Genomic DNA, 288,358 nt, shown 5'->3' with positions numbered 1-288,358 from the left:
TTATCCTTTAAACTACTACTACTAGTTTGATGGTATCAATTGTCCCATTAACAATCACTCATATTAGCAAACTTATTTAATTTCAAACTTCACATTTCTCAACTATAGGCTACTTATCGTACGGAATGGTCGATGTCAATCATTTTCGGTTTATCGTCCCAGCCCTACTGGATCGGCCTTATATTTGTAACTGGTCGATCGCATTTCAGATCAATTCTGTGTATTCTATTCTACTCACACAGTGGGATTACAGTCCACTAACCACCCCCTTTCTCCAGTCCACTAACCACCCCCTCTCTCCAGTCCACTAACCACTCCTCTCTCCAGTCCATTTACATTTTAGTCGACGCTCTTATCCAGAGCGACTTACAGTTAGTAAGTGCATACATTATTATTTATTTTTTTGTCATACTGCCCCCCCGTGGGAATCAAACCCACAACCCTGGCGTTCCAACGCCATGCTCTACCAACTGAGCTACATCCCTGCCGGCCATTCCCTCCCCTACCCTGGACGACGCTGGGCCAATTGTGCGCCGCCCCAGACGCTGGGCCAATTGTGCGCCGCCCCATGGGTCTCCCGGTCGCGGCCGGCTACGACAGAGCCTGGATTCGAACCAGGATATCTAGTGGCACAGCTAGCACTGCGATGCAGTGCCTTAGACCACTGCGCCACTCGGGAGATATAGTCCACTAACCACCCCCACTCTCCAGTCCACTAACCAACCCTCTCTCCAGTCCACTAACCACCCCCTCTCTCCAGTCCACTAACCACCCCTCTCTCCAGTCCACTAACCACCCCTCTCTCCAGTCCACTAACCACCCCTCTCTCCAGTCCACTAACCACCCCCTCTCTCCAGTCCACTAACCACCCCTCTCTCCAGTCCACTAGCAACCCCCTTTCTCCAGTCCACTAACCACCCCTCTCTCCAGTCCACTAACCACCCCCTCTCTCCAGTCCACTAACCACCCCTCTCTCCAGTCCACTAACCACCCCTCTCTCCAGTCCACTAACCACCCCTCTCTCCAGTCCACTAACCACCCCTCTCTCCTGTCCACTAACCACCCCCTCTCTCCAGTCCACTAACCACCCCTCTCTCCAGTCCACTAACCACCCCCTCTCTCCAGTCCACTAACCACCCCCTCTCTCCAGTCCACTAACCACCCCCTATCTCCTGTCCACAAACCACCCCCTCTCTCCAGTCCACTAACCACCCCTCTCTCCAGTCCACTAACCACCCCTCTCTCCAGTCCACTAACCACCCCCCTCTCTCCAGTCCACTAACCACCCCCTCTCTCCAGTCCACTAACCACCCCTCTCTCCAGTCCACTAACCACCCCCTCTCTCCTGTCCACTAACCACCCCCTCTCTCCAGTCCACTAACCACCCCTCTCTCCAGTCCACTAACCACCCCCCTCTCCAGTCCACTAACCACCCCCTCTCTCCAGTCCACTAACCACCCCCCTCTCTCCTGTCCACTAACCACCCCCTCTCTCCAGTCCACTAACCACCCCTCTCTCCTGTCCACTAACCACCCCCTCTCTCCAGTCCACTAACCACCCCTCTCTCCTGTCCACTAACCACCCCCCTCTCTCCTGTCCACTAACCACCCCCTCTCTCCTGTCCACTAACCACCCCCTCTCTCCAGTCCACTAACCACCCCTCTCTCCAGTCCACTAACCACCCCTCTCTCCAGTCCACTAACCAACCCTCTCTCCAGTCCACTAACCACCCCCTCTCTCCAGTCCACTAACCACCCCCTCTCTCCTGTCCACTAACCACCCCTCTCTCCAGTCCACTAACCACCCCCTCTCTCCAGTCCACTAACCACCCCCTCTCTCCAGTCCACTAGTCACCCCTTACAGCCAGTGAGTGAACGCCTGGCCAGGCATCTGCCTGCGTTTTTTGCCGCAGCTGTTGCTTGAAATTCCTGTCAACGCGTCTCCGGATGAGGTGCCCCGCAGAATACCAAACAGCAGACAGAACCTCTCCTGCACTGCCCAGCACACACACAGACGTTCATTTACACTCACATACACTCACACCCAACGGACATGCAGGTTTATGCTCACTCTCGTACACACACACACACCCAGACATCCAGACGTGCATGCACACACACACACACACACACACACACACACACACACACCTTTCTGCTTCTTTTAATCCCTTTTTCGGTCTTTCCTCCCTTAGTCCCTCTCTATGTCTCTTGCATTCTAATGACTGTTTCTTCTACTAGGCTTTACACTGCTTATGTTGTCCTGTGGTCTCTGCTCTCGTTAAAAATCTGATGACAGATCTTAAGTCTGTATGATTTCCCTTATCTCAACCCTCATACCAGTTCTCGCCTCTTTCTCCCACTCCCTTCTCTCATATCCTCTTTACACACACATGCATCTGTCTCTACATCTGCATTGCTTGCTCTCTGGGGTTTAAGGCTGGGTTTCTGTATAAGCACTTTGTGACAACTGCTGATGTAAAAAGGGCTTTATAAATAAATGTGATTGACATACGCACGCACGCAAAAACCATATGTCGTCCTCTCCCCTTCCCTTCTCTGTCACCCTCCCTGCTCTCAGGATTGGGGGAACCACTCATTTAGAGACATTGAAGAGGTTCCAACAGAACAGGAAGATATCTCTGTGGCTCCTGAACACAAAGGAGAGGATTGCCTGCTACCAATGCTATAAAAGTAGAGGACTGCTTTCAACCCAGTCTTTCACCACCGCTACTATTTTAAGTTAAGAAAGTTATGCAGATGAACTCAAAGATACTTTTGTATATACAGTATAGTGTGTGTGGACACCCCTTCAAATTAGTGGATTCGGCTATTTCAGCCACACCCGTTGCTGACAGGTGTAAAAAATCGAGAACACAGCCTTGCAATCTCCATAGACAAACATTGGCAATAGAATGGCCCGTACTGAAGAGCTCAGTGACTTTCAACGTGGCAAAGCTGTCATCAAGGCAAAGGGTGGGCTATTTGAAGAATCTCAAATATAAAATATATTTAGATTTGTTTAACACTTTTTTGGTTACTACATGATTTCATATGTGTTATTTCATAGTTTTGATGTCTTCACTATTATTGTACAATGTAGAAAATAGTAAAAAAAATAAAGAAAAACCCTTGACTGAGTAGGTGTTCTAAAACTTTTGACCGGTAATATATAAATATATATATATATATATATATATATATATACAGTATATGAAATATGACCTCACTACAGATAATCAAAGCGGACTGCTGACTCAGAGAGAACAGGTTCCTGGTCCGTGTTTCTGCCGTTTCCAGTAACACTTCTACAGTGCGGAGAGGAGAGCAGGCCTGATCTGATTTGTGGATAATACATGGTATGTGTCCCAAATAGCACCCTATTCCCTATATAGTTCACTACTTTTGACCAGAGACATATGGCACCTGGTGGTCAAAAGTAGTGCACTATAAAGGGAATAAGGTGCAATTTGGGAAACAGGCATGGTTGACAGTCGGCATCTCTCACCTACAGGCTCCTAAATTAACATTGGAAGTGAGGCGTGGGCACTCAGCCAACAAGCCCTCGGAGATGAATCAGTGGTTTCTCTGGAGGAGCTCTGGGTGCCTGGAAAAACCTACACCTTGTTTCACAGAATCCCTTTTGGGGGAATCTGGTGCAATCCTATCCTTCAGCAGAATGGTGAGGGGATGTCATTAACTTCATTTGAAGAGTCTTTCTTTTGTAATTTTTCATCAGGGCTTTCAATTAACAAATGATGGCTGGCTGGATGGATGGATGGATGGATGGATGGATGGATGGATGGATGGATAGACAGATGGTCAGACGAACAGCGAATGGAATGGACAGACAGGTTTAGTGATTAGAGAGTTAGTGTGATACTAACCTTGGCCTGGATGGCATAGAAGCCCAGCAGCACTGAGGCTTCAGGAGGGCAGTAGATCTCCTCTTCCAGGATCTTATCTTTACCTGAATGGAAACAAACACAGAGATTCACAAAATTGGACCTAATAATGTCCTTATAGGCCTACTCCATTTTACTTCCCCTTGTAGGGTATCAACTCTCCTCTCCCCCACTTTCATATTCCTCAACTGAATTTGGCAACACTGGAACATAGGAACCATTGATTTATTCAACCTTTCTTTTGCCAGGTAAGTGATTGAGGAAAAACACATTTTAAAAACAGTTAACAAACGTTTTTAGTAGTTTTTCATGTAGGCCTATAGTATGTCATGCACAGATGCTGTAATCTCAGGATGGTGATTGGAATCTCTATGTTGCTTTAAAGCAGTCATCCAATTTGCTGTTAGTACCGATGAAACTTTCAATTTTTTGCCATATCGGTTTCACTGTGTGAAATTCCTATTGAAGTCTTTCATACGGCAGGAAAAATTACCGTTGGCAGCTTATCTATCACTGCTACTGTAGGCAAAATTTAAAGTTTAGGCATTTAGCAGATGCGCTTATCCAGAGCAACCTACAGTAGTAAGTGCAAAAATTTTTGTACTTTCTCATACTGGTCCACTGTGGGAATCAAACCCACAACCCTGACATTGCAAGCACCATGCTCTACCAACTGAGACACACAGGAACAATAAATAAGATAGAGTCAGTAGAGCCACATGCAGACCCATTAGTCCTTGAGCCAAGGACTGTGAGCCCAAGCCAACTGCATTTCATTTGCTCATGGTTAAACTACTCTAAGAGAGTCAGCTTACTAGTAAACAGAGCAAAATGACAAGGGCTAAACGCAGTATAAAGATGACCAAGAAATACCAGTCCAGCACTGCCACAGAGTAATGTCCCTACAAGTTCCCTTAACTCATCTCCCGTGCAACTATTCAACAAGTTGTTTCTGTAGGCTAAATGAGAACGTGTTCTCAGTCAACTTACCAGGTAAAGTAAGAGTTAAATAAACAAACTCCAAGCACTTTCTATCTATGGCCAGGGATTATTATAGCGCAATCACTCTTCAAGCTAATTTAATTCAGCCACAAACTAACAAGACAAGGCGGTGGACAGGGTCCGGACCAATAAAGTACAAGGCGACAAAGAGAGATTGAACCCCCTGAAACGCTCCTTCGAGCTTTGAATTTATTTCATTTGCAAAACCAGTCATGCAGCCTGGTCTGTCATGAACTAACAAGGGGTCTACAGGCTGAGGTGACAGACCCAATCTCGGGGAGCTAGAAGGCAGGCAGCTGGAGGAGGCTGAGAGCAGGCTGAAGAGAGGCTGGGGCGAGGCTGGGGTGAAGCGAGGCTGGGGAGAGGCTGGGGTGAAGCGAGGCTGGGGCGAGGCTGGGGTGAAGCGAGGCTGGGGCGAGGCTGGGGTGAAGCGAGGCTGGGGCGAGGCTGGGGTGAAGAGAGGCTGGGGCGAGGCTGGGGCGAGGCTGGGGTGAAGCGAGGCTGGGGCGAGGCTGGGGTGAAGAGAGGCTGGGGCGAGGCTGGGATGAAGAGAGGCTGGGGCGAGCCTGGGGTGAAGCGAGGCTGGGGCGAGGTTGGGGTGAAGCGAGGCTGGGGCGAGGCTAGGGTGAAGAGAGACTGGGGCGAGGCTGGGGTGAGACTGGGGTGAAGCGAGGCTGGGGCGAGGCAGGGATGAAGCGAGGCTGGGGCGAGGCTGGGGTGAAGCAAGGCTGGGGCGAGGCTGGGGTGAAGTGAGGCTGGGGCGAGGCTGGGGCGAGGTTGGGAGGAGAGCAGGCAGTGTGTGTGTCCCAAATGGCACCCTATTCCCTAAAAAGTGCACTATAGGGTAAAGGCTGTCATTTGGCATGCAGACAGAGAGACAGGGATGGTGATGTATTCTGATAAGCAGTAATCGGCTGTGATGACACCATCTGAGCGGAGGAGAACTGGTAGCTCCCACATCATCTGAATTAAAGAGACTAATAAGGAGACAAGCTTTACAAGGCATTTAGTCATTTGGATTCTTGTCCATTTTCCTTTGAGCAGCATCCATTTTTAATTTTTATTGTTGTTAATTTGCCGCCTGAATGTTATAGGCTTTAAGAGCCGGGCCTCTAAACCGTTTTCTTTGTGGCAGGCGATTTCTCTCTTTAAAAGCACTACATCGCCTCCTAAATGCTTTAAAACAGATCAAATAATTTTTGTCGCATGCTTCGTAAACAACATGTGTAGACTAACAATGAAATGTTTAGACATTGCAGAGAATGACAATACAGAAATAATAGAATAATAATAACACAAGGAATAAATACACAATGAGCAACAATAACTCGCCTATATGCACACGGCACAGGAGGTTGGTGGCACCTTAATTGGGGAGGACGGGCTCGTGGTAATGGCTGGAGCAGAATAGGTGGAATGGTATCAAATACATCAAACACATGGTTTGATGCCATTTAATTCGCTCTGTTACAGTCATTATTATGAGCCGTCCTCCCTTCAGCAGACTCCACTGAAACAAGTTGTACCAGTACTGAGTCAATGTGCAGGGGTAGAAGGTAATTGAGGTCGATAAGTTCATATACAGCTATGGAAAAAATTAAGAGACCACTGCAAAATTATCAGTTTCTCTGGTTTTACTATTTATAGGTATGTGTTTGGGTAAAAATAACATTTTTGTTTTATTCTATAAACTACTGACAACATTTCTCCCAAATTCCAAATAAAAATATTGTCATTTAGAGCATTTATTTGCAGAAAATGACAACTGGTCAAAATAACAAAAAGATGCAGTGTTGTCAGCCCTCGAATAATGCAAAGAAAATAAGTTAATGTTAATTTTTAAACAACACAATACTAATGTTTTAACTAAGGAAGAGTTCAGAAATCAATATTTGGTGGAATAACCCTGATTTTCAATCAGAGCTTTCATGCGTCTTGGCATGCTCTCCACCAGTCTTTCACATTGATGTTGGGTGACTTTATGTCACTCCTGGCGCAAAACTTCAAGCAGCTCGGCTTTGTTTGATGGCTTGTGACCATCCATCTTTAACTTGATCACATTCCAGAAGTTTTCAATGGGGTTCAGGTCTGGAGATTGGGCTGGCCATGACAGGGTCTTGATCTGGTGGTCCTCCATCCACACCTTGATTGACCTGGCTGTGTGGCATGGCACATTGTCCTGCTGGAAAAAACCAATCCTCAGAGTTGGGGAACAATGTCAGAGCAAAAGGAAGCAAGTTTTCTTCCAGGACAACCTTGTACGTGGCTTGATTCATGCGTCCTTCACAAAGACAAACCTGCACGATTCCAGCCTTGCTGAAGCACCCCCTGATCATCACCGATCCTCCACCAAATTTCAAAGTAGGTGCGAGACACTGTGGCTTGTAGGCCTCTCCAGGTCTCCGTCTAACCATTAGATGACCAGGTGTTGGGCAAAGCTGAAAATTGGACTCATCAGAGAAGGTGACCTTACTCCAGTCCTCTACGGTCCAATCCTTATGGTCTTTTGCAAACCTCAGCCTGGCTCTTCTTTGCTTCTCATTGATGAAGGGCTTTTTTCTAGCTTTGCACAACTTCAGCCCTGCCCCTAGGAGCCTGTTTCGAACCGTCCTCGCGGTGCACTTCACCCCAGCTGCCGTTTGCCATTCTTTTTGTAGGTCACTTGATGTCATCCTACGGTTGTTGAGCGACATTCGAATTAGTTGGCGGTCATCCCGGTCAGTAGAGAGTCATTTCTTCGCCCTCTGCCTGTCTGTAGCTTTGTTGTCCCCAATGTCTGCTGCTTGACCTTGTTCTTATGAACCGCCGTCTTTGAAATTTTAAGGATGGAAGCAACCTGACGCTCACTGTATCCTTCTGCCAGTAAAGCCAGAATTGAACCCTTTTTCTCCTCACTCAAAACTTTCCTTTTCAACTCTTTTGGCATGGTCAATAGTTATTTTTTGATTAATATTACTTTTGAGGTACTATTAGCACTGTTTTTGCCATCCAGCTGGTCCTATTGCAAGAGGATAGTGATGACCACAGCAGTGGTTTTTATACTTTTCCTCGTTAAATAAGATTTGGTTCAGGTGATCACCTAATCAGTACCTAATTCAATAGAATTAGGTGTGCCTGTGTTGGAATTCAACAGACACTGGAATGGAATGGCTGTCATACATGTAGAGATGCTGATTTAAGAAAAATTTGCAGTGGTCTCTTAATTTTTCCACAGCTGTAGGTAAGGATAAAGTGGCTAGATAGTCCAGGTAGCTAGTGGTTAACTATTTAACTACACTGAACAAAATTATAAAGGCAACATGCAACAATTTCAAAGATTTTACTGAGTTACAGTTCATATAATGAAATCAGTCAATTGAAAAAAATTCATTAGGATTTCACATGACTGGGAATACAGATACGCATCTGTTGGTCACAGATACCTTAACAAAAATGTAAGGGCATGGATCAGAAAACCAGTCAGCATCTGGTATGACCACCATTTGACTCATGCAGCGCGACACATTTCCTTCGCATAGAGATAATCAGGCTGTTGATTGTGGCCTGTGGAATGTTGTCCAACTCCTCTTCAATGGCTGTGCGAAGTTGCTGGATATTGGTGGGAACTGGAACACGCTGTCGTACACGTCGATCCAGAGCATCCCAAACATGCTCAATGGGTGACATGTCTGGTGAGTATGCAGGCCATGGAAGAACTGGGACATTTTCAACTTCCAGGAATTGTGTACAGATCCTTGCGAAATGCGGCCGTGCATTATCATGCTGAAACATGAGGTAATGGCGGCGGATGAATGGCACGACAATGGCCCTCAGGATCTCGTCACGGTATCTCTGTGCATTCAAATTGCCATCGATAAAAGGAATATGTGTTCGTTGTCCGTAGCTTATGCCTGCCCAAACCATAACCCCACCGCCACCATGGGGCACTCTGTTCACAACGTTGACATCAGCAAACCGCTCGCCCACGCGATGCCATCTGCCAGGTAGAATTTAAATCAGGATTCATCCGTGAAGAACACACTTCTCCAGCGTGCCAGTGGCCATCGAAAGTGAGCATTTGCCCACTGAAGTCGGTTACGAAGCTGAACTGCAGTCAGGTCAAGAGACTTGTGAGGACGGCGAGCACGCAGATGAGCTTCCTTGAGACGGTTTTTTACAGTTTATGCAGAAATTATTTGTTTGTGCAAACCCACAGTTTCATCAGATGTCCAGATGGCTGGTCGGAGACGATCCCGCAGGTGAAGAAGACAGATGTGGAGGTCCTGGGCTGGCGTGGTTACACGAGGTCTGCGGTTGTGAGGCCGGTTGCACGTACTGCCACCTGTGTAATGATCATGCTGTTTAATCAGCTTCCTGATATGCCACACCTGTCAAGTGGATGGATTATCTTGGCAAAGGAGAAATGCTCACTAACAGGGATATAAACACATTTGTGCACAACATTTGAGAGAAATAAGCTTGTTGTGCATATGGAACATTTCTGGGATCTTTTATTTCAGCTCATGAAACATGGGACCAACACTTTACATGTTGCGTTTATATTTTTGGTCAGTATATTTAGCAGATTTATGGCTTGGGGTTAGAAACTGTTCAGGGTCTTGTTGGTTCCAGACTTGGTGCATCGGTACCCCTTGCCGTGCAATAGCAGAGAGAACAGTCTATGACTTGGGTGGATGAAGTCTTTGACAATTATTAGGGTCTTCCACCGCCTGGTATAGAGGTCCTGGATGGCAGGGAGCTCGGCCGTACGCACTACCCTCTGTAGCGCCTTGCCGTCAGATGCCAAGCAGTTGCCATACCAAGCGGTGATGCAGCCAGTCAAGATGTTCTCAATGGTGCAGCTGTATAACTTTTTGTGGGATCTGAGGGCCCATGCCAAATATTTTCAGCGTCCTGAGGGGCAAGAGGTGTTGTCGTGCCTTCTTCACGACTGTGTTGATGTGTGTGGACCATGATAATACCTTAGTTATGTGGACACCGAGGAACTTGAAGCTCTCGACCCACTCCACTACAACCCTGTCAATGTGGATAGTGGCATGCTCAGACCTCAGTTTCCTGTAGTCCACTACCAGCTCATTGTCTTGCACACGTTGAGGGAGAGGTTGTTGTCCAGGCATCACACTGCCAGGTCTCTGACCTCCTCCTATAGTCTGTTTCATCGTAGTCGGTTATCAGGTCAACCACTGTCGTGTCGTCAGCAAACATTTTTTTTAGAGGGTAGATCAGCTTTAATATTGCAGATAGATTGTGGCTTCTATCAATGTAATTGTCTGCATCATTTCCAATCCCCCATTTATTTTTGGGGTATATATACAATGCATTCGGAAAGTATTCAGACCCCTTGACTTTTTCCACATTTTGTTACGTTACAACCTTATTCTAAAACTGATGAAATTGTGTTTTACCTTCATCAATCTACACACAATACCCCATAATGATGAAGCAAAAACAGGTTTCTATAAATGTTTGCAAAACTGAAATATCACATTTACATAAGTATTCAGACCCTTTACTCAGTACTTTGTTGAAGCACCTTTGGCAGTGATTACAGCCTAGAGTCTTCTTGGATATGATGCTACAAGCTTGGGGAGTTTCTCCCATTCGTCACTGCAGATCCTCTCAAGCTCTGTCAGCTTGGATGGGGAGCGTTGCTGCACAGCTATTTTCAGATCTCTCCAGAGATGTTAGATCGTGTTCAAGTCCGGGCTCTGGCTGGGCCACTCAAGGACATTCAGAGACTTGTCCCAAAGCCACTCCTGCATTTTCTTGGCTGTGTGCTTAAGGTTGTTGTCCTGTTGGAAAGTGAACCTTCGCCCCAGTCTGAGGTCCTGAGTGCTCTGGAAAAGGTTTTCATCAAGGATGTCTCTGTACTTTGCTCCGTTCATCTTTCTCTCTATTCTGACTAGTCTCCCAGTACCTGCCACTGAAAAACATCCCCACAGCATGATGCCAGGTTTCCTCTAGACATGACGCTTGGCATTCAGGCCAAAGAGTTCAAACTTGGTTTCATCAGACCAGAGAATCTTGTTTCTCATGGTCTGAGAGTTGTTTAGGTGCCTTTTGGCAAACTCCAAGCGGGCTGTCATGTGCCTTTTACTGAGGAGTGGCTTTCGTCTGGCCACTCTACCATAAAGGCCTGATTGGTGGAGTGCTGCAGAGATGGTTGTCCTTCTGGAAGTTTCTCCCATCTCCACAGAGGAACTCTAGAGCTCTGTCAGAGTGACCATCGGGTTCTAGGTCACCTCCCTGACCAAGGCCCTTCTCCCCCGATTTCTCAGTTTGGTTGAGAGAATACCAAGAGTGTGCAAAGCTGCCATCAAGGCAAAGGGTGGCTATTTAAAGAATCTCAAATATATTTTGATTTGTTTAACACTTTTTTGGTTATTACATGATTCCATGTGTGTTATTTCATAGATTTGTTGTCTTCACTATTATTCTACAATGTAGAACCACAAGCTCAGATGTTCAACAGTTATTCCATCCCCGAGCCCAACTCAAGAGAAGACTTGATGTGCGAATGCATAGACAGTTGTAGCTGTTTGAGAAGGCATACAAAATTGAGCAAGAATGGGGAGATTTGATTAACCAATGTAAAGTCCTAGCTGATGGAGCTCAGATACACCCCTTTCCCCTGAAACACACACACGCTGGTCCCCCGTTGTGACCATTTTCCCAAGCATCTCTGAACAGTCAAAGCTTTTAATTATTTTGTACTGACAGGGCCACAATAATTTGCCCCCTCTCTGATTGTCAGAGTTTGACCCCCTCCCCATGGATTACTGCAGCTAGTGTTGCCAGCACTCCCCACTACCTGGGGAATTCCCCCCGGCTAGGTACAAGGTCGTCAATGTTCTCATTAGCAGCTTTGAGAAATTCCTTTTATATTATGCTCACGCACCCGGGGGCTTTGGCTTGGTTGGACCAACCCTGTCAGACAGGCTCAGACTCTTGAGGGGGCGGTACTGCTTTAGTGGGTCTCTGACCGCATTTATCTTTCTGTCTTGGCTGCGTACAGACCACTTGCAGTAGGCCTATAAAACAGATAAGGACTTCTCCTTAGTGTGTGGGTCGCTCAAGTGGGTGTCTAGGGTATAGGGTTGGGGACCGTTCCATCATGACAGGACAATGAATTAATAAACAATATTTGTAATTTATTGAAAACTTCTCTGTCACAACACCTGCTCGCAGACAAACATGGGCTCTGGCATTTGCAGCCATTTTCCTTTTTCACTCACTTAACTCCACACTTGTCCAAACACAAAAACACACACCCCACCTTCCATAACAATACACCCGCACATACCCACATACTGTGCCTTCTATGTCCTCTGTTTGCTGTGTGTTTATCTCTACCATGTTGATTCCTACCTAACTTCAGGCTTTTGAGTACTTTCGTGTTCCAGTTCCTTATATTTGAAGATGTATTATTTCAATAATTGTCCTTTCTTCTAATGCTGTCTTTTATCTATTTATAAATACTGTAAATAGAAAGTCAAAAACTAACTAAACATTCCCTAACTTGAATGATAAAGTGTATTTGTAGTTTTTATTTATAAATTGTTATATTTGATTGTTTTCCAGTTTTTTATTACAATCCCTACCATGGATAGTGTTGGTTGTTCCGTTATTCCACTCCTCTATGGGAACTTTGTATTATTTAGAATAGCCATGGAGCAGTCTTGGCGTATCGGCAAGTTGGTTATCATGGTTTATCGACTACGAAAGCTGAACGTTTCCCTTTAAGTCTATTCACCTTGAAGAGTGGTACATAACTTTGTGCCGTTCTGCAATTGCCTTCGGAAACGGATCATTCATGCTTATTTTCGTGCCAGCGAGTCTTTTCCCCAGGCTTTTAACCATTCTTTTATCTTTAAAGAATGCAAATTGGGCGCTCGTATCGCTGTCCTCTCTGTCCGAAACTATGTACACGTTCAAGTTTGAGTTTGTCGACATTATTGCCTGGGATCTGTAGCGCTTTAACCAGGAATTCTTTCACAACACTCTCTGGATCTTCACCCTCATTCTCTTTAATACCGGTAAGTACCAGATTTTTCTCGCATAGATCTAGTCTGTATTTCAAGTAAAGCTTCTCTCAGATTCTCTTTTTAAAGTTCTTTAAGGTCCGTTAAGGTCCGTTTCAGTAGTATTGACGACACTTTTTAGCTTGTTTGTTTGTTTCTCCACTGTCACAGCTTTTTTGTCACTCATCTTGAGGCTCGCCTTCAACTCCTTTATGTCTTTACTGACTAGTTCAAGTTTGCCCAGTTTATCATTTAGCAAGTCAGTTTCTACACTTACCGTTCCAGGTGGTGAAAAGCAGAAATCGTCTGTGTCAGTCGAGGAGTCTCATTTTCTTTTAGGGATTGGTTTTCTATGCTTACTCTCTGACATGTTTAGGTGTTGACTGTGTTGGTAATATTGGTCAATACATTTCTCTAGCCTTATAATTTGTTTTGTGTTGTTATCCAGATTTAAGGTTATTGCCCACGAGTATGTGGAGTGAAGTGCTAATATTTAGTCCGATTTACAGATATTGAATATTATGTTTTTATCTCGAGGCATTCAGTCCACCATTGTTCTCTAGGCTACTTTTGTCAGCAAAACTTAATGATGGTGTTGGAGTCGTGTGCGGCCACGCAGTTGCGAGTGACCAGGGAGTACAGGAGGGGACTAAGCACGCACCCCTGCAGGGCCCCCGTGTTGAGGGTCAGCATGGCAGATGTGTTGTTGCCTACCCTCACCACCTGGGGGCGGCCTGTCAGGAAGTCCAGGATCAAGTTGCAGAGGGAGGTGTTCAGTCCCAGGTTCCTGAGCTTAGTGATGAGATTGGAAGGCACTATGGTGTTGAACGCTGAGCTGTAGTCAATGAACAGCATTCTCACGTAGGTGTTCCTTTTGTCCAGATGGGAAAGGGCAGTGTGGAGTGCAATAGAGATTGCGTCATCTGTGGATCTGTTGGGGCGGTATGCGAATTGAAGTAGGTCCAGGATGTCTGGGATGATGGTGTTGATGTGAGCCATGACCAGCCTTTCAAAGCATTTCATGGCTACAGATGTGAGTGCTACGGGGCGATAGTCATTTAGACAGGTTACCTTGGCGTTCTTGGGCACAAGGACTATGGTGGTCTGCTTGAAATGTAGGTATTACATACTGGGTCAGGGAGAAGTTGAAAATGTCAGTAAAGACTCTTGCCAGCTGCTCAGCGCATGCTCTGAGTACACATCCTGGTAGTCCGTCTGGCCCCGCGGCCTTGTGAATGTTAACCTATTTAAACGTCTTACTCACATTGGCTATGGAGAGCGAGATCACACAGTCGTCCAGAACAGCTGGTGTTCTCATGCATGGTTCAGTGTTGCTTGCCACGAAGCGAGAATAGAAGGAATTTATCTCATCTGGTAGGCTCGCATCACTGGGCAGCTCAGAGCTAGGTTTCCCTTTGTAATCTGTGATAGTTTGCAAGCTCTGCCACATCCAACGAGCATCAGAGCCGGCATAGTAGGATTCGATCTTAGTCCTGTATTGACGTTTTGACTGTTTGATGGATCATCGGAGGACGAAGCAGGATTTCTTATAAGCATCTGGATTAGTGTCCCGCTCCATGAAAGTGGCAGCTCTAGCCTTTAGATCAGTGTGGATGTTGCCTGTAATCCATGGCTTCTGGTTGGGATATGTACAGTACCAGTCAAACGTTTGGACACATCTACCCATTCAAGGGTTTTTCTTTATTTTTACTATTTTCTACATTGTACAATAATAGTGAAGACATCAAAACTATGAAATAACACATATGGAATCATGTAGTAAGCAAAAAAGTGTTAAACAAATCAAAATATATGTATATTTGAGATTCTTCAAATAGCCACCCTTTGCCTTGATGACAGCTTTGCACACTCTTGGCATTCTCTCAACCAGCTTCATGAGATAGTCACCTGGAATGCATTTCAATTAACAGGTGTGCCTTCTTAAAAGTTAATTTGTGGAATTTATTTCCTTCTTAATGGGTTTGAGCCAATCAGTTGTGTTGTGACAAGGTAGGGGTGGTATACAGAAGATAGCCCTATTTGGTAAAAGACCAAGTCCATATTATGGCAAGAAAAGCTCAAATAAGCAAAGAGAAACGACAGTACATCAGTACTTTAAGACATGAAGGTCAGTCAATCTGGAAAATGTCAAGAACTTTGAAAGTTTCTTCAAGTGCAGTCGCAAAAACCACAGCTGCCGACTTGTTGAAGTAGAAATCTTCATCCAAATGAAGGTTAATTATTGCTGTTCTGATGTCCAGAAGCTGTTTCCGGTCATAGGTAATGATGGCGGAACTATTATGTACCATATTTTTTCAGATCAACGTTTTTTTTAAACACACAAAATAGCTGAATTCGTAAGACGGCAGCTACCCACTGCAGTGCCATCTTTTATATATTGATTAAGGACTGAACATGTTTTTACTCATATCCATCCTATTTCGAGATAAGTACGCTCCTGCATTCCAAAACTGAGGACAGACAGATTTAAGAAGAAAAAAAGGCATTGCTGTCATTAGTGGTGTAACAAATCCAGAACAATGGATGATGAGACATGATGAGACTGCATGGACAGGACATGATGAGACTACATGGACAGGACATGATGAGACTGTGTGGACAGGATATGATGAGACCGCGTGGACAGGACATGATGAGACTACATGGACAGGACATGATGAGACTACATGGACAGGACATGATGAGACTACATGGACAGGCTATGATGAGACTGCATGGACAGGCTATGATGAGACCGCGTGGACAGGACATGATGAGACTGCGTGGACAGGATATGATGAGACTACATGGACAGGACATGATGAGACTGCGTGGACAGGCTATGATGAGACTACATGGACAGGACATGATGAGACTGCGTGGACAGGCTATGATGAGACCGCGTGGACAGGACATGATGAGACCGCGTGGACAGGATATGATGAGACCGCGTGGACAGGCTATGATGAGACAGCGTGGACAGGATATGATGAGACTGCATGGACAGGATATGATGAGATGCTACAGAGACAATGGTTCCTAGGAAACCAAGCCCAATAACCAGAGCTCTTAACACCTAATGGGTCATTGATAAATGTGGCCAGTTGAGCTCTTAACAACTAATGGGTAATTGATAAATGTGGCCAATTGAGCTCTTAACACCTAATGGGTAATTGATAAATGTGGCCAATTGAGCTCTTAACACCTAATGGGTAATTGATAAATGTGGCCAGTTGAGCTCTTAACAACTAATGGGTAATTGATAAATGTGGCCAGTTGAGCTCTTAACACCTAATGGGTCATTGATAAATGTGGCCAGTTGAGCTCTTAACAACTAATGGGTAATTGATAAATGTGGCCAATTGAGCTCTTAACACCTAATGGGTAATTGATAAATGTGGCCAATTGAGCTCTTAACACCTAATGGGTAATTGATAAATGTGGCCAGTTGAGCTCTTAACAACTAATGGGTAATTGATTAATGTGGCCAGTTGGCTCTTAACACCTAATGGGTATTTGATCAATGTGGCCAGTTGAGCTCTTAACACCTAATGGGTATTTGATCAATGTGGCCAGTTGAGCTCTTAACACCTAATGGGTCATTGATAAATGTGGCCAGTTGAGCTCTTAACACCTAATGGGTCATTGATAAATGTGGCCAGTTGAGCTCTTAACACCTAATGGGTCATTGATAAATGTGGCCAGTTGAGATCTTAACACCTAATGGGTCATTGATAAATGTGGCCAGTTGAGCTCTTAACAACTAATGGGTAATTGATAAATGTGGCCAATTGAGCTCTTAACACCTAATGGGTAATTGATAAATGTGGCCAATTGAGCTCTTAACACCTAATGGGTAATTGATAAATGTGGCCAGTTGAGCTCTTAACAACTAATGGGTAATTGATTAATGTGGCCAGTTGGCTCTTAACACCTAATGGGTATTTGATCAATGTGGCCAGTTGAGCTCTTAACACCTAATGGGTATTTGATCAATGTGGCCAGTTGAGCTCTTAACACCTAATGGGTCATTGATAAATGTGGCCAGTTGAGCTCTTAACACCTAATGGGTCATTGATAAATGTGGCCAGTTGAGCTCTTAACACCTAATGGGTCATTGATAAATGTGGCCAGTTGAGCTCTTAACACCTAATGGGTCATTGATAAATGTGGCCAGTTGAGCTCTTAACACCTAATGGGTCATTGATAAATGTGTAAAGAACTAGGTCTGCATACTGCTGAAGCTCCCAAATCACAGCTTTATTGACAACGTTTCGATTCCGAAACGGATCTTCATCAGGTCAAACAAACTGAGTGCTCACATCCCAAAATATACACATTTCACCTCACATGACCATTACGCACATGACTCTTGGTGGGCGTGGAAACAATTCAATGCACTTTTGTGGACAATCAATCATAATTAATTACAGAGCTACATATGGTCATAAAGGAGTATATACATTAAAATGGGTTCAAGTTCAAACCTAGGCAACAGTAAAAAAGATTATGTTGGAATACCCACCCATATGACCGTTACGCACAGGAGGTGCGGTGGCCGTAGATATAATTCCAGTGACCTATTTCAAAAACAACTTGTGTATCTCTAATAATGGGATATCAATGAGATGGGCACATGTTGTAGTTACAGAATCTAATATACATGTACAAAATGTAGTAGGAGACCTGGAAGGAAAGACAAATCAACGTGACATATTCATGTAAGAAATGGTCTGATATCAAACTCTTGGTTCTGACCTTTAGGATACATGGTGCACAAACAGTGGATCCAATACAATTCTCTTCTCAATAATAGATTATCAGTATCTCCCCCCATTCCTAGGAGTCTTAACATGTTCGTTACCAATGTATCTCAGAGAGCTAATATTGTGATGAGCCTCCATGAAATGCGCAGCCACAGGGTTTCTCTGGTCAAGGGTCCTGATATTACTCCTGTGTTCTGCTATCCTTGTTTTCAGAGCTTATTCGTTTTTCCTACATAGCATAGGCCACAAATACACTTGATCAGGTATATCAAATTTTTTGTGGAACACGTAATGACGCCCTTAATCTTAATGGCCTTGCCTGTGATAGATTGATTGAACATTGTACATTTGTTCGTAAAGTTACACTGGGTACATCGGCCACATCTGTAATTCCCGTCCGGCACATTGTCTAGGAAGGTGCTACGTGGCACCGGTGGAAGATCAGACCTCACCACCATTTGACAGATGTTGGGTGCGTGTCTGAAGACTACCCGCAGAGGTTCTTTAAACTTATTTTCCAGTTGTGGATCAGTGCTCAAGATGTGCCAGTGTTTTTTAATGATATTGTCTAACTGTTTACCAAGTGGGGAGTACTGAAGGAAGCACTGAACGCATTGATAAATGTGGCCAGTTGAGCTCTTAAAACCTAATTGTTCATTGATAAATGTGGCCAGTTGAATTGGACGGCAGGAAGGCCATTGTAACAAATCTCATCTCGTGTGAGGGGATAAGGGAACTGGGGCGATGTCCCAAATAACACCCTATTCCCTATGTAGTGCACTACTTTTGACCAGAGGCCTCTGAGGTAACAACAATAATAACAATAATGATAATAATAATAATAATGGATAAAGATAGCAATAAATAGGGTGGAGGAGTTAAGTGTTTATATGCTTGTTCAGACTATAGAATGGGGGGGGTGATTTTGGATGCTTCTGATGCTTTTGTTGTCGAGGGGTAGTCTGGTCAAAAGTAGTGCACAATATAGGGAATAGGATGCCATTTGGGACGCAAACCAGTGTGTCAGGACTGGGAAGGAATTCCCCACAGAGTGCGAGGGCAGGGGAGAAAGAACAGTGGTAATATGCGGTGCATTGATTCCACATGGCTGAACACAATCAGAGACGGATAATGGGAAAGGGTACTACTGAGAAGGCTCTGGCTGAGAGGACTCTGGCTGAGAGGGCTCTGGCTGAGAGGGCTCTGGCTGAGAGGGCTCTGGCTGAGAGGGCTCTGGTGCTCACACACTGTAGTAGCCAGAAAAAAATTGATGTGAATGTTTGCCCTCTATTGGCAGCCTGCCTGAAGAGATCAGTGATGTAGGTTCTGAGAACTGTAATGTAGCTTTAGTTGTGTTATATTGCCCATTTCAATGGGATCACTCGTCAAAGAACTGTGAGAGCGCACATAACCATTTATTTAATGGAGTATTATTACATTGATGGGCTGAGTGCCTAAAGAACAAAATGTCTCTTCATGCTGTCTCAAGGTCTGTAATGACTATGATTCTCACTGAAACACTGAAAGCTTTTCAAAAGTAAACTGACCTGAAATACACCTGGGTATTTCTGAGATGATGAAAACCAATTGTGACTGACCGCCTTGATTTGGTCTTATATAGCAAAATTTGAAATTGTGTTTTTTTACATTGGATAAAAGCAGAGACACAGAGCTACAAAATGGTGCATCATACACTGCATTTAAGGGAACAATTGGAAAGTAATTCTGCTTTGAAAGTTGATAAACTTGTAATCTCACTTTTGAGAAAATGGCCTTTGAATGTTTTGGTACCTAGTGAAGAACTCTTCTTTGTCTACACCCATTCAGCATCGTTCACACCCTCTTAAGCTTTAGCCCCACCCATCTCGTTTTGCTCTCTGAGCGTTCAGAGCGCACACTTGACGCTCTGGCCGATGAGTAGGGTTGATCCGAGCGTTCTGACCTCACAACGGCAGTAAAGCACCCAAGCTAACTGGTTAAAGTTGGCTAGCTTGCTATTTACTGTCAGACACAAAATTGGGATTATGGTTCATTGTTTACCTCTGGATAACATGAAAACAGCCTAACCAGCTCTGCTGGCAACAGTTTCATAATGCCTTTTGCTGACGTTTACTGACACCGGCCATAGTCAACGGGTGTTGTGCGTTCGTAAATTAATCAGTTATTCTGCGCTCTGGCATACTCAGACTGAATTTACGAACGTACCTGAAATGGTTACTTGCATAGTGGAGTCTTTTGTTAAGAAATGTAGCTAGCTAGCTAGGTAAACAGTGAACCTAGCTAGGTAAACAATGTGTAAGATCATACACGTCACGTAACGTTAACTAGCGAGCCAGCCAGCTAACATTAGCTAGTTAAACAATGAACCATAGTGCCAACTCATGTCGTTACTACCCTGCATGAATCTGTTGGGAGCTAACCAACCAGGTTCAATGTTAGCTAGCTAACATTAGGCTCTAACTAGCCAAGCAAACGGCTCTGAGATACGAATAATAACATCATACACGTAACGTTAACTAGCGAGCCAGCCAGCTAACGTTAGCTAGCTAACAGTTCACTTTAACTCAAAATTAGAAACATGTAATATCTGAAAATGTAGCTAGCTAGACTATCTTTACCTGCATACATCATCTTGGATGATGCCATGCATGGTTGCCCTTAGTTTGAAGATGTAATCCGGAGACAGGTGTTTTCTCCATCTCTTTAGCTATCATACTCTAATTCCACTGATTTCAAAACTAAAATCTCCAGAAAGTGGAGAGCAACACTTATGCAGCTCCACTACACAATACATAAAAAAAGCTGCTTAGACAGGATTACCTACACATACTTAGCTGAAATAGACAGAAGCCTTCTATATGGCAGACCAATCTGAACTCCTCTCTCGCCATGTCCAGCCCACTCATTATCTCAGCCAATCATGGCTAGTGGGAAGGTTGCTGTCTTTTCTGTGGCTTATCCAACTAGGCTCGTAATGTAATAATTTTATTCGTATTTACAGATGCCATACAAGTTTGTTATTAAGGCACGTGAACGTTCACATGTTCCAGAAGGCATTTCTGCCAAAAAACGCATTTTGATTACGTTCAAATGGCTCTTCAAAGTAGCCACCCTTTGCCTTTATGACAGCTTTGCACACACCTGTCATTCTCTCAACCAGCTTCACCTGGAATGCTTTTCCAACAGTCCTGAAGGAGTTCCCACATATGCTGAGCACTTGTTGGCTGCTTTTCCTTCACTCTGCGGTCCAACTCATCCTAAACCATCTCAATTGGTTTGAGATCGGGTGATTGTGGAGGCCAGGTCATCTGATGCAGCACTACATCACTCTCCTTCCGTTCACCTACTCTGCGACTCATAAAGACACGACGGTTGGAATGCAACATCTCAAATTTGGACTCATTAGACCAAAGGACAGATTTCCACCGGTCTAATGTCCATTGCTCATGTTCATTGGCCCAAGCAAGTCTCTTCTTATTATTGGTGTCCTTTAGTAGTGGTTTCTTTGCAGCAATTCGACCATGAAGGCCTGATTCACGCAGTCTCCTCTGAACATTTGATGTTGAGATGTCTGTTACTTGAACTCTGTGAAGCATTTATTTGGGCTGCAATTTCTGAGGCTGGTAACTCTAATGAACTTATCCTCTGTAGCAGAGGTACAGTAACTTTGGGTCTTCCATTCCTGTGGTAGTCCTCATGAGATCCAGTTTCATCATAGAGCTTGATGGTTTTTGCGACTGCACTTGAAGAAACTTTCAAAGTTCTTGAAATTTTCCAGATTGACTGACCTTCATGTCTTAAAGTAATGATGGACTGTCATTTATCTTTACTTATTTGAGCTGTTCTTGCCATAATATGGACTTGGTCTTTTACCAAATAGGGCTATCTTCTGTATACCACCCCTACCTTGTCACAATACAACTGATTGGCTCAAATGTATTAAGAAGGAAAGAAATTCCACAAATGAACTTTTAACAAGGCACACCTTGTCACAAGCCGGGTAGAACTCCGGTCTCAGATGTGTAGAGCTGGGGGTACTACCCCTTAGCCACAGAGGAAATGTTGTAGGACCCAAATGAAACACCCAAGGCAATACTCCAGGCAAGTAGATTTAATATTCCAAAACAGGAGGCAAAACAAAACAACTCCACGAGGGGAGAAAAACAAACTAAAGATAACTTCAACAACTTACTAGGACAGACACGGTGAGACAAAGCAGGAGACACACAGTCAGGACGCAATAACCAAGTGAGAAACAAGGGGAAAACACACAGCTAAAATACTCAAGGGGAAACAAGGCACAGGTGACATAGATAAGCTAATTAGGACACATGAGGAAAAACTAAGGCAAAAGGGGGAACACAGCTGACCTCTAGAGGCCAGGAGACAAACAGGGGAAGCAGGAAGCTGACAGGACCCCCTCCTCTAGGAAACGACTCCTGACGTTCCTTCCAGAATCACCCTGGCCCCAGGGTGCGAAAATCTCGGATCAACCCTGGGTCCAGGATGTCCCTGGCTGGAACCCAGGAGCGCTCCTCTGGCCCGTAGCCCTCCCAGTCCACCAGATACTGCAGAGAGTTCTGGACCCTCCGGGAGTCCAGTATCCGGCGGACTGTGTAGGCTGGCTGGCCGTCTATGATCCTGGGAGGTGGCGGGGGTCTGTGTGGGGGGGCAAAAGGAGAAGACAAGACAGGTTTAAGGAGTGACACATGGAAAGTGGGGTTAACTCTAAGGGAGCGAGGCAGAACTAAACGATACGACACAGGGTTAACCTTTCTAGAAATGCGGAAAGGGCCGATGTATCTCTGGGAAAGCTTCTTGGATTCGACCCGGAGGGGCAAGTTCTTAGTGGCCAACCAAACTCTCTGACCAGCTCGGAAACTAGGGCCGTCCCAGCGGTGGCGATTGCCTGACTTTGGTATCTCTGGGAGGTCCGAAGGAGGGTACACCTGGCCTTCTTCCAGGTCCGCCTACAGCGTTGGACAAAGCGCTGGGCCGAGGAACACCAACTTGCGCCTCTTCCTCTGGAAACAAAGGAGGGTTGTAACCGAACTGGCATTCGAAGGGGGACAATCCGGTGGCTGAGGACTGGAGGGTGTTGTGGGCATATTCAGCCCAAATGATATAGGTGGCCCAAGACGTGGGATTATTGGCCGCCATACACCGCAGGGTGGTCTCCAGATCCTGATTAATCCGTTCCGTCTGGCCATTAGACTCTGGATGGAATCCTGACGATAGGCTGGCTGTGGCCCCAATAAGCCTGCAGAAGGCCCCCCAAAACCGGGACGAGAATTGGGGACCTCGGTCAGAGACCACGTCCAGGGGAATGCCAAATATCCGGAAGACATGGTTCATGAGGAGCTCAGCAGTCTCCTTAGCCGAGGGCAGCTTGGGCAGGGGAATAAACCGGGCAGCCTTAGAGAAACGGTCTACCACCACAAGGATGACGGTGTTGCCCTGGGATAGAGGAAGTCCCGTAACAAAGTCCAGCGAAAGGTGTGACCATGGCCTTCGAGGAACAGGTAAGGGATGGAGCAGTCCCTGGGGTCGCTGGCGTGTCGACTTTCCCTGGTTGCACACAGGGCAGGCCTCAACGTAGACCTGCACGTCCTTCTTGATGGACGGCCACCAAAACCGCCGTCGGAGGAACTCCAGTGTGCGAGCACTGCCAGGATGGCATGTCAAGGGGCGACTCATGACCCCACTGCAAGACGCGGGCCCGAACCGAGAGAGGAACGTACAGGCGACCGGCAGGACCACCGCCTGGATCGGGCTCATGGGCAAGAGCTTCGTCGTACCCCTCTTTCTAGTTCCCACTGAAGAGGTGCGACGATCCTAGACCTCGGAATAATCGATGCCAAGGGCTTCTCTTGTACCTCGGGAGAATAGACTCGAGACAGAGCATCCGGCTTGACGTTCTTGGTGCCAGGTCGGTAAGTCAGGATGAACTGGAATCGATTAAAGAAAAGGGACCATCGTGCTTGCCGAGGGTTCATCCGCTTAGCCTGTTGGAGATATTCCAGGTTCTTGTGGTCTGTGAGAACCTGGAAAGGGTGCTGAGCCCCCTCAAGCCAATGGCGCCACTCTTCCAAGGCCAGTTTAACCGCAAGCAACTCTAGATCCCCCACGTGGTAGTTGCGCTCGGCCTCAGACAGGCGGCGAGACATGAAGGCACAAGGGTGTAATCTCCCATCCGCACCCCTCTGTGACAGGACGGCTCCCACCCCCACCTCTGAGGCGTCCACCTCCACCACGAAAGGTCTCTCTGGGTCAGGGGTCACCAGAATCGGAGCAGAAGTGAAGCGGCGCTTGAGATCCTCGAAGGCCCCTGCTGCTTCCGGACCCCAGTGAATCTTGGTCCCTCCTCCCTTGGTAAGCGTCGTCAAGGGGGCTACCACCGAGCTGAAATTCTTGATGAACTTCCGATAGAAGTTAGAAAAGCCAATGAACCGTTGAACCTCCTTGACCGTGGCAGGTGTGGGCCAATCGTGGACCGCCTTGACCTTCTTGGGATCCATCTCTAGGTGCCCGGGAGTGACAATAAACCCGAGAAACTGAGTCTGAGAAACATGAAATTCACACTTCTCAGGCTTAACGTAGAGGTGATTGTCAAGGAGCCTCTGGAGAACCCGGCTAACATGCCCCTCATGCTCCTTCAGTGACCTCGAGAAGATGAGGATATCGTCCAGGTACACGAAGACGAACAGATTAAGCATATCCCGGAGAACATCATTAATCAGGGCTTGGAATACTGCGGGGGCATTGGTGAGCCCGAACGGCATCACCCGATATTCATAGTGTCCCGTGGGCGTGTTGAACGCCGTCTTCCATTCGTCTCCTGGCCGGATCCGCACGAGATGGTAAGCATTGCGGAGATCCAGCTTAGTAAAAATGGAAGCCCCTTGAAGCAGCTCAAAAGCAGTGGCCATGAGAGGAAGAGGGTATCGATTCCGAACCGTGATCTTGTTGAGTCCCCCGGTAATCAATACAAGGCCTCAGACCCCCGTCTTTCTTTTCAACAAAAAAAAGCCCGCCCCAGCCGGGAAGTAGAGGCATAGATGAGGCCGGCTGCCAAGGACTCCTTAATGTAAGTGTCCATAGCTGCGTGCTCGGGGAGGACAAGGAAAAGATCCGACCTCTAGGAGGGCAGCACCCAGGAGTAGATCAATGGCACAGTCATAAGTGCGATGAGGCGGTAAGGCAGTGGCCCGGGCCTTGCTGAACACTGTTTTGAACCGATGGTAAACACTGGGGACTCGGGAGACGTCAACAGACTCTTGAAACTGGGTACTAGGGGCTGAGGAACTCTGAAGCATGCAGGTGAGTTGGCAAGTGGGACCCCAGCTAAGAATGGTGCCAGTAGGCCAGTCGATCTGGGGATTATGTCTGCATAGCCAAGGGTGACCCAGGATAATAGGATACTCGGGAGAGTCAATGAGATAGAAGGTCTCCTCCTGCTGGTGTTGAGAGATGGTAAGTCGCAGGGACTGAGTCGCCTCAGTAACTTTTCCTGGTTCCAGAGGTCGGCCATCTAAGGCTGTAACTGCCTGGGGTTGAGGAAGTAGTTGGGTAGGGATCTTAAGTTCCTTAGCCAAGGTTACATCCATAAAATCACCTGCGGCACCGGAATCGATCATAGCCTGGACCCGATGCTGGTGGCCCTCCCAGGACAGAGTGGCTGGAATAGCTAGGACCGCGTTAGTAGGAGGAGCTCTAATTTTCCCCATCACAACCCTCCTGTAGCTGGGCGGGGACAGGCGTTTCCCGAAAGCTCGGGGCAAGTGGAGCGGAAGTGGCCGGCAACCCCGCAGTAGAGGCACCGACGCTCCCTCATGCGACGTTCCCTTTCGTTGGAAGAAAGCCTGGAACGGCCTAACTGCATGCTCTCCGGGGAATCTTGGGGCAGTTCAGGAGCCGGGGCAGCTCTGAATGACGGAGTCCAAACAGGAGAACCAGAGCTGCTCAGAGGAACTTGGGACTGAGACACCTGACGGCGAGCCGTTCTCCGCTCTCTTAGACGATTGTCCAGGCGGATGGCCAAGGCTATGAGGGACTCGAGATCTTCAGCTGGTTCACGGGTGGCTAACTCATCTTGAAGGGGGCTCAGATAACCCTCCCTGAAAGCAGACCCTCAGCGCTTCATCATTCCATCCGCTCCTTGCTGCTATGGTTCGGAACTCAATGGCAAAATCTGCCGTGCTTCGGGGGCCCTGACGGAGAGACAGTAGGCGCTTGGAAGCCTCCCGCCCACTGACAGGATGATCGAACACCCGCTTGAATTCTTCTACAAATGCAGCGTGGGAGTCACAACAGGCCTCCTGGGACTGCCACACCGCAGAGGCCCAGGCGAGCGCCTTGTCTGAGAGAAGGGTAATGAGGTAGGCAATCTTGGAACGGTCTGTGGGAAAACTTGAGGGTTGGAGCTCGAAGGTGAGGGAGCATTGGGTGAGGAAACCCTGACAAGAGCTTGGATCCCCAGAAAAGGGCTTGGGAGGTGGTAGTCGGGGCTCCGCCAACCGAGAAGGCCTGTCGTCACTGGGAGGTGACCGGGGGAAGGGGAAGAACCAAGGAGGCGTTCAAAGAGCTGGTGAAGGGAACTCATCATTTCGGCCAGGAGTTGAGAATGTCTAGCCATCAGCTCCTCTTGTCGGCTGAGAACGGCTTCATGGCGCTGGAAAGAAGCCTCATGTCGAATGATCACCGCCAACAGGTCCTGGGAACTGAGTGTTTCTGGGTCCATGATGGACTTGGTTATTCTGTCACAAGCCGGGTAGAACTCCGGTCTCAGATGTGTAGAGCTGGGGTACTACCCCTTAGCCACAGAGGAAATGTTGTAGGACCCAAATGAAACACCCAAGGCAATACTCCAGGCAAGTAGATTTAATATTCCAAAACAGGAGGCAAAACAAAACAACTCCACGAGGAGAAAAACAAACTAAAGATAACTTCAACAACTTACTAGGACAGACACGGTGAGACAAAGCAGGAGACACACAGTCAGGACGCAATAACCAAGTGAGAAACAAGGGGAAAACACACAGCTAAAATACTCAAGGGGGAAACAAGGCACAGGTGACATAGATAAGCTAATTAGGACACATGAGGAAAAACTAAGGCAAAAGGGGAACACAGCTGACCTCTAGAGGCCAGGAGACAAACAGGGGAAGCAGGAAGCTGACACACCTGTTAATTGAAATGCATTCCAGGTGACTACCTCATGAAGCTGGTTGAGAGAATGCCAAGTGTGTGCAAAGCTGTCATCAAGGCAAAGGGTGGCTACTTTGAAGAATCTCAAATATAAAATATATTTTGATTTGTTTAACACTTTTTGGGTTACTACATGATTCCATATGTGTTATTTCATAGTTTTGACGTCTTCACTATTATTCTGCAATGTAGAAATATGTAAAAATAAATAAAAACCCTGGAATGAGTAGGTGTGTCCAAACTTTTGACTGGTACTGTAAATCAAAACTAGACATTGAAATGATGTCTGTTCCCAGTGCGATTGTAGTCCAAAACCTGCAAGAGACAGATGAAAACAACATGGACACCATTTCCCTTTGTTATTTATACAACTCAATTAGCCTGACAGTTGCTTGCCATGCTCATGACATCCCTGGAAGACGTATGGCTGGTGAACAGGAATAAATCTTGATTTACCTCACAAGCAATATGGGGGACACTGAATACCAACCAACACATCAACCTGTGTGGGAGATTTTGACGTCATACTGAAACCCAAAGAACCAGATCTTTCTCAGTGCTAGAGGCCGGCACACGAGATCAAATAACCAGGTATCTCTCATTCCTAGATCCAGGCACACCAGAACCAGGTATCTCTCTGTCCTAGAGCCCGGCACACCAAATCCAAAAGATCCTTTCCATTTGACCTGAAAAACAGGATAGTAGCAAGAATGGATTGACATTAAATTCAACATTCTATTCTATTCTGTTCTAGTAGGGTGCATACAGCACTACATAACCTATTTGGGATTGGGAACAGTCTCATAATGTGAGTGAATGATTGACAGAGCAAAAAGTGTCTGCAGAAAGCAGAGACTGTATAAAAATAAGGCAGAGAGAAAGTGAAGTCTTGAGAGGCTACAACTGCCTTTGTTCAGGCTGGACAAATCAAATCACATTTATTTGTCACACTCGCCGAATACAACAGATGTAGACTTTACCTTGAAATGCTTTCTTACGAGCCCTTTCCCAACAATGCATAGTTAAAAAGTAAAATAAAAATAGCTCAGTTCTTTTTTTAAATAAAGGAAATAGTGACACAATAAAATAACAATAACGAGGCTATATACAAGGAGTACCGGTACCGAGTCAATGTGCTGGAGGTATGAGGTAGTTGAGGTGATTGAGGTAATATGTACATGTAGGTAGGGGTAAAATTGACTAGGCAATCAGGATAGATAATAAACAGAGTAGCAGCAGCGTGTGTTAAACAAATCAAATCAAATCAATTTATAAAGCCCTTTTTACATCAGCAGATGAAGAGTGTGAAAGTGTGTGTGTGTGTGCGTGTGTATGTGTGTGTGTGGAGTCAATATCAATTTGTGTGCGTGTTTTGTGTGTGTGTGTGTGTGTGTGTGTGTGTGTTGGAGTGTCAGTGTAGTATGTGTGAGTCTGTGGGTAGAGTCCAGTGAGTGTGAATAGAGCCCGTGCAAGAAATTGGGGGTCAATGCAAATAGTCCGTGTAGCCATTTGATTAACTGTTCAGCAGTCTTATTGCTTGGGGGTAGAAGCTGTTCAGGAGCCTTTTGGTCGCAGACTTGGTGCGTCGGTACCGCTTGCCGTGCGGTAGCAGAGAGAACAGTCTTTGACCATTTTTGGGGTGTTTCTCTGACACCGCCTGGTATAGAGGTCCTGGAAGGCAGGGAAAGATCAGAAAGTCCATCTTTCATAAGCTCAGTTCTAGGCAGGGGGCCACTAAAAGTATTTATATACTGTATCCATCCAGCTCAATGCTCAGAGAGGCATATCAGACACGTATTTATTCCCAATTAAAAAAGCTTTAATCTCCGACTGCTTAACTTCAAAGTGCTCCATTTTAACAGTAGGGGAGAGTGGGGTACGTTGCGATACATTTTACACGCAGCACTCCGTCAAGGGAAATATGTGACTCGTTTCAGGAAACTAGGCATATGTCGTGCGTAACTACTTCACAGGAGAGCCATTTGACCGTAAACATTTTTTTTTTTTTTTTGTTGGTAGAAATGCCTTCTGGAACATGTGAACTTTCATGTGCCTTAATAACAAACTTGTATGCCATCTGGAAATACAAATATAATTGTTAAATTACGAGTCTAGTTGGTTTAGCCACAGAAAAAGACAGCAACCTTCCCGCTAGCCATGATTGGCTGAGATAATGAGTGGGCTGGACATTCCGAAAGATGAGTTCGGATTGGTCTGCCATGTAGCGTGCTTCTGTCTATAACATAAGCTGGTCAGTATGTGTAGGTAATCTTTTCTAATGCAGCTTTTTTTAATTATATCACGTAGTACAACTGCATAAGTGTTGCTCTCCACTTTCTGGAGGACCGAGTTTTGAAATCAGTGGAATTAGAGTATGATAGCTAAGGAGATTAGAAAATTCTGACGTTTGATTGCAAATATGCAGACGGAGTCGAAAAGAGAACACACAGAAGGCTGTTGTATAAAACACCTGTCTCCGGATTACATCTTCAAACTAAGGGCAACCATGGCATCCGTGACAGAGAGGGAGAAGCGTCCATCCATGTATACGGGTAAGATTTTCAGATATTACACGTTTCTAATTTAGTCAGAAAGTCGTTTTCATTTCAAGTTAAAGTGTACTGTTAGCTAGCTAGCTAACTTTAGCTGGCTGACTCACTAGCTAATGTTACGTGTATGATCTGTGTAGTTATATTATTCGTATCTCAGAGACATTTGCATTGCTAGTTATAGCGTAATGTTAGCTAGCTAACATTGAACCTGGTTGGTTAGCTACCTGCAGATTCATGCAGGGTAGTAATGTTATGAGTTGGGATTATGGTTTATTGTTTAGCTAACTAGCTACATGTCTAAACAAAAGACTTCACTATGCAAGTAACCATTTCAATAGAATGTTCATGATCTCACTGTGACAACTGTCGATAGACGTAGCTGGTAAATTCACTCTGGCTATCTGCTCCACTTTCAGAGCACTCTGGTCTGAGTGTGCCAGAGTGCAGAATAACAGACACATTTTACGAATGCTTAAAACCCATTGAATATGGCCGGTGTCAGTAAACATTGGCAAAAAAAGCGGAATTAAATTGTTGCCAGCAGCACAGTTGCAGTCACCAGCACACTGGAAAACATAAAAAAACAGCCTAACCAGCTCTGCTAGGGCGAGTAAAATGGCCAGAGTGAGCTGTTCTCTCATTTGTGTCTGGACGTAGCTAGCAAGCTAGCCAATGTTAGCCAGTTAGCTTGGGTGCTTGACTGCTGTTGTTAGGTCAGAACGCTCGGATCAACCCTACTCCTCGGCCAGAGCGTCCAGTGTGCGCTCTGAACGGCTCCAAGAGCGAAACGCTCTGAATTTACTAACGGACAATCTGACAACGCTCTGAGTTTATGAACTCTGAGCACACTCTGGCACTCCAGATTACATTTACAAACACACCCGTAGTATAAACGAGCCTTTAGGCTTGACATCTTTGGTTGTTTAATACATGGGTGGGGCTAAGGCTTTAGAGGGTGTGAACGATGCTGAATGGGTGTAGACAAAGAAGACCTCTCCAGTAGGTGTACCAAAACATTCAAGGGCCATTTTCTCAAAAGTGAGGTTACAAGTTTATCAACTTTCAAAGCAGAATTATTTTCCGATTGTTCCTCAACTGTAGTGTATGATATACAATTTTCTAGCTCTGAGTCTCTACTTTTATCCAACGTAAAAAAACACAATTTCAAAATGTTCTACATAAGACCGAATGGAGCCGGTCGGTCACATATAGTATTCTTTCTAACAGGATGTTTTGTATCCCTGGAAACAATCAGAATTAATGTAAACATTACAGTTTTGAAAACATAGCTTGTTAAAAAAAAGTGGTCTCTTGGCACAACTAACCCCGGGTATGGGGTAGGTTGAGCCGCAGGACAGGGTAGCCTAAGTTAAGCTGCCTACACATTTCTGTACTGAATGAAATATAATAGAAAACCATGTCTATCTTTATTTCCAAAACACAATTCAACATAATCACAATCTCTTTTTGTCTTTTAATAATTTTAAGCATCTTTTAACACAGACTGAACACCTAACAATCACTTTGTACTTTTTTCCCCACACTTTTAACTTAGGTCAGGCCCTGCTGTTACCTCATATCCCAGCAATAATGCCTTGCCTTATGCCTGGGAAGAAAACACTTCAATTTGCTCAACCATTGGCTCAATTTACCAAAAGGCAAACATTTTGACTATATTAGCCCACACAGCTACAAGGGCGCACTTTCATGGTAGGTTTAGGACCTCATATTGAAGCTTATAGAGACCCCAACTGATATATAGAAAAATCATAAAATGACCTACTTTGGTTTAGATACAAGCATCATGAAACCTCTTAACACAATAAATTGATTTGACTAGGTGAAAATCAGTTTTTTTTACCTTGCTTATCACTTTTTCCATGTGGTTTCTTCCTTCACAGACTCCATGTAATGATGACCTCTTCCTAAATATTTGGTCAAATTATAAATTTTGTGTATGGTTTCCTAGAGACAAGAGTGGCTCAACTAACCCCACTCTCCCCTACACTCATTTAGGCTGAGAGAGAGAGAGAAAAAAAACTGTCAAAGATATCAGCACAGGGCAATTCCAACGTAACAGAGTGACACTGAGACTCAGATTTTTCACTTTAAAGCGTATCTCAAACAAAAACCAATGATTGCAAAGTTAAACAAACCATACAACTCTATGCACAAGGAAATGGTTAAAAGTAGTCATTGTGCATAGAGTTGTATGGTTTGTTTACCTTTACAATCATTGGTTTTTGTTTGACATACATTTGAAAGTGAAAAATCATAGTGACAGTTTCATTCTGTTACCGTGGAATTGCCCCTCACTAGGACGAGAAAAGGAAGGATAATTGAACAACAGTCAAGGTCAATTTAATAATGCACTTCAAAGACTCTGCACCTGAAATAGCAAAACGCTCAATAATTACTATTTACCAAGCATATAATTGATACAATTATCATCCCGGTACAGACAACAGTCAGCCCAAATCTCCACTTGGCATTCTGCAGATCTTTGTTATTATTCATTTCTATTCCAGCCGTGGTCCAGGCTGCCTCCCCTGTACTGATGGCCTTTCCAAGTTATTATTATGATGCATTCCTTGTATAGCCGAGGGCTCTAGGCAATGTTCATTAAGCTGGCTGCTATGGGAGTTCATTGCATTACAGGGCCTGAAAGCCATAGAGGCCTAAAAGTAATCTAGGCCTATTCAATACTGTACATCTGCATAGGGATTAGCCTGAAGCATCATTTCTACTTTGATTTCTATAGTATGATAGGAGAAAAAAATATGCATTACCCCCTTTTGCTGGTTCTGTCAGCTGTACTGTCAGGGACCTGAAAGAGCAACGTAGAGGTAGGACATCTATCTGCATGCCTTTGTTTCCCATACATCTGAGCTGATAACTAAGAAAGGAAGACCTTGTTGATTTTGGCTACACTGTGAGCGATTCCTGTGAAGTTTATGAATCGCACTTCTCCAGAAGGACATTCATAGATACTCACTGCCATCTTGTGGTAATAATATAATAATAATAATATGCCATTTAGCAGACGCTTGTATCCAAAGCGATTTACAGTCATGTGTGCATACATTTTTAGGTATGGGTACATTTTATATTTTACATTTTAGTTATTACAGTTTTTCTCAATTGCTAAAACACTAAAACCCATTGGCTGAACAAAGTTCTCAGTTGCCTGGACTCATTTAGCTAATTATGCAGTCTGTTGTCAATACCTTAAACCATTTCACATGGTAAAACACAATTTGCCGATCTCACTTAGACTTTTCAGCAAAACTCTAAACACATTCTCATTCTCAAAACACATTCTGCACTCTAATGCACATGTCATCCATACTGGTAAACACAAGAGGCAACAATCAAATACAAATAGAGAACACATGTCATTGATTGAACACAACCACTCGAAATTGATTTAACCTGTTTCAAATGTTGCGACACAACCAATATAAGCCAGTTCAGAGAGCAAACACGTTGTTGAAGGTGGGAAGGAGAAAGTCTGAGAATGGATAGAAGAAACAATGTGAGAGGACGAGTGCGTATACGAGGAGGAAGAGGAGGAGGAGGGCAAGAAAGAGGAAGAGGAGGACGAAATGGAAGAGGAAGACAAAGTGGAAATATCTGATGAAATTCTAGCAACAGTCGTAGACCATGTTCTTGTCCATGGACTGACAATGAGGGAAGCAGGACTTAGAGTGCAACCCAATTTGAGCCGATTTTCTGTGTCCACCATAGTAAGGACATTCAGAGAAGAGAACAGGTACAGTATACTACTGTAGTTTTGTAATTGCAAATTTACTGTACTACACTAATAGCTGTTTCAATAGACATTTGTAAAGTTAATCACTGTATGTATTGTCCTGCATGAATATGTTTTGTAACTGCACAACTACCTTTTGTAGAATTGCAAGGCTGCCACATGCAGGTGGAAGGACAGCTATATTCACTCGGGAGCAAGAGGCAGTTATAGTTGGCATGGTCCTTCAAGATAATGCAATACGACTCGGAGAAATCCAGGAACGAGTGATACAAGACAACACACACTTCCAGGGAATCGACAGTGTGAGCATTTCCACAATTGACCGTGTCCTCCATCGTAACAGGATGCGAATGAAACAAGTATACAGAGTACCTTTTGAGCGCAACTCACCAAGGGTGAAAGAACTGCGAGCTCAGTATGTGCAAGTAAGTGTACATTCAGAAACATTTACTGTAATCCAGATTGTCTACAGTACTAACATACTATGTGAATGACATTACTCTTCAGTACATACAATGTATGTGAATCAGAAGTGCATACAGTAGGCCTAATTGTACTCTACAGTATAGCACTGTCTCTGTACAACTTACAAAATCCTACATACAGTATATTGTATTTCTACACAGACAATATTTGACTCGGAATCCTTGGACAGACCCCATGAGTTCATATTTGTTGATGAAGCAGGCTTCAATCTAACAAAGAGGAGAAGGAGAGGCCGAAACATGATTGGACAGCGGGCCATTGTTGAAGTCCCTGGTCAACGAGGCGGCAATGTCACAATCTGTGCTGCTATCGGCAACCATGGTGTTCTACATCACCATGTTACACTCGGGCCATTTAACACCCAGCACCTTCTAAGATTTATTGCCAATCTAAGATATATTTTATTTGAGCAGCAGGTTCAAGAGCAGCAGGGTCAAGAGCTAAATGAGAATCCCATTCCCACCTATGTGATAGTGTGGGACAATGTCAGTTTCCACCGAGCTGCTCAGGTAAGATAATGGTTTAACATCAATGGTGTAACGATCCCGGCAGTCTGAGTCGGGTCCTGTCTGGTGACTAGTTTTTCTGTTCGTGATCTCCAGTTTCCCGAGGGTTCGGGAACGCTCCGGGGAGCTCTCTTGATTTCCGCACCTGCATCCCATCAGCAATCTGCACACCTGGTCCTGATCATCACCCTTCTTAGGCTCTGGCCTAACATCCATTCCCTGCCGGATCGTTAGCCATGAACAGTATGTTTGTCAGTGTATCAGTCTTGGAGTTTCTAGCGTTAGTTTTGTTGTTTTGCACCTTGTTGGCTTGCCGTGTACTTACCTCCGTTTTGTTTCTATCTGCAGTCAATCTCCCGGAACCTTCACCCAACCCCTGCCTGGTTGTCGGCGGCTGCCGAGCCATTCTTGGATCTACCACTGCACCTCCACCAACTCATCTCCGCCGTCCGCTCTGTCCCCTGGATTATTCTACATCGTTTTTGGAATCTGTTAAATAAATACTCACCTTCGTTTCAACTCACCTTGTCCTGGTCTGCTTCTGGGTTCTGGCTTAGTAAACCGTGACAGAACGATCCGGCCAGTATGAACCCAGCGGACCTGGACTCTGTTCGCCATGCCATTACCCATCAGGAGAAGATGTTGGGCCATCATAGCACGGAGCTACAGGAGATCGCGTTGGCAGTTCGGAACCTTTCTACCGACCTGACGGAGGTCCAGAACCAGCGCACGTTTCCGGTGGAGGATCCACTACCGGTTTCACCCATCTCGCCTGCCGCGTCTGGAGCTGTGTCCTTCCGTGAGCCCAAGGTTCCGACGCCGGATAAATATGAGGGGAGCTGGGAAGATGCCGTTCTTTCCTTATGCAGTGTGGGTTAGTGTTCGATCTACAGCCCTACTCTTATGCCACAGACAAGGCTAGGATAGCCTTTGTGATTGAGTTGCTGCGTGGTCGAGCGCTGGAGTGGGCTTCAGCCGTTTGGGAACGACAAGACCCCTGCATGGCTTCATACCAGGGGTTCACGGCCGAGATGAGGAAGCTCTTCGACCATTCCGTCCGAGGGAGGGACGCAGCTAGGCGCCTGTTTTCGATTCACCAAGGAACTCGCAGCGTGGCCGACTTCGTGATCGAGTTCAAGACGTTGGCTGTGGAGAGTGGGTGGAATGAGGAGTCTCTGCAAGCGGCCTTTTACCAGGGTCTGTCGGAGCAGCTCAAGGATGAGTTGATCTCCTATCCGGAGCCTAGTGACCTGGACAGCTTGGTAGCCTTGTCTGTTCGGGTGGATAATCGAGTCCGAGAGCGAAGGAGGGAGAAGCAATGGGGTCCGTCCAATCGATCAGCTTCTCAGTTCCCAGTCGGGTCGGGTGGTGGACCAGAACACGTCGATCATTCTCCACCACAAAGGATTAGTGGAGAGGTCCTCTCTCCCGATTCTGAACCCATGCAAGTGGGGCGGCACGGGTTAACCAAGGAGGAGCGTCAACATAGACGTAAGACCAACTGCTGCCTCTACTGTGGTAGCTCGGGACATTACATCTCCACTTGTTCCCGGCGGTCGTCAAACTGCCCGGCTCGCTAAAGTTGGGAGGACTTTTAGCGAGCCAGTTTCAACCTCTCAGTACCTCTGTCAGACCCCGTTTCCCGGCTACCCTTGTGAACAGGAATCAGAGCTTAGCGATTAACGCTTTTATCGATTCAGGTGCCGATGGAAGCTTTCTTGATGCCGAGTTGGTGGAACAGCTGGGGCTTTCCAAGGAGCAATTGCCGGAAGTCATTGAAGCGACCACTCTGAACGGCAGTAGTCTGGCACGTATCACGATGAGGACTGAACCGGTTAAGATGCTGTTGTCGGGGAATCATTCGGAGATGATTTCATTCTTCATTCTGCCGTCTTCCCATGTTCCTCTGGTCCTTGGATACCCCTGGCTGAAGGAACACAATCCCACGTTCGATTGGGTGACGGGCAAGGTAACGAGTTGGAGCCTTGATTGTCATGCTAACTGTCTCAAGACTGCCTGTCCCCATTCGGTTCCCAGTCAGGTGATTGAGGCTAAACCCCCAGATTTGTCCCTGGTTCCCGAGACATATCACGATTTGGGGAAGTGTTCAGTAAGCAGAAGGCTCTGTCACTCCCTCCCCACCGACCATATGATTGTGCCATCAACCTGGTCCCTGGAGCTGTCTACCCCAAGGGAAGGTTATACAGTATCTCCCGCCTTGAACGTGAGGCTTTGGAGACCTACATCAAGGAGTCTCTAGCTGCTGGTCTCGTTCGTCCCTCGTCATCACCCCTGGGGGCAGGATTCTTCTTTGTGGGTAAGAAGGATGGCTCTCTTCGACCGTGTATTGATTATCGGGGGTTGAATGACATCACGGTCAAGAACAAGTATCCCCTGCCCTTGATGAGTTCTGCCTTCGACTCCTTACAGGGTGCTACGGTGTTCACCAAGCTAGACCTACGCAATGCGTATCACATGGTCCGGATCAGAGAGGGAGACGAGTGGTTGACGGGTTTCAATACACCGATGGGTCACTTCGAGTATCAGGTGATGCCGTTTGGACTGACCAATGCTCCAGCGGTATTCCAGAGTATGGTGAACGACGTCCTGAGAGATATGATCGGTCTCTTTGTGTTTGTTTACCTGGATGACATTCTGATCTTCTCGAAGGAACCTTCCGACCACGTCCAGCATGTCCGGCAGGTTCTGCAGCGATTGTTGGAGAATCGCCTGTTCGTGAAGGCCGAGAAGTGCGAGTTTCACGCCCACACGACATCCTTTCTCGGGTACATCATCTCCAGGGGAGAGATTAGGATGGACCAGGAGAAGGTTAGAGCGGTTCTGGAATGGGCCCAGCCCGGTACGAGATTGCAGCTCCAGAGATTTTTGGGGTTTGCGAATTTCTACCGCAGATTCATCCGGGATTACAGCCATGTGGCCGCTCCGTTAACGGCCTTGACTTCCAGTATCAGGAGCTTCAAGTGGAATCCGGAGGCGGATCGAGCGTTTCTGGATTTGAAGAGGCGATTCACCAACGCACCGATTCTCTCTCAACCGGACACGGCCCGTCAGTTCGTCGTTGAAGTGGACGCGTCTGATGTGGGAGTTGGCGCCATCCTGTCGCAGCGATGCTCCACGGACAGTAAACTCCATCCCTGCGCCTACTACTCTCGTCGCCTTTCGCCTGCGGAGAGGAATTACGATGTGGGTAACCGGGAGCTTCTCGCGGTGAAACTTGCCTTGGAGGAGTGGCGCCACTGGTTGGAGGGGCGGAGCAGCCGTTTATTGTCTGGACTGACCACAAGAATCTTGCTTACGTGCAATCGGCTAGACGTCTCAACTCCCGTCAGGCCAGGTGGTCGTTGTTTTTCGGACGATTCAAGTTTTCCCTGACGTTCCGACCTGGATCTAAGAACGGCAAGGCGGACGCCTTGTCTCGGATGTTCTCCAAGACGGAGGAGAGTGGGTCCAAGACCGAGACAATTCTCCCCCGGAACTGCGTCGTGGGAGCTGTTAGGTGGAAGATTGAGGAGGAGGTGATGGCGGCTCTTCGACGCAGCCCGGTCCCCGGTAACGGTCCACCCGGTCGGTTGTTTGTGCCTGAGTCGGTTCGTCCTGCGGTCCTCAAATGGTCCCACGCCAGCAAGATGGCTTGTCACCCTGGCGTGGCTCGGACGATGGCGTTTCTTCGCAGAGCGTTTTTGGTGGCCTGCCATGGCCGAGGATACTCGGGGTTATGTTGCTGCCTGTCCAGTGTGTGCGCAGAATAAGAGTACCAATCGGCCCAGCTCTGGACTACTTCACCCCCTTCCTATTCCCCGGCGACCATGGTCGCATCTGGCCCCTGGACTTTGTCACTGGGTTGCCCGCTTCTGAGGGGAACACGGTCGTTCTGACTATCGTGGACAGATTCAGCAAGTTCGCCCACTTTGTGCCAATTGCCAAGCTTCCCTCTGCCTCGGAGACGTCCGAGATCCTGGTTAGGGAGGTTTTCAGGGTCCACGGGTTGCCCAGTGATATCGTTTCCGACCGTGGCCCTCAGTTTACCTCTGCTGTCTGGAAGTCCTTCTGTTTGGCCATTGGAGCTACAGTCAGTCTCACATCTGGTTTTCACCCCCAATCTAATGGTCAGGCGGAGAGAGCCAACCAGAAGATGGAATCCACGCTACGCTGCCTGGCCTCTTCCAACCCCACCTCCTGGGTCTCTCAGTTGCCTTGGGTTGAGTATGCCCACAATACTCTCCCTACATCTGCCACTGGGATGTCTCCCTTCCAGTGCCTGTATGGCTACCAACCTCCCTTGTTCCCTTCTCAGGAGAAGGAGCTCTCAGTGCCTTCTGTTCAGGCCCATATTCGTCGTTGCCACCGGACCTGGCATCGGGCCAGAAAGGCACTCCTTAGAGTTTCGGACCGGTATCAGCTCCAGGCGAATCGTCGCCGGATCCCCGCTCCCACCTACACCATCGGAGATAGGGTCTGGTTGGCCACACGGGATCTTCCGTTACGGACTGAGTCTAGGAAGTTGTTACCGAAGTTCATTGGTCCGTTTGTGGTGGAGAAGGTGATCAATCCGGTGGCAGTTCGACTCAAACTCCCGAGGACGCTCAGAGTCCATCCCACCTTTCATGTCTCCTGCCTCAAGCCTGTTTTCCTCAGTCCTCTGTTGCCTCCTCCGCCTCCTCCTCCTCCTCCTCGGATGATCGGAGGTGGTCCTGCCTACACGGTGCGTCGCATCATGGATTCCAGACGGCGGGGCCGGGGTTTCCAGTATCTCGTGGACTGGGAGGGGTATGGTCCTGAAGAGAGGAGTTGGATTCCGCGGCGACAGGTCCTAGATGCTGACCTCATCAGTGACTTCTACCGCCTCCATCCTGGCGCTCCGGGAGTCCGCCCGGTGGCGTTCGTCGGAGGGGGTACTGTAACGATCCCGGCAGTCTGAGTCGGGTCCTGTCTGGTGACTAGTTTTTCTGTTCGTGATCTCCAGTTTCCCGAGGGTTCGGGAACGCTCCGGGGAAGCTCTCTTGATTTCCGCACCTGCATCCCATCAGCAATCTGCACACCTGGTCCTGATCATCACCCTTCTTAGGCTCTGGCCTAACATCCATTCCCTGCCGGATCGTTAGCCATGAACAGTATGTTTGTCAGTGTATCAGTCTTGGAGTTTCTAGCGTTAGTTTTGTTGTTTTGCACCTTGTTGGCTTGCCGTGTACTTACCTCCGTTTTGTTTCTATCTGCAGTCAATCTCCCGGAACCTTCACCCAACCCCTGCCTGGTTGTCGGCGGCTGCCGAGCCATTCTTGGATCTACCACTGCACCTCCACCAACTCATCTCCGCCGTCCGCTCTGTCCCCTGGATTATTCTACATCGTTTTTGGAATCTGTTAAATAAATACTCACCTTCGTTTCAACTCACCTTGTCCTGGTCTGCTTCTGGGTTCTGGCTTAGTAAACCGTGACAAATGGGCAGTTTATGAACTTGTACCTCCCTCCATACTCGCCTTTCCTGAATCCGATTGAGGAGTTTTTCACCTCTTGGAGATGGAAAGTGTATGATAGACAACCCTACACCAGAGTAAATCTGCTGCAAGCCATGGATTTAGCCTGTGGTGATATAGGTGAGGAATCATGTCAGGGCTGGATACGGCACACAAGAGGCTTCTTCCCCCGTTGCCTCAGGAGGGACAATATTGCTTGTGATGTCGACGAAGTGCTGTGGCCTGACCCAGCCCAAAGACAAGAAGAAGCACATTGATCACATGTTTACTCCTTAGATTTTTGTCCCTTTTAGTATTGTATACTGTAGTACAGTGCATTGTAGGCTGTATACTGTACAATGGACAAATTGTATGGCCCGAACATTGTGCTTTCCATTTGTTAACAGTACTGACTGCTCAATAGATTTTGACTGGTTGCAGGTTCATATCAACACAGAACAAGAATTACAGTATGACAGAGACAAAGGACAAGTTTGTGAGATGCAGGGTACAGTACTGTAAAAATAGGGGTACAAGGAGGAGGAAGAACAAAAAACAGAATTGCAAAGAGCAAAGCAGAGTGGTAATTTCTGATCAATTTTGAGCTACTATGATAGAACATGTTTTCGTTCATCAAAAGACAATGACGGAAAAATATGAAATTTGTTTTGAGATTAAAAATGTACTTCTCCCTGAGAACTGTATGTTTTGAACAATGTGTTTTCTATTTTTCTGTGTATTGTTTACTGACTGCTTGAGAGTGTATATCATTTTGACCACTTTGTTTATGATTTGAGAGCAGTGTTTGATTTTGAACACTGGTAAAACTGTTTTGAGGCGAATGTTCCATTTTGCGAGAGGAGTCAGAGGTTTTGTAAATAGTGCTTGAAGATAAGGTTTTGTGTTTAATGTTTTCAGGAAATGGAGCAAGGTTTCAGAAATTGTGTTTTAGCAAGTGAAAAAAACTGTAAGCAGACACTCTAATTCAGAGCAGGAGCAATTAGGGTTAAGTGCACATCAACAGATTTTTCACCTAGTCGGCTCGGGGATTCGCTCTTGGTAAAGTGTAAAACAACCTAGTTCTTGTTAGTCGACATAGCTACAGTAGAGAGAGAGAGAGAGAGAGAGAGAGAGAGAGAGAGAGAGAGAGAGAGAGAGAGAGAGAGAGAGAGAGCTTTTGTAATTGAAAACAGTCGCAGCACTGAATGTGTTTCTTCTACTGTGCCTTCTCTCCAACTCTCAATAGATGCATCATCATGTGTAGTAGTGTAGTCCACCTAACTCTGTTACTCTAAGTGAAAACATCAGCAAGGGGTTTCACATTCATGTAGAGAACTTCCATGAATGCACTTGAGAGTTCACGGGCTATGGAATAGTTACAATTCTGCAGCCACAAACAACCAGTATGTAGTGATAAAAGCTGTTTTCTTTTTTCTGACTCTCCTCCTAGGTCATCTCCAGTAAGAAATAACATTTGCATACTTTGACAAAAATGGGGGCCAGCTGAGAAGGTCTGGGTGATGTCATAATCCATGCTTGTGTTGTAACAACTAGGCTACTAGGTAAACATGGACACAACATGCAGGAAGGAAGGGACATACGCCTCAAAACTAAACCCCATGTCTGCATCCATCATTGTGGTGATCCTGACGTTGAAGTTCTTCTCAGTGAGTTCAGTCCAATTTTGCAGCGAAAGGCACTTGCCACTTTGACAAACCCTCAGTATTGCTTATAATGTACTTTATACTATGTGATGTCAACAGGTGCTCAAAGGTGTCATAACAAGAAGATGCTCATCGTGTGTTTTCCCATTCTATTATGACTGATTTTGAATTATGATGGACATATTGTATCTTCTTCAATGTAATCACAATTCTGCACGTGAGAAACCTCAGGGTTGTGCCTAGTCTGAGGGTTGTGCCTAGTCAATTAATTGGTTGTATACAGCCTGAAACAGTTGTGTGTAAAATAGTTTAAATGTTCGTTACAAGCCAGAATGTTGAATAAAATTACATTTGAACTTTACCGGTTGTCTGTGTGGTTTGTCCTTCAGCTGCTCAGAATCTGAGACAAAATATCCACTGGAAAGTATTGTTTACCCAACTTTTTAGAGAGCAGGTAGATAGATATACTGAATGGTTCGGTTTGGCACCGAGGTCAAAAGCTATTGACGAGGGAAACAGAATATCCAATATAAAAATAACTAGGTGCCAAACCGAACCATATACCTACCGGCTCTCTAAAAGGTTGGGTAACAATCGTTTCCTGTGGATATTTTGTCTCAAATTTCGAGCAGCTGAAAGACAAACCGCACAGAAAACCGGTAAAGTTATAATGAATTTTACTCATGTAGAGGTGATAGAAACCATAACAAAGCTGTCGCCCCGCTCCTGGTTCGGTAACAAGCTGAGGGAGGGGGCTAGAGAATTCATAGATAGAGCTAAGGATGCATGGACTGATCATCTATTATATCAAAATGATGTTTTGAGGCTATGTAGTGTTTGTTTACATTTTCTTTCTTTGCAAACATTGAAGTAAAACAAGCTTATATTTTGGGTTCTGATGGGGAATGTCGAAACCTTTTTTTCTATTGCAATAACAAAAGTTAGAGCACCATTTATAGCATAGCAGCTAACTATATTCCTCATTCATTAAAGGGGCGGTCCCAACATACCTAGATGCAATGTGATTGGCTTATTCTTCTTTGGTTGTAACTTTAGCATACAGCGCCATCTTCTGGTGATACAAAATAGCAACAAATGGGAATGACATTGATTCTATAGTAGCCAACAGTAGGGCCCATATTAGTAATGATAGAGTCATGGGTTCTCTTCAGTCAGTTTGCAAAACATTTTTATTAGTAGTAAGTTAAGTGTAAATGTAGCACATTGGGATGTGTGAAACTTACTCCTCAGCCTGAAGTGTCCCCACAGAGGTCTCGAGTTCGCGCCAGGTATGGGCCGAATCGGGAGAAATTAGAACTCGCTAAGCAAGCAGCGTGGTGTCCTTTACATAAGCACAATGGTAAAGACAATAGCACTTACTAGTAATTGTTGATTGTAAACCTACACAGTGGACCCAAATTTACATGAAGTGGAGATTAATCTGTTTTAAAAAAGGCATTTCTATCTGCAACGTTATGTTATGCCACTCAATATACTGAATAAGTTAGTATACAAAACATTAAATGTTTGTGTACTTGACAATGTTTCTCCCAATCATTCGTCAAGCCTGTCTGCTCTCTCAGGGAATGAAGGCCTCTCTGAGCTTCCTCTTCCTGTTTCTCCTTTGAGTTGCAGCAAAGATATGATGGTTTTATTCCACTGAGTCTGAATCCTCTCTGGTTGCAGACTCCTGACCTGCCACTGGTCTCTAAAGACACACAGACATAATCTCCCAATGACTAAAAGCACAGCAGAACATACAATCAAACGATCATTGCCAAATATGCCACTGTCAGACCCCCTTTGACACAACCTCTATCTTTCCCCACTGTCATCCTCTCACTATCTGGTCGATAAAATAAAATGAATCCCTTAATACATATTTTTTAATGTTTCTCATACCTGACATTATGCACTTGAGGAAGTGGTAGTACAAGAAAGGGCCAAGAAAGCACATCCCTTCTCTGAGGACCAGCGCCAACACCTGCCTCTCCAGAATAATAACGCTGTCCTTTTTCCAGAATAGTTGAGTTGGAGTAGTGGTTTAAAAATTGCACATCAAAGTAATCGTTTCCCCCCAAAGAAGCTGATTTATTTTAACTGAAGATGTTTTTGTATCAATAGTTGACTCTAAAAAATAAGAAACATTGGAAGAAGACAACTGTGAAATGCTGTAGCCACAGCATGTATGTGTGTATGTCCAGGCGTTCAGCGCGTTAGACTCTTCGTGATCAGAGCAGATAAGAGTGAGGTCCAGCAGGTCACTTTGTACTTTCTACCCCACCACACCCCTCCCTCGGACATTACGTACAGCTGAGGAAGTTGTAGCATACTTTTCCATGTCCGAGACTACACTTTAAATAACCACTGGTTATCACCCCATGTGGTGGTTGGTGACTGCTGCAAACATCCAAAGGCAACTCATACATGTAGGCCTAGGCTATTGTGAGCTATGAGATACAGCTTGAAGAAGCTATATCTTATACAGTGATCTGTACATAGGACTGTCGTTACTGTCTACTCATGTCACTACCACTTTGCTACATATAGCTTGAGGTGATGTGATTGTCAACTATGCTTGTGTGACGAACCTTACCTGAGACTTGAAGGCTTTAGCTTTGACATTGATCATGCATACTGGTATTTCGACTAGCCTACAGTAGGCCCTAAGTGATATTGGCAAAAAGAGAGAGTCATAGTTTTGGTCAGTAGCTAAGCAAAACGTTTGAATTGTTAGTACGTTAAGTGTAAGCAAAGTTATTGACAATAGCACCAAGTTGATTGTGCAGTACACGGTGGGCCCTTATCTATATCACAGGAAGTGAAGATCAACCTGACATTTACATTCACATCAATCTACGTTTTAATTATATCTGCAACATACTGTATGTTAAGGCATTGATTATGCTGAATAAATTAATTAATAGAAGCAAAAGCAAGCTGTGGGTACATGACAGGCTTTGTCGTGCCCTCTTCACGACTGTCTTGGTGTGTTTGGACCATGATAGTTCGTTGGTGATGTGGACTGTTATACTAGTTTGAGGCATTGAAGGGTGATGTAGATATAAGTGATGATCACAAATGTGTAGACAATTTAGGGTTTGGGGTGGTATATCAGTTGTGCGACATGTTATTGTTGAGGTATTATTTAGGTATCAGGAGAGGAGCGCTATGTTACCTGACATATACAGTGGGGAAAAAAGTATTTAGTCAGCCACCAATTGTGCAAGTTCTCCCACTTAAAAAGATGAGAGAGGCCTGTAATTTTCATCATAGGTACACGTCAACTATGACAGACAAATTGAGAAAGAAAATCCAGAAAATCACATTGTAGGATTTTTAATGAATTTATTTGCAAATTATGGTGGAAAATAAGTATTTGGTCACCTACAAACAAGCAAGATTTCTGGCTCTCACAGACCTGTAACTTCTTCTTTAAGAGGCTCCTCTGTCCTCCACTCGTTACCTGTATTAATGGTATCTGTTTGAACTTGTTATTAGTATAAAAGACACCTGTCCACAACCTCAAACAGTCACACTCCAAACTCCACTATGGCCAAGACCAAAGAGCTGTCAAAGGACACCAGAAACAAAATTGTAAACCTGCACCAGGCTGGGAAGACTGAATCTGCAATAGGTAAGCAGCTTGGTTTGAAGAAATCAACTGTGGGAGCAATTATTAGGAAATGGAAGACATACAAGACCACTGATAATCTCCCTCGATCTGGGGCTCCACGCAAGATCTCACCCCGTGGGGTCAAAATGATCACAAGAACGGTGAGCAAAAATCCCAGAACCACACGGGGGGACCTAGTGAATGACCTGCAGAGAGCTGGGACCAAAGTAACAAAGCCTACCATCAGTAACACACTACGCCGCCAGGGACTCAAATCCTGCAGTGCCAGACGTGTCCCCCTGCTTAAGCCAGTACATGTCCAGGCCCGTCTGAAGATTGCTAGAGTGCATTTGGATGATCCAGAAGAGGATTGGGAGAATGTCATATGGTCAGATGAAACCAAAATAGAACTTTTTGGTAAAAACTCAACTCGTCGTGTTTGGAAGACAAAGAATGCTGAGTTGCATCCAAAGAACACCATACCTACTGTGAAGCATGGGGGTGGAAACATCATGCTTTGGGGCTGTTTTTCTGCAAAGGGACCAGGACGACTGATCCGTGTAAAGGAAAGAATGAATGGGGCCATGTATCGTGAGATTTTGAGTGAAAACCTCCTTCCATCAGCAAGGGCATTGAAGATGAAACGTGGCTGGGTCTTTCAGCATGACAATGATCCCAAACACACCGCCCGGGCAACGAAGGAGTGGCTTTGTAAGAAGCATTTCAAGGTCCTGGAGTGGCCTAGCCAGTCTCCAGATCTCAACCCCATAGAAAATCTTTGGAGGGAGTTGAAAGTCCGTGTTGCCCAGCGACAGCCCCAAAACATCACTGCTCTAGAGGAGATCTGCATGGAGGAATGGGCCAAAATACCAGCAACAGTGTGTGAAAACCTTGTGAAGACTTACAGAAAACGTTTGACCTGTGTCATTGCCAACAAAGGCTATATAACAAAGTATTGAGAAACTTTTGTTATTGACCAAATACTTATTTTCCACCATAATTTGCAAATAAATTCATAAAAAATCCTACAATGTGATTTTCTGGAAAAAAAATGCTCATTTTGTCTGTCATAGTTGACGTGTACCTATGATGAAAATTACAGGCCTCTCTCATCTTTTTAAGTGGGAGAACTTGCACAATTGGTGGCTGACTAAATACTTTTTTCCCCACTGTACACCTGGTGATGTGGTAGGTGATGATAAGCCCAGTAAAGTACAGCCCTACTCTGAGGACCAGCATCAACACCTGCCTCTCCAGAAGGCCACATTCACCTGACATGACATTAAGATGTACATATAACATGTACATTAACTATTGTCCTAGACAAAATTGTTACCAATATTTTCTATAATTAGTTTATTTCCAATGTGATTTATCTGGTAAAATAAGAGATAAAACATGATTGAACATAATGTTACAGTATTGGGCAATAAGTATTCAGTCAGGAATGGATAAGGGTTGATCAGAGGATAGGGTTACCTGTGATGGTCAAATTCCACGTCATTGTCCTTACACCCCATTCACCTGTTACTCCACAACTGTAGAGCCCAGTGTCAGTCAGCTTTACATCAGAGATCCTCAACTCTGTAGGTGTAACAGGATCAATATTCATCCTGTCTGAGGTGAAGTTGCTCATAGTTTTATAAGAGCGAAAATCACAACCGTGTCCTTTTTCCAGATGACTTGATAAGTAGTCATGGATACATTGCCCATCAAAGCAGCAGTTTCCCTTAAAGAAGCTGATTTATTTAATTGACCATCTGCTGGATGTTTAGCTGACTCTAAAAAAAAGAAATAATAAAATGGAAGAAGACAACTGTGAAATACTGTGACTACGTACAGTATACTGTACAGACAAAAAAGGTCTAAGGTGTCGGCCAGCAAATTGACAGTGTGTGTGTGTGTATTTGTATTTGTATTTATTATGGATCCCCCACTTTGAGCCAGGAGAGATTGATGCATATTATTAATGTTAGCTCTCTGTGTACATCCAAGAGCCAGCCGTGCTGCCCTGTTCTGAGCCAATTGCAATTTTCCTAAGTCCCTCTTTGTGGCACCCAACCACATGACTGACCAGTAGTCCAGGTGCGACAAAACTAGGGCCTGTAGGACCTGCCTTGTTGATAGTGCTGTTAAGAAGGTAGAGCAGCGCTTTATTGTGGACAGACTTCTCCCCATCTTAGCTACTGTTGTATCAATATGTTTAGACCATGAGAGTTTACAATCAAGGGTTACTCCAAGCAGTTTAGTCACCTCGACTTGCTCAGCTTCCACACATTATTCATTACAAGATTTAGTTGAGGTTTAGGGGTTAGTGAATGATTTGTCCCAAATACAATGCTTTTAGTTTTTGAAATATTTAGGACTAACTTATTCCTTGCCAACCATTCTGAAACTAACTGCAGCGCTTTGTTAAGTGTTGCAGTCATTTCAGTCGCTGTAGTAGCTGACGCGTATAGTGTTGAGTCGTCCGCATACATAGACACACAGGCTTTACTCAAAGCCAGTGGCATGTCGTTAGTAAAGATTGAAAAAAGTAAGGGCCCTAGACAGCTGCCCTGGGGAACTCCTGATTCTACCTGGATTATGTTGGAGAGGCTTCCATTAAATAACACCCTCTGTTTTCTGTTAGACAGGTAACTCTTTATCCACAATATAGCAGGGGGTGTAAAGCCATAACACAAGTTTTTCCAGCAGCAGACTATGATCGATAATGTCAAAAGCAGCACTGAAGTCTAACAAAACAGCCCCACAATCTTTTTTATCATCAATTTCTCTCAGCCAATCATCAGTCATTTGTGTAAGTGCTGTGCTTGTTGAATGTCCTTCCCTATAAACATGCTGAAAGTCTGTTGTCAATTTGTTAACTGTAAAATAATCAAACACCATTTTTTCCTAAACTTTACTAAGGGTTGGTAACAGGCTGATTGGTTGGCTATTTGAGCCAGTAAAGGGGGCTTTACTATTCTTAGGTAGCGGAATTACTTTTGCTTCCCACCAGGCCTGAGCGCACACACTTTCTAGTAAGCTTAAATTTAAGATATGGCAAATAGGAGTGCCAATATTGTCCACTATTATCCTCAGTAATTTTCCACCCAAGTTGTCAGACCCCGGTGGCTTGTCATCGTTGATAGACAACAATACTTGTTTCTCCTCTTCCACTCTTACTTTATGGAATTCAAAATTACAACGCTTGTGTTTCATAATTTGGTCAGATATACTTGGATATGTGTGTGTGTGCACAATTTCAATTCAATTTGTTGGCTTCCTTACATATCAACCATGGCATGTTGATAAATCACTACTGTATGCAGCATACACTTGTCTTGTTGTTACTAACAACATTGAGTTGATTCCATAAAACGAATTTATTTGTTAAATAAATAAATAAATAAAATAAACACATATTCCAAATGTGCCCCTCCCGACAGTTTTGAGACACTATTGACGGTTATGTGTGATCTCGAAGTTCGGCCCCCTGCGCCAGAAAGGGGCGGGGCTTGTAGATTGAGGTAATCGGAGTAAACAGTAAAGATGGCGACCTCTGGAGCAGGAGAGGGGTGCTCCAGCCTGAACGGGATCGTTTCCGAGACAGAACACAAAACATTTACAGACCTACCAGCCGAATTACTTGAGTACATCTTATGCTTTCCTGTACTCAAACATGTCGACATTTGCAACGTTTCCTGTAGCTGCAAGCGGCTACACGACGTTTGCCACGGCAGGGGGAAGGTCTGGGGACACCAGTACAAACTCAGGTGAACTGACATGATTATCTTGCTAGCTATCTTGCTAACTAGAGATGTAACTATCTAATGCTAAATGGCATCTAAATCGCAGTTGCCCCTCTAAAATATGAGATTTATTTCAGTACAGTCAGGACAGATCCGTTATAGCGAGCAAGCAAGGCAGCTGTCAAACGGCCGTTGACATCCTGCTGATGCACCAAATTCGACATCACGCAAGGCAATGGTAGCCAGCTTAGCTAAAATATCTCAGTAAAAATGAACAATTTCACAATTATTGTCTTTCACCTTGTCGTGCATCTGAGAACAGATATTGAAATTGTGTGACCTTGAATGCTGGGAAATACAGTGATTGGACTGCAGGTCTTGTGTAACGTTAGTTCTTGCAAAAATCAGTTGGCTTGACATGGCACTTTGCTGATTGTTTTTCTCTGACTGAGCCCCATGCAGTAGTGGTTCAGAGACTATTGGTATTCTTTGAAGGCCACAAACTATTAGCTAGCAATTTAGGTAGTGCTGAGCCATTAGTGCTTTTTGAAGTCGGTTCGATTATAAAAAAAATTATCACGGGTTTCGATTTATTTATTTATTTTAAACATGAAATGCATTATGAAACAATGACTTTACAATGTTTTAAGAACATTTTTAATGGAAATTCCAAAGCCTAAACATTGAAAATATTCCATTGTCTCTGATCAGGTCCACATTGGGTAGACATCAATAGAAAAATAGGAAATTACTGTGAAATAATACAATATTTAAGTTGTGTATATTACTTAGGTTTTATTTGATTACTTTATTATTTTTAATTCCTTAAAGTAATAATCTCATCTCTGCTCAGGCATTAGCAGTCAGCCAGGCCATCTAACATTATGTCCTCCCCATACTGTACTGTCTTTAGTCATCCTATTTATACTGAACAAAAATATAAATACAACATGCATGGAAGTTGTAGGTGATGTCTTTAGTAGTACACTGCCATGGTTATTACATTTACATTTTAGTCATTTAGTAGACGCTCTTATCCAGAGCGACTTACATGAGCAATTAGGGTTAAGTGCCTTGCTCAAGGGCATATCGACAGATATTTCACCTATTTGGCTCGGGATTAGAACCAGCGACCTTTCGGTTACTGGCACAACGCTCTTAACCGCTAAGCTACCTGCCGCCCCATTGTCATTCTGACTTAGCCTAGCTATACTGAACAAAAATATAAACGCAACATACAACAATTTCAAAGATTTTACTGAGTTACAGTTCATATAAGGAAATCAGTCAATTGAAATAAATTCATTAGGTCCTAATCTATGAATTTCACATGACTGGGCAGGGGTGCAGCCATGGGTGGGCCTGGGAGGGCATAGGCCCACTCACTTGGGAGCCAGGCCCAGCCAATCAGAATGAGTTTTTCCCCACAAAAGGGCTTTATTACATACTTAAATACTCCTCAGTTTCATCAGCTGTCCGGGTGGCTGGTCTCAGACTATCCCTCGGAGGAAGAAGCTGGATGTGGAGGTCCTGGGCTGGCGTGGTTACACGTGATCTGCGGTTATGAGGTCAGTTGGACTCACTGCCAAATTCTCTAAAACAACGTTGGAGGGGGCTTATGGTAGAGAAGTTAACATTCAGTTCTCTGGCAACAGCTCTTGTGGACATACCTGCAGTCAGCATGCCAATTGCACGCTCCCTCAACTTGAGACATCTGTGGCATTGTGTTGTGTGAAACAACTGCACATTTTAGAGCGTCCGTTTATTGTCCGCAGCACAATGTGTACCTGTGTAATGATCATGCTGTTTAATCAGCTTCTTGATATGCCACACCTGTCAGGTGGATGGATTATCTTGGCAAAGGAAAAATGCACACTAACAGGGATGTAAACAAATTTGTGCACAAAATGTGAGAGAAATAAGCTTTTTGTGCTTATGGAACATTTCTGGGATCTTTTATTTCAGCTCATGAAACATGGGACCAACACTTTACATGTTGCATTTGATATTTTTGGTCAGTATAGCTAGGCTGCCAAAGTATGCTGCAGAACTGTCTGACAATCATTTTACTAGTTCTTCAAAGTAGATAAGGCATACTTTCACAAATTATCTCTGGCCCTCTTGTCGTTGTGTACATTCCTCTCTCATGTGGTCTGTGTGTATCTAACGTAACGTAGCAGGTATAAAAGTGTATCCTTCCAGAGATCTGTATATAATGACGAAATGCTCATGTCTCCGCCCTAACAAAGGGAGTCGTTGTCCCAAAGGTGGGAAGGCAGGTGACAAACTTAGGTCCAAAATAAGCCCATAGAAACACATAGGGCTTGTTTTAGACAGATTTTTGCGAGAGTGAAACCTTTCGCTTTGCCTCTTCCAAACTGGCGCAATTGATTATGGTCATTGTAGTTAAATACCAGGTTTCTGCGCTGAACTAGGTTGAATATCTGCTTAATGAAAACTACAACTCCTTTAAGCCCAGCGTTCCACCTGGTTCATGATTTGATTTATTTTGTGAATTATTTAATTACTCTAGCGAAACGGTGCGTTAGGCTCACACACAAAAAATTAACTAAACGAAATTCAAGTAAATGAACCAACGTTGGTCAATTAGTTGTTTAATAACCCCAAAAAATTAAATGTTGGTTAATTATTCAGCACAAAATTTAAGCCTAATGCAGATTGCAGACATTAGATTCTTTTGGATTGTTATATTGTGAATGATCATATCTGTCAGACTGTCACACACCTCAAGTCAATACTTTTTATATGGCTAACTGTCTGCCTTAACTTTCTGACTACAGTCCCTTTTCCTACACTCCCCAGATGGCCAAGATTACAGAAGCATTACCGCCTGAACGAGTGTTATGATTGGCTGAAAGAATACAGAACGCGGCACACTGTTGGTCTACAAATACGACGAACAGTTGTATCCATCTCCCAGAGATTCTTCACGGAAGTTGTAAGTGATGTCTTTAGTAGTACGCTGCCATGGTTATTGTCATTCTGACTTAGCCTAGCCTGAACAAAAATATAAACGCAACATGCAACAATTTCAGTTCATATAAAGAAATCAGTCAATTGAAATAAATAAATTAGGCCCTAATCTATGGATATCACATGACTGGGCAGGGGTGAAGCCATGGGTGGGCCTGGGAGCGCATAAGCCCATCCACTTGGGAGCCAGGCCCAGCCAATCAGAATGAGTTTTCCCCCACAAAAGGGCTTCATTACAGACCGAAATACTCCTCAGACAATCTCGCAGGTGAAGAAGCCGGATGTGGAGGTCCTGATCTGGCGTGGTTACGGTTGTGAGGCCGGTTGGACGTACTGCCAAATTCTCTAAAATGACGTTGGAGGCAGCTTATGGTAGAGAAATGAACATTCAATTCTCTGGCAACAGCTCTGGTGGACATTCCTGCAGTCTGCATGACAATTGCACGCTCCCTCAAAACTTGAGACATCTGTGGCATTGTGTTGTGTGACAAAGCTGCACATTTTAAAGTGGCCTTTTATTGTCCCCAGCACAAGCTGCACCTATGTAATGATCAGCTTTTTGATATTCCACACCTGTCAGGTTGATGTGCACAACATTTGAGAGAAATAAGCTTTTTGTGGAAATGTATGGGATTTTTTCTTTCAGCTCATGAAACATGGGACCAACACTTTACATGTTGTGTTTATATTTTTGTTCAGTGTACTTTGTGGAGATGGAAAGAGGTGTTACTAACATTGTAAAAACTTAGCATGAAAGATACTGTATTTATTGGCAATCCTAACCCCACCACATCATGCTCAATGTGACTTGGCTGGCCTGATGGTGTAAATGTGCACTGTGTGTGTTGAGCGCATGTTGCCTGCACTGCGTGCATGTGCGTGTAATGGTGTCCGTATTTGAGTGTGTGTGTGTGAGCTTGGCTGGCCTCTTTAGCACTAACCCAGAGATCTGCAACGCAGCCTTGCGTTGGCCAGGTGCTGGGGGACAGCTTTGCTGAGATCGAGTCCCTCGGCGCCCCAGAGCACTTCTGTGAAGACGAGCTGCTTTCCATACTCAACTCAGACAGGAGGTAAGAACCATGTCCACACTCCAGTCCAGCGGGAACAACTATCTTTGGCCATTAGTTCTGTTTTAACACAACCGTTCAAAAGTTTGGGGTCACTTAGACATTTCCTTGTTTTCGAAAGAAAAACATTTTTTTTGTCCATTGAAAAAAAACATCAAATTGATCAGAATTACAGTGTAGACATTGTTAATGTTGTAAATGGCTATTGTAGCTGGAAACTGCAGATTTTTTATGGAATATCTACGTAGGTGTACAGAGGCCCATTATCAGCAACCATCAGTCCTGTGTTCCAATGGCACGTTGTGTTTATTAATCCAAGTTTATCATTTTAAAAGACTAATTGATCATTAGAAAACCCTTTTGCAATTATGTTAGCACAGCTGAAAACGGTTGTGCTGATTAAAGAAGCAATAAAACTGGCCTTCTTGAGACTAGTTGAGTATCTGGAGCATCAACCATTGTGGGTTCGATTACTGGCTGAAAATGTCCAGAAACAAATAACTTTCTTCAGAAACTCGTCAGTCTATTCTTGTTCTGAGAAATGAAGGCTGTTCCATGCGAGAAATTGCCAAGAAACTTAAGATCTCGTACAATGCTGTGTACTACTCCCTTCACAGAACAGTGCATACTGGCTCTAACCAGAATAGAAAGAGGAGTGGGAGGCCCCGGTGCCCAACTGAGCAAGAGGACAAATACATTAGTGTCTAGTTTGAGAAACAGACGCCTCACAGGTCCTCAACTGGCAGCTTCATTAAATAGTACCCGCAAAACACCAGTCTCAACGTCAACAGTGAAGAGGTGACTCCGGGATGCTGACCTTCTAGGCAGAGTTGCAAAGAAAAAGCCATATCTCAGACTGGCCAATAAAAATAAAAGATTAAGATGGGCAAAAGAGGAAGATTGGAAAAAAGTGTTATGGGCAGACAAATCGAAGTTTGAGGTGTTCGGATCACAAAGAATAACATTTGCGAGACGCAGACCAAATGAAAAGATGCTGGAGGAGTGCTTGTTGCCATCTGTCAAGCATGGTGGAGGCAATGTGATGGTCTGGGGGTGCTTTGGTGGTGGTAAAGTGGGAGATTTGTACAGGGTAAAAGGGATCTTGAAGAAGGAAGGATATCACTCCATTTTTTAACGCCATGTCATACCCTGTGAATGGCGCTTGATTGGAGCCAATTTCCTCCTACAACAGGACAATGACCCAAAGCACAGCTCCAAACTATGCAAGAACTATTTAGGGAAGATGCAGTAAGCTGGTATTCTGTCTATAATGGAGTGGCCAGCACAGTCACCGGATCTCAACCCTATTAAGCTGTTGTGGGAGCAGCTTGACTGTATGGTACGTGGGAGGTGCTTCAGGAAGCATGGGGTGAAATCTCTTCAGATTACCTCAACAAATTGCCAACTAGAATGCCAAAGGTCTGCAAGGCTGTAATTGCTGCAAATTGAGGATTCTTTGACGGATGCAAACTTTGAAGGACACAATTATTATTTCAATTAAAAACCATTATTTCTAACCTTGTCAATGACTACATTTCCTATTCATTTTGCTATATTTCCTATTCAAACTCATTTCATGTATGTTTTCATGGAAAACAAGGACATTTCTAAGTGACCCCAAACTTTTGAATGGTAGTGTACGTGTTAATCCTCCCTGGAGCGTTGTAACAATGGACAATGAAAATCTCTGTTTTTCTCCCCGTCTTCTCTCTCTTGCTTTCTTTCTCTCTCATTTTCACCTCACTTGCCCTCTCTCTCTTTCTCTCTCGCCTTTTTCTTTCTCTCTCTCCCTCCCTCTTTCTCGCTTTCTTGTTCCTTCTCTCTGTCCCTCACTCACTCTTTCTCCTCTCTTTCGCCCCACTCTGCCTGCCTCCCGTAGGAAAAGCCTGACACTGAAGTACTATGCAAAGAAAATCCTTTATTTCCTGCGCCAGCAGAACATCCTGAGGAGTTTAAAGGTGTTTCTGGAGCAGCCTGCAGAGCAGCAGTCAGCACTAGAGGGTGAGTCATGGATGTGGAGTGGGCCTAGCAATACACTGCACTGCACTTAGGTTTATCATACACTCTCATGACTTGCAGTGTAAACAAAGTAACACTGAATAATATGGACATAATACCGTACATGTGGAGTGGGCCTAGCCATACACTGCACTGCACAGCACAATACACTCTTATCCTAGTGACTAGTGGAAACAAACTCAGAGAAACAGCTTGGTTAGCATGGTCTTCTTGTGAATAATGTTGGAAATCTTGGGAATAATGTTGGGAATCTTGGGAATAATGACATGCTTGGGGAAAAAACAATGTCTGTTTTTCCATATTCATTGGGGGTTTTGAAAATAAAAGAAATAGTGTTAACGTCATAAGAAAAAATGTGGTGTATAACCAGCTTTTAACCATGTATTTTTACAGTCTCATATTGCCTCCTCTCCTGTTGTAGGAGCTGTGCTGGTGGACCAGTATTGTAACCCCCTGGCGGATGTGTCGTTGGACGGTATATCCTCCCAGCTGGAGGAGATCACTGACAAGATCAAGAAGATGCTGCGGATAAAGAACCCCTCTCATCCAAGCCTGAGGGTCACACAAGGTTGGTCTGAACTGAGGAGTTGGATGGAAACACATGTTCTCTCAGTGTCTCTTAGGAATGAATACAAAGAGCTCATACCAAGGCAGGCATTGTCAGACCTCAAAAGTAGTGTTCATGTGGAAAAGTAGTCTTGTGGATTTAAAGCAGAATAATTAGTCTGTCGTTTTGAGCACATGCCCATTTTTTGTTCTGAAAATGCCAAACTTGATTTTAGAGTGAACTAGCCCTTTAAAATATCTAACCAGGTAGATCTGGTTTAATTCTGATGTACTTTATAATGTGATCCTGTTTTCTGATTGTGTCTGATTCTAGGTGACTGTTTTGCTGTAGAGGACTTTGATCTCCAGAGACAGGTGGTCGTTGCCCTCAACGCTGTTTTATACGAGCAGCTTCAGTACAAGGGCAACGAGTGTGACTACTACAACCCTCTCAACTCCTACATACAGCAGGTATGAGCTGCTACAACCCTCTCAACTCCTACATACAGCAGGTATGAGCTACTACAACCCTCTCAACTCCTACATACAGCAGGTATGAGCTACTACAACCCTCTCTACTCCTACATACAGCAGGTATGAGCTACTACAACCCTCTCTACTCCTACATACAGCAGGTATGAGCTGCTACAACCCTCTCAACTCCTACATACAGCAGGTATGAGCTGCTACAACCCTCTCTACTCCTACATACAGCAGGTATGAGCTGCTACAACCCTCTCTACTCCTACATACAGCAGGTATGAGCTGCTACAACCCTCTCTACTCCTATATACAGCAGGTATGAGCTGCTACAACCCTCTCTACTCCTACATACAGCAGGTATGAGCTGCTACAACCCTCTCTACTCCTACATACAGCAGGTATGAGCTACTACAACCCTCTCTACTCCTACATACAGCAGGTATGAGCTACTACAACCCTCTCTACTCCTACATACAGCAGGTATGAGCTACTACAACCCTCTCCACTCCTACATACAGCAGGTATGAGCTACTACAACCCTCTCCACTCCTACATACAGCAGGTATGAGCTGCTACAATCCTCTCTACTCCTACATACAGCAGGTATGAGCTGCTACAACCCTCTCTACTCCTACATACAGCAGGTATGAGCTGCTACAACCCTCTCTACTCCTAGATACAGCAGGTATGAGCTGCTACAACCCTCAACTCCTACATACAGCAGGTATGAGCTGCTACAACCCTCTCTACTCCTACATACAGCAGATATGAGCTACTACAACCCTCTCTACTCCTACATACAGCAGGTATGAGCTACTACAACCCTCTCTACTCCTACATACAGCAGGTATGAGCTGCTACAACCCTCTCTACTCCTACATACAGCAGGTATGAGCTACTACAACCCTCTCTACTCCTACATACAGCAGGTATGAGCTACTACAACCCTCTCTACTCCTACATACAGCAGGTATGAGCTACTACAACCCTCTCTACTCCTACATACAGCAGATATGAGCTACTACAACCCTCTCTACTCCTACATACAGCAGGTATGAGCTACTACAACCCTCTCTACTCCTACATACAGCAGGTATGAGCTACTACAACCCTCTCTACTCCTACATACAGCAGGTATGAGCTACTACAACCCTCTCTACTCCTACATACAGCAGGTATGAGCTACTACAACCCTCTCTACTCCTACATACAGCAGGTATGAGCTACTACAACCCTCTCTACTCCTACATACAGCAGGTATGAGCTACTACAACCCTCTCTACTCCTACATACAGCAGGTATGAGCTACTACAACCCTCTCAACTCCTAGATACAGCAGGTATGAGCTACTACAACCCTCTCAACTCCTACATACAGCAGGTATGAGCTACTACAACCCTCTCTACTCCTACATACAGCAGGTATGAGCTACTACAACCCTCTCTACTCCTACATACAGCAGGTATGAGCTACTACAACCCTCTCTACTCCTACATACAGCAGGTATGAGCTACTACAACCCTCTCAACTCCTAGATACAGCAGGTATGAGCTACTACAACCCTCTCAACTCCTACATACAGCAGGTATGAGCTACTACAACCCTCTCTACTCCTACATACAGCAGGTATGAGCTACTACAACCCTCTCTACTCCTACATACAGCAGGTATGAGCTACTACAACCCTCTCTACTCCTACATACAGCAGGTATGAGCTACTACAACCCTCTCAACTCCTACATACAGCAGGTATGAGCTACTACAACCCTCTCAACTCCTAGATACAGCAGGTACAGTAGCTCTGAGCTCTAATAGAGAGGTTCTAGAGGACATGGATGATGATGACGTTTTCCTTGGCCTGTATTCACAAAGCGTGTCAAGAGTTTTAGTGCTGATCTAGGATCAGTGTGTCTTTTTAAATCATGATGAATAACAGTAGTTGGACAGGGGGACCTGATCCTAGATCAGCACTCTTACTCTATGAGACTTTGTGAATATGGGCCCTGGACTTGATTATTCACCTAGGAAACATTATGGACATTGTGTGTCTCACATACTCCCATGTCTCCTCCCTATATAGGTGCTGCTCCGCCGGACAGGCATTCCCATCAGCCTCTCTGTCCTCTACATGACGCTGGCCAGGAAACTGGGGGTTCAACTGGAGCCTGTTAACTTCCCCAATCACTTCCTGCTTCGCTGGTGCCAGCAACAAAGAGGGTAAGGGGCCAAAGTGTGAGAGGAAGTGAATGGAAGGCAAATGCTTCTTTAATGACCAAAGACTAGACGTTTTTCATCCACTGGTATAGTTGTAGTGCATAGTGACAATCAATCATAAAATTCATTGATCTTGAAGGGATAGTTCAACTTTTAGTTTTGAACTAGTTCATGATTGGGTGAAATTCAGTATTGCTCTCTCAAAATTGCTGGGTTTCAATATACCCAATGTAGCATTGTCTGCATTGCACACCAGAAATCGCGTCAAAGTAACCTGTTTGTACTTGTATTGATAAAGCTTCATGTCTCATTTCAGGAATGGGGACATCTATGATTTTGTGTACATTGACGCCTTCGGTAAAGGCAAGCAGCTGACGGCTAAGGAGTGTGAGTACCTCATCGGTCACCAGGTGACTGCAGACTACTACAATGCCATCAGTACAACAGAAGTGCTGCTAAGGATGGTGGGGAATCTGCTCAACATCGGCAAACGAGGGTAAGACTTATGGACATAGGATGTGCTTTTTTTCCCCTGACTAATAAATAATTTCTGCTTTTCTGACATCAGAAAATCTCTAACCGTACATCATGGAATTGAATCAATCCAAATGTTTCTTTTTTCCTGATTTTCTATGTTGTCCTCAGGATCTCATCCTTGAGGTAATGTTAGGGTTAGAGTTGGTAAAAAATACATTCCTACACTCAACTGTCACCAACTGTCATATTTGTGGTATGAAACAACACTGTGTATCACTGTGCTATGTCTTGCAGGGAGGGCAATGAGAAATCCTACCAGCTGCTGAGAGACTCTCTGGATCTCTACCTCACCATCAACCCAGACAACGTCCAATACCTTCTACTACAGGCCAGACTCTACTTCCACCTGGGCATCTGGCCTGAGAAGGTTAGCATGATATCTCAACATGGCATATTTACATTTAGTCATTTAGCAGACGCTCTTATCCAGAGCGACTCCCCCGTGGGAATCGAACCCGCAACCCTGGCGTTGCAAGAGCCATGCTCTACCAACTGAGCCACACGAAACCCAAATACACTACATGGCCAAAAAGTAGGTGGACACCTCTTCATATTAGTGGATTCGGCTATTTCAGCCACACCTGTTGCTGACAGATGTGTAAAATCGAGCACGCAGCCATGCAATCTCCATAGACAAACATTGGCAGTAGAATGGCCTTACTGAAGAGCTCAGTGACGTTCAACGTGGCACCGTCATAGGATGCCACCTTTCCAACAAGTCAATTCGTCAAATTTCTGCCTTGCTAGAGCTGCCCCGGTCAACTGTAAGTGATGTTATTGTAAAGCGGAAAAACATCTAGGAGCAACAACGGCTAAGCAGCAAAGTTTTGGGCCACACAAGCTCACAGAACGGGACTGCTGAGTGCTGAAGCGCGTAAAAGTCGTCTGTCGTCGGTTGCAACTGTTCTTCGGAAGCTTCATGAAATGGGTTTCCATGGCCGAGCAGCCACCACAAGCCTAAGATCACCATGCGCAATGCCAAGCGTCGGCTGGAGTGGTGTAAAGCTCGCCGCCATTGGACTCTGCAGCAGTGGAAATGCATTCTCTGGAGTGATAAATCACGCTTCACCATCTGGCAGTCCGACAGAGGAATCTGGGTTTGGCGGATTCCAGGAGAACGCTACCTGCCCCAATGCATAACGGCAACTGTAAAGTTTGGTGGAGGAGGAATAATGGTCTGGGTCTGTTTTTCATGGTTCGGGCTAGGCCCCTTAATTCCAGTGAAGGGAAATCGTAACGCTACAGCATACAATTACATTCTAGACAATTCTGTGCTTCCGACTTTGTGGCAACAGTTTGGGGAAGGCCCTTTCCTGTTTCAGCATGACAATGCCCCCGTGCACAAAGCAAGGTCCATACAGAAATTGTTTTTTGAGATCGGTGTGGAAGAACTTGACTGGCCTGCACAGAGCCCTGACCTCAACCCCATCAAACACTTTTGGGATGAATTGGAACTCTGACTGCGAGCCAGGCCTAATCGCCCAACATCAGTGCCCGACCTCACCAATGCTCTTGTGGCAGAATGGAAGCAAGTCCTCGCAGCATTATAATTAAATAATATAATATGCCATTTAGCAGATGCTTTTATCCAAAGCGACTTACAGTCATGTGTGCATACATTTTTACGTATGGGTGGTCCCGGGGATCGAACCCACTACCCTGGTGTTACAAGCGCCATGCACTACCAATTGAGCTACAGAGGACCGCATTGTTCCAACATCTAGTGGAAAGCCTTCCCAGAAGAGTGGAGGCTGTTATAGCAGCAAAGGGGGGACCAACTCCATATTAATGCTCGTGATTTTGGAATGAGATGTTCGACGAGCAGGTGTCCACATACTTTTGGTCATGTAGTGTATTTGTCCATTCATCGAAGTATAGGCTATTTATTTATTAATTATGAGTTATTTTGCATTTGATTATAATCACATAGAAACTGAAATAATGTAGTGTACATGTAAGTGGACCAAATGGCTTTATCCTGGCTTTGATACTGCAGATTGTTGTTAAAAACATTAATTTGGCTTGTGTCATTTGGCTATTGTTCTGCCTCCTCTTTTTTTAAACGTTTTATTGTCACATACACCGGATAGGGGTAGTGAATTGTGTTGTGTTACAGGGTCAGCAATAGTAGTACGGCGCCCCTGGAGCAAATAAGGGTTAAGTGCCTTGCTCAAGGGCACATCAACAGATTTCTCACCTCGTCGGCTCAGGTATTCAAACTAGCGACCTTTCGGTTACTGGCCCAACGCTCTAACCGTTTACCTGCCTCTACCTGCTTACTACGGTACAGAGTAGAGGACAAGCTTTCCCCAACTGATAATGACTGGTGTCTGCTTGATGTCTCACCCCTCTCCTGCCTCTTCCAGGTCCTCGACATCCTGCAGCACATCCAGGCGTTAGACCCGTCCCAACACGGGGCAGTGGGTTATCTGGTGCAGCACACCTTGGAGCACATCCAGCACAAGAAACACCCTGTAGAGCCAGAGGTGAAGAGACGCAGCACCCCCGAACACCTAGAGCTGCAATACAGTGTAGGCCTCATCATGAAACACAAGAGGTGGGTCCGAGCAGTCAGTCTGCCTGTCCGAGCAGTCAGTCTGCCTGTCCGAGCAGTCTGCCTGCCTGTCCGAGCAGTCTGTCTGCCTGCCTGCCTGTCCGAGCAGTCTGTCTGTCTGCCTGCCTGCCTGTCCGAGCAGTCTGTCTGTCTGCCTGCCTGCCTGTCCGAGCAGTCCGTCTGCCTGCCTGCCTGTCCGAGCAATCTGTCTGTCTGCCTGCCTGTCTGAGCAGTCTGTCTGTCTGCCTGTCCGAGCAGTCTGTCTGTCTGTCTGCCTGCCTGCCTGTCCGAGCAGTCTGTCTGTCTGTCTGCCTGCCTGTCTGAGCAGTCTGCCTGCCTGCCTGCCTGCCTGTCTGTTTATCTATTCCGTCTATTAATCCTTCCTGTCTATCAATCCCTTGATCTTTCCATCGGTTTATCCATCCATCCATCCCTGAATCAGTTGTTTGTCCTCCACCACCCTCTTTCTAGGTAAAGTTGTAATCCTCTACTGCTGAATAACACTGTCAATGTAAAACTCTACTGTATTCTGATGAATGGCAGAATAACTATTTATGAAATAATAATTTGTATTATAATCATTATGATTTGTAAACCTGTAGTGTGCCCTTTCCCCATGTGTGACACTGTACCTCATCTCCATCTCTGACACCAGGTCTGGCTATAACTGTGCGATCTATGGCTGGGACCCCAAGTGCACCATGAGCCAGGAGTGGATCACCACCATGAGGGTCCACCAGCTGTCCAGCGGGGCTAACCAGCCCTTCTACAACGTCTTAGTGGAGGACGGCACCTGCCGATACGCTGCCCAGGGTACATCTATACCAGACAGACTAACATGCTGTACATGTCACTGAAAGACATTCTCAATATGTCAGGGCAGTGGTAGTTTGTTAAGGAGGCGCTCTGAGAAGAAACATGACAAATGCTTATTGAAGAGTTATACATGCTGGATGAGTAGTATCCCTGTCTGCTGAGGTGTAGGCCTATAAACTTTCAAATGTACACAGAATATGCAGCTGTTTTTTAAAAAAAATTATCTTTACGCCTCTTTTTCTCATCTCCCAGAAAATCTGGAGCCTCATTCCGCCCCTCTGGAGATCGCTCACCCGGAGGTGGGACGCTACTTCTCAGAGTTCCATGACAGCCACTATGTTGCCAACGAGGAGCTGCAGACACGCTACCCAGAGGACATGTCAGAGACCCTGGGCACCGTACAGGACCTCTACCACAGACTGATGCCCAGCTCAGGGCATGCCTCAGGGCAACAGGAGAGCCCCAACGGCCCCTCCCAGGACCAGAAGAGCCAGGACAGCCAGGAGAACCAGGACGCCATGTCCATATAGCTAAGCCTCCACTACTCCTCGGCCCCATCCAAAACAACCCCTAGTTCCTACCACCTAGGCAGGCACAGGTAGATCTGAAAGGATTGGATGTGTATAAACAATATGGCAGAATTACAACTAGCCTATCACAGGGCAGGGTAGAGCTACCACTAGCCTATCACAGGGCAGGGTAGAGCTACCACTAGCCTATCACAGGGCAGGGTAGAGCTACCACTAGCCTAGCATAGGGCAGATTGTAGCTACTAGTAGCCTAACCTAACGTAGCAGGCGTAGAAAGATGCCTGAGCGGAGTCCCCACTTCCGTTTTTCAGGGGAAATGGAAGTTAGGTTGAAAATACTGTTTCCCTGAAAACTTTCTGCAAATGCCGCTAAGGGTGCTACTAGCCTATCGTGTGGCAGGGTGGAGCTACTACTAGCCTATCATAGGGCAGGGTGGAGCTACTACTAGGGTCTAGGGGTTGTTTCTGGACAGGGCCCTCCTCTCTTCCCCCTCCAGTTCCATTACTTGACACAACATCCCGTCCCCAAAACCATCAGGGCCGTCCGTATTCACAGTCTGAGTAGGAAGTGCTGATCTACGATCAGGTCCTCCCCCTGTCCATATTATCTTATTCACTATGATCTTAAGGGCAAAACTCATCCTAGATCAGCACTCCTACTCTGAGAAGCTTTATTTTGAATACTGGCCCAGGAATGCTTCAGTACCTGGATCATGTGCTGTACCACCACCTGCCAACCAACACCAGTCCAAGCCAAAGCCCCTTTTCTCTCTCTAACTTCATGAAGACTTCCTGAGCTCGACACCCTTACTCTCTCTCTCGCTCTCTCTCCACCTCAATCTACTTTCTCCACCATCAGTCCAGAAGAGGTCTTCCCAGACTTGACTCCCTAGGCCCTCTATCCCTCTCCACTTCCACATGAAACAATATGAAAATGAACTTTACAGTATGAAACAATATGAAAATGAACTTTACAGTATGAAAATGAACTTTACAGTATGAAACAATATGAAAATGAACTTTACAGTATGAAACAATATGAAAATGAACTTTACAGTATGAAACAATATGAAAATGAACTTTACAGTATGAAACAATATGAAAATGAACTTTACAGTATGAAACAATATGAAAATGAATGTTACAGTATCTCCTCCCTCTGTCATTACATTATAATAATGATTCATGCACTTATGAAAGGATGGCTTTCACATTTCTAGAACGTGTTATATTTTTTTCTGTATATTTACAAGTAAAACATTGCAGGAATACAATGACTTGAAACAGGAATGGGTTGTGAGACTTGAGGAAAATGAATAAAATAAAAAAAATTCAATGTGTCTTTTGGTCTGTCTTTACTGTGGTATTACATCAATTAGAATAGCCACAACACTAACAAATGAGGAGAGCCAGAACCAACCACCAATTAGGTTATACTTGCAAAAATCTTCATTGTGCTTATTAATAAGGGAGCCGTCACAACATGCACACTGAGTGGAGTGAGCCTCTGGGTTATATACTATCTCACGATAGGTCAGGATAGGTGCAACCTCAGAGATAACATACAATGGTTCCAGACACTAACCCCACACATCCTGTGCCAGACCTTAGCCCCAAATACAAACAACTTGTTTTGTTCAGTACTATGAATTTAGAACATTTACATTACATTTACGTCATTTAGCAGACGCTCTTATCCAGAGCGACTTACAAATTGGTGCATTCACCCTATAGCCAGTGGGATAAGCACTTTACAAATTTTTTTTTTTTTTGGGGGAGGACATTTGTTGTTAGTTTCCACCTTGCAAAAAGGGAACCAGGGAAGAGGACAATCTTCCAAGGCCAAAGGAGGGGGCGACTGACACACAGACATTGTGGAGCAAAGTGATTGGTTCCCATTCCTCATGCCATCCCTTCACATGGTTTGCAATAGGTAAAGACACATATTCACATATGGAAACAATGTTTCCTTCTGACCTCCTTTGGCCTATTCTCTTTCTGATATTCTGCATAGCAACAAGGACATGTGATAGACAAGCCTGACCTCTCCCCTCTCTGGGCCCCAGGTGACTGAAGCCCATTTAAGGGAGAAAGTGCAGCTGCCCACACCAGGGTCCGAAAGGAGACATTCTAATAACAAGAGTTCAACAGTTCAATCATATAAGCATATTCTGCAGATAAGACATGTTAATTATCTATGTTACTTAGCTAATTCTGATTTCTCCACCACAATAGGACTACAGCAGTTTTTGTTATATTATTTCTTCCGGAATGTACTCAGACTTGAAATTATAGTAGGTATATATTTTTTTAAGATAAGGGCAAATTCCAAACATACTGTAACATTATAATCAATGACAATGCATTTTCACTACACACAAAGCTATTAATGACTAGGATGCACCACGTTTTTATCAGTAATTCATTTGACACAGTCGATTCATTCTGAATTGACTTCTGTAAAAAATCGATTCGTCCACAATGGTACGCTGTTTTAGGACCTTGGGGAACTCAGCACAGCGTCTCTCCAAATAGACCATAATAAAGAGTGCATGTTACTAACTTCCTTATGAACGCAGAGGAACGAGTTACTACTAGCGAGGACACTACAGTACGCGCGCAAAAGGTCTGCACAACTGAAGTAGTTTCACCTGCGGTTAAGATCGTGCGATCCTGAAATAACTTCAATGCGCCCTTGTCGCTCTTTTGAGAATAACCGCAATGGGAGCCTCGCAGTCTGCGGGCACTGAACATGAGTTCCAAGAGCTGGCTGACCGAACTGGATGTAAGTAGCCTGGGCTATATTATACTCAAACGACGGTTTTATTTCAGTTTCTATGTGATTATAATCAAATGCAAAATAACTCTTAATAATTAATTAATAAATAGCCTATACTTCGATGAATGGACAAATACACTACACAACCAAAAGTATGTGGACACCTGCTCGTCGAACATCTCATTCCAAAATCATGGGCATTAATATGGAGTTGGTCCCCCTTTGCTGCTATAACAGCCACTAGATTTTGGAACATTGCTGCGGATACTTGCTTCCATTCAGCTACAAGAGCATTAGTGAGGTCGGGCACTGATGTTGGGCAATTAGGCCTGGTTCGCAGTCAGCGTTCCAATTCATCCCAAAGGTGTTCGATTGGGTTGAGGTCAGGGCTCTGTGCAGTCCAGTCAAGGTCTTCTACATCGATCTTGAAAAACAATTTCTGTATGGACCTCGCTTTGTGCACAGGGGCATTGTCATGCTGAAACAGGAAAGGGCCTTCCCCAAACTATTGCCACAAAGTTGGAAGCACAGAATCGTCTAGAATGTAATTGTATGCTGTAGCATTAAGATTTTCCTTCACTGGAACTAAGGGGCCTAGCCCAAACCATGAAAAACAGCCCCAGATCATTATTCCTCCTGCACCAAACTTTACAGTTGGCACTATGCATTGGGGCAGGTAGCGTTTTCCTGGCATCCGCCAAACCATTGCCAGAAGGTGAAGTGTGATTCATCACTCCAGAGAACGCGTTTCCACTGTTCCAGAGTCCAATGGTGGAGAGCTTTACACCACTCCAGCCGATGCTTGGCATTGCGCATGGTGATCTTAAGCTTGTGTGCGGCTGCTTGGCCATGGAAACTCATTTCATGAAGCTCCCGACAATCAGTTATTGTGCTGAAGTTGGTTCCAGAGGCAGTTTGGAACTCGGTAGTGAGCGTTGCAACCGAGGACAGACAATTTGTACACGCTACGCACTTCAGCACCTGGCGATCCCGTTCTGTGAGCTTGTGTGGCCTACCACTTCGCGGCTGAGCCGTTGTTGCTCCTAGATGTTTCCACTTCACAATAACAGCACTTACAGTTGACCGGGGCAGCTCTAGCAGGGCACAAATGTTACGAACTGACTTGTTGGAAAGGTGGCATCCAATGACGGTGCCACGTTGAAAGTCACTGACCTCTTCAGTAAGGCCATTCTACTGCCAATGTTTGTGTATGGAGATTGCATGCCTGTGTGCTCAATTTCATACACCTGTCAGCAAAGGGTGTGGCTGAAGTAGCCAAATCCACTAATTTGAAGGGGTATCCACATGCTTTTGTATATATAGTGTAGCATATCTAGAAGTGCCTCATCATTTCATATTTTAAACTGGAATTATGAATTGCATAATCACATTACTTTGTGGTCAGTCTTCTAGTCAGTCTTCTGGAGAGCACAAAATAAGATGCTGTATTCCAACTGTTTTCACATAAATAGACAATACTTGGATTGTCCTTTTGTCATTCCATTGGAAATCTGATTAGAAGGTGGTAGGTAAGGACAGAAGGAAAACTGTTTAATGAGCCAGTTGTATAGAATGGCATGCCACTTGCCAATATGGTTCCATAATATCTTGCATGGAACCATTGTGAAATCTGTTATGAATGTATTCTAATGTTTTAAAATGTATAACTGCCTTAATTTAGCTGGACCCCAGGATCCATACAAATACAAATATGTTGTCTACAGCTTACTCTATAGTCTGATGTTTTAAATGTATAGTGAAAATAAGAAAATTATCATTTGTGATTTCAATATTACACTGTCAATTATGTATTTAAAAATTAAGTCAAACAAATATCACACAATTTTTGGAAGTGATAAGTTTTCCTTCCCTTCAAAGTATAAAAAGTGGATGATTTACACTTAATTACTCTAATGCTGCATGACACACAGGTTTGAAGCAGTTGCAAGGTGTTTGGAACATTGATCTGTTCATCTTATCAGCTGGCTGCTTTCATAAACGGGATGACTGTGATTGTCAGAAGAGACAATAAAACAAAACTGTTCAATAAGACAAAACAGCTAGTGTGTAGAGAGTTTAATAAGTAAAGCTTGTTGGTTATGGAGTGTCAGTTTACTCAACCTGCGATGCTAAAGAAACTTCTATTTGGTAAGTGGTACGGAGGTATTTCAACTTAAGTTTATTACCATGTGTGTAAAGTGGGAATGGAGACCTTGACAATGCATGCACCGCCACCTACATAAATCTGTACACCTGCCTGTGCAAAGTCTAGTTTGTGGTAGGCTATTGTTCTGTGGTTACTGAAGCACATTCACCTAGAGTAGTTGTTGTTCCTGTAAATACCCATGTGGGTATGTGCTCTTAACAGGCACCGAGGGCAAAGCAAGTTCCTCCTTTAAAATAAACACAAACTGTGGTTCTATAACTGTATCTAGCAACCAAAACATTCAAATGCTCATGTGAAAACAATTCCCCACACAGAAGTCAATAATTCAAAGTTCCCTTTGAATGCAAATATAATCACACCAGTGTGTTTGTTTTTCCGTCAGGCTGATTGTGTTTTTTTATCATCAGGCTGATTGTGTCGTAAGCCCATTGTTGTCACAGTTCTGAACAGGTTTATCTGTTTTGTACCTGTTTGCTACAGTTCATTTACATGTTTTGCATTTCACAACCGATAGAATCCAGAGGGAAAGAATGAAAAATAAATTATGTGCAAAGATTTCCAACCAGTCTAGGAGGGTGGTGTATCTGGAAATAGAATACTCTCAAGTTATTAGGACTTGAAGTCTTAAGTCTTAAATTGCTCACTACTGTTAAATTGCAAATGCTAATCTGCTCCTCTAAACCACTGTGATTGTTTTATTTCAGTTTCCCTGGAGCAGATTGGCAACCTCAACAAGAGATTCAGACAGCTGAGTAACAATGAGGAGACACTAAGGTATTGTCACCAACACCCTCATACAGTCCACCAACACCCTTATACAGTCCACCAACACCCTCATACAGTTAACCAACACCCTCATACAGTCCACCAACGCCATCATACAGTCCACCAACACCCTTATACAGTCCACCAACGCCCTCATACAGTCCACCAACGCCCTCATACAGTCCACCAACGCCATCATACAGTCCACCAACGCCATCATACAGTCCACCAATACCCTTATACAGTCCACCAACGCCCTCATACAGTCCACCAACGCCCTCATACAGTCCACCAACGCCATCATACAGTCCACCAACGCCCTCATACAGTCCACCAACGCCATCATACAGTCCACCAACACCCTCATACAGTCCACCAACACCCTCATACAGTCCACCAACACCCTCATACAGTCCACCAACACCCTTATACATTCCACCAACACCCTCATACAGTCCACCATCACCCTCATACAGTCCACTAACAACCTCATACATTCCACCAACACCCTCATACAGTCCACCAACACCCTCATACAGTCCACCAACGCCATCATACAGTCCACCAACACCCTCATACAGTCCACCAACACCCTCATACAGTCCACCAACACCCTCATACAGTCCACCAACACCCTCATACAGTCCACCAATACCCTCATACAGTCCACCAACACCCTCATACAGTCCACCAACACCCTCATACATTCCACCAACACCCTCATACAGTCACCAACCCCCTCATACAGTCCACCAACACCCTTATACAGTCCACCAACACCCTTATACATTCCACCAACACCCTCATACAGTCCACCAACCCCCTCATACATTCCACTATCACCCTCATACAGTCCACTAACAACCTCGTACATTCCACCAACACCCTCATACAGTCCACCAACGCCATCATACAGTCCACCAACACCCTCATACAGTCCACCAACACCCTCATACAGTCACCAACCCCCTCATACAGTCCACCAACACCCTTATACAGTCCACCAACACCCTTATACATTCCACCAACACCCTCATACATTCCACTATCACCCTCATACAGTCCACCAACACCCTCATACAGTCACCAACCCCCTCATACAGTCCACCAACACCCTTATACAGTCCACCAACACCCTCATACAGTCCACCAACACCCTTATACATTCCACCAACACCCTCATACAGTCCACCATCACCCTCATACAGTCCACTAACAACCTCATACATTCCACCAACACCCTCATACAGTCCACCAACGCCATCATACAGTCCACCAACACCCTCATACAGTCCACCAACACCCTCATACAGTCACCAACCCCCTCATACAGTCCACCAACACCCTCATACAGTCCACCAACACCCTCATACAGTCCACCAACACCCTTATACAGTCCACCAACACCCTCATACAGTCCACCAACACCCTCATACAGTCACCAACACCCTCATACATGACATGCTAAAGAAATGTATATTTGGTAAGTGGTAAACTTAAGTTTAACAGTAAGAATGGAGACCTTGACAATGCATGTGCTCCCACCTATATACATATGTACACCTGCCTGCACGGAGTCGCATTAAGACAAATCAGCCTTGTTTACAAGTTCGAATCTACACCTCGATTAGGCTGATAGAAATCCTCATCATTTTGTTTAATGATTTTAAATTTGAGCGTCATTATTTCTATATAGTCTACACTTTCTCGCTCGGAACTTCTAACATTAGTGGGATGGGTGTGGCTTCGTGACAATGAACAAGAGCAGCTGCTCAGCAGTTCCACCTCTGACACCTTCAAAACATCAGCTACGCGGGTGTCGGCTATCGCCAGTTAACGCATGATCTGATTGAATCTAGGCCTAAAATAGTGCCTGCTAAGTCCTTTTGAATGTGTTGTATTGTGGGTATTTATGTTATGGCCACACACATATAGACACACACACACACAATCACTCATCATTGGCAGGTTGCCTTGCATAGTGACACGGTGATAGATTGCACATGCCTTCCCTTTAAAAAGAAACAGGGAGTATACAAGTATTTATTTTGATATTTATTACTGTACTGCATTTATACAATATGTGTTGACAGAACAATAACCTTGACCTTTAGAAAAAAGACGCCCTTTAACTTTGATTAATAGAGGTAAATAACTATTATGTCATGTTTTCTGTTTTGTTGTTGACTTGTTACTAATGCATTGTCATGTTTTGTTATTGACTTGTTACTAACGTACTGTCATGTCATGTTTTGTTGTTGACTTGTTACTAACGTACTGTCATGTCATGTTTTGTTGTTGACTTGTTACTAATGCATTGTCATGTTTTGTTATTGACTTGTTACTAACGTACTGTCATATCATGTTTTATGTTTTGTTGTTGACTTGTTACTAACGTATTTTCATGTCATGTTTCTTCTGCAGTCGAGAGGATTTGGCCAGCATCCCTGCTCTAGATAACAATCCAATCCGGGCTCAAATTATTAATGCCTTCTTTGATAAAAGGTGAGTCAAAGTGCAATATTGAAAATTTTGAAATCACTCATGCAATGCATCTTTACTGCCATTAACTGTTATAACCAAGTTATTACACATAGACAACAGTTTTGTTCATGAAGTAATCAGTGATGCTGTCAAGGCTTTAGTCTTGAAGCATGTTCAGCGCATGGCAGTCTCAGTGAATTGCCATGTAACTGTAACTATATGCCTCTCTAGTGGTTTGGTTAAACCAAACTGAACCCTGCCCTCACTGGTAGGCCTGGTTTAACCTGGTAAATGCCTCTCTGTGTACCTGATACAGAAACCTCCATCAGAATGAGGCAGGAACAGTCCAGGAGATTGGCTTTGAGGAGTTCCTCATGGTGATGTCTCACTTCCGCCCAGCAGCCATGGGCATAACAGAGGAGGAGAGGGAGAACCTGAGGAGGGAGAAACTACAATGTGAGTTTGGTTTGGTCATGAGTAAAGTAACCTTGTCTAAGACTTGTGTTAGTACCCTGGGCTAATGCCTTGGCTAATACCAGATTCTGCGTTGCTATTCTAAGGGCTATTCTTCAAGCCTAGATAGAATCCTAACAAAGTTTCAGTTCAGTAATCATACTCTTGTCTAGAATCTAAATAGGGCCTAAAGTGAACCAGTCAGTCTGTCTTGCTCCTCATAATCATAGCTGCATCTCAGCGAGCCAAAAATTTTTCATTACTTCCTCCTTGCTTTAGTCATATCCTTCCCCTGAACAACGATAGTAGAGACCCTTAAGTTACACTATCTTTGGGGATAAAATATTTGGTAAAAAAACTATTTAGCTTATTCCTCTTTACTGTGTCTGTTCAGTTCTGTTCAACATGCATGACACAGACAGCGACGGCACCATCACCCTGGAGGAGTACAGACGGGTAAGGCCTCCCTTTACTACTCTCTCCTCACCATAGTCCTCCAGGCCCAGGGCCTGTATTCACAAAGGGCCAGATTCAGACTTAGGAAATGTACGCCTCGCCTTTCCTAGACACTTCTCAGTAGTTGGTATTCACCTTATGCAGGTGCGTAGCGGGCTTTGCAGGCGTGGTTCCCTTGGCGCGCTGAAAACCCTCCCACTTGCTGGCCAACAGATTTTCTTGTGGAGTTTTCATTCAATAGGTTTTTCATTACATTTATCTAAAGTAATCCCTTTAAATTTGGTGTAGGCCTACCTTTTAATTTGAATTTTCTCGACAGACTCACTAGAATATATGGCGAGAATGGTTCAGAATATAAGAGATCAATTAAAGAAAGATATGTAAATACAAACATATTTGTCTCCTTTTCAGCACCAATTGGTAGATTTAAAAAAATACTCTGATCTTGTATATTATTTAGGGTTAGGAAAGTATTTATGAATAAAATAAAAAACACAGTGGTTTGATTCATCCTGAAAGTTGCCATATTCAATTGTTCAATCCATGAAATATTGGAAGGTGTAAACAATGTACAATAGGGGTTGAACAGTAGTCCTATAGATCTATCCTAATAATCCTCACTAATCATGGAACTGTCATGACAACGGTCCAGTCGTTACGGCTTACTCATTTACCTAGCTCTTATCAATAGCTCTTATCAATCTGTAAATTACAGTGCATGGAGAATGGTGTTATTTCTATCAGAAAAAAGAAAGTAGATGTTGTTCCACTTGGAACCGACAGGTTACTCGACCTTATTCACAGTTTCATCGCACGTAAAATGTGGTGGAATTCTGAGGGAATGAAGTCAAGGTCAGAATAGGGTGTATCTGTAGACACCTCAGCCAAACCTTCATTTCTTTGACATCCACCTGAAAGAAATAGCAGGGTGAGTAGCATGCTATTCTCATGCTTAAGTTCAAGGACAGAATACTCCTGGAGAGAAAAGAGCATCAAAGGGAATTTCCATTTACGCTCTTAACTCGGGTCGGAATTCCCCCAAAAGCATCTCATAGAAGTAGTGCTGATCTAGCATCAGGTTCCCCCTGTCCATGTAGTCATCTTTTACATTAGGATATAAAAGGCTAAACTGATCCTGTCAGCATTCCTATCCTGAGGCGCTTTGTGAAGGACGGTTTATCATTGATGTTTTTAGTATAAATTGAGTTTATTCCAATGGCAGCTTTAAAGCTGAATTGTGTGTCCATCAGAAATTCAAGAAAACCAAATAAATCACTAAAATGTTTTATTGACCGTTGTGCTGTTTTCTGTCTAGGTGGTGGAGGAGCTCCTATCTAAGGCTGGCATGATCGGGCAGGAGACCGCCAAGGCCATCGCAGACGCTGCCATGCTGGAAGTGGCAGGCACTACAAGGGGCAAAATGGTAATGATGTTATCACTAACACCCCTTTATTGTACTACAGATCAAATAGGTAATGAAGTAGGTATATGAGTAAGATATGTTGATAGCATGATTCATTAGTGAACCACACCTTATTTTGAAGTGCAAAGTACTGTTCTACTGTGTACTGCTTGGTGTCGTGCCTAAGAACAGCCCTTAGCCATGTGTTATTCGTGACAGCACACAAGTATGCCTTATTGCTTAAATTGGGTTACTTTGTTTTTCAGGAACCTGATGAATTCTATGAAGGAATCACTTTTGAACATTTTCTACAGGTATGGTGTTACTGTGTATTTCACAAGATACTCAAATTGGCTAATGTAAAAAAAAAAAAAAGGAAATGCCATTTCACTGTGAGTTATGCAAACGCAAGCTATTAAAACAGTGACATTTGGTGTCTTTAAATTCTGCTATACTTTATACTGTATACTTTATAGATGGTATACTTTAAATACTGTATACTTTATATACTGTATACTTTATACTGTATACTTTATATACGGTATACTTTATATACGGTATACTTTATATACTGTATACTGTATACTTTATACTATATACTTTATATACTTTATATACTTTATATACTTTATATACTTTATATACTTTATATACTGTATACTTTATACTTTATACTGCCATATCAGTCTTATATTCCTTTTCTCCCCTCAGATTCTAAAAACCTTTGATATTGAGACGAGGATGCACGTTCGCTTTTTAAACATGGACACTGCAACCTTGAGATGTGGAAAATCAAAATGAGTCTCGGTCTCCTTTAAGAGACATCGTTATGGCACTGCTGTTTTTGTAGAATGAATCTCTCTGGTCATCCTCTGTAATGAAGCCAAATACTTTTCATATGCACTAATGTTTAAATACCATTCATATGCACTAATGTTTTCATACTTTCAATGATTCATGGGAAATGATTATCCGAATAATACATTGTGATACATGACATGTAAATGCACAATATTGCCTACATATACCCCCCTCATCCCTTCATACCCCCTCCTCCCTTCATACCCCCTTCTCCCTTCCTACCCCCCTTCTCCCTTCATACCCCCCTTCTCCCTTCATACCCCCCCTCCTCCCTTCATACCCCCCTCCTCCCTTCAACCCCTCCTCCCCTTCATACCCCCTCCTCCCTTCATAACCCCCTCCTCCCTTCATTCCCCCTCCTCCCTTCATACCCCCCTCCTACCTTCATACCCCCTCCTCCCTTCATACCCCCTCCTCCCTTCATACCCCCCTCCTCCCTTCCTACCCCCTCCTCCCTTCATACCCCTCTCCTCCCTTCATACCCCCTCCTCCCTTCATACCCCCTCCTCCCTTCATACCCCCTCCTCCCTTCATACCCCCCTCCTCCCTTCATACCCCCCTCCTCCCTTCATACCCCCCTCCTCCCTTCATACCCCCCTCCTCCCTTCATACCCCCCTCCTCCCTTCATACCCCCTTCTCCCTTCATACCCCTCTCCTCCCTTCATACCCCCCTCCTCCCTTCATACCCCCTCCTCCCTTCATACCCCCCTCCTCCCTTCATACCCCCTCCTCCCTTCATACCCCCCTCCTCCCTTCATACCCCTCCTCCCTTCATACCCCCCTCCTCCCTTCATACCCCCCTCCTCCCTTCATACCCCCCTTCTCCCTTCATACCCCCCTCCTCCCTTCATAACCCCTCCTCCCTTCATACCCCCCTCCTCCCTTCATACCCCCCTCCTCCCTTCATACCCCCCCTTCATACCCCCTCCTCCCTTCATACCCCCCTCCTCCCTTCATACCCCCCTCCTCCCTTCATACCCCCCTCCTCCCTTCATAACCCCTCCTCCCTTCATACCCCCCTTCATACCCCCTCCTCCCTTCATACCCCCCCTCCTCCCTTCATACCCCCCTCCTCCCTTCATACCCCCCTTCATACCCCCTCCTCCCTTCATACCCCCCTTCTCCCTTCATACCCCCTTCATACCCCCATCCTCCCTTCATACCCCCTCCTCCCTTCATACCCCCTCCTCCCTTCATACCCCCCTCCTCCCTTCATACCCCCCTTCTCCCTTCATACCCCCTTCTCCCTTCATACCCCCATCCTCCCTTCATAACCCCTCCTCCCTTCATACCCCCTTCTCCCTTCATACCCCCCTTCTCCCTTCATACCCCCCTCCTCCCTTCATACCCCCTTCTCCCTTCCTACCCCACTTCTCCCTTCCTACCCCCCTCCTCCCTTCATACCCCCCTCCTCTCTCTCTCATGTCAATGTTATGTTTACAGTACTGACATTTTGAATGCCTAGAGGTTCACACAACCTGCTATGTGGATCACTTCTGAGGATCAGAGTTAGCATCTAGGGTTAATGCCTCACTTTTATTCTGGCTCACATTCAGAGCCTGAGACATGGGGCACAGTGCATTCCTACAGGGCTAGAGATTACACTTGGGACTCATCTACTTCACCAAGCTTTATTATATCTGTGCATTTCCAATTGAAACACTGGACACTGTCCTCTGCTATGGCCTTCGAAGGGAGACTTACAGCATTCACCTTATGAGGAAACATGAGATTCTTAAAAAAATTAAATACAGACAGCTACCTTTACAAACAAAATTCAAAATTAAATTCAGTTTGGAAAATCAAACAGATTTATAAAAGCTGGTTTGATTTGTGCAGACCCCATAGCCTGGTTAAACCAGACTGAACACTAATGAAAACAATGGTGAGCACAGCGTTCAGTCTGCTTTAACCAGGCTATTAGAACCATGCAGTCACACACACATCACATACTGTAGATTGTCCATAGGCCCACAACCATTCTATAAATTCCTGGTTGTAGACTGGGTAAGTGGGTCAGTAGGAAGGGTGAGAGCCAGACAGGATGTCCTAGGGAACCAGATTACACTACGTAGTGAGACCTGCAGATGGGCAGAACGTGGTCCTGGGAAGGAGTCATAGAGGCAGATCACTCCCCCTGTGTCTAATGTGGACAGAGAGAATGAGCCCCTACTCTCTGTATAACGTCCTCTGTAGAATAAAGAAGAGGTGTGCTAAGCCCAAAGCTTATAAGTATGAGCAGTATTTTCTTGTGGGTCTGTGTTAGGATAGGACAGCCTGAGGAAGAGCCTAGAAGCAGAGTGAATAGCATTAGCATCAAACAGCCTTCAGGGTTTACAGTCTTGGCCGGAGTCAGTGTTCGAGGGGTGAGGGAGGGGCTGTGTGCTATCAGTCACCTGTGGTGGGCGGAGTCAGTGTTAGAGGGGTGAGGGAGGGGCTGTGTGCTATCAGTCACCTGTGGTGGGCGGAGTCAGTGTTAGAGGGGTGAGGGAGGGGCTGTGTGCTATCAGTCACCTGTGGTGGGCGGAGTCAGTGTTAGAGGGGTGAGGGAGGGGCTGTGTGCTATCAGTCACCTGTGGTGGGCGGAGTCAGTGTTAGAGGGGTGAGGGAGGGGCTGTGTGCTATCAGTCACCTGTGGTGGGCTGTGAGGTCGTGGTCTGTGATGCAGGCCCCATCGTGAAGACTTCTCGTCTGGGATGTTGGCGGTCACCAGGGAGCTAGTGTTGAACCGGACATGTCTGACTGGGTGCCTGCAAACAGACAGGAAGGAGAAACAACTAACGCCATTTTTTACGATTAACCATCAAACACAAACAACACACACAAACCCAAACCCATTCACTAAGGAGCTGAGAATTGCTCAATCAATACTGATGCACCTGTTGGTTTGCTGCCAATGTCAGCCTGATAAGTCAATGTTGAATAATGCTGAATATTTTAGCAATGCATACAAGTGACAGGAACCACAGGACACATACAGTTGAAGTCGGAAGTTTACATACACTTAGGTTGGAGTCATTAAAACTTGTTTTTCAACCACTCTACACATTTCTTGTTAACAAACTATAGTTTTGGCAAGTCGGTTAGGACATCTACTTTGTGCATGACACAAGTAATTTTTCCAACAATTGTTTACAAACAGATTATTTAACTTATTTAACAGTGGGTCAGAAGTTTACTGTGCCTTTAAACAGCTTAGAAAATTCCAGAAAATGATGTCATGGCTTTAGAAGCTTCTGATAGGCTAATTTACATCATTTGAGTCAATCGGAGGATAACCCTAACACTAACCTGTGGATGTATTTCAAGGCCTACCTTCAAACTCAGTGCCTCTTTGCTTGACATCATGGGAAAATCAAAAGAAATCAGCCAAGACCTCAAAAAGAAAATTGTACACCTCCACAAGTCTGGTTCATTCTTGAGAGCAATTTCCAAATGCCTGAAGGTACCACGTTCATCTGTGCAAACAATAGTACGCAAGTATAAACACCATGGGACCATGCAGCCGTCATACCGCTCAGGAAGGAGACGCGTTCTGTCTCCTGGAGATTAACGTACTTTGGTGCGAAACGTGCAAATCAATCCCAGAACAGCAGCAAAGGACCCTGTGAAGATGCTGGAGGAAACAGGTACAAAAGTATCTATATCCACAGTAAAACAAGTCCTATATCGACATAACCTGAAAGGCCGCTCAGCAAGGAAGAAGCCACTGCTCCAAAACCGCCATAAAAAAGCCAGACTACGGTTTGCAACTGCACATGGGGACAAAGATCGTACTTTTTGGAGAAATGTCCTCTGGTCTGAAGAAACAAAAATAAAACTGTTTGGCCATAATGACCATTGTTATGTTTGGAGGAAAAAGGGGGTGTTGCAAGCCGAAGAACACCATCCCAAATGTGAAGCATGGGGGTGGCAGCATCATGCTGTGGGGGTGCTTTGCTGCAGGAGGAACTGGTGCACTTCACAAAATAGATGGCATCATGAGGAAGGAAAATTATGTGGATATATTGAAGCAACATCTCAAGACATCAGTCAGGAAGTTAAAGCTTGGTCGCAAATGGGTCTTCCAAATGGACAATGACCCCAAGCATACTTCCAAAGTTGTGGCAAAATGGCTTAAGGACAACAAAGTCAAGGTATTGGAGTGGCCATCACAAAGCCCTGACCTCAATCCTATAGAATATTTGTGGGCAGAACTGAAAAAGCGTGTGCGAGCAAGGAGGCCTACAAACCTGACTCAGTTACACCAGCTCTGTCAGGAGGAATGGGCCAAAATTCACCTTGTGGAAGGCTACCCAAAACGTTTGACCCAAGTTAAACAATTTAAAGGCAATGCTACAAAATACTAATTGAGTGTATGTAAACTTCTGACCCACTGGGAATGTGATGAAATAAATAAAACCTGAAATAAATCATTCTCTCTACTATTATTTTGACATTTCACATTCATAAAATAAAGTGGTGATCCTAACTGACCTAAGACAGCGAATTTTTACTAGGATTAAATGTCAGGAATTGTGAAAAACTGAGTTTAAATGTATTTGGCTAAGGTGTATGTAAACTTCCGACTTCAACTGTAAATGAGTATATGAATAAGTCCAGAATAGCATATGTCAGTACTCTACCTGCCTTTTGTGGCACTAATAAATAGATGTATCAACAGATCAACAGATCCACACTAAACAACCAAGAGAAAGAACTGTCTTGTCCCACCTGTTGCAAATACCACAGTTTGGCTCCCATCCTCATCTCCCAGACGCAGACCAATCCCTCGCCTCTGCCGCTCACAATCTTCCAATCGTCTGCCTGCACGGAGGTCACGCCCATGTGGTGGGCGTACAGTGATGTCACAGAGGAGCCGGTGCGCAGGTCAAACACCCTCACCCTGAAACGGAACACAGCGAGAGGAAGTTGTCATTTCATCACAGGAAGTGATGATACAGGAAGTAGATCAGACAAAGATACTTGATTCGGTGAACTACTAAAGATATGAAAGGATGCATGTTTTTCTAGCCTGGACCCAGATCGGGGTGTGGTCTTCCCCCTTCTATTGCTGTCAATGTCAAGCCATGGTGATGAGTGATAAGGAGTTGGCGTTACAGCACAAACAGACTGGCACTCAGGCTACATATTAGGTTACCAGAGCAACGGTTGTGCCTCAGAACAATACATTACAGAGAGAAACAACAGAGAACAGTAAGAGATGATCAGAGAAGATCACATCAACAAAGACAGGTAGAAACAGTAACAGCAGGTGGCATTGAGGGGTTTTAATCTGCTTTAGCCCTCTTATAAACAAACATTTAATTACTTTAGGCACCAATAACACTAATTCACTCAAAGCTACAAAAATGTAGGTGTTTGAACTGATTAAACATGATATCGGTCCCAAATGGCACCCTATTCCCTATATAGTGCACTTCTTTTGACCAGAGCCATATGGGGCCTGGTTAAAAGTAGTGCACTATATAGGGAATAGGGTGCCATTTGGGACACATTATGGCAGTGCTGTAACATTAATACAACTAAGAGGAGGATTCTTGGGTCTGGTTTGACGAGCCACACATGCCCCATGGACCTCAGCTCCATCTGTTCATCACTGCTTTAGTTTATTGGGTCCTCAGCAGCAGCCAGAGGATGAGTCCATGCTAAAAGCTTTCCAAAAGTTCATACACCAAATCTAATTTATTTGGGGGTGAACAGATTAAATTTCCGCTTCAAGAAATTAAATGAATCAGGGTTGCATAGCTAAATGGGCATTAGTGTTGTAACTAAGACATATGGCGAGACATGGGCTTTGTCCCAACAGGCACCCTATTCCCTACCTAGTACACTACTTTTGTTCAGAGCACTATGGGCCCTGGTGAAAAGTAGTGCACTATGTAGGGAATAGGGTGCCATTTGAGATGCAACCGTGGTCGTGGCTGCTGAGTGGTGTTGTTTCATGGGCGATTTAGCAAAGGGGATTAAAAGTTACTGTCCGGCAGTCTGTTTGGACTGTGCCCCTGTCTTCCCTGAGCTGCCAGTGAACACGCTACTACACATCAATCATCATGATCCTTGTTTTCTACTAGAAGACACAGCAATGTGAGAGTGGAGCTGTACAAACCAGATTGGGATTACATCATCGTACCGTGGACACTCAAATACTGTAACATGTTATCTTAACATCAGTTGAGGTCATTAAAGGTAAGTTGAAAACTAGACTATTGAACATTTTAACAGACTGCCATGAAACAGAAAGCCTACTAGAGGAGACAAAGCACAGGATATTTTTCTTTGTTTTAGGGTTGTGGTTTGATATTTCCTACTGGCACAGGACCACTGGGCACGACCATGGCTCTCTCTCTCTCTGTCCCCATCTCTCTCCCGCCCCCCCACAATCCTTCCTGTTTGTTCAGACGATGCCTGGGCAGTATTCCAGACAGCCCCGGTCTAATCAGGACCCTCGTTTGCTCCCTGGAAACTCCAGAAAAAGAGTGAGAGAGCAACCAATTTAGAGAGGAGGAGAAGGGAGATGGAGAGGAAAAAGATGTGCATTAGGCCCTGGCCTTTGGCCACCCTGACGGACAGCCAGAGCAGACTCCTGCCCCTAGCCCCCCACAGCACATCAGACAGGGGCCAAACTGTCACAACCAAGTTGGCCTCTGACTGAATACATACTAGACTACTACATCAGAGACTGACTACATACAAGACTACTACATCAGAGTGACTACATACAAGACTACTACATCAGAGACTGACTACATACAAGACTACTACATCAGAGAGACTGACTACATACAAGACTACTACATCAGAGAGACTGACTACATACAAGACTACTACATCAGAGAGACTGACTACATACAAGACTACTACATCAGAGAGACTGACTACATACAAGACTACTACATCAGAGAGACTGACTACATACAAGACTACTACATTAGAGGGACTGTAAGGTTCTGTATTTATTTTCTTAGTTCACCTTGTGTTCTTGAACGTAGCCCTGTTTCTTTGTGTTCTTGAACATAGCCCTGTCTTTCATTTTTGTTTATTGATTTCACCTGTGTTAGTTACTCTCCTGGTCTCATCAGCTCCTTATTTAGTTCATTTCTTTCTGTTTGTGCCTTGTGAGGTATTGTTCGTTTTGATTCTACTAAGGCTTTTCATAGCTCGTTTGTGAGAACCAGTTTTAACTTTCAGTCCTAGTTTTGTTTCTCCTGCCTGTTTGCCTACCTGTGTATGACCATTGCCTGCCTGTGACCACGATTCCTGCCTTCTGCGAAGGTGTAATAAACACCTGCCGCGCTCTGCCCGTGAATCTATACCTTTTTCTCTCTGAGTATTAATTACAGAATACCTCACCAAAAACTGAATGGATTCAGCGGAGCTACAGTGGCGCCTAACCCGGCAAGAGGAGCGTATGGAGGTAATCGGCCATCTTCTCCGCCAGCCTATCCCTACTCCTCCGATGCCAGGCATCGTAACCCATAGCCCTCCTTCATTCATATCCATGCCTGGAAAATGTCAGGGATTTCTGATGCAATGCAGCAAATACATTGAGCACAACCCCACTAACTTCATCACCGACAAGAGCAGGGTGGATTTTGTTGTGTCTCTACTCACAGGCAAAGCCCTGGATTGGGCCACTGCCATATGGACTGCCAAAAGCACAGAACTCAGATCCGAGACCCATTTCCACACCCTCTTCAAAGAGGTATTCGATCACTCTCCCGGTCGTCCTATTGGGGACCTCCTAATAGACCTTCAACAAGGACGCAATTCAGCTGCCAAGTATGCCCTCGAGTTCCGCACCATGGCTGCAGGGAGTGGATGGAGTGATGCTGCTTTACTTACTGTCTACTGAAGAGGGCTCAACAGGGAACTTCAGGCGGAGCTGGCCTGTAGAGGTGACCTTCAGGATTTAAATCAATACATTCGTATGTCCATCTCCATCGACCAACTCATCGCCGACTGCCGAAGAACTCTGCCGCCCAGGAACCCAAAACCTTCTCTTTCCATGATTCCGTCATCCTGTCCGAGTCTTCCAGAGCCCATGCAGTTGGGTCATGCTCCTCTCCCGTGTATCGAACATCAAAGTCGGATCCAAGAAGGGCTCTGCCTATACTGTGGAGGGAAAGATCATCTACTCAGCCATTGCCTGTTCGCCCCCCACGGAGAGATGAGAAGGGTCCCTCCGCTGCCATGCAGGTAGGCGGGTCCGAATGTCTAAATCTCTCCCAGATGCAATTCTCCATCCCAGTATTGATAACCGTGAAGGGGGTTAACGAAGTACATAGCGGGCTTGATAGATTCGGGAGCAGCAGGTAGTTTCATCGATCACCAGCTAGTACAAGAGCTTGACATTGATCTTACACCTGTCACCCTCCCTTAAGGATTAACACCCTGGACGGGTAACCATTGGGCACGGGCTTCATACACACCTGACACAGAGCGTTGCCCTCCAGATTGGAGTCTTCAACACTGAAACCATTCAACTCATGGAACTCTCATCCCCCAAACAGCCACTCATCCTCGGACACCCCTGGCTTTGTCGTCACGACCCTGCCATCTCGTGGCGACAAGGTGAATTAATGTCCTGGTCTTCCAGCTGCTTCACCAGTTGTTTCAGCCTACCCTGCAGAGCCACCACCATTGAGGACTCTGCCTCTGCAGTGCCACCCACCATACCATCTGAATACGCCCTGTACAGCCATGTCTTCAGCAAAATCAAGGCCTCCACTCTGCCACCACATCGCCCAGGGGACTGTGCTATTGACTTACTCCCTGGAGTGTCCCCACCGAAGGGCCGTGTTTACCCCCCATCTATCCTGGAAAATGAGGCAATGGAGAACTACATTGATGAAGTACTCGAAAATGGTTTAATTCGTCCTTCTTCTTCCCCGGCTACGTCCAGCTTCTTCTTCGTTGGAAAAAAGGACGGTGGTCTCCGTCCATGTATTGATTACCGTTCCCTGAATGATGTTACGGTCAAGAACCGTTTCCCTCTTCCTCTGATCCCAGCGACCCTTGAACAAGTGGGCCACGCCAACATCTATACAAAACTCTGCCTGCGGAGTGCTTATAACCTTGCCCATTTACGTGAAGGCGACGAATGGAAGACGGCCTTTATCACCGCACGAGGGCACCACGAATACCCGGTCATGCCCTACGGCCTTACTAACGCCCCCGCCGTCTTCCAATCCTTTAGGAACTAGGTTTTCCAGGATGTGATCAACCGCTTTCTCATCGTCTACATTGATGACATCCTGATTTACTCCCCTCCCTGAAGGAACACATACAGCATGTACAAAGGGTTCTTCAATGGCTCCTTGACCATAACCTTTATGTAAAGACTGAAAAGAGCACCTTCCATGTAACCTCAGTAAACTTCCTCGGTTTCGCACTGACACCTGGAGGGGTCAGCATGGATGAGAACAAAGTCACCGCCGTCAGTAACTGGCCCAAACCCACCACCGTTAAGGAACTCCAATGTTTCATTGGGTTCTCCAACTTCTATCGCCGGTTCATTCGGAACTTCAGTTCTACTGCCGCTCCCCTCACTGCCCTTACCAGCCAAAAGACCCGGACCCTTCAATGGACTGATACCGCACTGACTGCTTTCAACACCTTGAAACGCCTCTTTACCTCAGCTCCTGTCCTTCGCCAACCTGATCCGACCGTTCCTTCCACCCTGGAGGTGGATGCCTCAGAAGTAGGAGTAGGAGCCATACTCTCTCAGTGGGTGGGAACACCTCCAAAATCACATCCTTGTGCCTTCTTCTCCAGGAAGTTATCCCCCGCTGAGAGGAATTACGGTGTGGTGAACAGAGAACTCCTTGCCATCAAGATGGCCCTCGAGGAGTGGCGCCACTGGTTGGAGGGCGCACAACATCCCTTTTCTCGTCCTAACAGATCATCGTAATCTGGAATATATCAGAGGGGCCAAGATGTTAAACTCCAGACAAGCCCGCTGGGCTCTCTTCTTCACATGCTTCCATTTTCATGTTACATACATCCCTGGAAAGAAAAACGTAAAAGCTGATGCTCTCTCCCACCAGTTTGACCTTCCGACCAGTAACTCAGACCCTACACCCATTCTTCCTTCCTCTTGCATTATGGGACCGGTACAGTGGGAGGTTCACTGTGCCATACAAGAAGCCCTAACCTTAGACCCGGCTCCTTCTGAGACACCAGCAGGGAAGAGTTACGTACCAGCAGCTGTTAGACCCCAACTGATGCAATGGTGTCACACGTCCTTGGGGTCAGGACATCCGGGCATTACAAGAACCACAGAACTTCTAGCACGTAAGTTCTGGTGGTCCTCACTGGCATCCAACGTCAGGGATTACGTACTCTCCTGTCCAGTCTGCGCCCAAACCAAAAGCCCTCGTCATCTCCCTTCCAGTAAGCTTCAACCTTTGTCAATCCCTCACAGACCCTGGTCCCACATAGATGTTGACTTCATCACAGACCTTCCAGAATCCTCTGGTAACACCACCATCCTTGTCATAGTAGACCGTTTTTCAAAAATGTGTCGTCTGGTTCCTCTTCCTCATTTACCTAACGCCATGGAATTGGCTGAGTGTATGTTCCAACAGGTGTTCCGTCTGTATGGGATTCCAGAGGACATCGTCTCTGACCGCGGGCCCCAGTTTGTCTCCCGGGTGTGGCGAGCCTTCTGTGACCGACTGGGGGTCGCCCTCAGCCTCTCCTGAACCAAGAAATAGGGAAGTGCCTCGGCCAACAATGTTCTGCCTCTCCACACGACTGGAGTCGGTATATGGCCTGGGCCGAATACGCTCAGAACTTGAACATAGCCCTGTCTTTCATTTTTGTTCATTGATTTCACCTGTGTTAGTTACTCACCTGGTCTCATCAGCTCCTTAATTAGTTCAGTTCTTTCTTTCTGTTTGTGCCTTGTGAGGTATTGTTCGTTTTGATTCTACTAAGCCTTTTCCTAGCTCGTTTGTGAGAACAAGTTTTAGCCTTCAGTCCTAGTTTTGTTTCTCCTGCCTGTTTACCTACCTGTGTATGACCATTGCCTGCCTGTGACCACGATTCCTGCCTTCTGCGAAGGTGAAATAAACACCTGCCGCGCTCTGCACGTGAATCTATACCTTTTTCTCCCTGAGTATTCATTACACTGACTACATAAAATACTATTTAAGGGGGAGGGTCTGACTACATACAAGACTACTTAAGGGGGAGGGATTGACTACATACAAGACTACTTAAGGGGGAGGGACTCACTACATACAACACTACTTAAGGGGGAGGGTCTGACTACATACAAGACTACTTAAGGGGGAGGGATTGACTACATACAAGACTATTTAAGGGGGAGGGTCTGACTACATACAAGACTACTTAAGGGGGAGGGATTGACTACATACAAGACTACTTAAGGGGGAGGGACTCACTACATACAACACTACTTAAGGGGGAGGGTCTGATTACATACAAGACTACTTAAGGGGGAGGGACTGACTACATACAAGACTACTTAAGGGGGAGGGACTGACTACATACAATACTATTTAAGGGGGAGGGAATGACTACATACAAGACTATTTAAGGGGGAGGGAATGACTACATACAAGACTACTTAAGGGGGAGGGACTGACTACATACAAGACTACTTAAGGGGGAGGGACTGACTACATACAAGGCTACTTAAGGGGGAGGGACTGACTACATACAAGACTACTTAAGGGGGAGGGACTGACTACATACAAGACTACTTAAGGGGGAGGGACTGACTACATACAATACTATTTAAGGGGGAGGGAATGACTACATACAAGACTACTTAAGGGGGAGGGACTGACTACATACAAGACTACTTAAGGGGGAGGGACTGACTACATACAAGGCTACTTAAGGGGGAGTTGGCTGTTGTTGCAGGTGAGCTGGGGGTCCCACCTTTAAAAGACCGGCTATGCACAATGAGACAGAGTTGCCTGGGCTTTGTCTGCATTTGGCTGTCTACTTAAAGCCTGATGAATTTGGTAGGAAACCCATAGCAGGAGTTTGATTGGTAAGGATTCTGCCAACTTTTTTCTTTATTTTACCTACCAACTCCTGCCCTGCTGTCAGGGACAAATGCAGATGAAAATGCCTTTTTTTGTTTGTTTCTTTCCCCCATTCGGAGAGCCAGGTTGCAGATGCAGCGCATGTGTGTGTGTTTTAGCGTCTGAATGGCGAGACTACAGGACAGCAGTGTGAAGGCTGCCAGCATCTGCCTCCCGTTGTCTCCCTCACAAATACCCCCAGGCTGCAGATAACATTCCGCTGACCCACGTAGCTCCCTCTTATAAAATCTGTTTTATTTCTGCCAGCGAAGGTGCGAAGAAAATTGCTTTTCTTTTTGCAATTTTCCAAACACCTGATCCTCCCGGCTGCAAGTATTCTGTTTGTACCTCCACATTCCAATGTTCTTAATCCATTGTGATTGTGTGTTGAGGAATATTGTATTGTGATAAATAGGTTTGTTTCTGACTAGAGCCCAGCAGGTGTACCCAAGGGAGCCACTGGATCTAATCTGGTACTACTGTGGTGCTAAAATCTGACAGGCAAAAAGAATGTGTGTGTGACAGATTTTAACACCATAGTAGTGCGTGTGTGTGTGTGTGGCATTGTGTGTGTACACGCAGCAGGTGTAATGACACATTGGGTCCCGTACCTCCCGTCTTTGTTTCCACACACCATCAGGTGAGGGGGGCTGTCTCTCAGGTTGACACAGGAGAAGTCTCCTGCTGAGTTTCCCACAAACACCTCAGACTGGCCTGTTTCTAAGCTGTACACCTGGATCTGAACACAATAACACACAGAGAGTTAGACTCCTTCACTGGCTACTTGGGCAAAAATTATTCTGCACCTGAATATAAACAGAGGCAACACATAGAAAAATAGATATTTGGTGATGGATGCTGTTTCTACAGACAGATGTATTCATACTGTTATTTTATTTTACTTCTGCTCACTTTTTTGTTGTTGTTGTTTTATGTTACTTTTTTTATTAAAAAATAAATGCATTATTGGTTAAGGGCTGTAAGTAAGCATTTCACGGTAATGTCTACGGCGCATGTGGCAAATAACATTTGATTTGATTTGATTTTGATTTGATCCCTGAACACTGCAGCAGGAGTTAGAGAACACCTGGATATGAGCAGATTGAGCAGAGTGTAAAACGTCCTCATGATGTACTCTACATTTAGCAGCAGCATCAGACCTAAAGCAGTAAAGACAGATGTTGATCCTCACAAATTTCTAGTCTCACACACACACACACACACACACACACACACACACTGTCTCTGTCTGTCTGAGCTCCGAAACTCATCACAACACTTTCCATTGCCTCGCTTTTACACAGGAATGAATCTCTGTGCTGTTAACAAGCAGGCAGCAGACCATGCTTCGTAACAGATGCTGGACTACAGTTTTCAGCTGACATGTAGGGAAATTAACAGAATCTAAATGAAATAAAATGGTTGTCAGTAATTATAAACACTACATTTTCTTAACAAAAGGGCTATGAATACAGTGTTGTAAAGCTTAATTAACAAAAAGGTTTGAATATGATAGGAAGGAAATTGACCAACAAGCATATCAATATTAATTCAAAGATAATTATTAATTGTGTTCCCTCCAGCTCCATAACAAAAACCTTTTCAAATGTTATTTAAATGATGTAATCTGGCTGTTATAATTGGTCAATTAGTGGCTGGAGCTGTTCTCTTTCAAAGCAAAACTAAACAAACTAGCCAACGTTCAGACAGAATGGGGAATGATAGATAAAGACATTAAACAAAGGATGAGAGAAAAGAGAAGAGGGGGGAGCGAGCGAGCGAGAGGGGGAAGAGAAGAGAGAGATCGGGGAGAGGGAGCAGGCAGCATGATGTAAGGCTTGAGAAGATGCCAACTGTTTTGTGTCTCCTATTTGGGCCAGGCAGCCTTAATGTGAGCTGGCCCCGAGCGGAGCAAGCCAAAATCGCACACAGGACACACTCACACACACACACGCACACACACACACACACAAACACCGGACACACTCACACACATACAAACAAACACACACACAGGACTTTGAAATGACAGCTTGACGGGATTTGGGAAGGGGGATAGGAGGAGGAAAGGTGGAAAGAGAGGAGAGGAGAGGAGAGGAGAGGAGAGGAGAGGAGAGGAGAGGAGAGGAGAGGAGAGGAGAGGAGAGGAGAGGAGAGGAGAGGAGAGGAGAAAAGGAGAGGGGAGATGAGAGGAGAGAGAAAGAGAGAGGAGATGAGAGGGAAGGAAAGATGAGAGGGAAGGAGAGAGGATAGGGAAGGAGAGAGGAGAGGGAAGGAGAGGGGAGATGAGGGAAGGAGAGAGGAGAGATGAGAGGAAAGGAGACAGGAGAGGAGAGGAGGGGGGATGTCTGCTTGTCTTTTTTTCGATGAATCATCTCAGTTTGGGGGGAGGGGATTTGATTAAAAAGCAGCCCAATCCAGCTATTATGTGGAGGAGCTGTCAGTGAAAACGAGCATAGAGACAGTTTGACGCTAATATGGAAACAGTTTAGGGAGCACCTCAGCATGCTTTGATGAAAGGCATCATGGCTTTGGCTACAGCAGAGTCATCGTGTTAATGTGGCTGCTGGATTCCTGGAGAGATAGTTTGAGCAAAAATAAAATAATAATCTATAATTTGTCCTAAATCGCTGCCTTCACGAGTTCCTCTGTTAAGTAAATGAAGACAAATGTCACTAAACGATTGTCAAATGATGCAGTCTGTTGAGTTCATGTTGCATTGTTATTACACTTGACTTTCAGCTGTCAGGTAGGTTAATGCTTTTAAAGCACATGTAGACCTGACTTATAGATCCAATGTGAACAAACACTGACATGAATACAGTCAATATAAACTCACAGAGTTTGAAGATAAACATTCAAAGCAACTCAGACCTGTCAGAAGTTAATCAAGACCGTTGATCCTAAACGACGAATTGATCCTAACGGAACATGCCACACTTTTCACTGAACAAATCTATGTTATGGATGTGTTGTGTGTAACCTATGGGGGCGGCGGGTACAGGGTACAGGGTAACAGGGTACAGGGTAACAGGGTAACAGGATACAGGGTAACAGGGTACAGGGTACAGGGTAACAGGGTACAGGGTAACAGGGTAACAGGGTAACAGGGTAACAGGGTAACAGGGTACAGGGTAACAGGGTACAGGGTAACAGGGTAACAGGGTAACAGGGTAACAGGGTAACAGGGTAACAGGGTAACAGGGTAACAGGGTACAGGGTAACAGGGTAACAGGATACAGGGTACAGGGTAACAGGGTAACAGGGTAACAGGGTAACAGGATACAGGGTAACAGGGTACAGGGTAACAGGGTAACAGGGTAACAGGGTAACAGGGTAACAGGGTAACAGGGTAACAGGATACAGGGTAACAGGGTACAGGGTACAGGGTAACAGGGTACAGGGTACAGGGTAACAGGGTACAGGGTAACAGGGTAACAGGGTAACAGGGTAACAGGGTAACAGGGTACAGGGTAACAGGGTAACAGGGTAACAGGGTAACAGGATACAGGGTAACAGGGTAACAGGGTAACAGGGTAACAGGGTACAGGGTAACAGGGTAACAGGGTAACAGGATACAGGGTACAGGGTAACAGGGTAACAGGGTAACAGGATACAGGGTAAAGGGTAACAGGAGTCCAGCACAGCACTGAGCAGATGTCTAGACCCCCCAAGTCCACTGGCGGAGGAGGGGAGAGAGGGATGGGAGGAGTTGGGGTGGGGAGGGGAAGGGAAGGAGGGGAGAGAGGGATGGGAGGAGTTGGGGTGGGGAGGGGAAGGGAAGGAGGGGAGAGAGGGATGGGAGGAGTTGGGGTGGGGGAGGGGAAGGGAAGGAGGGGAGAGAGGGATGGGAGGAGTTGGGGTGGGGAGGGGAAGGGAAGGAGGGGAGAGAGGGATGGGAGGAGTTGGGGTGGGGAGGGGAAGGGAAGGAGGGGAGAGAGGGATGGGAGGAGTTGGGGTGGGGAGGGGAAGGGAAGGAGGGTGCAGGTCCAGAGGTGAGGGAGACTGACTCACTAGCTCACTAGCTCACTCAAGCCGACTCTCACAGGCACCAGACAGATAGGCCAATAAACAAAGACATGAACAAGACAGATAAATACATGAGACTTGTAGACACTTAGCAACATACCGTACACAGGAGCAGACAGACAGACAGAGAGACACACACAGACAGACAGACAGACACCGAGAGAGAGACAAACACAGATAGACAGTCACAGACAGAGAGAGAGAGAGACACAGACAGACAGACAGACAGGATCCATTACAAAGACCATTCATGTCATAATACCTCTAAAACATGTAGCTGGAAAAGCAACAAGTCCTAGTTATGACTCAACTCCTCGGTGTGAAGAGAGAGAGTGAAAATGTCTGGATGCCACCTCCATTCTTTTCACAGCTTTTAATTAGGCATATGTCTTCTCATGAAATAACACATAACACATTCTGCCTCAGCAGAGTCTGTTGGCAATTCTTACTTCCCTCTTCGCAGAAGGAAAATGCTGTCAGAAACACTATGAAACCGATAGACTTGTTAAAGCTCATTAAAAGTTGTAATTCTTCAGTTTAATTAGTGAAGGGAAAACGTGCTAATCATGAATTGGCATTATCTAGAGAAGATGAGCTAGCTAGTGGAGAAAGGAAACAAAAGACAACTCAATGTTCGTTGTCTTAGAATATATCATATGAAAAAAATAGGCCTAAGTGACAGTATTTTTGACAGGACGTGAGGCATCAAAATGTATGCCTAGTCAGATTGAAGACCTGTGGAGCTGGTAGGCTATATGACATCTCAATTGATTCTACAAGATTTTAAAAAAATCCTTTAGCTGTAACCTTGAGAGGAAGCACTGCAGCAAAGTTATTTACATTTTACATTTAAAATTTTAATCATTTAGCAGATGCTCTTATCCAGAGTGACTTACAGTTAGTGAGTGCATAGATTTATTTTTCATACTGGCCCCCCATGGGAATCAAACCCACAACCCTGGCGTTGCAAACGTTATGCTCTACCAACTGAGCTACAGGGGCCCGTGTAGCTCTGCATCCTCCACTCTGCGGTGAATCAAATAAAGTTCACTCTCAAACTTTCTCCCAGGCCACTATGTGGCGCTTTACTGATAATATAACATCATCAGGAATGAGAACATTGTAATGATGTCAGTGGGATAGCTCTGCCAAAGACCTGTCTAACCAACAGAGAGAGGCTCCATTTGGGACCGGTCCTTAGTCACTCGACTAATTACTTAAGTACCAGCATCTGTGCCTAAACAAAACATTAAACTTTTAGAGGAGAAAGACAGACTAAGGTGTTTAACTAAGTCGGTTTTTCAAACAGGGTTTTTGTCACAAAACCACATCTTGCAAATATTTGTCTTGAAACACACCGAAATGCATGACACCGATTTACAACTAAAGCCCAATTTGGATCCTTTTAAGGTTATGAAATGTCACGACAAAGACATTTTGGTGTCCGTGTTTCACCTATTTTTTTTAGCTTAATTGAAATGACCAAATGTCAGCCTTTTACCAGATCTGAACTGTAGCCTATAACTGATCGAATTTCTGTATGTTATATACAGTGCATTCGGAAAGTATTCAGACCCCTTCACTTTTTCCACATTTTGTTACGTTACAGCCTTATTCTAAAATGTTATCTACACACAATACCCAACAATGACAAAGCAAAAAAAAAAAGGTTTTTAGAAAAAAAAATCATCCCAAACCATCTCAATTGGGTTGAGATCGGGGGATTGTGGAGGCCAGGTCATCTGATGCAGCACTCCATCACTCTCCTTCTTGGTAAAATGCCCTTACACAGCCTGGAGGTGTGTTGGGTCATTGTCCTGTTGAAAAACAAATGATAGTCCCACTTAGCCCAAACCAGATGGGATGGCGTATAACTGCAGAATGCTGTGGTAGCCATGCTGGTTAAGTGTGCCTTGAATTCTAAATAAATCACCAGCACCAGCAAAGCACCCCCACACCATAACACCTCCTCCTCCATGCTTTACGGTGGGAACTACACATGCGGAGATCATCCGTTCACCCACACCTGGAACCAAAAATCTCCCATTTGGACTCCTGACCAAAGGACACATTTCCACTGGTCTAATGTCCATTGCTCGTGTTTCTTGGCCCAAGCAGGTCTCTTCTTCTTATTGGTGTCCTTTAGTAGTGGTTTATTTGCAGCAATTCGACCATGAAGGCCTGATTCACATATTCCCCTCTGAACAGTTGATGTTGAGATGTGTCTGTTACTTGAACTCTGTGAAGCATTTATTTGGGCTGCAATTTCTGAGACTGGTAACTCTAATGAACTTATCCTCTGCAGCAGAAGTTACTCTGGGTCTTCCAGTCCTGTGGCGGTCCACATGAGAGCCAGTTTCATCATAGCACTTGATGGTGTTTGCAACTGCACTTGAAGAAACTTTAAAAGTTCATGACATTTTCCGTATTGACTGACCTTCCTGTCTTAAAGTAATGATGGAGTGTCGTTTCTCTTTGCTTATTTGAGCTGTTTTTGCCATAATATGGACTTTGTCTTTTACCAAATAGGGCTATCTTCTGTATACCCCCCCTACCTTGTCACAACACAACTGATTGGCTCAAACGCATTAAGAAGGAAAGAAATTCCACAAATTAACAAGGCACACCTGTTAATTGAAATGCATTCCAGGTGACTACCTCATGAATCTGGTTGAGAGAATACCAAGTGTGCAAAGCTGTCATCATGGCAAAGGGTGGCTATTTGAAGAATCTCAAATATAAAATATAAAACACTTTTTTGGTTACTACATGATTCCATATGTGTTATTTCATAGTTTTGATGTCTTCACTATTATTCTACAATATAAAAAAGAGTAAAAATAAAGAAAAACCCTTGAATGAGTAGGTGCGTCCAAACTTTTGACTGGGAGCGTAAGTATTCAGACCCTTTGCTATGAGACTCGAAATTGAGCTCAGGTGCATCCTATTTCCATTGATCATCCTTGAGATGTTTCTACAACTTGATTGGAGTCCACCTGTGGTAAATTCAATTGATTGGACATGATTTGGAAAGGCACACACTTGTCTATATAAGGTCCCACAAATAACAGTGCATGTCAGATTAAAAACCAAGCCATGAGGTAGAAGGAATTGTCCATAGAGCTCTGAGACAGTATTGTGTCAAGGCACAGATCTGGGGAAGGGTACGAAAACATTTCTGCAGCATTGAATGTCCCCAAGAACACAGTGGCCTCCATCATTCTTAAATGGAAGAAGTTTGGAACCACCAAGACTTCCTAGAGCTGGCCGCCCGGCCAAACTGAGCAATCGGGGGAGAAGGGCCTTGGTCAGGGAGGTGACCAAGAACCTGATGGTCAGAGCTCCAGAGTTCCTCTGTGGAGATGTGAGAATCTTCCAGAAGGACAACCATCTCTACAGCACTCCACCAATCAGGCCTTTATGGTAGAGTGGCCAGACGGAAGCTACTCCTCAGTAAAAGGCACATGGCAGCCTGCTTGGAGTTTCCAAAAGGCACCTAAAGGACTCTCAGACCATGAGAAACAAGATTCTCTGGTCTGATGAAACCAAGTTTGAACTCTTTGGCCTGAATGCCAAGCGTCACGTCTGGAGGAAACCAGGCACTGCTCATCACCTGGCCAATACCATCCCTACAGTGAAGCATGGTCGTGGCAGCATCATGCTGTGGGGATGTTTTTCAGCGGCAGGGACTGGGAGACAAGTCAGGATCGAGGGAAAGATGAACGGAGCAAAGTACAGAGAGATCCTTGATAAAACCTGCTACAGAGCACTCAGGACCTCAGACTGTGGCGAAGGTTCACCTTCCAACAGGACAACGACCCTAAGCACACAGCCAAGACAACGCAGGAGTGGCTTCAGGACAATTCTCTGAATGTCCTTCAGTGGCCCAGCCAGAGCTTGGACTTGAACCTGAACGAACATCTCTGGAGAAACCTGAAAAGAGTTGTGCAGCGACGCTCCCCATCCAACCTGACCGAGCTTGAGAGGATCTGCAGAGAAGAATGGGAGAAACTCCCCAAATACAGGTGTGCCAAAATTGTAGCATCATACCCAAGAAGACTCAAGGCTGTAATCGCTGCCAAAGGTGCTTCAACAGAGTGCTGAGTAAAGGTTCTGAATAATATAGAATAATATATTATTTTTTTAATTAGCAAACATTTCTTAAAACCTGTTTTTGCTTTATCATTATGGGGTATTGTGTGTAGATTGATGAGGGGAAAAAACAATTTAATCCATTCTAGAATAAGGCTGTAACGTAACAAAAAGTGGAAAAAGTCAAGGGGTTTGAATACTTTCAGAATGCACTGTACAGTATAATATTCTGCCCATATGAACAAATTAATTTTAGGCCTAAAAGAAACACTAACACACAATAGGCTACAGCTCACTTCACTGCTGTGGAGAACTCAACGTCTGTGGAGGTCTCTGTACGCACCATTGTACCTTCGCTGTTGCGTCTTGCTTGAAAGAAAGCCACATAAACTTTGTTTCCCAGCTATGTAATATGCAGAGGGCTACGTTAGTAGCAGGGTCCTTAGATACACCACATTAATACAGTATATACAAACAGCAGATACTTTGGGAAATAGACTGAACATGTTTAGTACGCGTGTACGTATGTATGTGTGTATGTGTGTGTGTGTATGTGTGTGTATGTATGTGTGTGTGTGTGTGTGTGTGTGTGTGTGTGCATGTGTGTGCGTGTGTGTGTGTGTGTGTGTGTGTGTGTGTGTGTGTGTGTGTGTGTGTGTGTGTGTGTGTGTGTGTGTGTGCATGTGCTTAAATTCAGCCCTATAGTTATATCAGTAAAAAAAAAAAAACATTCAAGGTTGGCCAATTTGTAGCTGTCCAAATGTGTTGAGCACTCAGAAAAATAATGGTTTGGGCTTCAGTATTGGCTTTGTGCATAGCTTTGGCATAACTACCTCAATGTAACCCTGTTCCTAACTCCAGGTACAGTAGAGAAAAAACAACACCTGGGTTGCATTCATTAGAAACCCTAATTTTCAATGAATGCCCTAATGAATACGACCCTGTCAAAAGACTGTAATCAATGCAATGTTGCTTCACCTTGTTGCCTCCATCGTTAATGGCCCAGCCACAGCTCTTGACCCCCAGGGCAGCGTGCGTCACCGAGGCGTCCAGACAGGTGATGGGGTAGACGGTGTGGCACACTCAGGGCTCCAGGTCCTCAGGGGCCAGCAGGTACACTGTCTCCCCAGCAGAGAGGGCCACCAGGGGGCCACTGGCACCAGGACCATAGACTCCACCTGTGACCAGAGCCTCTGTTAGGAAAGTTATAAATTTATTCAGCCTGCTGATTACTGTCACATGGAGTGAGAAGTCTAAAGTACCTCACATATGAAAAGTCCAGTTGCACTGTTAATGAACTAATATGGTACATAATGGATTGACTGTGACAGATAGAGGAATTAAAATATCAGAAATCACAACAGCAGACTGGATCAAAGTAGACACACTATCATTGCATCGGGGGATTCTATCATAAACCTAATTAAAATTATCAAGCTGATGGTGCTTCTCCAGACCAATCAGAGAGAGAGAGAGAGAGAGAGAGAGAGAGAGAGAGAGAGAGAGAGAGAGAGAGAGAGAGAGAGAGAGAGAGAGAGAGAGAGAGAGAGAGAGAGAGAGAGAGAGAGAGAGAGAGAGAGAGACAATGTAATCATATGTTTCCCATACCAATAAAGCCCTTTGAATTGAAATTGAATTGAGAGAGAGACTCACAGGTTTGGGCAGCATGGCCTGGCAGAGGATCCTCCAGTAGCCCGTCATCAGGCTGGTCCAACCGGACGTCAAGCCCAGCAGCAGTAGCCAAGATGGGGCTCTCCAGGCTCAGAGCCAGGGTGTGGACCCTCCCAGGGATCCTGTCCTGTCTCTGTGCTCCACACAGCCTACACAGGAGCAGAATACACAGTTAACCTGTAACCAAAGACTTCTCAGTGTGGCCATCCACATGTACATACACTTTAGGGCGTTTTCACACATTTCTGTATGACCCGGATCCGGGAGCGGTTGGTACCCTGATCTACAGTGCAAAGCATGTGTGAAACACAAACGGACCCTGGCTGAAACTAATCCTGGACCTGTATGAGTAGCAGGACCGGAGTACCAGGTATTGTGATGCGGCAGCACGAGTCACGTGGAACCTTTTGCCCATTGTAAACAAGCTAGCTTGCTAACGTAGAATGTGTGTCTTGCTAATCGCACCCTGAAACGGTTATTTTCAAGTCTTGTGAAAGCAAAACGTTTTCTGTACAATTCCCACAAACGCTACAGAGAACTGCACCACGGTACCGAATTACAAATGTGAAAACTTCCTTAATGGAACTTGGTAATAAAGTGTGAACTGTACATCAGTCTCTTGCTGGTCATTTCCTTCGAACATAGGCACCAGGGTGATTGTACCTATTGAAACCAGCACTTCTTTAGAGACCACCGACCAACAGGTGGCACTATTTTTCACTGTCCTAGACTGGAAGGATAAGGCTAGCCAGTGGAATAGCCACTAAGTTGACTGGAGAGTTGAAGACCCCCACTCACCATCGTCATAGGAAGCCACACCGGACATGACTGACATGAGGTCTGGGGGTGAGGTCTGCAGTCAGGGGGGGCTGGGCCTCAGGAAGGAGGCTGCAGAGTCCCAGTGGAGGGTGTCCCACAGTCTCACATCCCCTGACGTGTACCTAGGGGGACGGAAAACAACGTTACACAACACGATGATATTAACATTAAAGAGATTCGCCACAAAGTGAATAGAAGCCTAAAACAGTCACTTGTTACGAAGTATTGACGTATACTGCTCAAGAGGACAAGGCAGGCATCAGTTACGGCCTACAGTAGCTCTAAGCAGATATAGCTAGCTCATCCTAGCTCTACACATATACAGTCCTCTCTGTGCACATGCATAGAAACACCAAACGTTTCCCAAGTTTCCCATTGGCAGCTCAGTCAATTGTAGACATGCAGAGTGGGTGAGGTGGCAGCTGAGTTCCTCAAAGCCGGCCTGAGACGAGCCACGAGACAAGCTACCCCAGGTCCACCCCGGGTCCACCCCAGCACCAGCTGCCCTGGGCTGCCTCAGACGGACGGAGACCCTTTCCGCTGCTGGAGCCTGGATGTGGGTCAGAACTGGTGCTGGGTTGGGCTGTTGGAGAGAGTTGCAGACAGAGATAAACACTGAGAGTGGCACCAATGGGTTGCCAGATAAACCCTTTCAGCTAGCTAGCTACCAATGACACTGTGGCACAAACAAGATCGTGAGATAGCTAGCTTCCACTCCCCAATTTACATGCTACAATCACTTAAACCACTTCACCCACTTCACTGAGCATCCGTCTCCCAGCATGAGGAAATGGGACAGACAGACAGACAGACAGACAGAGGGGAAACGAGGCTAAAACACTCCATCTGAAATCTCATGGTTTGTCAGGAAGGTAACAACACTCAACATAATTAGTGCATCGTCCTTTAGCCAAGAATCAACAGGAGAAATTCATGCCTCAGCTGGTACTTTCCCTCTTCCAAATCATGAAACTTTTGATGGATCAATTTCAGGCAAGATCAGTGCACAACCTGTAGTTCTGCTTCATCAGTGCCTCTACAAGATACTGTATAAAAGTGAGAGAAATATTTTATCCGTTTGCCTAGAAAAAGCAGCGGAAAATAAAAATGTCCACTAAAACTCAACCCTGGTTAAACAAGGTTTTCATAGTGATGCTAAACTCCACAATGAGTATCTTAGTGATCCAAATCATATTAAATCAAATGTTATTTGTCCACATACGCTGAATACAACTGGTGTAGACTTTACCGTGAAATGCTTGCTTACGAGCCCTTCCCAAAGATGCAGAGTTTCAAAATAATAAAATGGTAACACGAGGAATAAAATAAAATACACAAGAATAGAGCTATATACAGGGAGTACCAGTACCAGATCAATGTGGAGCTATATACAGGATGTACCAGTACCAGATCAATGTGGAGGAGTACGAGGTATTTGTCCCAAATGGACATATATCATTGTTACAGTTGTAAATATGTACAGTGAGGGAAATAAGTATTTGACCCCCTCTCAATCAGAAAGATTTCTGGCTCCCAGGTGTCTGTTATACAGGTAACGAGCTGAGATTAGGAGCACACTCTTAAAGGGAGTGCTCCTAATCTCAGCTTGTTACCTGTATAAAAGACACCTGTCCACAGAAGCAATCAATCCATCAGATTCCAAACTCTCCACCATGGCCAAGACCAAAGAGCTCTCCAAGGATGTAAGGGACAAGATTGTAGACCTACACAAGGCTGGAATGGGCTACAAGACCATCGTCAAGCAGCTTGGTGAGAAGGTGACAAGAGTTGGTACGATTATTCGCAAATGGAAGAAACACAAAAGAACTGTCAATCTCCCTCGGCCTGGGGCTCCATGCAAGATCTCACCTCATGGAGTTGCAATGATCATGAGAACGGTGAGGAATCAGCCCAGAACTACACGGGAGGATCTTGTCAATGATCTCAAGGCAGCTGGGACCATAGTCACCAAGAAAACAATTGGTAACACACTACGCCGTGAAGGACTGAAATCCTGCAGCGCCCGCAAGATCCCCCTGCTCAAGAAAGCACATATACAGGGCCGTCTGAAGTTTGCCAATGAACATCTGAATGATTCAGAGGAGAACTGGGTGAAAGTGTTGTGGTCAGATGAGACCAAAATCGAGCTCTTTGGCATCATCTCAACTCGCCGTGTTTGGAGGAGGAGGAATGCTGCCTATGACCCCAAGAACACCATCCCCACCATCAAACATGGAGGTGGAAACATTATGCTTTGGGGGTATTTTTCTGCTAAGGGGACAGGACAATTTCACCGCATCAAAGGGTTGATGGACGGGGCCATGTACCGTCAAATCTTGGGTGAGAACCTCCTTCCCTCAGCCAGGGCATTGAAAATGGGTCGTGGATGGGTATTCCAGCATGACAATGACCCAAAACACACAGCCAAGGCAACAAAGGAGTGGCTCAAGAATAAGCACATTAAGGTCCTGGAGTGGCCTAGCCAGTCTCCAGACCTTAATCCCATAGAAAATCTGTGGAGGGAGCTGAAGGTTCGAGTTGCCAAACGTCAGCCTCGAAACCTTAATGACTTGGCGAAGATCTGCAAAGAGGAGTGGAACAAAATCCCTCCTGAGATGTGTGCAAACCTGGTGGCCAACTACAAGAAACGTCTGAACTCTGTGATTGCCAACAAGGGTTTTGCCACCAAGTACTAAGTCATGTTTTGCAGTGGGGTCAAATACTTATTTCCCTCATTAAAATGCAAATCAATTTATAACATTTTTGACATGCGTTTTTCTGGATTTTTTTGTTGTTATTCTGTCTCTCACTGTTCAAATAAACCTACCATTAAAATTATAGACTGATCATGTCTTTGTCAGTGGGCAAACGTACAAAATCAGCAGGGGATCAAATACTTTTTTCCCTCACTGTATATACACTACATGACCAAAAGTAGGTGGACACCTGCTCGTCGAACAGCTCATTCCAAAATCATGGGCATTAATATGCAGTCGGCGTTCCAATTCACCCCAAAGGTGTTCAATGGGGTTGAGGTCAGGGCTCTGTGCAGGCCAGTCAAGTTCTTCCACACCGATCTCAACAAACCATTTCTGTATGGACCTTGCTTTGTGCACAGGGGCATTGTCATGCTGAAACAAGAAAGGGCCTTCCCCAAACATGGAACCACAGAATCATCTAGATGTCATTGTATTCTGTAGCGTTAAGATTTCCCTTCACTGGAACTAAGGGGCCTAGACCAAAACATGAAAAACAGCCCGAGACCATTATTCCTCCTCCACCAAACAGTTGGCACTATGCATTGGGGCAGGTAGCCTTCTCCTAGCATTCGCCAAACCCAGATTTGTCCGTCGGACTGCCAGATGGTGAAGCGTTATTCATCACTTCTGAGAACGCGTTTCCACTGCTCCAGAGTCCAATGGCGGCGAGCTTTACACCACTCCAGCCAATGCTTGGTAATGTGCACGGTGATCTTAGGCTTGTGTGTGGCTGCCCGGCCATGGAAACCCATTTCATGAAGCTCCCTACGAACAGTTATTGTGCTGATGTTGCTTCCAGAGGCAGTTTGGAACTCGGTAGTGAGTGTTGCAACCGAGGACAGACAATTTTGATGCGCTACGCGCTTCCGCACTCGGCGGTCCTGTTCTGTGAGCTTGTGCAGCCTACCACTTCATGGCTGAGCCGTTGTTGCTCCTAGACGTTTCCACTTCACAATAACAGCACTTATAGTTGACTGGGGCAGCTCTAGCAGGGCAGAAATTTGCATAACTGACTTGTTGGAAAGGTGGCATCCTATGACGGTGCCACGTTGAACGTCACTGAGCTCTTCAGTAAGGCCATTCTACTGCCAGTGTTTGTCTATGGAGATTGCATGGCGGTGTGCTCGATTTTACACATTTGTCAGCAACAGGTGTGGCTGAAATAGCCAAATTTGCTAATTTGAAGGGGTGTCCATATACTTTTGTATACATAGTGTATATATAGTGTATATTATTATTATGGATTCATTCACTTCTCACTTCCCCCCCTGCTGCTCCCCCTATGGACATTCCTTTGGGGACATTTACCCTGCCCCCACCCCTCAATGGAGATTTACCATTGTTACAGTTGTAAATATATATACTTAACAAAAATATCAACGTAACATGTAAAGTGTTGGTCCTATGTTTCATGACCTGAAATAAAAGATCCCAGAAATGTTCCATACGCACAAAAAGCTTATTTCTCTCAAATTTGCCAAGATACTCCATCCACCTGACAGGTGTGGCATATCTAGAAGCTGATTAAGCAGCATCATCATTACACAGGTGCCCATTGTCTTGGGGACAATAAAAAGCCACACTAAAATGTGCAGTTTTGTCACACAACACAATGCCCAAATGTCTCAAGTGTAACCACGCTAGCCCAGGACCTCTACATCCGGCTTCTTTACCTGTGGGATCGTCTGAGACCAGCCACCCGGACAGCTGATGAAACGGAGGAGTATTTCTGTCTGTAATTAAGCTCTTTTGTGGGGAAAAACTCATTCTGATTGGCTGGGCCTGGCTCCCAAGTGGGTGGACCTATGCTGCGCCACTGCCCAGTCTTGTGAAATCCATAGATTAGGGCCTAATTTAATTATTTAAATTGACTGATTTCCTTATATGAACTGTAACTCAGTAAAATCGTTGAAATTGTTGCACATTGCGTTTATATTTTTGTTCAGTATAAATATATATTATTATAATTTGTATTATGGTTTCATTCCCTTCTCTTTTTGACCTGCACTGTTGGAGCTCGGAGCTTAAGAATTTCACTGTACCCTGTAATTACATCTGCGACCCTATGCATATGACTAATCAAAAAAATAAAATATATAGTTAGATAGTTGGGTACCATTAATTGACTATTTAGCAGGCTGGCTATTTAGCAGTCTTATGGCTTGTTGGTCCGAGAGCCGATGCTGCCGATGCTCCGGTACCATTTGCCGGACGGTAGCAGAGTGAACAGTCTATGGCTTGGGTGGCTGCATCTTCGAGCCTTCCTCTGGCACCGCCTGATATAGAGGTCCTGGATGGCACGGAGCTCGGCCCCAGTGATGTACTAGGCTGTCCGCACCACCCTCTGTAGCACTTTGCGGTCAAGGGCGGTGCATTTACCATACCGAGCGGTGATGCAGCCAGTCAAGATGCTCTCGATGGTGTAAAACTTTTTGAGGATCCAAGGGCCCATGCCAAATCTTTTCAGCCTCCTGAGGGGGAATAAATTATATTCTAGGTGTGAATACAATTTGCTGCAGTAGGCAGCCCTCTGTCTCTGTATGTAGGGAATAGGGTGCCATTTGGGACCCAGCCAGAGTTCACCGGGGCCATGGGAGAATTTAATCAGACCGCCCCCTGCGGGCCCCAGCCTCCTGATACAACATTTAACAGACTAATTTCAGCAGCTCAAGTCACGCCATCATCCTACGGTACACCGGGCCCAGTCGAATATAAGTAGCTTACTTCATGTGAGAGTGAGAATCCGTAGCAGTAAGGTGCATAACATAGAGACTGAAGTCTATTGTGTTTTCACAACAGGTTGAATTAAAAGAATGTGAAAAGAAAGGAGTTCAAAGACAAGTGGTGGTCTCTTTTAGTACAATGTCAAAGCAGCAGCTCAATGTCTATTGATCTCCCTTCATTGGGCTGAAAACGTGCTGATCAACACAGCTGCTTGCCCCTTCTGACACTAAAAACAGGTTATATTACTGTATATCTTACCCAGCAACAACATAGCTGTCACAGGAACTGACGTCACACAGCACCTTCCCTAGCTCATACTGCAGTTGGCTGATTGATTCAACACGATTCTAGGAGTAGGAAGACATGTAAAACATTTAGTTTATCGGCGTCCCTATGTAATTACAATGTTGTTACTACAGTTAATACTGTATAGTTACGCAGGTTTAAGTTAATACTGTATAGTTACACAGGTTTAAGCTAATACTGTATAGTTACACAGGTTTAAGTTAATACTGTATAGTTACACAGGTTTAAGGGCATGTTCAGATGAAGTGCATTGAGTTCTCAAAAATGAATTGAGTTAAAGCGCCACACACACACACACACACACACCCCTATCAAGCCAAGCCGTCCCCTACCTTCCAGTTGGAGTGCACAGTTTTCTCAGAGTTCCTGCAGTCTTGCAGTGTGCTCTTCTAGCAGGGGGAGTCAGAGACAGAGGTAGTGTGGTGATAACCCTCCTTCAGACACATCCTAAACGACTGCACCTCATCCCACGCCTTGCTCACCTGTGGAAGCATATTGAGTGATCATCACTAGGTACAACAAAGTAGAACAGTGTACTTATACTACACATCTTGCTGACCTGGAGAGGACATTGAAGAGGACATGTTGGATAGAGTGGTCATCATCACCTACTAGGGCTAGGGCCTACGTCACATTAGGTTGCACAAAACAGTGTAAGGTCTGTTCAGGTCCACTTATGCTTCAGGTGAAAACAGAGTAGTCTCTGAGTTTTATATGACTGACGGATGTGATCACGAACTTAAGTTTACCTGAGCACATCATCCCAACTCTGTCCGGCTGAGATATTGGAAGATATTCAGGGCTAACTCGTAGGGCGACTCGACGTCAAAGAAGGGAGTGTAATTTATCTCATTCTGCAAAAAATAAGTGAAACAGCAATGAAATAGAGTTCCACTTAATTAAGTGGTAGTTAGGCTACCTCTACTGGTAGAACTGTCATGATCATCCTTAACATCATCTTACCAGGTCTTGAATGAATTGATCCACCAATTTGTCGGCCTTGTTAACTTTCCTCTGCAGCAGTTTTTGCAGGGAGGTGCTAGTGTATTTGTCACACTGTGGTATTGTCTCTTCCTTCGAGTCCTCTTCTCTTGAATCCTCTCCAACAAGGGACTGGTCCTTCCACCTAGCAAGCCCTCGGCTATCGATACATTGTGATTGGTCCTCTTCTCATTCACTGTTCCCCTGTGATGTTGCAGAGGACACATTCTTCTGTCTTCTTACTGGTATTTTTTCACAAAAATACTTATTTTTTAGAGTCTGCCCAACTTGGTTGGCCAAGAGAGTACACCTGTACACAAGCCCTTAACCAACAATGCAGAACTTCTTTTAAGTAAGTAAGAAAATATTTGCTACAAATTACAAATATTAAAAAATGAAGGAAAAAAGTAACACAATAAAATAACAATAACGAGGCTATATTCAGAGGGTACCGGTACCGAGTCAATTTGCGGGTATGTTGTTTGTCAGTTCTTGCTTCAAACGCTCTCTAAACGCCAGAAGAGATCGTCTTCTGCCATATTCTTCTAACATTGGTACAACAACATATATCTTTAACTTGTTATTTTTAGACAAAATAACAAAGCGGTAGGGTTAACACTTTTCTACCTCATCCCAAAACAAAAACAAACTGTGAAGTCCTGTACCAATACCTGTCCGACTACAGAGACTTTGCTGTCAGATTAGTTCCGCAAAATGTACTTCTTCTTCAGTGGGGTTTATCGGCGGTTGGCATCCAACGTTATGGTGCATTACCGCCACCTACCGTACTGGAATGTGGGCCAGAGACAGGGAGAAACTAAATCCTACTTGCCAACCCCGTTTCTCTGAAAAAAGATAACAAAATATTTGAGACTATATCTAATGATGTTCTGCTCAATATACTCTTTAAACTAATTTCCTGTATCCCCTTCTCCCTCATACTAAATATCATCCTCTCTCTTTCCCTCTGATACTGCCCACACTGTAGCAATACATGCTCCACAGTCTCTATTTCCTGACAATAATCACACTTTCCTGATAGATGCTTTCCTATCACGTTTAATTTCTTATTCAACTGGCTGTGTCCCACCCTTAATCTTGTAAAAAATAGCCTCCTCTCTTCTGTCCCTTCCTGCCATCCTCCCCGACTTTCCTCTGTACTTGAAATAAATGCCTTCCCTTATTATTTCCATTCCACTGCTCCTGCCATCTCTGCACCATCACTGTATATATCAGGCTTTTTACCTCTGCCTTGCTCATTGATACTTCAACATCAACATCCCCACTACTAAGTGCTTGTTTAGCCTGTTCATCTACTGCCTCGTTCCCCTCCACCCCTACATGTGCTGAAACCCGAGAAAATCTTATCTGAATACCCATCTGTTTAATCATGCCATAAAGCAGGTCTTGTCTGCTACGTGAGCTAAAGGACTGGAGACTCATTAACACTGCACATGAATCAGAGCAAATAACTATTCTGTCTGGCTTAACTTCCTCCACCCACTGCAAGGCCAACAGTATGGCCATCAGCTCCACCGTATATACAGCCAGATGATCTGTAATACGTTTCCTGACTTCCACCCCACATTCCTGCACTACAAATGCTGACCCAGTACGTCCTGTCCTTGGATCTTTTGAACCATCTGTGTAAATGGCCACAAAATCCTGATACACAGTTTCCAGGCGTCTCTTAAAAAAATCAGCTGGATCAACCCCCTCCCTATCTTTCTGTAGTCTCTCCAACACTTCTAGATCAACTACTGGAGGCGGGAGTAGCCATGGTGGATTTACAGGAATAACTACCGTTGGACTAAACTCCCTTCCATACAGTCCCATCTCCTTCGCCTGGGTATTACCCACCCAAAGCTCGTGTTCGGTCTTCGCTCATGTTCCCAGCATGCCTGTAAAATCCCTTTCGCAGGATGAGACACCCCATGTCCTTGTAGGTTAACCCAATAATTCATTGCCAGCTGCTGTCTCCTAATCTGCAACGGCATATCCCCCATCTCCACCTGTAATGCAGCCACTGGGGACATCCGAAACGCCCCACTACATATTCTGAGTCCTTGCCCCTGTATGACATCTAGCCTTTCCAGTGAGGTCCGGGCTGCCGAACCATATGCTATACTGCCATAATCTATTACAGATTGGATCAATGCAACATACATAGTCTTCAATGAGGAACGCCCAGCCCCCCACTCCTTCCCCGTCAGACAGCGCATCACATTTAGCACCTTCTTACACTTTCCCACCACTCTCTCAATGTGTTCTGCCCAGGTCAGTCTAGTATCAAAGTATACCCCAAGGAACCTGAAGGCCCCCACCCTGTCCAAGTTTCTCCCATATAACATCAATCATACCTCATCTCCCACCTTCCTCCTGGTAAAGAACACTGTTTGAATTTTCTCTACAGAGAACCTGAATCCCCACATTAATGCCCACCGCTCTACCTCATCAATTGCTTCCTGTACCTTCCTGACTATGTATGGCACATTTCTTCCCCTCTTCCTTAAGGCCCCATCATCTGCAAATAACGACCTCCCTATATCCGGCTGTACCTGAGAGTAAACATAATTGATCATGATTGAGAACAACAGAGGACTAATCACGCTCCCCTGCGGTGTACCATTATCCACCAAGTAGCTGCCTGATAAAGACTTCCCCACCCTCACCTGGATAGACCTTCCAAACAGGAAATCCTTTATCCAGTTGTACATTCTTCCTCCTACCCCCATAATATCAAGCTTGATTAACAACCCCTCTTTCCACATCATATCATACGCCTTCTCCACATCAAAAAAGACAGCTACAACAGTCCCCTTGTTCACCTGAGCCTTCCTGACCTTTGCTTCTAAGCAGAGCACTGGATCCATAGTTCCACTACCCTTCCTGAACCCACTCTGATGTGGCGTTACTAGCCCTCTGCTCTCCCGGAAGTAAGTTAGCCTCTCCGTAATCATACGTTCCATAATCTTACATACATGTGATGTTAAAGCTATTGGCCAATAGCTTGTTGGCATCATTGGATCCTTCCTGGGCTTCCGGATTGGTACCACTACTGCCTCCTTCCAATTGGCTGGTAGTTTCCCCTCCTCCCACACTCTGTTGTACAACACCAATACCTTATCCAGTGCCTCATTTACATTTTAGTAATTTAGCAGACGCTCTTATCCAGAGCGTCTTACAGTTAGCGAGTGCATATATTTTCATACTGGTCCCCCGTGGGAAACGAACCCACAACCCTGGCGTTGCAAACGCCATGCTCTACCAACTGAGCCACACGGGACTACACTAAAATGGGCCAACATAACATAGCACACCTCATCTTTCCCAGGTGAAGTTAACCCTCCCTTACCTATTGCTCTTTTCACCTCTGCCCTGGTAAATGGTGCACTCAACGCATCATTTACATCCTCCCTCCTTTCCAGCACTCCAGGATGCTCCTCTCTCGTGTTCTCTCTCCCCCTCTGGCCCTCCTCTGACAGATTTGCAGAGCTATGCACTTGGACATATGCTTTGGCCATCATCTCTGCTTTCTCATCATCTGTTACTGCCACATCCTCCCCACTCGTCAACACTGGATAATCCCACTCCCTTCTGATCCCACTCATCCTCTTAATCATCCCCCACACTTCTCCCACAGGTGTCGCCCTTCCAATGGTGTCACAGAACCGATGCCAACATGACCTCTTTGCCTGACGGATAGTTCTCCTCACCATGGCCTGGGCCTGCTTATATTGAATCAGATGTTGGAAATTATGCGTCCTTTTCAGTACTCTAAATGCCCTGTTCCTACTCCTCACCATTGCCCCTCACTCCATCCACCATGGGACTGCTTTCCTCCTCCTCCTCCCTGAACTCTTAGTTAGGTATAGCCTCAGTTCCACAAAATTTAATTCTGTATAGTTTATTATGGGCGCATCGGTCTGTAATAGTGGATTATTTCATATTTTAATTTCAAAATAGCATAACCCGTACAATGAATAAACTTGAAATAAAAATACACAATTATTAAAGAAAACAGTTTATGATCCCGATTGTGTCCACTTTCTAGGTAGAGTACTCTCAAAAATGTATTATACTTATTATTTGAAATCCTATGATTATTCAACTAGACCCCTCTGACCATTATATCAAACAAAAGGCTCGTCAGATAAGATGAGACGACGGGTTTTTAAGAGTTAATGATTACCTCTCTCTTTTGGGAGAAGATGATGTAAACCCCTCACACCATGTGACTCCTTAATCATGAATAATATAACAGCGAGAGAGAGAGAAACAACACAGTCCAGATCTGATCTGTACAGTAAAGAAGATCATATTCCCGAAGAGTGGATAAGAGGAGGGGACAGGGACAGATAACAAATATAAATAGATTTTTAGAGAACATGTGCTGGCTCCCGATAGACCAGCCTCTGCCTCTACCCGACGACTCGATGATCTGTGCCCAAGGACCCTCACCATGCTCCGGGACCCAGTCGCTCGCCTCCCGGCTCCGGAGGATCGGGGACGAGATGGATAAAAACTGGACGGTTGGATCTCGAGACAACAGATATTACGAGAAACTGGAGTTGAATAGAAAAGTCCACTTTAAAGGCTTTGTATGCACAGCAATACAAATCACCGTCCTCATGCTCTTTATCAGAAAGCGACACCTATAGGTGCAAGACACTACAAAGGCAAAGCCAGCAACAGGTAAGCTTCACAGGAGCGCGTCATCACTTTTGCCGCGTTCAAAACAACTGGGAACTCGGAAAAATACGAGGTCATGATCATGACGTCAGTGATCTTCAGGTCGGAAAGTCGGAGCTCTAGAAAGAGTTCCCGAGTTGGAATTCCGAGTTGAAAGACCGTTCAAAACGATTTTTCCCATTCGGAGCTCGTTTTTGTCCGAGTTCCCAATTGTTTAGAACGCACTGAAGTCTGAAGTCGGAGATTACCGAGTTCCCAGTTCCGAGTTCCTAGTTGTTATGAACGCAGCATATGAGTAATGCAAACAAACTTGGTTGCGAGTATAGACGCTTGATGGCAAACTTTCCCCAACAATGTTCAGCAGGTGAATTGCGGTTATAAATATGTAATAATAGCTGGTGTAATTTTGAGAATTTATCATTTAGTTATTCATAAGCAAAACTATGTTGGATTATTCACTGATTCTTTTTAAAATCCAAATATGATCTAAATGTTTATGAGCTAACATTTTTATTTTTTTATCCACTTTAGATGGTGCCTTCAAGATCCCGAGGAGGAGACAGAGAAAGCTGTCAGAATATTTGCACTGAGAAAATGGATGCCACCCAGTCAACCTGCCACAGAGCGCCGAGGTCCAATGTGCACACTTACATGTCATCATGATCAACATGCCACACATGCAGCCAGACCATTAGGAACAGGGTTTTGAAAAATAAGGAATCTGACCAAAATCAAAGGACATACATTCTTTGTACTTTGTGTTGGCTAAGGAAAATGTTGTGCTTCAGAGTTCAGGTGACATAACATTTTGTCACAGAGACTGAGTAACATTTTCCATTAAAATAATACTTTAGGACATGTGGGTCTAAGATGCAGTACTGCGTGAATACATTTCTCAGTGCGTTTTTTCCCCATTTATTAGATTATTTGACGCATTGCTTTGAATTCATTTGAATTCAACAGATATGACTGACGCCACTTTTATCATCACTCTCACTGTCTGGCGGTTCTTCCGAGTTTAGAACGGTGATGTCTTCCTCCCCTGACGGTTACTAAAGGAAAAGCGTACTAATATTGCCCACGCAACTGTCATACGTTGATGAATTTACACTTGAATTATCGATGGACTATATACGATGTCAATTACCTAACTGAAATATCCTGTTGGTATGCAAAAAATACATTTAAGAACGTGTGTAGCCTACTTCTAGGTGCCTTGTCTCTTGTGACGGGCATTCTTGAAATGGTGCTCAGTGGATAAATTGCACTGTACTTGTTAGATAAGCTTCTGTAATAATTATAGACCATGCAAAGTCTGGATTCTACCATCACTACAGATGAAAATCAATTTTGATACGATTTTTTTCAAACCGTTTTTTTGTTTCTAGTCATTTATTTTCATTAGGTGAATAATGCTGTGGGCTGTATCAAATATTGATGACTGAAGAGAGAGGGGAATATGTCAACTGTTCTATTTTTTTGAACTTTTGAAATGGGCTTGGGGTAGCAGTGTTAACGCAGATAATGTTCATGAAACCATGCAAGAAATCATGTGTAAATATAAGGGCATGCTATTTATGTTTACAGTCCATAAACTGTTTTTATATATATCACAAAAACTGTAATTTTCAATTGCAGTGCTGAATCTGTGTCTTTTATAAAGAATGTGTTCTTTACATGCTATTTAAATATGTATTACATTGTGAATTCTGTGCTCACTCGAGATAATAAAAGTTTCAAAGTAAAAATGCTTTCATGCTATCATTATTAAGCAATGACTAATAATGTGACAACATAAAACATTCAACAAAAGTTTAACAATACTGCATCAATCATGGTTTAATTGGAAAATCTGATACACACTGAAAGAACACAGAACCTGTGATTTTTTTTCTATACATTTTTTATGGTTTAAATTATGTCACTAAACATAAGCTGAATCTACACTAGAAATCAGGTGATATGCATAAGTAACTAAATATAACTAAATACATGAGCAAACAAGCAATTGTTATACTGACATACTACTATAGGTACCCTTTGCAAGAACACTAACCCATACCACACGGTGCTGTGGCACACTGTGATACGTTAATATTATATTTCTTTGCAAGACATGGCTGAAGCCAAACTTAGGCAAGCAGTGTGATAGGGATGGAGACAGTGGTGTAGAGAAGGTATAGTAACTGACTTTATACATTAATGGCATACTAAATGGACTCCATAGAGCCCCCCAGTGTCTGGTGGGCATCTGGCCGTTAATCACTAGTAGATCTGGAAGTGGGCAGAGGTGGTGCCGTCCTTCCAGCAGTGCAGGGTCTCTATGACCGCAGATCGACACAGGGGGCACGTTCGCTCACGGTCGAACCACAGACACAGGCACTCCTCACAGAACACATGCTAGAGGGTAGAGAGACAGACAAACAAAATTAAGTTTACCGTTACATGCACTCCTTCACCCATGACATGACACCATCCTACTTACTGTCTACACCACAGATTGCCCACACTATCACATAATCAGCTGTTGGTAAAAAATAATAACCTGACCCTGACACAAATGTAACATAGAACTCTTAGCAGTGAATAACATACTAGTGAGGATAGTAGCTAGAGCCATGGGTTTATATATGTCCCCTCACCTGACAGAGAAGAACGATGGGGTCTCTGAAGTCGCCCTGACAAATAGCACAAATGTCCCCAGCTTCACTGCACTGCTGGCTACTGGCTCTCACACCATAACTCTGTGGGTGATAGAGCAGCAGGTAGGTGGTGGCAAAGAGACAAAGTCAGGTAGCCTAGCGGTTAAGAGAGTTGGGCCGGTAACCGAAAGGTTGCTGGTTCGAATCCCGAGTCAAATAGGTGACAAATCTACCAATGTGCCCTTGAGCAAGGCACTTCACTCTAATTGCTCCTGTAAGTCACTCTGGATAAGAGCGTCTACTAAATAATATATATATTTTTTAATGTAAATGTTTACCTTCCCATTCCATACAGGGTCAACTCAGTGTATAAGTTGTGCATTCTAATAATGTATATGTAGTAAGATAACTCAATCAGAGTGCAATATCAGGCACAACAAATTCAATGTTGAAGGTGTACTACTGCAGCTAGAAATATTACTTCAATGGCTATAGGATAGTGATGTGGGCTGCTAATTGACCCAGATACTTGTATTTACAAAAAGTAATAATTTCTCACCTGAGAACTGCAGAGAATTGCCATTGCCTTGCGTATGGCTGATACTCGTCCACAGAGGTCAAACGACTGAAAGATCAACACAAACAGTTAAGGCTCTAGAATCAGGTGCATTACTGCAGGGCTGGAACAAAAGCCTGCACCTCCAGCTTTCAAGGAACAGGGTTGGTGACCACTGAATTTTATCCTGAAAAAGTTACAAAAATCTAACTTCCTCTAACTAACACAATTCTCTACTGGGTCAATATATTTTGGTTCCTTTTTGTATTCTTAACTTAATGAAATTTTATATTCTTAACCACTCAGTGATGTTCAGTATCCTGTCCCATTTTGCAACCTTCTAATGACACACATCTATGAACAACTCTGACTCAATTTCTCCAGTTTCTCATCTCAACCCACAATACTTTGAAAGCTGTAGCTACCCATGATGTCTTCATGCTTTAGCCTATTTATCCTGAATTTCTTGCACATACACCACCCACACACATTTAGCTATCACAATACCAACAACTCCATTGAATATACAGAGTTGAATATACAGTTGAAGTAAAAAGTCCACCTTAGCCAAATACGTTTAAAATCAGTTTTTCACAATTCCTGACATTTAATCCTAGTAAAAATTCCCTGTTTTAGGTCAGTTAGGATCACCACTTTATTTTAAGAATGTGAAATATCAGAATAATAGTAGAGAGAATGATTTATTTCAGCTTTTATTTATTTCATCACATTCCCAGTGGGTCAGAAGTTTACATACACTCAATTAGTATTTGGTAGCATTGCCTTTAAATTGTTTAACTTGGGTAAAACGTTTCGGGTAGCCTTCCACAAGCTTCCCACAATAAGTTGGGTGAATTTTGGCCCATTCCTCCTGACAGAGCTAGTGTGTGCGAGCTAGGCCTCCTTGCACACCATTTTTCAGTTCTGCCCACAAATGTTCTATAGGATTGAGGTCAGGGCTTTGTGATGGCCACTCCAATACCTTGACTTTGTTGTCCTTAAGCCATTTTGCCACAACTTTGGTAGTATGCTTGGTGTCGTTGTCCATTTGGAAGACCCATTTGTGACCAAGCTTCAACTTCCTGACTGATGTCTTGAGATGTTGCTTCAATATATCCACATAATTTTCCTTCCTCATGATGCCATCTATTTTGTGAAGTGCACCAGTCCCTCCTGCAGCAAAGAACCCCCACAGCATGATGCTGCAACCCCTGTATTTCACGGTTGGTATAGTGTTCTTCATCATGCAAGCAGCCCCCTTTTTCCTCCAAACACAACAATGGTCATTATGGCCAAAAAGTACGATCTTTGTCCCTAAGTGCAGTTGCAAACCGTAGTATGGCTTTTTTATGGCGGTTTTGGAGCAGTGGCTTCTTCCTTGCTGAGCGGCCTTTCAGGTTATGTCGATATAGGACTCGTTTTACTGTGGATATAGATACTTTTGTACCTGTTTCCTCCAGCATCTTCACAAGGTCCTTTGCTGTTGTTCTGGGATTGATTTGCACTTTTCGCACCAAAGTATGTTCATCTCTAGGAGACAGAACGCGTCTCCTTCCTGAGCGGTATGACAGCTGCGTGGTCCAATGGTGTTTATACTTGCGCACTATTGTTTGTACAGATGAACGTGGTACCTTCAGGCATTTGGAAATTGCTCCCAAGGATGAACCAGACTTGTGGAGGTCTACAATTTTTTTTCTGAGGTCTTCGCTGATTTCTTTTGATTTTCCCATGACGTCAAGCAAAGAGGCACTGAGTTTGAAGGTAGGCCTTGAAATACATCCACAGGTACACATCCAATTGACTCAAATGATGTCAATTAGCCTATCAGAACCTTCTAAAGCCATGACATAATTTTCTGGTATTTTCCAAGCTGTTTAAAGGCACAGTCAACTTAGTGTATGTAAACCTCTGACCCACTGGAATTGTGATACAGTGAATTATAAATGAAATAATCTGTCTGTAAACAATTGTTGGAAAAATTACTTGTGTCATGCAGAAAGTAGATGTCCTATCCGACTTGCCAAAACTTTAGTTTGTTAACAAGACATTTGTGGAGTGGTTGAAAAACTTGTTTTAATGACTCCAACCTAAGTATATGTAAACTTCCGACTTCAACTGTAACTGAATGACTCCATTGAACAGGCTACTCCAACAACATTGAATATAACTACCTCCACAAAAAAGAAGTGCGAATCATATTAGCACTACATTACCTTGCAGAGGCTGAGTGTGAGTTATATTAGCGCTACGTTACCTTGCAGAGGCTGAGTGTGAGTTATATTAGCGCTACGTTACCTTGCAGAGGCTGAGTGTGAGTTATATTAGCGCTACGTTACCTTGCAGAGGCTGAGTGTGAGTTATATTAGCGCTACGTTACCTTGCAGAGGCTGAGTGTGAGTTATATTAGCGCTACATTACCTTGCAGAGGCTGAGTGTGAGTTATATTAGCGCTACGTTACCTTGCAGAGGCTGAGTGTGAGTTATATTAGCGCTACGTTACCTTGCAGATGCTGAGTGTGAGTTATATTAGTGCTACGTTACCTTGCAGAGGCTGAGTGTGAGTTATATTAGCGCTACGTTACCTTGCAGAGGCTGAGTGTGAGTTATATTAGCGCTACGTTACCTTGCAGAGGCTGAGTGTGAGTTATATTAGCGCTACGTTACCTTGCAGAGGCTGAGTGTGAGTTATATTAGCTCTACGTTACCTTGCAGAGGCTGAGTGTGAGTTATATTAGCGCTACGTTACCTTGCAGAGGCTGAGTGTGAGTTATATTAGCGCTACGTTACCTTGCAGAGGCTGAGTGTGAGTTTTATTAGCGCTACGTTACCTTGCAGAGGCTGAGTGTGAGTTTTATTAGCGCTACGTTACCTTGCAGAGGCTGAGTGTGAGTTATATTAGCGCTACGTTACCTTGCAGAGGCTGAGTGTGAGTTATATTAGCGCTACGTTACCTTGCAGAGGCTGAGTGTGAGTTATATTAGCGCTACGTTACCTTGCAGAGGCTGTAGCTGATAATGAGCATGGCTCCTAGGAAGTAGCTGGTGGATGGGTCCTCTCCCATGATGTACTTGTACCACAGCTGGATGGGCACCAGGGCCCTGAACAGCTGACTCAGCTCCTCTATCACCAGGTAGAACTTACCCTGCCACACACACACGGAGGACACTGATAAGACATTGGAAATGCATGTAATACATTCATCTGAAAAATGTCTGTGGTTGATGGGTGGTTTGAGATGGTGTGAAAAAGAGAAATACAGAAAAAAACTGAGGTTTCACCACAAACTAGTTATATTCTTCAAAGACAAGTGTATATTCCCTCAATACAGTCAGTTTTTCTTTAAGATAAGTAAACGGCCAAAAAACTACACAAATAAAGCTACCTCTAGGCCTATCTGTTGAGGAGCAGCACACTGTAAGCAACAAGCTCCAGCCTAAGCATGGCCACCGGCGAGGGCTCCGCAGGCCGCAGCTTCACAGCAGTAAAGGCAATTTCCCCACACCGCAAGGGAAACTGGCAGCCGCTCGGCTCTCTCCACCTGCTACCCACACAGTTCAGCCCTAGGCACGTCAACCTGCGGGGGCAGCCATCTTTTCTTTAAGAGGCCACTCCTCCTTGCTCTCCAATGGATGCCACAGGGGAAGCCAGGAGGACAAGGCGACAGTACTCTTAAAAAATAAAAAGTTCCTGTTGTTGCTGTGTGTGTGTGTGTGTATATGAGGAGTGAGGGGTTCAAAAACAGAAGGCCAAACACTAACAGGAAATGGATTCCCAGTAGCATCACAGTGTGTATAATGGATCTGTGGATATCACCTGACAGAGATTAATCACTCTGGGTTGGAAACCCTGTAGCAGAGAGACTGGGGGTGGGAGACCTCCGCAAGCAGGAAATTCATCTTTCGTCATTGTCCCTGCCCACCCCTAGTGTTGGCCTCACACACACACACACACACACACACACACACACACAATGTGTCAAACTAAAACTGGACTCCAGCCAGAAACTTTGAGCCACGGCAGCAGTTCCAAAGCATTCTGGTACTTCCTGCTGGTTTTGTTTCATTAGTGACGCTGACCTCTCAACCTACCAATCAAAACCTATCCAGCAGTTTAGGGTACGCCACTTTATGAGTTATCCCCCTCAGCTGCTAAAAACATGTTTTCATTAAATCTTGCTTCAGGTGGATGCATGGCTATTAGAAAATACATTTCCCTGGAGTGGGAGTGCACTGACAGTGCCAAAAATGTAGCCAGCCAAGGAGCAATGTTGAAGAAACAGTAGAGCAAACTAAATCAAAAGATAAATCAATGCACAAGGGGGGCAGGAAGGCAGAGGATGGTGGTTGAGGTGGGGGTTGGTTGGTCGGTCGGTTTAGTGATTGCGTGGCGCGGGCATCCCCAGCAACCGAGAGTGAGTAGGAGTGGGAGCACAGACACACACACACCACAGTAATGGTCCAGCCCCAGGGAGGGATGACCTCACCCCTGCAGCCCCCCAGGGAAAATGATCTCAGTGGCAGCAGCCTCACTCTCTGATTGGCCTGTTTATCAGCCGAGTCAAAACCAATGATGTATATAAACCCTGGATTGCTGATTCTATGTATTGGCCATTGAGAGGCTTTGAAGCTACTGGTCAGCCATATTGGCACTCCCCAGTAGGAGCAGTCGTCCATAGGAATGAATGGTATTCTACACTATTTCAATTAAATGTTTAATGGACAAATATTTTTTTGTTGTAGTGGGGCCAGTAACATTAGTAATCTCAAAAATATCTAGTTTAAGGAAATATTTTAATATATTTTGTACAAATGTATGTTTAGCTCACATATCATTTACAAGTATGCGTTAAGGTGTCTGCAATACAATAAATGTGGCAAAAATGAATGTAAACATTAATAAATGCATTTCTATAGCTTCCAAAATATGTTTTACAATGGTGTAGGAGTGCCAATATGGAGGCATGGTGGCTTCAACACAGCGCCCCCATCAGTTATCTAGTGTATATATAAATCATTGGTCAAAACACACTGTGAGCCCCACGGGCAAAACCTGCACGCAGATAGAACACCTACAGACACACAATCACATACTCTTTCTGTGACCACAGGTTATAAGCAAAACTGTCACGTGGATAAGACATCAACACACACACTCCCACACTGTGACCCCAAGGACATGAGTGAAACTTTAATGAATATAAAACGCACACAAGCTGTGACCCTCAGGATAAAAGTAAAAACCTTTATGAATATAAAAAAACACTAACACAGGCTCTTACCCTGGATTTGAAGGCCAGGAGGATCTTGGGTAGAAACAGAATGAAGCACTTCAGGCCGATGGTAAAGTACTTGAGAACAAAGTCGGTGATCCCTACCGCCCAGATTAGATCAAAGAAGTCAAAGCTGTTGATGTTGGGCTTTGCAAACATCAGACTGGTGGTGGTGGTGGTGGTGGGGGGGGCAGAGATGAGACAGACTTCAGTACTGTAAAGGTCGAGGTTTGATCATGGATGGATGTGATACCTTATATCTGGTCTAGTCTCTAATGGGTACAAGGGACACTTTCATGGATCAACAGAAGATGGAGTAACAAAAATTAACAACATGACTAAAAATGTTGAAGAGAAAACAAAATGTGAAAACAGGTGTAATGATAAACACTAAATCAATACTCACAGGACAAGAAGGCACATGGTAACATATGCCTAAAGACAATGAAAATCATATTACAACAAAAAGGACCAAAAGGAGTCATACTGTATACAGATCGATGAGAAAGAAAATCATTTCAACGAGGAAAATGTCGATGTCAGCCAACTGTGTAGGGTTTTCAGTGCAATGTAGGGTTTTCAGTGCAATGTAGGGTTTTCAGTGCAATGTAGGGTTTTCAGTGCAATGTTAGGGTTTTCAGTGCAATGTAGGGTTTTCAGTGCAATGTAGGGTTTTCAGTGCAATGTAGGGTTTTCAGTGCAATGTAGGGTTTTCAGTACAATGTAGGGTTTTCAGTGCAATGTAGGGTTTTCAGTGCAATGTAGGGTTTTCAGTGCAATGTAGGGTTTTCAGTGCAATGTAGGGTTTTCAGTGCAATGTAGGGTTTTCAGTACAATGTAGGGTTTTCAGTGCAATGTTAGGGTTTTCAGTACAATGTAGGGTTTTCAGTGCAATGTTAGGGTTTTCAGTGCAATGTTAGGGTTTTCAGTGCAATGTAGGGTTTTCACTGCAATGTAGGGTTTTCAGTACAATGTAGGGTTTTCAGTACAATGTAGGGTTTTCAGTACAATGTAGGGTTTTCAGTGCAATGTAGGGTTTTCAGTGCAATGTAGGGTTTTCAGTGCAATGTTAGGGTTTTCAGTGCAATGTAGGGTTTTCAGTGCAATGTAGGGTTTTCAGTACAATGTAGGGTTTTCAGTACAATGTAGGGTTTTCAGTGCAATGTAGGGTTTTCAGTGCAATGTAGGGTTTTCAGTGCAATGTTAGGGTTTTCAGTGCAATGTAGGGTTTTCAGTACAATGTAGGGTTTTCAGTGCAATGTAGGGTTTTCAGTACAATGTAGGGTTTTCAGTACAATGTAGGGTTTTCAGTGCAATGTAGGGTTTTCAGTGCAATGTAGGGTTTTCAGTGCAATGTTAGGGTTTTCAGTGCAATGTAGGGTTTTCAGTACAATGTAGGGGTTTTCAGTGCAATGTAGGGTTTTCAGTACAATGTAGGGTTTTCAGTACAATGTAGGGTTTTCAGTGCAATGTTAGGGTTTTCAGTGCAATGTAGGGTTTTCAGTGCAATGTAGGGTTTTCAGTGCAATGTAGGGTTTTCAGTACAATGTAGGGTTTTCAGTACAATGTAGGGTTTTCAGTGCAATGTAGGGTTTTCAGTGCAATGTAGGGTTTTCAGTGCAATGTTAGGGTTTTCAGTGCAATGTAGGGTTTTCAGTACAATGTAGGGTTTTCAGTACAATGTAGGGTTTTCAGTGCAATGTAGGGTTTTCAGTGCAATGTAGGGTTTTCAGTACAATGTAGGGTTTTCAGTGCAATGTTAGGGTTTTCAGTGCAATGTAGGGTTTTCAGTGCAATGTAGGGTTTTCAGTGCAATGTAGGGTTTTCAGTACAATGTAGGGTTTTCAGTACAATGTAGGGTTTTCAGTGCAATGTAGGGTTTTCAGTGCAATGTAGGGTTTTCAGTGCAATGTTAGGGTTTTCAGTGCAATGTAGGGTTTTCAGTACAATGTAGGGTTTTCAGTACAATGTAGGGTTTTCAGTGCAATGTAGGGTTTTCAGTGCAATGTAGGGTTTTCAGTACAATGTAGGGTTTTCAGTGCAATGTAGGGTTTTCAGTGCAATGTAGGGTTTTCAGTGCAATGTAGGGTTTTCAGTACAATGTAGGGTTTTCAGTGCAATGTAGGGTTTTCAGTACAATGTAGGGTTTTCAGTGCAATGTAGGGTTTTCAGTGCAATGTAGGGTTTTCAGTACAATGTAGGGTTTTCAGTGCAATGTAGGGTTTTCAGTGCAATGTAGGGTTTTCAGTACAATGTAGGGTTTTCAGTGCAATGTAGGGTTTTCAGTGCAATGTAGGGTTTTCAGTGCAATACCATAAGAAAGAAGCACAAGACATGGTTTTACCCTACCTGTTGTACAGCTCCTCAGCACCGAATGTGTAGTAGAGATACACTATGTTTCCAGATAGGAACATGATCATCCACAGAGCTACAACCACAGACCTCTCCTCCTGATTTGCACAGACAGACAAATAGTTAATAATCAAATCCTTTACTAATCACTAATGTACGTATATTCTCACTAGCTGAGCCATAACCTAATCTCAAGCTAGCTATTTACGTAGACTCAATAACACTCAAAGAATGTGCTCAAATGTTTATGAAAAGTCTAAGGCTTATGCTCTCACACCGAAGTTGTATAGAATGTGAAAATTACCCGTAGTGACACCTGGTGCTTGAATGTTGAATTGGCGAAGGCAAACGTGCTGGCCATCCCAACACACAGAGCAATACCTACCAGAGAGAAACAGAACGGTTAGCAGTCAGTCACACACAGTATCTGACACTTCCAAAGTTTCCAAATGTTCCTTATTCTACTTATTCCACAAAATGACCAACTCCAATACTATACAACTACAAAGCAACTACTAAAGTACTAGGCTATATAACAAAAACATTGTCATTAGTGTAGTATTTATATCAATGTAGTATTTATATCAGTGTAGTATATCAGTGTAATATTTATATCAGTATAGTATTTAAATCAGTCTAGTATATCAGTGTAATATTTATATCAGTGTAGTATTTATATCAGTGTAGTATTGGTGTTACTACACAAGTATAAGAGCCACTTTTTTTATTGCGATCTAAAACCAGTCTTACCGAGCTTGTGCTGAAAACACACTTTAGCCAGGAGGATCAGGATGAATGGGAACCCCCTCTGTAGCCAGGTGACTACAGGCTTCAGCTCCGACAAGGCCGGAGCCGGTGTAGAGGGGTCCTCCGAGGCCTCCTCCCTGTTCCCATGCCTCTCTCCGGCCCCCGCAGCAGAGTGCAGCAGGGATGTACGGTGCTGGAGCGGCTGGTGGAAGTGGTGGTGGTTGTGATGATGGTGTGGGGGCGGGCGGGGGAGGTAGGGCCCACACTCAGAGCGGTGTGGCCCCCCTTCCTCCCTGGAGGAGGCAGTCATCTGGATGAAGACGTCTGGAGGAGTCCCCAGAACAAGGCCAGCCACCTGGAAGTTTGCGGAGGGCACACCGGATCCCGAGGGAACCCCGACCCCAACCAGGCCGGAGAAGAGCTGCTGGGGGGAGGTGGACGAGTCGGGTTTCAGGCAGTCAAACACGCCTCCTTCGTCCAGGCTGCTTTCTGATCCAAGGGTTTGGCTACGGCTCCTGGAGAGCAGAGAGAGGATCAGCTGCATCTTTTGACGGTTCAAAGACTGTTGTCTATTGTCTATTTCTTGCATTGCCTTTCAATGGATTTGGCTCTTGAAGTTAACCAGTTATATATACATATTGAATCCTCTTTAGTGCACAATTTCAGGATATGATGATGAACCTGCAAATGCCTGTGTCCTAGGACGTGAACTCAAACCTTTCAGAGGGCATGCCATCCGTGTTGCTGCTGTGTCTTCTCTGCATGGCACATCCAGTTCATCCCCGTGTGATCCACGCCTATGGTGGGGTGCAGACAGACACACAGATTGCAATAAGTGAAAACAGTACAACGCAGCAGGGAGAGTATCGATCGTTGGCTAGACTTTGATTGCAACAATTAGCTAGCCGCAGATAGCTAACGCTAACTATTTAGCTATGATGGTTGGCAGTCGAAAAATCACACCACCATGTACATGTACAGTACAATGGTTTACAGGTTTCTCTATTGCATGATTTATATGCATGATTCTTAATTAATATTTTTCCACGGAAATTGTTGGTCTCACCTGAATCATCGTTTTGTTTATTAATGTCATTCCCTTGTAGTTATTTTGCCTACACACCCCTGCGGCTTGTCTGGCCTGGCTCGCGACGATGTTTTTCCTGTATGACGTCAGCGACATTTCAAGTCGACCAATCAGCGTTCACTTTCCCGTGGACGATTTTGGAGGAGGAGGAAGACTTTCCGCTGGAACTTCGTTGAGGAGAGTGATTTTTGAAATCGTTGAGAAACAAACAAACTATACTCGGTGTGGCGGAGGTTCGGCACGGCCGTGCTGTGAATGGGTCAGAGATGGTAAGAGATAGTGATGGAGAGGAAAGGGAAGCAAGTATGGAACATAGTGGTACAATTAAAGGAGGGTGTAAGAAAGAGAAAAAGAAAGCGGGAGAGAAAGGGAGTGGGGTATGAAGGGGAGCGAGAGTTCTATAGAGTTAGAGAGGAGGCAGAAAATGAAGTTTGAGTAGAGCAACCTAGATTCCAACGATAGTGGAAGTTCGGAGGCAGAAAGTGCAGAGGAAGGGCAGGAGGAGGTGAGGAGGAGAATAAAGTGATTATGAAGTTTAGGGAGGAAGGGGGAGTTGGGGCGATGAGTCCGATAAGGTTGACGGCTGTGATAAAATAGTTGATTGGGGAAGTTGTTAATGCTAAAGTGTTAAGAGATGGGAGCTTGTTGGTGGTCTGTAAGGACATGGCGCAGGGGGAGCACTGGAGTAAAGGGGTGATAACAGGAGTGCCTGTGCGGATGGATGGAAATGGACAAGTGATGGAAAATTTGATAGAAAATAAAGATATTGTGTGCCTGAATGATGGCGGAGGGACCAGGATTGATGTGGCCACAGGGAAAGAGTCTGCCTTGGACCTCACTCTGGTATCTAGTGCGATGGCAGGAATATGTGAGTGGGAGGTATGGGAGGAGTCGACAGTAGGGAGTGATCATTACCCCATTCTATGCACAGTAGGCCGAAGGGAGGAGGAGGTGTTAGTGGAGGGAGTAGGCAGGTGGGTGTTTGGAAGGGCAAAGTGGGATCAGTTTCAGGAGCTGAGTGAGCAGGTGATGGCTCGGGTGGATATGAGAGGGGATGTAGATAGTATGAATAACTGGGTGAGAACAGCGTTAGTGGGGGCAGCTACTGAGGCTATACCTAAGGGAGGAGGAAAGCAGTGTCATGGTGGACGGAGGAATGTGGGGCAGCGGTGAGGATTAGGAACAGGGCATTTAGAGTACTGAAAAGGATGCATAATTTCCAACATCGGATTCAATATAAGCAGGCCCAGGCCATGGTGAGGAGAACTATCTGTCAGGCAAGAGGTCATGTTGGCATCGGTTCTGTGACACCATTGGAAGGGTGACACCTGTGGGAGAAGTGTGGGGGATGATTAAGAGGATGAGTGGGATCAGAAGGGAGTGGGATTATCCAGTGTTGACGAGTGGGGAGGATGTGGCAGTAACAGATGAGGAGAAAGCAGAGATGATGGCCAAAGCATTTGTCCAAGTGCATAGCTCTGCAAATCTGTCAGAGGAGGGGCAGAGGGGGAGAGAGAACACGAGAGAGGAGCATCCTGGAGTGCTGGAAAGGAGGGAGGATGTAAATGATGCGTTGAGTGCACCATTTACCAGGGCAGAGGTGAAAAGAGCAATAGGTAAGGGTGGGTTAACCTCACCTGGGAAAGATGAGGTGTGTTATGTTATGTTGGCCCATCTTAGTGATGAGGCACTGGATAAGGTATTGGTGGTGTACAACAGAGTGGGAGGAGGGGAAACTACCAGGCAGTTGGAAGGAGGCGGTAGTGGTACCAATCCGGAAGCCCGGGAAGGATCCAATGATGCCAACAAGCTATCGGCCAATAGCTTTAACATCACATGTATGTAAGATTATGGAACGTATGATTACGGAGAGGCTAACTTACTTCCTGGAGAGCAGAGGGCTAGTAATGCTACATTAGAGTGGGTTCAGGAAGTGTAGTGGAACTATGGATCCAGTGCTCTGCTTAGAGTCAGGAAGGCTCAGGTGAACAAGGGGACTGTTGTAGCTGTCTTTTTTTATGTGGAGAAGGCATATGATATGATGTGGAAGGAGGGGTTGTTAATCAAGCTAGAAATTATGGGGGTAGGAGGAAGAATGTACAACTGGATAAAGGATTTCCTGTTTGGAAGGTCTATCGAGGTGAGGGTGGGGAAGTCTTTATCAGGCAGCTACTTGGTGGATAATGGTACACCACAGGGGAGCGTGATTAGTCCTCTGTTGTTCTCAATCATGATCAATGATGTTTACTCTCAGGTACAGCCGGATATAGGGAGGTCGTTATTAGCAGATGATGGTGCCTTAAGGAAGAGGGGAAGAAATGTGCCATACATAGTCAGGAAGGTACAGGAAGCAATTGATGAGGTAGAGCGGTGGGCATTAATGTGGGGATTCAGGTTCTCTGTAGAGAAAACTCAAACAGTGTTCTTTACCAGGAGGAAGGTGGGAGATGAGGTATGATTGATGTTATATGGGAGAAACTTGGACAGGGTGGGGGCCTTCAGGTTCCTTGGGGTATACTTTGATACTAGACTGACCTGGGCAGAACACATTGAGAGAGTGGTGGGAAAGTGTAAGAAGGTGCTAAATGTGATGCGCTGTCTGACGGGGAAGGAGTGGGGGGCTGGGCGTTCCTCATTGAAGACTATGTATGTTGCATTGATCCGATCTCAAATCAAATCAAATTTGATTTGCCACATGCGCCGAATACAACAGGTGTAGACATTAACGTGAAATGCTTACTTACAAGCCCTTAACCAACAATGCATTTATTTTTTAATAAAAAAGTAAAATAAAACAAAAACAACAAAAAAGTGTTGAGAAAAAAAAGAGCAGAAGTAAAATAAAAAGAACAGTTCAAGCCAGGCCAGGGAGGGATGGAGCCTACAGGTTGTTCTGATATAACATGCTGATCTGCTGTCACTCCTCTACCAGGCTGACGGTACTTCCTGCCTCCACCTAGCAACTTTTCCTGCCTCTACCTAGCAACTTTCACCATGGGCGATGACTGTACTACATGTCTCTACTTCCTGGTAGCCGTCACCATGGTGGTCATGAATGGCATGAGGACTGAGGTGATGGAGAGTTACTCACTATGGTCACGGTTAATGGCTGTATTCGCCATACGACCAATGAATTAAGTGCCACATTTTAATGTTATTTAACAAAGCTTTTTGTATTATAATAATGAGTTAATTTAAAGCAGAGATGACTGTTACATACTGTGCTAAATGGTACCCACCTCTGCACTACTTCCACACAAAGCAGATCTGCTGCTGGAACTGCATTATGGACTAACACTATAGTGGGTCTGGGAGACAGTAGCCTGGTTAAACCAGACTGAATGCTGAGCACACCATTGAAACGTAGCAGAATCAGTTTGAATGCCAGGCTATAGAGATGGTCTGGTAACAATATCAGAGCCCCAGCTCTCCTCCCTCTAGTCTAACCACTCATACAGAGTAGAGCAACAACATCTAGTTTCAACAATCGGCACCTATAGAAATGCTGTGATTCTGTGAGTGCTGGGTGGGAGGAGTCAGTCTGATATGCCTGTGGTCAGGTGGCAGGGGGAAGGTTCACAGTGGCATAACTCCTGCTGATTGGCTGAAGCTACTACCGCAGATAATATGCCTGTATTGTCATGGCTGTACAGTCCCCGGGCCTTACCTCATGTTCCCGTCCAGTACAGTTTAGACACATACAGACAGATATATATGAAAAATGTATGCACTCACTAACTGTAAGTCGCTCTGGATAAGAGCGTCTGCTAAATGACTAAAATGTAAAAATGCTATATACAGGGGGGTACCGGTGCAGAGTCAATGTGCGGGGGTCAGTGCAAGTAGTCCGGGTAGCCATGATTAGCTGTTCAGGAGTCTTATGGCTTGGGGGTAGAAGCTGTTGAGAAGCCTTTTGGACATAGACTTGGCGCTCCGGTACCGCTTGCTGTGCGGTAGCAGAGAGAACAGTCTATGACTAGGGTGGCTGGAGTCTTTGACAATTTTGAGGGCCTTCCTCTGACACCGCCTGGTATAGAGGTCCTGGATGGCAGGAAGCTTGGCCCCAGTGATGTACTGGGCCGTACTCACTACCCTCTGTAGTGCCTTGCGGTCGGAGGCCAAGCAGTTGCCATACCAGGCGGTGATGCAACCAGTCAGGATGCTCTCGATGGTGCAGCTGTATAACTTTTTGAGGATCTGAGGACCCATGCCAAATCTTTTCAGTCTCCTGAGGGGGAATAGGCTTTGTCGTGCCCTCTTCACGACTGTCTTGGTGTGTTTGGACCATGATCGTTCGTTGGTGATGTGGACACCAAAGAACTTGAAGCTCTCAACCTGTTCCGCTACATCTGTAATAGATTATGGAAGTATACCATATGGTTCGGCAGCCCGGACCTCACTGGAAAGGCTAGATGTCATACAGGGGCAAGGACGTCCCCAGTGGCTGCATTACAGGTGGAGATGGGGGATATGCCATTGCAGATTAGGAGACAGCAGCTGGCAATGAATTATTGGGTTAACCTACAGGGACATGGGGTGTCTCATCCTGCGAAAGGGATTTTACAGGCATGCTGGGAACATGAGCGAAGACAGAACATGAGCTTTGGGTGGGTGGGTAATACCCAGGCGAAGGAGATGGGGCTGTATGGAAGGGAGTTTAGTCCAATGGTAGCTATTCCTGTAAATCCACCATGGCTACTCCCGCCTCCAGTAGTTGATCTAGAAGTGTTGGAGAGACTACAGAAAGATAGGGAGGGGGTTGATCCAGCTGATTTCTTTAAGAGTCGTCTGGAAACTGTGTATCAGGATTTTGTGGCCATTTACACAGATGGTTCAAATGATCCAAGGACAGGACGTACTGGGTCAGCATTTGTAGTGCAGGAATGTGGGGTGGAAGTCAGGAAACGTATTACAGATCATCTGGCTGTATATACGGCGGAGCTGATGGCCATACTGTTGGCCTTGCAGTGGGTGAAGGAAGCTAAGCCAGACAGATTAGTTATTTGCTCTGACTCATGTGCAGTGTTAATGAGTCTCCAGTCCTTTAGCTCACATAGCATGCTTTATGAGGTGCTACAAACCCATGGCAGGATTAAACAGATGGGTATTCAGATAAGATTTACTTGGGTTCCAGCCAATGTGGGGGTGGAGGGGAACGAGGCAGTAGATGAACAGGCTAAACAAGCACTTAGTAGTGGGGCTGTTGATGTTGAAATGTCAATGAGCAAGGCAGAGGCAAAAAGACTGATATATACAGTGAGGGTGCAGAGATGGCAGGAGCAGTGGAATAGAGATAATAAGGGAAGGCATTTATTTCAAGTACAGAGGAAAGTCGGGGAGGGGAGGACGGCAGGAAGGGACAGAAGAGAGGAGGCTATTTTTACAAGATTAAGGGTGGGACACAGCCAGTTGAATAAGACACTAAGCGTGATAGGAAAGCATTCATCAGGAAAATGTGATTATTGTCAGGAAATAGAGTCTGTGGAGCATGTATTGCTACAGTGTGGGCAGTATCAGAGGGAAAGAGAGAGGATGAGATTAAGTATGAGGGAGAAGGGTATACAGAAAATTAGTTTAAAGAGTATATTAGATATAGTATCACATATTTTGTTGTCTTTTTTAAGAGAAACTGGGTTGGCAGCTAGGATTTAGTTTATCCCTGTCTCTGGCCCACACTCCAGTACGGTAGGTGGCAGTAATGCACCATAACGTTGGATGCCAACCGCCGATAAACCCCACTGAAGAAGAAGAACACTTTCTCGTGTTAGGGAATTGTTTTGATTGTGGATGTCAGATTTCATGGGGGAAAAAACGTTGTTTATTCTCTAAGCTTTCTCGGTCATTTCTCTGAAGTCAACGTCAGCAATATATGTTATTTGTCAGTAGTGTCTTGTAGAGTTATAGCCAGCTAACGCTAGCTAATTAGCTTATGCATCTCACAGCGGGTAACGTTAGCTAGCTAATATTAACTATCAGTCTAGCTGGATGAGTAGCTAGCCTAGCATTGTTAGCTTGTTTGCAGCGACGCAGGCTAACAAAGCATTCTTTATCCAAAACGGCTAGCTAATATTTACGTTACTTTGTATCTACCTACCTACCACAGCTGTGGTCCTTCTTTACAGCGTATTTATTCGCTCTGGATAAGAGCGTCTGCTAAATGACATAAATGTAAATGTAATTTACAGCTAGCTAGCTAACTACCACGTTTTCTTGCCTAGAATTGCTAGCTAGCCAACAAAATGGGTTAGGTTGTGGTGTTGACCAAACGAAGCTCTCAGTTACTGGAGTTATTGAACGTGATTTCTAAACTTCCAGTCATAACCAGACACCCCAGTTGAACCGGAAGTCTCTAGCTAACAGATGGTTTATCCAGCTAACATTAGGTAGTTAGCATTGCTGCAATTCAATCAGGGATCTCCCAATAACGTCATGCAATGGTGCTAAGAAGGTTACTGAGAAAACGTTGGGTGCTAGGTGTGGTGTTTGGACTGTCTTTGATCTACTTCCTAACCAGCACCCTGAAACAGGTAGTTAAACTCTTGACATCTCAGGTTTATATCTAGTCCAAAGGACTGGAATACAGATTTATAAATACATTTGATTGATTGAGGTCCAGCTCTAGGCTATAGTAGTTTATGTCCAAACCACACCACATGCAGCAAGCTCTTTACTTTTGGCTATACAATATGTGTGTGTGAGATGTGTTGTGTTATGCAGGAGGAGAGAACCATACGGGATCGTAACCTGTTGGAGGCCAGGGACCCGGACCACCCGATCCCATGGAAAGTCAGGTTCAACCTGGGCAACAGTAGCAGGCAGATCATTCAGTGCCGGAACTCCATTCAGGGAAAAACGCTGCTCACAGATGAACTGGGTGAGTTATGAACTCATTCACTCACTTGTTATCCCTTAGGAAATGACGCCTCTATCTCAAACTGTGTTTCTGTGATTCCTCAAGACCTCCTCACAATCTCCTCACCTCCTTTTCAAACGTATTTGAGAAGAATGCACAAGGTCCCTCCCCCCAGTCCTTCTTCTCCAATGCGTTTTAAGGAAAGATGATGCGAGAAAAGCCCCTATCATTGAGGTATTATGAAAGACCACTTCAATGTCCCCACAGGTTATGTGTGTGAGAGAAACGATCTGCTGGTGAATGGTTGCTGTAATGTCAACGCCCCCAGCTCAAGACAGTACATCTGTAAAAGCTGTCTGGCCAACGGCTGCTGCAACATCTACGAGCACTGTGTGTCCTGCTGCCTCCAGCCTGATAAGGTATTCAAGCTGTGGCACTCTTGTTGTGCTGCATCCAACAGCAAAATTGTTTGTTCCAAATGAGAATTTGCAACTTTTGCATTTACATATTTTCAGTCAATGGAGTCAGATCTTGATCTTAGCTTGGCATCTTTAACTTTCCATTGTTTTCATCTGAACCTTTTGCAGTGGTTGTGTAATGACTAATCCATGTTAGAAATACCAGATTTTGATCTGAACGTTGCACCTCTACCTCTCTCTCGCTCTCTCTCATATTTTCTCCTCTCTTCTCTCTCAGCAACCTCTTCTAGAGAGTTTCCTGAACCGAGCTGCAGATGGCTTCCAGAACCTATTCACAGCCGTGGAGGACCACTTTGAGTTGTGTTTAGCCAAGTGTCGGACTTCATCGCAGGTAGGTTGAGTTGTCTACATGAAACAAACAAGGATAACAGGGCCCAGATTCACAAAACACTTCTTACGCAAAAATGTAATAAGCTTCTTAAGAAAATAAGTTCATAAGATTTCGTAAGTGCATTTCCTCAACAATATCTTAAGATTTAATGATTTTCTTACGAATCTTCTTAAGATGTTTGTTGCTAGGCAACTGATTTAGCTAGCTTTTATCGAAAAAATTACAGTTAAGAAGAAATGTATTCTTAAGAAGGTTTTTTTGAATCTGTGCCCAGGTCTCTGATCACTCCCTGACCCTACCCACATCCTGTCATGCAGAGATGGCGAGAGAACTTGATGGAAAACATTCTAATGGTTGTGTTTACCCTCTCTTTTTGCTTCTGTAGAGTGTCCAACATGAAAATACCTACAGAAATCCACAAGCAAAATACTGTTATGGAGAAAGTCCACCTGAACTCCTGCCAATATGATTGTTTGGTACCTACAAGACTGTATAGAAACTAATAACGGTCCTCTGGGACCTACAAGTCTATATATAAACTAATAACGGTCCTCTGGGACCTACAAGACTGTATAGAAACTAATAACGGTCCTCTGGGACCTACAAGACTGTATAGAAACTAATAACGGTCCTCTGGGACCTATGAGACTGTATAGAAACTAATAACGGTCCCCTGGGACCTATGAGACTGTATAGAAACTAATAACGGTCCTCTGGGACCTACAAGACTGTATAGAAACTAATAACGGTCCTCTGGGACCTATGAGACTGTATAGAAACTAATAACGGTCCTCTGGGACCTATGAGACTGTATAGAAACTAATAACGGTCCTCTGGGACCTACAAGACTGTATAGAAACTAATAACGGTCCTCTGGGACCTACGAGACTGTATAGAAACTAATAACGGTCCTCTGGGACCTACAAGACTGTATAGAAACTAATAACGGTCCCCTGGGACCTATGAGACTGTATAGAAACTAATAACGGTCCTCTGGGACCTACAAGACTGTATAGAAACTAATAACGGTCCTCTGGGACCTACGAGACTGTATAGAAACTAATAACGGTCCTCTGGGACCTACAAGACTGTATAGAAACTAATAACGGTCCCCTGGGACCTATGAGACTGTATAGAAACTAATAACGGTCCTCTGGGACCTATGAGACTGTATAGAAACTAATAACGGTCCTCTGGGACCTACAAGACTGTATAGAAACTAATAACGGTCCTCTGGGACCTATGAGACTGTATAGAAACTAATAACGGTCCTCTGGGACCTATGAGACTGTATAGAAACTAATAACGGTCCTCTGGGACCTACAAGACTGTATAGAAACGAATAACTGTTCCTCTGGGACTTACGAGAATGTAAAGAAATGGTCCAACTAAAAGCCAAGAGACACACCTTGATGCTCCTTGGGAAGACGGGATTCCCCTTCATCTTGTGTCGACATAATGGCCTTAATGTCTGACACCATACGGTGCTTAACAGATGGGAGCCACCAAGAACACCAAACCCATATTCTGTATAGAGGGGATTTGGCCAACTTTGACTGACAATAACGGATGCCTTTTGATAATGTGAGTAATAGTCTCTACATATGGCTCTGAAGAACACTATCGTAACCTCACAACAATGGACAAATACTGTATGTGATTTAACTATATTATTTACACTTCATAAGTGCATAGCTTCATAACTTCATCAGTGATGATCATCAGGTCTCATTCGCTCATTATACCAGTTAGGATTCACCTCATGCTGCCATTGTTCCACATTATGGTTGTGTTCATTAGGGCACGCAACAGAACATTCTTAAAAACGTTTCGAAATAGATTTTTTCTTTATTTTTTATTGGTAAAATCCATCCCTGTTTTAGTCTGTTCTTCTGTTTGGTGCCAAATGAACACGACCCATGTTATAAAGGTCTGTATTTAAAGCCTGGCGATGTACTGAAGGATGATATCGGTTGTTTTGTCCTTATTGTTGAAAATCAAAACAAACTATAAAGAATGTCATTACTTTTGTGTGTAGTCGTGCATGCATATTGACTGACTGGTTATTTAATAAAGTGACTGAAAGTAATCGGCTCACGGTTTACATTACGCAGACCCTTTCAGAATAATTCTCAGTATTGCATTAAATATTTTTATAAATAAATTATGTATTTCACTAATTTCACTATGAAAGCATTCTATATTATGAATAAAGTAATAATACATACAATAAAGTAATAATTTATAATAAATAAACACTGCTGGCACCCGCCCACCCGACTAGAATCGCTACTCTCGGTGGGTCTGATCTAGAGTATGTGGACAACTACAAATATCTAGGTGTCTGGTTAGACTGTAAACTATCCTTCCAGACTCACATTAAGCATCTCCAATCCAAAGTCATCTAGAATCGGCTTCCTATTTCGCAACAAAGCCTCCTTCACTCATGCTGCCAAACATGCCCTCGTTAAACTGACTATCCTACTGATCCTTGACTTCGGCGATGTCATTTACAAAATAGCCTCCAACACTCTACTCAGCAAATTGGATGTAGTCTATCACAGTGCCATCCGTTTTGTCACCAAAGCCCCATATACTACCCGCCACTGTGACCTGTACGCTCTTGTTGGCTGGTTCTCACTACATATTCGTCGCCAAACCCACTGGCTCCAGGTCATCTATAAATCACTGCTAGGCAAATCCCCGCCTTATCTTAGCTCCTTGGTCACCATAGCAACACCCACCCGTAGTATGCGCTCCAGCAGGTATATCTCACTGGTCATCCCCAAAACCAACACCTCCTTTGGCTGCCATTCCTTCCAGTTCTCTGCTGCCAATGACTGGAACGAACTGCAAAAATCTCTGAAGCTGGAGACTTATCTCCCTCGCTAACTTTAAGCATCAGTTGTCAGAGCACCTTACCGATCACTGCACCTGTACACAGCCCATCTGAAATTAGCCCACCCAACTACCTCATCCCCATATTGTTATTAGCACCCCAGTATCTCTATTTGCACATCTATCATTCCAGTGTTAATACTAAATTGTAATTATTTTGCACTATGGCCTATTTATTGCCTTACCTCCATAACTTGCTACATTTGCACACACTGTATATAGATTTTCTGTTTGTATTTTTGACTTTGTTTTGTTTACCCCATATGTAACTGTTGTTTTTTATCGCACTGCTTTGCTTTATCTTGGCCAGGTCGCAGTTGTAAATGAGAACTTGTTCTCAACTGGCTTACCTGGTTAAATAAAGGTTGAATAAAAGAAATAAAAATTGGGGGTCAGAGTTGTATCAACTAGAATTGGCATATTTTGATATGCAGTATGACAAAATGAAAACTTTTAAAACATCTTTTAGTTTTCACAAAAAGTGGGGGATAAGAAACTTGGATAGCGCCACATCAACTTCAGAAGTGTTTGATGAGCTAGTAGCACCTGGCTTGATTTGAAGAATGGGGCTTTAAGTGGTTGTAATTCATACACTATATAGGGTACCATTTGGGATGCACAGTAGCCCTCTGCAGCTATAAATCTCCATGCCTTTAAATGATCCACTTGGGAAACATGGCCAGAGCTAAACAATTAATCATCCTGAAAGCTGTGAAAACAGAACCTGTGTTGTAATTAGAAAATATATTAAGGTCCTGACAAATTTGAGTTCATGGCAATTTGATTAATGACTGTCACATGGGAAGGGGACACAGTGTAGGCCTGTTCACTAACTAGGCAAACTGTTTGATTTAGCACAAACTATTATAACTATGTCATCATGGCAATGGTGTTATTATTACATTATTATTATTATTATTATTATTATTGCAGAAGTTCTGATACAATCAGCTTTATAAGAAAAACACTAATGCTGTTGCTGTAGTCAAGATAGACATCATGAGCTGGTAATATGTTGAAACTTTGGACTACTTAAGAAAGCATCCATAACATGCCTAATTTAGCTGTTATAACTTTTTCAAGACAAGGTGATGTGTTATTGATCAAATAGTCATTTGTTCACAATAGACATACATATACAGTGGGGGAAAAAAGTATTTAGTCAGCCACCAATTGTGCAAGTTCTCCCACTTAAAAAGATGAGAGAGGCCTGTAAATTTCATCATAGGTACACGTCAACTATGACAGACAAAATGAGGAAAAAAAATCCAGAAAATCACATTGTAGGATTTTTAATGAATTTATTTGCAAATTATGGTGGAAAATAAGTATTTGGTCACCTACAAACAAGCAAGATTTCTGGCTCTCACAGACCTGTAACTTCTTCTTTAAGAGGCTCCTCTGTCCTCCACTCATTACCTGTATTAATGGCACCTGTTTGAACTTGTTCGAACCAAAAACTCCCTCTATTTCCATTCCTTCTGTTCCCTGACTAAAGGTTATCTTGAGTGAAAGATAAAAATATATTTGCCTATAGATGTGCTCATGGGCACTGGAGTGTCCAGTACTGTGAACACTAATTCACAGTAGTAATAATAATAATTAATAACTCATAATTCCATTATTGGTCGTATAAACATGTGTTCTGTAAGAAAGACCTACATATCTTAAAAGAATTACAATCATAACTTGGTTTAAACAATTTGTGAGAGCTAATGGTGAGGGGAAACATTACGTTTGCTAGTGCCATGGTGACTGAGGGGAGGGTTGAAGAGATTACAGTAAATGAAGTGAAGCAAATTTCCTCATTCCATTTGGAGTCAGCATTTCATTGTCTTTAGAGAGAGAGAGAGAGAGAGAGAGAGAATGATATTGTTGTTGTGACACAGACCTGGTTTCAAATATTATTTCAAATACGTTATCAGGGCTTGCCTGGCCCAATATAACTAATACTGTGGCTTGCGAAAGTAAGTGGGAGAACATGCACAATTGGTGGCTGACTAAATACTTTTTCCCCCCACTGTGTATATATATATACACTACCGTTGTACTATTGTAGCAGGAAACGGCTGATTTTTAATGGAATATCTACATAGGTGTACAGAGGCCCATTATCAGCAACCATCAGTCCTGTGTTCCAATGGCATGTTGTGTTTGATAATCCAAGTTTATCATTTTAAAAGGCTAATTGATCATTAGAAAACCCTTTTGCAATTATGTTAGCACAGCTGAAAACTGTTGTGCTGATTAAAGAAGCAATAAAACTGGCCTTCTTGAGTCTAGTTGAGTATCTGGAGCATCAGCAATTGTGGGTTCGATTACAGGCTTAAAATGGCCAGAAATAAATAACTTTATTCTGAAACTCGTCAGTCTATTCTTGTTCTGAGAAATGAAGGCTGTTCCATGTGAGAAATTGCTAAGAAACTGAAGATCTCGTACAACGCTGTGTACTACTACTCTTCACAAAACAGCGCAAACTGTCTCTAACCAGAATAGAAAGAGGAGTGGGAGGCCCCGGTGCACAACTGAGCAAGAGGACAAATACATTAGTGTCTAGTTTGAGAAACAGACCTCAACTGGCAGCTTCATTAAATAGTACCTGCCAAACACCAGTCTCAACGTCAACAGTGAAGAGGCGACTCCGGGATGCTGACCTTCTAGGCAAAGTTGCAAAGAAAAAGCCACATCTCAGACTGGCCAATAAAAATAAAAGATTAAGAAGATAACAAGGACATTTCTAAGTGACCCCAAACTTTTGAACGGTAGTTTATATATTTTTTTTTATTAAATATATCTGAATAAATAGCATTCAAGACAAATACATTACCTTTAAAATTCACCAAATACATTAATATTATAATAAATAAAATATAATTCAGTGTTTATAGAATCTATGGTATTCTGGAATCCACTACAGACTCCACCCAAACCAGGAAGTCCCGTGACTCCTGCAGAAGGGTAAGGCTCCACCGCTTCCTCTGAAAGGGGTGCTTGGGTATCTCGGGGTGGGCTGGCTTCTGGGTGCAGTCACCCCCGATGGTTCTCTTCAGACAGGCAGATAGCATCCTCACCATGGTAACCGAGTCATTCAGGTTGCTGTGCATTGACATGTGATCTGGGTTCAGGTCACTCTCTTGGTCCTTGAGGACTTCTTCCAGGGCCTTGCCCATGAAGTGTAGCCCACAACGAGCTCTCTCCCGAGGGGAAGGTGAGGGACTGTTGAGGTCCAGGTCTGGGAACCCTGGGGACAAAGGTTGGATGTTCTGTCCATTGGCTGCCTCCTGGGGAAAAGAGATTTGAAAATAGACCATAAATATGTACTCTGACATGATGGAATGTCTTCAGTAAATTCTGTTTTAAGTCCATGCTTTTCAGTCCTTACTTATCATGGACAGAATGTCTCAGTTAAATAGAGAGGGCTGGGCAATTCATATCCCAGTAACAACAGTTGGTATTTTGACCCATGAACTGACTTGTCTTTCTCCAAATTGGCAGAAAGTAAGAGGAAGAATTTGGAATTTGCATGGATCCAATAAGTAAAGAACATGAAGGATCATGACGGGAACAGGACAGTAGTAATTATACAGGTACAGTATGCAAGTAAACACGGTCCTAAAGTCAGTCAGAAGGCAGGTTTCCATTGACCCAGGTTTATTCGACAAAAGCAATGTCGCAAAAAAATGGAAACGGAAGCTATAGGAGACATTTTCTAAAGATAGACAACATTTTATGCGTTCAACGCGTGGATTTTTATTATTGTCGAACTTTATTGCGATAAATGATGATGGAAACAGTTTTTCTAATAAATTATGATAGCCGAATTCGTTTGCAGGTACGCGGGGCACGTGATGTCATCACGTAACTACAACCGCCACATTTAATTCTAAATGTCTACTGCTTGCAAAATATTTTTTTTCAACTATAATTATTTGGGGGGGGATTGGATTGTCCTGATTTTCAAGAATGCCTGAATTGCTTCGCCTTGCTTTTCTGGTTGACTGGTAAGTTTCAACATCCAATTATTTCAGATCTACAAGAGTGCAAGTTTCACCATGGCACAGACCTTGGCGATACGTTGGCACATGACAATTATTATAATATGACAAATATTAGTAAATCATTGCATTCTATCCATGCTGACTTTCGCGGGCTACCTGAGCCATGAAACGGATAGGTGGGAGAGCATACAGGCTGTCGCCAATTTATTAATGCGCAATTTGTCTAAATGGGTAATGGAAACACATTAACCACTACATTTTTATTTGACACATCACGTGCCCCGCGTACCTTCAAAAGTATTCGGCAATCGTTTTATAGGTGTAACGTCATTACGCACAGCCGTTTTTATCGACAAAAAAAATAGTTAAAAGGCAAACACCCTAGCAGGCAATTGTCGCATCTTTTTTTCTACGCAACTTTTTTAAATGTCGAAAAAAAATCAATGGGAAAGTTAATGGAAACATAGCTACTTAATACAGTTTGGTTCTGGTGGTGTGGCTTAGTTGGTAAGCGAGTAGCAGGACTAGCAACTCCAAGTAAGGCTGTGGGTTCAATTCCTGCAGGGATCACATACAAAAATGTATGCATTCACTGTAAGTTGCTTTGGATAAAAGCGTCTGTTAAATGGCATATTAAGACAGATGTAGCTACTTACATAGCTGGTTAGGCTGTCATTGATTAGTGTTTTGGTGAGGGTGGTTAGCTCCTTGGACCTGCAGCCCCCAGGTGGTTTCATCCGGGGAAAAGGGCCAGCCTCCAGAGTGTCCATCATCACCAATATGCACAATGCTTTGAGAAGTCCTGGAAAAGAAGTCAACGCAAAATCACAACAAGACTCAAAGACATGAAAGTACACATGGTTTTGGATAGTAGAAGGGCCTTTTGTGTATAATTTGCAATCTGATATAATTAAACGTTTTTGCTGTAATATGTTGTAATTGAGTGTAGTTGTGGACACAGATGTTGCATAATATTACCTGCTGTTAACTTCATAAAGAAAATATCATATAGCATCATATCTTTAGTTTTTCTTGCTTATGTTGTCAGTCATAGCCAAGAATGAGTTGCTCTGCCCAGTAACAGAGGCCACAGTCTTATATTCATCTTGCTTAGTCATATATGTTGAAAAATGTAATGCGGATATGATCAACTTCCTTCATATCTTATGTGATATCACACAAGGTGAAAACCCATCAGAAAAATCAATTAAGATGTTTCCTTTTAGGTGGTTATTTGCTTAACTAAACACCATCTTCAGTTTGTTTGCTTGGCGTATGAGTTACATGTTTAACTATCCACTGAATCATCCTGTATTATTCCCATGAACTCTACCTATTTCTCAACTTCAGGAAGTTGATGTGCAAGAAAGTGATACAACTACCAGCTACAGACTGCTTGGCTCAGGCTGAAGATATGCATTGATATTTATGAACCAGAATACATTCATAATTCCATGCTTGAGTCATGTTGTGTTTTATCATGTATTAAAGGCCCAGTCCAGCTGTTTTAGCTCAATATATCAAATGACTCTGGGTAACAGGTTACTTGCTGTAATAATTTCCCATTAAATGGTAAAAAAATAAATAAATAAAAATCTCAAGCAAGAATATTGCTAGGACTGTCTGGGTGTGGTCTGAGCAGGGAAGGGGACCAGAGCAGTGCATTACCACAGTTAGAATTGGAGGGGGGAAGAAGACCAGAGCAGTGCATTACCACAGTTAGAATTGGAGTGGGGAAGAGGACCAGAGCAGTGCATTACCATAGTTAGAATTGGAGTGGGGAAGGGGACCATAGCAGTGCATTACCTAGTTAGAATTGGAGTGGGGAAGAGGACCATAGCAGTGCATTACCATAGTTAGAATTGGAGTGGGGAAGAGGACCAGAGCAGTGCATTACCATAGTTAGAATTGGAGTGGGGAAGAGGACCAGAGCAGTGCATTACCACAGTTAGAATTGGAGTGGGGAAGAGGACCAGAGCAGTGCATTACCATAGTTAGAATTGGAGTGGGGAAGAGGACCAGAGCAGTGCATTACCACAGTTAGAATTGGAGTGGGGAAGAGGACCAGAGCAGTGCATTACCATAGTTAGAATTGGAGTGGGGAAGAGGACCAGAGCAGTGCATTACCATAGTTAGAATTGGAGTGGGGAAGGGGACCAGAGCAGTGCATTACCATAGTTAGAATTGGAGTGGGGAAGAGGACCAGAGCAGGGCATTACAATAGTTAGAATTGGAGTGGGGAAGAGGACCAGAGCAGTGCATAACCATAGTTAGAATTGGAGTGGGGAAGAGGACCAGAGCAGTGCATTACCATAGTTAGAAGTGGAGCGGGGAAGAGGACCAGAGCAGTGCATTACCATAGTTAGAAGTGGAGCGGGGTAGCTTAATGGTAGGGATATGTAACCTGAAAGCTAGCGGTTATTGGCATAGAGGTTTGGAAGAGTCTTTATTATTTTGCCTGGTGATGTCACGAGGCAACCCAAAACTCCACCTATGCAGAACCTACTGAATTTAAGGTTCTGTGTTGATTTTCAACCAGCAACTATTGGGAAATAACACTGATTACATTTACAGTGTTAGTTTCATCAGCTGTTGCACAAATATATGTATATATTCTTAAATCCCATTCCTTACTAGTTTTGTGTGTATTGGGTATATGTTGTGAAATTGTTAGATATTATTTGTTAGATATTACTGCACTGTCGGAGCTAGAAGCACAAGCATTTCGCTACACCCGCTTTAACATCTGCTAAACACGTGTATGTGACAAATAAAATTTGATTTGAAATATGACACAAAATAAAAGGAAAAACAGAATTTTGACTACACCGGGCCTTTAATATGAATGGCAAAACAAATACAGTAAAAGTAGTTATTCATTACGGTATTCATATATATTTTTAATTAAATATGAACAAAATTTACAGTGTTAACTACCTACAGATCCAGTTCTTGAAGGGAACATCACCCATTTGTTCATATCAATCTCATGACAAATTGAACACAAAATGTCCGGTTTATAAAAAATAAAATAAAAAGGCCACCAATTCTTAACTTGATGTAGCGGAGACCAAAAGTGCCAAGTTTAAAAACAAACCCATATAGTGTTAAAATAGGCCCATTTAGCAGAAATGTTTATCGAAAACAACGTACAGTATGTGAATGCATACATTTGTATCATACATTGCCCATCTATGGCACTGGCAACCCTTTAGTATACAGCATCAGAATGAAACTGACAGACGTCAGCCTGTTATCTGTGTGTTGTGTGAGGATGCAGGGAGGACGTCATAAGATGACTGATTAGGGAGGCAGTGGTTGCGTCCCAAATGGCACCCTATTCCCCATTTAGTGAACTACTTGGGCTCTATCAAAAGTAGTTCACTAAATAGAGAATAGAGTGTCATTTGGGAAAGAGCCTTTCACTGTCTGGGGCCTGCTGACCTTCCTGGAAGTGCCTGTACTACTTCACTCTAACCACAACCACCATCACCCCTGTGCATCAGCCTTTGAGTCGGGGAGATGCTGCCGCAATCTAGCCTCGTTCGACCAGGCTACCCTCAACCAGGGATGTTGTGGTAAAAAGCAGATGGGTAAAACCCCTGAGCACCTTGGATAAATAAATCCCTAACCCTAAACTGGGTGTACTTGAGTTTACCGTCCACTACACCATTGACCTCAACTGATCTGCCATGTGTGGGGCATAAGGGAATAATTGAGGCTCCATAGACAAGGAGCAGTAGGAACAAAATAGCTTAAAGAGAGTGAACTGAGTAGATTAAATGTTAATGCAAAATTTGATATAATGCAAGAGCATAACAATTAATTTGCTTCAAGACTGTATTCTGGACTGTTTCGAAAATAAAATAACAAAATGATTTCAAAAATAGAAGAAAAATATACATAAATACATACTGTGCAGCAAACAAATGCTTCTCTTTCACATTCATATTATTGTCAGTGGGCCTGTGTCCCCTGATTGTTTATTTACATGAAATACCTGATAATATTGGAATAAATATCCTAAAATCACCCTTGGGTGACAATCACTTTGTCTAACCCTCGAACACAGTATTATCCTTAAAGCCAGCAACTTCCTGTAACACCATGGCAACAAAGTCCTTGTGCCGGTCTAGCACAGTCCAGCCGTACATCTTCTTCTCATAGTCATCACGGGGCACGTCTTGGGGCTTAGTGGACGTAGTACTGGGTGTGTTTGGGTCCAAAATCTGCAGGAGCGCCTCTACGAGGCCAGATAGTTTCTTGAGATGGTTCCTGGAATCACTCAGGAGGCCCAGAAGAATCTGAGTTTCATTATCTGAGACCTCCAACAGGTCAGTCATGTATTTGGTTACCGTGTTGATGTGCCAGTGGAAGAGCATGGCCTTGTTGGAGATGTTCTGAAGCTTCTCCTTAGGGGTGGAGCCAGCGATGGTTACCGAGGGAACCCCATCCATGCTGTGGGCCTGCTGGTCGGTCAGGAAGCCATTTGTTTTAATCTGGAAACGCATAAGAGGGGGGGAATTCAAATCAGTCCACTGACATTCTCATTGTGTAATTGACCTGTTTTCTAGTATAGTTCAGAACTATGCTGAGCAGTATAAAAAGTTACCGTTATAGCCTATGATCTGAATCTGTGGTTGTTACACTGTAGTTACACTTTCCCATGAATAATACGGTTCTGAGAAAATCATATGATATCATGTGGGTTAACATTCGTCACTGACTAAATCTGGGGAATATTGGCAGAGTTGAGCATCAAACAGTAATTGTTGTTTGTCACGGTGACCGACGGTTCTGAGAAAACCCACGTGATCTCATATGGTTAAGTCATCACTTTCTAATCATGGGGAATTTGGGAAATTCATTTGCCAGAAGAGGCCATCACTACGGTTTGTCACGGTAACTCCCAGTTCCCTGCAGGCCTCAATACTTGGTTAGCCCACAGAGCTAAAGCCCAGTCATTAACCTGGGGAGCTAATGTAATTTATCAAGTCTCAGGCAAAGATATTGACCGAACCACCTCCATTCCATCTTGTTACTTACGTAAGAAGTCAGGAGGATGCCAGCTTCATGATCTGACAGTTTAGAAAGCTCTATGATCTGGTCTAAAGCCTTCTGACACTTGTCCACATTTCCAGAGTGGGGTGCTGCCTGTGCTGTCTCCATCTTGATCACTAGAAAGATAATAGGTAAAACTGGTGAAGGGCAACATGGTTACTACAATGTATGCTACCCATTGTGTATGTCTACTTAGGGACATAACACACATTTTACACATGCACACATGCCTAGTCACCAGCAAAATGACAATCACAAACCAATCAGAAACAATAGTAGGTTATTATTTTAACAATCCAAGTATGTCACAAATGGTTAACTGTTGTTGTGAGAGTACAGTAAAAATATTTACCAAACAATTTGGAGTTCTTCTGTGCTGGTGAGCGAAGGAGACACTAATGGATGGCTTGATCAACTCTAATATACAAGGGGTGTCTCTAAAAATAAACACTCAACAACCACAAGGAAATAATGTAACTTTCTTAGAATTTTATACAAATGTCATGTTTAGAGTGGAACTTTCTCCTCCCATTTAAACACCCACCCACTCATCAACCATTTATTACAAGTCTACTCAACAAGACTGAAAAAACACACAATGGTTGTCATGAAAACATTGCATCAATAGTTTGACAAAGTATGTGTAATGTCTCAACCCATATCTAAGTTATTTTAGTGTAAATTCATCTCCATACAAAAGTAAATTAATTAACAACCAAATGTTATCTGAAAAAAATTAGGTGACAATGTATCCATAATGAAGTCCAGAAATACATTTAATTTAATAGCACATTTACAATTATTTGACATAATACATGTTTTAAATTGTACAAAATGTAATTGTACCAAATTATATTTCTAATGATATTAGTAACTTTCTCAGTCTACAAGGAAATTAATAAGAAACGTCTTAATTGTGCAAATTAAAAAAGAAAATGGAAGAATAAGACAGTGTTGATCGTAAAGGAAATACAATGCTACAACGCTACAAAAGTACAGAAATGTTGACCCTTAAACATTTTTTGAGTAACTTCTTATTGATGTTGAAACTGCATCACGGCACTAAATAAAGCTACTCTTTACCTTGGATAATCATGGAATTTGTCTTTTTTTTTCTAGTATTGCCTGTATATGTTTTTCAAGAAAATAAAATTCTGATGTTTACCAATTAACACTAATTTCTACCAATACACTTCAAAACGACCTTTTTTATAATGTCTTTTTTCTCTCTAATGTGATTGTCGACAATAAGACTTGTGCTGACACTTCAATGAGCGGCTTCAGTTATTGCTGTGCGATTAGGCCATTTACGTGCCTTACTACAAGTACAATTTGTGAAGATATGGCGAATAAAAAGCACCAATGGAGAGACATATTTTACCAAGCAGAAATTGTGCTTCACATAATTCACTCACACATGAAATAACTTGACCTTTGACACAAAGGGTGGCGTTCTGACACATAGCATTACAGTATAAACATCACTGGAAGACAGCTGTGTTGTTTACAGTACGAGTAAGATGTTTGTGCCCTGCGGCAAGCAGGTAAGTAGCATAAGAAAATCCATCATGGTTACACTTTATAAACTGCAGGTATTATGCTTTATTACGTGTTATCAGCATGGTTGACTTTATAATGCGTTATTACAAGGCTTAGGCTATGACTCAAAATGGCTGTTATTTAGTCAGGATCTTTATGAGACGATAACAAGAAATAAGGGGGTTATATATGCCTATAACAAGTCTTATAACGCAAGCATTATAACCGCATCATAATGCATTATACCTGCAGGCCTTAAGTACAGCGTTACCATCATCACAACTGGACTTCAGTTCACCAATCCCCTTGTCCCGTTGTGTGCATTGGTCGGGGGTCCTGGCAGCGTCCAATCAGTGTGTGCATTGGTCGGTGGTCCTGTCAGCGTCCAATCACCCCTTCCTAGAAGCGCTTTTGGTGGTCATGGCAACAACGTTTATGGTTAATACTGCTCACGCTGCAGTGCTAATCTAGGCACGGAGTTAGCATCCCTCTCCAGCCCCAGGACACGTATCTGAATCAGTCCACTGACATTCTCATTGTGCAATTGACCTGTTTTCTTTTTCACTTTACCATGAATAATACGGTTCTGAGAAAATCATATGATATCATGTGGGTTAACATTCGTCACTGACTAAATCTGGGGAATATTGGCAGAGTTGAGCATCAAACAGTAATTGTTGTTTGTCACGGTGACCGACGGTTCTGAGAACCCACGTGATCTCATATGGTTAAGTCATCACTTTTCTAATCATGGGGAATTTGGGAAATTCATTTGCCAGAAGAGGCCATCACTACGGTTTGTCACGGTAACTCCCAGTCCCCTGCAGGCCTCATTACTTGGTTAGCCCACAGAGCTAATGCCCAGTCATTAACCTGGGGAGCTAATGTAATTTATCAAGTCTCAGGCAAAGATATTGACCGAACCCCCTCCATTCCATCTTGTTACTTACGTAAGAAGTCAGGAGGATGCCAGCTTCATGATCTGACAGTTTAGAAAGCTCTATGGTCCGGTCTAAAGCCTTCTGACACTTGTCCACATTTCCAGAGTGGGGTGCTGCCTGTGCTGTCTCCAACTTGATCACTAGAAAGATGCTAGGTAAAACTGGTGAAGGGCAACATGGTTACTACAATGTACAGTGAGGGAAAAAAGTTTTTGATCCCCTGCTGATTTTGTAAGTTTGCCCACTGACAAAGAAATTATCAGTCTATAATTTTAATGGTAGGTTTATTTGAACAGTGAGAGACAGAATAACAACAAAATAATCCAGAAAAACGCATGTCAAAAATTTTATAAATTGATTTGCATTTTAATGAGGGAAATAAGTATTTGACCCCCTCTCAATCAGAAAGATTTCTGGCTCCCAGGTGTCTTTTATACAGGTAACGAGCTGAGATTAGGAGCACACTCTTAAAGGGAGTGCTCCTAATCTCAGTTTGTTACCTGTATAAAAGACACCTGTCCACAGAAGCAATCAATCAATCAGATTCCAAACTCTCCATCATGGCCAAGACCAAAGAGCTCTCCAAGGATGTCAGGGACAAGATTGTAACCTACACAAGGCTGGAATGGGCTACAAGACCATTGCCAAGCAGCTTGGTGAGACGGTGAAAACAGTTGGTGCGATTATTCGCAAATGGAAGAAACACAAAATAACTGTCAATCTCCCTCGGCCTGGGGCTCCATGCAAGATCTCACCTTGTGGAGTTGCAATGATCATGAGAACGGTGAGGAATCAGCCCAGAACTACACGGGAGGATCTTGTCAATGATCTCAAGGCAGCTGGGACCATAGTCACCAAGAAAACAATTGGTAACACACTACGCCGTGAAGGACTGAAATCCTGCAGCGCCTGCAAGGTCCCCCTGCTCAAGAAAGCACATATACAGGGCCGTCTGAAGATTGCCAATGAACATCTGAATGATTCAGAGGAGAACTGGGTGAAAGTGTTGTGGTCAGATGAGACCAAAATCGAGCTCTTTGGCATCAACTCAACTCGCTGTGTTTGGAGGAGGAGGAATGCTGCCTATGACCCCAAGAACACCATCCCCACCGTCAAACATGGAGGTGGAAACATTATGCTTTGGGGGTGTTTTTCTGCTAAGGGGACAGGACAACTTCACCGCATCAAAGGGACGATGGACGGGTCCATGTACCGTCAAATCTTGGGTGAGAACCTCCTTCCCTCAGCCAGGGCATTGAAAATGGGTCGTGGATGGGTATTCCAGCATGACAATGACCCAAAACACACGGCCAAGGCAACAAAGGAGTGGCTCAAGAAGAAGCACATTAAGGTCTTGGAGTGGCCTAGCCAGTCTCCAGACCTTAATCCCATAGAAAATCTGTGGAGGAAGCTGAAGGTTCGAGTTGCCAAACGTCAGCCTCTAAACCTTAATGACTTGGAGAAGATCTGCAAAGAGGAGTGGGACAAAATCCCTCCTGAGATGTGTGCAAACCTGGTGGCCAACTACAATAAACGTCTGACCTCTGTGATTGCCAACAAGGGTTTTGCCACCAAGTACTAAGTCATGTTTTGCAGAGGGGTCAAATACTTATTTCCCTCATTAAAATGCAAATCAATTTATAACATTTTTGACATAAGTTTTTCTGGATTTTTTTGTTGTTATTCTGTCTCTCACTGTTCAAATAAACCTACCATTAAAATTATTGACTGATCATTTCTTTGTCAGTGGGCAAACGTACAAAATCAGCAGGGGATCAAATACTTTTTTCCCTCACTGTATGCTACCCATTGTGTATGTATACTTAGGGACATAACACACATTTTACGCATGCACACATGCCTAGTCACCAGCAAAATGACAATCACAAACCAATCAGAAACAATAGTAGGTTATTATTTTAACAATCCAAGTATGTCACAAATGGTTAACTGTTGTTGTGAGAGTACAGTAAAAATATTTACCAAACATATTGGAGTTCTTCTGTGCTGGTGAGCGAAGGAGACACTAATGGATGGCTTGATCAACTCTAATATACAAGGGGTGTCTCTAAAAATAAACACTCAACAACCACAAGGAAATAATGGAACTTTCTTCGAATTTTACACAAATGTCATGTTTAGAGTGGAACTTTCTCCTCCCATTTAAACGCACACCCACTCATCTACCATACATTACAAGTCTACTCAACAAGACTGAAAAAACACACAACGGTTGTCATGAAAACATTGCATCAATAGTTTGACAAAGTATGTGTAATGTCTCAACCCATATCTAAGCTATTTTAGTGTAAATTCATCTCCATACAAAAGTAAATTAATTAACAACCAAATGTTATCTGAAAAAAATTAGGTGACAATGTATCCATAATGAAGTCCAGAAATACATTTAATTTAATAGCACATTTACAATTATTTGACATAATACATGTTTTAAATTGTACAAAATGTAATTGTACCAAAATAATATTTCTAATGATATTAGTAACTTTCTCAGTCTACAAGGAAATTAATAAGAAACGTCTTAATTGTGCAAATTAAAAAAGAAAATTAAAGAATAAGACAGTGTTGATCTTAAAGGAAATACAATGCTACAACGCTACAAAAGTACAGAAATGTTGACCCTTAAACATTTTTTGAGTAACTTCTTATTGATGTTGAAACTGCATCACGGCACTAAATAAAGCTACTCTTTACCTTGGATAATCATTGAATTTGTCTTTTTTTTCTAGTATTGCCTGCATATGTTTTTCAAGAAAATAAAATTCTGATGTTTACCAATTAACACTAATTTCTACCAATACACTTCAAAACGACCTTTTTTATAATGTCTTTTTTTTCTCTAATGTGATTGTCGACAATAAGACTTGTGCTGACACTTCAATGAGCGGCTTCAGTTATTGCGGTGCGATTAGGCCATTTACGTGCCTTACTACAAGTACAATTTGTGAAGATATGGCGAATAAAAAGCACCAATGGAGAGACATATTTTGCCAAGCAGAAATTGTGCTTCACATAATTCACTCACACATGAAATAACTTGACCTTTGACACAAAGGGTGGCGTTCTGACACATAGCATTACAGTATAAACATCACTGGAAGACAGCTGTGTTGTTTACAGTACGAGTAAGATGTTTGTGCCCTGCGGCAAGCAGGTAAGTAGCATAAGAAAATCCATCATGGTTACACTTTATAAACTGCAGGTATTATGCTTTATTACGTGTTATCAGCATGTTGACTTTATAATGCGTTATTACAAGGCTTAGGCTATGACTCAAAATGGCTGTTATTTAGTCAGGATCTTTATGAGACGATAACAAGAAATAAGGGGGTTATATATGCCTATAACAAGTCTTATAACGCAAGCATTATAACCGCATCATAATGCATTATACCTGCAGGCCTTAAGTACAGCGTTACCATCATCACAACTGGACTTCAGTTCACCAATCCCCTCGTCCCGTTGTGTGCATTGGTCGGGGGTCCTGGCAGCGTCCAATCAGTGTGTGCATTGGTCGGTGGTCCTGTCAGCGTCCAATCACCCCTTCCTAGAAGCGCTTTTGGTGGTCATGGCAACAACGTTTATGGTTAATACTGCTCACGCTGCAGTGCTAATCTAGGCACGGAGTTAGCATCCCTCTCCAGCCCCGTACTGCCCCAGGACACAGAGAGGTGTAGTACGGACCAAGCCGCCAGGTCGCCATTAGCAGGCTGGCTCTTTCCTGTGCTGCTGGAGCATCTCAGTCACACTCACTATGTCCTCTTCAGGTACCTAGAGTAGAACACAGGAGAAGAGAACAGAGTGGACAGAATGGAATATGGTTCCAATTCCTATTCCATCAGCATTTCAAATCAAATGTTATTGGTCGCATACACATATTTAGCAGTTGTAATTGCGGGTGTAGCGAAATGCTGTCTTCCTAGCTCCAACAGTGCAGTAATATCTAACATTATACAATGGGTGGGTCTAATCCTGAATGCTGATTGGTTAAAATCGCATTCCAGCCGGTGTCTATTACACAAGTTACCACCGGGTAAATCTGATGTTAAAATGCCTATTTTCTCCGTTCCATCTGACTATGCAATCCACTGTCTCATCAGCCCAGCCAGGCACTTTATAAACTTGACCTCCAATATAAAAAGCATCTAGACATTATCTCACATTTGCAACATTGTTTCAATATTCAAATTCGATCACCAGCTGTCCCATAGTAATGAATGTGTCGGGAGTCGGGACAGACAGCGTTTCTCAGCCAGTTGAAATCATGAATCAGCTGGCATCATTTTTATGGATATATACAAAGAAATGTCAACTGAAAAAAGGTAAAACGAAACGAAGTGCAGCTAGTTTGCAGTCTTTCCAGCTTCAGTTTGAAGTGATTGTGTTAGCTGTGTTGTTGGCTAGCTCCTCTGAACAACAGTGTCCTGACGAGAGAGCACATTCTCTGCACCAGGCGAAATCGTGCCTCATTAGCTCATTGTTATGGATGTATCCCAAAAAATGTCACTAGAAAACAGCTTAAACAAATGCAAATGCAGCTACTTTGCTGTTATTCTGGCTGCACTTTTTGACGTGACTAAGTTAGCCGTAGTTGGCTAGCTAGCAAGAAAGGGATAAGAAAGTTGCCAGCCAGTATGGCAATAGAACATTTAGAACGAACGACTGGGTCGCGTCCATGGATACAGAAGAAAAAAACTGGGTCGTGTCTCTAGCAACCGAACCGATAGAACAAACAACCAGCCGGCTTGGGTAGCAACCCTAGATTTGTGTCGGGACTATATCTTGTGAAAGGACGAAATAGTATGAATAAATGCTTAAAATAAAGTTAATGCAAATACACTACAGGTCAAATGTTTTAGAACACCAACTCATTCAAGGGTTTTTCTTTATTTTTACTATTTTCCACATTGTAGAATAACAGTGATGACATCAAAACTATGAAATAACACATATGGAATCATGTAGTAACCAAAAAAGTGTTAAATCAAAATGTATTTTATATTTGAGATTCTTCAAATAGACACCCTTTGCCTTGATGACAGCTTTGCACACTCTTGGCATTCTCTCAACCAGCTTCACAACTAGCGGCCAAATAACTTCTTAAAATTAAGCACATTAATCCGCTTTACAACTGGTGTAGAGCCTAACTGGCATACATAGGCGGCGAGTGAGTTTCAAGTTTGGGGAAGATAATTTTCACCATAAAAATTCACCTTTATAATAAAGCATTACATGCATAATCGCATTTGCGGTCACTTTTGAGAACAGTGTTTTCCCGCTAATTGATAGCATTTTGGAACATTTGCCCTTATAGCCTACTGCCGTGTGCGCATTGCTGCGCTTATAATGTGAAGAAATAGCCTAATAGTTTATCAACATTTTAAGCTAAATGTTCTGATCTGTTGCATCAGCCTCATTGCTTTTAAATGTGTTTTTTTTATGCGGAGTGGTTGTATTAATTTGGGATACAGTGGGGGAAAAAAGTATTTAGTCAGCCACCAATTGTGCAAGTTCTCCCACTTAAAAAGATGAGAGAGGCCTGTAATTTTCATCATAGGTACACGTCAACTATGACAGACAAAATGAGAAAAAATAATCCAGAAAATCACATTGTAGGATTTTTTATGAATTTATTTGCAAATTATGGTGGAAAATAAGTATTTGGTCAATAACAAAAGTTTCTCAATACTTTGTTATATACCCTTTGTTGGCAATGACACAGGTCAAACGTTTTCTGTAAGTCTTCACAAGGTTTTCACACACTGTTGCTGGTATTTTGGCCCATTCCTCCATGCAGATCTCCTCTAGAGCAGTGATGTTTTGGGGCTGTCGCTGGGCAACACAGACTTTCAACTCCCTCCAAAGATTTTCTATGGGGTTGAGATCTGGAGACTGGCTAGGCCACTCCAGGACCTTGAAATACTTCTTACGAAGCCACTCCTTCGTTGCCCGGGCGGTGTGTTTGGGATCATTGTCATGCTGAAAGACCCAGCCACGTTTCATCTTCAATGCCCTTGCTGATGGAAGGAGGTTTTCACTAAAAATCTCACGATACATGGCCCCATTCATTCTTTCCTTTACACGGATCAGTCGTCCTGGTCCCTTTGCAGAAAAACAGCCCCAAAGCATGATGTTTCCACCCCCATGCTTCACAGTAGGTATGGTGTTCTTTGGATGCAACTCAGCATTCTTTGTCCTCCAAACACGACGAGTTGAGTTTTACCAAAAAGTTCTATTTTGGTTTCATCTGACCATATGACATTCTCCCAATCCTCTTCTGGATCATCCAAATGCACTCTAGCAAACTTCAGACGGGCCTGGACATGTACTGGCTTAAGCAGGGGGACACGTCTGGCACTGCAGGATTTGAGTCCCTGGCGGCGTAGTGTGTTACTGATGGTAGGCTTTGTTACTTTGGTCCCAGCTCTCTGCAGGTCATTCACTAGGTCCCCCCGTGTGGTTCTGGGATTTTTGCTCACCGTTCTTGTGATCATTTTGACCCCACGGGGTGAGATCTTGCGTGGAGCCCCAGATCGAGGGAGATTATCAGTATCTTCCATTTCCTAATAATTGCTCCCACAGTTGATTTCTTCAAACCAAGCTGCTTACCTATTGCAGATTCAGTCTTCCCAGCCTGGTGCAGGTCTACAATTTTGTTTCTGGTGTCCTTTGACAGCTCTTTGGTCTTGGCCATAGTGGAGTTTGGAGTGTGACTGTTTGAGGTTGGGGACAGGTGTCTTTTATACTGATAACAAGTTCAAACATGTGCCATTAATACAGGTAACGAGTGGAGGACAGAGGAGCCTCTTAAAGAAGAAGTTACAGGTCTGTGAGAGGCAGAAATCTTGCTTGTTTGTAGGTGACCAAATACTTATTTTCCACCATAATTTGCAAATAAATTCATAAAAAATCCTACAATGTGATTTTCTGGATTTTCTTTTCTAAATTTGTCTGTCATAGTTGACGTGTATCTATGATGAAAATTACAGGCCTCTCATCTTTTTAAGTGGGGGAACTTGCACAATTGGTGGCTGACTAAATACTTATTTTCCCCACTGTATATTTGTTTGGAATATTTATTTATTGCACAGAAGGACAAGTTGACCAATAGAATAGGTAAACTTTTGTACTATGGAGGAGAGTAGATTGACATAGGCTAGTGCTTTTACTGTTCGTTAGGCCTAATCTTGTTGAAGGCTAAATGTGGACAGTTCTTCTAACATCTTCAATATGTGCCTCGGAATTCGATAAGAGCGCAGTTGCGTCCCGATGTGTCTATCTTCACTTGTAGCCTACTTTTTAGCCGAGATTCCTGTGAGAAGGACCCGATCACGTGATGGACATTGGCTAATAAGAATTTAGATATCTGAGCGAGCCATGTGAGTAAGTGGTGCTTTCGAGCATGGCAGCTGGGAGAAGGCATGGATTTTTTAGGGGGCATTACGCTTGAGGCCGGGTGAGAATTTTATCAAGTGCTTGTCAAATTGTGAATCAGAGACTGATGAAGTGTGTGCAGCCTGCACAAGAAACAAATCAGAGCATGCAACCTTTCATGCAACTTTTTTCAAATCATTATTAGAGTCGCATCATGCAGCCTTAGAATGTATTAAAAATCAAAAGCCCAACTAAAGTTGCATAAATAACTAAATTATGCATATAGGAGGACCTGTTTCTTTGTTAATCACTCAACACAGAATAGCCACATGTGCGCACTTCCTTGGAAATCATTTGGAGAAAATATCCTTTCTATTTTATTCAGCTTTGTTCAATTGTATTCTTCATACTATAAAATAATGCCATTGAATTCTAAGAAAATCTTGTCTGCTAAATGAACTAGTGTAGCCCACAGCCATATGGATAGCCAGATCAGGGCCTAACATAAGGACGACTCAGAGTATGCTATTCTGTTCTTCTGAAATAGACTACATTTTCTTCATATCATGTTTCTTTAGACCTGTCTAAAACAAATACTGGATTTATTGTGATAATAATATAATAATAATATGCCATTTAGCAGACGCTTTTATCCAAAGCGACTTACAGTCATGCGTGCATAAATTTTTTTTGTGTATGGTGATGGTGTAGGCTATATTACATTTGATTTATTAGACTTTTTTAAATGTAGATGTTCCAAAGATCTGCATTAGTGGCTTGCAGGCTATGCGTGGAAGCCAGGAGATGCTCAATTTGTGTATGTTAATTAACAGTCAACTACCTTGAGACCAGCAGTTATTTGCTTGATGATCACCGGCTGAGAAAATGTCATGACCGCCACAGCCCTGTTGAAGGCTGAGCTGTAGTCAATGAACAGCATTCTTACATAGGTATTCCTCTTGTCCAGATGGGATAGGGCAGTGTGCAGTGCGATTGCATCATCCGTGAATCTATTAGGGCGGTATGAAATTGCAGTGGGTCTAGGGTGTCGGGTAAGGTGGAGGTGAGATTATCCTTAACTAGCCTCTCAAAGCACTTCATGTTGACAGAAGTGAGTGCTACGGGGCAATAGTCATTTAGTTCAAATACCTTTGCTTTCTTCTGTACAGGCACAATGGTGGACATCTTGAACCAAGTGGGGACAGCAGTCTGGGATAGGGAGAGATTGAATATGTCCGTAAACACACCTGCCAGCTGGTCTGCGCATGGTCCGAGGACGTAGCTAGGGATGCCGTCTGGGCCGGCAGCCTTGCGAGGGTTAACACACTTAAACGTCTTACTCACGTCGGCCACAGAGAAGGAGAGCGCACAGTCCTCGGGAGCAGCTCGCATCGGTGGCACTGTGTTATCCTCAAAGCGGGCGAAGAAGGTGTTTAGCTTGTCCAGGAGCAAGACATCGGTGTCTGCGACGTGGCTGGTTTTCCCTTTGTAATCTGATTGTCTTTAGCATGAGAAGCATTCTGACTGACAGCTTATCTCTTAGTCAGGTATCTCACGTCAAACTATCAGTGTCATTCAGGTATGAACTATACAGATAGTGCAGAAGACACTGCTGATGTCAGATCAACATAAAAGCTGGAAAGTCCACAGGAAGCGGTTCATTTAGCACCCTCTGACAAATCAGACATTCATTCTGTCATCTGATAGCGCTGCTGACATTCTTGTGATTTCTGTGACCAGATGTGTCTAAACCCTGTTGCAAACACCTGCTACAGTCATTAAGCTACACGCTACCCTTTATTCAGGGGAAACAGTGCCCTCTGTTGGTCAGAATCAGAACATACCCTCTTCTAAAGTTCATGTTCTGTAGAGTAAAGCTGGGTGCCAGTGGGTGTCACATCAGCAGCTAAAGGCTTGCTCACCAGGGCATGGTCGAAGCTGAAGGTGCTGATATAATAGGCTGAGATGTCGTTGTCAGCTAAGGGCTGGGATATCTGGGCAACAATGCCACACTCGTCTGGAGAAGAGAAGAGAGAGAGATGGAGAGATCAACAATGAAGTATTTGTGGTATCATTATGAGTGTCAGTCTACCCAGGGTAAAGTTGGAATGATCCCAACATACTTATAGTGGGTTTTTCAGAGGATGGATTAAAGGGTAGTTTACCGAAACCCAGAGGCTGTCCCCCAATGCGCACCATCCTCCACAGCTCCCTGGAGGAACTGGTGAAGAGAAGATCAGCAGGGAACCTAGAATACACACACACACACACACACACACACACACACAGTGTGGGTCATTGCTGCTACCAAGTATCGCAGGCCAGAATTCAAGAGGAGCAACACCACCACCATCTGCCTATCGCCTACCATTGAACGTCTGACTAACTGTGATACCAAACGCCTGACTAACGTCTGTGTGACGCCTGACTCTTGAAAAATAGCCTGGAGCTATAGTGCTATTATAATACCGTAAAGCCTCTCAACTGCGGGAGGGACTACACATTTAAAAATATATATATATTTTGATGGAGTGGAAGGCAGGACAGGAGATCATGAGGTGGGCTTTGCGCTATATAGTTTGTTAGTTCAGTTGTTAGTTCAGTAGGGAGAGTTTTGGAGAAGGGAAGCCAATCAGTTTAGATGCCGTGAAAATGGTATGAGTTTAGGTTACTCCACTGGCATGTAACAGCCTGTACACAGTCTGCTCTGCCACCAGGGTGAAGGTGAGTCTTTCGGATGGAAATCGGGAAAACTGGACCTGTGAAAAAAAAACTATGAAATAGGTCCCCCAATACCATGTGAATATATATGTTTAATGTTGCCCTTTACTTGAATGGTGACCGGAGACCTTCCGAAAACAGTGTAATGTAAAGTAACTTCTGTTCGTAGCTCGTTAGGTGGAGCTAGAATGCTACAGTTGTCAAACCATTAGTAGGCCAATCACCACACCGGCGCCCATCACCACACCGGCCCAGCGGCGCCCATCACCACACCGGCCCAGCGGCGCCAATCACCACACCGGCGCCCATCACCACACCGGCCCAGCGGCACCCATCACCACACCGGCCCAGCGGCACCCATCACCACACCGGCCCAGCGGCGCCCATCACCACACCGGCCCGGCGGCACCCATCACCACACCGGCCCAGCGGCACCCATCACCACACCGGCCCAGCGGCGCCAATCACCACACCAGCCCAGCGGCGGGAGTGACAATAACAGGACCATGGCCAGCGCCCGAACGCTCAGAAAAACTGATAACGGCAGTCTCATCACAAATTACTATTAAAACCTGTAGGCATAGGATAATACTAAAACAATGTAGCCTATCAAATGAATTGACAAGGAAAGTGTGAAGGGTGAGAGAGAGACAGCTAGCATATTGGCCTATGATGAAGATGAAATGCACAACCATTAGAAGGCTAACATAGAAACACACAAGTTGTCCATAGCCTAATGATCAGCTGTTGATCGGTTTTACTGAAGCAATGCTGACACCATATTTTAATTTGAGTAAGTGTGCAGGCCTATCTAAATCTGTCTCAGGGGGATATTTGTTGTCTGTTGTAGCATAGGCTTAATATATGAATTAGGCCTACCCTACTTTCTAACGTGCACATCTGTCACAGATAGTTGACAACAGCTTATGGAAATAGGACTACGCTATCTCAATGTCTGGAAGGAGCATACATATTTTCCCAGTTCATTCAGGAAAGCCTGTTCACAAAACTGCTTGACGTTCCCTCTATTACCCAAGGGGGTCATTTGGGGATTGTATTGTCCCTTGTACACACAAATTGTTTGGGAAGATACAGATGGCCAGGTACTTATGCAGGTTGTTAGTTAGGAGAATATCAATTAGCAGTCTTTAGGGTTAACTGGGTGAAATTCAACGAATGGCATAGCTCTTTTATGGCGTTGGAATTTGGCGATAACCAGTCCCAGTTTAAATCACCCATGAGAACCAATTCATTATTGCCTCAGATGCGTAAGAGTTCAGCGAGGGAATCTAGAGACTCAACCCTATCACATAGGAATCCAGTAGCCGACAGTTGCAATTTCATAAAACACTAGATACGGTGTAACACAGACAAAGTTAAACTGGAGAAAATCTGCTGCACTGTCAGGTAAACTGGTGTTTTACGGGGGACCCTTGGAGAGATCAGGGGAGACCGTCCCTATCGGAGGAAATAATGACCAATATAGTAGAACTGTGTCTGTCAAACAAGAAAGCCTACCCTACTTATTTCTTAAATAGGGCTCCAACAAAGCCCTCGTTGTTAGTACATTTGCCTACTCAACTTTCAGCATCGGGCGCTGTCCATATTTATTTTAGAAATAGGCCTAGATCCAGGACTGGTGGATGCATATTAACTAGCCTAATCTTTTTTCTTATATACCATAAAATACATTTTTACTGTTCTTTGTTATAGGCCTATCTTAGCTAAATAGATTATATTACAGTCATGCTAAGCATAGGGTTGTCTTATAAGATCTTATATTTCCATCGTATAAGATGGACATTTCATTGTCAGATATGAAATAGTAAACTGACACGTAACTTGTAAGTGTCACGTGTACACGACGTCTACATGACACGTGACATTAACGCGTCGGCAGTTGCTAACAAAAAGAAAACATCTCTCCATTGACAGTCCATGTTAATTCATCACGGTTTCTTAGGCTCCAAGTAAGATAGGTGACTTGGTGAAAGGTATCAGGACCTAGGTCTGATAATTATGTGTTCACAACCACACACACACTAAGAATATGTTAACAGAAACTTGCTAAAACACACACTAATAATAATAACCAGGTGGGTGCTTATATTTGGCCTATTTCTTGTACTAGAGTGTATTATACGCATGTGTGAAATGGAGATTGTTTTATTGCAAATCCCCCATATCCCAACTCCCCCATTATCAATGGGGACCCTGGAGCAATTAGGGTTAAGTGCCTTACTCAAGGGCACAGATAGATATTTTTACCTTCTTGGCTCGAGGATTCGAACTAGCAACCTTTCGGTTACTGGCCCAACGCTCTAACCGCTAGGCCACCATTGACCACCCACAGAGTGAAACTTTAAGGCAGCTCAGATGTAAGAGAGGGTGAGAGGAGATGAGTCTTACTGTCTTTGTGCCTCTGTGTCCATGACCAGAGAGACGTAGCCATCGATCAGAGAGAAGGAAAAGAACTTGATAAAGTCCAGGTCCTGGCTGGGAAGAGCGCCCTCTTTAGGACTGGGGGAGAAAATCATTTACACCATAGAATTAGAATAGGAACACTTTTATGTGCAGTTCTATTATTTACTTTATTTTACAAAAAGATGGCAGAACCATTACCCTAAGTAATGATCAACCTGGTGTTAACGAGGGATTTCACACTGCAGCCATCTTGACTTGAACTGGTAAGGCAACAACTCTGATAAAAGGAACAAGGGTTTTGGGCAGGGCAGAGCTCACCCGTTGGAGTAGAAGAGTACGTCGATAAGTGTTGTTGCGATGGCAGGCAGAGTATCTGGGTCCAGACTCATCACACAGAACTGGTTCTGAGGTATCAGCACCGGGTGCACTGTCAGCTGGGGGGCTGGAGATGAAAACACAAGGGGAATTATAGTTTACAACCTGAACCCAACCTGAAGTAACCTGAAGTAACCTAAAGCACTGGGACAGTGAGCAGTAGTGTTATAGAGTACAAGCATGTCTTTACTTTATCATGATCTTGTGGGGGGCTTTTATTGTGAAACATGGCTATTCTGTTACCCATAATTCCCTCTAAAAACAACACACTAATAGGCTGATCTTCTCTTTTCTCTACGTCTGTCCCTTTCTGTGACTCCCTCCAATACATTCAGTCCCCCGCCGAGCCGTACCTTCTTTGCCGTTCTTCTGGAGGCCATTGCGGACATCTTGGCTGAGTACAGCTGAGTACTCTCCCCCCACCTCTCTGTAGATGTTGAACTCTTCCTCCAGAGTGTTAATAACTACAGCCAGGTCCTTCTCCCTCACCTACAGTAAGACAGTGTTAATAACTACAGCCAGAGGGTTCTCCTACAGTAACACAGTGTTAATAACTACAGCCAGAGGGTTCTCCTACAGTAACACAGTGTTAATAACTACAGCCAGAGGGTTCTCCTACAGTAACACAGTGTTAATAACTACAGCCAGAGGGTTCTCCTACAGTAACACAGTGTTAATAACTACAGCCAGAGGGTTCTCCTACAGTAACACAGTGTTAATAACTACAGCCAGAGGGTTCTCCTACAGTAACACAGTGTTAATAACTACAGCCAGAGGGTTCTCCTACAGTAAGACAGTGTTAATAACTACAGCCAGAGGGTTCTCCTACAGTAAGACAGTGTTAATAACTACAGCCAGAGGGTTCTCCTACAGTAAGACAGTGTTAATAACTACAGCCAGAGGGTTCTCCTACAGTAAGACAGTGTTAATAACTACAGCCAGAGGGTTCTCCTACAGTAAGACAGTGTTAATAACTACAGCCAGAGGGTTCTCCTACAGTAAGACAGTGTTAATAACTACAGCCAGGGGGTTTCTCCTACAGTAACAGGACAACAATATGATGTGATATTCTTGTCTTTCTCTCGCACCTAAGCGGACAACATATGGGCTGACAGTCGGTGACATTCTGAGAAAGTGAAAAGAGCAACATTGTAGTCACTTCTAATACTTCAAATAGACTAGTGGCCTATTTGTACTCGAGATAACATTTGTTTTGAGTGGGACAAGTTTGGAGTGGGACAAATGCAACTGCTTTGCATAGCTATACCTACTTCATCACAACTTATTATCGCCGTCTTGTTAAATCCGTAACATGCAACGTTTTGACAATTTTTTCCACCATTGTGTAATTCACTCTCTATTTTGACACGAATATGAGGGGACGCAAAGTACATGAGGATTGCTGGTTGGAGTTGGAGAATTTTGAATTTTTCAAACACCCGAAATCGCTTTTTCCTGCAATAGAACCATAATCATTATGCTTAATTCTATGTAAAAAATATGTTTGTTTTTCTGCATATCCAAGCATACATCTTGAGCGGTCTGTATCCTCCTGACTGATGTTTATTTTGTTAAAGAAACTAAAATGCTTCTCTGCATCTCTGCTCAAATCTGAGTAAAATATTTAAAGGAATGTGGGTCTTATTCAGTACATTTAGTAATTGCTTGCTTTTCTAAAGTCTAGCGACCTTGCCAGCAGGCATGCCAGCTAAGATACTTAGACAAGCTACTCTAACTTGATTAATAGCCTAAAATGGCTTGGTAGCTAGTTATGAGGATGGGGGAGTTTTAGAGAAACAATAAAACATGTTTGTTTTATTTATTCATCAAGAAGGAATCAGTAGGCTACATACAGTGGGGAGAACAAGTTTTTGATACACTGCCGATTTTGCAGGTTTTCCTATTTACAAAGCATGTAGAGGTCTGTAATTTTTATCATAGGTACACTTCAACTGTGAGAGACGCCAGAGGGTTCTACTACAGTAACACAGTGTTAATAACTACAGCCAGAGGGTTCTCCTACAGTAACACAGTGTTAATAACTACAGCCAGAGGGTTCTCCTACAGTAACACAGTGTTAATAACTACAGCCAGAGGGTTCTCCTACAGTAACACAGTGTTAATAACTACAGCCAGAGGGTTCTCCTACAGTAACACAGTGTTAATAACTACAGCCAGAGGGTTCTCCTACAGTAAGACAGTGTTAATAACTACAGCCAGAGGGTTCTCCTACAGTAACACAGTGTTAATAACTACAGCCAGAGGGTTCTCCTACAGTAAAACAGTGTTAATAACTACAGCCAGAGGGTTCTCCTACAGTAACACAGTGTTAATAACTACAGCCAGAGGGTTCTCCTACAGTAAGACAGTGTTAACTACAGCCAGAGGGTTCTCCTACAGTAACACAGTGTTAATAACTACAGCCAGGGGGTTCTCCTACAGTAAGACAGTGTTAATAACTACAGCCAGGGGGTTCTCCTACAGTAAGACAGTGTTAATAACTACAGCCAGGGGGTTCTCCTACAGTAAGACAGTGTTAATAACTACAGCCAGAGGGTTCTCCTACAGTAAGACAGTGTTAATAACTACAGCCAGGGGGTTCTCCTACAGTAACAGGACAACAATATGAAGTGATATTCTTGTCTTTCTCTCGCACCTAAGCGGACAACATATGGGCTGACAGTCGGTGACATTCTGAGAAAGTGAAAAGAGCAACATTGTAGTCACTTCTAATACTTCAAATAGACTAGTGGCCTATTTGTACTCGAGATAACATTTGTTTTGAGTGGGACAAGTTTGGAGTGGGACAAATGCAACTGCTTTGCATAGCTATACCTACTTCATCACAACTTATTATCGCCGTCTTGTTAAATCCGTAACATGCAACGTTTTGACAATTTTTTTCCACCATTGTGTAATTCACTCTCTATTTTGACACGAATATGAGGGGACGCAAAGTACATGAGGATTGCTGGTTGGAGTTGGAGAATTTTGAATTTTTCAAACACCCGAAATCGCTTTTTCCTGCAATAGAACCATAATCATTATGCTTAATTCTATGTAAAAAATATGTTTGTTTTTCTGCATATCCAAGCATACATCTTGAGCGGTCTGTATCCTCCTGACTGATGTTTATTTTGTTAAAGAAACTAAAATGCTTCTCTGCATCTCTGCTCAAATCTGAGTAAAATATTTAAAGGAATGTGGGTCTTATTCAGTACATTTAGTAATTGCTTGCTTTTCTAAAGTCTAGCGACCTTGCCAGCAGGCATGCCAGCTAAGATACTTAGACAAGCTACTCTAACTTGATTAATAGCCTAAAATGGCTTGGTAGCTAGTTATGAGGATGGGGGAGTTTTAGAGAAACAATAAAACATGTTTGTTTTATTTATTCATCAAGAAGGAATCAGTAGGCTACATACAGTGGGGAGAACAAGTTTTTGATACACAGCCGATTTTGCAGGTTTTCCTATTTACAAAGCATGTAGAGGTCTGTAATTTTTATCATAGGTACACTTCAACTGTGAGAGACGCCAGAGGGTTCTACTACAGTAACACAGTGTTAATAACTACAGCCAGAGGGTTCTCCTACAGTAACACAGTGTTAATAACTACAGCCAGAGGGTTCTCCTACAGTAACACAGTGTTAATAACTACAGCCAGAGGGTTCTCCTACAGTAAGACAGTGTTAATAACTACAGCCAGAGGGTTCTCCTACAGTAACACAGTGTTAATAACTACAGCCAGAGGGTTCTCCTACAGTAAGACAGTGTTAATAACTACAGCCAGAGGGTTCTCCTACAGTAAGACAGTGTTAATAACTACAGCCAGAGGGTTCTCCTACAGTAACACAGTGTTAATAACTACAGCCAGGGGGTTCTCCTACAGTAAGACAGTGTTAATAACTACAGCCAGGGGTTCTCCTACAGTAAGACAGTGTTAATAACTACAGCCAGGGGGTTCTCCTACAGTAAGACAGTGTTAATAACTACAGCCAGAGGGTTCTCCTACAGTAAGACAGTGTTAATAACTACAGCCAGGGGGTTCTCCTACAGTAACAGGACAACAATATGAAGTGATATTCTTGTCTTTCTCTCGCACCTAAGCGGACAACATATGGGCTGACAGTCGGTGACATTCTGAGAAAGTGAAAAGAGCAACATTGTAGTCACTTCTAATACTTCAAATAGACTAGTGGCCTATTTGTACTCGAGATAACATTTGTTTTGAGTGGGACAAGTTTGGAGTGGGACAAATGCAACTGCTTTGCATAGCTATACCTACTTCATCACAACTTATTATCGCCGTCTTGTTAAATCCGTAACATGCAACGTTTTGACAATTTTTTTCCACCATTGTGTAATTCACTCTCTATTTTGACACGAATATGAGGGGACGCAAAGTACATGAGGATTGCTGGTTGGAGTTGGAGAATTTTGAATTTTTCAAACACCCGAAATCGCTTTTTCCTGCAATAGAACCATAATCATTATGCTTAATTCTATGTAAAAAATATGTTTGTTTTTCTGCATATCCAAGCATACATCTTGAGCGGTCTGTATCCTCCTGACTGATGTTTATTTTGTTAAAGAAACTAAAATGCTTCTCTGCATCTCTGCTCAAATCTGAGTAAAATATTTAAAGGAATGTGGGTCTTATTCAGTACATTTAGTAATTGCTTGCTTTTCTAAAGTCTAGCGACCTTGCCAGCAGGCATGCCAGCTAAGATACTTAGACAAGCTACTCTAACTTGATTAATAGCCTAAAATGGCTTGGTAGCTAGTTATGAGGATGGGGGAGTTTTAGAGAAACAATAAAACATGTTTGTTTTATTTATTCATCAAGAAGGAATCAGTAGGCTACATACAGTGGGGAGAACAAGTTTTTGATACACAGCCGATTTTGCAGGTTTTCCTATTTACAAAGCATGTAGAGGTCTGTAATTTTTATCATAGGTACACTTCAACTGTGAGAGACGCCAGAGGGTTCTACTACAGTAACACAGTGTTAATAACTACAGCCAGAGGGTTCTCCTACAGTAACACAGTGTTAATAACTACAGCCAGAGGGTTCTCCTACAGTAACACAGTGTTAATAACTACAGCCAGAGGGTTCTCCTACAGTAAGACAGTGTTAATAACTACAGCCAGAGGGTTCTCCTACAGTAACACAGTGTTAATAACTACAGCCAGAGGGTTCTCCTACAGTAAGACAGTGTTAATAACTACAGCCAGAGGGTTCTCCTACAGTAAGACAGTGTTAATAACTACAGCCAGAGGGTTCTCCTACAGTAACACAGTGTTAATAACTACAGCCAGGGGGTTCTCCTACAGTAAGACAGTGTTAATAACTACAGCCAGAGGGTTCTCCTACAGTAACACAGTGTTAATAACTACAGCCAGAGGGTTCTCCTACAGTAACACAGTGTTAATAACTACAGCCAGAGGGTTCTCCTACAGTAACACAGTGTTAATAACTACAGCCAGAGGGTTCTCCTACAGTAACACAGTGTTAATAACTACAGCCAGAGGGTTCTCCTACAGTAAGACAGTGTTAATAACTACAGCCAGAGGGTTCTCCTACAGTAACACAGTGTTAATAACTACAGCCAGAGGGTTCTCCCTACAGTAAGACAGTGTTAATAACTACAGCCAGAGGGTTCTCCTACAGTAACACAGTGTTAATAACTACAGCCAGAGGGTTCTCCTACAGTAACACAGTGTTAATAACTACAGCCAGAGGGTTCTCCTACAGTAAGACAGTGTTAATAACTACAGCCAGAGGGTTCTCCTACAGTAAGACAGTGTTAATAACTACAGCCAGAGGGTTCTCCTACAGTAAGACAGTGTTAATAACTACAGCCAGAGGGTTCTCCTACAGTAAGACAGTGTTAATAACTACAGCCAGGGGGTTCTCCTACAGTAACAGGACAACAATATGATGTGATATTCTTGTCTTTCTCTCGCACCTAAGCGGACAACATATGGGCTGACAGTCGGTGACATTCTGAGAAAGTGAAAAGAGCAACATTGTAGTCACTTCTAATACTTCAAATAGACTAGTGGCCTATTTGTACTCGAGATAACATTTGTTTTGAGTGGGACAAGTTTGGAGTGGGACAAATGCAACTGCTTTGCATAGCTATACCTACTTCATCACAACTTATTATCGCCGTCTTGTTAAATCCGTAACATGCAACGTTTTGACAATTTTTTCCACCATTGTGTAATTCACTCTCTATTTTGACACGAATATGAGGGGACGCAAAGTACATGAGGATTGCTGGTTGGAGTTGGAGAATTTTGAATTTTTCAAACACCCAAAATCGCTTTTTCCTGCAATAGAACCATAATCATTATGCTTAATTCTATGTAAAAAATATGTTTGTTTTTCTGCATATCCAAGCATACATCTTGAGCGGTCTGTATCCTCCTGACTGATGTTTATTTTGTTAAAGAAACTAAAATGCTTCTCTGCATCTCTGCTCAAATCTGAGTAAAATATTTAAAGGAATGTGGGTCTTATTCAGTACATTTAGTAATTGCTTGCTTTTCTAAAGTCTAGCGACCTTGCCAGCAGGCATGCCAGCTAAGATACTTAGACAAGCTACTCTAACTTGATTAATAGCCTAAAATGGCTTGGTAGCTAGTTATGAGGATGGGGGAGTTTTAGAGAAACAATAAAACATGTTTGTTTTATTTATTCATCAAGAAGGAATCAGTAGGCTACATACAGTGGGGAGAACAAGTTTTTGATACACTGCCGATTTTGCAGGTTTTCCTATTTACAAAGCATGTAGAGGTCTGTAATTTTTATCATAGGTACACTTCAACTGTGAGAGACGCCAGAGGGTTCTACTACAGTAACACAGTGTTAATAACTACAGCCAGAGGGTTCTCCTACAGTAACACAGTGTTAATAACTACAGCCAGAGGGTTCTCCTACAGTAACACAGTGTTAATAACTACAGCCAGAGGGTTCTCCTACAGTAACACAGTGTTAATAACTACAGCCAGAGGGTTCTCCTACAGTAACACAGTGTTAATAACTACAGCCAGAGGGTTCTCCTACAGTAAGACAGTGTTAATAACTACAGCCAGAGGGTTCTCCTACAGTAACACAGTGTTAATAACTACAGCCAGAGGGTTCTCCTACAGTAAAACAGTGTTAATAACTACAGCCAGAGGGTTCTCCTACAGTAACACAGTGTTAATAACTACAGCCAGAGGGTTCTCCTACAGTAAGACAGTGTTAACTACAGCCAGAGGGTTCTCCTACAGTAACACAGTGTTAATAACTACAGCCAGGGGGTTCTCCTACAGTAAGACAGTGTTAATAACTACAGCCAGGGGGTTCTCCTACAGTAAGACAGTGTTAATAACTACAGCCAGGGGGTTCTCCTACAGTAAGACAGTGTTAATAACTACAGCCAGAGGGTTCTCCTACAGTAAGACAGTGTTAATAACTACAGCCAGGGGGTTCTCCTACAGTAACAGGACAACAATATGAAGTGATATTCTTGTCTTTCTCTCGCACCTAAGCGGACAACATATGGGCTGACAGTCGGTGACATTCTGAGAAAGTGAAAAGAGCAACATTGTAGTCACTTCTAATACTTCAAATAGACTAGTGGCCTATTTGTACTCGAGATAACATTTGTTTTGAGTGGGACAAGTTTGGAGTGGGACAAATGCAACTGCTTTGCATAGCTATACCTACTTCATCACAACTTATTATCGCCGTCTTGTTAAATCCGTAACATGCAACGTTTTGACAATTTTTTTCCACCATTGTGTAATTCACTCTCTATTTTGACACGAATATGAGGGGACGCAAAGTACATGAGGATTGCTGGTTGGAGTTGGAGAATTTTGAATTTTTCAAACACCCGAAATCGCTTTTTCCTGCAATAGAACCATAATCATTATGCTTAATTCTATGTAAAAAATATGTTTGTTTTTCTGCATATCCAAGCATACATCTTGAGCGGTCTGTATCCTCCTGACTGATGTTTATTTTGTTAAAGAAACTAAAATGCTTCTCTGCATCTCTGCTCAAATCTGAGTAAAATATTTAAAGGAATGTGGGTCTTATTCAGTACATTTAGTAATTGCTTGCTTTTCTAAAGTCTAGCGACCTTGCCAGCAGGCATGCCAGCTAAGATACTTAGACAAGCTACTCTAACTTGATTAATAGCCTAAAATGGCTTGGTAGCTAGTTATGAGGATGGGGGAGTTTTAGAGAAACAATAAAACATGTTTGTTTTATTTATTCATCAAGAAGGAATCAGTAGGCTACATACAGTGGGGAGAACAAGTTTTGATACACAGCCGATTTTGCAGGTTTTCCTATTTACAAAGCATGTAGAGGTCTGTAATTTTTATCATAGGTACACTTCAACTGTGAGAGACGCCAGAGGGTTCTACTACAGTAACACAGTGTTAATAACTACAGCCAGAGGGTTCTCCTACAGTAACACAGTGTTAATAACTACAGCCAGAGGGTTCTCCTACAGTAACACAGTGTTAATAACTACAGCCAGAGGGTTCTCCTACAGTAAGACAGTGTTAATAACTACAGCCAGAGGGTTCTCCTACAGTAACACAGTGTTAATAACTACAGCCAGAGGGTTCTCCTACAGTAAGACAGTGTTAATAACTACAGCCAGAGGGTTCTCCTACAGTAAGACAGTGTTAATAACTACAGCCAGAGGGTTCTCCTACAGTAACACAGTGTTAATAACTACAGCCAGGGGGTTCTCCTACAGTAAGACAGTGTTAATAACTACAGCCAGGGGGTTCTCCTACAGTAAGACAGTGTTAATAACTACAGCCAGGGGGTTCTCCTACAGTAAGACAGTGTTAATAACTACAGCCAGAGGGTTCTCCTACAGTAAGACAGTGTTAATAACTACAGCCAGGGGGTTCTCCTACAGTAACAGGACAACAATATGAAGTGATATTCTTGTCTTTCTCTCGCACCTAAGCGGACAACATATGGGCTGACAGTCGGTGACATTCTGAGAAAGTGAAAAGAGCAACATTGTAGTCACTTCTAATACTTCAAATAGACTAGTGGCCTATTTGTACTCGAGATAACATTTGTTTTGAGTGGGACAAGTTTGGAGTGGGACAAATGCAACTGCTTTGCATAGCTATACCTACTTCATCACAACTTATTATCGCCGTCTTGTTAAATCCGTAACATGCAACGTTTTGACAATTTTTTTCCACCATTGTGTAATTCACTCTCTATTTTGACACGAATATGAGGGGACGCAAAGTACATGAGGATTGCTGGTTGGAGTTGGAGAATTTTGAATTTTTCAAACACCCGAAATCGCTTTTTCCTGCAATAGAACCATAATCATTATGCTTAATTCTATGTAAAAAATATGTTTGTTTTTCTGCATATCCAAGCATACATCTTGAGCGGTCTGTATCCTCCTGACTGATGTTTATTTTGTTAAAGAAACTAAAATGCTTCTCTGCATCTCTGCTCAAATCTGAGTAAAATATTTAAAGGAATGTGGGTCTTATTCAGTACATTTAGTAATTGCTTGCTTTTCTAAAGTCTAGCGACCTTGCCAGCAGGCATGCCAGCTAAGATACTTAGACAAGCTACTCTAACTTGATTAATAGCCTAAAATGGCTTGGTAGCTAGTTATGAGGATGGGGGAGTTTTAGAGAAACAATAAAACATGTTTGTTTTATTTATTCATCAAGAAGGAATCAGTAGGCTACATACAGTGGGGAGAACAAGTTTTTGATACACAGCCGATTTTGCAGGTTTTCCTATTTACAAAGCATGTAGAGGTCTGTAATTTTTATCATAGGTACACTTCAACTGTGAGAGACGCCAGAGGGTTCTACTACAGTAACACAGTGTTAATAACTACAGCCAGAGGGTTCTCCTACAGTAACACAGTGTTAATAACTACAGCCAGAGGGTTCTCCTACAGTAACACAGTGTTAATAACTACAGCCAGAGGGTTCTCCTACAGTAAGACAGTGTTAATAACTACAGCCAGAGGGTTCTCCTACAGTAACACAGTGTTAATAACTACAGCCAGAGGGTTCTCCTACAGTAAGACAGTGTTAATAACTACAGCCAGAGGGTTCTCCTACAGTAAGACAGTGTTAATAACTACAGCCAGAGGGTTCTCCTACAGTAACACAGTGTTAATAACTACAGCCAGGGGGTTCTCCTACAGTAAGACAGTGTTAATAACTACAGCCAGAGGGTTCTCCTACAGTAACACAGTGTTAATAACTACAGCCAGAGGGTTCTCCTACAGTAACACAGTGTTAATAACTACAGCCAGAGGGTTCTCCTACAGTAACACAGTGTTAATAACTACAGCCAGAGGGTTCTCCTACAGTAACACAGTGTTAATAACTACAGCCAGAGGGTTCTCCTACAGTAAGACAGTGTTAATAACTACAGCCAGAGGGTTCTCCTACAGTAACACAGTGTTAATAACTACAGCCAGAGGGTTCTCCTACAGTAAGACAGTGTTAATAACTACAGCCAGAGGGTTCTCCTACAGTAACACAGTGTTAATAACTACAGCCAGAGGGTTCTCCTACAGTAACACAGTGTTAATAACTACAGCCAGAGGGTTCTCCTACAGTAAGACAGTGTTAATAACTACAGCCAGAGGGTTCTCCTACAGTAAGACAGTGTTAATAACTACAGCCAGAGGGTTCTCCTACAGTAAGACAGTGTTAATAACTACAGCCAGAGGGTTCTCCTACAGTAAGACAGTGTTAATAACTACAGCCAGGGGGTTCTCCTACAGTAACAGGACAACAATATGAAGTGATATTCTTGTCTTTCTCTCGCACCTAAGCGGACAACATATGGGCTGACAGTCGGTGACATTCTGAGAAAGTGAAAAGAGCAACATTGTAGTCACTTCTAATACTTCAAATAGACTAGTGGCCTATTTGTACTCGAGATAACATTTGTTTTGAGTGGGACACGTTTGGAGTGGGACAAATGCAACTGCTTTGCATAGCTATACCTACTTCATCACAACTTATTATCGCCGTCTTGTTAAATCCGTAACATGCAACGTTTTGACAATTTTTTTCCACCATTGTGTAATTCACTCTCTATTTTGACACGAATATGAGGGGACGCAAAGTACATGAGGATTGCTGGTTGGAGTTGGAGAATTTTGAATTTTTCAAACACCCAAAATCGCTTTTTCCTGCAATAGAACCATAATCATTATGCTTAATTCTATGTAAAAAATATGTTTGTTTTTCTGCATATCCAAGCATACATCTTGAGCGGTCTGTATCCTCCTGACTGATGTTTATTTTGTTAAAGAAACTAAAATGCTTCTCTGCATCTCTGCTCAAATCTGAGTAAAATATTTAAAGGAATGTGGGTCTTATTCAGTACATTTAGTAATTGCTTGCTTTTCTAAAGTCTAGCGACCTTGCCAGCAGGCATGCCAGCTAAGATACTTAGACAAGCTACTCTAACTTGATTAATAGCCTAAAATGGCTTGGTAGCTAGTTATGAGGATGGGGGAGTTTTAGAGAAACAATAAAACATGTTTGTTTTATTTATTCATCAAGAAGGAATCAGTAGGCTACATACAGTGGGGAGAACAAGTTTTTGATACACTGCCGATTTTGCAGGTTTTCCTATTTACAAAGCATGTAGAGGTCTGTAATTTTTATCATAGGTACACTTCAACTGTGAGAGACGCCAGAGGGTTCTACTACAGTAACACAGTGTTAATAACTACAGCCAGAGGGTTCTCCTACAGTAACACAGTGTTAATAACTACAGCCAGAGGGTTCTCCTACAGTAACACAGTGTTAATAACTACAGCCAGAGGGTTCTCCTACAGTAACACAGTGTTAATAACTACAGCCAGAGGGTTCTCCTACAGTAAGACAGTGTTAATAACTACAGCCAGAGGGTTCTCCTACAGTAAGACAGTGTTAATAACTACAGCCAGAGGGTTCTCCTACAGTAAGACAGTGTTAATAACTACAGCCAGAGGGTTCTCCTACAGTAACACAGTGTTAATAACTACAGCCAGAGGGTTCTCCTACAGTAAGACAGTGTTAATAACTACAGCCAGAGGGTTCTCCTACAGTAACACAGTGTTAATAACTACAGCCAGGGGGTTCTCCTACAGTAAGACAGTGTTAATAACTACAGCCAGGGGGTTTCTCCTACAGTAAGACAGTGTTAATAACTACAGCCAGGGGGTTCTCCTACAGTAAGACAGTGTTAATAACTACAGCCAGGGGGTTCTCCTACAGTAAGACAGTGTTAATAACTACAGCCAGGGGGTTCTCCTACAGTAACAGGACAACAATATGAAGTGATATTCTTGTCTTTCTCTCGCACCTAAGCGGACAACATATGGGCTGACAGTCGGTGACATTCTGAGAAAGTGAAAAGAGCAACATTGTAGTCACTTCTAATACTTCAAATAGACTAGTGGCCTATTTGTACTCGAGATAACATTTGTTTTGAGTGGGACAAGTTTGGAGTGGGACAAATGCAACTGCTTTGCATAGCTATACCTACTTCATCACAACTTATTATCGGCGTCTTGTTAAATCCGTAACATGCAACGTTTTGACAATTTTTTCCACCATTGTGTAATTCACTCTCTATTTTGACACGAATATGAGGGGACGCAAAGTACATGAGGATTGCTGGTTGGAGTTGGAGAATTTTGAATTTTTCAAACACCCGAAATCGCTTTTTCCTGCAATAGAACCATAATCATTATGCTTAATTCTATGTAAAAAATATGTTTGTTTTTCTGCATATCCAAGCATACATCTTGAGCGGTCTGTATCCTCCTGACTGATGTTTATTTTGTTAAAGAAACTAAAATGCTTCTCTGCATCTCTGCTCAAATCTGAGTAAAATATTTAAAGGAATGTGGGTCTTATTCAGTACATTTAGTAATTGCTTGCTTTTTCTAAAGTCTAGCGACCTTGCCAGCAGGCATGCCAGCTAAGATACTTAGACAAGCTACTCTAACTTGATTAATAGCCTAAAATGGCTTGGTAGCTAGTTATGAGGATGGGGGAGTTTTAGAGAAACAATAAAACATGTTTGTTTTATTTATTCATCAAGAAGGAATCAGTAGGCTACATACAGTGGGGAGAACAAGTTTTTGATACACAGCCGATTTTGCAGGTTTTCCTATTTACAAAGCATGTAGAGGTCTGTAATTTTTATCATAGGTACACTTCAACTGTGAGAGACGCCAGAGGGTTCTACTACAGTAACACAGTGTTAATAACTACAGCCAGAGGGTTCTCCTACAGTAACACAGTGTTAATAACTACAGCCAGAGGGTTCTCCTACAGTAACACAGTGTTAATAACTACAGCCAGAGGGTTCTCCTACAGTAAGACAGTGTTAATAACTACAGCCAGGGGTTCTCCTACAGTAACACAGTGTTAATAACTACAGCCAGAGGGTTCTCCTACAGTAAGACAGTGTTAATAACTACAGCCAGAGGGTTCTCCTACAGTAAGACAGTGTTAATAACTACAGCCAGAGGGTTCTCCTACAGTAAGACAGTGTTAATAACTACAGCCAGAGGGTTCTCCTACAGTAAGACAGTGTTAATAACTACAGCCAGAGGGTTCTCCTACAGTAAGACAGTGTTAATAACTACAGCCAGGGGGTTCTCCTACAGTAACAGGACAACAATATGAAGTGATATTCTTGTCTTTCTCTCGCACCTAAGCGGACAACATATGGGCTGACAGTCGGTGACATTCTGAGAAAGTGAAAAGAGCAACATTGTAGTCACTTCTAATACTTCAAATAGACTAGTGGCCTATTTGTACTCGAGATAACATTTGTTTTGAGTGGGACAAGTTTGGAGTGGGACAAATGCAACTGCTTTGCATAGCTATACCTACTTCATCACAACTTATTATCGCCGTCTTGTTAAATCCGTAACATGCAACGTTTTGACAATTTTTTCCACCATTGTGTAATTCACTCTCTATTTTGACACGAATATGAGGGGACGCAAAGTACATGAGGATTGCTGGTTGGAGTTGGAGAATTTTGAATTTTTCAAACACCCGAAATCGCTTTTTCCTGCAATAGAACCATAATCATTATGCTTAATTCTATGTAAAAAATATGTTTGTTTTTCTGCATTTCCAAGCATACATCTTGAGCGGTCTGTATCCTCCTGACTGATGTTTATTTTGTTAAAGAAACTAAAATGCTTCTCTGCATCTCTGCTCAAATCTGAGTAAAATATTTAAAGGAATGTGGGTCTTATTCAGTACATTTAGTAATTGCTTGCTTTTCTAAAGTCTAGCGACCTTGCCAGCAGGCATGCCAGCTAAGATACTTAGACAAGCTACTCTAACTTGATTAATAGCCTAAAATGGCTTGGTAGCTAGTTATGAGGATGGGGGGAGTTTTAGAGAAACAATAAAACATGTTTGTTTTATTTATTCATCAAGAAGGAATCAGTAGGCTACATACAGTGGGGAGAACAAGTTTTTGATACACAGCCGATTTTGCAGGTTTTCCTATTTACAAAGCATGTAGAGGTCTGTAATTTTTATCATAGGTACACTTCAACTGTGAGAGACGCCAGAGGGTTCTACTACAGTAACACAGTGTTAATAACTACAGCCAGAGGGTTCTCCTACAGTAACACAGTGTTAATAACTACAGCCAGAGGGTTCTCCTACAGTAACACAGTGTTAATAACTACAGCCAGAGGGTTCTCCTACAGTAAGACAGTGTTAATAACTACAGCCAGGGGGTTCTCCTACAGTAACACAGTGTTAATAACTACAGCCAGAGGGTTCTCCTACAGTAAGACAGTGTTAATAACTACAGCCAGAGGGTTCTCCTACAGTAAGACAGTGTTAATAACTACAGCCAGAGGGTTCTCCTACAGTAAGACAGTGTTAATAACTACAGCCAGAGGGTTCTCCTACAGTAAGACAGTGTTAATAACTACAGCCAGAGGGTTCTCCTACAGTAAGACAGTGTTAATAACTACAGCCAGGGGGTTCTCCTACAGTAACAGGACAACAATATGAAGTGATATTCTTGTCTTTCTCTCGCACCTAAGCGGACAACATATGGGCTGACAGTCGGTGACATTCTGAGAAAGTGAAAAGAGCAACATTGTAGTCACTTCTAATACTTCAAATAGACTAGTGGCCTATTTGTACTCGAGATAACATTTGTTTTGAGTGGGACAAGTTTGGAGTGGGACAAATGCAACTGCTTTGCATAGCTATACCTACTTCATCACAACTTATTATCGCCGTCTTGTTAAATCCGTAACATGCAACGTTTTGACAATTTTTTCCACCATTGTGTAATTCACTCTCTATTTTGACACGAATATGAGGGGACGCAAAGTACATGAGGATTGCTGGTTGGAGTTGGAGAATTTTGAATTTTTCAAACACCCGAAATCGCTTTTTCCTGCAATAGAACCATAATCATTATGCTTAATTCTATGTAAAAAATATGTTTGTTTTTCTGCATTTCCAAGCATACATCTTGAGCGGTCTGTATCCTCCTGACTGATGTTTATTTTGTTAAAGAAACTAAAATGCTTCTCTGCATCTCTGCTCAAATCTGAGTAAAATATTTAAAGGAATGTGGGTCTTATTCAGTACATTTAGTAATTGCTTGCTTTTCTAAAGTCTAGCGACCTTGCCAGCAGGCATGCCAGCTAAGATACTTAGACAAGCTACTCTAACTTGATTAATAGCCTAAAATGGCTTGGTAGCTAGTTATGAGGATGGGGGAGTTTTAGAGAAACAATAAAACATGTTTGTTTTATTTATTCATCAAGAAGGAATCAGTAGGCTACATACAGTGGGGAGAACAAGTTTTTGATACACTGCCGATTTTGCAGGTTTTCCTATTTACAAAGCATGTAGAGGTCTGTAATTTTTTATCATAGGTACACTTCAACTGTGAGAGACGCCAGAGGGTTCTACTACAGTAACACAGTGTTAATAACTACAGCCAGAGGGTTCTCCTACAGTAACACAGTGTTAATAACTACAGCCAGAGGGTTCTCCTACAGTAACACAGTGTTAATAACTACAGCCAGGGGGTTCTCCTACAGTAAGACAGTGTTAATAACTACAGCCAGGGGGTTCTCCTACAGTAAGACAGTGTTAATAACTACAGCCAGGGGGTTCTCCTACAGTAAGACAGTGTTAATAACTACAGCCAGAGGGTTCTCCTACAGTAAGACAGTGTTAATAACTACAGCCAGGGGGTTCTCCTACAGTAACAGGACAACAATATGAAGTGATATTCTTGTCTTTCTCTCGCACCTAAGCGGACAACATATGGGCTGACAGTCGGTGACATTCTGAGAAAGTGAAAAGAGCAACATTGTAGTCACTTCTAATACTTCAAATAGACTAGTGGCCTATTTGTACTCAAGATAACATTTGTTTTGAGTGGGACAAGTTTGGAGTGGGACAAATGCAACTGCTTTGCATAGCTATACCTACTTCATCACAACTTATTATCGCCGTCTTGTTAAATCCGTAACATGCAACGTTTTGACAATTTTTTCCACCATTGTGTAATTCACTCTCTATTTTGACACGAATATGAGGGGACGCAAAGTACATGAGGATTGCTGGTTGGAGTTGGAGAATTTTGAATTTTTCAAACACCCGAAATCGCTTTTTCCTGCAATAGAACCATAATCATTATGCTTAATTCTATGTAAAAAATATGTTTGTTTTTCTGCATATCCAAGCATACATCTTGAGCGGTCTGTATCCTCCTGACTGATGTTTATTTTGTTAAAGAAACTAAAATGCTTCTCTGCATCTCTGCTCAAATCTGAGTAAAATATTTAAAGGAATGTGGGTCTTATTCAGTACATTTAGTAATTGCTTGCTTTTCTAAAGTCTAGCGACCTTGCCAGCCGGCATGCCAGCTAAGATACTTAGACAAGCTACTCTAACTTGATTAATAGCCTAAAATGGCTTGGTAGCTAGTTATGAGGATGGGGGAGTTTTAGAGAAACAATAAAACATGTTTGTTTTATTTATTCATCAAGAAGGAATCAGTAGGCTACATACAGTGGGGAGAACAAGTTTTTGATACACAGCCGATTTTGCAGGTTTTCCTATTTACAAAGCATGTAGAGGTCTGTAATTTTTATCATAGGTACACTTCAACTGTGAGAGACGCCAGAGGGTTCTACTACAGTAACACAGTGTTAATAACTACAGCCAGAGGGTTCTCCTACAGTAACACAGTGTTAATAACTACAGCCAGAGGGTTCTCCTACAGTAAGACAGTGTTAATAACTACAGCCAGAGGGTTCTCCTACAGTAACACAGTGTTAATAACTACAGCCAGAGGGTTCTCCTACAGTAAGACAGTGTTAATAACTACAGCCAGGGGGTTCTCCTACAGTAAGACAGTGTTAATAACTACAGCCAGAGGGTTCTCCTACAGTAAGACAGTGTTAATAACTACAGCCAGGGGGTTCTCCTACAGTAACAGGACAACAATATGAAGTGATATTCTTGTCTTTCTCTCGCACCTAAGCGGACAACATATGGGCTGACAGTCGGTGACATTCTGAGAAAGTGAAAAGAGCAACATTGTAGTCACTTCTAATACTTCAAATAGACTAGTGGCCTATTTGTACTCGAGATAACATTTGTTTTGAGTGGGACAAGTTTGGAGTGGGACAAATGCAACTGCTTTGCATAGCTATACCTACTTCATCACAACTTATTATCGCCGTCTTGTTAAATCCGTAACATGCAACGTTTTGACAATTTTTTTCCACCATTGTGTAATTCACTCTCTATTTTGACACGAATATGAGGGGACGCAAAGTACATGAGGATTGCTGGTTGGAGTTGGAGAATTTTGAATTTTTCAAACACCCGAAATCGCTTTTTCCTGCAATAGAACCATAATCATTATGCTTAATTCTATGTAAAAAATATGTTTGTTTTTCTGCATATCCAAGCATACATCTTGAGCGGTCTGTATCCTCCTGACTGATGTTTATTTTGTTAAAGAAACTAAAATGCTTCTCTGCATCTCTGCTCAAATCTGAGTAAAATATTTAAAGGAATGTGGGTCTTATTCAGTACATTTAGTAATTGCTTGCTTTTCTAAAGTCTAGCGACCTTGCCAGCAGGCATGCCAGCTAAGATACTTAGACAAGCTACTCTAACTTGATTAATAGCCTAAAATGGCTTGGTAGCTAGTTATGAGGATGGGGGAGTTTTAGAGAAACAATAAAACATGTTTGTTTTATTTATTCATCAAGAAGGAATCAGTAGGCTACATACAGTGGGGAGAACAAGTTTTTGATACACAGCCGATTTTGCAGGTTTTCCTATTTACAAAGCATGTAGAGGTCTGTAATTTTTATCATAGGTACACTTCAACTGTGAGAGACGCCAGAGGGTTCTACTACAGTAACACAGTGTTAATAACTACAGCCAGAGGGTTCTCCTACAGTAACACAGTGTTAATAACTACAGCCAGAGGGTTCTCCTACAGTAAGACAGTGTTAATAACTACAGCCAGAGGGTTCTCCTACAGTAACACAGTGTTAATAACTACAGCCAGAGGGTTCTCCTACAGTAACACAGTGTTAATAACTACAGCCAGAGGGTTCTCCTACAGTAACACAGTGTTAATAACTACAGCCAGAGGGTTCTCCTACAGTAACACAGTGTTAATAACTACAGCCAGAGGGTTCTCCTACAGTAACACAGTGTTAATAACTACAGCCAGAGGGTTCTCCTACAGTAAGACAGTGTTAATAACTACAGCCAGAGGGTTCTCCTACAGTAAGACAGTGTTAATAACTACAGCCAGAGGGTTCTCCTACAGTAACACAGTGTTAATAACTACAGCCAGAGGGTTCTCCTACAGTAACACAGTGTTAATAACTACAGCCAGAGGGTTCTCCTACAGTAAGACAGTGTTAATAACTACAGCCAGAGGGTTCTCCTACAGTAACACAGTGTTAATAACTACAGCCAGAGGGTTCTCCTACAGTAAGACAGTGTTAATAACTACAGCCAGAGGGTTCTCCTACAGTAACACAGTGTTAATAACTACAGCCAGAGGGTTCTCCTACAGTAACACAGTGTTAATAACTACAGCCAGAGGGTTCTCCTACAGTAACACAGTGTTAATAACTACAGCCAGAGGGTTCTCCTACAGTAAGACAGTGTTAATAACTACAGCCAGAGGGTTCTCCTACAGTAACACAGTGTTAATAACTACAGCCAGAGGGTTCTCCTACAGTAAGACAGTGTTAATAACTACAGCCAGAGGGTTCTCCTACAGTAACACAGTGTTATTAACTACAGCCAGAGGGTTCTCCTACAGTAACACAGTGTTAATAACTACAGCCAGAGGGTTCTCCTACAGTAACACAGTGTTAATAACTACAGCCAGAGGGTTCTCCTACAGTAACACAGTGTTAATAACTACAGCCAGAGGGTTCTCCTACAGTAAGACAGTGTTAATAACTACAGCCAGAGGGTTCTCCTACAGTAACACAGTGTTAATAACTACAGCCAGAGGGTTCTCCTACAGTAAGACAGTGTTAATAACTACAGCCAGAGGGTTCTCCTACAGTAACACAGTGTTAATAACTACAGCCAGAGGGTTCTCCTACAGTAAGACAGTGTTAATAACTACAGCCAGAGGGTTCTCCTACAGTAAGACAGTGTTAATAACTACAGCCAGAGGGTTCTCCTACAGTAAGACAGTGTTAATAACTACAGCCAGAGGGTTCTCCTACAGTAACACAGTGTTAATAACTACAGCCAGAGGGTTCTCCTACAGTAAGACAGTGTTAATAACTACAGCCAGAGGGTTCTCCTACAGTAAGACAGTGTTAATAACTACAGCCAGAGGGTTCTCCTACAGTAACACAGTGTTAATAACTACAGCCAGAGGGTTCTCCTACAGTAACAGGACAACAATATGAAGTGATATTCTTGTCTTTCTCTCGCACCTAAGCGGACAACATATGGGCTGACAGTCGGTGACATTCTGAGAAAGTGAAAAGAGCAACATTGTAGTCACTTCTAATACTTCAAATAGACTAGTGGCCTATTTGTACTCGAGATAACATTTGTTTTGAGTGGGACAAGTTTGGAGTGGGACAAATGCAACTGCTTTGCATAGCTATACCTACTTCATCACAACTTATTATCGCCGTCTTGTTAAATCCGTAACATGCAACGTTTTGACAATTTTTTCCACCATTGTGTAATTCACTCTCTATTTTGACACGAATGAAGGGACGCAAAGTACATGAGGATTGCTGGTTGGAGTTGGAGAATTTTGAATTTTTCAAACACCCGAAACCGCTTTTTCCTGCAATAGAACCATAATCATTATGCTTAATTCTATGTAAAAAATATGTTTGTTTTTCTGCATATCTAAGCATACCTCTTGAGCTGTCTGTATCCTCCTGACTGATGTTTATTTTGTTAAAGAAACTAAAATGCTTCTCTGCATCTCTGCTCAAATCTGAGTAAAAGATTTAAAGGAATGTGGGTCTTATTCAGTACATTTAGTAATTGCTTGCTTTTCTAAAGTCTAGCAACCTTGCCAGCAGGCATGCCAGCTAAGATACTTAGACAAGCTACTCTAACTGTAAATGTAAATTGATTAATAGCCTAAAATGGCTTGGTAGCTAGTTATGAGGATGGGGGAGTTTTAGAGAAACAATAAAACATGTTTGTTTTATTTATTCATCAAGAAGGAATCAGTAGGCTACATACAGTGGGGAGAACAAGTATTTGATACACTGCCGATTTTGCAGGTTTTCCTATTTACAAAGCATGTAGAGGTCTGTAATTTTTATCATAGGTAGTACACTTCAACTGTGAGAGACGGAATCTAAAACAAAAATCCAGAAAATCACATTGTATGATTTTTAAGTAATTAATTTGCATTTTATTGCATGACATAAGTATTTGATCACCTACCAACCAGTAAGAATTCCAGCTCTCACAGACCTGTTAGTTTTTCTTTAAGAAGCCCTCCTGTTCTCCACTCGTTACCTGTATAAAAGACACCTGTCCACACACTCAATCAAACAGACTCTAACCTCTCCACAATGGCCAAGACCAGAGAGCTGTGTAAGGACATCAGGGATAAAATTGTAGACCTGCACAAGGCTGGGATGGGCTACAGGACAATAGGCAAGCAAGGCAACAACTGTTGGCGCAATTATTAGAAAATGGAAGAAGTTCAAGATGACGGTCAATCACCCTCGGTCTGGGGCTCCATGCAAGATCTCACCTCGTGGGGCATCAATGATCATGAGGAAGGTGAGGGATCAGCCCAGAACTACACGGCAGGACCTGGTCAATGACCTGAAGAGAGCTGGGACCACAGTCTCAAAGAAAACCATTAGTAACACACTACGCCGTCATGGATTAAAATCCTGCAGTGCACGCAAGGTCCCCCTGCTCAAGCCAGCGCATGTCCAGGCCCGTCTGAAGTTTGCCAATGACCATTTGGATGATCCAGAGGAGGAATGGGAGAAGGTCATGTGGTCTGATGAGACAAAATTAGAGCTTTATGGTCAAAACTCCACTCGCCGTGTTTGGAGGAAGAAGAAGGATGAGTACAACCCCAAGAACACCATCCCAACCGTGAAGCATGGAGGTGGAAACATCATTCTTTGGGGATGCTTTTCTGCAAAGGGGACAGGACGACTGCACCGTATTGAGGGGAGGATGGATGGGGCCATGTATCGCGAGATCTTGGCCAACAACCTCCTTCCCTCAGTAAGAGCATTGAAGATGGGTCGTGGCTGGGTCATCCAGCATGACAACGACCCGAAACACACAGCCAGGGCAACTAAGGAGTGGCTCCGTAAGAAGCATCTCAAGGTCCTGGAGTGGCCTAGCCAGTCTCCAGACCTGAACCCAATAGAAAATCTTTGGAGGGGAGCTGAAAGTCCGTATTGCCCAGCGTCAGCCCCGAAACCTGAAGGATCTGGAGAAGGTCTGTATGGAGGAGTGGGCCAAAATCCCTGCTGCAGTGTGTGCAAACCTGGTCAAGACCTACAGGAAACGTATGATCTCTGTAATTGCAAACAAAGGTTTCTGTACCAAATATTAAGTTCTGCTTTTCTGATGTATCAAATACTTATGTCATGCAATAAAATGCAAATTAATTACTTAAAAATCATACAATGTGATTTTCTGGATTTTTGTTTTAGATTCCGTCTCTCACAGTTGAAGTGTACCTATGATAAAAGTACAGACCTCTACATGCTTTGTAAGTAGGAAAACCTGCAAAATCGGCAGTGTATCAAATACTTGTTCTCCCCACTGTAGCTTGATCAAATTCATTTACAAACATACCTCCTGCGAATTCTCCAATCAAATCAAACACTGTGTGTCTTTGCTCTGTGGTGCACCTTGGAAGGAACCACTTACTAGGGAGAATAGGGGAACACTTTACCTGGTCCAGTCAGTGCCCCTTCCACAAAATACAGCTGACAGATCTTTTTATAAAATAATTCTGATAAAACGGGGGCTTAAAAAGGACGTTTGGTAATTAATTTAACATCTGAAAAATTATGACAAATCTGAGGGGGCACGTGCCCTTGTGCCCCCTATGGGCATGACACCTCTGCCTATCGCTTAGCGACTGTTGTCATGGTTAGACACCAGGGGCATGTTTAGGAGGGTGTAACATTACAGAATGTTCAGAGAGAAATGTAGGCCTATTATGTCATAAAACAATGATAAAGAATCACATCAGACAACCCAACAAGCCCCAGCAGGTTGGGGTCACAGGGGACTCGCCAGGATGAAGTCCGTCTGATAGGTTGAGAGCATGAAGACTGACACGTGCTGCTGGGCCAATGGGGCAATGACGGACTTAGCGATCTTGGTCACGCCCACCGCCTGCGAGCTGCTGGAGGAGTTGCCGTTGGAGACCACGTTGAGCGGCAGCCACACGGAACCTTCGACCAGTAGGTGCTCTGAGGGCTGCAGCTCTGCAGGGGGGGAGAGAGGGGGATGGGTGGTGGGTTAGGTCATGTCAGAACATAGAGCAGACACATAGTGGATGGACACGGGACACACACACACATTTCAGATTTCACTCAAACAAAGACTATCCACTAGTGTCTGCTTTGCTTTGTTATATAGCCTCCCTACTGTCACTTTATTTTACTGTATATATAGCCTCCCTACTGTCACTTTATTTTACTTCTGCTCTTTTTTTCTCAACACTTTTTTTGTTGTTTTATTCTTACTTTTTTTGTTTAAAATAAATGCACTGTTGGTTAAGGGCTGTAAGTAAGCATTTCACTGCAATGTCTGCACCTGTTGTATTCGGCGCATGTGACCAATAAAACATTTGATTTGATTTGATTTAGTCTATACTGTATTGAACAGAAAACCCACAGCTAAGTTAAGCCTTCTTTCTAAAAACAAACATACATTCAGGCCCAATGCAAAGTTGCTACTTTCCAAACCTGACCTTATGCCATGTCTACACAGCTGTTTTAAGTCATTTCATCTTATTGGACCCCACCCCCACTGCCATACGCTTCCTTCAGGGGGGGTCTAAAATATCTCTGCTATTTATAAACCATCACTCAGCTATGAGTTACAACCAGGAAGTGGCTCCTATGAACTTATGTAATGGATAATGGCATCATCCACCATCCCATACATGCCCACTACGGTCCCTACAGGATGTTGGGAGTAGGATAAAGTGCCCCCAGAGACTGATCTAGTCTAAGATTTGGGGAGGGTAAGCTGATTCTGTTGCAGTACTTCTATCGCTAGACTTCTTAACGGCGTGCGAGTGTGTATGGTCTGAGAAGCGGTCAGGGAGGGTTCAACCAGATCCTCCTCTCACTCTCCACTCTGGATGCATCAGTCTATTCACACAGGATGTGCACGGGGCAGGGAAAACAGTATTCCCCATTGGGCCTAGAGGGCCATAACTGACCCAGACAGGACACTGCTCAGTCCTCACCACTTCCCCAAACAGGCCATCAACAACCGCTAGCCTGGCAGCTACCTGGCAGACCGGTCGTGAGCTCTCAAACTTTTAACATTTAATATTTTATTTATACAGGAAGTATAGGCACTGGGAGGAAAGTGCACTAGGATATGGGGTTGCAAACTGGGATATGTGCACAATCATCGTTTGAAATACAATTAGACACTAGCAGATGCATTGTACTGGATTTAACAAATAATTGTTTGTTTACAAAAATAAATTATACTGAACAAAAATATAAATGCAACATGCAACAATTTCAGTTCATAAGGAAATGAGTCAATTGAAATAAATGCATTAGGGCCTAATCTATGGATTTCACATGACTGGGAATACAGATATGCATCTGTTGGTCACAGGTAAAAAAAAATAAAAAAAATAAAGTAGGGGCGTGGACCAGAAAACCAGTCAGTATCTGGTAGGACCAACATTTGCCTCATGCAGCGCTACAAATCTTTGCATAGAGTTGATCAGGCTGTTGATTGTGACCTGTGGAATGTTGTCCCACTCCTCTTCAATGGCTGTGCGAAGTTGCTGGATATTGGTGGGAACTGGAATGCACTGTCGTACACGTTGATCCAGAGCATCCCAAACATGCTCAATGGGTGACATGTCTGGTGAGTATGCAGGCCATGGAAGAACTGGGACATTTTCAGCTTCCAGGAATTGTGTACAGATCCTTGCAACATGGGGCTTTGTATTATCATGCTAAAACATGAGGTGATGGCGGTGGATGAATGGCACAACAATGGGCCTCAGGATCTCGTCACGTATCTCTGTGCATTCAAATTGCCATCGATAAAATGCAATTTTGTTCATTGTCCTTAGCTTATCCCTGCCCATACCATAACCCCACCGCCACCATGGGGCACTGTTCAATGTTGACATCAGCAAACCGCTCACCCACACGACACCACACACGTGGTCTGCGGTTGTGAGGCCGGTTGGACGTACTGCCAAATTCTCTAAAACGACGTTGAAGGCGGCTTATGGTAGAGAAATGAACTTTCAATTCTCTGGCAACAGCTCTGGTGGACATTCCTGCAGTCAGCATGTCAATTGCACGCTCTCTCAAAACTTGAGACATCTGTGGCATTGTGTTGTGTGACAAAACTGCACATTTTAGAGTGGCCTTTTATTGTCCCCAGCACAAGGTGCACCTGTGTAATGAACATGCTCTTTAAATCAGCTTCTTGATGCCACATCTGTCAAGTGGATGGATTATCTTGGCAAATGAGAAATGCTCACTAACAGGGATATAAACAAATGTGTGCACAAAACTTGAGAGAAATAAGCTTTTTGTGTGTATAGAAAATTTCTGAGATCTTTTATTTCAGCTCATGAAACATGGGACCAACACTTTACATGTTGCGTTTATATTTTTGGTTCAGTGTAGTTTGTTGCTATGTTATTTAATCTTCTATAGCATTGTGTTTCTATCTTAGTTGCTATACAGCTTATTTCATTCTCCATAAGAAGAGCACTATTATGCAACAATTCGGTGTTCTCAGGGACAAGCCTGGTTTGAATTACAAATGTGTGAAGTGAACTTAAATTACTTCAGGGGATGAAGAATAACAACAATATCTGGCTGGGAAACGAATGGTATTTATTCCCAACGGTTCCAGGACCCTGCAATCAGTTTCTCTGAAACATTCTCTCTCACACCCCCCTATTCCCCTTCAAAGGGGAACTGTTCTGGTTGGAATCATTTGTCAGAAGCAGCCCCTTGTGGCTTCTCTGCACCAGCTTTCACCTCTTAAAATAGACAAGAGAGAGAGAGCGAGAAGGCCTGGAGGCAGTATGTGCCTGTAATATCAACTACATCTGTGAGAAACAGACACTGGGAATAAAATGCCTCCAAAGAAAAAGAGTATGGGCTATAGAAAACGTGGTAAAGAGCGTTGTGCCAGTAACCGAAAGGTCGCTGGTTCTAATCCCCGAGCCGACTAGGTGTTAAATCTGTCGATGTGCCCTTGAGCAAGGCACTTAACCCTAATTGGTCCTGTAAGTCGCTCTGGATAAGAGTGTCTGCTAAATGACTAAAATGTAAGTGTAAAAAATGTGATATGACTCTGAAGTTGTTGACTTCAGCATACAGGATGTTAAGGGAGTGTGATTGAGAATAGGCTGGGGGGGGGGTTGTTAAGTGGTGCGTCTCTGGTTGATAAGGAGGAGGGGTCATTTACCTTTAAATCCCTCTTCATCGAGGACGACAGTGTAGTTCTCTGGGGTCTCTGTCAGACTGAAGAACTTGCATCTGAGAGAAAAGGAAAGAGAAGAATAGAACACCATTTTCAGAACAAACTAAAAACAGATTGCCACTATGAGTGTTACTGTGTAGTATGGCGATGGTGTGTGTGGTAGGGGTGATTTAAACCTAGTGCCCGCTGGCCAAGCACCAAGCTCTAGTCTTCACTGTGCCAATATTCCCCCCCAGCCTGCCTGGTCTGCTCTGCTCACAGTGTGTACCCAATATTCCCCCCCAGCCTGCCTGGTCTACTCTGCTCACAGTGTGTACCCAATATTCCCCCCCAGCCTGCCTGGTCTACTCTGCTCACAGTGTGTACCCAATATTCCCCCCCAGCCTGCCTGGTCTACTCTGCTCACAGTGTGTACCCAATATTCCCCCCCAGCCTGCCTGGTCTACTCTGCTCACAGTGTGTACCCAATATTCCCCCCCAGCCTGCCTGGTCTACTCTGCTCACAGTGTGTACCCAATATTACCCCCCAGCCTGCCTGGTCTGCTCTGCTCACAGTGTGTACCCAATATTACCCCCCAGCCTGCCTGGTCTGCTCTGCTCACAGTGTGTACCCAATCGAACAAGGCTCTGCTTTGCTTCAATCACCCACTGTGTTTTTAATCCTGGAGAGAGCAGAGCCATACCCGGCCGTTCCGAGATGGGACGGCAGGATGGTCCTTCTTTCGTGGGCCCCATTCATTAGGTCCAATGCTGTGCTGCATAGCAGTGGGGAATACTGGGTACATTGGGGTGAGCGGGGGACTCCGACAGGTTTAATTATTTGGTCTCAGAGACAGAGGAGTTTTAGAGACGCTCTGTCCACTGTCCATAATGTTGTCTTTGTGGCAGACTGCCCCCTGGCCAGCAGGAGAGAGCGGTTCACAAGGACTATGGGGTGTGGGTCTGGGCATAATACAAAGTAGAAGTTTTGTAGGAGAGGAGTGAAAGAACAGGAAATGCATTTAGCATAAACATACAGTATGTGGTTCAGAATCAGACCATGTAATCTTCTGGATGATTAAACAGCGCAACACCTTCCCCTTTAGTGTTATTCTGCCTCAGCAAGAGACAGCAACATCCCGCTCTGCTGTCATTAGAAAACTTCGCACCACCCCCCCTCCTCCTCCACATCCCCTCTCCTCTCCCAGCTATATAACACTAGAATCATGTACGGGGTCCTACTCAGCAAAACGTAATCCGCTGGTTTCATGAGACAGGGCAATCAATCCAGAGAGGGGTGCTTCCGAAATTGCACCCTATTCCCTACATAGTGCACTACTTTTGACCAGAGACCCATGGTAGTGCATCAAAAGTAGTGTACTGCACATCATACAGTAGGGAATAAGGTACCATTTTAGACGCAGCCAGTAAGTGGGGAAAAAATTCAGAGCTCCACCCAGCCGTCTGTAGAGCGAGCGAGGCACCGAGCTAACTCAGCAGCCCATTGTCTACTGCCACCTCCCAGCCAGCCCTTCCTGTTGACCTCTCACCCTGTCCAGCTATACTGCTACTTCCTGCTAGGTAGCCCGGCCCGTCAGAGTATTAACGGGGCTGGTGAAAGTTTGCTTCATTCTCAACCTCAGAATTGAGTGCTAGATTTCCGACTTGTTTTTGTAAAGCCTGCGAGAAGAAGGGGGAGAGGATGGTGCTAACAGGTAGCAACCCTCGGTCTGCTTTGTTAAGGCTACTGTTGGAAAAACTGCACAGTCCAAACATTAAAAGCTCATTAATGCTTTTAACCAAAGGGAGAGTGTAGCCTAACTGATGCAGGCACATTCTTAAAATGGTTTGGAGCCGCGTCTTTAAAATTCCTATCCACGTGAAGCTGTTGCTGGGTTAGGCTAGTTTCCTGTTTCTGTGCTAATCATTCTACATTTTCTATAAAGCTTCTACAAAACATCTGCTGCACTGACACGTAGGTTTAACATTCTAATTCATTATTCCAGGCTTAGATGATAAAACTAAGCCTCCATTCCATTCTCATGTGTCCACAGTTTCATGTGTCTCCATGATGCAACAAAGCCACAGTCAACACATTTATGATTCGTGATTATTTATTTTGTGGTGTGAGGGCAAGAGAAAGAGAGAAAGAAAGAGAACGTGAGAGAGTGAAATAAAGAGAGCGACTTGAAAAGATGGCACTCAAAATGATGTTCTTTACCAACACAGTAAGGGGAGGTAAGAACAACTGGACCTTGCAACTGATGTTCCATCAGAGGAAATGTGAGGGGTGTGAGCCGTGATGACGTTCTATGTTATGAACCATCTCAAATCAAATCAAATTTTATTGGCCACATGCGCCGAATACAACAGGTGCAGACATTACAGTGAAATGCTTACTTACAGCCCTTAACCAACAGTGCATTTATTTTTAACAAAAAAGTAAAAATAAAACAAAACCAAAAAAAAGTGTTGAGAAAAAAAGAGCAGAAGTAAAATAAAATAACAGTAGGGAGGCTATATATACAGGGGGGTACCGGTGCAGAGTCAATGTGCGGGGGCACCGGCTAGTTGAGGTAGTTGAAGTAATATGTACATGTGGGCAGAGTTAAAGTGACTATGCATAAATAATTAACAGAGTAGCAGCAGCGTAAAAGGATGGGGTGGGGGGCAGTGCAAATAGTCCGGGTAGCCATGATTAGCTGTTCAGGAGTCTTATGGCTTGGGGGTAGAAGCTGTTGAGAAGTCTTTTGGACCTAGACTTGGCACTCCGGTACCGCTTGCCGTGCGGTAGCAGAGAGAACAGTCTATGACTAGGGTGGCTGGAGTCTTTGACAATTTTGAGGGCTTTCCTCTGACACCGCCTGGTATAGAGGTCCTGGATGGCAGGAAGCTTGGCCCCAGTGATGTACTGGGCCGTACGCACTACCCTCTGTAGTGCCTTGCGGTCGGAGGCCAAGCAGTTGCCATACCAGGCGGTGATGCAACCAGTCAGGATGCTCTCGATGGTGCAGCTGTAGAATTTTTTGAGGATCTGAGGACCCATGCCAAATCTTTTCAGTCTCCTGAGGGGGAATAGGCTTTGTCGTGCCCTCTTCACGACTGTCTTGGTGTGTTTGGACCGTGATAGTTCGTTGGTGATGTGGACACCAAGGAACTTGAAGCTCTCAACCTGTTCCACTACAGCCCCGTCGATGAGAATGGGGGCGTGCTCAGTCCTCTTTTTTTTCTCCTGTAGTCCACAATCATCTCCTTTGTCTTGGTCACGTTGAGGGAGAGGTTGTTGTCCTGGCACCACACGGCCAGGTCTCTGACCTCCTCCCTATAGGCTGTCTCATCATTGTCGGTGATCAGGCCTACCACTGTTGTGTCGTCGGCAAACTTAATGATGGTGTTGGAGTCGTGCCTGGCCATGCAGTCATGGGTGAACAGGGAGTACAGGAGGGGACTGAGCACGCACCACTGAGGGGCCCCGTGTTGAGGATCAGTGTGGCAGATGTGTTGTTACCTACCCTTACCACTTGGGGGCGGCCCGTCAGGAAGTCCAGGATCCAGTTGCAGAGGGAGGTGTTTAGTCCCAGGATCCTTAGCTTAGTGATGAGCTTTGAGGGCACTATGGTGTTGAATGCTGAGCTGTAGTCAATGAATAGCATTCTCACGTAGGTGTTCCTCTTGTCCAGGTGGGAAAGGGCAGTGTGGAGTGCAATAGAGATTGCATCATCTGTGGATCTGTTGGGGCGGTATGCAAATTGGAGTGGGTCTAGGGTTTCTGGGATAATGCTGTTGATGTGAGCCATGACCAGCCTTTCAAAGCACTTCATGGCTACAGACGTCAGTGCTACGGGTCGGTAGTCATTTAGGCAGGTTATCTTAGAGTCCTTGGGCACGGGGACTATGGTGGTCTGCTTGAAACATGTTTGTATTACAGACTCAGTCAGGGACATGTTGAAAATGTCAGTGAAGACACTTGCCAGTTGGTCAGCACATGCTCGGAGTACACGTCCTGGTAATCCGTCTGGCCCTGCGGCCTTGTGAATGTTGACCTGCTTAAAAGTCTTACTCACATCGGCTACGGAGAGCGTGATCACATAGTCATCCGGAACAGCTGGTACTCTCATGCATGCTTCAGTGTTGCTTGCCTCGAAGCGAGCATAGAAGTGGTTTAGCTCGTCTGGAAGTCTTGTGTCACTGGGCAGCTCGCGGCTGTGCTTCCCTTTGTAGTCTGTAATAGTTTTCAAGCCCTGCCACAACCGACGAGCGTCAGAGCCAGTGTAGTACGATTCAATCTTAGTCCTGTATTGACTCTTTGCCTGTTTGATGGTTCGTCGGAGGGCATAGCGGGATTTCTTATAAGCGTCCGGGTTAGAGTCCCGCTCCTTGAAAGCGGCAGCTCTACCCTTTAGCTCAGTGCGGATGTTTCCTGTAATCCATGGCTTCTGGTTGGGGTATGTATGTACGGTCACTGTGGGGACGACATCGATGCACTTATTGATGAAGCCAGTGACTGATGTGGTGTACTCCTCAATGCTGTCTGAAGAATCCCGGAACATGTTCCAGTCTGTGCTAGCAAAACAGTCCTGTAGCTTAACATCTGTGTCATCTGACCACTTTTTTATTAACCGAGTCACTGGTGCTTCCTGCTTTAGTTTTTGCTTATAAGCAGGAATCAGGAGGATAGAGTTATGGTCAGATTTGCCAAATGGAGGGCGAGGGAGAGCTTTGTATGCGTCTCTGTGTGTGGAGTAAAGGTGGTCTAGAGTTTTTTTTCCTCTGGTTGCACATTTAACATGCTGGTAGAAATTAGGTTGAACGGATTTAAGTTTCCCTGCATTAAAGTCCCCGGCCACTAGGAGCGCTGCATCTGGATGAGCGTTTTCCTGTTGATTTATGGCCTTATACAGCTCATTCAGTGCAATCTTAATGCCAGCATCGGTTTGTGGTGGTAAATAGACAGCTATGAAAAATATAGATGAAAACTCTCTTGGTAAATAGTGTGGTCTACAGCTTATCATAAGATACTCTACCTCAGGCGAGCAAAACCTCGAGACTTCCTTAGTATTTATTACACCATGTTCACCAACTCTGGATGAACATGGTGTATGTGTGTAACCTTGCGGTTGGCTGTAGGCTGACCTAATGAGCGTTCCACTTTCACAGTGTATTCTAATGAACAATGGATAAAGTTTACCCAGCTCTCCCCCATGCTGCTAACCCAGGGCCCTTGACTGCCTACTGTAGCAGGCACCCAGCACTCCCCCATGCTGCTAACCCAGGGCCCTTGACTGCCTACTGTAGCAGGCAAATGGAGGAAAAAAATCCCCATTGTTTTGGCTCAGAGTTGCGACCCATGCCCTCTCGTTAGCAAGCTGCAGAGGAAAGGGGATGTACTGTGAAGAGGGCACGCTGCAACATAGGCTATTGGCTAACATTATACAGTATGAGTGTGCATCCCACCACACACAGCCTTCATAAATTAACACTGTAGCAGACATTCAGTTCAGCTGGGAGAGAGATAATCCTCCTCCTTAACCTTTTCTTCAAACCCTTATCATGTAGGCTGGCGGTGCTTGTTTCACCAGAAGAATAACACTGACAAGAAGAAGCCTCAGAAAAAAAGTAAGGCCTCAAACAGAAACGTGGTGTGAGAAGGAGAGAGAGCTGATCAATAAAGTTACCATTACCAGCTAGTTATTGCTGAACACTGGAGTAGGCTACTTAAGATTCAATAATACACTCATACAGATATTCTAGAATAGATTGTCAGACAGAGCTGCAACAAGAAAACAGCCTACAAGATCTGCTTGCTACTATCCTGTGCTGACTGCTGAGTGGTTAGGTAGCCTATCCTTAAAATTCCTCCCATGGTTGTTCGCTTTTGAGTGATTTTGTGCCCTTTCTTGGGTAGCCTATACTATAATGAATTGCAGAGGCCTACAAGAGGGAGAACTGTAGTCAAAAACCAATTATACTGTGAAGCTGTCTAAAAAAGACAATTTTGTTTATATTAGGGTTGTTGTTATGTTCCCCAAATACATTCATGGTAACTCAAAAACAATTCAGCCTAAACCATCCTTTTTCCACACGGCCTGATCCTCACCCCAAAACAGGAAAACGACCAGGACACAACAGAATGATATGACATAACTACAAAGCAACAACAAAGAGAGTCAAAACCCACGTAGGCTAGCAGCCTAAGTCCCTAAGCTGATACTGCCTGCCACGGCAGTTCTAGTGCATTCTGACTGTTCTTTGGATTCAACCCTAGTAGCTGACCTGTCATGAAGTGTATCCATAGGCCAGCAGGTACAATGAATAACCTGCTAATGACTCACTGGAGAGAGAAGCTGAGGAACTCTTTAGGTGACTAACACCTTTAGAAGCTATACATCTAAAGGAAGTGTCGTCATCATGTTCGTGAATTGATGCACACCTTACCGTTGTGTGTCAGAAGGGAGTCAAGGCAAACTCTAACATCAGTGACGTTCGTCAGAGGAGTATGGCGTCTGGGCTAGTAGACTGATGTTACTGGATTGATCTGTGAAACTTTTATAATAAGCAAGTCCATGAAGACAGCCAGTAGTGCTGCTTAGACCTCACAGAACACCAAGTGAGGTCTAGGCTATATAATCACCTTTTAAAAACGGCCTTCTCCAACTTGGCATGAATGGCATTTCTTCCCAAACTATGTAGGCCTACCGTGTATGTTGAGCCCCCTTTCCACATCTGAATACATAGGCCTACCATTAGGCTACTACTATATAAAATACTGCTAGCCTGTTAGTATCTGCCAGATGTTGAATCCTTTCTTCCGGCTGATGCATATGCAGGACAGGCCGAGTCATAAACAATTACATAATAAAGGCAGGATTTCCAGGGATTAACTAAAAATTGCCACTGCAGCCACCATCCGTTCTGCTTTAAATTCAGCCTCTTTAGAAATGAATTTCGAGAGAGCTGCCTTTGCCATGACAGAAGTCTTGGGGAAGTGATTAGGTCCCATTGAAAGGAAAGTGCTTTCCTCATATCATGTAAGAACAGACAGGTACCTGAATAGAAAACAGTGAAAGTGAAGTGGTGTTGACTAGCCTACTCGCCTTGCCCAAAGACTACCTGTATCTGACCGCTGATTAAATTGTTTTGTTTGTCGGCATAGTTACTAATAGGCCTATAACTAAACATGCTTTAGGTTTTCTAATGATCACTCTTCAAATACTAGCCAAACATTTACTGATCTACTGTTACAGTAAATAAAAGACTGATATTAGTATATCAGATGATTATTTCGGATAAACTTAAAACACTACTACATTTTGGACTGGTGTGCTCATTCATTGACGGCAAGTACAATAAACAGTACACCACATTAAGTTGTCTAGTTACCTTTGGTCCACGTTTTAATAATTGTTTAGGGGTGCAACAGGGTGCAGCTAGCTATATCGACATAGCATGGCATGCACAATTACGGCCTGAATTGAACGGGATAGCGTCGCTAACTACAGTCTATCATCACATTTACATAGCAGATGAATGAGACAGGATTAGCGTACTAGCTAGCTAGCTAGCATGTCTGCAACCTGCCTATTTTTGTTTCTTGCAGGTTTTAGGATCGCGGACGTTTTTAAATGAGCTAGATTAGTCTCGTCATGCAAACAACCTTACCTTGTTCTGTTCCGCAGGAAAATTAGTTTGATGAGGGGGTGAGTGAAATTCACCAGCCCATTTTTGCAAATGCTGGTCACTCGCAGTCTGTGATCCAGAATGTGCAAGTCCATGGTTCTGAATAGCGCAAGCCCCGAATCGGTTTGAATGAATGACTGACTATTTGCAGGAACGATCCAATAAAACGTTCCTAAATTAACGTTTTGAGTGTGTTATTTTCATTCCTGAGGACTAGACGCTCGCGGCTTAGTTATTCAACCGTATGTCTCGCATTAGTCAGTCACAGATAAAGAGAACAACATCCGACGCAATCTGACTCCACTACTGTATATTCAAATAAAAGGCATCATATAATAACACGCCCCCTTGCTCTTAAAGCTACACACACGTGAACTTCTATGACTTTAAAATGTTGGGACTAGATCATAGAGCCAAATTAAAAGTTGTAGCTTCACTGTCCAAATAAATACGTAGGGGAGTCTATAATAACATATTCTGATAGGACAATATATGATACCCATAGCCTAATTATCACACCCATACCCATAAACTAAAAAAATTTACAATTCTACAACAGTGTTTGCAACTTGGGGTCTGCAATACCACCACTGCAAAAACATGTTGTTTCCATATATTTAATACATTTCCAGATCAAATAATATGTATAACAAAAACAAATGTTCATCAATAGATTAACATGAAACTATTTATCACAAGATGATAAAACACAATCAATGAGACAGAGAAAAATATTACATAACATTTAATAATCCACGTTTCTCAGTTCAAAGATCCATCTATTAACTTCTATTGATTTGCTTCTTCAGATGGTTGACAATGGAAGACTCACATTTGCTTACATTGACCTATAGGTTTCTTATAACTGAGATATGGCATATACTTTTACATGTTCACTGAGTAGGCATTTCTTACTTCTGTATGTTAACACACTCAAGATGCATAATACAGTAGCAACAAGTTAATTTCCCTATCATAGCTATTTCATTCACCGTCTTATAGCTACTTCATACCTGATTGAAGTAATTGAAGATTTCCTTCCTCTTGTTTGGCACATAATTCACCTGAAATATAATTGATCTACCTATTTAGGTGAAATAAAACATCTCTCCCCTATTCACCATGGTAGCAAAGGTGGTAACTGGATTCTATGTTGAATGCAGTCTTCAAACTGAGGGCTTGCCGGTGCACCAAAACATTAGTCTTCATCAAAAGTTCCCATCTACCACAGTTCATAGATTCAAGCTTTACATGTAGGCCTAAATTATCTGCACCTACAACAAAAGAGAAAGAGAGCAAGCGAGAGAGTGAGAGAGCGAGAGAAGGAAAAATGCACATAATCTGTTCTCGCTTTGGTCTTCCAGAAAGGGCGCTTGACTGAATCTGGTTATTGCAGAGGTGAACTCTTTGTGGGAATCATAATCCTGGACTCCATGCTCCTGATCAAAGGCACTAGGAGAGGAGAGATGTGACAAAGAGACATGTTAGGAGCTCAACATCAAGCTCTGTTTCTCAACATCTAAAACCGTGTTTCTCAACTCCAATCCGTGAGTACATTTACATTCACATTTTAGTCATTTAGCAGACGCTCTTATCCAGAGCGACTTGCAGTTAGTGCATACATTTTTCATACTGGCCCCCCGTGGGAAACGAACCCACAACCCTGGCGTTGCAAGCGCCATGCTCTAACAACTGAACTACAGGGGACTACCCTCAACAGTACACATTTTTATTGTAGCCTCGGACAAGCTCACCTGATTCAACTTGTAAACTAATCATCAAGCCCTCCATGAGTCTATCAGGTGTGTTTCTCCAGGGATACAATTTTAAAAAAGTGTACTGCAGTGGAGGCTGGCTTATAATAATGGCTTGAACTGAGCAAATGGAATGGCATCAAACATATGGAAACCATGTGTTTGATGTATTTGATACCATTCCAGTTAATCTGCTCCAGCCATTACCACTAGCCCATCCTCCCAAATGAAGGAGCCACCAACCTCATGTGGTGTACTGTTGGGGGTAACTGAGGACCAGAGTTGAGAAACATTGATAAAAAGACATCAGGCTATATTTTATGTCAAGACAGAGTAATACACGGTTATCATGAAATGATCTGAAATGATCAGTATTCACAGATGACAATTCATTTAGACTTACAAACATAGTGAAGTACTGAGAGTTTGATGCAAATGAAAAACATCATTATTCTGAAACCTCTCATGGTTGAAGACAAAAATCACAATGCATTGCCAGAGAGGTTTAGATTTGATGTCTTTATGTGTGTGTGTGTTTTGCATGTGTTCTCTCCTACCTGTATAATAGACACTAGAATCCCATCCCTCCTTCTGCCAGGCAGAGTTTCTGGTCTCTTCTCTGGATTGAAGGTCTTTATAGGCTGCAGATGGAACAAATAATTTAGTATGCATGTATTCATGGTATATAAATAGGGGCAGGTACAAAAGACATTGACATAGAGAATAAACAATAATCCGACGTGTTGCACAATAGTGTGTGTATTGATAGTAGTAAACTGTCGGTCACAAACTCAATAGGATAATTCCATAAAACACAGCATTGATTGGATTCATTTGATAAAATAGTGTCAATGTTGTGTATACGGGCATCATCAGCTGACTCACCCCACAGATGATGAACTTCATACAGGTCTCCTATCTGAGAGAAGAACCCTCCGATGGCCTCATCGTTCTCCTGTCGGTGTTTGATCGCCCGCGCCCTATCAAGATAGTTCATGAATACAGTCAATATTGGACATATTTGACATTCTACTGAAACATTTACTGATATTACATATTGTATACCAGCATTATTTAATGCAATAATCATTTACAAAATGACATGCAACTTAGATGCATATGGTACATGCACATTTCTTTCAAACAAAGTACATATTGCAGTCTCATGAGAAGTCTTACCAATGATTCCCCCATTCAATCATCGTTCCAGGCTAAAAGTGGATGGCGACAGAGAAAAACAATGACGTCATTAACCACATTTCCTTCCAGTTTTTATGCCAGTAAAGTCATATCGTATCAAAAATAATAATCATCACGACAGCTGTGATGGAAACAGGAAGTTTGTGTAAATGTATAAATGCCAACAGATACATTTGTTCGTTCAACATGGTGGGATCTTTGTGTCGGTAAAATTAATTATGCAGGAAATTGCGGTGGAAACGCTTTATGCGCAAATATTTATATAACAACCATCATATGGAAGTAAACTTGGAGTCACACAATGATATGGTGTGTGGTCCTCCCACTACAACTCAGTAAACCATGTAGTTTATTAGGCTACAGATGAAATAAGTTATGATGAACTTCACAGGGTGGTGAAAGTGCAAGGTGATGAGCTTGATGCTCCTTTCCAATAAATATCAAGGGTCTTATTCTGGTGACATGATGATCGATGCTTGACTGACATTTGACAAATACTAATATTCTCGCTCTTATCCATAATAATCTCATCATGTAGATTTGTAGACTAACCTACCCACACAGCCTACCCGCACTGTACCTGCCAGCTGTTGGCTAGAGCGCAGGTGCCAAGACCAGAGTAGTCACATTTGCTATTTAACGCAACTGTTTTTGTGGTAAAACTATCAGTAGAGTTGAAAATGCGATGGAAACACATTGAACTTCAGATTTATATTTGGTACATAAAAACGAAAAAGTACATTTTGTGTGCACTACATCACATACTGATTGTTATCCTCAACAAGTCCATTTGGTGGAAACGTCCACATATTTTCTTTATGCGGATTCTAGAATATTCACATGAAAATCTGTCGCCAATTGGATGGAAACCTAACTACTGGAAATAATTATGCTGAAGTATGAACACAGGAAATAATTTTTTACTTCATCACCACCTGTGGCCTTTACCCACAGAATGCAACAGCATCCTATTCACATACCATACTCCTAGACATCACAGGAGGTTGGTGACACCATAATTGGGGAGGACGGGCTAGTGGTAATGGCTGGAGCGGATTAGGTGGAATGGTATCAAATACATCGTTTCCATGTGTTTGATGCCATTCTATTCGCTCCGTTCCAGCCATTATTACGAGCCGTCCTCCCCTCAGCAGCCTCCACTACTAGACATGCAGGCGCTGCAATCAAAACATACAGTTCTGTACACAATGCAGTGTGACGGAGGCCTACATACTCATTATATACACAGTCAAGCCAGACATGTTGGTTGTGTTTAAGAGTAGACATTTATCTTATCTTAGGTACGTACATGATGTCCATTGTGTTCTGTAGGACCACTGTTTGTATATCTCTGGGTGTCCTCACGCAGTATCCTACCTTGAGTTTCTATTAGCGCAATTCATATGTCTAGGTCATCGCATGATTTATCTTAAATTTGTATGACCACAGTTTACATGTTTCTTGGCCCAATCAGTGTTTTACCTTGAGTTTGTAGGAGCGCATTTCGTATTATGTCTAGGACATCGCATTACTTATCTTAAAGGGATTGTTCGGGATTTTGGCAATGAAGCCCTTTATCCACTTCCCCAGCATCAGATTAACTTGTGGATACCATTTTTATATATCTGCGTCCAGTATGAAGGAAGTTAGAGTTAGTTTCACAAACCAACGCTAACTAGCATTAGAGCAATGACTGGAAGTCTGCATGGTAGCTGTTCCCATAGCCATCCAGTCATTGTGCTAACGCTAGTTGGCAATTGCGCTAACGTAAGTTAGCAACTTCCTTCAAACTGAATGCAGATACATAAAAATGGTATCCATGAGTTCATCTGACTCTGGGGAAGTAGATAAAGGGCCTCATTGCTAAAATCCCGTAGTATCCCTTTAAGTCTGTATGACCACAGTTTGCATGTTTCTAGTCCAAATCAGTGTCTTACCTTGAGTTTGTATGAGCGCATCTCATATATGTTGGGTCCCGATCTGGGTGTTGGCTCGTTCCAGAAACTGAACTCTAGAAGAAGCTGGTTCCGCCGTGAGACCAGCATTTTACTCCTCTCCTTCCTGAATTGCATATACTCCTTCAAAGAGTTACGTTGTTTGAAATGTATGAATTAGTCAACTAAAGAAGAATAGTTGTTACACGTCAGCCAGTAGTAGAGTCATGCTTTTCCCCCAAAACAATGAGTATACTCTGATATTTATATAAAACAATATCGGATTATAAAAAAATATCTGATATAACTTGATATGCATTTTGAATGATACGTTGCGGTACTGATTTGTCCTGAACATCCTTTCTAATTGCTTTTATTATGCTAAAAACACAGTTTACACAGCCTACCTTATTGTTGTTCAATTTGGTCAAGCATTCAGTCAACGCTGGGTAGCCACCTGTATACCGCCAAAGGTGCACTGCAACAAACAGACAGCAGAGGTCAGTGTTGTATTGGCCAAACTGTTTACACCCTGCCAGCTAGAAGCTTCTGGTGAGTGTCATCATTGTACAAGAGGCCTATCTTCAGGAAAGGGTATGTGATAGCATTAGATCAGGGTTAACAGAGAACATTAGATTACATCAATAGATCATATTATATAACATTAGATTCGGGTTTCATGACACTGTTGTTATGCACTGACGTCTCTGCCACTTACCAGCTTGGTCTTGGTCGCCATACCAAGTATTCCAGCTCCCCACAACCTCACAGGGATAGTCCTGGTCTAAGTGGAGTTTGCTCTGCACCTCAGCCCTGAATTCACAGGGAAAAGTTTAAAGACACAATATCACAGATACTGTATATGTCTGCATTTTCATTGATTGTGCCGTCCTCCCCACAGATCTCTAGAAAATATCTATTGTGAATGACCAAAAGAGGAGTCTGTCAGTTAGCATTTACAGCACATGAGAAAAACTAAAAATGAAAGATGAACTCACTCTAGATTGTTATACGCCTCCAGACACTCTGGCTTGACATTGTGAACTGAGAGAGAAAGGGACAGAATTAGCCAGTGAATATTGGTGGGTGGACATTAGGCTAAACAAATGAAAATATCATATCACATACTCAGCAGCTTCAGTCATATTATTGGACTAATGCATTATTCCTTCTGCAAATGAACTATTTTTGGATCATCGTCTTCCTAACCCAATTTCCCTGCTGGTTGTAATGGTCTTTCTAACTCAATTTCCCTGCTGGTTGTAATGGTCTTTCTAACCCAATTTTCCTGCTGGTTATAATGGTCAAGCTAAAGTTATAGACAAGTCAAAGGACAAACTATCAAAGTTAAATTATGTGATGAGAACTAGACATTTCTAATGACATTTTTGTCACAACAAAAAACATGATAGTATTGTAATGATACCATGTAATTACACATTCTCACTTTATTTAGCCCCAGTTCTGCATGCATCTTCCTGTAGGTCCCTTGGTGCAATATATGCATTAAATTATGATGATCCTTTCACGGTTTTCCACAGAGACGGAACGATAAAATGTCACACAGAGGCTATGCCGTGTACAAGGCAAATGAATCCAATTCAATATAATTTGCTGTATTTGTATCACATTTAGTTTATTATTGAACCTCAACCCCTCCTCTAGAAGAGTAAATAGATGTGTTGCTGCAGGAGGATATCATATATTATTACATACACTGCATTTTGTAGAGGTCGCTGGTCTCACTCTTCGACAGCAGGTTGGAGTGGGCATCTTTCCTGGTCTCCACTTTGTGCACAAACATAGACTGGAACCATCCTTTATCTGAAAACCTCCTACACAAAAACATTTTTGGAGTGAATTTAAAGAATCAAAAGAATTTAGACTTTTTGCAGGATCAGGCAACTTGGCATTGATATACAGTAGAAAAAAATGTCTGATCAGTATGGGCCATGAAATCTAAGTGAGTCCACTGGTGGCACTGCAGTTATCACGCTATGATGAGTAGCCTACACCCTGGGTATGAGTGTGGTCAATAGCCATTTATGTTAGTCTGGTCAGTTGAATGAGAACATTTATTTGTCCTGCTCTAATTACGTTGGTAACCAGTTTATAATAGCAATAAGGCACCTCGGGGGTTTGTGACATATGGCCAATATACCACGGCTAAGGGCTGTGTCCAGGCACTCTGTGTTGCATCATGACTAAGAACAGCCCTTAGCTGTGGTATATTGCCCATATACCACACCTCCTCGGGCCTTATTGCTTAAATATAGAATATGGAATATTGCAAGCTGACATGAATTTGCAGTCAGAGGAAAGGATCGAGTAGTTGTTGCTTGTTTTATTCAGTTGCCATGTTGTCAAAGGGTTTAGTTACATTGTGTCAGCATTGGAAAAGTGATAACACCACACAGTAGATCCCATTTGAAATGGGTCAAAGTTCAGTTGCCTAGCAAATTATTAAAGTAGGCTAGTAGACTCAGTTAGTGCAACTTTCTCATCATTAATCAGGATGTATCCTCCTTTCAATCGTTGAACCTTCATCATTTGACCAACAATTGAACATAACGTACACATTTAGCAGCCAGTTATTGTTGGATATATCGTCCCTTTCATAATTAGTCTACGATTCAAAGCGACCTAGTTTAGATAATTGTGGTTCACATTCTCAAAGTATTTAATTGCGCTTTGTAAGATTAGGTTAAGTACAATTGTTGATCAAAGATGCGAGTAAATGTAAGCATTTAAAACTTCCAACAGTTTCACTTTACCTTGTGACCTGCAACTTGACTGCATTCCTGTACAGTAGTTGGCCCTTGGGCAATATTGAACACGTCGCCGCCATCTTCTCCAGACACTGAATGGAAACCTTTCCCTCGTTTGTGTGAAGCTTTATATATACGGTCTATGTAGTGACATTATGACGAGAGGTAAACAGAAGCTACAGTTTAATATTTAACCAAGGAGAAGTATCTGACTGTAGCTGTGAGTGGACGGAAGATGGCGGAAGCGGGTTATGAAGTGGAATCTGAATACAGTGGCGGGAGAATTTGAGTATTGTTCAAAAGAATGGAAAACGGAGCAAAGTGGTTTACAGTGATGAGAATGTCCCTTCGTATCTAGTAGGAGTACGGTTTGTTAATAAGGAGCAGCTGAGCAGAGGACCAATCTTGAAGAAACCACTTGAGTTATCCAAACTGGTGGAGAGAGTGCCGGGTAAAGTGAAGGATGTGAGGATCACGAGAGGCGGGCTTGTTTAGATTGTTTGTGATTCCGCCAATCAGAAGGAACTGTGTTGTGTGTCGCTTCGGAACAGGGCACCGCTCAAGGGGGTTATATCTGGCGTTTCGTGGGAAGTTGATTTGGAAGAGATGAAAATTATTCCTGGAGTGATTGAAGCACGTCGGATGAATCGAGTGGTGAGTGGTGAATGGGGAAAAAGTGAAGAGTTTATCTGTTCTTTTGTTTTTTGAAATGTAGTCTCTCCCTGATGAAGTGCGGTTACGGTATATTAACTACAGAGTTAGAGCATTTATCCCAAGAACAATTCAGTGTGAACATTGTAAAGCTTTTGGTAATGTACATTTACATTTTAGTCATTTAGCAGACGCTCTTATCCAGAGCGACCTACAGTTAGTGAGTGCATACATTTTTTTTAAAAAGTGTTTGCAGAAGGGAGAAGCCTATGTACAAGATGTGGAAAATATCATATCATGTGTTATAAAGGTGAAGAAAATGTGACATGTTGTAATTGGGGTGGGAATCATGAAGCCACGTCTTCTGAATGCCCCACAAGGGTAAAAGAGAATGAGGTGGCCAAAGTCAGAGTTGTGCAGAACATTTCATATGCAGAAGCTGTGAAAAGGGTTGAGGGTTTGAATGTTGCACCAGAAAGAGTCCATGGTAGTGTATAGGCCTTCACTGCAGGCTGCAGGGATTGTCTTACACCAAGAGGATCCTGACATTTTAAAGGTTAAAAAGGTGGACTTCGTGGCCTTTATCGCAGTGGTGATAAATGGCATTGCCAAGGTGGAGAAAATATCTAGGAAGATTGAAATCATTGTGATTGCGGCGGAGCGGTTCCTGGGGCTGAAAGATTTCACAGCAAAGGAGTTACATGGAATATTAGCGAAAACTGTACCACCTTCTCAGTTCATAGAGCCTGAGAAGGGAGATATGGAGAACTAAAAGAAGGAAGAAGTGGGAGTTTTGTTTGTTTTGGCAATGTACTATTTTTATTAGGGTGGATTGTTAGATCACTATTAAGTATGGATTTATTTTAATTTTAATTTTGGTTTCAAACTGTCCAGTTGGTGGCGGCAATACAACTTTTGGATGTAGTCTGCCATAAAACCCACAGAAGAAGAAGAAGAATGACTAGCTGTATTCAGAGAGGAAGAGATGAAGCAAGAGGTTTCACTCTGCCCAAAATCTGTCCACGAAAATCCACGAAGCGTTAACAAAATATGTAATTGCTAGTTTGCTAATGAGGCTTATTTGATTGAATAGATGTTCGTAATGGTTAGGTTGTTACGAATCAACTGATATAAATGGAGGTATGTGGAATAGCGACAACTTTGGAAAAAAATGACTTTATATCAGAGTTGTGCCTGTTGTCATAAGTTAGCTGACAACTTCACAAAAACGCTTCAATGGGGCAGAAGCCTGTGAGTTGTGATTCTGGATGGCCAGATAGCTACCAACGATGACAAGAAATTGCCATGTGGGGTATCATAGCCCCTGGTTCTCCTCAGACTTGACTGCCCTTGACCAGCACAAAAACATCCTGTGGCGTACTTCATTAGCATCAAACAGCCCCCGCGATATGCAACTTTTCAACTCCCAACTGCCCACTGCACTGAGGCTAGGAAACACTGTCACCACCGATAAATCTACAATAATCAAGAATTTCAATAAGCATTTTGCTACGGCTGGCCATGCTTTCCACCTGGCTACCACTACCCCGGCCACCAGCTCTGCACCCTCCGCTGCAACTTGCCCATTCCCCCCCCCCCCGCTTCTCCTTCACACAAATTCAGACAGCTGATGTTATGAAAGAGCTGAAAAATCTGGACCCCTACAAATCAGCTGGGCTAGACAATCTGGACCCTTTCTTTCTAAAATTAGATGCCGAAATTGTCGCAACCTCTATTTCTAGCCTGTTCAACCTCCCTTTCGTAACGTCTGAGATCCCCAGAGATTGGAAAGCTGCCGCGGTCATCCCCCTCTTCAAACGGGGTGACACTCTAGATCCAAACTGTTACAGACCTATATCCATCCTGCCCTGCCTTTCGAAAGTATTTGAAAGCCAAGTTAACAAACAGATCACCGACCATTTCGAATCCCACCGTACCTTCTCCGCTATGCAATCCGGTTTCCGAGCCGGTCATGGGTGCACCTCAGCCACGCTCAAGGTTCTAAACGATATTATAACCGCGATCGATAAAAGACAGTACTGCGCAGCCGTCTTCATCGACCTGGCCAAGGCTTTCGACTCTGTCAACCACCGCATTCTTATTGGCAGACTAAATAGCCTTGGTTTCTCTAATGACTGCCTCGCCTGGTTCACCAACTACTTCTCAGATAGAGTTCAGTGTGTCAAATCGGAGGGCCTGTTGTCTGGACCTCTGGCCATCTCTATGGGGGTGCCACAGGGTTCAATTCTCGGGCCGGCTCTCTTCTCTGTGTATATCAATGATGTTGCTCTTGCTGCTGGTGAAGCTCGGATCCACCTCTATGCGGACGACACCATTTTGTATACATCTGGCCCTTCATTGGACACTGTGTTAATAAACCTCCAAACGAGCTTCAACACCATACAACACTCCTTCCGTAGCCTCCAACTGCTCTTAAACCCTAGTAAAACTAAATGCATGCTCTTCAACCGAACGCTGCTTGCACCCGCCCACCCGACTAGAATCACTACTCTCGGCGGGTCTGACCTAGAGTATGTGGACAACTACAAATACCTAGGTGTCTGGTTAGACTGTAAACTCTCCTTCCAGACTCACATTAAGCATCTCCAATCAAAAGTTAGATCTAGAATCGGCTTCCTATTTCGCAACAAAGCCTCCTTCACTCATGCTGCCAAACATGCCCTCGTAAAACTGACTATCCTACCGATCCTTGACTTCGGCGATGTCATTTACAAAATAGCCTCCAACACTCTACTCAGCAAATTGGATGTAGTCTATCACAGTGCCATCCGTTTAGTCACCAAAGCCCCATATACTACCTACCATTGTGACCTGTACGCTCTTGTTGGCTGGCCCTCACTACAAACCAACACCTCCTTTGGCCGCCATTCCTTCCAGTTCTCTGCTGCCAATGACTGGAATGAACTGCAAAAATCTCTGAAGCTGGAGACTCTTATCTCCCTCACTAAATTTAAGCATCAGTTGTCAGAGCAGCTTACCGATCACTGTACCTGTACAAAGCCATTCTGAAATTAGCCCACCCAACTACCTCATCCCCATATTGTTATTTATTTAGCTAATTTGCACCCCAGTATCTCTATTTGCACATCATCTTTTGTACATCTATCATTCCAGTGTTAATACGAAATTGTAACTATTTTGGACTATGGCCTATTTATTGCCTTACCTCCATAACTTACTACATTCGCACACACTGTATATATATTTTCTGTTTGTATTTTTGACTTTATGTTTTGTTTACCCCATATGTAACTCTGTGTTGTTTTTTATCGCACTGCTTTGCTTTATCTTGGCCAGGTCGCAGTTGTAAATGAGAACTTGTTCTCAACTGGCTTACCTGGTTAAATAAAGGTGAAATAAAATCTTTAATCTTGTTCTTGTGTGGGATTTATGGCGGACTACAAACCAAAAAGGTGTATTGCCACCACCGACTGGACAGGGTTGAAAAAACAAGGTAAAAATAGAATTCATATGTGATAGGGAAAACTAACTTAATCCACCCAAATAAAAATAGTACATTGACAAAAACAAAACTCCCACTAATTCCTTCTTTTAAAGCTCCATATCTCCGGCAGGCTCTGGAGCCTGAGAGGGTGGTACGGCTTGTGACAATACTCCATGAAACTCCTCCGCCGAGAAGTCTTTCAGTCCCAGCCAGGAACCACTCCGCCGCATACACAATGATATCTATTTTCCTGGACTTCCTCTCCACCTCGACAGTGCCATTAATCACCATAGCTATAAAGGCCACAAAGTCCACCTTCTTAACCTTTAAAATGTCTGAGTCCTACTGGTGAAAGGCAACCCCTGCAGCCTGCAGTGAAGGCCTATCCACCACCATGGACTCTTCAGGTGCACCATTCAAACCCTCAACTCTTTTAACAGCTGCTGCATATGAAATGCTCTGGACAGCCCTGACTTTGGCCACCTCGTTATCTTTCAGCCTTGTGGGGCATTCCAAAGACGTGGCTTCATAGTTCCCACCATAATTACAACATTTTCATCACTTTTAAAACACATTATATGATATTTCCACAACTTGGCTTCTCCCTTCTGCAAACACTTAAAACATGTCCAAAAGCTTTACAGTGATTGGTCTTCCCAAGTGGCGCAGTGGTCTAAGGCTGTGCCACTAGAGATCCTGGTTCGAATCCAGGCTCTGTCGTAGCCGGCCGTGACCGGGAGACCCATGGGGCGGCGCACAATTGGCCCAGGGTAGGGGAGGGCGTTTGCAACGCCAGGGTTGTGGGTTTGATTCCCACGGGGGGCCAGTATGAAAAAAATAAAAATGTATGCACTCACTAACTGTAAGTTGCTCTGGATAAGAGCGTCTGCTAAATGACTTAAATGTAATTGTCTTGGGACTCTGTAGTTTGTATACACTAACTGCACTTGAGTAGGGATAGACTACATATTAAAGAACAGATACTCTTCACTTTTTCTTCATTCACCACACGATTCATCCGACATGCATCAATCACTCCATGAATATTTTTCATCTCTGCAACATCAACTTCCCACGAGACGCCAGATATTACCCCCGTGAGGGGTGCCCTGTTCCGAAGAGACACACACGACACGTCAAACTTCTCAAATCGGGTGAGACGCAACACACATTCCCTCTGATCCTCAGAAGTACAAAAAATCTAAACAAGCCCTCCTCTCGTGATCCTCACAGCCTTCACTTTACCCAGCACTCTCTCCACCAGTTTGGATATCTCAAATGGATTCTTCAAGATTGGTAATCCGATCAGCTGCTCCTCATTAACAAACTGTACTCTTACAAGATAAGAAAGGACATTTTCAGCACTGTACGCTGCTTTGCTCAGTTTTTCCATTATTTTGGACAATAATCAAATTCTCCTTGATTACACCACCATTAGATTCAAGGTCCGCTTCCGCCATCTTTTCCTCAACGGTTGTGTCGTACCTTGCTCTTGATACCATGTCTTGTTTTGAGGTGTTTTGACTGATTTCATGTCAATGCTAATATGGCTAAAATTCGCTAGCTAGCTAACCAACAACTGTAACAATGTGAGAGACGAGTGCCCATTGTGCAAATGTATTTATGTTTTCAATAAACATTGGAGACAAAATATAGTTTACATGTTGTTAACAATCTAAGCCAACCCTGTCTGTTTTGCCTTATAGATACGCATGGCGAGGCAGGGCTTTAACGTGACCATGCCCCCGAGTAGGGTACAGCCGTAGGGTACTCTTGTTACTCCTATGTTAAATTGCCTACTTTACTCATAACCCGACAATTGCTGTATTTTATTTTTTATCATTCTATAAACATTTTGTATATGCTGGGTAGGTCATTTTAAATATATTTCCATGTCGTCTGAATCAACAAACTACAACATACCTAAAAACACTTTCATAGACTGTTGCATGGAATGTACATCACAATTATTAGCCAATGAGGCGATTCTAACTGGCTTTCTTAACTAGCTAGCTAACCCTGCTTTTAAGATGCCAAAAAGCTGTTGCGTGCCATTTTGTCTGAACAATGGTAGGAGAAAAATACCAAATGAAGTTTCATCAAGGACCAGGTTAGAAGAACCTCATGGTTTCAGGCTATTACACCACGATGATGATGGAAAACTGTGGGCTCCGGTTACTTGATACATTTATGTGTGTTCAAAGCACTTCATCAACGGTATGTCGCTAACTCTTGTTTGTATCTAACTAGCTACGTGTATTGCACAAAGCTTGCTAGTTAGTTTTGTAGTAAGGACTAGTGAGCTGTATCCATCCAAATAACAACTGTAGTATTGTATATTCTTCTGCGTTTGGATATTTATGCAAACCTGGAGATTCCACCAAGTATGTGTAGATATCGCCATAGCTACTTGGGCCATTTGGTATGGTTGTCTCCCCAGCTGGTCTCTGGCAAGTTTAAAGGACATATAGGCAAGCCAACAATAATAAACTTTTCTCAACACCTAGACCGTTCAAGGTCAGGCAAAGACTGGAAGTACACTGAACAAAAATATAAACGCAACATGCAACAATTTGAAAGATTTTACTGAGTTACAGTTCATATAAGGAAATCAGTTAATTTAAATAATTAGGCCCTAATCTATGGATTCCACCTGACTGGGAATACACTTACATCTGTTGGTCACAGATACCTTAAAATAAAGGTAGGGGCATGGATCAGAAAACCAGTCAGTATCTGGTGTGACCAACATTTGCTTCATGCAGCGCAACACATCTCCTTCGCATAGAATTGATCAGGCTGTTGCTTGTGGCTTGTGGAATGTTGTCCCACTCCTCTTCAATGGCTGTGCGAAGTTGCTGGATATTGGTGGGAACAGGAACACGCTGTCGTACACGTCGATCCAAAGCATCCCAAACATGCTCAATGGGTGACATGTCTGGTGAGTATACAGGCCATGGAAGAACTGGGACATTTTCAGCTTCTAGGAATTGTGTACAGATCCTTGCAACATGGGGCCATACGTTATCATGCTGAAACATGAGGTGATGGCGGCGGATGTATGGCACGACAATGGCCCTCCAGGATCTCGTCACGGAGTCTCTGTACATTCAAATTACCATCGATAAAATGCAACTGTGTCCATTGTCCGTAGCTTATGCCTGCCCATACCATAACCCCACCGCCACCATGGAGCACTGTTCACAATGTTGACATCAGCAAATCTGCCCGTTACAGTTGAAACCGGGATTCATCCGTGAAGAGCACACTTCTCCAGCGTGCCAGTGGCCATCGAAGGTGAGCATTTGCCCACTGAAGTCAGTTACGATGCTGAACTGCAGTCAGGTCAAGACCCTGGTGAGGACGACAAGCACACAGGTGAGCTTCCCTGAGACGGTTTCTGACAATTTGTGCAGAAATTCTTCGGTTGTGCAAACCCACAGTTTCATCAGCTGTCCGGGTGGCTGGTCTCAGATGATCCCACAGGTGAAGAAGCCAGATGTGGAGGTCCTTGGCTGGCGTGGTTTCACATGGTATGCGGTTGTGAGGCCGGTTGGACATACTGCTAAATTCTCTAAGATGACATTGGAGGCTGCTTATGGTAGAGAAATAACATTAAATTATTTGGCAACAGCTCTGGTGGACATTCCCGCAGTCAGCATGCCAATTGCTCGCTCCCTCAAAATTTGAGACATCTGTGGCATTGTGTTGTATGACAAAACTGCACATTTTACAGTGGCCTTTTCTTGTCCCCAGCACGGTGCACCTGTGTAATGATCATGCTGTTTAATCAGCTTCTTTATATGCCACACCTGTCAGGTGGATGGATTATCTTGGCAAAGGAGAAATGCTCACCAACATGGATGTAAACACATTTGTGCACAAAATTTGAATAGAGATACGTTTTTGTGCATATGAAACATATCTAGGATCTTTTATTTCAGCTCATGAAACATGGGACCAACACTTTACATGTTGCGTTTATATTTTTGTTCAGTGTAGTTACGCGACATATCTAAGACTAGCGAATTAGATTGAGATTAACTTCTCTTGCTAGCCAGCCAGCTAACATAAGCGTATTGGCCAAAAAACTAGGCGTAAACCAACAGTGACGTAAGTATAATGCGACAGCTTTACTGTCAGTGTTAGCAGGTCGGGTAATAAATTAGAGTGCCAGAATAAGTATCATTCAAACCATTTGTTGTTGTGACAGCCAAGTATGTTGATAACGACATGTCAGGCTGCTGAAAACGTTTATTGAAACAACAAAATAAATTCAGTAGTTTGCTGAGGATTCCGCCAAAGTTTGGCTAATTACATGGGGGTAATGGGAGTACCCGACTGTTGTACTCTACTCGGGGGCGTGGTCACGTTAAGCCACGCCTCGCCATGTGTATCTATAGTTGTGCACGTGTCAGTTTTGTTGCTAAACAACCAACCCGTCTATAGAGATAGATGGGACTAATCATGGATATAACCCGTTTTAGCATGGACATTGCCATTGAGGGCTTCCACCATTTTAAAGTAGTCAACTAGTTGGAGATTCCTATGAGTTGGGAGCAATCAGCAAATGAATAAAGCCTGAATAGCACTGTCCATGCTGTCACAGACGCTATAATGGCACAGATCGAAATATGAGTCCTCTATCTATCTCTATGGCTTGTTGTTCACATGCATATCTGCCCTCTCATTGGCTAGAATGGTCCCACCTTATCTCGCCTTCTCCCACCTGCCTTCTATTTTTGAGGACATGTATTTCCATTTGTTAGAGCGGTCACTTGACTAACTTGTCAATATGATAGTAGTAGTTCAGCAATCCTGTGCAGGGAACTTTAAAAAAAACATCTGACGTGCGCCCATGCACCAGGGTGACGTCTCCAAATATCTTCCAACATAGACCACATACAATTAATTGTATACATTACAGACAGTTGTGAATGAAATGTAGCATTTATCGAGAAGCTTCAGGTCCATAAGCTTTGAATAATCATGTCCACAAGCTTTTGCCTTGTAATGTATTTAAGGATAAACTAAAGTAGGATATAGTTATCCCATACATTGTCCATTCACTTACATCAGCATTTCATAAACCTCCAGTTGATATGCCAGGTACCTTCACACACTGCTGTCTTGAAGGAAACAGCTCCTCTTGACGGGTCAAACCAGGCCACAAATGAAAGAAAAAACGAAAACAAACTTGGATTAGTCATATATAATATATAACATATATAGCATATAATTAATTTGTTTAATTCAGACTCCTGTCATGGTTAGTCATTCTCTCTAATATAACAAATCCTTGTAGTGTTCCACTGCTTTGCAAAACCAATGATTTCATCTCTTTGGGTAGTAGCAGTAACCCATGCAAGCAATGTGTAATGAATCAAATAGCAAAACCTCTCACTCAGGCCTTTGGTTTTCTGAACGTGTCGATTCTCCCTCCATGTTTGACTCTCAGGTTAGGGTACATGCCTTTCACGGCAACGCACAGATCCTGAAAGTCGTGGTTCACTATGATGTCCTTTAGGTCCTAGAGAGAGACAGAGACATGCATGGTCAGGTGAGTGGTTTGACTATTGCAGACTAGATCAAGGAAAGACAACAGATATAAATAGAAAGGTCATTCATTCACGCACTCACTCACTCACAAAACAATCAAAAACCTTAAGACCTGCAGAAAAGTCCAAGCACTCCATTGTTGATTATGGGTTACCCTGGATCGTTTTCAGGACTCCCAACAGTCTGTATAGGATTCCTACCCATTGACCAAAGAGAGGTTAATTAACATGGAATCACAAAAGATGGCAGACATCAAATAGACATGCATATTTTGTCTCTATACGACCTGTCACTTTAGTCACTGCTGGTGTTTTGAGGCTGCATCTTGGGTGTTTATCTTGAAAAATATAGCTCTTTCACATATGTCCCCTGCTGATTTCCAAACTACAGCCATTCTCTTTTCTATGACTGACATTGAGTGTTTTGATTGTCTTGTTTACTTGGAGGCCCATGGCGAAGCGGATCGCACCTTCAGGGGGTACACGATTGTTACTGTGGGGGAGAGACAAAAATAGGTGTTGGGTGTGTGAGGCAAGCAAAATAAAACTGTTGCCTTTCAAAGGGCGTTCTTACATAGTCCCGTGTAGCTCAGTTGGTAGAGCATGGCGTTTGCAACACCAGGGTTGTGGGTTCGTTTCCCACGGGGGACCAGTATGAAAGAAAAAATGTATGCACTCACTAACTGTAAGTCGCTCTGGATAAGAGTGTCTGCTAAATGACAAAAAAAAAAAAATAGTTGAGAAAAGTGTATAAGCACAGCAGGCAGATGCAGACAGAAACCCTTGTACCTTATATTGATGTCCTCCAGAGGGTTTTCTCTTAGAGCCTGTCCTAAAGCTACGGCTCCATCCTTCCCCAGACCATTATAGGACAGATCTAGTGTTCCCAGGAATATGTTGGCCTAGGACATTAAAAGAGAAAGACATTATAAGCAATGAATGAAGAACAAGCTCAGCAAATCATCTAAAAAAGATTCGATACATTTTCATTTACAAGTTCATATATATGGGTGAACAATTATCTGTCATAGGTCATTATGCTTTTTTTGGCCTCTGGCGTTCAAACGGTGAGGACTAGGTGCACTGACGTAATGTGACGCAATGCTGACATTTAGACTGCTGGCTGGCGGCAATAATGTAATTACCTGTTCAGTAATTAAAGTTGGACATTTAAATAATGCAGATTGTAAAATGTATTTTCAATGCAACAGCATACTAATCAGCTACCAATAGATTATTTTTGAATATACAACTGTCCTGTATAGCCTACCTGAGCCTGCATGACATGAGCCGTCCTCACGCTCTCTCCCAGCTTGGATAGAACGTTGTGGTGCTCCTTCCAACACATGATATTAACCGTTATAGACAGTGATGGCTTTCTATTTACCTAACGTGGCGAAGAAGACAGTAAGAAAGGCAATAACAGTCAAGGGTAAATTAATAAAATGTCAGTATATCTTGATTGACACAGTTAATCATTAGGGCTGGGAATTGCCAGGGACCTCACGATAAGATACTTAGGTGCCGATACGATATGTATTGCAATTCTCACGATTCTATATGTATTGCGATTCGGTACTGTGATTTTATTGTGATTCGATGTTCCAAATATATTGCTCACCAATATATATGTCTGCTGCACAGGGACAAGAGAGAGCCATAAGAAAACACGTTTTTTGGCTCCCTATTTAGAACGAAGACGGAGAACAAGCTATGATGGAAAAATACTGGAGTTTTGGTGCAGGGACAACCAACAAGCACCAAAATAACAATACCATGGAGATGGTTCCTCTCCCCCTCCTTAAACGAAGCAATTATCTCTGTTTCAATTACGCAGATATTGTCTGAAGCCGCACAGTCTGGTCTGTCATTCACTCATCGTCAGCCCCAGAAGGTTTATGTCACAAATCTCATCCACGTCCTAATTGAGTGGGCTTTGAATGAAGGAGATTTCTTGACCTTTGAATGCCACAATCTGCTACAAAAGCTGTGGTCTGTGGCTGACTGCTCTGCATCAATATGTCACCACGAGTGTGTGTGTGTGTGTGTACGTGCATGCGTTTTTATGAACTCAATGATCATCACTGACTGCAGTCTTTTCAGTTGTCTGCAACGGATATTATTAAAGCTGAGAAACACGCTTGCATCGAGGGATTGATTAGGAAATTGAGACCTTTGAAATTGAAGTGATTCACTTTTGTTGTGCAGTCAGGGTGAGTTATTGCGGATTACATACATTTGTTTATTTAACAGCCATGTGCTGTGAACTGTACCAGAGGTGACGGTGGGGTGGAGACTGTAATCCAGGCTTCTTTGGAACAGTCATTTATGTTTAACTGTGAGACTCGACATAATCTTCTTTTAATGGAAAAAAGTCCTTGTCCATAAGAATAGGAAGATGTCATGTTTGTATTCCTATTTTGTAATTTGTTATACTCTTTCAAAGTGTCTCAAGACGTCCGAACTTTATGTCTCCTCGACTCGAGACACCTTAAGACGAGGGTGATGGCTGGGTATGTTCTTTAGCACATTTTAGGTGTTCCTCAAGGCTCTCTTGGACCACTACTGTTCTAATTATAAATGCACAGTTCCTCTCCATTCAGCACCTCACCTCACCCCACCCAAGACACACTACCCTACCTGCTACATCTCCCATGGTGTTGTGGTTAAGGTCACACACACACACACACACACACACACACACACACACACACACACACACACACACACACACACACACACACACACACACACTGTACCCAAACCCTACCTGCTACATCTCCCATGGTGTTGTGACTGAGATCTAGTGTCTCCAGTTTGGTGTTGGAGGTCAGGGCCTGAGCCAGGTGCTGTGTATCCCTGTCAGGCAGCTCGTTCCTGGAGAGGTGAGACCAGAGTGGTGTTCTCTAGGAGCATAATGGAAAGGGTCCGGGCACCATGCTCCCCCAGTCTGTTCTCCCCCAGGTCAACCTCTGGCAGGGGAACACACTGAGGTCAAGCAGGGCGAGTTACAGTGGAGCTAAGGCATTCTGTTTGTCTGTTCCTGTCTTGATGTTTCTAGGTAAAATGGAGCTCCTTAATGCAATGGTCAAAACCTAACGTGATCTGAATTTAGCAGATATCTACGTGTTGATCATTTTCTCCATTCTCCTTGTCAGCAGTTAACCTATTATTCTAGCAGCAGTGTCATTAAGGCATTGGGAATGACAGTTATTAGTTGTGCAATAAGGACCATTGAAATGCTACACAGGGATGTAGCTCAATTGGTAGAGCATGGCGTTTGCAACGCCAGGGTTATGGGTTCGATTCCCACGGGGGGCCAGTATGAAAAAATTAAAATAAAAATGTATGCACTTACTAACTGTAAGTCGCTCTGGATAAGAGCGTCTGCTAAATGACTAAAATGTAATGATGGTGGATATAAAAGACCCTTAAGGGCCAACCAGGGTCCTTTATGTAAAAATAACAACCCTCGCTCTCCTCTCACTCCTCTCCCCTGGAACATGAACTGTGTGTGGCGCTAGCTAGACGCTGACAATGTTAAATAGGACCCTAGGTGTCGAGGCACAACCAGGGTGGCAGGGGGTGAGGGTGGCACACAGGTGGGTGTGGGTGGCGCTGCCGCCCCCCTGAGCCCCCTGGGGCCCCGGAGCGGAGGTTGGAAGAGCACCACCTGTGATGTAACAGTTCTCCTTTAACATGGCGGCCCCGCCCATCCCTTCCATCCAATTATCTCTGAGGTTGAGCTTCAGCAGGGAAGTGTTGGTTACCAAGGGAACACATTTCACACAAAGTGAGATTTATTTAGTTTGTTTCTCTGTCTCTCTTTTTATGAAGAGAGAAGGACGTGCTCTCGAATGAAGGAAGTGGGCCGTGAGAGCAGGTGTCCTCACCCATCTTATGGGTGGCAGAATGACCTCTCGTTAGGCTTGGGCGGTATACCATATGGGTCTTTCTATAAATAATGGGACCAATGTATGACATTGGGATCAACATTTCAAAATGGTTTGAAACAAAAATAAAACATTATTTTTATGCAGTTCCACATGTGTACTTAGAGGAATAAAAATGAATACATCCCAATTGGCCCATAACTCCACCTATACAACAACATGGGTCTAGGACTATACATCCTTTAAGCAGGGTTCATACAGACATCAGCAAGTCAAATTCAAGGACTTCAGGGACTTTTTAAAGCACTTAATTGTATTTCTCAAGGACCTCAATGGTATACACTTGTATAATTTATATAATTGTACATTTAGGGCCTAATATAGAACCGCCCCCTCCCCAAAAAAGCATGCAAAAAGTGTCAAAAAAGTAGGCCATTACCACTTTAAGAATAATGCATTTTGTAGGCCTTGATATTCAAATTATTATTACATTCTAAAATATGTGAGAATAATGTGGACATTGGCATGGTGATTTTTCTGTGGCCTAGGTGGCCGACGCAGGCACACATAATAAAACCATGAATAGGGGTAGCATTAATCTCATCATGGCTGTTTTTATCATGAGAAATTGACCAAGAACCAGGTTCCTTTTTTTAATGGAAGGATTTGTATGGAAAGCCAAGTTGAAGGCAACATTAGATGTTGTTGTCCTCATAATAACCACACATGGTTTTACCGCAACAGAGTAGCGCAACACCCTTCAATTGAAGCAGCAGGAAACAAACGAAAGTGGCCCCTCTCACAAAAACGGATCAAAATGAATTTACGGATAATTATAAGGGTGCAGAAGAACTTATAAATTGGCTACAATATTTACAATAACTTTTCAAGCACCAAATTGAGGAAATTTCATTACCAGATTATATTGTTAATAAGCCCACTAGGCTATGTATTTGTTGTAATTATATCCAGAGTAATCAATAGGAATAGCATTGGGTGTTGCGCAATAGTGTATCCTACACAAATGCACACAATTGCACATACTAGACATGAACTCATTACCTTGATGCTTTCTGTGTTAAATCTAACGAGACCCTGCTGTAAATCAAGCAGACAACAACAGATGATCAACATCAATTCCCTAGGGTTATTAGATCCAAAGTGGATCCAGGCACAACTGTCTTCACCAGAGTAAAGAATGAGACACCAAAATATTCTGAACATTCCTCGCCAGGACTTCGCGTTGGAGTTTCGGACGCTGGCAGCGGGGTCCAGGTGGAACGAGCGGGCCCTGATCGACCATTTCCGGTGCCATCTGTGGGAGGACGTCCGACGGGAGCTAGCCTGCCGAGACACCATGTTGTCCTTCAACAAACTGGTGGACATGACCATTCGTTTGGACAACCTGCTGGCAGCCAGAGGACGTCCTGGTAGGGGTCTGCCAGTTTCCACCCCGGACGACTCGGATCCCGAGCCGATGGAGCTGGGTGGAGCCGCCGGCCGAGAGAGCGGAGGAGGACAGCGACAGTGCCACTCTGGTGGCACGAAGGGACAATACACCACACGTCGTAGTCAACGTTCTTTTGGGCCGGGAGGTGGCAGGCAGGGCACTCACGCATCACCCCATGTATCGAACACCCACATTTGTTCGGAGCCCTCTGCTGCGCACTGTACCCTACCTATCCACTTTCCCGATCTCATGGTAGTTCCACAGTGTAAGGCACTAGTCGATTCAGGCGCAGCTGGGAACTTTATGGACAGGGCATTCGCACGCCGTCAAGACATAACATTGGTTCCCCTATCCATTCCACTCCCCATCAGAGCACTCAATAGTCGACCAATAGGGTCCGGGTTTGTTACGGAAGTCACGATACCAGTCACCATGATCACCCAGGAGACACATTTTGAGCAGGTTATTTTTTCGATTATTGAATCTCCTGCTTTCCCTGTGGTATTAGGTATCTCTTGGCTAGCACTTCACAACCCCACCTTCTCATCGCCGCAGAGGGCTCTCACGGGGTGGTCGCGAGAGTGTCAGGGTAGGTGTCTAGATGTTTCCGTTGGTGCAACCACGGTGGAAAGTCCAGACAGTACCTCCACCGTGCGCATTCCCCCTGAATACCTCGTTCTGGCGCAAGCGTTCTCTAAAATGCAGGCGACTAAATTACCACCTCATCGGGCGGGGGATTGCGCGATAAACCTCCGGGTAGACGCTGTACCTCCCAGGAGTCATATATACCCCCTGTCACAGGCTGAAACGGTGGCTATGGAAACCTATGTCAATGAGTCCCTGCGCCAGGGGTATATACGTCCCTCCACTTCACCCGCCTCCTCGAGTTTCTTCTTTGTGAAGAAGAAGGACGGAGGTCTGCGCCCGTGCATTGATTATCGACCACTGAACAGGGAGACGATAAGATTTAGTTATCCTCTCCCCCTCATTCCTTCAGTGATTGAATCAATGCATGGGGTGCACTTCTTCACCAAATTAGATCTCAGGAGTGCGTACAACCTGGTGCGTATCCGAGAGGGAGATGAATGGAAGACAGCATTCAGCACAACCACGGGGCATTATGAATACCTGGTAATGCCCTATGGTTTGATGAATGCTCCCTCAGTTTTCCAGTCCTTTGTGAACGAGGTGTTTCGGGACATGCTTGGTCGCGGTGTAGTGGTCTACATCGATGACATCCTGGTGTATTCCGCTATGCGTGCCAAGCATGTGTCCCTGGTTCGCAAGGTGCTGGCATGACTGTTGGAAAATGACCTTCATGCTAAGGCAGAGAAGTGTATGTTTTTCCAGCAGTCTGTCTCCTTCCTTGGATACTGCATTTCCACCTCAGGTGTAGAGATGGAGGGAGATCGCATTTCAGCCGTGCGTAATTGGCCGACTCCAACCACGGTTAAGGAGGTGCAGCACTTCCTTGGCTTTGTCAACTACTATCGGAGGTTTATCCGGGGCTTTGGCAAGGTCGCAGCTCCCATTACCTCCCTGTTGAAGGGTGGGCCGTCCCGGCTCCGCTGGTCTGCTGAGGCTGACCTGGCCTTCAGCAAACTGTGGAGTCTGTTCACCTCAGCCCCAGTACTGGCCCACCCGATTCATCACTACCTTTTGTAGTGGAGGTGGATGCGTCCGAGGTTGGGATAGGAGCTGTCCTTTCTCAACGCTCAGTACGCCACCCAAGCTCCACCCCTGTGCCTTCTTCTCTAAGAAGAAGCGGAGCAGAACTACAACGTTGGTGATTGGGAGCTGTTGGCTGTTGTCCGAGCCTTGACCGTGTGGAGGCATTGGCTCGAAGGGGTGAAAACACCCTTTCCTCATCTGGAGTACATCCGGGCAGCAAGGAGGCTGAATCCTCGCCAGGCCAGGTGGGCCCTATTCTTCACCCGGTTTGATTTTACACTATCATACATTCCAAGTACGAAGAACGTGAAGGCAGAGGCACTGTCCCGGCTGTATGACACAGAGGAGAGGCCCAGAGACAACACCACCATACTCTCTGCCTCCTGCATTGTGGCGCCGGTAGTATGGGCGATGGACGCGGATATAGAGCAGGCATTACGCACAGATCCATCTCCACTGTAGTGTCCAGCTGGGCTGCGGTATGTGCCTGCTCTTATCCGTGATCGTCTGATCTTCTGGGCACACACGTCACCCTCCTCTGGTCACCCAGGTATCGGCCGTACAGTGCGCTGCTTGAGTGGAAAGTACTGGTGGCCTACCTTGGCTAAGGACGTGAGGGTGTACTTCTCCTCCTGCTCTGTGTGCGCCTAGGCACCTCCCAACGGGTAAGCTACAACCATTACCAGTTCCACAACGACCATGGTCTCATCTTAGTATTGATTTTCTGACTGATCTTCCCCTCTCCCAAGGTAACACCACCATCCTGGTCGTTGTGGACCGCTTCTCCAAGTCCTGCCACCTCCTTCCTCTGCCGGTCTCCCCACGGCCCTGTAGACTGCGGAGGCCCTGTTTACTCACGTCTTCTGGCACTACAGGGTGCCAGAGGATATCGACCGAGGTCCCCAGTTCACGTCCAAGGTTTGGAAGGCGTTCATGGAACGTCTGGGGGTCTCGGTCAGCCTGAACTCTGGGTTCCACCCCGAGTCAAATGGGCAGGTGGAACGAGTAAATCAGGATGTGGGTAGGTTCCTGAGGTCCTACTGCCAGGACCGGCCGGTGGAGTGGTCGGTGTTCTTGCCAAGGGCGAAATATGCACAGAACTCTCTCCGCCACTCCTCTACTAACCTAACACCATTCCAATGTGTTTTAGGTTACCAACCGGTTCTGGCACCATGGCACTAGAGCCAGACCGAGGCTCCTGCGGTGGATGACTGGTTTCGGCGCGCGGAGGAGACATGGGACGCTGCCCACGTTCACCTCCAGCACGCCGTGCGTTGTCAGAAGGCCAACGCTGACCGTCACCGCAGTGAGGCCCGGTTTTCATACCGGGGGATCGGGTCTGGCTCTCGACCCGGAATCTGCCCCTCCGCCTGCCCTGCCGGAAGCTGAGCCCGCGGTTTGTGGGGCCGTTCAAAGTCCTGAGGAGAATCAACAAGGTTACGTATAGGTTGTTACTTCCCCCTGATTACCGTATTAACCCCTTGTTTCATGTGTCTCTCCTCAGGCCGGTGGTGGTTGGTCCGCTCCAGGAGTCTGAGGTGCGGGAGGTACCTCCACCTCCTCTGGACATCGAGGGGGCCCCGGTGTACTCTGTCTGGGCCATCCTGGATTCGAGGCATCGGGTGGGGGCCTTCAGTACCTTGTGGAGTGGGGGGGTGGTACTGTCACGACTTCGGCCGAGGCTGCCTCCCCTCCTTGTTCGGGCAGGCTTTGGCGTTCGTCGTCACCGGAGTACTAACCACTGCCGCCCCAATCATCATCACAATTGTCTTGTCTCGTTATCACACACACCTGGTTCTAATCCCCTAATTAGTCTGTGTATAAGTGTTCCCTCTGCCCCCTTGTCCTTGTGGGTGATTGTTTATTGTGAAGGTTAGAGTAGCTCGGTGGAGCTCATGTATTTTGTTAGACGGGAGTATTTTCCCATGTGCCTTGTATTTTCCAGTGCACCTGTTTTGTGCCCTGGAGTGTGTTTGACGCAGTTCTGCATACACCTGTATTTTGCGGATTAAAGCCTGTTTTTCTGTGATTTTACCCTCCTGCGCCTGACTCCTTCAACACCACCACATCACACTGGACAATAAAGTAGATGAGCTCAGGGCGAGGATCTCCTTCCAGAGAGACACATCAGGGACTGTAACATACTCTTTAACGGAATCATGGCTCTCTCTGGATATACTGTCCCGTCCATACAGCCAGCTGGGTTCTCAGTACATCGCGCAGACAGGAATAAAGAACTCTCTGGAAAGAAGAAAGGCAGTGGTGTATGTTTTATGATTAACTGCTCATGGTGTGATTGCGATAACTTACAGAAACTCAAGTCCTTTTGTTCACCCGACCATGAATACCTCACAATCAAATGTCTGACCAATCGGAATCTATGCTTCAAGATTGTTTTGATCACGCGGACTGGGATATGTTCCGGGTAGCCTCTAAGAATAACATTGACGTATACACGGACACGGTGACTGAGTTCATCAGGAAGTGTATAGGGGATGTTGTTCCCACGGTGACTATTAAAACTTACCCAAACCAGAAACTGTGGATAGATGACAGCATTCGCGCAAAACCGAAAGCGCGAACCACCGCATTTAACGTGGCAAGGTGAATGGGAAGATGGTTGAATACAAACAGTGTAGTTATTCCCTCCGTAAGGCAATAAAACAGGCAAAATGTCAGTACAGAGACAAAGTGGAGTCGCAATTCAACGGCTCAGACACGAGACGTAGGTATTTGTATTTATATTTATTATGGATCCCCCATTAGCTGCTGCCAAGGCAGCAGCTACTCTTCCTGGGGTCCTGCAAAATTAAGGCAATTATACATTTAAAAAACATTACAATACATTCATAACAGATTTCACAACATATTAAGTGTGTGCCATCAGGCCTCTACTCTACTACCACATATCTGTAACACAAAATCCATGTGTACGTGTGTATAGTGCGTATGTTATCGTGTGTTTGTTTGCATGTGTCTATGTTTGTGTTGCTTCACAGTCCCCACTATTCCATAATGTGTATTTTTATCAGTTTTTTAAATCTAAGTTTACTGCTGGCATGAGTTACTTGATGTGGAATAGAGTTCCATGTAGTCATGGCTCTATGTACAGTCGTGGTCAAAAGTTTTGAGAATGACACAAAAAATTATTTTTCACAAAGTCTGCTGCCTCAGTTTTTATGATGGCAATTTGCATATACTCCAGAATGTTATGAAGAGTGATCAGATGAATTGCAATTAATTGCAAAGTCCCTCTTTGCCATGAAAATGAACTTAATCCCCAAAAAACATTTCCACTGCATTTCAGCCCTGCCACAAAAGGACCAGCTGCCATCATGTCAGTGATTCTCTCGTTAACACAGGTGAGAGTGTTGGCGAGGACAAGGCTGGAGACCACTCTGTCATGCTGATTGAGTCATAATAACAGACTGGAAGCTTTAAAAGGAGGGTGGTGCTTGAAATCATTGTTCTTCCTCTGTTAACCATGGTTACCTACAAGGAAACACGTGCCGTCATCATTGCTTTGTACAAAAAGGGCTTCACAGGCAAGGATATTGCTGCTAGTAAGATTGCACCTAAATCAACCATTTATCAGATCATCAATAACTTCAAGGAGAGAGGTTCAATTGTTGTGAAGAAGGCTTCAGGGCGCCCAAGAAAGTCCAGCAAGCGCCAGGACCATCTCCTAAAGTTGATTCAGCTGCGGGATCGGGGCACCACCAGTGCAGAGCTTGCTCAGGTATGGCAGCAGGCAGGTGTGAGTGCATCTGCACGCACAGTGAGGCGAAGACTTTCGGAGGATGGCCTGGTGTCAAGAAGGGCAGCGAGGAAGCCACTTCTCTCCAGGAAAAACATCAGGGACAGACTGATATTCTGCAAAAGGTACAGGGATTGGACTGCTGAGGACTGGGGTAAAGTCATTTTCTCTGATGAATCCCCTTTCCGATTGTTTGGGGAATCCGGAAAAAAGCTTGTCCGGAGAAGTCAAGGTGAGCGCTACCATCGGTCCTGTGTCATGCCAACAGTAAAGCATCCTGAGACCATTCATGTGTGGGGTTGCTTCTCAGCCAAGGGAGTGGGCTCACTCACAATTTTGCCTAAGAACACAGCCATGAATAAAGAATGGTACCAACACACCCTCCGAGAGCAACTTCTCCCAACCATCCAAGAACAGTTTGGTGACGAACAATGCCTTTTCCAGCATGATGGAGCACCTTGCCATAAGGCAAAAGTGATAACTAAGTGGCTCGGGGAACAAAACATCAACATTTTGGGTCCATGGCCAGGAAACTCCCCAGACCTTAATCCCATTGAGAACTTGTGGTCAATCCTCAAGAGGCAGGTGGACAAACAAAACCCCACAAATTCTGACAAACTCCAAGCATTGATTATGCAAGAATGGGCTGCCATCAGTCAGGATGTAGCCCAGAAGTTAATTGACAGCATGCCAGGGTGGATTGCAGAGGTCTTGAAAAAGAAGGGTCAACACTGCAAATATTGACTCTTTGCATAAACTTAATGTAATTGTCAATAAAAGCCTTTACAACTTATGGAATGCTTGTAATTATACTTCAGTATACCATAGTAACATCTGACAAAAATATCTAAAAACACTGAAGCAGCAAACTTTGTGAAGACCAATACTTGTGTCATTCTCAAAACTTTGACCACGACTGTAGTACTGAGTGCCTCCCATAGTCTGTTCTGGACTGTGAAGAGACCTCTGGTGGCATGTCTTGTGGGGTATGCATGGATGTCCGAGCTGTGTGCCAGTAGTTCAAACAGACAGCTCAGTGCATTCAACATGTCAATACCTCTCACAGATACAAGTAGTGATGAAGTCAATCTCTCCTCCACTTTAAGCCAGGAGAGATTGATATTAATGTTAGCTCTCTGTGTACATCCAAGGGCCAGCCGTGCTGCCCTGTTCTGAGCCAATTGCAATTTTTCTAAGTCCCTCTTTGTGGCACCTGACCACACAACTGAACAGCAGTCCAGGTGCAACAAAACTAGGGCCTGTAGGACCTGCCTTGTTGATAGTGCTGTTAAGAATGCAGAACAGCACTTTATTATAGACAGACTTCTCCCAATCCTAGCTGCTGTTGTTTTGACCATGACAGTTTACAACCCAGGTTTACTCCAAGCAATTTAGTCTCCTCAACTTGCTCAATTTCCACATTATTCATTACAAGATTTAGTTGAGGTTTCGGGTTTAGTAAATGATTAGTCCCAAATACAATGCTTTTAGTTTTTGAAATATTTCGGACTAACTTTTTCCTTGCCAACCATTCTGAAACTAACTGCAGCTCTTTGTTAAGTGTTGCTGTCATTTCAGTCGCTGTGGTAGCTGATGTGTATAGTGTTGAGTCATCCGCATACATAGACACACTGGCTTTACTTTTACAGATGCACAATTGAGAGCATTCTGTCGGGCTGTATCACAGCCTGGTACGGAAACTGCACCGCCCGCAACCGCAGGGCTCTCCAGAGGGTGGTGCGGCCTGCCCAACGCATCACCGTGGGCACACTGCCTGCCCTCCAGGACGTCTACAGCACCCGATGTCACAGGAAGGCCAAAAAGATCATCAAGGATATCAACCACCGAGCCATGGCCTGTTCACCCCGCTATCATCCAGAAGGCGAGGTCAGTACAGGTGCATCAAAGCTGGGACTTAGAAGCTGTTTTTCAGTCTCTATCTCAAGGCCATCCGACTGTTAAATAGCCATCACTAGGTGGCTTCCACCCTGTTATGTAACCCTGCACCTTAGAGGCTGCTGCCCTATATACACTGCTCAAAAAAATCAAGGGAACACTTAAACAACACATCCTAGATCTGAATGAATGAAATAATCTTATTAAATACTTTTTTCTTTACATAGTTGAATGTGCTGACAACAAAATCACACATACATTATCAATGGAAATCAAATGTATCAACCCAGGTCTGGATTTGGAGTCACCCTCAAAATTAAAGTGGAAAACCACACTACAGGCTGATCCAACTTTGATGTAATGTCCTTAAAACAAGTCAAAATGAGGCTCAGTAGTGTGTGTGGCATGCTCCTGATGAGGTAGCGGATGGTCTCCTGAGGGATCTCCTCCCAGACCTGGACTAAAGCATCCGCCAACTCCTGGACAGTCTGTGGTGCAACGTGGCGTTGGTGGATGGAGCGAGACATGATGTCCCAGATGTGCTCAATTGGATTCAGGTCTGGGGAACGGGCGGGCCAGTCCATAGCATCAATGCCTTCCTCTTGCAGGAACTGCTGACACACTCCAGCCACATGAGGTCTAGCATTGTCTTGCATTAGGAGGAACCCAGGGCCAACCGCACCAGCATATGGTCTCACAAGGAGTCTGAGGATCTCATCTCGGTACCTAATGGCATTCAGGCTACCTCTGGCGAGCACATGGAGGGCTGTGCGGCCCCCCAAAGAAATGCCACCCCACACCATGACTGACCCACCGCCAAACCGGTCATGCTGGAGGATGTTGCAGGCAGCAGAACATTCTCCACGGCGTCTCCAGACTCTGTCACGTCTGTCACATGTGCTCAGTGTGAACCTGCTTTCATCTGTGAAGAGCACAGGGCGCCAGTGGCGAATTTGCCAATCTTGGTGTTCTCTGGCAAATGCCAAACGTCCTGCACGGTGTTGGGCTGTAAGCACAACCCCCACCTGTGGACGTCGGGCCCTCATACCACCCTCATGGAGTCTGTTTCTGACCGTTTGAGCAGACACATGCACATTTGTGGCCTGCTGGAGGTCATTTTGCAGGGCTCTGGCAGTGCTCCTCCTGCTCCTCCTTGCACAAAGGCGGAGGTAGCGGTCCTGCTGCTGGGTTGTTGCCCTCCTACGGCCTCCTCCACGTCTCCTGATGTACTGGCCTGTCTCCTGGTAGCGCCTCCATGCTCTGGACACTACGCTGACAAACACAGCAAACCTTCTTGCCACAGCTCGCATTGATGTGCCATCCTGGATGAGCTGTGCTACCTGAGCCACTTGTGTGGGTTGTAGACTCCGTCTCATGCTACCACTAGAGTGAAAGCACCGCCAGCATTCAAAACTGACCAAAACATCAGCCAGGAAGCATAGGAACTGAGAAGTGGTCTGTGGTCACCACCTGCAGAACCACTTCTTTATTGGGGGTGTCTTGCTAATTGCCTATAATTTCCACCTGTTGTCTATTCCATTTGCACAACAGAATGTGACATTTATTGTCAATCAGGGTTGCTTCCTAAGTGGACAGTTTGATTTCACAGAAGTGTGATTGACTTGGAGTTACATTGTGTTGTTTAAGTGTTCCCTTTATTTTTTTGAGCAGTGTACATAGACATGGAATCACTGGCGACTTTAATAATGTTTACGTACTGCTTTACTCATCTCATATGTACAGTGGGGAAAAAAAGTATTTAGTCAGCCACCAATTGTGCAAGTTCTCCCACTTAAAAAGATGAGAGAGGCCTGTAATTTTCATCATAGGTACACGTCAACTATGACAGACAAATTGAGATTTTTTTTCTCCAGAAAATCACATTGTATGATTTTTAATGAATTTATTTGCAAATTATGGTGGAAAATAAGTATTTGGTCACCTACAAACAAGCAAGATTTCTGGCTCTCACAGACCTGTAACTTCTTCTTTAAGAGGCTCCTCTGTCCTCCACTCGTTACCTGTATTAATGGCACCTGTTTGAACTTGTTATCAGTATAAAAGACACCTGTCCACAACCTCAAACAGTCACACTCCAAACTCCACTATGGCCAAGACCAAAGAGCTGTCAAAGGACACCAGAAACAAAATTGTAGACCTGCACCAGGCTGGGAAGACTGAATCTGCAATAGGTAAGCAGCTTGGTTTGAAGAAATCAACTGTGGGTGAAATTATTAGGAAATGGAAGACATACAAGACCACTGATAATCTCCCTCGATCTGGGGCTCCATGCAAGATCTCACCCCGTGGGGTCAAAATGATCACAAGAACGGTGAGCAAAAATCCCAGAACCACACGGGGGTACCTAGTGAATGACCTGCAGAGAGCTGGGACCAAAGTAACAAAGCCTACCATCAGTAACACACTACGCCGCCAGGGACTCAAATCCTGCAGTGCCAGACGTGTCCCCCTGCTTAAGCCAGTACATGTCCAGGCCCGTCTGAAGTTTGCTAGAGTGCATTTGGATGAGGATTGGGAGAATGCCATATGGTCAGATGAAACCAAAATATAACTTTTTGGTAAAAACTCAACTCTTCATGTTTGGAGGACAAAGAATGCTGAGTTGCATCCAAAGAACACCATACCTACTGTGAAGCATGGGGGTGGAAACATCATGCTTTGGGGCTGTTTTTCTGCAAAGGGACCAGGACGACTGATCAGTGTAAAGGAAAGAATGAATGGGGCCATGTATCGTGAGATTTTGAGTGAAAACCTCCTTCCATCAGCAAGGTCATTGAAGATGAAACGTGGCTGGGTCTTTCAGCATGACAATGATCCCAAACACACCGCCCGTGCAACGAAGGAGTGGCTTCGTAAGAAGCATTTCAAGGTCCTGGAGTGGCCTAGCCAGTCTCCAGATCTCAACCCCGTAGAACATCTTTGGAGGGAGTTGAAAGTCTGTGTTGCCCAGCGACAGCCCCAAAACATCACTGCTCTAGAGGAGATCTGCATGGAGGAATGGGCCAAAATACCAGCAACAGTGTGTGAAAACCTTGTGAAGACTTACAGAAAACGTTTGACCTGTGTTATTGCCAACAAAGAGTATAAAACAAAGTATTGAGAAACTTTTGTTATTGACCAAATACTTATTTTCCACCATAATTTGCAAATACATTCATTAAAAATCCTACAATGTGATTTTCTGGATTTTTTTCCCTCATTTTGTCTGTCATAGTTGACGTGTACCTATGATGAAAATTACAGGCCTCTCTCATCTTTTTAAGTGGGAGAACTTGCACAATTGGTGGCTGACTAAACACTTTTTTCCCCCACTGTATATACTGTATTCTATTCTACTGTATTTTAGTCAATGCCACTCCGACATTGCTCGTCCTAATATATATATATATTTCTTATTTCCATTATTTTACCTTTAGATTTGTGTGTATTGTTGTGAATTGCTAGATACTACTGCACTGTTGGAGCTAGGAACACAAGCATTTCGCTACACCTGCAATAACATCTGCTAAATATATGTATGTGATTTGATACTGTGTTTGAAGACTTAATAGCTGTCAAATGCTTGTTTCCTCAATTTGTTGCTTCCCTCTTAAAGCTCATTGGAGGAGTAGACCCAAGGGAGCATGAGGGAGAGACCGTGGAAGGGAACATTGTTACATTATTCAAACATGGCACTGGCCTGGTCAGTCTTACCTGTGGCCTTAGGCCATGGTGCATCATGGTCAGAAAATAGGTTACAGGGACCACGTTGAATATTCTACACACCTCCCTGTACCCAGTCTGGCCCGTCGGGTCATATGCCTCCCTCACATCTACAACAGAACCAAGCAGACACAAGACCTGGGTTCAAATACTGTTTGAAATCCTTTCAAATACTTCAGCTGGGCTTGATTGAACTTAGCTGATGCAATGGAGCCAATAGAATAGTCCCAACACTGCAAACCCTGTCCACTGGGCACATCAGACAGGCTAAAGCAAACACTCAAAGTATTTGAACGATTTCAAATAGTAGTTGAACACAGGTCTGACCTGGCCACACATGTTTCGCCATCAGAGCCACTCACTATCAAAACACTGAGTAAAAGGACTTGGCATCTCTGCATATCCCTCTGAGATGGCCTAGATGTCAATGTGACTTTGGTCATTAAAGTCCCTTGCGGTTGATTTCACCACTTCTGGGGACTTGGTAGTGGGTACTGGGTACTAGCTCATTCATGTACCAGATGGCCTTCACTTATGGTGAAAGAGGCCTTGATACAAAGCCTAGATGAAGTCATTAAGATGCACAACAGGAATCTGTGTGTGCAGGAGTGTGTGTAGGTGTTTGTTTCTGCATTCTAATCAGGAGGAAAAGCAGAGAGGGAGAGGAGGAGGAGGAGGAGGAGGAGGAGGACGGGCAGGGAAGGGAAGGGAGAGAATAAAGATAGAGAGAAGTGAAATTGTTGACGATGATGCGTCCTAGAGAGAGAAAGAGAGAGAGAGAGAGAAAACCGAAAGAGCATGTGAATGTGAGAAGATCGATCTATCTATCAGTGATGAAACGGTTAATGTCAAACACATGACTCACATCAGCCATTTCTCTTCCCCCGAGACGAGAGACCGAGAGTGGCAAACCACACACTCTGTCCCTTAGCTCTCTGACACTGATGCCCTTTATCAGAACGTGTGATTCACCCACCTTTCTCCCGTTCTCTCTTTTAATAAGAACTCACAGTGCTACAATGTGCTACCTGGGTCATTCCACGAAATGAGTCCCTTTTGGGTGGTGTAACTTGGTGAAAAAATACATTTATTTCATGTAATTGTTACATTCTGTCACGAAGAGCACATGCTCAACTTAATAAAAAAACTTGTTTTCCCATCAACAAAAAAAAAAGACTATAGTAAGTGCCTATTAAGTGCCAAATAAAGTAACAGGGTTGACCAGAACAGGGTTGACGATTTCATCTAAAATCTGCCCTAAATCCCGTTGTGCTTGTGACCGGGGGAATGGAAGCTTGTCGTGCAAAACAGGGAGGGGCAATTGAATGCAAGCTTCACCATAAAATATTTAATTGTTAAAACATTTCTAGACTGTCTATCTATGGGTAACAGGGTTGATGTGTTACGCTCGAACCACTCAGTTTTCCACCACAAAACACCAGAAAATGGCCCAAATAAGTAGAATCAGCTCATGTGCTTTTATACTATGATTTGACAATTAGATGTTCAATGTTTCTTTTGAATAAATGAAAAAGGAATAGTTTTACCATGTTAAAATGAAAGTTCAGTTCACGTAACAGGGTTGACCTTAAAATGAGGGAGAGGTTATTTTTTTAAATCTTAAAATGAATCACTAATCACATTAAATAAATATTAATCTTCAGCAATGACTTTGCAAAGCAACAAAATAACTAGGGCTGGTGAAAACTTGTGAAAATGTGGGGTTAAGTGGCTTAAAATCTTCGTAGAAGTCACAGGGTGCACAGACATGTCAAAATGCTGAATTTATTCATATGAAAATCTGATTTATTGAATTTTCCATGTGGTCTATATTAAAGGACTCTTCATTTAATATAACAGGCTTTTAAAATCCAATATTGTTGTACAATTTCTATTTAAAATATCAAAGGGATGCAAAAAGGACTCATTTCATGGAACGAACCACCCACCTGCCTCCCAGCAGTCAGTGTCACTCTCCCTCCCCCTCTCCTGTCAGTCTCCATCGACACCACTTCTTCCTCCTCTTCTTCCTCCTCTTCTTCCTCCTCATCCTCCCTTCTCCCACCCTTGTCTGACACATCCCCCTCTGGGCTGGAGTGGCGTCTGGACCCTGACCGGGTCACTGTCCTGCTGAAGGGAAGCGGGGAGACAGATGAAGGATCTAGGAAATGTTACACTGCTGAGATGTGACTATGGAGGTTTACTGTGTGTTGTCTGAGCCAGAGCCTTGTAGAGAGACATATAGGCATCCCTGGCCGGTATTATCAAAGTCATCAATGTAGATAAAAGTATACAGGTTGTTTTTTAACCAGAGGGAGATATCAGTGACTTGATGATGGTGGTGGATATCCACAACAATGAACATGCTTACTCTAAAACAACTATTGTACAGGACAGTATCAAATCGTTTCCAACTATCTCTTCAAATCAAATCAAATCAAATTTTATTGGTCACATACAGTGGGGGAAAAAAGTATTTAGTCAGCCACCAATTGTGCAAGTTCTCCCACTTAAAAAGATGAGAGAGGCCTGTAATTTTCATCATAGGTACACATCAACTATGACAGACAAAATGAAAAATCCAGAAAATCACATTGTAGGATTTTTAATGAATTTATTTGCAAATTATGGTGGAAAATAAGTATTTGGTCAATAACAAAAGTTTCTCAATACTTTGTTATATACTCTTTGTTGGCAATGACACAGGTCAAACGTTTTTTGTAAGTCTTCACAAGGTTTTCACACACTGTTGCTGGTATTTTGGCCCATTCCTCCATGCAGATCTCCTCTAGAGCAGTGATGTTTTGGGGCTGTCGCTGGGCAACACAGACTTTCAACTCCCTCCAAAGATTTTCTATGGGGTTGAGATCTGGAGACTGGCTAGGCCACTCCAGGACCTTGAAATACTTCTTACGAAGCCACTCCTTCGTTGCCCGGGCGGTGTGTTTGGGATCATTGTCATGCTGAAAGACCCAGCCACGTTTCATCTTCAATGCCCTTGCTGATGGAAGGAGGTTTTCACTCAAAATCTCACGATACATGGCCCCATTAATTCTTTCCTTTACACGGATCAGTCGTCCTGGTCCCTTTGCAGAAAAACAGCCCCAAAGCATGATGTTTCCACCCCCATGCTTCACAGTAGGTATGGTGTTCTTTGGATGCAACTCAGCATTCTTTGTCCTCCAAACACGATGAGTTGAGTTTTTACCCAAAAATGGGTTTCCATGGTTGAGCAGCCGCACACATGTGCAATGCCAACCGTCGGCTGGAGTGGTGTAAAGCTCGCCGCCATTGGACTCTGGAGCAGTGGAAACGCGTTCTCTAGAGTGATGAATCACGCTTCACCATCTGGCAGTCCAACGGAGGAATCTGGGTTTGATGGATGCCAGGAGAACGCTACCTGCCCAAATGCATAGTGCCAACTATAAAGTTTGGTGGAGGAGGAATAATGGTCTGGGTCTGTTTTTCATGGTTCGGGCTAGGCCCCTTAGTTCAAGTGAAGGGACATTTTTACGCTACAGCATACAATGACATTCGAGACGATTCTGTGCTTCCAACTTTGTGGCAATAGTTTGGGGAAGGCCCTTTCCTGTTTCAGCATGAGAATGCCCCCGTGCACAAAGGGAGGTCCATACAGAAATTGTTTTTCGAGATCGGTGTGGAAGAACTTGATCGGCATGCACTGAGCCCTGACCTCAACCCCATCAAACACCTTTGGGATGAATTGGAACGCAGACTGCGAGCCAAGCCTAATTGCCCATCAGTGCTCTTGTTGCTGAATGGAAGCAAGTCCCCGCAGCAATGTTCCAACAATGGAGGCTATTATAGCAGCAAAAGGGGGGACCAACTCCATATTAATTCCCATGATTTTGGAATGAGATGTTCGACGAGCAGGTGTCCACATACTTTTGGTAATGTAGTGTATCTTGCTCGTAAAACTATTGACTGGCATGCTAATTAGGAAACTGTAGGCTTTTCGCTCTGGCTCACACCCACCAATCCACAGGAGGCTGAGGACACGGGGGCTGGTTTAATGTTTGGCTGATTTACTTTGTTCTTAGGTTTCCATGGTGCTGGGTGGCATCTGAAGCTGAGTGTCACCACCTACACATTGCATCTCGGTGGCTGAATTGTACCTCTGAGTCCCTACCCTGTTGTGAAGGGTTTGAGAATGACAACAGGTGCAGGAAGTGCACAGAGCTGACTTGTTTGCAGTAATTATAATCAGTTCAATACAGGAAAGGCACAGGACATGGAGTGTACACAATATAATACCCTTTTGATCTTTGAAACTGCCAGAGTGCAGGAAACACTCATCAACAACAATCCACATTGACCTTAAACAAACTCAACTACCCACGTCCCACTCATTTAAGATCCCATGACAGTTTAAACCCACAAGAAAAGACAACAAACACGGTATTGACATACTGTAAATGTTTTTTTTTTATTAAGTAAATGCAAAGGTCGTTGCAGTATGCATTAAAATGGAAACCGTCAAGGTTGATCAATTCCACACTAAGGGTCATAGCAGAAGCTGTTTGGGTTGTTGGAGTTAAGCAGCAGCAATACAAACACAGAAACCCCTTGAGCACATCGACTGTCCGTCCCATCACACCGTGGATGGAAGGACGGAGTCACATTAGTTGTACTGACTGACACAGTGTTGTTAGGCAGACAGAGCTTTTTTAAAAGAGGACATAGAGCAGTAGCTACAGTACATCATGCATTCATGTAGTGCTGCTGTTTTTCCCGTATGTAAAGACTATCAGGGAGACCATAGACCTTGTTTGTTTTCTTATGTGTTCTTCTTTTTACCAAGCAGAAAAAACAAATAATATCAATTTATATAAACAAAATACATTCTTAGAAAAAGTTGGTTCAAATAGTTCAGTGTAATACTTTTCTTCTTTGTATATATTATATATAGACTATATTTATATATATTTTTTTGTCGTTACACATTTTACATCACAGAGTTTTAGCGGCCCTCATTCCAATCCCCAAAAACCTGTGTAAACAAATAATAATAATATATTTATTTATTATTTTATAATTTTCATTTTACAAATAATCTCAAAGATGCTTAAAAACAAAAAAGCAAAAGTACATGTAGTTCTTGGGAGGAACAAAAACATTCAGCAAAAGGAACAATTAACAGAGTTGCCTATTTCTCCCCAAATAAAAACAGAAAGTTCTCCGGTAAAAACGTGGCATTGTGTTGTGTGACAAAACTGCACATTTTAGAGTGGCCTTTTCTTGTCCCCAGCACAAGGTGCACCTATGTAATGATCATGCTGTTTAATCAGCTTCTTGATATGCCACACCTGTCAGGTGGATGGATTATCTTGGCAAAGGATAACTGCTCACTAACGGGGATGTAAACAGATTTGTGCACAACATTTGAGAGAAATAAGCTTTTTGTGCGTATGGAACACTTCTGGGATCTTTTATTTCAGCTCATGATACATGGGACCAACACTTTACATGTTGCGTTAATAACCAAAATGTTTTGGAAATGTCGTTTAATCGCTCAGCACTAACTATTCAAGATCTGCTATTCAAGATTTCTGCCATTCAAGATTCCTGCTATCTAAGATTCCTGCTATTCAAGGTTCCTGCATTCAAGATTTCTACTACTTGAGATTTCTGTCTCATGAGATTTAGACCACTCTAACCCTTAATCCAGATCTGATGACATGGGGATAAGACAGACACTATGCACAAACAGGGGTTCCCCTACATTGATAGTTACATATTGTACATGTAGCCATAAATAACTCTGGTTACATGGTGGCAAAGATGGTGGTTAAAGGAAGATGTCCCACTTAGGCCGTTTGTCATTGCATTTTTTACACAGTTACGGTCTGATTAAGGGGTGACTCTCCCATAGGCACCAATGCATTAGCAGCTGGGTCTGGTCTGCTTTGTTCATTGACTGTATATGAACCAGAAAAAAGGAGGGAGTGAGATGTCTCGCTTCCTTTTCCGTCTCTGGTAACGGTTGGTCATGGAGAGCAAGCAAAGTAAAGTAACCCAACCTCTTGATTCATTGAAATCATGACCGCATTCCTCACTCTCTCTGTTCCCATTGGAAATATGTACCAAGCTATCAGACAGCACCCCAATACCTCAGCATTTGGTCTTAGCGAATAAATAGGAAGGCAGTCAGATATATGTGCCATAGACTTCTTTCCCCTTGATAATATTGTATACCATTTATAAGATGCAGAGCCCTCTAGATTATAAGCAGTTGTTTTTGTGTGTAATATCGGTTATGAATGTATACAGAAGATACACATGCATAGGCTCTCCCACGGCATGACATTTCAAACATTGCAATGGCTTTCGTCCACATCTATATGCAGTTACTGTTGGAAATCAGACCACAAAATGGGGAGAAAACTCTGCTACTCTGACAGCCAGGCGGAGAGACAGAGAAACAAATGCATTTTGATGGACTGTCAAGCAAATGTGGTTCATAGTTCTTCAAAGCACCCCTTTATGTATCACATCTTTTCTCTCTCGCTCTCTCTCTCTCTCGCTCTCTCTCTCTCTCTCTCTCTCTCTCTCTCGCTCGCTCGCTCTCGCTCTAACAGCTCAAACTGACAAGAGTTCAGCCTTGTAAAGTATATGCTGAAATGCACTAGATTCAGTTGGTTGGGAATGGAATTTGATCTCCAATCAAAACATTGTGACCTTGTTTACCATAAGTAGTCCTGCAAATATAAAACTTTAGCAAAAGGTTTTGATTCTAACATTAAATAGCTAATAGTATATTTATTTAGTAATGTTCTCATCTTGCTCATGCATCAACAAAGAGGCTGGTATAATACTAGGTACACATTATGATGCATAATGAAATCAGAAAGTAATCCATTTTGGAATAATTTAACAAAACATGACAACAAAAAAACGCATCTTAAAATTCTTGGGGGAAAAAATGTTTCAAATCTTGCTACAGACTAAGTGCAGATCCTGACTGACCATGACAAAGCTGAACTGGTATATAAAAAGAACAAAAACAAACCCACACATATTTTTTACAGTACAAAACTTGGCACAGTATTCTCGAGCAGCTGTAGTGTCGGTGTACGGCCCTTCCGATTGGTCCACATCAGAAAGAGCCGGAAGCCCCACTTATGGTTCTACGAGCAGAACACCCTGAGAGAGAGAGAGAGAGAGAGAGAGAGAATTACTCATCCAGCTCACTCGGTAACAAGGGCTTTGATCACAACACTGAGAAATTCAAGTGACATTTCACACATACATTATTATGCTGCTTTTTAATGAGGCATTGTGCAAGCCAGACTTAATTCTCCACTCCTCTTATGACAAATGTATATGGACATCTTTAAAGGCACAATCTGCAGTTCAAACAACAACAAAATGCCACCCATCCACTGTTTCGGACAAAAGCTGAGGGATGGGGCTGGAGAAATGTAACCACTCTCAAATTCATAGACAGAGCTATGGGATGCAAGGACTGACCAGCCATGATATCAAAAGTAGAGTTTTAACCATGTTTTGAGGCTATACATTGTTTGCTTACAATTACATTGTTTACAAACAATGGAGTAAAACAAGCTTATAATTTGGGTTCTGATGGGGTACGACAGTTGAACTAAGCCCATGAGGGATTTTTAAGTTAGATTCTTCAAGAATCAATGGGTGTATTTCATTCATTTAAAAGTCAAAAAATGTACCAATGGAAGACTGCCCCTTTAAGGAACAATGGAATGGAATTATAAATATACAGCGTGAACAGAAAACAAAACAGAGCCACTTGCTAACACTGTAATCCGGTTGGTTGAGTTGGATTCCTTTTCAACTGGTTTCTATGGTTACCTGTTCTGCATTTTGAAAACGATCATAAACCAGACCAGTGGCTGCATATCCAGTGTATCTACAGCCTGCAGGTCCCTCCCACAAGTATGTCACAGTATGTAAAGACAGCAGAGATGTCCCGGGGACGATTGGTGGCTGTAAAAGAACAAGAGGGGAATATAATGGAAGCTATGGGGGTAAACTAAAGACTCACTCGTCAGAGTCCTTTTTGCTTTCCTCAATGTAGGCAATGGATTCCGAACGCAGCCGGTTGGTGACCTCGTACGTACGCAGCGTGACACCGAAGATGTCCTCGTGATAACGGTTTTCGTCCTGCGAGGAGAGAAGATAAGGTGTGTGTAATAAAATGGGCACATGATTATAGCAGAGATGAAGTGAGGTTAGATGAGTACAGGATTATACCATAGATGGAGTGAGGTTAGATGGGTACAGGATTATACCATAGATGGAGTGAGGTTAGATGGGTACAGGATTATACCATAGATGGAGTGAGGTTAGATTGGTACAGGAAGATAAGATGGATACAGTGTGATCGGTGGGGACAGAGAGGACAGATGGATACAGTGTGATCGGTGGGGACAGAGAGGACAGATGGATACAGTGTGATCGGTGGGGACAGAGAGGAAAGATGGATACAGTGGGATCGGTGGGGACAGAGAGGACAGATGGATACAGTGGGATCGGTGGGGACAGAGAGGAAAGATGGATCAGTGGGGACAGAGAGGAAAGATGGATATAGTCGAGTGCAGAGTACTGTACAGTACAGTATTGTCTTGAAACATGTTTTCAATAGCCAGGGCTTGGATAAAATATTTTCTTAGTTTTCTGTTGGAGGCAGCTCTTTAGAAATGAGTTTGATTATATACCATCTTCTGCTCAGTCAATGGTGATCCAGCCATTTTGCTCATGTGGACCTTCGATTCCAGTCATGTACAGTATTGATAGTCTGTACAGTTGGTGGTCTTTATCCGGTTTGCTTATTAAAATCTTTGAAACTTGTGTTTTTGGTTTCTCTTTCTTTGAGTCGGTAATGTAACAACCTTCCTTTTAGTTTTCTTTTGAATCCCACCGAACAAAATCCTGAATGTGTCTGTGAATATGTCTGTGTCATATTCTGAAAACCATCCATAATAAGGTGTATGGAGTGTAGTCGTCTCAAAAAGTGAGAATCTGCCAATGCCCAAATCGAAATCGCTTGATTTACAGTTACTTTGTACTGTATGTTTCAGTCAGTCAGCTAGCCGGTCAGTCGTTAAGTAATTCAGTCAGTCGTTCAGTCAGTCAGTCAGCTAGGTTAGTTTGTTAGTTAGTTTAGTGTCCAGTATAGCGAAGCCTATTGTCCTTACTCTGAGTTTGCTGAGGTAGAACCCAGCGTCCTCCAGCGTCATGTTTCCCTGTAGTTTGATGATCTGCTGGACGGTCTTGAGGACGTCCCCGGCCATACCCACGTCCCCACACACGTAGATGTGTCCTCCATCCTCCTTCAGGCACTGGTACACAGTTTCCGACAGCTGCTCACGAAGCACATCCTGCACATATGTCTGTGTCAGAGACCAAGAGGAAGAATGAGAGACTGATTTAATAAATCAGATCGTGTTAAACAGGGAGAGAGAGATACAAGGTCAAAGAGAGTGGAAGGCAACAAACAGATTGTAGTGATGGAGCATCGGGTTTGTTTAGAATCCTACATAATATAATATGCCATTTAGCAGACGCTTTTATCCAAAGCGACTTACAGTCATGTGTGCATACATTTTTACGTATGGGTGGTCCCAGGGATCGAACCCACTACCCTGGCGTTACAAGCGCCCTGCTCTACCAATTGAGCTACAGAGGACCACAAAATAATTTCCTGTTTCATAATTTTTACATTTTAGTCATTTAGCAGACACTCTTATCCAGAGCGACCCACAGTTATTTTTTTATTTTTTTTCATACTGGCCCCCCGTGGGAATCGAACCCACAACCCTGGCGTTGCAAACACCATGCTCTACCAACTGAGCTACATCCCTGCCGGCCAGTCCCTCCCCTACCATGGGCCAATTGTGCGCCGCCCCATGGGTCTCCCGGTCGCGGCCAGCTACGACAGAGCCTGGATTCAAACCAGGATCTAGCGGCACAGCTAGCACTGCGATGCAGTGCCTTAGACCACTGCGCCACTCGGGAGACATAAATGGTGGCCCGTGTGAGGACAGTATTTTACAACCGGAAGAGGGTAAGAGTGGGAGTCAAGCACATGAGGTTGGTGGCACCTTCATTGGGGAGCACGGGCTCGTGTTAATGACTGGAGCGGAATTAGTGGAATGGTATCAAATACATCAAACACATGGTTTCCAGGTGATTTATGCCATTCCACTTGCTCCGTTCCGGACATTATTATGAGCCGTTCTCCCCTCAGCAGCCTCCCATGGTGTCAAGGGAAAAGACAAACACAGGGATAGAGATATCCATACTTTTTATTTAGAAATTCACTTTCTTATCTCTCACATGGCCTCTGTCTGTGTTGCTGTGTGTTTACTGCCAAAGACAAATTATCATGTTTAAACTCAAATGGACTAAACCAAGTCTTTCAAGTTAACAGTACCTTTGGTCTACCAGGCTCTCTGGAGTAGGCTGTATATAGCTCTTTGAACACTTCCTTGTTCTTAGCCTGGATAGCCTCCTCCTTGTAGATGTGGTCTATCTGGGACTGACGGCATCCAAATACCAGGATCATAGGGCAGGATTTGATCCCTACGGAAGCAAACAACACATTACTTTTTAAGTTCCGATACTAACTTCACCTTTCACTGAACTTTAATGATTTAGAGTCATCTAAAAACTACAGTGTTTATTTATAAAGTTTCTGTCTGTAAAGTTTAATAAGCACAAGTGATACTGGCAGCACAGTATGTGGTTTATTTTACATTTTAAAGTAATTATCGAATAATTCCCACACATATGCAACAATAAAGATCAAGTGTGTGAGTGCTTTTCCTATTTTGTACACAAACCATTGTGTTCGTAGTCAAAAAGTTTCTGTTCCCAGAAGCTTCTGAAGGGGGCGATCCCAGTGCCGGGACCAACTAGGATACACGGAGCTCTGTGGTCCTTTGGCAGTCGGAATGTAGGCGCACTAGAATCAGACATTTGATCAAGACATTATTAAGAGCACTAGATTCAAAGCATGTTTTACATCAGAAATTACAACTCAAGGCTTAACATAATTTAAATTTTAAAAAATTACAAAATGATTGTAGAATGCACCATAAAGTCTACGAATCAAGACATTTTTAAGAGCACTAGAATCAAAGCATTTTTCTTTATCAGAAATGAAAACGTAACAAAAACAACAACAATTTTAGTCAATGATTGTAGAGTACACCATATATGAGTCAATGTTGTATATGAATCATATATGAATCATATGGTATAATCATGTACAGTGTTGTGTCCTGCACTGACATAGAGCTGAGTGGGCACATATGAATACACACCATATAAGAATCAATGTTGACATTTGTTATCGTTATAGTTATATTCCAAACCACCACTTACAATCATAGAAAATGACATGTATTCATTCAATAAGAGTAAAGCAATCATACAACACACAAACACAAGAAGAAGAAGCACAATGTTATACCCTCTGACAAAACAGGGGACTATTTCTTCTGCCTCTATTCTGTTGAGCCAGGATGAACACACTCCATGGTGGATCGGGCCCGCTCCATCTGAAAAGAGACAATTACCCATCATCCACTTCACCTGCGTACCGCCTCCTCTCCACAACGATAGAAATATGCAAACTAACACTGAAGAAGAGGACACATAATGAATGCAGTTCCCAGGGCATTTGTCTCCAGTTTAGGGAAATTACTGTAAATTACTCAGTTTCACACACATCACATCATATCGTGCACATACTCTGAGAAATCACAACCTTTACCATACATAGCCAAGCGGACAGCCCTTACCTCTAGCGTCATAGAGCCTCAAACCATAACCATACTGAAAACCCTAGTAATGGTGTATCAACATTTTACATTTCATTTAACCTTTATTTAACTAGGCAAGTCAGTTAAGAACAAATTCTTATTTACAATGACGGCCTATCCCGGCCAAATCCGGACGACGCTGGGTCAATTGTGCGCCGCCCTATGGGACTCCCAATCACGTGATACAGCCTGGAATCAAACCAGGGTCTGTAGTGACGCATCTAGCACTGAGATGCAGTGCTTAGACCGCTCCGCCACTCGGGAGCCCCAATACAATACAAGGAACATGTCAAACTGACTAGATCAGTGTCTATGAGGGAACTTCATCCTACTCCTGTAAACCCAACACATTCTAGCGGCCAGCCCTTACCCCTGGTTTTGTATGACACTACGGCCACGGTGAGGTGAATCTCCCCTAGGTGGACGTCTGGTGAGGAGCTGATAGAATAGTATCTGGGCTGGAGCAGGGGTAGCTGGGTTAACAGCAGGGTAGAGGGCATCTGGATGGAGGGAAACTCCTCCAACACCTCCACCATGGTCGGGTTGTTGTACCACTTCCACTCCTCATACTCCTGCAAGCCCTGGGAGGAGAGGAGTAGGAAAGAAGAGGAGAGTAGAGAGGTGGAGGAGAGGAGGTATGTTAATGTAATGTACATTCAATATACCCTAGTGTAAGGAGCCATGCTAAAAACAAGTTATTGCTTCAGAGAAAAGGAGTATTTATGTTTTTTTCTCCAACTCCACACACCTGGTAGAGAAGGTAAAGAGGTGAGACACATATTCCAGTTAGACATGGCACTCACAACAAGCCAATCTCCTGATGTGATGATGAAATTATGGATCATTGACTTTTGACATACTTTGGGCTTTCCAGCTTTAGTCATAATCTAAACTTAGCCTGAGTATCTTGTTTAAGCCACAGACACTCACAGACCTGATTGGGAGCCAATCAGGTCCAGAGTTCAAAAATAGCAAGGACTGCCAGTAGCTGAAGATCCCACTGTGGCTTGACGTAGCAAGGACAGCCAGTAGCTGAAGATCCCACTGTGGCTTGACGTAGCAAGGACAGCCAGTAGCTGAAGATCCAACTGTGGCTTGACATAGCAAGGACAGCCAGTAGCTGAAGATCCCAATGTGGCTTGATGTAGCAAGGACAGCCAGTAGCTGAAGATCCCACTGTGGCTTGACGTATTAAGGACAGCCAGTAGCTGAAGATCCCACTGTGGCTTGACGTAGCAAGGACAGCCAGTAGCTGAAGATCCCAATGTGGCTTGATGTAGCAAGGACAGCCAGTAGCTGAAGATTCCACTGTGGCTTGACGTATTAAGGACAGCCAGTAGCTGAAGATCCCACTGTGGCTTGACGTAGCAAGGACAGCCAGTAGCTGAAGATCCAACTGTGGCTTGACGTAGCAAGGACAGCCAGTAGCTGAAGATCCAACTGTGGCTTGACGAAGCAAGGACAGCCAGTAGCTGAAGCTCCCACTGTGGCTTGACGTAGCAAAGACAGCCAGTAGCTGAAGCTCCCACTGTGGCTTGATGTAGTAAGGTCAGCCAGTAGCTGAAGATCCAACTGTGGCTTGACGTAGCAAGGACAGCTAGTAGCTGAAGATCCAACTGTGGCTTGACGTAGCAATGACAGCCAGTAGCTGAAGATCCAACTGTGGCTTGACGTAGCAAGGACAGCCAGTAGCTGAAGATCCCACTGTGGCTTGATGTAGCAAGGACAGCCAGTAGCTGAAGATCCCACTGTGGCTTGACGTATTAAGGACAGCCAGTAGCTGAAGATCCAACTGTGGCTTGACGTAGCAAGAACAGCCAGTAGCTGAAGATCCAACTGTGGCTTGACGTAGCAAGAACAGCCAGTAGCTGAAGATCCAACTGTGGCTTGACGTATTAAGGACAGCCAGTAGCTGAAGATCCCACTGTGGCTTGACGTAGCAAGGACAGCCAGTAGCTGAAGATCCCACTGTGGCTTGACGTATTAAGGACAGCCAGTAGCTGAAGATCCAACTGTGGCTTGACGTAGCAAGGACAGCCAGTAGCTGAAGATCCAACTGTGACTTGACGTAGCAAGGACAGCCAGTAGCTGAAGATCCAACTGTGACTTGACGTAGCAAGGACAGCCAGTAGCTGAAGATCCCACTGTGGCTTGACGTAGCAAGGACAGCCAGTAGCTGAAGATCCCACTGTGGCTTAACATCTCTTTTTTATTCCTTTTTATAGTTTTTTTTAGAATGAGTTGAACCACAAAGAGTGAGTTACTCACTCTCCTGGCCAACATAACGGTTTAAGACATTCACCAAAATGGACGTTTTTGAACTGTATGGAATCACTGAATGGGGAGAATATGTGTCTGAGGGTTACCAAGCGCTGGGCTTAAATTCCATGGCGTCTGTGCAAGCTAAAGCTCGTCTACTATAAGGTTATTTTCAACAAGCGCAAAGTGCTTCAAATCGGTTTTCAATCACACAGATAAAGGCACTTTCATGTTTCTATGGTAAACATTTTGAATAGACTTGTCAATTGTGCCTTGAGCACAGGGTGCTTCCGCTTCGTGCTAAAGTGTAAATTCATAGCTACAGTACTGAAAAGAAGAACACATTCAACAGGGAGGCATACAACATGTTTCTATAAAGGTTTACATTTTTTGGTTAAAGAATTCCCATTATCAGATAGCAAGTAGTAAAAGCCAAGATGGTGCTTTTACTTCCACCTTCCCAAGAAGTATTGTCTCTCTGTTCAGTGCACTCACTGCCTGCGGCAAAGGCATCATGAAAAAGCGTGAAGAATATAATGAATGCTAATGAAAGGAATTACCTTAGTGTTCCTCAGTTGGTTAAAGCATTATGCTAGCAACACCAGAGTCGTGGGTTGGTCAGAGCATAGTGCTAGCAACCCCAGTGTCGTGGGTTGGTCAGAGCATAGTGCTAGCAACACCAGAGTCGTGGGTTGGTCAGAGCATAGTGCTAGCAACACCAGAGTCGTGGGTTGGTTAGAGCATAGTGCTAGCAATACCAAAGTCGTGGGTTCAATTCCCACTGGGGTCACACATAGTGAAATACTGTATATGCACTCACTGTACTGTAAGTCACTTCGGATAAAAGTGTATGCTAATTGGAATCTAAATATGTTGTGTTATTCTATCCTATGCATTATTAAACATAAAATCACAATGGAACTACAAACTGCATAAATAATCCAGATGTCCTTTGGGTACTAGGATCTTCCTACCACTGAATTCCTTCAGATAACAAACTGTACTGAACCGTATACAGGTTTGCTATCTTAATTTGACCAGTTTCCCACAGCAGGAAAATAATCCTGCAGCAACAGGAAATGTGGATTATAATTAAAGCTAGAATCATTATTTGCTACAGACAGTACACTATGCAAGTAACCATTTAATAGAATGTTAATGATGTCACTGCGACAACTGTTGATAGACGTAGCTGGTAAATTCGCTCTGAATATCTACTGCGATTTCAGAGCACTCTCGTCTGAGTGTGGCAGAGTGCAGACTGACAAATTTACAAACACTCAACACCCATTGAATATGGCCGGTGTCAGTAAACGTTGGCAAAAAAGCGTAAATTGTTGCCAGCAGCACAGTTGCAGTCATCAGTGCTTTGGATAACATAAAAACAGCCTAACCAGCTATGCTAGGGCAGGTAAAATGGTCAGAGTGAGCTGTTCTCTCATTTGTGTCTGGAAGTAACTAGCAAGCTAGCCAACGTTAGCCAGTTAGCTTGGGTGCTTGACTGCTGCTGTTAGGACAGAACGCTCGGATCATACCTTAAAGAGATGGGTGGGGCTAAAGCTTAAGAGGGTGTGAACAATGCTGAATGGGTGAAGACAAAGAAGAGGTCTCCAGTAGGTGTACCAAAACATTCAAAGGCCATTTTCTCAAAAGTGAGGTTACAAGTTTATCAACTTTCAAAGCAGAATTACTTTCCCATTGTTCCTCAACTGTAGTGTATGATATACCATTCTCTAGCTCTGAGTCTCTACTTTTATCCAATGTAAAAAAACACAATTTCAAATGTTGCTACATAAGACTGAATCGAGCCGGTCGGTCACATATTAACAGTATTGCACTTTTCATGTAGCCTACTTTTAGCCAGCTACTAGCCTAACCACCGATCAAACAACATTATGGAATAAACGTTCAAATCCTGTTGCTGCAGGATTATTTTGCTGTGACAATACGGGTCAGATTCTACATCTGTACATATGGTGAAACATACAGACTATACGGTTAAAACCTTTCATTACCTTACTGAGGGTCTCTAGCTTCTTCCTCTGCTTGTCGTTAGTGGCCAGGGAGGCAAACTGCTGCAGCAGGACTGGGCTGGGGGGCGTGGTGATATCCAGGAAGTACTGGAAGGCCTGGTAGATAGTGCAGGGGGGGATCCGAGGCTCCTCCAGCCAGTTACTGATCACACCTTCAAATGGAGAAAACAAGCACAAAAAGTACATTTGAGAGACACTCTTATCCAGAGCAATTATGGTTAAGTGACTTGCTCAAGAGCACATCAACTGATTTTGTTTCTCAACTAGTTGGCTCGGGATTCAAACCAGTGACCTTTCAGTTACTGGCCCAACGCTCTTAACCGCTAGGCTACCTGCCACCCTTTAGAACAAGTGGAGTATTTATTATTGTGCATCAATAATATAACGCTACAATCGCATGATGTATGAGTAGTCTACACAACTTATGAATGCCAGTGTAAAATGTTAAGCACTGCTTAAAAAAAGAAGAAGTATTTAAGCATGAAATAGTCAAGTGTACACTGTGTATAATGTAAACCACCCTAAATCATCCAAATAAGGCCTGCATATCCAATATCAAACTCTCTGTTTGTTCTTTATTGTCAAATATTGAATGAAGAGCATGGAGTGTAAGTGGGGCTTTCTAAATAAAGGTCGTATGAATAAAATAGAGTTCTACTAACCCAGTGCTGTATTCCTCTCTTCCAGGAACTCCACCTTAACGATTTGATTGACAGGTGGGGCGTCCTCTAGTTTCTCTATGAGGGCCGTAACCAGGTCCTCGTGGTTTCCAGGGAAGATGCCCAGATGGTCGCCGGGCTGGTACGCCAGGCTGTCCTCGTTATTTGTGTGGAGTCTAACAAATATGGTGGAGCGACTGCTAGGGGATTCAGAAATGTGGTTACAGTTTGTGGTTTCAGTTTGTGGCTAGAGTTTGGGGTTAGAGTTTGAGGTTAAAGTTTGTGGTTACAGTTTGTAACCATTGTACAGTTTGGGGTTATAACATCTCATATCAAGCAAGGCTAGAGTAAAATCATAAAACATACTTATTGAGCTAGCCATAGAATACTGAGAGAACTAAATCTACCCACTTGGATGTAGAACTCTGGAGGTTTTCGCTCTGTACGATCTTGGCTCCATAGACCTTCTTCTTGTGGATGCTGTATAGTGCTGTTGAAGGATACATTCACAAAGCTTCATCAATTAAAGCTTTTGAGCTATTCTATACTATGTCTAAATTCACTTTGATCAGATAAATAGTCATTTTTCCACCCTTTACATACAGTTGAAGTCGAAAGTTTACATACACTTAGGTTGGAGTCATTAAAACTCGTTTTTCAACCACTCCACAAATGTCTTGTTAACAAACTATAGTTTTGGCAAGTCGGTTAGGACATCTACTTTGTGCATGACACAAGTACGTTTTCCAACAATTGTTTACAGACAGATTATTTCATTTATAATTCACTGTATCACAATTCCAGTGGGTCAGAAGTTTACATACTGTCACGCCCTGGCTCTGGGGACTCTAATATGTTGAGCCAGGGTGTGTATAGTCTATGTGTGTTCTAGGTTTCACTTTCTGGTTTTGTAGATCTATGTTGGCCAGGGTGGCTCCCAATCAGAGACGGCTGTAGCTCGTTGTCTCTGATTGGGAGTCATACTTAGGTAGCCGTTTGGCACTCATTCATTGTGGTTTCTTGTTCGTGTTTGGTTTGTGTATTACCATTGACTGTCACGTCATCGTTTTGTTGCTTTGATCGTGTGATCATTTATTAAATAAATATGTTCGCCTTCAACGCTGCGCCTTGGTCCTCCTCTCTGGTAGACGATCGTGACAGAAGAAACCACCAAGATTTGACCAAGCAGTGTGTCCAGGAGCCATCGCCAGGGAGATCTCTGGCAGATCTCCTTCGCCTCCTCGACTGGGTTAAGCCGAGTGAGGAAGAGAAGGGCTTGACATTGTGGCAGAAGGGCGAAATGCTGGCGAGGGACATGGAGACCTGGTCCACGGGTAGGAGAGACGCCCAGAAATTTTTTAGGGGGGGGCTAATGCCGTGGACGACGGGCCAGCAGGAGACCGCGGCAGAGCGGCCCAAGCGGATTGGCAGAGGAGGCCGCCAGGTTACGGGGGCCACTGGTCGAAGAGGGGGTGGAAGGTGTAGAGGCACGGCGAGAGGTACTGGGGTGTGTTACCAGTCCGGTCCGGCCCATTCCAGATCCCTGCGTAGGACCAGTGGTGTGTGTCCCCAGTACGGTCCGGCCTGTTCCTGCTCCCCGCACCAAGTCAGTGGTGCGCCCCGTCAGCCCGGCTCGGCCCGTTCCTGCTCCCCGCACCAAGTCAGTGGTGCGCCCGTCAGCCCGGCTCGGCCCGTTCCTGCTCCCCGCACCAAGTCAGTGGTGCGCTCCCGTCGGCCCGTTCCTGCTCCCGCACCAAGTCAGTGGTGCGCCCGTCAACCCGGCTCGGCCCGTTCCTGCTCCCCGCACCAAGTCAGTGGTGCGCCCGTCAACCCGGCTCGGCCCGTTCCTGCTCCCGCACCAAGTCAGTGGGCGCCCGTCAGCCCGGCTCGGCCCGTTCCTGCTCCCCGCACCAAGTCAGTGGTGCGCCCCGTCAGCCCGGCTCGGCCCGTTCCTGCTCCCGCGCAAGTCAGTGGTGCGCCCGTCAGCCCGGCTCGGCCCGTTCCTGCTCCCCGCACCAAGTCAGTGGTGCGCTCCGTCAACCGGCTCGGCCCGTTCCTGCTCCCCGCCCCAAGTCAGTGGAGCGCTTCGTCAGCCCGGCTCGGCCCGTTCCTGCTCCCCACACCAAGTCAGTGGTGCGCTTCAACAGCCCGGCTCGGCCCGCTCCTGCTCCCCACACCAAGCCAGTGGTGTGCGTCGTCAGTCCGGCACGGCCCGTGCCTGTTCCACCGGTGGCTGGTCCGGCACCGGTCAGATGCTTCACGCCGGAGCTAGAGCAATCCGCTCCACCAGTGTGCAGTCCAGCTCCGGCCAGCGGGGCCAGACCGGACCAGGGGTACTTTGGGGGGTTGGAGAGGGAGCGGGGATCAGGCCCGGGAGCCGGATCCGCCGCCTAAGCGGAGTGCCCACCCGGTCCCTCCCCTGTGGTGTTTGGTGGGCGCGGTCGGAGTCCGCGCCTTTAGGGGGGGGGGTACTGTCACGCCCTGGCTCTGGGGACTCTAATATGTTGAGCCAGGGTGTGTATAGTCTATGTGTGTTCTAGGTTTCACTTTCTGGTTTTGTAGATCTATGTTGGCCAGGGTGGCTCCCAATCAGAGACGGCTGTAGCTCGTTGTCTCTGATTGGGAGTCATACTTAGGTAGCCGTTTGGCACTCATTCATTGTGGTTTCTTGTTCGTGTTTGGTTTGTGTATTACCATTGACTGTCACGTCATCGTTTTGTTGTTTTGATCGTGTGATCATTTATTAAATAAATATGTTCGCCTTCAACGCTGCGCCTTGGTCCTCCTCTCTGGTAGACGATCGTGACACATACACTAAGTTGACTGTGCCTTTAAACAGCTTGGACAATTCCAGAAAATGATGTCATGGCTTTAGAAGGTTCTGATAGGCTAATTGACATCATTTGAGTCAATTGGAGGTGTACCTGTGGATGTATTTCAAGGCCTACCTTCAAACTCAGTGCCTCTTTGCTTGACGTCATGGGAAAATCAAAAGAAATCAGCCAAGACCTCAGAAAAATAATTGTAGACCTCCACAAGTCTGGTTCATCCTTGGGAGCAATTTCCAAACGCCTGAAGGTACGACGTTCATCTGTACAAACAATAGTGCGCAAGTATAAACACCATGGGACCACGCAGCCGTCATACCTCTCAGGAAGGAGACGCATTCTGTCTCCTAGAGATGAACGTACTTTGGTGCGAAAAGTGCAAATCAATCCCACAACAACAGCAAAGGACCTTGTGAAGATGCTGGAGGAGACAGGTACAAAAGTATCTATATCCACAGTAAAACGAGTCCTATATCGAAATAACCTGAAAGGCCGCTCAGCAAGGAAGAAGCCACTGCTCCAAAACCGCCATAAAAAAAGCCAGACTACGGTTTGCAACTGCACATGGGGACAAAGATTGTACTTTTTGGAGAAATGTCCTCTGGTCTGATGAAACAAAAATAGAACTGTTTGGCCATAATGACCATCGTTATGTTTGGAGGAAAAAGGGGGTCGCTTGCAAGCCGAAGAACACCATCCCAACCGTGAAGCACGGGGGTGGCAGCATCATTCTGTGGGGGTGCTGTCACGCCCTGGCTCTGGGGACTCTTAAATGTTGAGCCAGGGTGTGTTTCTATGTTATATTTTCTATGTTAGTTTCTAGATTGTGGTGATCTATGTTGGCCAGGGTGGTTCCCAATCAGAGGCAGCTGTAACTCGTTGTCTCTGATTGGGGACCATACTTAGGCAGCCTGTTTGGCACTAGTCGGTTTGGGATCTTGTTCTGTATAGGTTTGTTGTGTATACCTTTAGACTTCACGTATCGTTTGTTTGTTGTTTTGTTTCGTGTTGTGTACTGAAATAAAATGTACGCTTATCACGCTGCGCCTTGGTCCGTCTCATCCGTTAACGATCGTGACAGGTGCTTTGCAGCCGGAGGGACTGGTGCACTTCACAAAATAGATGGCATCATGAGGAAGGAAAATTATGTGGATATATTGAAGCAACATCTCAAGACATCAGTCAGGAAGTTAAAGCTTAGTCGCAAATGGGTCTTCCAAATGGACAAGCATACTTCCAAAGTTGTGGCAAAATGGCTTAAGGACAACAAAGTCAAGGTATTGTAGTCCCGTGTAGCTCAGATGGTAGAGCATGGCGCTTGCAACGCCAGTGTTGTGGGTTCAATTCCCACGGGGGACCAGTATGAAAATGTATGCACTCACTAACTGTAAGTCGCTCTGGATAAGAGCGTCTGCTAAATGACTAAAATGTAAATGTATTGGAGTGGCCATCACAAAGCCCTGACCTCAATCCTATAGAACATTTGTGGGCAGAACTGAAAAAGCGTGTGTGAGCAAGGAGGCCTACAAACCTGACTCAGTTACACCAGCTCTGTCAGGAGCAATGGGCCAAAATTCACCCAACTTATTGTGGGAAGCTTGTGGAAGGCTACCCGAAACGTTTGACCCAAGTTAAACAATTTAAAGGTAATGCTACCAAATACTAATTGAGTGTATGTAAACTTCTGATCCACTGGGAATGTGATGAAAGAAATAAAAGCTGAAATAAATCATTCTCTCTACTATTATTCTGACATTTCACATTCTTAAAATAAAGTGGTGATCCTAACTGACCTAAGACAGGGAATTTTTACTAGGATTAAATGTCACGAATTGGGAAAAACTGAGTTGAAATGTATTTGGCTAGGGTGTATGTAAACTTCCGACTTCAACTGTAACATGACACTTGCTAATGAATGATTTCTTAAGTACTTATATAGGCCTTATAAAGAGTTTATAAAGGCTTCATAAGATTATTATTCTTTAAAATCATAAGATTATGTATTTTTTAAAAGTTATGTTTTGTTTAAAGTGAGACAGGGTTTTCAATGAAACCCTTTATACCTTGTGTTAGGGCAGGGGCCTCAGCAGTGTATGTGAGGCGGAACCTGCTCTGCTTCCAGCTACGATCGTTACTGATCAACGAATCGTGTGCCTTCTCGATGTTCACATCGCCAATGCAGAACACATCACAGGCAGCCTTGGCAGACAGACACAACCACAGGCATTTATAAGGACAGGTATTCAAATCATTGCTTGTTTAACAGCACATTTTAGACCACATGATTTTATAAAGACAAGTATTCAGAGCTCTGTCTTTCACAGCTGATAGGCTTTTTAGAGATGCATTTTGAGAGATTTATAGAGATGAATAATGCACTAAATGCAGAAGAGAACCTCATGGCCTGCACATAAACAGAATATCATCATCCCACTGTCAAGGTCTGGCTGCCTGAAGCATTACCTCTATAGGCTGTCAGAGTGTGGGGGTTGTTCCTAATTTACTACTGAATATAACTCTACAGACCATGCAGACACCTGTGTGCACATCACACATCATACTCGTGTGCCAGCATTCTCTGACGCAAATACTGTTCTGTGTAGTCCATTACTAAGACCATTACCATGTGTGTGTACCCCATCAGAACCCAAAATATAAGCTTGTTTACTCCAATGTTTGTAAACAATGTAAATGTAAACAAACACTGTATAGCCTCTAAACATGGAGCTCTATTCAATGAGCCTTAAAAAATGGGTCTCTTTTCAATCAGCCTCAAAACATGGGGCTCAATTCAATCAGTCTCAAAACATGGGGCTCTATTCAATCAGTCTCAAAACATGGGGCTCTATTCAATCAGTCTCAAAACATGGGGCTCTATTCAATCAGTCTCAAAACATGGGTTTCTATTCAATCAGTCTCAAAACATTTGTGGACATTCAGCGTTACAGCATGATTGACATTTAAAGGCAATGTTCCCGCTTTAGCAGATACTGCATTCACGGTAAACGCTGCAGATGGGAAATCACTTTTACATTTCTAACACGCTATTGATTTGATTCAGACAACCATACAAAGGAATTGCTCAAAAGAGCTTATTTCTGTGTGTGCATGCCTGTGTACATGCGGACATGCGGACGTGTACGTGTTCATGCATGTGAGTGTGTGTGTGTTACGTGCCCCATAAGGACTCCCCCAGTCACCCCACCTTGAAAACCTTCTTGGCCCAGTTTCTGAAGGACTCCTCCTGGCCACACAGCTCATCTCCCTCCCCCATGCGTAGGATGCGCTCCCCCCCCAGCTCCTCGAACAGCGTGTCCACAGCGTGGGCAAAAGCACAGAAGTGTGGGTAGGCCCTGGAGCCAAGGCCAAACACTGAGAACCTGGAGAGAGAGAGGGAGAGAGAGAGGGAGAGAGAGAGAGAGAGAGAGAGAGAGAGAGAGAGAGAGAGAGAGAGAGAGAGAGAGAGAGAGAGAGAGAGAGAGAGAGAGAGAGAGAGAGAGAGAGAGAGAGCAAGCGAGAGAGAGAGAGAGAGAGAGAGAGAGAGAGAGAGAGAGAGAGAGAGAGAGAGAGAGAGAGAGAGAGAGAGAGAGAGAGAGAGAGAGAGAGAGAGAGAGAGAGAGAGAGAGCAAGCGAGTGAGAGAGAGAGAGAGAGAGAGAGAGAGAGAGAGAGAGAGCGAGAGAGAGCAAGCGAGAGAGAGAGAGAGAGAGAGAGGGAGGGAGGGGGAGAGGGAGAGAGAGAGAGAGAAAGAGAGAGATGCACACATATGCAGGCACACACACACATAGTTTAAATTGGTTTGATTCATACAACTAGACAGGGGAAAATAGCTTCTTTCTTCCTCCCTCTGTCCTCTCAGAGCTCTATACAGACAGCCAGTATAAAGGGATGAGTTATCACTTTGTCTGATGTTTTCTGTGTTATCTTGAACCAGATGGCCCCTGTCTGTGTTAGTAAAAAGGATACATTTTTCCACCCCCGTCCAGCCATCAAAACACAGGTTTAATAAGCAGTCTAAGACATGTCTTTGGGTTCTCTTCAGACAGACAGAGGGCTTTGTCTCCCCGTCATAACTTGGCTATCATCTAAACTCACAAGTCTGGATTTTTTGTTAACCTGTTCAACTCTGTTTAAGCACCATGTGAAAAATATATTTGATTTTAAGCCTACAAATATTTTTCGACAATCAGATTGCGCTTCAACCCACGTTGGCCAATTATAAAGTCGGGTTGGGCTTGCTTACTGTACCTGACGTTGGCGAGGGGTCCAGTGCTCTCGAAGTTGATCCTGGGCTCGGGTTCGTCGCTGGAGGATTTGCGGGTGTCTGAGTAGGACGACACGCTGTTGAAACGCACCTTGTAACTCCTGAGAGAGAGGCAGACATAGGGATAGCATGTACACTCAGTATAGAATAGTACTTTATTAGTCCATTGCATCGACATAAATATTTTCTTCCGCTGTCCTCCCAACGACTTCATTCAAGACACAGCACATCAATTTGGGAGGAGTACAAGGTCAGCACCCGTGGAGCGATTTTAGGGGTTAAGTATCTTACTCAAAGGGCCGAAGGACAGGAGATAGTACACTCCTTTACTGTAGCCATGATTGCATCCCAAATGGCTCCCTATCCCTTATATAGTACACTACCCACTCTATGGGCCCTGGTCAAAAGTAGTGCACTACATAGGGAATAGGGTGCCATTTGGGACGTGTTCCATGTCAACATGCTCTGGTTGAATGGGCCAAGATGGTTGAACTCACTTTCTGTCCTCTGTGTTGGATGTAGGATGTCTCATCTCCATCAAGGCAGCTCCGAATTTCTACACAAACAGGAAAACAGTCAACTGTCAATCGCTTGCAGGTTAACCTTATGTACTGTAACCAACATATATATGGTGCATGCTCTACATTGCTGTGGGAATCAAACACACACGCGCACGAATGCACACACCTGCAGGTACACACACACAAGCACACACACAACCACACACACGCGCAGGTACGCGCACACACACACACAAACAAACACACTGTACTGGCCAATCATACCTCTCCATTTTCAGGTGGATCTCCGTTGCCAAATGTACTGGTCACAGCCAAAACCAGTGTTTCATGCTCCAGGTCCACCATGTCGTACTCATCCATTGACATCACCTGTAGTAGTGGAACATGTGTGTCAGTAAAGCTGTCCACATTTCATACTTTCACCTGATGTGTGTGAACCAGAGACATTTTGAAACGAAGTGAAAACACATTTCATTTTCCACAAACAAAACGGCAGATATTCAAGACCAAAAAATACTCAAAGAGTGATACCAAAAAAAGAACAGAGACATATTTAGGACAAATGTAAATAAAATAATGACAAGTCAACAGGAAGCCTCTCTAGCCACATCTCCCAGTCCCTCCTCTGACTAAGACCAAAAGGAAGAAACACGGTCGTGAGTCCAGGGCCTGAGACCATAGGGCAGCAGTGAGATATCTAATGAACACTACGTCCTTGTCTTAACGAACTGATAATGTGCTGCGATACAATTAACACCCAGACATCCAACTCTCTCTCTGACTCCAGCAGCCTTAGTGCCTACAGGCCATCATGCCGAGAGAGAGCGACAGAACGAGAGGACGGACAAGATGACTGAGGCAGAAGAGGAAGGGAGAAACCCAGCCCACCCGGTCATCCATCCGCTCTGCATCTGCCTGTCTGACTCAACTACAACAAGATCGTCCCTCTCGTCTGATTGATTACTTTTAAGTAGGAAGCTGTAAAAACAGAAGATGTCATGTCCTGGGGGGAGACTAGATGATTGAGAGCAGCATGTTTTTCTGTTTTGTCAAACACATTTACACAGCCTGCAGTCTTTTGAGATTTTATCTTAAACTACATCTTAACGCTTGGCTGGGTTGATTCTTCCGCTGTGGCCCCTGGCGATTTGCTGCATGAGAGGGAATGGGAATGTGACAAAATACACATTTCCGCGTAACCTCGCCTTCTTGGTGTGAAAACCATCTCCTCACTTTTTCAAATCTGCGGGGCCTCACATTGTCAGTGAGAGGGGGTTGTTTTTTAAAAGTATTTTCTTTCATTCAATAACATCCCAAAAAAGACATGACGCATTAACTCATATTCAAGTTGTGTGGTTTACCTTTGCGTCAAAGGCATGCTTGAAAATCTCACACAGGGTTAAGGGGGATGTTTTTGAAGTAGGCTTTTTCATTTTCCATTCAAGATAACATCAAAAATAGACATGGCACATCAATTCATAATCAACTTGTGTGGTAGCTATATAAAGGTTACCTTCGCGTCAAAGGCATGCTTGAAAATTTCACATAGGGTTTTTGCATAGTCTTGAGACTTTCCGGTCTCGGTGGCGAATAGTATAGTGGCTTTGACCCTCTTAGCCATGGCTTGGCCCATTAGCTTGGCTGAGAACTTCACAGCCCTGCACACACACAGACAGACAGAGAGGACATGTATAATTCAGAATATAATAAAACGTCTATGTATAAACATTTAAAATGGTTAATTCATGAGAGCTTTTATATAGTGTAACCAAAAAAATTATGAATCACAGGCACCAGTGATTAAAGGCACAACAGACCTTGTCACACCACAAACCCTTCCCCCTTTACTCTTACCCTTTCCCTCCTCCCCCTTCCCCCTTCTCTCTTCCCTCATTCTCCTTCCCCCTTCTCTCTTCCCTCATTCTCCTTCCCCCTTCTCTCTTCCCTCTTCCCCCTTATCTCTTCCCCCTACTCCCTTCTCTCTTCCCCCTACTCCCTTCTCTCTTCCCCCTACTCCCTTCCCTCCTCCCCATTCTCCTTCCCTCTTCCCCCCTACTCCCTTCCCTCTTCCCCCTTCCCTCTTCCCCCTTCTCTCTTCCCCCTACTCCCTTCCCTCTTCCCCCTACTCCCTTCCCTCTTCCCCCTTCTCTCTTCCCCCTACTCCCTTCCCTCTTCCCCCTTCTCTCTTCCCCCTACTCCCTTCTCTCTTCCCCCTTCTCTCTTCCCCCTTCTCTCTTCCCTCTTCCCCCTTCCCCCTTCTCTCTTCCCCCTTCTCTCTTCCCCCTTCTCTCTTCCCCCTACTCCCTTCCCTCTTCCCCCTTCTCCTTCTCTCTTCCCCCTACTCCCTTCCCTCTTCCCCCTTCTCTCTTCCCCCTACTCCCTTCCCTCTTCCCCCTTCTCTCTTCCCCCTTCTCTCTTCCCCCTTCCCTCTTCCCCCTTCTCTCTTCCCCCTTCCCTCTTCCCCCTTCTCTCTTCCCCCTTCTCTCTTCCCCCTACTCCCTTCCCTCTTCCCCCTTCTCTCTTCCCCCTACTCCCTTCCCTCTTCCCCCTTCTCTCTTCCCCCTACTCCCTTCTCTCTTCCCCCTACTCCCTTCTCTCTTCCCCCTACTCCCTTCCCTCTTCCCCCTTCCCTCTTCCCCCTACCCCCTTCCCTCTTCCCCCTTCTCTCTTCCCCCTTCTCTCTTCCCTCTTCCCCCTTCCCCCTTCTCTCTTCCCCCTTCTCTCTTCCCTCTTCCCCCTTCCCCCTTCTCTCTTCCCCCTTCTCTCTTCCCCCTTCCCCCTTCTCTCTTCCCCCTACTCCCTTTCCTCTCCCCCTTCTCTCTTTCCCCTTCCCACTCTCTAAAGTCTTATAAACTCAGATGTCTGCTGTAGTTTACTAGCTTTCCCTCCACGCTCGGGTGGATCGCTTGAGCAGACAGACAGTGCTGCATGTCATGCCATCACAGCAGATGGCAATCGTGATGACCTAGCTTGTCGTATCCTCGTGATGACCTTGCTTGTCGTATCCTCGTGATGACCTAGCTTGTCGTATTCTCGTGATGACCTAACTTGTCGTATCATCATGATGACCTAGCTTGTCGTATCCTCGTGATGACCTTGCTTGTCGTATCCTCGTGATGAACTAGCATGTCGTATCCTCGTGATGACCTAGCTTGTCGTATCCTCGTGATGACCTAGCTTGTCGTATCCTCGTGATGACCTAGCTTGTCGTATCCTCGTGATGACCTAGCTTGTCGTATCCTCGTGATGACCTAGCTTGTCGTATCCTCATGATGACCTAGCTTGTCGTATCCTCGTGATGACCTAGCTTGTCGTATCCTCGTGATGACCTAGCTTGTCATATCCTCTTGGTGACCTAGCTTGCCGTATCCTCGTGATGACCTTGCTTGTCGTATCCTCGTGATGACCTAGCTTGTCGTATCCTCGTGATGACCTAGCCTGTCGTATCCTCGTGATGACCTAGCTTGTCGTATCCTCATGATGACCTAGCTTGTCGTATCCTCATGATGACCTTGCTTGTCGTATCCTCGTGATGACCTAGCTTGTCGTATTCTCGTGATGACCTAACTTGTCGTATCATCATGATGACCTAGCTTGTCGTATCCTCGTGATGACCTAGCTTGTCGTATCCTCGTGATGACCTTGCTTGTCGTATCCTCGTGATGAACTAGCATGTCGTATCCTCGTGATGACCTAGCTTGTCGTATCCTCATGATGACCTAGCTTGTCGTATCCTCGTGATGACCTAGCTTGTCGTATCCTCGTGATGACCTAGCTTGTCGTATCCTCGTGATGACCTAGCTTGTCGTATCCTCATGATGACCTAGCTTGTCGTATCCTCGTGATGACCTAGCTTGTCGTATCCTCGTGATGACCTAGCTTGTCATATCCTCTTGGTGACCTAGCTTGCCGTATCCTCGTGATGACCTTGCTTGTCGTATCCTCGTGATGACCTAGCTTGTCGTATCCTCGTGATGACCTAGTTGTCGTTTCCTCGTGATGACCTAGCTTGTCGTATCCTCATGATGACCTAGATTGTTGTATCCTCATGATGACATAGCTTGCCGTATCCTCGTGATGACCTAGCTTGTCGTATCCTCATGATGACCTAGCTTGTCGTATCCTCGTGATGACCTAGCATGTCGTATCCTCATGATGACCTAGCTTGTCGTATCCTCGTGATGACATAGCTTGTCATATCCTCTGGCAATTACAATAATAGCTCAGAACAACCCCCCCCCAAAAAAAGGAAAAAATAAAAAGAATCCAAAGCTTTCACCAAAGCTCTGATTGCTTCCGTAAGGGTTGACTGAGTGAATGTCACCGTTGAGTAGATCAGCTCCCTCCCTCCCTGTGTCTGCACCACTACATCGTCTCATCACTGTTGAGTAGATCATCTCCCTCACTCGCTGTCTGCACCACTACCTACTCTCATCACTGTTGAGTAGATGAGCTCCCTCTCTGTGTCTGCACCACTACTTAGTCTCATCAATGTCGAGTAGATGAGCTCCCTCCCTCCCTGTGTGCACAACTATCTCGTCTCATCACTGTTGAGTAGAAGAGCTCCCTCCCGGTGTCTGCACCACTACCTCGTCTCATCACTGTTGAGTAGATGAACTCCGTCCCTGTGTCTGCACCATTACCTCGTTTCATCACTGTCGAGAAGATGACCTCCCTCCCTGTCTGTACAACTATCTCGTCTCATCACTGTTGAGTAGATGAGCTCCCTCCCTGTGTCTGCAACACTACCTCGTCTCATCACTGTTGATTAGATGAGCTCCCTCCTTCCCTGTCTATACCACTACCTCGTCTCATCACTGTTGAGTAGATGAGATCACTTCCTGTGTCTGAACCACTACCTCGTCTCATCACTCTTGAGTACATGAGCTTCCTCTCTGTGTCTGCACCACTACCTCATCTCATCACTGTTGAGAATATGAGCTCCCTCCCTTTATGCAACACTACCTCGTCTCATCACAGTTGAGTAGATGAGCTCCCTCCCTGTGTCTGCACAACTACCTCGTCTCATCACTCTTGAGTAGATGAGCTCCCTCCCTGTGTCTGCACCACTACCACATCTCATCACTGTTGAGTAGATGAGCTCCCTCCCTTTCTGCAACACTACCTCGTCTCATCACTGTTGAGTAGATGAGATCCCTCCCTGTGTCTCCAACACTACCTCGTCTCATCACTGTTGATTAGATGAGCTCCCTCTTTCCCTGTCTATACCACTACCTCGTCTCATCACTGTTGATTAGATGAGCTCCCTCCTTCCCTGTCTATACCACTACCTCGTCTCATCACTGTTGATTAGATGAGCTCCCTCCTTCCCTGTCTATACCACTACCTCGTCTCATCACTGTTGATTAGATGAGCTCCCTCCTTCCCTGTCTGCACCACTACCTCGTCTCATCACTGTTGAGTAGATGAGCTCCATCCCAGTGTCTGCACCACTTCCCTCATCCCATTACAGTTGAGTAGATGAGCTCCCTCCTTGTGTCTGCACCACTACCTCGTCTCATCAATGTTGAGTAGATGAGCTCCCTCCCTAACTGTCTGCACCACTACATTGTCTCATCACTATTGAGTAGATGAGCTCCCTCTCTGTGTCTGCACAACTATCTCGTCTCATCACTGTTGAGTAGATGAGCTCCCTCCCTGTATATTCACCACTACCTCTTCTCATCACTGTCGAGTAGATGAGCTCACTCCCTCCCTGTCTGCACCACTAGCTCATCTCATCACTGTTGAGTAGATGAGCTTCCTCCTTATATCTTCACCACTACCTCGTCTCATCACTGTTGAGTAGATGAGCTCCCTCCATGTCAGCACCACTACCTCGTATCGTCAAGGTTGAGTGGATGAGCTCCCTCCCTCCCTGTCTGCACAACTACCTCGTCTCATCACTGACGAGTAGATGAGCTCCCTCCCTCCCTGTCTGCACCACTACTTCGTGTCATCACTGTTGAGTAGATGAGCTCCTTCACCCCCTGTCTACACCACTACCTTGTGTCATCACTGTTGAGTAGATGAGCTCCCTCCCTGTGTCTGCAACACTACCTCGTCTCATCACTATCGAGTAGATGAGCTCCCTCCCTGTGTCTGCACCACCACATCATCTCATCACTGTTGAGTATATGAGCTCCTTCCCTGTGTCTGCACCACTACATCGTCTCAACACGGTTGAGTAGATGAGCTCCCTCCCTGTGTCTGCACCACTACATCGTCTCATCACTGTTGAGTAGATGAGCTCCCTCCCTGTGTCTGCACCACTACCTCGTCTCATCACTGTTGAGAAGATGAGCTCCCTCCCTCCCTGTCTGCACCACTAACTCATCTCATCACTGTTGAGTAGATGAGCTCCCTCCCTGTTTCTGCAATACTACCTCATCTTATCACTGTTGAGTAGATGAGATCCCTCCTTGTATCTTCACCACTACCTCGTCTCATCACTGTAGAGTAGATGAGCTCCCTCCATGTCTGCACCACTACCTCGTATCGTCACTGTTGAGTAGATGAGCTCCCTCCCTCCCTGTCTTTACCACAACCTCATCTCATCACTGTTGAGTAGATGAACTCCCTCCCTTTGTCTGCACCATTACCTCGTTTCATCACTTTCGAGAAGATGACCTCCCTCCCTGTCTGTACCACTATCTCGTCTCATCACTGTTGAGTAGATGAGCTCCCTCCCTGTATATTCACCACTACCTCTTCTCATCACTGTTGATTAGATGAGCTCCCTCCCTCCCTGTCTTTACCACAACCTCGTCTCATCACTGTTGAGTAGATGAACTCCCTCCCTGTGTCTGCACCATTACCTCATCTCATTACTGTCGAGAAGATGAACTCCCTCCCTGTGTCTACCACTACCTCGTCTAATCACTGTTGAGTAGATGAGCTTCCTCTCTGTGTCTGCACCACTACCTCATCTCATCACTGTTGAGAAGATGAGCTCCCTCCCTTTATGCAACACTACCTCGTCTCATCACAGTTGAGTAGAAGAGCTCCCCCCGGTGTCTTCACCACTACCTCGTCTCATCACTGTTGAGTAGATGAACTCCCTCCCTGTGTCTGCACCATTACCTCGTTTCATCACTGTTGATTAGATGAGCTCCCTCCTTCCCTGTCTATACCACTACCTCGTCTCATCACTGTTGACTAGATGAGATCACTTCCTGTGTCTGAACCACTACCTCATCTCATCACTGTTGAGTAGATGAGATCCCTCCCTGTGTCTTCACCACTACCTCGTCTCATCACTGTTGACTAGATGAGCTCCCTCACTGTCTGCACCACTACCTCATCTCATCACTGTCGAGAAGATGACCTCCCTCCCTGTCTGTACCATTATCTCATCTCATCACTGTTGAGTAGATGAGCTTCCTCCTTCCCTGTCTATACCACTACCTCGTCTCATCACTGTTGAGTAGATGAGATCACTTCCTGTGTCTGAACCACTACCTCGTCTCATCACTCTTGAGTACATGAGCTTCCTCTCTGTTTCTGCACCACTACCTCGTCTCATCACTGTTGAGTAGATGAGCTCCCTCCCTGTGTCTGCACCACTACCACATCTCATCACTGTTGAGTAGATGAGCTCCCTCCCTTTCTGCAACACTACCTCTTCTCATCACTGTTGAGTAGATTAGCTCCCTCCCTGTGTCTTCACCACTACCTCGTCTCATCACTGTTGACTAGATGAGTTCCCTCACTGTCTGCACCACTACCTCATCTCATCACTGTCGAGAAGATGACCTCCCTCCCTGTCTGTACCATTATCTCATCTCATCACTGTTGAGTAGATGAGCTCCCTCCCTGTGTCTCCAACACTACCTTGTCTCATCACTGTTGATTAGATGAGCTACCTCCTTCCCTGTCTATACCAAGACCTTGTCTCATCACTGTTGATTAGATGAGCTCCCTCCTTCCCTGTCTATACCACTACCTCGTCTCATCACTGTTGATTAGATGAGCTCCCTCCTTAACTGTCTGAACCACTACCTCGTCTCATCACTGTTGAGTAGATGAGCTCCATCCCAGTGTCTGCACCACTTCCCTCGTCCCATCACAGTTGAGTAGATGAGCTCCCTCCCTGTGTCTGCAACACTACCTCGTCTCATCACTATCGAGTAGATGAGCTCCCTCCCTTGTGTCTGCACCACCACATCATCTCATCACTGTTGAGTAGATGAGCTCCCTTCCTGTGTCTGCACCACTATCTCGTCTCATCACTGTTGAGTAGATGAGCTCCCTTCCTGTGTCTGCACCACTACCTCGTCTCATCACTGTTGATTAGATGAGCTCCCTCCTTCCCTGTCTATACCACTACCTCGTCTCATCACTGTTGATTAGATGAGCTCCCTCCTTCCCTGTCTATACCACTACCTCGTCTCATCACTGTTGACTAGATGAGATCACTTCCTGTGTCTGAACCACTACCTCATCTCATCACTGTTGAGTAGATGAGATCCCTCCCTGTGTCTTCACCACTACCTCGTCTCATCACTGTTGACTAGATGAGCTCCCTCACTGTCTGCACCACTACCTCATCTCATCACTGTCGAGAAGATGACCTCCCTCCCTGTCTGTACCATTATCTCATCTCATCACTGTTGAGTAGATGAGCTTCCTCCTTCCCTGTCTATACCACTACCTCGTCTCATCACTGTTGAGTAGATGAGATCACTTCCTGTGTCTGAACCACTACCTCGTCTCATCACTCTTGAGTACATGAGCTTCCTCTCTGTTTCTGCACCACTACCTCGTCTCATCACTGTTGAGTAGATGAGCTCCCTCCCTGTGTCTGCACCACTACCACATCTCATCACTGTTGAGTAGATGAGCTCCCTCCCTTTCTGCAACACTACCTCTTCTCATCACTGTTGAGTAGATTAGCTCCCTCCCTGTGTCTTCACCACTACCTCGTCTCATCACTGTTGACTAGATGAGTTCCCTCACTGTCTGCACCACTACCTCATCTCATCACTGTCGAGAAGATGACCTCCCTCCCTGTCTGTACCATTATCTCATCTCATCACTGTTGAGTAGATGAGCTCCCTCCTTCCCTGTCTATACCACTACCTCGTCTCATCACTGTTGATTAGATGAGCTCCCTCCTTAACTGTCTGAACCACTACCTCGTCTCATCACTGTGGAGTAGATGAGCTCCATCCCAGTGTCTGCACCACTTCCCTCGTCCCATCACAGTTGAGTAGATGAGCTCCCTCCCTGTGTCTGCAACACTACCTCGTCTCATCACTATCGAGTAGATGAGCTCCCTCCCTGTGTCTGCACCACCACATCATCTCATCACTGTTGAGTAGATGAGCTCCCTTCCTGTGTCTGCACCACTATCTCGTCTCATCACTGTTGAGTAGATGAGCTCCCTCCCTGTGTCTGCACCACTACATCGTCTCAACACTGTTGAGTAGATGAGCTCTCCCTGTGTCTGCACCACTACCTTGTCTCATCACTGTTGAGTAGATGAGCTCCCTCCCTGTGTCTGCACCACTACATCGTCTCAACACTGTTGAGTAGATGAGCTCTCCCTGTGTCTGCACCACTACCTTGTCTCATCACTGTTGAGAAGATGAGCTCCCTCCCTTTATGCAACACGACCTCGTCTCATCACAGTTGAGTAGAAGAGCTGCCCCCGGTGTCTGCACCACTACCTCGTCTCATCACTGTTGAGTAGATGAACTCCCTCCCTGTGTCTGCACCATTACCTCGTTTCATCACTGTTGATTAGATGAGCTCCCTCCTTCCCTGTCTATACCACTACCTCGTCTCATCACTATTGAGTAGATGAGATCACTTCCTGTGTCTGAACCACTACCTCGTCTCATCACTCTTGAGTACATGAGCTTCCTCTCTGTGTCTGCACCACTACCTCATCTCATCACTGTTGAGTAGATGAGATCCCTCCCTGTGTCTTCACCACTACCTCGTCTCATCACTGTTGACTAGATGAGCTCCCTCACTGTCTGCACCACTACCTCATCTCATCACTGTCGAGAAGATGACCTCCCTCCCTGTCTGTACCATTATCTCATCTCATCACTGTTGAGTAGATGAGCTCCCTCCCTGTGTCTGCACCACTACCACATCTCATCACTGTTGAGTAGATGAGCTCCCTCCTTTTCTGCAACACTACCTATTCTCATCACTGTTGAGTAGATGAGATCCCTCCCTGTGTCTTCACCACTACCTCGTCTCATCACTGTTGACTAGATGAGTTCCCTCACTGTCTGCACCACTACCTCATCTCATCACTGTCGAGAAGATGACCTCCCTCCCTGTCTGTACCATTATCTCATCTCATCACTGTTGAGTAGATGAGCTCACACCCTGTGTCTCCAACACTACCTCGTCTCATCACTGTTGATTAGATGAGCTCCCTCACTGTCTGCACCACTACCTCATCTCATCACTGTCGAGAAGATGACCTCTCTCCCTGTCTGTACCATTATCTCATCTTATCACTGTTGAGTAGATGAGCTCCCTCCCTGTGTCTCCAACACTACCTTGTCTCATCACTGTTGATTAGATGAGCTACCTCTATCCCTGTCTATACCACTACCTTGTATCATCACTGTTGATTAGATGAGCTCCCTCCTTCCCTGTCTATACCACTACCTCGTCTCATCACTGTTGATTAGATGAGCTCCCTCCTTAACTGTCTGAACCACTACCTCGTCTCATCACTGTTGAGTAGATGAGCTCCATCCCAGTGTCTGCAACACTTCCCTCGTCCCATCACAGTTGAGTAGATGAGCTCCCTCCCTGTGTCTGCACCATTACCTCGTCTCATCACTGTCGAGAAGATGAACTCCCTCCCTGTCTGTACCACTACCTCGTCTCATCACAGTTGAGTAGATGAGCTCCCTCCCTGTGTCTGCACCACTACCTCGTCTCATCAATGTTGAGTAGATTAGCTCCCTCCCTGTGTCTGCAACACTACCTCATATCATCACTGTTGAGTAGATGAGCTCCCTCCCTGTGTCTACACCAATACCTCTTCTCATCACTGTCGAGTAGATGAGCTTCCTCCCTCCCTGTCTGCACCACTACTTTGTCTCATAACTGTGAATAGATGAGCTCCCTCACCCCCTGTCTGCACCACTACCTTGTGTCATCACTGTTGAGTAGATGAGCTCCCTCCCTGTGTCTGCAACACTACCTCATCTCATCACTATCGAGTAGATGAGCTCCCTCCCTGTGTCTGCACCACCACATCATCTCATCACTGTTGAGTAGATGAGCTCCCTTCCTGTGTCTGCACCACTATCTCGTCTCATCACTGTTGAGTAGATGAGCTCCCTCCCTGTGTCTGCACCACTACATCGTCTCAACACTGTTGAGAAGATGAGTTCCCTCCCTCCCCGTCTTTACCACAACCTCGTCTCATCACTGTTGAGTAGATGAACTCCCTCCCTTTGTCTGCACCATTACCTCGTTTCATCACTGTCGAGAAGATGACCTCCCTCCCTGTCTGTACCATTGCCTCGTCTAATCACTGTTGAGTAGATGAGATCACTTCCTGTGTCTGCACCACTACCTCGTCTCATCACTCTTGAGTACATGAGCTTCCTCTCTGTGTCTGTACCACTACCTCATCTCATCACTGTTGAGTAGATGAGCTCCCTCCCTTTCTGCAACACTACCTCGTCTCATCACTGTTGAGTAGATGAGATCCCTCCCTGTGTCTTCACCACTACCTCGTCTCATCACTGTTGACTAGATGAGCTCCCTCACTGTCTGCACCACTACCTCATCTCATCACTGTCGAGAAGATGACCTCACTCCCTGTCTGTACCATTATCTCATCTCATCACTGTTGAGTAGATGAGCTCCCTCCCTGTGTGTCCAACACTACCACGTCTCATCACTGTTGATTAGATGAGCTCCCTCCTTCCCTGTCTATACCCCTACCTCGTCTCATCACTGTTGATTAGATGAGCTCCCTCCTTCCCTGTCTATACCACTACCTCGTCTCATCACTGTTGATTAGATGAGCTCCCTCCTTCCCTGTCTGCACCACTACCTCGTCTCATCACTGTTGAGTAGATGAGCTCCATCCCAGTTTCTGCACCATTACCTCGTCTCATCACTGTCGAGAAGATGAAATCCCTCCCTGTCTCTACCACTACCTCATCACTGTTGAGTAGATGAGCTCCCTCCCTGTGTCAGCACCACTACCTCGTCTCGTCACTGTTGATTAGATTAGCTCCCTCTCTCCCTGTCTGCACCACTACCTCATCTCATCACTGTTGAGAAGATGATCTCTCTCCCTTTATGCAACACTACCTCGTCTCATCACAGTTGAGTAGAAGAGCTCCGTCCCGGTGTCTGCACCACTACCTCGTCTCATCACTGTTGAGTAGATGAACTCCCTCCCTGTGTCTGCAACACTACCTTGTCTCATCACTGTTGATTAGATGAGCTCCCTCCCTCCCTGTCTGCACCACTACCTCATCTCATCACTGTTGAGAAGATGATCTCCCTCCCTTTATGCAACACTACCTCGTCTCATCACAGTTGAGTAGAAGAGCTCCGTCCCGGTGTCTGCACCACTACCTCGTCTCATCACTGTTGAGTAGATGAAATCCCTACCTGTGTCTGCACCATTACCTCGTCTCATCACTGTCAAAAAGATGAACTCCCTCCCTGTCTGTACCACTACCTCGTCTCATCACTGTTGAGTAGATGAGATCACTCCCTGTGTCTGCACCACTAGCTCCCTCCCTGTCTGCACCATTACCTCGTCTCATCACTGTTGAGTAGATGAGATCCCTCCCTGTCTGCACCATTACCTCGTCTCATCACTGTTGAGTAGATGAGCTCCTTCCCTGTCTGCACCACTAATTTTCTCATCACTGTTGAGTAGATGAGCTCCCTCCCTGTGTCTGCACCACTACCTCGTCTCATCACTGTTGAGTAGATGAGCTCCCTCCCTGTCTGCACCACTACCTCGTCTCATCACTGTTGAGTATTTGAGCTCCCTCCTTGTGTCTGCACCACTACCTCGTCTCATCACTGCTGAGTAGATGAGCACCCTCCCTGTTTCTGCACCACTACCTCGTCTCATCACTGTTGAGTAGATCTGCTCCATCTCTGTCTGCACTACTACCTCATCTCATCACTGTTGAGTAGATGAGCTCCTTCCTTTGTCTGCACCACTACCTTGCTCATCACTGTTGAGAAGATGAGCTCCCTCCCTGTGTCTGCACCACTACCTCATCTCATCACTGTTGAGAAGATGAGCTCCCTCCCTTTATGCAACAGTACCTCGTCTCATCACTGTTGAGTGAATGAGCCCTCTCCCTGTGTCTGCACAACTACCTCGTCTCATCACTCTTGAGTAGATGAGCTCCCTCCCTGTGTCTGCACCACTACCACATCTCATCACTGTTGAGTAGATGAGCTCCCTCCCTTTCTGCAACACTACCTCGTCTCATCACTGTTGAGTAGATGAGATCCCTCCCTGTGTCTTCACCACTACCTCGTCTCATCACTGTTGAGTAGATGAGCTCCCTCACTGTCTGCACCACTACCTCATCTCATCACTGTCGAGAAGATGTCCTCACTCCCTGTCTGTACCACTATCGCATCTCATCACTGTTGAGTAGATGAGCTCCCCTCCCTGTGTCTCCAACACTTCCTCGTCTCATCACTGTTGATTAGATGGGCTCCCTCCTTCCCTGTCTATACCATTACCTCGTCTCATCACTGTTGAGTAGATGAGCTCCCTCCCTGCCTGCACCACTACCTCGTCTCATCACTGTAGAGTAGATGAGCTCCTTCCCTGTCTGCACCACTACCTTTTCTCATCACTGTTGAGTAGATGAGCTCTCTCCCTGTGTCTGCAAAACTCCTTTTTTCATCAATGTTGAGTGGATGAGCTCTCTCCCCTCTGTCTGCACCACTACCTCGTCTCATCACTGTTGAGTAGATGACCTCCCTCCCTGTCTGCACCACTACCTCGTCTCATCACTGTTGAGTAAATGAGCTCCCTCCCTGTCTGCACCACTACCTTGTCTCATCACTGTAGAGTAGATGAGCTCCTTCCCTGTCTGCACCACTACCCTTTCTCATCACTGTTGAGTAGATGAGCTCTCTCCCTGTGTCTGCAGAACTACCTTGTTTCATCAATGTTGAGTAGATGAGCTCTCTCCCTGTGTCTGCACCACTACCTCGTCTCATCACTGTTTAGATGACCTCCCTCCCTGTCTGCACCACTACCTCGTCTCATCACTGTTGAGTAGATGAGCTCCCTCCCTTCTGCACCATTACCTCGTCTCATCACTGTTGAGTAGATGTGCTCCCTCCTGTCTCCACCATTACCTCGTCTGATCACTGTTGAGTAGATGCGCTCCCTCCTGTCTGCACCACTACCTCTTCTCATCACTGTTGAGTAGATGAGCTCCCTCCCTGTCTGCACCATTACCTCGTCTCATCACTGTTGAGTAGATGAGCTCCTTTCCCTGTCTGCACCATTACCTTCTCTGATCACTGTTGATAGATCTCCCTCCCTGTCTGCTCCATTACCTCTTCTCATCACTGTTGATGATGATCCTCCTTCTGCTCCATTACCTCTCTCATCACTGTTGAGTAGATGAGTCCTACCCTATCTGCACCACTACCTTTTCTCATCACTGTTGAGTAGATGAGCTACCTCCTTGTCTTTACCACTACCTTGTTTCATCAATGTTGAGTAGATGAGCTCTCTCCCTGTGTCTGCACTACTACCTCATCTCATCACTGTTGAGTAGATGAGCTCCCTCCCTGTTTCTGCACCACTACCTTGTCTCATCACTGTTGAGTAGATGAGCTCCCTCCCTGTCTGCACCACTACCTCGTCTCATCACTATTGAGTAGATGAGCTCCCTCCCTGTGTCTGCACCACTACCTCATCTCATCACTGTTGAGTAGATGAGCAACCTCCTTGTCTGCACCACTACCTCGTGTCATCACTGTTTAGTAGATGAGCTCCCTCTCTGTGTCTGCACCACTACCTCGTCTCATCACTCTTGAGTAGATGAGCTCCCTCCCTGTCTGCACCGTTACCTCGTCTCATCACTGTTGAGTAGATCTGCTCCTTCCCTGTCTGCACCACTACCTTTTCTCATCACTGTTGAGTAGATGAGCTCCCTCCTATCTGCACCACTACCTCGTCTCATCACTGTTGAGTAGATGAGCTCTCTCCCTGTGTCTGCACCACTACCTCATCTCATCACTGTTGAGTAGATGAGCTCCCTCCTTATCTGCACCACTACCTCGTCTCATCACTGTTGAGTAGATGAGCTCCCTCCTTGTCTGCACCACTACATCGTGTCATCACTGTTGAGTAGATGAGCTCCCTCCCTGTGTCTGCACCACTACCTCGTCTCATCAATGTTGAGTAGATGAGCTCCCTCTCTGTGTCTGCACCACTACCTCGTCTCATCACTCTTGAGTAGATGAGCTCCCTCCCTGTCTGCACCATTACCTCGTCTCATCACTGTTGAGTAGATGAGCTCCTCTCTGTGTCTGCACCACTACCTCGTCTCATCACTGTTGAGTGGATGGGCTCCCTCCCCTGTCTGCACCATTACCTCGTCTCATCACTGTTGAGTGGATGAGCTCCCTCCCCTATCTGCACCATTACCTCGTCTCATCACTGTTGAGTAGATGAGCTCCCTCCCTGTCTGCACCATTACATCGTCTCATCACTGTTGAGTAGATGAGCTTCCTCCCTTCTGCACCATTACCTTGTCTCATCACTGTTGAGTAGATGAGCTCCCTCCCTGTCTGCACCATTATCTAGTCTCATCAATGTTGAGTAGATGAGCTCCCTCCCTGTCTGCACCATTACCTCGTCTCATCACTGTTGAGTAGATGAGATCCCTCCGTGTCTGCACCATTACCTCGTCTCATCACTGTTGAGTAGATGAGCTTCTTCCCTGTCTGCACCATTACCTTTTCTCATCACTGTTGAGTAGATGAGCTCCCTCCTTGTATTTACCACTACCTTGTTTCATCAATGTTGAGTAGATGAGCTCCCTCCCTGTCTGCACCACTACCTCCATGTCATCACTGTTGAGTAGATGAGCTCCCTCCCTATCTGCACCACTACCTCGTCTCATCACTGTTGAGTAGATGAGCTCCCTCCTGTGCTGCACCACTACCTCGTCTCATCACTGTTGAGTAGATGAGCTCCATCCTTGTCTGCACCACTACCTCATCTCATCACTGTTGAGTGGATGAGCTCCCTCCCTGTGTCTGCACCACTACCTCGTCTCATCACTGTTGAGTAGATGAGCTCCCTCCTTTTCTGCAACCACTACCTATTCTCATCACTGTTGAGTAGATGAGATCCCTCCCTGATGTCTTCACCACTACCTCGTCTCATCACTGTTGACTAGATGAGTTCCCTCACTGTCTGCACCACTACCTCATCTCATCACTGTCGAGAATCCTCCCTCCCTGTCTGTACCATTATCTCATCTCATCACTGTTGAGTGATGACTCACACCCTGTGTCTCACCTCTCACCTCGTCTCATCACTGTTGATTGATGAGCTCCCTCACTGTCTGCACCACTACCTCATCTCATCATGTCGAGAATCTCTCTCCCTGTCTGTACCATTATCTCATCTTATCACTGTTGAGTGGATGAGCTCCCCTCCTGTGTCTCCACCACTACCTTGTCTCATCACTGTTGATTAGATGAGCTACCTCTTTCCCTGTCTATACCACTACCTTGTCTCATCACTGTTGATTAGATGAGCTCCCTCCTTCCCTGTCTATACCACTACCTCGTCTCATCACTGTTGAGTTAGATGAGCTCCCTCCCTAACTGTCTGCACCACTACCTCGTCTCATCACTGTTGAGTAGATGAGCTCCTCATCCTGTCTGCACCACTACCTCGTCCCATCACTGTTGAGTAGATGAGCTCCCTCCTGTGTCTGCACCACTACCTCGTCTCATCACTGTTGAGTAGATGTACTCCCTCCCTGTCTGCACCACTACCTCGTCTCATCACTGTTGAGTAGATGAGCTCCCCTCCCTGTGTCTACACCACTACCTCGTCTCATCAATGTTGAGTAGATTAGCTCCCCTCCCTGTGTCTGCACCACTACCTCATCTCATCACTGTTGAGTAGATGAGCTCCCTCCCTGTGTCTGCACCACTACCTCTTCTCATCACTGTCGAGTAGATGACTTCCTCCCCTCCTGTCTGCACCACTTTTTCTCATACTGTGGATGAGTGGGCTCCCTCACCCCCTGTCTGCACCACTACCTTGTCTCATCACTGTTGAGTGGATTGCTCCCTCCCTGTGTCTGCACCTCCTCATCTCATCTCTGTCCGTGATCAGGCTCCCTCCCTGTGTCTGCACCACCACATCATCTCATCCTGTTGATGGATGCTCCCTTCCTGTTTCTGCACCACTTCTGTGTCTCATCACTGTTGAGTGGATGAGCTCCCTCCTGTGTCTGCACCACTACATCGTCTCAGTGTGAGAAGTTCCCTCCCTCCCGTCTTTACCACAACCTTCTCATCACTGTTGGTAGATAACTCCCCTCCCTTTGTCTGCACCATTACCTCGTTTCATCCTTCATCTCCCTCCCTGTCTGTACCATTCCTCTCTCATCACTGTTGAGTGGATAGCTCCCTTCCTGTGTCTGCACCACTACTCGTCTCATCACTCTTGAGTACATGGCTTCCTCTCTGTTCTGTACCACTACTCATCTCATCTGTTGATAATGGCTCCCTCCTTTCTGCACCACTACCTCTCTCATCACTGTTGAGTGGATGATCCCTCCCTTTTTCTTCACCACTACCTCGTCTCATCACTGTTGACTAATGGCTCCCTCACTATCTGCTCCACTACCTCATCTCATCACTGTCGAGAATACCTCACTCCCTGTCTGTACCATTATCTCATCTCATCACTGTCTGATATGCTCCCCCTATGTGTCCCACCACTCACCACGTCTCATCACTGTTGATTAGATGAGCTCCCTCCTTCCCTTCTATCCCCCTACCTCTCTCATCTGTTGATTAGATGAGCTCCCTCCTTCCCTGTCTACCACTACCTCGTCTCATCACTGTTGATTAGATGAGCTCCCTCCTTCCTGTCTGCACCACTACCTCGTCTCATCACTGTTGAGTAGATGAGCTCCCTCCCAGTTCTGCAGCCATTACCTCGTCTCATCACTGTCGAGAAGATGACTCCCTCCCTGTCTCTACCACTACCTCATCATGTTGTAGATGGCTCCCTCCTGTGTCCACCACTACCCTCTCGTCACTGTTGAGTTAGATTAGCTCCCTCTCTCCCTGTCTGCACCACTACCTCATCTCACTGTTGAGAATATCTCTTCCCTTTATCAACCTCCTCTCCGTATCTCCTGTCTGCACCACTACCTCGTCTCATCGCACTGATGAGTAGATGAACTCCCTCCCCTGTGTCTGCAACTTTACCTTGTCTCATCACTGTTGATTAGATGGGCTCCCTCCCTCCCTGTCTGCACCCCTACCTCATCTCATCACTGTTGAGAATATCTCCCTCCCTTTATGCAGCAATACCTCGTCTCATCACAGTTGAGTAGAAGGCTCCGTCCGTTCTGCACCACTACCTCGTCTCATCACTGTTGAGTGGAGTGAAATCCCTACCTGTGTCTGCACCATTACCTCTCTCATCACTGTCAAAAATGAACTCCCTCCCTGTCTGTACCACTACCTCGTCTCATCGACTGTTGAGTAGATGAGATCCTCCCCTGTGTCTGCACCACTAGCTCCCTCCTGTCTGCTCCTTCCTCGTCTCATCACTGTTGAGTAGATGAGTCCCTCCCTGTCTGCGCCATTACCTCGTCTCATCACTGTTGAGTAGATGAGCTCCTTCCTATCTGCACCACTAATTTGTCTCATCACTGTTGAGTAGATGAGCTCCCTCCCTGTGTCTGCACCACTACCTCGTCTCATCACTGTTGAGTAGATGAGCTCCCTCCCCTGTCTGCACCACTACCTCGTCTCATCACTGTTGAGTATTTGAGCTCCCCTCCTTGTGTCTGCACCACTACCTCGTCTCATCACTGCTGAGTAGATGAGCACCCTCCCTGTTTCTGCACCACTACCTCGTCTCATCACTGTTGAGTAGATCTGCTCCATCTCTGTCTGCACTACTACCTCATCTCATCACTGTTGAGTAGATGAGCTCCTTCCCTGTGTCTGCACCACTACCTTGCTCATCACTGTTGAGAAGATGAGCTCCCTCCCTGTGTCTGCAACACTACCTCATCTCATCACTGTTGAGAAGATGAGCTCCCTCCCTTTATGCAACAGTACCTCGTCTCATCACTGTTGAGTGAATGAGCCCTCTCCCTGTGTCTGCACAACTACCTCGTCTCATCACTCTTGAGTAGATGAGCTCCCTCCCTGTGTCTGCACCACTACCACATCTCATCACTGTTGAGTAGATGAGCTCCCTCCCTTTCTGCAACACTACCTCGTCTCATCACTGTTGAGTAGATGAGATCCCTCCCTGTGTCTTCACCACTACCTCGTCTCATCACTGTTGAGTAGATGAGCTCCCTCACTGTCTGCACCACTACCTCATCTCATCACTGTCGAGAAGATGTCCTCACTCCCTGTCTGTACCACTATCGCATCTCATCACTGTTGAGTAGATGAGCTCCCTCCCTGTGTCTCCAACACTTCCTCGTCTCATCACTGTTGATTAGATGAGCTCCCTCCTTCCCTGTCTATACCATTACCTCGTCTCATCACTGTTGAGTAGATGAGCTCCCTCCCTGCCTGCACCACTACCTCGTCTCATCACTGTAGAGTAGATGAGCTCCTTCCCTGTCTGCACCACTACCTTTTCTCATCACTGTTGAGTAGATGAGCTCTCTCCCTGTGTCTGCAAAACTACCTTTTTTCATCAATGTTGAGTAGATGAGCTCTCTCCCTCTGTCTGCACCACTACCTCGTCTCATCACTGTTGAGTAGATGACCTCCCTCCCTGTCTGCACCACTACCTCGTCTCATCACTGTTGAGTAAATGAGCTCCCTCCCTGTCTGCACCACTACCTTGTCTCATCACTGTAGAGTAGATGAGCTCCTTCCCTGTCTGCACCACTACCCTTTCTCATCACTGTTGAGTAGATGAGCTCTCTCCCTGTGTCTGCAGAACTACCTTGTTTCATCAATGTTGAGTAGATGAGCTCTCTCCCTGTGTCTGCACCACTACCTCGTCTCATCACTGTTTAGATGACCTCCCTCCCTGTCTGCACCACTACCTCGTCTCATCACTGTTGAGTAGATGAGCTCCCTCCCTGTTTCTGCACCACTACCTTGTCTCATCACTGTTGAGTAGATGTGCTCCCTCCCTGTCTGCACCACTACCTCGTAACATCACTGTTGAGTAGATGAGCTCCCTCCCTGTGTCTGCACCACTACCTCGTCTCATCACTGTTGAGTAGATGAGCTCCCTCCCTTCTGCACCATTACCTCGTCTCATCACTGTTGAGTAGATGAGCTCCCTCCCTGTCTCCACCATTACCTTGTCTGATCACTGTTGAGTAGATGCGCTCCCTCCCTGTCTGCACCATTACCTCTTCTCATCACTGTTGAGTAGATGAGATCCCTCCCTGTCTGCACCATTACCTCGTCTCATCACTGTTGAGTAGATGAGCTCCTTCCCTGTCTGCACCACTACCTTTTCTCATCACTGTTGAGTAGATGAGCTACCTCCTTGTCTTTACCACTACCTTGTTTCATCAATGTTGAGTAGATGAGCTCTCTCCCTGTGTCTGCACTACTACCTCATCTCATCACTGTTGAGTAGATGAGCTCCCTCCCTGTTTCTGCACCACTACCTTGTCTCATCACTGTTGAGTAGATGAGCTCCCTCCCTGTCTGCACCACTACCTCGTCTCATCACTATTGAGTAGATGGGCTCCCTCCTGTGTCTGCACCACTACCTCATCTCATCACTGTTGAGTAGATGAGCAACCTCCTTGTCTGCACCACTACCTCGTGTCATCACTGTTTAGTAGATGAGCTCCCTCTCTGTGTCTGCACCACTACCTCGTCTCATCACTCTTGAGTAGATGAGCTCCCTCCCTGTCTGCACCGATTACCTCGTCTCATCACTGTTGAGTAGATCTGCTCCCTTCCCTGTCTGCACCACTACCTTTTCTCATCACTGTTGAGTAGATGAGCTCCCTCCTTATCTGCACCACTACCTCGTCTCATCACTGTTGAGTAGATGAGCTCACTCCCTGTCTGCACCACTACCTCGTCTCATCACTGTTGAGTAGATGAGCTCCCTCCCTGTGTCTGCACCACTACCTCATCTCATCACTGTTGAGTAGATGAGCTCCCTCCTTGTCTGCACCACTACATCGTGTCATCACTGTTGAGTAGATGAGCTCCCTCCCTGTGTCTGCACCACTACCTCGTCTCATCAATGTTGAGTAGATGAGCTCCCTCTCTGTGTCTGCACCACTACCTCGTCTCATCACTCTTGAGTAGATGAGCTCCCTCCCTGTCTGCACTATTACCTCGTCTCATCACTATTGAGTAGATGAGCTCCCTCCCTGTGTCTGCACCACTACCTCGTCTCATCACTGTTGAGTAGATGAGCTCCCTCCCTGTCTGCACCATTACCTCGTCTCATCACTGTTGAGTAGATGAGCTCCCTCCCTGTCTGCACCATTACCTCGTCTCATCACTGTTGAGTAGATGAGCTCCCTCCCTGTCTGCACCATTACATCGTCTCATCACTGTTGAGTAGATGAGCTTCCTCCCTTCTGCACCATTACCTTGTCTCATCACTGTTGAGTAGATGAGCTCCCTCCCTGTCTGCACCATTATCTAGTCTCATCAATGTTGAGTAGATGAGCTCCCTCCCTGTCTGCACCATTACCTCGTCTCATCACTGTTGAGTAGATGAGATCCCTCCGTGTCTGCACCATTACCTCGTCTCATCACTGTTGAGTAGATGAGCTTCTTCCCTGTCTGCACCATTACCTTTTCTCATCACTGTTGAGTAGATGAGCTCCCTCCTTGTATTTACCACTACCTTGTTTCATCAATGTTGAGTAGATGAGCTCCCTCCCTGTCTGCACCACTACCTCATGTCATCACTGTTGAGTAGATGAGCTCCCTCCTTATCTGCACCACTACCTCGTCTCATCACTGTTGAGTAGATGAGCTCCCTCCCTGTCTGCACCACTACCTCGTCTCATCACTGTTGAGTAGATGAGCTCCCTCCCTGTGTCTGCACCACTACCTCATCTCATCACTGTTGAGTGGATGAGCTCCATCCTTGTCTGCACCACTACCTCGTGTCATCACTGTTGAGTAGATGAGCTCCCTCCCTGTGTCTTTACCACTACCTTGTCTCATCACTGTTGAGTAGATGAGCTCCCTCCCTTTGTCGCACCACTACCTCGTCTCATCACTGTTGAGTAGATGAGCTCCCTCCCTGTGTCTGCACCACTACTTCGTCTCATCACTGTTGAGTAGATGAGCTCCCTCATTGTCTGCACCACTACCTCGTGTCATCACTGTTGAGTAGATGAGCTCCCTCCCTGTTTCTGCACCACTACCTTGTCTCATCAATGTTGAGTAGATGTACTCCCTCCCTGTCTGCACCACTACCTCGTCTCATCACTGTTGAGTAGATGAGCTCCCTCCCTGTGTCTACACCACTACCTCGTCTCATCAATGTTGAGTAGATGAGCTCCCTCCCTGTGTCTGCACCACTACCTCATCTCATCACTGTTGAGTAGATGAGCTCCCTCCCTGTGTCTGCACCACTACCTCGTCTCATCACTGTTGAGTAGATGTGCTCCCTCCCTGTCTGCACCACTACCTCGTCTCGTCACTGATGAGTAGATGAGCTCCCTCCCTGTGTCTGCACCACTACCTCGTCTCATCACTGTTGAGTAGATGAGCTCCCTCCCTGTGTCTGCACCACTACCTCGATCTCATCACTGTTGAGTGAGATGAGCTCCCTTCCTGTGTCTGCACCACTAACTTGTCTCATCACTGTTGAGTAGTTGAGCTCCCCTCAATGTGTCTGCACCACTACCTCGTTTCATCACTGTTGAGTAGATGAGCTTCCTCCCTGTCTGCACAACTACCTCATCTCATCACTGTTGAGTAGATGAGCTCCCTCCTTGTCTGCACCACTACCTCGTCTCATCACTGTTGAGTAGCGGCTCCCTCCTGTCTGCACCATTTCAACCTTGTAGATGAGCTCCCTCCCTGTTTCTGCACTACTACCTCGTCTCATCACTGTTGAGTAGATGAGCTCCCTCCCTGTGTCTGCAACACTACCTCGTCTCATCACTGTTGAGTAGATGAGCTCCCACCCTGTCTGCACCACTACCTCGTCTCATCACTGTTGAGTAGATGAGCTCCCTCCCTGTGTCTGCACCACTACCTCATCTCATCACTGTTGAGTAGACGAGCTCCCTCCCTGTGTCTGCACCACTACCTCGTCTCAACACTGTTGAGTAGATGAGCTCCCTCCCTGTTTCTGCACTACTACCTTGTCTCATCACTGTTGAGTAGATGAGCTCCCTCCCTGTGTCTGCACCACTACCTCGTCTCATCACTGTTGAGTAGACGAGCTCCCTCCCTGTGTCTGCACCACTACCTCGTCTCAACACTGTTGAGTAGATGAGCTCCCTCCCTGTTTCTGCACTACTACCTCGTGTCATCACTGTTGAGTAGATGAGCTCCCTCCCTGTTTCTGCACCACTACCTTGTCTCATCAATGTTGAGTAGATGTGCTCCCTCCCTGTCTGCACCACTACCTCGTCTCATCACTGTTGAGTAGATGAGCTCCCTCCCTGTGTCTACACCACTACCTCGTCTCATCAATGTTGAGTAGATGAGCTCCCTCCCTGTGTCTGCACCACTACCTCATCTCATCACTGTTGAGTAGATGAGCTCCCTCCCTGTGTCTGCACCACTACCTCATCTCATCACTGTTGAGTAGATGTGCTCCCTCCCTGTCTGCACCACTATCTCGTCTCATCACTGTTGAGTAGATGAGCTCCCTCCCTGTGTCTGCACCACTACCTCGTCTCATCACTGTTGAGTAGATGAGCTCCCTCCCTGTGTCTGCACCACTACCTCGTCTCATCACTGTTGAGTAGATGAGCTCCCTTCCTGTGTCTGCACCACTAACTTGTCTCATCACTGTTGAGTATTTGAGCTCCCTCAATGTGTCTGCACCACTACCTCATTTCATCACTGTTGAGTAGATGAGCTTCCTCCCTGTCTGCACAACTACCTCATCTCATCACTGTTGAGTAGATGAGCTCCCTCCTTGTCTGCACCACTACCTCGTCTCATCACTGTTGAGTAGATGAGCTCCCTCCCCTGTGTCTGCACCACTACCTCATCTCATCACTGTTGAGTAGACGAGCTCCCTCCCTGTGTCTGCACCACTACCTCGTCTCAACACTGTTGAGTAGATGAGCTCCCTCCCTGTGTCTGCACCACTACCTCGTCTCATCACTGTTGAGTAGATGAGCTCCCTCCCTGTCTGCACCACTACCTCGTCTCATCACTGTTGAGTAGATGAGCTCCCTCCCTGTGTCTGCACCACTACCTCATCTCATCACTGTTGAGTAGATGAGCTCCCTCCCTGTGTCTGCACCACTACCTCATCTCATCACTGTTGAGTAGATGAGCTCCCTGCCTGTGTCTGCACCACTACCTCGTCTCATCACTGTTGAGGAGATGAGCACCCTCCCTGTGTCTGCACCACTACCTCGTCTCATCAATGTTGAGTAGATGAGCTCCCTCAATGTGTCTGCACCACTACCTCGTCTCATCACTGTTGAGTAGATGAGCTTCCTCCCTGTGTCTGCACAACTATCTCATCTCATCACTGTTGAGTAGATGAGCTCCATCCTTGTCTGCACCACTACCTCGTCTCATCACTGTTGAGTAGACGAGCTCCCTCCCTGTCTGCACCACTACCTCGTCTCATCACTGTTGAGTAGATGAGCTCCCTCCCTGTGTCTGCACCACTACCTCATCTCATCACTGTTGAGTAGATGAGCTCCCTCCCTGTGTCTGCACCACTACCTCATCTCATCACTGTTGAGTAGATGTGCTCCCTCCCTGTCTGCACCACTACCTCGTCTCGTCACTGATGAGTAGATGAGCTCCCTCCCTGTGTCTGCACCACTACCTCGTCTCATCACTGTTGAGTAGATGAGCTCCCTCCCTGTGTCTGCACCACTACCTCGTCTCATCACTGTTGAGTAGATGAGCTCCCTTCCTGTGTCTGCACCACTAACTTGTCTCATCACTGTTGAGTATTTGAGCTCCCTCAATGTGTCTGCACCACTACCTCGTTTCATCACTGTTGAGTAGATGAGCTTCCTCCCTGTCTGCACAACTACCTCATCTCATCACTGTTGAGTAGATGAGCTCCCTCCTTGTCTGCACCACTACCTCGTCTCATCACTGTTGAGTAGACGAGCTCCCTCCCTGTGTCTGCACCACTACCTCGTCTCAACACTGTTGAGTAGATGAGCTCCCTCCCTGTTTCTGCACTACTACCTCGTCTCATCACTGTTGAGTAGATGAGCTCCCTCCCTGTGTCTGCAACACTACCTCGTCTCATCACTGTTGAGTAGATGAGCTCCCACCCTGTCTGCACCACTACCTCGTCTCATCACTGTTGAGTAGATGAGCTCCCTCCCTGTGTCTGCACCACTACCTCATCTCATCACTGTTGAGTAGACGAGCTCCCTCCTGTGTCTGCACCACTACCTCATCTCAACACTGTTGAGTAGATGAGCTCCCCTCCCTGTTTCTGCACTACTACCTTGTCTCATCACTGTTTAGTAGATGAGCTCCCTCCCTGTGTCTGCACCACTACCTCGTCTCATCACTGTTGAGTAGACGAGCTCCCTCCCTGTGTCTGCACCACTACCTCGTCTCAACACTGTTGAGTAGATGAGCTCCCTCCCTGTTTCTGCACTACTACCTCGTGTCATCACTGTTGAGTAGATGTGCTCCCTCCCTGTCTGCACCACTACCTCGTCTCATCACTGTTGAGTAGATGAGCTCCCTCCCTGTGTCTACACCACTACCTCGTCTCATCAATGTTGAGTAGATGAGCTCCCTCCCTGTGTCTGCACCACTACCTCATCTCATCACTGTTGAGTAGACGAGCTCCCCTCCCTGTGTCTGCACCACTACCTCGTCTCAACACTGTTGAGTAGATGAGCTCCCCTCCCTGTGTCTGCACCACTACCTCGTCTCATCACTGTTGAGTAGATGAGCTCCCTCCTGTCTGCACCACTACCTCGTCTCATCACTGTTGAGTAGATGAGCTCCCTCCCTGTGTCTGCACCACTACCTCATCTCATCACTGTTGAGTAGATGAGCTCCCTCCCTGTGTCTGCACCACTACCTCATCTCATCACTGTTGAGTAGATGAGCTCCCTGCCTGTGTCTGCACCACTACCTCGTCTCATCACTGTTGAGGAGATGAGCACCCTCCCTGTGTCTGCACCACTACCTCGTCTCATCAATGTTGAGTAGATGAGCTCCCTCAATGTGTCTGCACCACTACCTCGTCTCATCACTGTTGAGTAGATGAGCTTCCTCCCTGTGTCTGCACAACTATCTCATCTCATCACTGTTGAGTAGATGAGCTCCATCCTTGTCTGCACCACTACCTCGTCTCATCACTGTTGAGTAGACGAGCTCCCTCCCTGTCTGCACCACTACCTCGTCTCATCACTGTTGAGTAGATGAGCTCCCTCCCTGTGTCTGCACCACTACCTCATCTCATCACTGTTGAGTAGACGAGCTCCCTCCCTGTGTCTGCACCACTACCTCCTCTCAACACTGTTGAGTAGATGAGCTCCCTCCCTGTGTCTGCACCACTACCTCGTCTCATCACTGTTGAGTAGATGAGCTCCCTCCCTTTCTGCACCACTACCTCGTCTCATTACTGTTGAGTAGATGAGCTCCCTCCCTGTGTCTGCACCACTACCTCATCTCATCACTGTTGAGTAGATGAGCTCCCTGCCTGTGTCTGCACCACTACCTCATCTCATCACTGTTGAGTAGATGTGCTCCCTCCCTGTTTCTGCACCACTACCTCGTCTCATCACTGTTGAGTAGATGAGCTCCCTCCCTGTGTCTGCACCACTACCTCGTCTCATCACTGTTGAGTAGATGAGCTCCCTCCCTGTCTGCACCACTACCTCGTCTCATCACTGTTGAGTAGATGAGCTCCCTCCCTGTCTGCACCATTACCTCGTCTCATCACTGTTGAGTAGATCAGCTCCCCCCCTGTGTCTGCAGCACTGCCTCGTCTCATCACTGTTGAGTAGATGAGCTCCCTCCCTGTCTGCACCACTACCTCGTCTCATCACTGTTGAGTAGATGAGCTCCCTCCCTGTCTGCACCACTACCTCGTCTCATCACTGTTGAGTAGATGAGCTCCATCCCAGTGTCTGCACCACTACCTCGTCTCATCACTGTTGAGTAGATGAGCTCCCTCCCTGTCTGCACCACTACCTCGTCTCATCACATTCATGGAGACACAACAAAAAATAAGAAGAGCAAAGGGAGGATACATCGACATGACTCGACCAGCCATCCTATAATATAATTAACACGCTGTATTTAGTAGCAGTTCTTTATTAGTGCCAAATGTAGGATTAGGAAACAAGTGTGTACTTCAGTCTACATAAACAGCGAGCAGGACTGCAACGGCGACCTCTAACTCCAATCTAGGTGAATTATAATGTTGTCCTAAGGCCTTATGAAAGGACCTCTCTATCTCTGTACTCACTTGGCCAGTTTCTTGAAGCCGATGGTTCTTTTCTTGGTGGGTGTCCCACTGTTGACCTTCCACACGTGGTTATTCCATGGGTCAGCCTGTAGTGGTGAGAGAAGAGCGTCACATTAGGCTCAGCATACAGGTCAGTGGATGATGTTACTGTACATTTAAAGCACATACTGTAATGTCAAATATTTAAAATACAATCTGAATTGCTCTTGATTTGGCTTAATTTTACAGGGCAAACTAAATCGAGAGCAGCTCAAGTATTTGAAACAATTTTACTTTGAGAACACGAACTCTCCTTCTTCCACGAACCACCGCATTTAACCCCGGTAGGGTGACTGGGAACATAAGTGAATCAAAGAGGCAAAAATACATTACAAGGAGAAAGTGGAGTCGCTACTCAATGGCTCAGACATGAGACGCAGGTGGCAGACAATCACGATTATAAAGAGAATAAAGACACACACTCCCAGACAAAATAAACACCTTTATCGCCCGCTTTGAGGAAAACAACACAGAGCCGTTGTCGTGGGCCTCCGCTCACATGGACTGTGGGCTCCAGATCTCTCTAGCCGGCGTGAGTAGGCCTTTCAAACTTGTTAACCCTCGCAAAGCTGCTGGCCCAGACAGAATAACAAGCTGCGTCCTCAGAGCATGCGCAGACCAGTTGGCTGTAGTGTTTACGGACATATTCAACCTCTCCCTATCCCAGTCTGTTGTCCCCACTTGGTTGAAGATGTCCACCATTGTCTCTGTACCCAAGCAAGCTAAGGTGACAGAACTAAATGACTATCGCCCCACAGCACTCACCTTTATCATCATGAAGTGCATTGAGAGAATAGTCAAGGACCATATCACCTCCTGGGCCTGAATTCCCTGTGCATCTGGGTCCTAGAATTCCTGACGGGCCGACCCCAGGTGGGTGAGGGTAGGCAACAATATGGACACGACAGTGGTAGGCCTGATTACCAACAACGACGAGACAGCCAGCAGGGAGGAGGTTAGAGTCCTGGCAGAGTGGTGCCAGGAAAATAACCTCTCCCTCAACGTAAAAAAACTGTCAGTACAGGTGCATCAAAGCCGGGACAGAGAGACTGATAAACAGCTTCCATCTCCAGGCCATCAGACCGTTGAACAGCCATCACTAGCCGGCTACATGCCTGGTACTTACCCTGCACCTTGAGACTAATGCCCCATGTATATAGTCTTTGAAGGCTGGTCACTTCATATACTGTTTCTATACTGTTGTTTACTCAGGGTGTATGTATAAACTGTATTCTCCACATAGCTCATCCTAATATACCTACTACTGTACATACCATTTTATTTCCAAACGATACACTGTCTATACACACCATGTATTTATATTCTGGATTCTGACACATGCTCCCTGTAATATATACTGTATACCCCTGGATTGTTAATTTGACTCGTTCTGTCATTTCTTGATTTCTTGTTTAGATGTTTTATTATTTGTGTATTTCTATTGTATTTGCAAGACATTCTACTGCACTGTTGGAGCTAGTAACATAAGCATTTCACTGCACCTGCTATAACACCTGCAAATCTGTATACGCGACCAATAAACTTTGATTTGATTTACCTGGTACTCGAAGGACGGCGTGAGGCGATAGTTGAGCATCTCCTGGTGGAACACGGGGGTGATGCTTCCAGACATTGGGGGTACAATCCAGACCCAGTCCCCCGGGCAGCCCCCCCGCACCCTGATCTCATTCTCCATGTGCTTCATAAAGGACTCTGTGGCAGAGTGGTGGTCCACTATGGTTACCTTAGATGACTGGGAACATGAAGCAGGAACAGGAAGCAGGAACAGGAAGCAAATCAAGAAGGGGAATTCAGTTATTTCACTCAGTTCATTCAGCTCAGTTATTTCAGGTTTATATTTAGAGTTTATCAAGGTATCAATGCAATCACTCTCAAGCACCCATAATTACAAATAATATCAACATATTTCTAACTTTATATAAAGACATGCTTCATATATAAAGCATAACACTAGTTTGTCTACAGCAAGGACCAGTCTAGAAAATGTGCAAAAATCATTCAATATACACTACGTGACCAAAAGTATGTGGACACCTGCTCGTCGAACATCTCATTCCAAGCAGGGCAGAAATTTGACGAACTGATTTGTTGGAAAGGTGGCATCCTATGACGGTACCACTTTGAAAGTCACTGAGCTCTTCAGTACTGCCGATGTTTCCCTGTGGAGATTCCATGGCTGTGTGCTCGATTTTATACACCTGTCAGCAATATGTGTGGCTGAAATAGCCGAATCCACTAATTTGAAGGGGTGTCCACATACTTTTGTATATGTAGTGTCTGAAATGCAAGCCTTGTAAATAATACATTCCAGCACCCCAGTAACCTTTAGATATTAACATGGCCAGCAGATAAACCCACACCTGGAAACTGTAGAGGACTGCTATGTTGATCTCCACCAGTGCCTGGTCCTTCCACAGAGAAGAGGTCTTCCTGGTGTCCAGGGTCATCAGATTGGCCACTTCCTATTGGACAATAACACACCATGCTTTAATAACAATACCTGTTGTGTATAAAGATACATTGAAGATAAACAATTAGGGTAACATTTTAATCTTCTTATCGCTGTTCTCAAAATGCTACTATATTACCTGCTACATAAGAGATAAACATGTCTCTTTATCATTCAAGTAAACTTGTTATGATAAGCGTAAGTGTCAGCTAAGTACTGTTGTTTTCCCAGTGGGAACCCCTGTTCTAAATGACTGAAATGCAAATGGAAATCAACGACATAGATAAACAATTAGTGTTGTCAGGTAAACTATCCTGTGAGCGACAGAGTGACAGGTGAGTGGTTTCAGTCAGTATAAAACCACAGGTGATTGGTTGCAGTCAGTATAAAATGGCCGAAATACATAATATTACTTTCGATAATGGAGACATTTTCTAGAATGGAGACATTTTAAACGATAAAAAACAACCCTTTTAGAAGTACTTTTTGTTCTACATTAAAATAAGAAAATATCACATAATATCTCATATCTATCATAACAATTCTGTTTATGCGTAAAGCTGCACTTAGCAGCAGGGTGCGTGGTGCTTGAGATGGGAATACGAGATGAGGGGAAATGACTCAGAAAACAACTAAAGTGACTTTCTAAGCATGGGAACTCTTTGAAAACATAACAACACTGTATCGTCATTAACGTAATGGCTATGCTAATATGTTAGCTGAATGAAAACGGCACAACCAGAGATGTACATATTATATCTACAGCCTACAGCATGCTACTGTTTGTGACATACAACACATTAATCATTCATCACCATAGCTACAGCAAAAAAGCAGGATCCTCTTCATCTGACCAGCAATACAGATGTAGGATCTTAATTTAATCACCCTGTTACAGGAAATTTAAATCCTGTAGTGTATTTGAGGTTTTAAAAGGCTTTTGAAGTTTGTAATTTACACTTTGACATTTCAAACTTGATTTTCCCTAACGAAAAATGTATCAACCCCTACAAAAATATCCATTAATTATAATCCACATAATAATTCACATTTCCTGTTGCTGCAGGATCATTTTCCTGCTGTAGCAAATTGGCTGAAATTAAGATCCTACGTCATGTTTAAAAAAATTTTTTACATCAAAATAGATTGTTTTCCTGGAAACAGCAAGTCAAAATCAAATCAAATCAAATTTTAAATATGTGTATGCAACACATTTATTTTATTTTGACTTGCTGTTTCCAGGAAAACAATTTATTTTTATGTTTAAAAAAATAGAAAACATATATTTTGATGTGTTATGGAAACCAATGAATGTTGAGCATTTAAGTGATGAATGTTAGCCTATATGCATGTTATGCATGTTGTCATGAGAGCAGATTAATCTGCCATACTGGTAAGTATTAAAGTATTAAAGGCGTATCATATAAAAAGCCCCACCAGATTATAGTAAAGCATATGATAGATTCTAGTAAATATAGTCAAAGATTATAGTAAAACATCCACTCACAACTTCTGTGTGAATTCCCTTGTATGCCTCATGGTCTCATTAGAATATGTCAAAATAGTGCATTTAACCATTGCAGCGAGAGCTGTCACAGAGGTCCCTGACGCCGATCTCGGTGCCCATGTATCAGCCACTGAAGGGGTGCTTATAAATGTTTAGAAATGCTTATGGATGCTTTATAAATGATCATAAAACCTCCAGGATGTTGTAGCGAGAGCTGTCACAGAAGTCCCTGACGCCGATCTCGGTGCCCATGTACCAGCCACTGAAGGGGCAGGCGGTGAATTCCAGCCCCCCCACCTCTAGCAGCATGCTAGAAACAGCAGGCAGACTGTACCACTTCAGATTCAGGTCCTTGAACCAATCATACCTGCAAGCACAGGGGAACAAATATATTGATTCAAATTAATATCATTCAAGGTTTGGAGGAGAGCTGGAGAATGTGACTTATAGCTTGACTTATTGATTCAAATGAATAGGCTAGCATTCAAGGTTTGTAGAGATGGTTAAGAGGATATATTATACATAGCTTGAACTGTAGCTGACTGGTGCTGTTGTTACATTCTGAATCAATGTAAAAGCGCACATTCTTGTCTTGGTGAAAAGCCGTGGGAAGAGACTAGCGTCAAGCTTACATTCTGATATTGACATTTGTATAGTACGTCATGGAAAGAAAATACCGTATGTAGGTAGAAAGAAATTAAGAATTTCTCCATGAGATGTTAGATGTTAGAATTCTTCTGTACAAATCTGCCCACTGTGATGACAAATCTGCCCACTGTGATGACAAATCTGCCCACTGTGATTACAAATCTGCCCACTGTGAGGATAAATCTGCCCACTGTGATGACATATCTGCCCACTGTGATGACAAATCTGCCCACTGTGATGACAAATCTGCCCACTGTGATGACAAATCTGCCCACTGTGATGACAAATCTGCCCACTGTGATGACAAATCTGCCCACTGTGATGACACATCTGCCCACTGTGATGACAAATCTGCCCACGGTGATGACAAATCTGCCCACTGTGATGACAAATCTGCCCACTGTGATGACAAATCTGCCCACTGTGATGACACATCTGCCCAATGTGATGACACATCTGCCCAATGTGATGACATATCTGCCCACTGTGATGACAAATCTTCCCACTGTGATGACAAATCTGCCCACTGTGATAACACATCTGCCCAATGTGATGACACATCTGCCCAATGTGATGACATATCTGCCCACTGTGATGACATGGTGTGTATTGTTTTACACTATAGAGGAGTAGACAGCCAAGAAGAACAGGAGCGCAGACAAAATGAACATTATCGCATTATCATAGCACAAACACTTGCAAGCGATTCAGAGGCTCTGAAATGACTGGCCCTACATCCATCTACCTGGTAATAGGTCTCCTGTAGCTCAGTTGGTAGAGCATGGCGCTTGCAACGCCAGGGTTGTGGGTTCGATTCCCACGGGGGGCCAGTATGAAAAATTTATGCACTCACTAACTGTAAGTTGCTCTGGATAAGAGCGTCTGCTAAATGACTCAAATAAAAATAAAAATAAATAATACACAGGCTCTGCATGGCCCCTGGGGGCCGGCTACCTATCTGTTTGGCCGAAGTAGCATAGAGCCATCACAGCTTCATGTAATGATGATACGCAGAGAAGAGCTGAGGCTAACTGAACTGATGCAGGGGTGGGTTGGGAGGGATGGGGGGTTTGGGAAGAGAGTCTGGTGGATGGTTGTAGGGGCTTGTATGGCAGAGGATGTCATGTGCCCGGGATGAAACTCCCTCTGTGCCAAAAGTGTGGGTTGTGTGAGTGTGTCTGTATCTGTGTGAAAACATGGCCAGTACATTGCTTCAGTCTAAGTGGTATGCTAGTGTAGCAATTGGAACACACCCCAACCAAGCCTCTGTCAGTGTTTCACTCTGTTATATCACTTGGGACATGTGTGTTGTCTCACTCACTTGGGGTGTGTGATCTGCACCTCTAGAATGAGGTCTTGAGGGATCTCAAACAGCTCTGGGTCGTTCCCGTTGGATTGCAGCAGGAGGGGCAGCACGTCGAAACGGCCCTTGGGAGGCTTCCAGCCCTGCTGGATGCAGATCTAGAGACCCAAACCAACATATTTCATCATATTTTAACATGGACTCACTCAAGTATAGTCCTAACTGCTGTTTGGTGGTTTCCACTCCAGAATGTGTTTTAGTCAGAGTTTTAGCCTTCCTCGGAGGCATGCTATATAAAGACATTGAACACTTTCAGGTTTTGTGATCTACTGTAAGTGGTTCAGTGGGTTGAATCTGACAAGGCAACGTTTGCGGTTTCAAATCCCATGAGGGACACATATTCCATGCTCTTACGAACTATAATACACTTTGAATAACAGTGACCACAATGTCATATAACTGTACCTCAGTGAATTCCACGTTGGCTGGGTCTCCCAGAATCTGACCATCGGGTTGCTTGTAACCGGCGTAGCGAATCAGCTGTGTGTTCCACACACGGAAGTCATGCTTGCCATCTGTCCTCTGAGGAAATATGGTAATGGCAGATCTGGATGGAAATAGAAATAACCAGGTGTGAAAGAAGATTTAATTTCTTCCCTGTACGGTAGCTCCTTGGGACTAAACATAGAATTACATATAGTATCCCTATTAATTGAATAGGATCTGTGTGGGCCTAATAGCAAAGACTTTTCGCTTCACTTTTGAAATGTATACATTTATCCTTTTAACGTTGACATTTTTTTTTACATTTTCGTCATTTAGCAGACGCTCTTCTCCAGAGCGACTTACAAATTGGTGCATTCACCTTATGATAGCCAGTGGGACAACCACTTTACACATTTTCTTTGGGGTGGGGTAAGGGGGGGTAGAAGGATTACTTTATCCTATCCCAGGTATTCCTTAAAGAGGTGGGGTTTCAAGTGTCTCCGGAAGGTGGTGAGTGACTCTGCTGTCCTGGCGTCGTGAGGGAGCTTGTTCCACCATTGGAATGTAGCAATAGCATTAACATAACCAGTCATGATGTTTTCATCTGATCGTCAAACAATTACTTCAAAGGGCTCCTGTAAGCCTGGCAAGCTGCAAACGTTCGTCCACTCTAAAATAATTCCAGTGTCCATACAGAGCATTTTGACCCCGCCATTTGAAGAATGGGAAGAGACATCGCTAGCAAAACACCAAGAAGTGTAATCATTGACATTCGGTGATTGTCATTCATTAGGCTTACACCTGATTAGGCCTAACCTGAATTGACATGTCCACTGTCCACGCACATCTCGGTCTCAACCTCTCATCTCTGCCTTCGCAAAATGTCACTGTTATTGTCCAACCACCCCTAATTTTTGGAGCGCATTCCACACGTTTTCAAGTCCATTTGCTCTTTTATCATGAGGGTGACATGTGTAATGATAAATAATAGTGTAATAGCCTACAGTTTTCTTGGCAACTTTGTTTTCATTATTGTGATAGGCTCATGTTGAACCGGTACGGCATACCCCCACTATTTATTTTGGGGGTACTCCGTACCGGCTTACTTTCACCCCTGGAAATAAGCCACCCTCCCCCAGAAAGAGAGAGATTTGAATGACGTGAGTTTAAAGACTGTATTTATGGATTAGCGATGCAACAAATGAATGTCTACTCACATAGTACAGTGGCTTGCGAAAGTATTCACCCCCCTTGGCATTTTTCCTATTTTGTTACCTTACAACCTGGAATTAAAATAGATTTTTGGGGGGTTTGTAAGTCGCTCTGGATAAGAGCATCTGCTAAATGACTTAAATGTAATTGTAAAAATTGAGGTCTGGGCTTTGACTAGGCCATTCCAAGACATTTAAATGTTTCCCCTTAAACCACTCGAGTGTTGCTTTAGCAGTATGCTTAGGGTCATTGTCCTGCTGGAAGGTGAACCTCCATCCCAGTCTCAAATCTCTGGAAGACTGAAACAGGTTTCCCTCAATAATTTCCCTGTATTTAGCACCATCCATCATTCCTTCAACTCTGACCAGTTTCCCAGTCCCTGCCGATGAAAAACATAGTGTTCTCGGGGTGATGAGAGGTGTTGGGTTTGCGCCAGACATAGCATTTACCTTGATGGCCACAAAGCTCAATTTTAGTCTCATCTGACCAGAGTACCTTCTTCCATATGTTTGAGGAGTCTCCCACATGCCTTTTGGCCAATACCAAAACGTGTTATATATATATTTTTTAAAGCAATGGCTTTTTTCTGGCCACTCTTCCGTAAAGCCCAGCTCTGTGGAGTGTACAGCTTAAAGTGATCCTATGGACAGATACTCCAATCTCTGCTGTGGAGCTTTGCAGCTCCTTCAGGGTTATCTTTGGTATCTTTGTTGCCTCTGATTAATGCCCTCCTTGCCTGGTCCGTGAGCTTTGGTGGGCGGCCTTCTCTTGGCAGGTTTGTTGTGGTGCCATATTCTTTCAAAATTTTAAATAATGGATTTAATGGTGCTCCGTGGGGTGTTCAAAGTTTCTGATATTTTTTTATAACCCAACCCTGATCTGTACTTCTCCACAACTTTGTCCCTGACCTGTTTGGAGAGCTCCTTGATCTTCATGGTGCCGCTTGCTTGGTGGTGCCCCTTCCTTAGTGGGGTTGCAGACTCTGGGGACTTTCAGAACAGGTGTATATATACTGAGATCATGTGACACTTAGATTGCACACAGGTGGACTTTATTTAACTAATTATGTGACTTCTGAAGGTAATTGGTTGCACCAGATCTTATTTAGGGGCTTCATAGCGAAGGGGGTGAATACATATGCACACACCACTTTTCCATTATTTATTTTTTTGCATATTTTTAAACAAGTAATTTTTTTCATTTCACTTCACCAATTTGGACTATTTTCTTTATGTTCATTACATGAAATCCAAATAAAGATCAATTTAAATTACAGGTTGTAATGCAACAAAATAGGAAAAACGCCAAGGGGGATGAATACTTTTGCAAAGCACTGTATCTAAATGTTTAGTGCAGTTTAACCCAGAGTATAAGGAAGGCTGGAAAGTCTGACAGGGCTAAAGCTCAGTTACTTTTAGTCCGTCCCTGCTGAACCACTTAACCCATCCTGTTGGGTTACGCTAAGGCCATGACAGGGCAAAAGTGTTAATTCTACTAATCTGGCTGTAAATCTCTGACTCCCAGTGGAACAGTGAGAGGAAAGCAGCTGGTGTGATCTGGGGCAGTGGGTTAGATACAGCATCTGGGCACCAGTCTCTCTACTACGCTCTGTTTACAGACCAGGTGGTTATGTGTGGCTCAGTTGGTAAGAGAATGGGGCTAGTAATCCTAAAGTCCATGATCAATACAAGCCCAAAAAATTAGAAGGGAATAGACATTATTTTTGTAGTCTGAAACAGAAGCAGCCTGCAGATCAGTACAGGATGTGATTTAGCCAACTCCGTACTCATTTGATGTCATGCTATACAAAAACGCTACAGAGGACTTGGCTACATCACAAACTGATCTGCTATCAGGCTTCTGCTACAGTGGCTTGCGAAAGTATTCACCCCCCTTGACATTTTTCCTATTTTGTTGCCTTACAACCTGGAATTAAATTAGATTTTTGGTGGGTTTGTATAATTTAATTTACAAAACATTCCTACCACTTTGAAGATGCAAAATATATTTTATTGTGAAACAAACAAGAAATAAGACCAAAAAAAAGAAAACTTGAGCGTGCATAACTATTCACCCTTGGCACATCTAGCCACTGGGACCTTTGCCCATCTTTCGAGGCAAAACTGCTCCAGCTCCTTCAAGTTGGATGGGTTCCGCTGGTGTACAGCATTCTTTAAGTCATACCACAGATTCTCAATTGGATTGAGGTCTGTGCTTTGACTAAGCCATTCCAAGACATTTAAATGTTTCCCCTTAAACCACTCAAGTGTTGCTTTAGCAGTATGCTTAGGGTCATTGTCCTGCTGGAAGGTGAACATCCGTCCCAGTCTCAAATCTCTGGAAGACTGAAACAGGTTTCCCTCAAGAATTTCCCTATATTTAGCACCATCCATAATTCCTTCAATTCTGACTAGTTTCCCAGTCCCTGCCGATGAAAAACATCCCCACAGTGAAGCAAGGTGGTGGCAGTATCATGCTGTGGGGATGGTGTTCTCGGGGTGATGAGAGGTGTTGGGTTTGCGCCAGACATAGCGTTTTCCTTGATGGCCAAAAAGCTCACTTTTAGTCTCATCTGACCAGAGTACCTTCTTCCATATGTTTGGGGAGTCTCCCACATGCTTATTTTTTTCTTTAAGCAATGGCTTTTTACTGGCCACTCTTCCGTAAAGCCCAGCTCTGTGGAGTGTACGGCTTAAAGTGGTCCTATGAGCTTTGCAGCTACTTCAGGGTTATCTTTGGTCTCTTTGTTGCCTCTCTGATTAATGCCCTCCTTGCCTGGCCCGTGAGTTTTGGTGGGCGGCCCTCTCTTGGCAGGTTTGCTGTGGTGCCATATTCTTTCCATTTTTAATAATGGATTTAATGGTGCTCCGTGGGATGTTCAGTTTCTGATATTTTTTTATAACCCAACCCTGATCTGTACTTCTCCACAACTTTGTCCCTGACCTGTTTGGAGAGCTCCTTGGTCTTCATGGTGCCACTTGCTTGGTGGTGCCCCTTGCTTAGTGGTGTTGCAGACTCTGGGGCCTTTCAGAACAGGTGTATATATACTGAGATCATGTGACAGATCATGTGACACTTATATTGCACACAGGTGGACTTTATTTAACTAATTATGTAACTTCTGAAGGTAATTGGTTGCACCAGATCTTATTTAGGGGCTTCATAGCAAAGGGGGTGAATACATATGCACGCACCACTTTTCAATTACAGGTTGTAATGCAACAAAATAGAGTGATGGAGAGATGGAGAGATGGAGAGAGGGAGTGATGGAAAGAGGGAGAGATGGAGAGATGGAGAGAGGGAGAGATGGAGAGGGAGAGGTGGACAGGTGGAGAGGTGGAGAGGTGGAGAGAGGGAGAGGGAGAGATGAGAGATGGAGAGGTAGAGAGAGGGAGATTGAGAGATGGAGAGATTGAGAGATGGAGATGGAGAGGTGGAGAGGTGGACAGAGGGAGAGGGAGAGAATCCAAGGACCTCAGTGAAAGCATGTTGTCATTTCTCATTTACGCTATATGGTCAGGAAAAGAAATGAAAGCAGCATACTTGCATATCACTTCTTTCATCATCAGCCTTTATTTGATAGTTTCACTACTAACATTTGACCTGGGATGTCTGCCCTGCCTCCATTAGGGTGTGTATATACATCACAGCCAATATGTTGTTGAAATGAAATGGTGGAACACATCACTCTGCAATGCATTTATTTACTTTAAAGTTGAGCTTTCCTCTTGTTCAGTGCCTTACTCGATTGGTGCAAATTAGAGAGGGAGAGATGGAGAGAGGGAGAGATGGAGAGAGGGAGAGATGGAGAGAGGGAGAGAAGGAGACAAAGAGAGGGAGAGAGGGCGAGAGGGAGAGAGGGAGAGAGGGAGAGATGGAGAGATGGAGAGATGGAGAGATGGAGAGGGAGAGGTGGACAGGTGGAGAGGTGGAGAGGTGGAGAGAGGGAGAGGGAGAGATGAGAGATGGAGAGGTAGAGAGAGGGAGATTGAGAGATGGAGAGATGGAGAGATGGAGATAGAGAGGTGGAGAGGTGGACAGAGGGAGAGGGAGAGAATCCAAGGACCTCAGTGAAAGCATGTTGTCATTTCTCATTTACGCTATATGGTCAGGAAAAGAAATGAAAGCAGCATACTTGCATATCACTTCTTTCATCATCAGCCTTTATTTGATAGTTTCACTACTAACATTTGACCTGGGATGTCTGCCCTGCCTCCATTAGGGTGTGTATATACATCACAGCCAATATGTTGTTGAAATGAAATGGTGGAACACATCACTCTGCAATGCATTTATTTACTTTAAAGTTGAGCTTTCCTCTTGTTCAGTGCCTTACTCGATTGGTGCAAATTAGAGAGGGAGAGATGGAGAGAGGGAGAGATGGACAGATGGGGAGAGGGAGTGATGGAGAGAGGGAGAGCGGGAGAGATGGAGAGGAGAGATGGTGAGAGGGAGAGAGGGAGAGATGGAGAGAGGGAGAGCGGGAGAGATGGAGAGGGAGAGAGGGAGAGATGGAGAGAGGGAGAGAGGGAGAGAGGAAGAGAGGGCGATATGGAGAGGGAGAGATGGAGAGAGGGAGAGAGGGAGTGATGGAGAGAGGGAGAGCGGGAGAGATGGAGAGGGAGAGAGGAAGAGAGGGCGATATGGAGAGGGAGAGATGGAGAGAGGGAGAGAGGGAGAGATGGAGAGAGGGAGATATGGTGAGAGGGAAAGAGGGAGTGATGGAGAGAGGGAGAGATGGCGAGAGGGAGAGAGGGAGAGATGGAGAGAGGGAGAGATGGAGAGATGGAGAGGGAAAGATGGAGAGGTGGAGGTGGAGAGGTGGAGAGGGAAAGATGGCGAGAGGGAGAGATGGAGGGAGAGATGGAGAGATGAAGAGATGGAGAGATGGAGAGGGAGAGGGAGAGGGAGAGGGAGAGGTGGAGAGATGGAGAGGGAGAGATGGAGAGATGGAGAGGTGGAGGTGGAGAGGGAGAGATAGAGAGGGAGAGAGGGAGAAATGGACAGGGAGAGATGGAGAGAGGGAGAGAGGGAGAGTTGGAGTGATGGAGAGATGGGGAGAGGGAGTGATGGAGAGAGGGATAGAGGGAGAGAGGGAGAGATGGAGAGAGGGAGAGATGGAGAGGTGGAGAGGTGGAGAGGTGGAGAGGTGGAGAGGTGGAGAGGTGGAGATGGAGAGGGAGAGATGAGAGATGGAGAGGTGGA

At 44.4% G+C, this 288,358-nt stretch overlaps 7 protein-coding genes and 1 pseudogene across 11 annotated transcripts in view; 3 read left to right on the top strand and 5 right to left on the bottom strand.

The window, feature by feature from the left end:
* Positions 1-48,498: 48,498 nt before the first annotated feature.
* Positions 48,499-63,803, top strand: LOC121530771 (F-box only protein 21). 3 transcript variants are annotated; one of them, XM_041835997.1, is made up of 13 exons: positions 48,499-48,728; positions 51,528-51,663; positions 52,659-52,768; positions 54,645-54,766; positions 55,206-55,352; positions 55,665-55,801; positions 57,894-58,030; positions 58,344-58,523; positions 58,673-58,687; positions 58,799-58,931; positions 60,931-61,121; positions 61,774-61,931; positions 62,187-63,803. In XM_041835997.1, the coding sequence occupies exons 1-13, from the start codon at positions 48,505-48,507 to the stop codon at positions 62,462-62,464; spliced, it is 1,968 nt and encodes a 655-aa protein (XP_041691931.1). In that variant the 5' UTR covers positions 48,499-48,504; the 3' UTR covers positions 62,465-63,803. The 3 variants fall into 3 exon arrangements, with proteins under 3 accessions (XP_041691931.1, XP_041691933.1, XP_041691934.1); XM_041836000.1 differs by lacking the exon at positions 48,499-48,728 and adding an exon at positions 50,232-50,272; XM_041835999.1 differs by lacking the exon at positions 58,673-58,687.
* A 1,109-nt stretch (positions 63,804-64,912) lies between these two features.
* Positions 64,913-73,899, top strand: LOC121530772 (calcineurin B homologous protein 3). Its single transcript, XM_041836001.2, has 8 exons — positions 64,913-65,248; positions 68,114-68,183; positions 70,599-70,679; positions 70,975-71,114; positions 71,506-71,567; positions 72,883-72,990; positions 73,236-73,283; positions 73,681-73,899. Exons 1-8 carry the CDS (start codon positions 65,185-65,187, stop codon positions 73,768-73,770), a joined length of 663 nt encoding a protein of 220 aa, XP_041691935.1. The 5' UTR covers positions 64,913-65,184; the 3' UTR covers positions 73,771-73,899.
* A 1,549-nt stretch (positions 73,900-75,448) lies between these two features.
* On the bottom strand, positions 75,449-103,946 carry LOC121587214 (annotated as a pseudogene).
* A 5,859-nt stretch (positions 103,947-109,805) lies between these two features.
* LOC121530773 (RING finger and transmembrane domain-containing protein 2) lies at positions 109,806-120,689 on the bottom strand. Its single transcript, XM_041836002.2, has 10 exons — positions 120,599-120,689; positions 120,250-120,329; positions 119,536-120,047; positions 119,090-119,166; positions 118,783-118,883; positions 116,443-116,596; positions 114,157-114,306; positions 111,168-111,233; positions 110,609-110,710; positions 109,806-110,366 (listed from the first exon to the last, which is right to left on the bottom strand). Exons 2-10 carry the CDS (start codon positions 120,294-120,296, stop codon positions 110,232-110,234), a joined length of 1,344 nt encoding a protein of 447 aa, XP_041691936.1. The 5' UTR covers positions 120,297-120,329; positions 120,599-120,689; the 3' UTR covers positions 109,806-110,231.
* An 83-nt stretch (positions 120,690-120,772) lies between these two features.
* Positions 120,773-130,554, top strand: LOC121530774 (SREBP regulating gene protein). 3 transcript variants are annotated; one of them, XM_041836005.2, is made up of 5 exons: positions 120,773-120,888; positions 127,337-127,493; positions 127,740-127,891; positions 128,169-128,282; positions 128,668-130,553. In XM_041836005.2, exons 1-5 carry the CDS (start codon positions 120,886-120,888, stop codon positions 128,749-128,751), a joined length of 510 nt encoding a protein of 169 aa, XP_041691939.1. In that variant the 5' UTR covers positions 120,773-120,885; the 3' UTR covers positions 128,752-130,553. The 3 variants fall into 3 exon arrangements, with proteins under 3 accessions (XP_041691939.1, XP_041691937.1, XP_041691938.1); XM_041836003.2 differs by lacking the exon at positions 120,773-120,888 and adding an exon at positions 125,966-127,146 and having other exon boundaries at positions 127,319-127,493; positions 128,668-130,554; XM_041836004.2 differs by lacking the exon at positions 120,773-120,888 and adding an exon at positions 125,966-127,146 and having other exon boundaries at positions 128,668-130,552.
* Positions 130,555-144,568: 14,014 nt separating this feature from the next.
* On the bottom strand, positions 144,569-189,844 carry LOC121530775 (cytosolic arginine sensor for mTORC1 subunit 1). The gene is made up of 9 exons (XM_041836006.2): positions 189,534-189,844; positions 181,881-181,951; positions 178,479-178,672; positions 155,988-156,123; positions 155,578-155,701; positions 155,245-155,355; positions 152,280-152,362; positions 152,037-152,131; positions 144,569-146,511 (listed from the first exon to the last, which is right to left on the bottom strand). Exons 1-9 carry the CDS (start codon positions 189,644-189,646, stop codon positions 146,443-146,445), a joined length of 996 nt encoding a protein of 331 aa, XP_041691940.1. The 5' UTR covers positions 189,647-189,844; the 3' UTR covers positions 144,569-146,442.
* Positions 189,845-190,281: 437 nt separating this feature from the next.
* LOC121530777 (protein NipSnap homolog 1) lies at positions 190,282-197,467 on the bottom strand. The gene is made up of 10 exons (XM_041836007.2): positions 197,214-197,467; positions 196,156-196,274; positions 195,438-195,483; positions 195,158-195,252; positions 194,847-194,917; positions 194,443-194,583; positions 192,485-192,516; positions 192,191-192,285; positions 191,863-191,946; positions 190,282-191,003 (listed from the first exon to the last, which is right to left on the bottom strand). Exons 1-10 carry the CDS (start codon positions 197,285-197,287, stop codon positions 190,939-190,941), a joined length of 822 nt encoding a protein of 273 aa, XP_041691941.1. The 5' UTR covers positions 197,288-197,467; the 3' UTR covers positions 190,282-190,938.
* Positions 197,468-228,699: 31,232 nt separating this feature from the next.
* The window catches only part of LOC121530778 (nitric oxide synthase, brain-like), a 90,436-nt gene continuing 30,777 nt past the window's right edge, over positions 228,700-288,358 (bottom strand). The window contains exons 7-28 of the mRNA XM_041836008.2: positions 281,921-282,062; positions 281,474-281,613; positions 279,697-279,871; positions 277,909-278,010; positions 277,086-277,280; positions 275,489-275,574; positions 249,173-249,317; positions 247,924-248,028; positions 247,636-247,694; positions 247,123-247,239; positions 246,082-246,256; positions 244,940-245,075; positions 240,460-240,538; positions 240,052-240,245; positions 239,372-239,541; positions 235,468-235,678; positions 234,746-234,833; positions 234,114-234,235; positions 233,705-233,853; positions 232,467-232,661; positions 231,314-231,432; positions 228,700-230,436 (exon numbers count right to left, since the gene is read on the bottom strand). Of these exons, the coding sequence (XP_041691942.1) occupies positions 230,421-230,436; positions 231,314-231,432; positions 232,467-232,661; positions 233,705-233,853; positions 234,114-234,235; positions 234,746-234,833; positions 235,468-235,678; positions 239,372-239,541; positions 240,052-240,245; positions 240,460-240,538; positions 244,940-245,075; positions 246,082-246,256; positions 247,123-247,239; positions 247,636-247,694; positions 247,924-248,028; positions 249,173-249,317; positions 275,489-275,574; positions 277,086-277,280; positions 277,909-278,010; positions 279,697-279,871; positions 281,474-281,613; positions 281,921-282,062 (2,920 nt within the window). The 3' untranslated portion in view covers positions 228,700-230,420. The remainder of the gene's footprint in view (positions 230,437-231,313; positions 231,433-232,466; positions 232,662-233,704; positions 233,854-234,113; positions 234,236-234,745; positions 234,834-235,467; positions 235,679-239,371; positions 239,542-240,051; positions 240,246-240,459; positions 240,539-244,939; positions 245,076-246,081; positions 246,257-247,122; positions 247,240-247,635; positions 247,695-247,923; positions 248,029-249,172; positions 249,318-275,488; positions 275,575-277,085; positions 277,281-277,908; positions 278,011-279,696; positions 279,872-281,473; positions 281,614-281,920; positions 282,063-288,358) is intronic.

The sequence above is a fragment of the Coregonus clupeaformis genome, chromosome 18 (genome assembly GCF_020615455.1).
Source record: "Coregonus clupeaformis isolate EN_2021a chromosome 18, ASM2061545v1, whole genome shotgun sequence".
NCBI classification, from domain to species: Eukaryota; Metazoa; Chordata; class Actinopteri; order Salmoniformes; family Salmonidae; genus Coregonus; species Coregonus clupeaformis.
The sequence above is the reverse complement of the archived record's forward strand: the minus strand, read 5'-3'. Positions and strand labels throughout refer to the sequence as shown.

Coding starts and splice junctions, on each gene's coding strand:
- LOC121530775 (XM_041836006.2), bottom strand. CDS start 189,646: ATGGACTTGCACATTCTGGATCACAGACTGCGAGTGACCAGCATTTGC. Junction 156,124..178,478: donor ATCAGACGGACTTCATCCTG/GCGAGTCCCCTG, acceptor GTCTTACTGTAG/GTGAGGGAGAAGGACCTGGC. Junction 155,702..155,987: donor CCAGAAGAACGGCAAAGAAG/GTACGGCTCGGC, acceptor TTTCATCTCCAG/CCCCCCAGCTGACAGTGCAC.
- LOC121530774 (XM_041836003.2), top strand. CDS start 127,054: ATGGTGCTAAGAAGGTTACTGAGAAAACGTTGGGTGCTAGGTGTGGTG. Junction 127,147..127,318: donor TAACCAGCACCCTGAAACAG/GTAGTTAAACTC, acceptor TGTGTGTGTGAG/ATGTGTTGTGTTATGCAGGA. Junction 128,283..128,667: donor AGTGTCGGACTTCATCGCAG/GTAGGTTGAGTT, acceptor TTGCTTCTGTAG/AGTGTCCAACATGAAAATAC.
- LOC121530777 (XM_041836007.2), bottom strand. CDS start 197,287: ATGGCGGCGACGTGTTCAATATTGCCCAAGGGCCAACTACTGTACAGG. Junction 195,253..195,437: donor GAGGCGTATAACAATCTAGA/GTGAGTTCATCT, acceptor CTGTGAATTCAG/GGCTGAGGTGCAGAGCAAAC. Junction 192,286..192,484: donor ATTGAATGGGGGAATCATTG/GTAAGACTTCTC, acceptor CTATCTTGATAG/GGCGCGGGCGATCAAACACC.
- LOC121530772 (XM_041836001.2), top strand. CDS start 65,185: ATGGGAGCCTCGCAGTCTGCGGGCACTGAACATGAGTTCCAAGAGCTG. Junction 71,568..72,882: donor CCCTGGAGGAGTACAGACGG/GTAAGGCCTCCC, acceptor TTTTCTGTCTAG/GTGGTGGAGGAGCTCCTATC. Junction 72,991..73,235: donor GCACTACAAGGGGCAAAATG/GTAATGATGTTA, acceptor TTTGTTTTTCAG/GAACCTGATGAATTCTATGA.
- LOC121530773 (XM_041836002.2), bottom strand. CDS start 120,296: ATGCAGAGAAGACACAGCAGCAACACGGATGGCATGCCCTCTGAAAG. Junction 120,048..120,249: donor GATGGCATGCCCTCTGAAAG/GTTTGAGTTCAC, acceptor TCTGCTCTCCAG/GAGCCGTAGCCAAACCCTTG. Junction 110,367..110,608: donor CCATCGTTCTTCTCTGTCAG/GTGAGGGGACAT, acceptor TCTACCCTCTAG/CATGTGTTCTGTGAGGAGTG.
- LOC121530771 (XM_041835997.1), top strand. CDS start 48,505: ATGGCGACCTCTGGAGCAGGAGAGGGGTGCTCCAGCCTGAACGGGATC. Junction 51,664..52,658: donor AGAGATTCTTCACGGAAGTT/GTAAGTGATGTC, acceptor TCTGCAACGCAG/CCTTGCGTTGGCCAGGTGCT. Junction 61,122..61,773: donor CTCATCATGAAACACAAGAG/GTGGGTCCGAGC, acceptor CTCTGACACCAG/GTCTGGCTATAACTGTGCGA.